The sequence below is a fragment of the Polypterus senegalus genome, chromosome 10 (assembly GCF_016835505.1).
Source record: "Polypterus senegalus isolate Bchr_013 chromosome 10, ASM1683550v1, whole genome shotgun sequence".
Taxonomy (NCBI): domain Eukaryota; kingdom Metazoa; phylum Chordata; class Cladistia; order Polypteriformes; family Polypteridae; genus Polypterus; species Polypterus senegalus.
The window spans coordinates 116,492,559-116,747,505 of record NC_053163.1 but is presented as its reverse complement, the minus strand read 5'-3'; the positions used below and the strand labels follow the sequence as shown (position 1 = coordinate 116,747,505).

The 254,947-nt window shown below is 38.6% G+C and overlaps 5 protein-coding genes across 9 annotated transcripts; 3 read left to right on the top strand and 2 right to left on the bottom strand.

The window, feature by feature from the left end:
• Positions 1 to 3,301: 3,301 nt before the first annotated feature.
• On the bottom strand, positions 3,302 to 13,726 carry LOC120537451 (cytochrome c oxidase subunit 7B, mitochondrial). Its single transcript, XM_039766397.1, has 3 exons — positions 13,597 to 13,726; positions 11,868 to 11,992; positions 3,302 to 3,515 (listed from the first exon to the last, which is right to left on the bottom strand). Exons 1-3 carry the CDS (start codon positions 13,631 to 13,633, stop codon positions 3,438 to 3,440), a joined length of 240 nt encoding a protein of 79 aa, XP_039622331.1. The 5' UTR covers positions 13,634 to 13,726; the 3' UTR covers positions 3,302 to 3,437.
• A 451-nt stretch (positions 13,727 to 14,177) lies between these two features.
• LOC120537450 (A-kinase anchor protein 17B-like) lies at positions 14,178 to 60,691 on the top strand. Of its 2 annotated transcripts, none has more exons than XM_039766394.1 (5): positions 14,178 to 14,434; positions 36,514 to 37,256; positions 44,490 to 44,626; positions 47,425 to 47,653; positions 58,245 to 60,691. In XM_039766394.1, exons 1-5 carry the CDS (start codon positions 14,422 to 14,424, stop codon positions 59,790 to 59,792), a joined length of 2,670 nt encoding a protein of 889 aa, XP_039622328.1. In that variant the 5' UTR covers positions 14,178 to 14,421; the 3' UTR covers positions 59,793 to 60,691. The 2 variants fall into 2 exon arrangements, with proteins under 2 accessions (XP_039622328.1, XP_039622329.1); XM_039766395.1 differs by lacking the exon at positions 14,178 to 14,434 and adding an exon at positions 24,589 to 24,642.
• Positions 60,692 to 67,324: 6,633 nt separating this feature from the next.
• pgrmc1 (progesterone receptor membrane component 1) lies at positions 67,325 to 79,323 on the bottom strand. Its single transcript, XM_039766393.1, has 3 exons — positions 78,958 to 79,323; positions 73,749 to 73,904; positions 67,325 to 68,960 (listed from the first exon to the last, which is right to left on the bottom strand). Exons 1-3 carry the CDS (start codon positions 79,247 to 79,249, stop codon positions 68,857 to 68,859), a joined length of 552 nt encoding a protein of 183 aa, XP_039622327.1. The 5' UTR covers positions 79,250 to 79,323; the 3' UTR covers positions 67,325 to 68,856.
• Positions 79,324 to 86,551: 7,228 nt separating this feature from the next.
• Positions 86,552 to 122,902, top strand: LOC120537448 (magnesium transporter protein 1-like). The gene is made up of 10 exons (XM_039766392.1): positions 86,552 to 86,690; positions 88,287 to 88,456; positions 89,790 to 89,907; positions 91,101 to 91,241; positions 99,347 to 99,487; positions 100,804 to 100,893; positions 101,770 to 101,833; positions 118,263 to 118,337; positions 122,115 to 122,205; positions 122,750 to 122,902. Exons 1-10 carry the CDS (start codon positions 86,607 to 86,609, stop codon positions 122,763 to 122,765), a joined length of 990 nt encoding a protein of 329 aa, XP_039622326.1. The 5' UTR covers positions 86,552 to 86,606; the 3' UTR covers positions 122,766 to 122,902.
• A 9,205-nt stretch (positions 122,903 to 132,107) lies between these two features.
• nhsl2 (NHS-like 2) lies at positions 132,108 to 246,521 on the top strand. 4 transcript variants are annotated; one of them, XM_039766388.1, is made up of 8 exons: positions 132,108 to 132,219; positions 188,141 to 188,293; positions 207,459 to 207,595; positions 217,533 to 217,728; positions 226,647 to 226,778; positions 233,442 to 235,622; positions 238,662 to 238,794; positions 244,695 to 246,521. In XM_039766388.1, the coding sequence occupies exons 1-8, from the start codon at positions 132,177 to 132,179 to the stop codon at positions 244,999 to 245,001; spliced, it is 3,282 nt and encodes a 1,093-aa protein (XP_039622322.1). In that variant the 5' UTR covers positions 132,108 to 132,176; the 3' UTR covers positions 245,002 to 246,521. The 4 variants fall into 4 exon arrangements, with proteins under 4 accessions (XP_039622322.1, XP_039622323.1, XP_039622324.1 ...); XM_039766389.1 differs by lacking the exon at positions 226,647 to 226,778; XM_039766390.1 differs by lacking the exons at positions 132,108 to 132,219; positions 188,141 to 188,293 and adding an exon at positions 201,160 to 201,208.
• Positions 246,522 to 254,947: the final 8,426 nt, after the last annotated feature.

The window sequence follows — 254,947 nt, the reverse complement described above, 5'->3', positions numbered from 1 at the left end:
AGCTCTTACTTGGCCTACAGGTCCTTTTGAGATTACTGAGCTCACCAGTGCAGTCTTTCATTGTAATGGTATTCCAGACAGTTGATTTAAGTAATCTGAAGGTTTTACCAATGTCTCTAACGGTTTTATTTTTGTTTTACAGCCTCATAATGGCTTCTTTGACTTTCATTGGCAGGGCTCTTGTCCTCATGTTTAACAATGTCATTATGAAGCAATGAAACACACCCGAGACACCAGTTGTCAGACATATTATGGTGCCCTGAAATGAGGGGATCATGTGGAAAATTTCCACAGGTATACAAACACCTTTCAATGAAAGTCTGCAATGTGCACTTCAATCACATCCAAGTTGTTTACATTTTTGTAATTTTAAACTGTGGGGCAGAGACGTAAATCAAGGAAAAATGTCTTCCAAATACTGTGGAGGCCAGTGTAGATATAAACTCCTTAAGTCAGTTCAATTAGCTGGTGAATACACACTGGCTGCCCTGATGCAGCTCTCTGATTCTCAGAGTATTTGTGAGGGTTCCCTACCATGAGATTTCCAATGTTGTTACCTGAATTCAGTGGTGCCATGATAGTGGCATCAGCTCCTCACAAGTTGATGGACACTCTCTTCTCTGAATTGGGCAGAACATCTAAATGGATGCATGAATGGATACCTGTACTATATACAGTATACATTTAGTCAGTACTGTAGTTAAGTTACACTTTGCATTACTATTTCAAGTTGTTGCTCCGTCAAGCTTGGTTCCTGCTTTGCACATGGAGCAAACCAGAATAAGCTTTGTGTCCTCAGTTTTCTGTCATAGAAACAACATGAATTAAAACATATCAATGGAAGTACAGTAAGCAGAAAAAGCAGAGAACCACCAAATTAAATTTTCTGAGCCACAAAGCCAAAGTTGTATTGCTTAGATCAGGATCCTCAAGCTGTTAACCAGAATAATGATGTGCAAAAGAACTGCAACACTCCAGCATCTCCATATAGACTATGGCTTTTCTGCAGATTAATTAGGAATCCCAGGCAATTTATTTAGGCTTGATACAAAAGTGTGGCATGTCACTATTATTGGAGCATCCAGCACCTTCTTACTGGTCTGCTTAAATTGTTGATCTACATTTGACTAATTAAATGCTCTTATTACTAGGGCCTTGGCAAAGAGAATATACAACAAGCAAACAGATATACAGTATATCTTCTTTATATAATATGTATTAATCAGTATTCTATAGGGAGCACAGTGGATAGGATTTCTGCTCAACTATTCTGGATAACAAAGCCCAGCCTGGGTACCATCTGCATGGAGAATGTGCATTCCAACACCAAACATGTGCATGTTAATGGGAGTTTCTAAGTTGGCCACGTGTGAGTGTGTCCTGCACCCAGTGGTGGATTGATTCAAATACTAGTGCTGCTAGACCTTGTAACTGGGATGGACTGAATTTACCAGTGTGAGAATGTGTCTGACATCATTACAATAATGTGTTTGGCTTTAGGAATGGAGTAGTATTTGTACAGCTGTCACCAAGAGACTTGTCCCATAGGATACAAAATTCAGATATCCAGTGGGCATCTCCATTAAACTCCACACATCCAGCAGTAATGCACCTAGGGATGGGTATCCCCTGTGGATTCACCCTGCTTTTCCAGTATGAAATGTAAAGGTATTAAGCTACAGATTGTAACCTGCTGACCCTACGCTTACTCTTCTTCAATCTGGTACACAGTATTTGGTCAATCTTCCAAGCAGAGCTCAACTGAAGCCTTCTGGAGCCGAGTGGTATGTAAACCACTTTATAGCGACACTCTCAACTTAAACTCAAGCCAAAAAATGAGTGCTCCTAACTTTACTCAGGGTCACAAAAATAAACCTTGACATTAAAATTAAATAAAACTAACATACAGGCCTGTGATTAACAGCAGCAGCTCACTTATTTAAACCAAAACAATCTTACTTGTGGAGGTAGTTTGTCTGTTATAGAAGTTTTAATTTTTCCCTTGGGGACAAATGAAGTCTAAGTAGAAAACATTCAGAATAAAGACCTGATTTACTGGAAAGCTGCTGTCCACAAACCTTTACATAAATGCTAAGCCAGACTAATGAAATTTCAGTGCTTTTAACAAGCCAAAATAATAATAATAAAAAGTGATATCCTCTTCTTGCACTTTATCAGGATTATTGGAAAGCACTCAAAATGCCACCATCTGTTCAAGGCAAACATACGCATTATTGTTATTTTACTTCCAGGACAGGCAAGTGCATCCCATAATAACCAACTGCCAACTCTACTGTGCTCAGCACCAGGTACAGCTACAATAATACCTCGCTTTGGTACCTCACGTCACCACAGAAACCACTACACCATTTGGAAAGAAGTCTTATGAGGATGCATGCTAACTGAACCCAGCAGGGCAGTTCACAATACCAACATTGGGGCAATTTTCAAATTGTTTGCAGCATTTCTATTTTGTACTTTTGCTGGCACTATGATTTATCTTCAACATTTGCCAATATTGTTGTGGTAAACCACATACTACTTTAACTTAACCAAACATGGAAGCTAGCAGGCTAAACTACTTATCTTCTTTAACACGTGATTATTTTTTTCCTGCCACTCAGGGGAAAAAAAAAAAGTTTTCTGGGGATGTTAAAATAACATCCTGTAATTACAGTAATTTTGCTTGCGACCACATCTTTAGCAGAGAAAGTGAAGAGAGGATTACTGGATTTTGAGATCTGCTGATGTTCAAATATTTCCCAACAGGCTTTTCATACTTCCATGTTTATGTGAACAATAGTTTTAAGCCATGAATTCTCTGAAGTGAGAACAAAATAAAAGCCACTCCTTCAAACAGGTAAAACCTGACCAGTATTCAAATAATTCAGAGAGTGAGGTAACTTTCTGAATACCAGACAGAGTATGGCAGTGCTTACAGTACACCTTCACTCCACAACCAGTAATTTCTTTAAAAGGCAATGCTAATAAACCTAAAGAGATTAACTAACAAAGATCAAGCTCATAAGCAATACCATACCATTTAAAAGCACAGAAGTTACTTCACATAGCAACAGAGTTTGGACATATTCTAATTTCTAACATTGGCCCGGGTGTGAAAAACATTAACTTTACAGTTTGAGACATATATCGTAGATACAGATGTGTTTAATATTTCCTGTTGGTGAATATAATCACTGGTTACAATTATTACGAGTTAGAAATATAACCAACAAATAATTGTTTTACAGTTACAGTAATCCTGTTTTGATAAGTCTACTATAAGAAAAAAAAAAATAGAGCAAGTGAAATGGTTTCTTTATTAATTTATTAGATAACTTTCACAATAGACCTGCTATAACATTTGTTTGTAAGCAGCAACACTTCAGATAAGCAGTTCAGAACTTCAAAAGCAATCCTGCAAAGAACAGTTTTCTTTATTCTTCATTCCATGGTTTGGGGCTTATCCTCCCTACTGGCGAAAAATTCCAGACCAAACCAGTCTGCGTTGCTACCTGTAAACGAAAATAAAGATAAACAATAAAGCCATTCAACTAACATTTACATTTTATAGACTGCATTTCCTTAAACACAAAACATTTGCCAATACTACATCTTGATTTCTATTTTATGTTTCTATTATGTATAGGACTTCCAGTCTAAACAATTCATGAGTTTATGTTGTTTATGTGCAAAGTGCTATCATCAAAACAAAAAAAAAAAAAACAACACTTTATTCGAAGCTACAACTAAAAGTAATATGTGCATTAAGTGGTGCTAGGCCAAAAAACATGTCAGGGCCAACACAATTTAATCCAGTCAAGATAGTGGCAATAATTTTGCAATGGGAACAATAATTATAAAACAGATTTCATTCTAGGATTTGATGTAATTACACCAGATAGGAAATGGATTGTAATTACAAACCCACAAATCAAGCACTGCTCTTTACACAGAATGAGCTTTTGGTCTGGACACATTAACTTGGTACAAAAGTAAAAGATAATCCAAAAACTGCTCTTAAACTCAACAGTCCACACACAATCAAACACGCACTTTTTCAGATTCTTCCAAGTATATCCAAGAAGCAAAATATGTAGGGGTCTAGGACTCCCTGAGAGTTTGAAAGGTTTTGGAGGGTCCCAGGAAAAACCATTTAAAAGTGTCAGTGTTATATAAGGAGTTTATATAATGAGACATGGCCAAGAAGCAGATCTGCAGGCACTTCACAGGGGGAGATGCAGTGTGTGGGAGAAGGCTAGACAGGGCTAGATTGTTGAGCTACAGCAGCCTACCTGCAAGGCAAGGTTAGCGCATCTTTTAGATCAGGAGGGATCAAAAAAAAAAAAAAAGAGGGTAGAGACTTTAGTTGGAAACAAACAAATAGGAACCCCATTCAGACCTTCGTGCTTTCCAGTAACAGCGAATCATGCTAGTGTAAAAGACTGCGGATACAATAATGCAAAACTGTGTTCTGGTTGGTAACGGTGTAAGCCAGCCGTGTTTCATTTCTAGCTTGTAATGGTTTTTAGCAGTTTCCTATGACCTTTAAAAAGTGGGAAAGTGAAATCATTGGTGGTGTTAGGATATTAAGAGTGCCGTGTTGACATTTTTTTATTCTTTCAATAAACAAGCCTCTTACTGAGATGGACCTTGGGCAGTGCTACCAAGAAAACTTAATTTCCAGCAGTCAAGGTAATCACCTTGTCCTTTTACGTGTACACGATAAAGCAAGTTTCAATGCTATTTGGCAGATACCAACTAGTCACAAAATGTGGCACTTACATGTGATGCAAGACTTATTTGTAGACTGTATCACCAAGTACAGTAAATTCAGAAACTATTTAGATTTTTTTCACATTATGCTGCTGCCTGATTCTAAAATAATTTAAATTATTTTTTCTCCCCTTTAGATCATGTAGCACCCAATATCTCAGAATGATAACATGAAATTTGTAATTCTTGCAAATTTATTAAAAATAAAAAACTGAAATCTCACATTGACAAAGTGATTTAGGACCTTTGCTATGAAAGTTCCATTATGGCTCAGGGACACGCCACCCTGTAATAATTTGAGAAGGGCCAAGATAAGAGGTGACCAAGGACTCACTTTCTAAAATCCGGTTTTTGCTTTGTCGTTTTAGGGTTTTGAGAATTGCTGGATGTGGGGGGAAATTTAATTTAAATGATTTTTGCACAAAGCTGCAGCATAGTATAATGTGAAAAAAGTGAATGGGCTATGAATAGTTTCTGAAATCACTGTATTATGTGATTCATCCACGTAAGATATGCATGTCCTAACTGACAACATTCTCCATACCTAATCGATTATACAAATACTCATATATTCTGTAGTGCAAGAATAAAATCTCACTGTTCAGCAAAAAGGACCAGGGCAACAAGAAATAACAGTTTCAGGTTAAAAACAAACAATCTAAAAAGACATAAGAATAAAAAAATATTTTTTATCCTTGGCGTTAGCCTTAACTAGTCAAATTACATTTGCCTTCCACTTCTAGCAGAGCCAGAAATAACTTTTCTGTGAATCGACAAAGTTTAACACCACCATTTTAATGGACTAAACCAACATTTAGTAAATAACAGTAACTTTTAAATGAATATACGTGAAATCCATTTGCAAAATCTTGGAAGGTTGACAAAGAAAAATGGTCAGCTGTATATAATACATCAATCTTTTAAATATAACAATGAGTTTTTCCACATGTTTCACATTAACAATATGATCCATCCATCCATTATCTAACCCGCTATATACTAACTACAGGGTCACGGGCGTCTGCAGGAGCCAATCCTATCCAACACAAGGCTTAAGGCAGGAAACAAACCCTGGGCAGGGCGCCAGCCCACCACAGGGCACACACACACACTAAGCACACACTGGGTACACACACTAGGGACAATTTAGAATCACCAATGCACCTAACCTGCATGTCTTTGGACTGTGGGGGGAAACCAGAGCACCCGGAGGAAACCCACACTGACACCGAGATAACATGCAATGTCCTGATATTCGACAAAATGCTAATAGCTGTGAATGCAAGACCTGACAATTGCAGCAGAAATTTTTTTTTTAAGAAGTTCACATTGTAATTTTAAAACGTTGACAATGTTTCATACCAAGAAAAGATACTTGCGGATTACAAATTATTAGCTGCTCTACCCATGTACCGCAAATGCATCTACTTTATTGTGCACTTGTTTTAACTTGGGACACAGAGTTGTAGTATTCGGTAATGCTACTTTGATGATTCAAGGGAGAAAAATTGCTATAATTCACAATGCTGCATTGGCATGAAACCTTAAAAATAGATCTGCTGTATAAAGTGGATCTGAATAAAATGTCTACCAACAGGCTCACTCAAAAACTGCATCCTCAGTTATTCTCTTTGTGGCTTGTCTATAGCTCATTTTGACCTTTCTTATCATGCATACAAACGACATGACGCAAAAAGTTCAATATACAATGTGCATGTAGAAGGATAATGCCACAGTTGCCACTGGCTTTAAAAAATGCAAGGCACTGCTTTGATATAATTGTATGGTGTAATTAGTTTATTTCATATTTATTTTTTTAATATGGTTATTGATTTTAATTAGAAACAGATAACACTACATACAGTCAAGACAAATTTAACAAATCAATTCAAAATTTGACCCCACCCAAGACAGAGAGAGGAGCCAGCAACCGAAGCTACTCTATAAAAGGAAGAAAAGGAGGATATGCTTTTCCTAGAAATGGAAGCTTATTCTAAAATGTTATTGTTTAGATCCTGCCATATTAAAAAAAAAATAGATTTGTACAGATCCTCTAAGTGAGGATTTTACTTTTTCCAATTTCAAGTAGTATAGAACATTAGTTACCCACTGACTTGAGTGGAGGGGTAGGATTCTTCCAGTTGAGCAAAATAAGTCTACATGCTAGTAGTGAAGTAAAGGCAATTACAGTTTGTTTGTCCTTCTCCACTTTAAGGCCATCTGGGAGTACACCAAACACAGCTGTTAGTGGATTAAGAGTGACCGTGATGCCAAGGCTGTCTGATAGGCACGCAAAGACTTTTGTCCAAAATGTTTAGAATTTAGTGCATGCTCAGAACACATGGCCCAGTGAGACTGGAGCTAGACTGCAACGATCACAGGTTGAATCTTGCCCTGGAAACATCTGTCAATTGTAAACAAGATAAATGCGCTCGATAGAAGATTTGAAATTGGATGACTAAATGCTTTGCACATATAGAGCTCAAGTATATTCTGTGCATGGCTGCCTTCTACTCCTTCTCTGAAATACTGAGTGACAGATCCTTTTCCCCAATGTACTCTTGGGTTTTTGAAAGGAAGAGAATTTAAAATATTTTTTATAAATTGTAAAGATGCTATCTGAATCTTCAAGACTGATCAATAATTCTTCTGGAATAGAACAAGGTGGAGGGTGAGGAAAATTGGGCAGACTCTGTTTAGCAACATTTCTAGCTTGAATGTAGTGGAGGAACTGTGTTGATGAGAATTTGTATTTGAAGTATATTCATTGGATGCAAAGACATCAACTATGTGCAAGTCTCTACGTGTTTTAATACTGGACATTTTCTAGACATTGAATAGTGCATATGTTTGAGAGGGTGGAAAAAGGTTGCTGTTATGTAGAGGTGCAACAGATAAAATCTTTTCTGTCTTAAAGTGTTTCCTTCCTACATTGGTTCCATATTCTGAGAGAATGAAGGGTAATTGGATTTTTAGTGTAATGACAGCAGTTTGTATTAACTGGGGCACAGAGCAGCGAGTATAAAAAAGTCCCTCAAGATTTTATTTCTAAAGCAGAACAAGCCTATGGATATTCATAAATTTGTGTCATTCCATTAGTTTGATGTCCAGGTCTTTATAGATATAATATTTGCAGCCCCATTAATAAAACTGAAAGTTGGGTAGTGCCATGCCCCCTTCTGCTTTAGGTTGTTGTATCGTCTCCCTTTGGATGGGTAGATGTATCAGATTCCAAATAGATGAAGACAAGATTGAGTCCAATTTCTTAAATAAAAAATTATTAGTTAATGTATATGGTAATGCTTTGTAATAGGAAGAGCAGCTTGGGAAGGATGGCCATTTTAACAATGTTGATTCTCCCTGTTAACACAGGGTGGAGGGTAGACCATATATATTAGTCACGTCTTGTTTAATTTTTTCGAAGCAGACAGCAAAATTTTGTTAAAAAGAGCTTTATATTTACTTGTAATATTTACCACTAGATATTTAAACTGATCTGCTAAAATAAGGAAGGTGTCCAATCCGACATAACATGCTAGAGAATTCACTGGAAAAAGCATGCTTTTTTCAAATTGATTTCAAGTCCAGATAGCTTTTGAATATCTGCTAAAGATTTTAGGAGTGCTGGCACAGAATTTTGTGGGTCCGATATATACAGTACCATATGATCTGCATATAGTGATATTTTCTGCTCAAGTCCTCTGAAAAATCCCCTTTATCTCTGATGCGTTTCGAAAGTCAAAATTATGTTAACATTTGAATGGCAGAAACAAGTTATTCACAAAACATGCTTCATACGTGCAAGATGATTTACAGGAATCTGTCAACCTGTTTGCCATCACATTCAACACATGTACCATATGTGGCACATAAATTGTCCAAAAAAATTGTATATAGGTATATACATACTGTAGCAGTACCATTAGCACCAACATAATTTTGAATCACCCTGTAAATAGCCAACAGTTCAATGGCAACTGCAAAAATCAAAAGTAATAAGAAGCATCTTTGTCAAGTACCACTTTCTAGTTTTAAGTTATCTGAAATGCTGTTAATACGAACAGAGGCTTCTGGACTAGTATAAACTAGTTTGATCCTTATACATATGTTTGTGCCAAACCCAAATTTGTGCAATGTGGTGAATAGGTAATCCCATTCAACCATATCAAATGCTTTTTCTAAATCTAAACATCATTAGACCTCTGGGGCATTAGACATAATGGGTGTATATATTAGATTAAACAAATGTCGAAGGGTTAGAAGTGTCTGCCTTTAATAAATCCGGTTTGGTCTTACAATATTACCAAAGGAAGCACTTTCTAAATTCTTCTCGCTAGAACTCTAGAGAGTATCTTAACATCGTTATTCAGAAGAGAGATTGGTCTATATGATGCACATTGTAGTAGGTCCCTGTTCTTGTTAGGAAAGAAGGCAATTAATGCTTGGCAAAAACATAGAGGTAGAATTTTCTTGTCTGTTGCTTCTATAAACATGGCTAATAATAGTGGAGTGAACTTATTTGATGTTAATTTTTTTTTTACTTCCAATGGGTAGCTGGCCGATTTCCCATTTTGAAGTGAGTTTACAGCATCTAGTAATGCTGAAAGTGTCAGCAGTATATCCAGCTCTGCAGCACTAAGAGTATCTTGCTGTGGGATCTCTAATGAATCAAGTAACTCAATAGATTTTGTCTTAACTTCTTTAAGTGGAGTAGAATGTAAGGACTAATAGTACTCCCTAAATGTGTCAGTTACATTTTTATTGTCAATAATTTTATGTTTGTCTGTATTGTTAATTGCGGTTATTGCATTACGGACTTCCTGCTTGTGGATTTGCTGGCCTAAGATCTTATTGACCTTTTCCCTATGTTCATAATAATGATGTCGAGATTTAAAAATAAGCTGTTCTGTTTCTTTAGTAGTCAAGAGGTTAAATTGAGGTTGCAAAACCAGTCTTTTTCTATATAGAGTGCCTTATTTTGAGACATAGCATATTTTAGATATATTCTGGTAATTTTGCAGATTAAGTCAAGACGCCTTAGTGGTTTCCAGTTTATTTTTGTCAGAAAGATATGAAATAACCTGTCTTGTTAAAATTCCTTCAGAGTTTCCCACAGTATACCTGCCAATACCTCAGAGGATGTGTTTGTCTAATCAATTTGCTTAGATATGAATTCTGTACATTTCTCATCAGATAATGACAGGGGGTTAAGATGCCAGTTACGAGATAAGCATGCAGGACGCAGTAATTTAAGCTCAGTGATCACAGGGGCATGGTCAGAGATAATAATAGTGTCGTACTTACAAGATTTGATAGTGGGCAAAAAAAATTATGAGGAAATAAGCGATTCTTGAGTAACAATGATGTATGGGTGAGAAGGAGGAGTATGCTCTTAGGTTAGGGTTTAAGAACCTCTATGGGTCAGATAAGTTATGATCTGTTACAAACTGTGTAATTATCTTTGTAGTATTAGATATTATCACAGTTGTGTCCGAGGATTAAAGTCTCCGGCCATTATAATTTTGTGAGTGTTTACATTAGGGATAGATGCAAATACATTTTGACAGAAAGCTCTTTTATCTGTATTAGGTGTATACATATTAATCAAAATCATTATAGTATTAGATAAATTTCCCATCATCATGACATACTGCCCTTCAGAATCAGATACTGCATCTGACACTAAAAATGGGATAGTACTGTGTATTAAGATTCCCACACCCCTGGCTTTCTTTGCATAGCTACACTGAAAAATTTGGCCAGACCACTTTCATTCCAACCGAAACTGGTCCAAGCTTAATACGCGACTCTCCCTGTAAAAATACTATCTTGGCATTTAGACTTGTTAAGTGAGAGACCACTTTCTTTCTCTTTAATTCATGATTGAGTCCCTTGACATTCCAGCTCAAAAAGTGCCATATCTGGTCATTGAAATATTTCTTCTGAACTTTTCTTCACATTTTGGAGTCATAGGTTAGGGTAGTACAAAGAATAATCGATATAAATTTCATATCATTGCCAAGTGATACAGCTATGAAGCATATTGTTATGTTGTCACTAACGGTTATTGGGGTATTAGGGGTAAAATAAAAATAGCATTGCTCTTTTTCCCTCCACCCTCTTCCATTATGCAAGTGAGTGGCGTTAGGAGACCCCTTTAAAGGGGAAAATCAGATCAAGTCTCAAAAGAATTCCAATTTGTGTGGCCACAGTGAACAATCATTTTAAGAAGAGAGAGCCACCTAAAATAGCTATGTAAAGAGTGAGAAACCATGGGCACTGTGAATCGCAAGCACTCCGGCTGTGTTCTTCCCTTTCAAACCTTGTGTGTGATGCACTGATCAGGCTGCCCTCCCTCAGCTATAACGCGCATTGGTACTGAACTATAGGTAAACTTAGGTATCTCATATGTCTGCTGCTGCAAATAGGACTGAATTACAGCTTTTTTTGAAAGGATGCAGCCTTAGGAGGGCGGTGGGTTGGAATGATGGCTGTAGTTTGCCATTTTGAGGAGATTTCCTCAAATGTTTTCAGCAAGTGGATGATGTACACTGCCAATCGACAACAGACAATATCATCAACCCCTGGCTCACCCCTACAGCTGACCACTTCTAATGATGCAATCTCAAAATACAAGATAGACATCAAAAAGGTTCAGGAGGAATACAGCTACTTGAGAGACTACACAAACACAAAGGCACAAGAACTGCATAATGGACATATCAGAATGGAAAAACTATACAACTTTTGAAACAGCATGTTCAGTATTACAAATTTCACTGGATATTTCATAGAAACTGTTAAGTTTATAGCATGCAAAATATCTTTACTGTCCTTGTACCTGTCAGTTGACATATGAAATTAGAATAGGCCTAAAATGGTCTACCTCAACTCCCTAAATCAGATTGTCAAAAAAATACTTTTTTACCACTGGAATTCTAAATACTGCTTTCAGCAATTGGAAAAATGTTTAAAATACAACATAAAGACATATTGTATGCAACCTTTAGAACTCTTTAATAACTGCCAATATCTCACTACAATGTAAAAATGTATTATTAATGGCATCAGAAATCCAAAAAAAAACTTACATATCCCCATACAGATGCACAAAACAGGAATCCTGTTGCCAGAAGAAGGTTGCCATACTTATCATGGAAATTAGGGCCTGTTTTGTGATGGCATTGGCGAACTGCAGTATAGCGAACACCACGTGCTAAAAAACAAAACACACAACAGTGACTAAAGGCAGCCAAAAACACATAATCAACCCTCAAGAAGCTACATGAACATCTATGAAACATAATGCAAAACACAGTACACATTTTCAAATCACGCTACAGTGTTCACACTGTAGTAAAACTACCTGACTAAACTAAAAGTCAGTCATTTTCTAAACTGTTTAGTCCAGGACAGGGTCACAGGGTTCTGCTAGAACTTATTTTCCCAGATAGCATAGGGTGCAAAGAAGGGAACATAGCAGGTCGAACACACACACATATATATATAAATCCACCCCAGCCACCCACTAGGGCCAATTTAGAATGTCACTTAACACACTCTTGCAAAATTCATGTGATTATAAAGGTACATTTGACATTTTACAAATAGAATACCCTTTAATGAGTACAACAAGTATGTCAAGTAAATATAATGGGGCTAGATTTTTGCCACAAAATGCCTTTGTCTCCAACCCCCCACAAAAATATAAACAAATTTACCCCAAACTCAGGCATGTTCTCTACAGCTCTCTATAGGCTCAACAGATGCCAATTTCTATTGAGGTGGGTTATCTTTTTTTCCAGCTTCATCCATATACTGTACATGTACTTCATACTTTAGTATGACGAAGGCATTGCAACACTAAAGGATCATTTTCACTGTATGGACAGAATGAACGACAATATGGAATAACTCCTCACGTCTTAACCTGTAATAGTCTGTATAGTTTGTTACTCGTTATGATGTAGCTGACATGCATTTAAGTGAACAATTCTAAGTCGGTTTACTCAGCAACATCCAGACAGTGCTTACAGCTAAGAAATAAGGTAACGGTGGTGCAATGAGACTGCCCAATGCAGCCAAATAAAACTGAAAACGTGACAATATCTAATTATCTATAAAAAATCAAAACCTGTAAGTGGTTTTCGTGTACCAATACATCAATTAAAACACAAACCTTCAAAATGTAAGGCATCCTACCGAAGCATTAAGCCATCATCGTATGTGTTTGTGACTGCCAAGGTTAGAGATGGTGACCACCGTGGCTGTACATGTAGCCTTTACCTGTGAGCGGACACTAACACCGCTCTGTGACGCATTCAGGTTCAAGCCTCCCCTCTGCCCTTCATCCAAGCTGAGCTCCTGTATGTTCTGGACCTTCTTCCATTTTAGAATTAACAATGATAGCAGCCAAGGTCTCTATGCGTAAAATGACCCATGTGTATGCATTTTAATCCCACCCACTCACCGGGGACAAACCCAACATTTGTTTGGTGATCCACTTTCTTACAGAACTGCTATGTCGGATTGCTCACACACTGGCGACGTGAAAGATCCGGTCACCGCTCACGATGAATTACTTTGGTGTTCACCCAACAACTGCAATAGTGAAGAATACGGAAGAACCACCGCACAAAAAAGACACTTATGTATAAATTCAAAAACGTGTAATAAGACATTTTATGCATTGAATGTGCCGAGATGTGAATACACATGATCGATGTCCTCTACATGTCGGACTCTGGTATATGAATTATTAATTACCGAACATTAACAGAAATACACCCCTTAGAAACACATTGCCAGATGCACTCTTACCGCTAAGATTCACAGCTGCTTTCGCCAAATTATACATCTTTGCTCTTCCTGCTCTCCCACCGAACTGAATACCCTTGAAGAATTGAACTATTGGGGGAAATCAAAATGGCCACCTTATTCCGGAAGGAATACTTCGAAACATTTCCGATGTATAAAATTATTAAAAACTTTTCGGTAATTTTTGAAGGTGATTGTGTGTATACTACTAAATATAATAATTATCAGTGAATATTTATGTAATTTTTTTAGTATTTAAAGATATATTAAAGATAGCGGTAAATTACCTCGTAAAGCATTGTGGGAAATGTAGTTTATTTCAGCTTTAAACACTTCAACCTTTCTCTTTGAGTTTGCAACTTATTTCTTTAATTGCACTTTCTTAAGTATTAAGAGTTTCTAGCGTACAGTATGGTACTCGGACTGCTCGGACTTTGCTTGACCTGTGTTGCTAAGTTAAAAATGATATCTTGTTTGCTTATTTTGACTTATATACTTATTAAAACATCACCATCATTATAACACATACACGAGGAACGACTGTCCGGCTAGATTAAAAGCGAACGTAAAACTGAAAACAGTTTGTACTTTTTTTTTTTGGACGTTTTGAGCACAATCTCACAGACGAAGTCAAAAGGTGACACCTGTCACCGTGGTATCGAGCCCGGTACATTGGCAGGAAGGGAAGGCGGAGTCGCTGCGTCTGCGCTGACATCTCGCCAGCAACCCGGTAGTATGCACCGCCGACCAGCGATGTAAAGCAAGCTGTGTGGCTGCTGAAGATTCGGCTGAAATCAAAAGGCAAAAGAAGTCAGAACATTCGTGAATATGCTGCGAAGAGGTAAGCCAGTTTATCTGTTGGAATAATCGTCACATTAAAACGAACCTTCCTGATCGTTCATGCAGTTCGGAGAAGCCTGGCGAGCATTGGAGATGCAGTCCCTTGCCTTATGCGGTGGAACTTTATTAGCTGTTTTGCAGAATGTGTACTCTAGTCCAGTTGTATACGAGTTTTGGATATAAACAGATGAAAATATAATGGGCTGAGAAAACCAGACCCTATTGACTAAAATTGTGTTTCTTGCAAAGCGGAAAAAAGATTCACCGTCCAGATGGAATTAGGCATGTCTTAGAATGGTTAGCACAGTTTAACAATCGTTGTGATGCAGTCAGGGACCATCCCGCTTTTGGACATGCAAACTCAGTCCTGAAGGATCTCGCTGATGGCTCATTTTCGTTTCTGTTGACTCCTTACTCAGAGGTCAGTTGGAGTACTGCATTGGTCTGATTGTCTCCACACTACTGGTCTCTTCGAAACCTAAGGTGGACAAACTCGCAGCGGTTGTAGGTTTTGGTTCCAACGTTTCTGACGAGTAGAAACTGAATTCTTGCTGTATGTTCACCACATACTTAGTTATATATTAGTGTGATTTTTGTTTTGGCCTTTCAACAGGTTTAAATTGTAGAATTAGTCATATGTTCCATCACAGTTGCAGAGTAGCTACTGTAGCGGCTGATTGCCAGAAAAAACTACAGTGAGGAGCCGTTAAGAGGAAAGAGACTTGAAGTTAGAAACCAAGAAATAAGTTGTGGATAGAGAGAACTGGTGGAAACAGATGCCAACATCACTTATTCTCCATTATCATAGCTGGTCTTCATTTCTAGTCCGTCGATCAGAAGTGGCCTATGGTGTTACCTTTCTGTTTAAGTATGGGGTCACTCGTGTGTTTTGTAGGCAGATACAGAGCAACCTTGGTGAGCTTCTCCTTGTTTCTCCTTACACCTGACTTTGGATATGCAAGCACAAGAAGGAACTTTCTACTTTGTATTGTATAATGTGCAAATGAAAACACTCTAGTGTCATAAAAAACTTTACAAAAAATGAAATGAACGTGGCTAAGCAGGCTAAGAATAGAAATGATGCCTTTAATTTAGACATTTAGTCAAAAGCAAGCATTGTGTTAAATCATAAACCATAGTTTCTGGGGACTTCTTCAAGTTATTGTGGTAGAAATGCTAGATAAAGTAACAATATTAACAGAATGGCATCATATTCAGACTTATTAATCATTTCTTTGTAATTAATTCAAAATCCGTACATCTGCTTGTGTTTCCCCCAGGAGTGAACTTAGGAATGTGTGATATACCACAGTGCTGAGGTTAAACTCTATTCTAATTCTCATCATTAATGTATTTAGAAAGACAAGGAAGTGATACATTCATAATTGAGTTCATCAGGCATTTTACAGGGCTTTTATCAGGTGCATTTTCACAAAGAAATATACAACACTGAAAAGCAAGGACCTGTCTTAATTAATTCTAGTTCACAAAATGAACCTGACTGTGTGCTTATATTTTTAGTGGCTGCACTGTTAAATTTCCTGCACTGTGTCTTTTGAAAATTCATGTGTTTTGTCTTTATTTGTACTGTTTCTATATTATAATTAGAAAAGCAAATTGATTAGCTTAATCTCTGTTTTAGATACTGTGCAATCTTTTTTCTCATTCATGAACTTTTTGGAGAATTATCTTACTATATATCACAGCAAAACACCTGCAGTGATACAGAAATAGGTGGTCCTCTCAACTGCTCAATTTATTTCACTTTAAATTGTGTTTTCAGTATACAGTTTATGTGCATAAATCAGTCATTAGGAAAGTCTTTTCCAAATTAGGAATTTAGTGTAATATTTTCAATCATGAAAGTGATCATGATAAACTCTAAGTGGTCACAAAGTGAAATATTAAAATCACTATTAATAAACATATTTTCGTTATAAACCACTTCTTGTTAATTGTACATCACATTTCTGTATCAAATACTGTATATATTCGAAAGTTTTTAATAAGACAAAAATATAAAAATAGCAAATATAAGAGTATTCGTAGTTTAAAAGACAATCATATCATTTGCTCCCCCGGCTAGCACACTATCTAAAACATTTATATATGACACATTGATATAGAAGGAATAACAAAGCACACTTTTGGAGCCGCTATTATAATATTTCCAGATGACAGACTGCACTCTTTTTCATTTCATGATATATTTCTGTTGGTTCATTCAGTTTGTTTGCTATTATGATGATATATTGGCACATGGTAGGAACTAGCGCGTAGTTCAGTGGGTGTGCTTACTGAGTTTTTTGTAATTGAATGATCCATAATGTAAGAAAAATACAGTGAGGTCATCCCAGAATAACTGCGCAAGTAAAATTCACGGCTGATACTAAGAGTGGCAGAGACCTCGCTGAATCGTGGCTATCAGATGAAAAAAAATGCCATTAACAGACACTTGGACCTGAGTTAATCAATATTAATCATATTAATCAACACCCCAATTTGCTATATATTGCTGTTGATTCCTGTTACATCTAATCATTTTCCTCTGATGATGACATCTGGTAGGTGGTTGAAAGCTTAGGAATAAAAAACTATTTTAAGATAAGTGATTCATTTTGGTCTTTTGTGGATTTCTAGCTACTAATATGCAAACTGTACTACAGACCTTTGCTTCCACATAGTATATACGTGTGTATATGTAAATGTGTGTATATATGTATATACAGTATATATGTGTGTGTGTGTATATATATAATATGTATGTATGTATGTATGTATACATGTACAATTATCTATTATAATAAAAAAAATCCTGTGACGAGACGTGACTTTTTCAGAGAGATACTTTCAAGTCCCACAAGACAAGACTTTGTGCTAAGAGATTTAACCACACACGGGGATGGAAATAAAAGACAAAGAGTAGATGACAAAGTAAGAATGTCATAAAGAATTCAAAAACATTGGTGTGATACACATGCAGAGCAGGTTAGAGATAATGAAAGTACAAAAATGCAAAAGTTTCAAAAAAAATGATAGTAAAGATCTCATTACTGCAAACAGAAGGAAATTATTTCTCGGTGAAATAACAGAACAGCGAAAGGAGATTGAATATATTGTTTGGATTTAAAGTTTAAGTCAGAGACTTGTAGATCGTCTCATTCATGTTGCCATCAGGGAAAAGCGGTTTTCTTTTTTCCCAATGAAGAGGCTTATCCACGAGAATTAAAAGATTTGGTGTTTGGTGAAGGTGAAATCCACATACACGCATACACGAGTGGCAGAGACGAGAAGTGGCTGGTGCGTAGTGCAGCCGGGGGGTTGGAGAGCGAAGTGAGCAGGGAGCGAAGCCCCCTAGTGTATATATATATATATATATATATACAGTGGTGTGAAAAACTATTTGCCCCCTTCCTGATTTCTTATTCTTTTGCATGTTTGTCACACAAAATGTTTCTGATCATCAAACACATTTAACCATTAGTCAAATATAACACAAGTAAACACAAAATGCAGTTTTTAAATGATGGTTTTATTATTTAGGGAGAAAAAATCCAAACCTACATGGCCCTGTGTGTAAAAAGTAATTGCCCCCTGAACCTAATAACTGGTTGGGCCACCCTTAGCAGCAATAACTGCAATCAAGCGTTTGCGATAACTTGCAATGAGTCTCTTACAGCGCTCTGGAGGAATTTTGGCCCACTCATCTTTGCAGAATTGTCGTAATTCAGCTTTATTTGAGGGTTTTCTAGCATGAACCACCTTTTTAAGGTCATGCCATAGCATCTCAATTGGATTCAGGTCAGGACTTTGACTAGGCCACTCCAAAGTCTTCATTTTGTTTTTCTTCAGCCATTCAGAGGTGGATTTGCTGGTGTGTTTTGGGTCATTGTCCTGTTGCAGCACCCAAGATCGCTTGAGTTGACGAACAGATGGCCGGACATTCTCCTTCAGGATTTTTGGTAGACAGTAGAATTCATGGTTCCATCTATCACAGCAAGCCTTCCAGGTCCTGAAGCAGAAAAACAACCCCAGACCATCACACTACCACCACCATATTTTACTGTTGGTATGATGTTCTTTTTCTGAAATGCTGTGTTCCTCTTACGCCAGATGTAACGGACATTTGCCTTCCAAAAGTTCAACTTTTGTCTCATCAGTCCACAAGGTATTTTCCCAAAAGTCTTGGCAATCATTGAGATGTTTCTTAGCAAAATTGAGACGAGCCCTAATGTTCTTTTGCTTAACAGTGGTTTGCGTCTTGGAAATCTGCCATGCAGGCTTTTGCCCAGTCTCTTTCTTATGGTGGAGTCGTGAACACTGACCTTAATTGAGGCAAGTGAGGCCTGCAGTTCTTTAGACGTTGTCCTGGGGTCTTTTGTGACCTCTCGGATGAGTCGTCTCTGCGCTCTTGGGGTAATTTTGGTCGGCCGGCCACTCCTGGGAAGGTTCACCACTGTTCCATGTTTTTGCCATTTGTGGATAATGGCTCTCACTGTGGTTCGCTGGAGTCCCAAAGCTTTAGAAATGGCTTTATAACCTTTACCAGACTGATAGATCTCAATTACTTCTGTTCTCATTTGTTCCTGAATTTCTATGGATCTTGGCATGATGTCTAGCTTTTGAGGTGCTTTTGGTCTACTTCTCTGTGTCAGGCAGCTCCTATTTAAGTGATTTCTTGATTGAAACAGGTGTAGCAGTAATCAGGCCTGGGGCTGGCTACGGAAATTGAACTCAGGTGTGATACACCACAGTTAGGTTATTTTTTAACAAGGGGGCAATTACTTTTTCACACAGGGCCTGTAGGTTTGGATTTTTTCTCCCTAAATAATAAAAACCATCATTTAAAAACTGCATTTTGTGTTTACTTGTGTTATATTTGACTAATGGTTAAATGTGTTTGATGATCAGAAACATTTTGTGTGACAAACATGCAAAAGAATAAGAAATCAGGAAGGGGGCAAATAGTTTTTCACACCACTGTATAATACATTCTGTAACATTGAACATATTCCAGTGAGTATTTTTTGTAATCGCTGGCCTTGGCACAAAATCATTACAGTAAGAGGGGGTACACGTCGACTTCACCAGCTGTGTCTGGTGGTAATTGGTGTTGCGAGACGCTCCGTGTGCCAGTGCTGCAACAACCTAAGTCTGCATAATTATTAAATTCATTAATTAACTCTGGAATACAACTTACATTTGGAAAGAGTATTTTTTTTTAGTCCCAGAAAGCTGTAATTGTTAAATATGTTCAAGGGTGGAGGTGCTTTGTTTTTAAAAGTGAAACCTGCTCTGCTATCTGCTAGAAGAACACTTTTTAAAATAGCCTTCTCTAAAATCCCACACAGGGAGTACAGACAAACGGTTTGGGTTGATACCTCCCTGAAAATATTTTATACAGAAAAAACACTGCTGAGCAATGCTTTACATGAAATGTAAATTATTATTTACAGTTTCATGGTCTGTACTTTGGATTCAGGCCCCTGCACTGTCTTCATGGAGTTTGCCCACTCTGTCTGAATGGGTTTTACTATCACAACTCCAGGATTAATTCCTGTCTTGCTCCTGATATTGCTGTAATGGTTTCCTCTACCTGTGACCATAAATTGGACAAAACGTACAGGAAATCAATGAACAGAAGTAAAAGTGTAATATTGTGTGTTGTGATTATTCATACATTTTGTTATTTTTGCAAAGTCACCTAATTCATACTTAGGGTTGCTGGGAGATGTAAGATTTCTCAGTTGGAACCAATTTTGTACAAGATACCAGTTCGTTGCAGGATACATTTGAATTGTGCCACCCCAGGATAGTGTTTAGAGTTGTAGATCAAAGTCACAAATCCATGTTTGAGATTTAGGAGATGAAGCTGAATACCTGCTGAAAAATGTGTAGGAAAGCTGCAAACTGACCACCGGCATTGGCCAAACGTCAGACTCAAAAGCAGTCACCATTGCTTTGCCCTGCCACCATTAAGAAACATTCATAGTCAAATGTATCTTTTGCCTCTGTTGAATACGGTAAAGTGCAGGATAGCAATGGAGAGTCTGCTTTATCTTAACATGTTAGGAAATACACTTGTGTGACATTATAAAAAAATACAAATATAAAAAAATCTAATTAGATTATTTGGATCTGTTTACTCTGTGTTACTGTACTCCTTGTAAACAAATTTCTATGACACTAAGTCAAAAACATTGAACTAAACAGAATTTGCATTTTTGAATGTAAATTGTGTTTGTGACAATAATGAGCCTATAAACATATAAACACCAGCTTAATTTGCATGAGGTGCAGAGCTTTATGGGACAGCTCATAACCGTACACATTTTAGCCAAGTATTTACTAATAGTGTAATTGTTACAATAAAAGTATCTTCTTCTGTGTTTTCTCTTATGTTTCCATCTGATGGGCAGCTTAGGAGGAGAGGAATGGGGAGACTCCCCAATTGTGAGCAAATGGCAGAATCCTGGGTTTGCCTCTTGGAACTGCTCCACTGATAGAAATCTTATGCTCTGCTTTATAATGAAATTCAGTTCTAAGGTCTAAGATTCAACAATGCTGTTGAGTTTTAGAGTTGCTTCAAGTGCTTTGTATTTTAAGCATTTTTTTATGGTATGTTAGGTTCAGTTTTGCTTGCATCATTTATACACAAAGACTGCTGGTTTAAATAGAGCACTGTAATAGTTTTCCACATGAATACACTTATGTTTGATTGATATCAGAATGTTTTATACACACATTTATTTTCCATAATATAATGCTACAAATCATTGCAAAAATTGCAATCTGTTAACAATGTAAGATTTTGTATTGTAACATTTCAGGTTTTACAGACTGGCTGACATTATATCAGGTTTTGCTTTGCTGGCGTTTGTCAAATTTATGTATGTGACAGGAAAATATGAATTGAAGCTGCTTGCGTACTTTATGATGGTTTTGCTGCTTTTGACATCCAGTGTAGATATGTTTTGTGCATACATGGTTTGAGTGTAAATCACACCATACACAAGTTTATATAGTGCTTAAAAGTACAAAAGTGCATCTTAATATAGAGTATTTTGAAAAGATCAGTAGGGTACTTTAAAAGAACTTTACAAATTGTTGGCGTAAGTATCAATAAGTGACAAGGTGTGAAAATAAAGTCATATGCGTTACGTATTGTACATTAAGACCACACTTGGGAGAAACATTAAGCCACTGCACTGGTAAGGCATATCTAATGAGCGAGGTGGTGGAAGAAATACAGACGAGCAGACCAAAGGACACTGAGCTTCAATGCCAACATGGCTGAGGGAGCCCTCTTCATAATCTCGGTTTGAAGAGTTGCTTCAATTTGGCTCTGAATGGCAAGAGAACTAACTCTAAAGGGTAGTTTCCATAAAGATCCATCCATTATCCAACCCGCTATATCCTAACTACAGGGTCACAGGGCTCTGCTGGAGCCAATCCCAGCCAACACAGGGCACAAGGCAGGAAACAAACCCAGGCAGGGTGCCAACCCACCGCAGGGCGCACACAAACACACCCACACAACAAGCACACACAAACGGGCCAATCTGGAATCGCCAATCCACCTAACCTGCATGTCTTTGGACTGTGGGAGGAAAGCCACGCAGACACGGGGAGAACATTTCCACAAAGATGACTTACAGTAATATTTTTAGTAGCCTCCTAATAGTTATAAATCTGGCTGTAGAAGATTCCATTTTCTGCACAGTGTAAACGCATCCTAAAACTGTCGTCATAGTTAGAAGAGCAATACGTTTAGTGGATCCTGAAAGTTCATGTGCTACACGTCTGTCGCAAATTGACTATTAGCTTTAATTATATATGCCTTTTTTTCTCATGAGCACTATAAAATGATTTTCAGAGCTTTGAAAACCATCAGAAAACAATATAAATGTTAATATTTCTAAGCGTTGTAATACAGTGTATTAAGGTAAAGTAATACATATCAGAGAAAATTATTAGAAAAAGATAACTTTTTGATGTTAAAATTAACAAAATGTTGCCAGTTTTGGAAGACAAAGACAACATCATCAGCTGGATGGACAAACTGAGACTGCAGCTCTCCCATTTCTCAGAACTAGAAAGCCAACTCCAGGGGGTCCTTGGGTAGGCGCTGACGGGGTGGTCTGAGGTGTGCGTTCATAAAGCCGACACTGAGCTGGTATTGTGCATTCAGTCCATCATATCTGAACACTACACTTTTGTTTGTTAATCAGTCAGAAATCCTTACAGTCTTTGTTTTTTTGCATACAAATCTAATTTGCAAGCATTCCATTTGTTAAATTTAGTTATTTTCTTATTCAAGTCTACAGTGTGTACAGTTTGTTGTTCATTCAGCCTACTAACTGGCTTCGTATTTGTTAGGATAAAAATAGTAAAGTAGGAGCGGGAAAGGGGATGTCCCTGAAGAAATGTGCCACTTGCCCCCAGGTTTGCTAAATGTATTCCCATAGCACTGAACAGAAGAAGAGTTTAATTTAGTGAATTCCCAGTGGCTAATAACCTAGTTCAGAAAAATAAAAACAGCTCATGTAGCAAAAACAAATCTAAAAATACGTACATGTGCCTTTAACACCTTCACTATTGTGTTTTGTTAACACTAATGTTAAACCATATTTTGAAATGGAATTTCATCAACGTATCATCTTATTTTTCAAATGTTATTATTGGTAGTAAGAAACAATGTGCTCTTATTATTTCTTAATCACTGTGCAAGTATTTTACCCATGATATTTATGTTCATAGTCTGATTCTTTCACCATAATGTTAGAATAATTGTGATGGGGACTTTATACTCTGAAAACAATAGTTTGCCTTACCCATCACTGGGTTGTTCTGTCACTGGGCATGGAAACTCTGACGTGCTGCTAAAGGCGCTTCTGGGTATCCAGTGTTTGGTGCATTAAGCTTAGCCTTAGCTGTGAACTCTCTGTGCTCAAGTCACATATGATATCTATGTTATTAGTACACATACATGTTATTAAATAGTAAAATTAATGATGGTTAAACCAAATTTATATTAATGACGTGCCAAGTACAATCAAAAATGATTTCCTTATTGTTCCTTTTGATATAGAAATGTAGTAAATGGCAGACATAGCTAACCAAAGTAATTGCAAGAGACAGATGCCATAAACAACAGTAAATATATCAAATTAAGCACATCATATATAAAAATGCAACAAGTGCCCATCAGAAAACTAAATAATGGATGTACAGAATAGTCAGTCAGTAGTATGTGTTGCAGGTGCCTACATGAACGTTCTTAGTTTAAAATTACTACTTAGATGTGTCTAAGCCCCACTCTATATATTTGCATTTCTTGAAAAGGGGATATGAGACAATACACCCCTTTTGAATCAAAACCCTCCATGGAGTTTTCCCTTCATTTAATCAGCAAGTTGTTATCCAGAGTGCAACACATACAGAAGAAGGCACCATCAACAGGTGTTGCACTCCAAATATACGTTTTAAACAGCAGTTGCATTGCAGAAATAACAGTGCAGAAGTGAAATGAGCCTGCTGCAAGATGAGCAGTTAAAAGTCGCAAGTTTGTATTCTGTCCAGTAGAAGTGACTTGCCGCTAGAGAGTGGATGGCATGAAACAGTCCCTGATATATAATCTCTGCTCTGGTGTCCTAGTTTAATTCCTTTGTCTATATGTGACCTTGCCAGTTTACAGCAGGGACTCTTATTTGCTCTCACGTGCTTAGTAACTTTAAATTGGTTTGGTATAAGCATAGTGTATCAGATGACAATCTGTCCAAAGATGGCTTCTGCATTGCCTTGGCTTCAAACCGCCCTCAAGAAACAGATGAATGAATGCTGACATAATGACCTAATAAGGTTAGTGTATCTCAATTGTTCAGTGGTGAAGTTGGAATAATTTTAATGTACAAGGTTATAGGAAGCCTTGCCCTGTGCCAGTGTGTGTGTGTACAGTATATTTTTATTTTTGAAGTACAACATAAACCGAATTGTTGATTGCTCCATATTTTTCCTTTGTGGGCATATCAGGCTTACAGTACATTTGTGATATTTTCAATGGGCTGAAGCTTTGTAAATGTCACTCATTGCAGATTCCGGTTTTCCCTACTTATTCTTTTACCTTCAGGTGAGACTGAAGATATGTAGAGTTTTGCTGCCTCCCTTCCTCACTCTCACCTACTGATGTTTCCTGCTCCATATCTTCTGGTAAGAAGCCAGTTGCTGCACATTGTGCCAGTTTTGTAGAGAGACACTTACAAGCTTGTACATATTTTTTCTTTTTGGATACATGATCTTCCCTCTGCTTCTGCTTCGCCTTAGAATCAGGTCATGTCAGGTCAAGGAGCATGCACTGGTACAGCACATTGCCGCACCCACCACATGAGGAAACAGCTCGGGATCCCAGTTGGCAACGCCCCAGGCAGACACACTGTCCAGTCCCACCCATTGTGTGCTACAGGAAGGTGTTACGTGGACATCCCCTTTGCCTAGTCCATCTGCTTGGGTCCTCAGTAATGAGGATCCTTTGTGCCAGACTACCCATGGGAATTGCACCACATGACCTTAATGCCATAACTGACACTTCCTCACAATGCAGTTAAAGTCAAACCAGCACTACCCAAGGATTCTCTGAAGAGACACAGTACCAATGGAGTCCAGTCTTCATCTCAGATCACTGGATAGCGTCCATGTCTTGTAAACATATAGCAAAACAGTAAACACCAGGGGCCTCATGTATAAACGGTGCGTACGCACAGAAATGTTGCGTAAGAACTTTTCCACGTTCAAATCGCGATGTATAAAACTTAAACTTGGCGTAAAGCCACGCACTTTCCCGTGGTACCTCATGCCTTGTCGTAAGCAAGTTCTCCGCTCGGTTTTGCAAACTGGCGGCACCCAGCGTCAAAGCAGTGCTACTGTTCTTGTGTGGTTACTCTTTATTTTCCTGACGCAGCTTTATAAATACACTGAAACTAACCGCATATTGTTTATTAGTGTAACGCATCTGATTGTAATTAACTCGTAACAATATAATGGTCCAGGGAACAGCCATAGTATTCCAAATGCCATTACTGCTTTAGCGTTGTTACTCTCACTGCACCTTCTTCCTTTTCTTCTTTCAGCTACTCCCTTTAAGGGTTGCCACAGCGGATCATCTTTTTCCATATTGCTCTCACTGCACCACTCGGAGTATTTATATCACTGTATCTGAGTGTGAATCACAGCAGCAGCTGATCGGAAAGAGAATTATCGGTATACAGCTTCAAGGACACGCTGTCTCAGCCACTGCAAAACGTTTTAAAGCCTTTCCTGTACGGACCTCACAGTTCAGAAACAGTTTAATCCCAAGAACTTTAAATGCAGCCAATCAAGTGCTCCTTGTAGAACGGTTTGTACTTATAAGTACAATCACCCCACTGTAAACTTGCACTACAGTTATAATATTGCACAACCTGAGCCACTTTATAAAGCACGTATTTACATGTGATGATGATATCATTTTTAAGGTGAAATGCAGCAAAATGTGTTTATTATATTGTACAGATAAAACTTTAACTTAATTTAAATAATCTATATTGTTAATAATTAAACATGTGAGGACACGGTGCCACAGCGCTAGCAGGTTCACGTATTGTTCCTGCCTCATGCTGTATATTTGCTGAAACTGGAAGGATAGATGGATAGAATAATTAAACACGTACTATAAAGATATTTCAGTGTTCCTTAAAAGTTTTGAAGAATCGTCGTTGTAAGCTTACAGATGGCTTAACGTCTATTACAGAGCTGATTGTGTGGCGATTGGGTATTTGGGGAAAGAAAAGTAAGGACAGGAATTGCAGGTTAGTATATTTGAAAGAGACAGTACTGCTGCAATAAAGTATTTCAACGAAGGTCGCGCATGGTGCAGCAACATCTTGTATGAGACATGAACAATCACTGCGCTATCGTGTTCTTAATAACATGCTTTCATTCCAATCATCATGAAAATGATATCACGTATACATCTCGGTATTTGAATTATTCAGAGAGCTGTAATATCATGAATGTAATGGATTCTGTGTCCTGTCAAAGGAAGAGAAAGCCCGTTTAAGAAGCACATAGTGATTAACTCACATAGAGCACATGGAAGATCAAATACAAAACAAAGCATTTAACGTGCTAATTTAGTTACATTGGGATTTGAGAAATTAGTAAATTAAATGAATTTAAGATGAAGTTTATGATGTTCTATTTTAATGACAAAATAAACTGTGATTAAAGTGGATATTTCAAGATTGAAGTTAACATTTCGTGCTTTTTTCCTACTCTGTGCCTTTTTTTCACACTGTACCCTAATAAGCTTCCATATGACACTCGGATGTTGGGCCACGTCTCGCCTTTTCACCGACTTTGATATCTGACAACTTCTTTTTTATGTCGGGCACTGTGCAAAATTGTGAACTTGAGCTTGTTTATCCCGACACGTTATGTCACTCGATCAACTTCCTTTTCTCGTTTATTCCACTGTATAAACCAACAAATAGTACATTTTTCTTTGCCTCCAATTGGTATTTGCTGAAATTCTTCTATTTTCCCTCTTGCTTTTCCCCTTGCCTTTTCACAGAAAACAGAGCTTAAGGTCTATTTATATTGATTTGCATATTCAAAGAGGCGTAATTCTGGGAGGAGACGGGGCAGGACAGAAGGCGCGTGCACGTGCGTTAGTTTTCACACTGACCGGGATTTATGTAGCGGAAGAACGCAGAACTTGGAGTACGTACAGATTCCTACATCTGGAATTTTCTGTGTGTCAGCACATTTCGGCTTTTGTGCTTACGTCATGTTATAGTGCGAATTCTATGCACGGCGTTATGCATGAGGCCCCAGGACTCTATGACTTGGACCTTCATCCTTTTGCAAAGATATCGAGAGCACCACACACCCCTTTCCAGGGACCTCATGACCCCCCATGCTCTTCCAATCCATCTATTGACTTCATATAAAAAGTCACCAGGGACCTGAACGTCACTGCAGAGGTAAGTAAACCTCTCGGCAAAGTCAACACTTTCTCCACAAATAGGCACACTGCTGATGGTTGTGCCCAAGAGGTCATTAAAGGCCTGGATCTTGGTTTTTATCCAGGACACTCGCAAGCCCAAACACTCAGACTCCTCACTCAGTCTCTTCAGAGCCTCCATTGACTCCAGGAAGATCACAGAATTGTCAGCAAAGTCAAGATCAGTGAATCTGTCTTCACCAACAGATGCCCCACAGCATCTTTGTCCAACACCCAGTCCATGCAATCTTTAAGAAAGTCTCTTTGATGTCAAAAAACACAAATCAGCAACATTTTTATTTCATATATGCACATTGTTCATGTTGTATGTCCTGCAGGCACTACAGGATTAGTTTTTTAATGTTATTGATAATCTTGTTCCCTTCATTCCCCTCGTACTTCCCCTTTGTGTTTTTAAACTGCCATTGTCTCTTTGTTCCATCACATTATCTCCAACTTACTCTCCTCAGTTTTCTCTTTGGCAATTTCTTCTCTTTATTCTCCTTCTACTAGAGCTCTCAGCTCTTCCTCTCACCTCTGTTAAACAGTGGCCTTTCTGTTTGGTCAAATGTTGGTGCAAAGCTAACACTGGGCTCATAGTGGAAACCTGCTGTTGCTACCATAACTTTTAGAAGTCCGTCTTTTATAATTTAGTTCTTATTTTTATATCTGTGTTGCCGGTCAGTGGGTCATCCAGTTGCAATGTCTGCTAGTGGACGTCTGCTACATACTGTAAATGTAAGAGGCTGTATGGTTGAGGAGTGGGAACCGGTGTGAGGTTTTTGTTTTACTGTCTTTATATGCATATTTATATATGGTTTCGGCTAAGAATTAGTTTGTAGGTGGTTTTGCAAGTTGTTGTCATTAGCACCCAAAGGTTGTTGAAAATCCTTTCCCTTCATTTTTTGCCCACGATGGTTTGCTACTGCTCTTTCTCGGTTACATGTACCATCTCTTAATTTTCTGATGATTGCACTTCATAGCTGCCATAATGCAATTAATGATATTACTTCTCATTAATAGTAGTTGATTTTTTAGTGAAAGACAGGCTGCACTTGCCAAAAAAGTAAACCGAAGTTATGAGAAGGAAGATCAAGTCAGAGCTAGCACAACCCAAATTACTCGTAGCACACCTCTCCTGTTTGGAAACATTGTGGTTTCCTTATTAATTATGATAATTATGGGTAAGACATCAAACACATACCATATAGTTTTGTGAGATTCGTATGCCTGATAAAGAGCAGACAGGAAAATAAATTGCAAAACTTTCCAGTGTAATTTGGGTTTATTTCCAGGTAGTTTTGTTGCATTATTGATGAGCCTTTTGCAAGATTTAGTTAATAAATAGTTGTAAAGGCCAGCATATTGGGTTGCCAAAGAACGATCTTATGAAGTGTAAAGCTGATATTAATAAAGCTTTGATTTCTGCTGCATTGCTAACATAATACCAATGTGTGTGCTGGTCACATTTAATTAGGTGGTGGTCTAACAAGTGGCATTTCCACATCACAGACCTGAAACCCTGATTTGATTTCCTACCAGAGATTACTTCTCTGTTAAGTCTGAATGTTCTGTCTGCATTTAACTATCGTAAAACATTTTGTTAGGTAGATCTTTCTGGATAATTTACACCTGCACCTATTCAGGACTGTCCCTTGATCACCGTTTGTGGCTTATAGTTGAGCTTCTGCTGAAACCAACACGTAAAGTGAATAGATGGCTTGAGGGTTGGTTGCATGTTCATTCTCCAATAATGTTTCCTTGGTGGATGTTTTATGCACTGCAGACCAGAATTCCCTTTCTCTAAGGTGCAATTACAGCTTCTGGAGTGTGCCGATGTGCTTCCAGTCAAGTTGGGAAATGTTGTCCACCCTTTCTGTGGGATATGCTTGGTTCAACTCAAAAGGTAGCTGCTCAGACAGACATTCTTATGAGATGTTCAGACCATATCTGCTAGTCTGTTTTAGTCTGAAAGAGCAGCTCCTCAGATCTGAGGGTCTCCTCCTCCTCTATTGATACACCTTTAGTTTTCTCATGGAGTCCAGCAGATAAGCCACTATTCTTCCACTTGTATCTATGGTCTTGTGTTTTTATTTTTTGTCACATAGTACAATACAATACAATGGCCCTAAAACATCTGCCATGTATAGTATATCATATCTCAAAGAATATACAGTATACAGGGGTGGGCAAAAATACAGTTTACAGTTGTTTGTGTGGTAAAAGACATACAAGTTATGATTATTACAGTAGCTTTATTAACTTTTATTAACTCAAAAGTATGTCATAATGGCCCAGTGCACTTAGGTACAATCTCATAAGTGCTCAACCTGCCGGCCTCGTGTACTCACAACTGTAAACCTACTTTTGCCCACCCTGTATTTTAGAAAAAATTAGAAAACAGACACAGTAACAATGTGAATAAAGTGTGTAACATAATCATCTGCACACACCAATAATATTTAATAGGTAGTATATTATATATGGTACTAATGGGAAAAAGTCCTTATTATGTAACATGTGCTACGACATAACAGTGTGGTTTACCTTCTTGTTACAATACAAGTGGGAGGAACTTCAAATTTTGGTTCCATGTAGAATAAGGGGAGGTGTATTCATTATAAAAATATCTGTACAGACGTTCTTTTTGCATGTGTATTTATATTTAATATTCAGAAATGATTATGCAAATGAGAAACAGCATTCAGAATATTCAGCCTTTTTTATGTAATATACATCACACCTCCTCATATTTTCAACACATTTATGCGTTTCTACCATCATTGATCGTATTAACACTTCAAAGGGTGACACTGTCTTTGCCAGTTTGCTGGCTCTCAGCTGCTCTGCCGTGTTGCTGTTGCCACGTGGACGAGAATGGCTGTTACTGCCCTGACTGGAGCGGCTTTGTTACCAACATGCAGGCAAACTTTAGCTAAAAAGTGTGTCACGTAAAATGATGGAGACCAAAGACATTTACTGAAATCTTCTTGTCATTTGCGTATGTAACCGTGAAATGATTATTTGTATTCTCCTTATTATAAAAACAAATGTATTAAACATAATGGGTATGTAGATTTGGAATATATTAACATATAAAGGGGATACAGTAGAAAGTCAACACAGCAACAAGTGCTGCAACAAATCTGATATCAACAGACAGAAGATATGAATTTAGACGTGGGTTCAGTATAGAGCTGAAGTCTTTGAAGCATTCGGATGTTTAGATCAGATTTTATTCTTGATAACACCATTACAAAATCCAGTATCTGACTGTAGAAGGAGTTGCACTCAAGATTGTATTGTGGAAAGAACTGATCTAAAGACTAGGAAACAGACTAACAGAATCATGATGCAGGGGTCTCACTTTTCCTGGCATTCATCGTCAGTCTTTAGTGCCAGTGTAATGTCATCATCTAATGTTCTGTTAGTTTATTACAGAAGTTGGAGGTGGTTTGGGAATATAACGGGAGCTAACATTTGCCTATGTACCACAGGGCAGCAGTCATTCAGGTTTGCTACTTTGGTTTTCTCAGGTAGCGGCTATATGATGGTTTACTTACTTTGATTTTAAGAATCAGGGAGAAGGCCACTCTTCAACTGGACCATTGTTGAAAAAGGCCAGCAGCACTGACATGCACTTATCACTTGCAATATGCCCTGACCCTACCACATTACTGCAGTAATTAAGTTGCATCCTTACCTCTACTCCCTCAGGTAACTAAGATAATTTGGGACGTCTTTATGGGTGCTTTACGGTTTCTGCAGATTTACGACCAGATGCCTACGTTCATTGATGCAGAGCTATGTGGTATTCTGGAGGGTGAAGAAGATAGCCGAGGTCATTAATAGAACAAGAATTTGCTCCTTAGGTTGTCAACTAAAATGACCCAGTCAGTAACCTCCATAGATGTACCTGTGGGGCCTAACTTGAAAAGTGTGTGCACGAGTGTGTTCTGTGATGGACTACTGACCTGTCCAGGGTTGATTATTGCCATGAGCCTGATGCTGCTGTGTTAGGTTCTGACCCCCTCATAATCTTGTCTTTTGGAAAAAGTGGGTTTAGAAAATATGTGATTAGATAAAGGGACAAAAAGGAGGCACAAAACATCTGAGAATTTATAAGTGAAACCATTCATGGGACTGTTATTGAAACAACTGAATTCTTCACATAGATATGAAAATGCACTGCCTTACAATGCAGTCTATTTGTTCTTTATTTTAAATGTTTTCACAAGTTTAAATGTTATATAGGTTGTTCCATGGTTTATCTTTGAACTCAGCTGGCTTGAAGCCATGCTTATTTTTAACGAGGATTTGAAACTAAAAGTAGTCAACTGTTTCCAGTGGCTTATGTTACTAATTTACATATTTTAGTTTTAGTATTGTTCAGGTGGCAGTGCCGGCATTTGGTGTAAAAAGTGCTAAGATGCAGAATGTTCCGCACAGATGTTTGTGGTCAGATTGAGGTCAGTATTTCTAAACTACTTGCAAAGCTTATTGTTAACATGTCTGACTAAACTTCAGTTATAAGGTGACAGCCATTGGTGTTGTGTTATCACTAACAAACAAATACGTAATATCATGTTGTATTATCGTCAAGTCTGAGAAGCTTACCAGGAACATTTATTGGGTTCATCTGCTCCCGTCTTTGAAGATTAACACACACGCATAAATACACACACAGACACATAACGATCCTATCCAGATAAAGTCTCGGCTGGTGCCAGTTGCCTGTCACCCTGCAATATTCCACATAGAACTCTCACACACATGCACATAGCGCTCCTTGCCAGACAAGGTCTCAAGGGAGGCCAGTTGCCAGTCACTCCACAATATTCTGCATGGGATTCTCTACATAGGCACTCACTACCAAACAGGCAGGTGTCCGTGTGACACACATGAAAGACACTTACCAACCAATCAATGTCTTTTGTTTAAAGCACTTGTTGTAATTATTGAGGAACAACCACAATAGTCTTGATAAACCCTGTGAGCAAGAAAGCAGCAGTCTTCCCACACGTGGTGTCCTCTTATTATTTCAGCCACTCTAGATAAAATACATAGTATAGAAAATTTAAAAGCAGCGTGGTATTTATTAATACAGGAAAGTCTGGATATAAACAGTCTTAGAAAAGCTTATCCGGGATTAAATCACTTAAAGATCTGTACATAGACAACGTGTTTGCATTCTATGAACAATTACACTCCAAATTTAAATTACCAGCAACACATTTATTTCACTATCTTCAAATTCAAAACTTTGTTAAGCAGAACCTCCCCGATTTTCCTCACCTCCCACTAACCTCTATACCGGAAAAAATATTGCTCAGTCTCAAGGTCTCAGACAGCATTTCTGTAATATATAAAACCATCTTACAGTCCCTCCCTTTCAAAGATCCAAGAGGACAGTGGGAAAAGGATCTCTCACTCACCATATCAGAAAAGGAGTGGAAAGTAGCAATGCAGAGACTTCACTGGAGCTCCATATGCACAAAGCATACAATTATTCAACTCAAAATTATATATCGAGCACATCTGTCTCGTTTAAAATTGTCCAAAATGTTTCCAAGGGCGAGATCCAACCTGCAAACGCTGCAATCAAGCTCCAGCCTCACTGGGTCACATGTTTTTGGCCTGCACCAAATTAACATCATTCTGAACCAAAATGTTTAAATGCTATCAGACCGCCTTGGTGTCACAATCCTTCCTAATCCACTAACAGCTGTGTTTACTCTGTTTATCTTTATTCATTTATTAATTTATCTATTCACTTATCCTTACTAGCATAAAGTTTTACACTGCTGGCCTAGCTCTCTTTCTCAGGGGTGTGGGTTGATTTGTTTAGAACCTTTTTCTTTTTGTAAAACTCGAGTTATGTGTATGGAGTGTTATTTGATTTTAATAAATTCAATAAAATTAAAAAAAAAAGAAAAGCTTATTGAAAATCAGAAATGTCAAGGGGTGGCTGTTGTTCTGGGTGGCTTTTAATTTAGTGATCTTTGTTATTCTTAGGTTACATTTCCTGCCGTCTAAATCAGATGGTCTCACATCTTTTGATCTTTGCTGTCACTTCGTATGTTGTTGCCCCCCTGACTTTATTTTTCGTTGGTTCCTTGGATGAGCTAAATTTATGTTAAAATGCACCTGTGGGGTTTTGGGACAAGAGACATTACACCCATTTGATTGGCTATCTTGTCCTGATGATGAATGACTCTGATCATAGTCTTTAGTCTTTTAAGATCACCTTACTTCTCCCTTTCTCAATCTGTAAACTAATTCTGCAATTCCTAGTCCTATGGAGTCCATCCGTTCCCAGGTCATAAACTACTAACTGACTGGAACAGAGCCCTGCTTTGGGTTGGCACCCTGCCTGGGGTTTATTTCCTGCCTTGCGCCCTGTGTTGGCTGGGATTGGCTCCAGCAGACCCCCGTGACCCTGTAGTTGGGATATGGCGGGTTGGATAATGGATGGATGGATGAATGGAACATATGCGTAAATTAGTGGTGCAAGAACACAGGAGGAATTTATAAGAAAGGATGCTTGCGAAGCCTGTAATTAAAGTCCTGTAAATTCTGTTCATCCTGGTTTGTTTGAGCAGAATAATTAAAATTGAATATAGTTAAAATTCCACTCTAGGACACATGCCAAGATCTCGTGAGTTTTCTATTTATTTGTTTAGGATTTACTTTGATGTCAACAGGAGGGCACAGTGCATGATGCTACCATCTATGATCGGTTCGGCCAGAGTTAGGTAGCAGTGATAGTAATAATGGTATATTGTCAAATGTACAGAGTACACGGTAACTGTCACTTGCAGGTCCAGCCAATCATGATCATTCAAGATTTTTTTTCTGACCACAATTCTTCCTCAAAGATGATGGTTCACAACTATCTTTCTTTTTTTAAAGTAAGTATAAGTATGTTACTTTTAAAAGTTATTGATTTTGTCTTGGAATGACACCCCAACCAAGGTGGATTTCTGCCTTGTATCTGAAGCTTCCATGGATGGCTCTGGTTTCTCATGGAATGGGTGTTAGGAAAATGGATGGATGGACATTATGTGGCCTTCATGTTTAAGATCTCTAGCCATAGCCTTTAAGGTTACCATTCATTGGGTTCAAGTTTTAAAGGTAATAATCACCATTTAATGTGAGTTGTTACACCATATTGGTACCTGGTTATACCTGTGTATCTGTGACAGGCCTTCCTAGGGGTTGATAGTCATTCTGTTTTTACCCATTTTCTGAGAGTAACAGTTTGCGTTTCAGAGGTGGTGGGGATTCTTTTCAATCTGCATGTAGGAATCTCCAGGAAGGATCACATAAACACATCAAAAAAGTGTGTGCAGACGCTTATTTATAGTGAGGCATGCAGAAAAGAACGGGACTGTGCGATTCGAAATACGTTCTTTGACTCTACAAGTAGATGATTTTTTGGGTCTCACTCTGTGACAGTGAACTTAAACAAAAATGAGATGTTATCTTATTGGTGAGTTTAAGAACCCAAAAATAAAAGCAAATTATAGGAACACATGACTGAAATTTACTTAGCCATTGCTACAGATATGGTTACTTCTCTTACTGGTCAGTAGGCTTCATGGTGAGGTTAAACAGAAGGTCTGTCCTGGCCACATCAACAACAACAGCAACATTTATTTATATAGCACAGTAGTGCAGCTCAAAGTGCTTTGCAATACAACAAAAATATAATTATATGAAATGAAAAAACAAAAAAATTAAGCAATAATATTAAAGAATAACAAAGGAGAAAGGTAAGGTCTGATGGCCAGGAGAACAGCAAAAAACAAAAGAAAAAAATTCCAGTTAGGCTGAAAAAAAAAAAAAACAAAATCTGCAGGGGTCCCATGGCCAAAGACCCCATTCTACCTAACATAAATGTTCCTAAATCAGTCCTCTTAATTTTCGTGCTTCACATGAAAGGATTTGATGAAGTTGGTCGCCACCACAGAAGAACCGAAAAAGAGAACTGTAGAGATTAGTAGATTGCGGAATTCTGAAGAATATGATAATTCTGTACTCATACAGTCCATTAGGAACACAACTGAAGTGCAGCTGCAAAAAGGCAAATTAAAATAATGGGTTTTTAGCAGTTTTTAAAAATTTTCTACCATTAGCCTGGTAAATTTTAATTGGTAAAGTGTTCTAGTTTATAGGTGCATAACAGCAAAAGGCCGCCTCACCACTTCTTTTAAGGTTGGCGTTTTGGAATTCAAAGCAGACCACCATTAGAAGATCTAAGGTTACGACTTGGAGTTTTGGAGGGACAGGCATTCCGAAGTATAGGACGGAGCCAAATTATTTAAGGCTTTATAAACCATTAGTAGTATTTTAAAGCCAATTCTGAGTGACATGGGTCACCAGTGTAACGACGCTAAAACTGGCGAGATGTGCTCAGATTTTCTTTTTCTAGTTAAGATTCTTGCTGCTGCATTCTGCACTAATTGCAGCTGATCGAAGTCTTTCTTAGGTAGTCCTGTTAGGAGTGCATTACAGGAATCATCCATCCATCCATTATCCAACGCGCTATATCCTAACACACGGTCATGGGGTTATAGTAATCAACTCGACTAAAAGCAAAAGCTTGAACTAATTTTTCAGCGTCTTGTAAGAGTTATAAGAGCATCAGGTGCAAGGCAGCAACCAAACCTCGGAGGCGTGCCAGTCCATCATAGGCACAGTCATAAGGTGAACAATTTAGAGTCGCGATTTAACCATTTCATTGACAGCAAAATTGAAACACCCTGAGAAAGAACCCATGCAATATTGGAGGATATGCGTGACAACTGCCCTGTGTGCTCTGCTTGTCTCATCGTGTATTCTCTGTCAACATTCACAGATGGTTGATTTTATGAAGGGGTTGAAGTGCACACAATAAGTTCATTAAATGTACCTTAAAGTCATGTGTCCTAAATGCAGAGTACATACTTTAGATCGTTGAATTGTATCACATTTAAGCATATCAACAGTTTGTATATTTACTTTAATCACTTTCTATATTTCTTATTTTAAACCAACAGATGGTGATAAAATGCTTGCTACAATTGTTCACAACACGTCAGAAGCACTGGATCTCTGTCCAGTCCATAGTCTTTACCTGACGCCCATTGCCAAACTGGCAATTACAGTGATGCTTCCAGAGCTAAAGGAGCCCGGCAAGGTGTGCTCAAACTGGGAGGTGATGGCCAAACTCAAGTGGGTCGTGCAGCCGTATCAGTTCAGTGCTCTCCGAGTGGCCAAGAGCAGCGTACAGTTTATTCACTTTGAAGGAGAACTCGAAACCAAGAGCCTGGTTTACATCTTACAGAGCAGACTTCACGGCAAGACCATTGATGTGCCAGGCTTCTCTGAGCCATTGAAAGTCCAGGCCAAAGAATCCTTTGTGGACTTCCCTTCCCAGCCAGAATGGGAGGCCTTCTTTAAAGCTCCTGAAAGCATAATAGACACAGTTCATGTGGAAGGACTTCCATGTAAGTGGTTTGCTTGCAAAGTGTCCAACAGTGAGAAGCCTTCTGAAGAAATTGTCCAAGAAGTGTTTGAAAAGTTTGGAACCATTCGAAAGATGGATATTCCTATGCTGGATATGTACCGGGAGGAGATGTACAGTCGCAACTCCCTTAGCAGCTTTGGAGGGTTGCACACATTTGACGTCTACATTCAGTATGAAATGGAAGAGGATCTTTTCCGGGCAATGAAGTCACTGCGAGGAATGAAACTTATGTTAAAAGAGGATGATGGGAAGGCTTTGGCATGCAGCCTAAAGGTGAGCTCCATTCCACTGATAGCTAAAATGGGTATGTATAACTCTTATAAATATAATTAAAGAAGTGTACAATGTGTGTCCATCTCATGACAAAGATAGATAAAGAGGCAGTAGGCGCATTCATCAAGTCAGATTTTGAGATATTAGTCTGTAGGCTTAACAGTTAGACTGAACACAAGGCCTATCTTAGCTGCATCAGGCACGAGGCAAGAATCGGACCTCAAAGAAGTGCCAGCCCATCAAAGGCACACTCATACGGGGGGCAAGTTTAGGGTCACCAGTTAACCATTTGCTTGGAAGCAAAAGTGGAATGCCCAAAGAAAGAGCCCACGGAAACATGGGAAGAACAAGCAGATCCCATACAGAAAGAGATGGGACCCAGGCCAAGGATTTTGAAACTGTAAGGCAGCAATGCTAAACAGTGTGCCACCCTGTAGCAAATATTCAACTAAATATAAACTGGTGCCTTTCCTCATACTGTGCCCAAGTTAAATAGTCCACTAGCCATTACTAGGCTGCCTTGTGATCCGGACTTAGCACCTGGTCTTGGGCTTCCATTGTTTTTCTGTATCTTTAGATAGATAGATAGATAGATAGATAGATAGATAGATAGATAGTGGTCTTCTTGAGTATACAAGAGTGTAATTAACATTGATTAATAGGACTTTTGGGTTTTTTGGTTGGTTGGAAGTACACCTTTATAACATCAGCCCAAGAGAGTGTTAAACAAAGGGAAAATCACAATTACCAAAAAAAAAAGAAAGGGGTACCTGGTTGTTCCCAATCTGAAATGTGTCTATGACGTGGCATGTCTAAGCCCCTTGCCACCATCACACACGGCTCTGTTGATTCCTGATTCAGTTGACCTTAGATTGGTATGACCATGGCAAGCTGAAATTGTTGGTTGGTCCGTCTTTTGATTCACTTAGACCAGGTGTCCCCAACTCCGGTTCTGGAAGGCCCCAGTGGCTGCAGGTTTTCAATCTAACCGTTTTCTTAATTAGTGACCTGTTTTTACTCCTAATTAACTTCTTTTGAATTACTTTTATGTTACTTACTCTTAGACTTAGACCCCATAATCGTTTGTCTTTCTTTAATTAGCAGCCAAACAATAATGAGATACAAAATGAGCCAAAACAACTAGTGTCCATCATACAATATCTGAACACAAAGAAAGATGAAGGTCTCAGGAATGTTGGTCTACTCAGGTCCACAAAACATTTTAACAGAGCTCTTAGAAAAGAGAAAATCAACAATTTCAGAAATGTCTGCTATTACACCATGAGAGCAGCAACAAGCCGTGGAATTTAAAGAACGAGTTTAATTAATGACAAGAATCAGAGCCTAATTAAGCAACTGGTTGGAGTGAAATTGACTGGAGTTTGAGGCCCTGACTTTGTTGCTCTTCTGTTGGCTCACTCGTCTCACATTTTATTTCTGTTTAAGGAAAGAAATGAAGCAATTCAGAGGAAAGATGAAGAAATTCAGGGAAACAAATCTAAAAAAAAACAAGTCAATTAAAATGAATGCAAAAGAAGTTAATTAGCAGCAAAAATAGTGCACTAATTAAGAAAAGGGTTAGAATGAAAATCTACAGTCACTGGGGCGCTCCAGCACCGGAGTTGGGGACCCGTGACTTAGACATTATTGCAGTTTGACCCTTCACTTAGTATGGCTAATCACGTCAACTGTGCTTGTTGTTTGAGGCTGGAATGATATAAGACTCCAGCATTTATAACCTCCAACCAGACGGTGGATTCCTTGTGAAGATAATCAAATGAGGTTCCTCTGCCATCACAGTGGTCTGTTCACCTTCTAATCTGCGATCAGTGTACTTCTGGAGCCTTTCAGTCGATCTACTTGCACAAATTCTGAAACTTTCGTAGCCAAGTGGGCCCCACATGCCTACACAAGTGCTTTTCATTTTCTCTTTTTATCACAATTTATCTTTTCAAAGTAAGATAGTTTAGGTTTCAGGCCCCCATGACCCTCAACTGATTAAGCAGGTTTGAGAATGTTCTGTTATGTTCAAGTATGACACTAATGATGTAATGCTGTTTCAGGGATGTTTACCCAGCTGACAATCTGTGCAGGGTGTTTTATGTCCAGCATGCATTCCATTATCTGGACGCTCATTCAAAGGCTGTCCTGCAGCAACCAAATTTAGGTCCGACTCAACAGCAGAAACCTCTGATTTTCTGCCAAACTTAATCCCCTGTTGGATTAAAATGGGTCAATGTTGTATTTCCATAGTGTGTTTAAACCATTTTAAATCCACATGATTGCAAAAGACTGAATTATAAAATATTTCCGATAAATGTAATAGGTGTTGGTGAGAACCTTGTAAGTTGCACGTACACCCTTAGCTTGGAATTTCTAACAAGAATGCATCAGGAATGCAAAGGTGCCAATTAACCAAGTCAGAAATGTGGATATTGGCAGCACCAATAAATTATATACAGTGGCATGCAAAAATTTGGGCACCCTTGCTTAAAATGTCTATTACTGTGACTAGTTAAGTGAGTGGAAGATGAACTGATCACCAAAAGATTTAAAGTTAAAATGACACATTTCTTTTTGGCATTTTATGCAAGATTAGTGTATTGTTTTTGTTTTGTGCAGCTGTACAGTGAAAAAAGAAAAGGAGCACCGTGCAAATGTTTGGGCTCCCCAAGATATTTGAGGTCTCAGATAACTTTTGCCAAAGTCTCACACCTTCATTAGATCAATACGGCTGTGGCTTTTTCACAGTCATTGTTAGGAAAGCCCAGGTGATGCAAATTACAAAGCTGTATGAATTCTCTGACTCCTCTAACCTTGTCCACCAATCAGTAGCCATGGGCTCCTCTAAGCAGCTGCCTAGCACTCTGAAAAATAAAACAATTGGTGCTCACAAATCAGGAGAAGGTTACAAGAAGATAGCAAAGCGATCCTGGTAGCTGCTTCCTCGATTCATAATGTTATTAACATGAACAGTGCTGGAGGTCAAGGTGTGAGGTCTGGAAGACAAAGAAAACTTTCTGAAGAACTGCTCATTGGATTGCTAGAAAGGCAAATAAAAATCCCTATTTGACTGCAAAAGACCTTCAGGAAGATTTAGCAGAGTCTGGAGTGGTGGTGCTGCAGTGTGTAGTGACGCCTGAACAAATATGGCCTTCACGGTAGAGTCCGCAGAAGAAATCCCTTCCTGCCTCCCAGCCACAACATTCAGCACCTGAAGTTTGCAAATGAACATCTAAACAAACCTGTAGACGGATGCTTTTTGGCCGCAATGTGTAAAGGTTATGTTTGGAGAGAAAAGTGTGCCGAATTCCAGGAAAAGAACACCTCTGCAACTATTAAGCATGCGTGTGGATTGATCATGCTTTGGTTTTGTGTTGTAGCCAGTGGCTCAGGAAACATGTCATTGGCAGAGGGAAGAATGAATTCAAATAAATGGCAGCAAACATCATACCATCTGTAAAAAAGTTGAAGTTAAAAAGAGGATGGGTCCTACGACAAGATAATGATCAGAAACACACTTCACAATCTACAATGGAATACTTCAAGAGGCGCAAGTTGATAGTTTTCCCATGGCCCTCATAGTCCCCCAACCTAAAGATCATTGAAAAAATCTATGGTGTGACAATAAGCGCTTCCCCTGTGCTGACCCGACACAGACTGACAACGTAGGCATGTGAAAACTAAACAAAAAGATTTATTTTTCTTCACCCGTGGGGCACGTCTTCCCCGTGTACCACAGGCACTTCACAGTCCCCAAAACACACAAAAGCAAAGCTCTAACAAAAATAGCCAATCTTCCTTCACCACCACTCCTCCCGGAAAGCGCTGTCCTCCTCCTTTTGACTTTGGGCTCGCGGAGTAGTGTCTGCCGGCTTCTTTTATAGCCCACCCGGAAGTTCTTCAGGTGATAATTGACCTAATTAAGGCCGCACTTACAGCCCACATGGGCTCAGGGAGCCGTGCAGCGCCCCCCTGGCGGTGACCACGGCGCCCAACAGGGATGAACTTTGGTTTTCCACAATACTGGCCCTGATGCAACCCAGTGGGGGCTGCCACCAAGTGTTCCGGGGGACGTAGTGTGCATCCCATGGCTGCTCCCCCGGATCCAGTGTCAAAGGGGTGTCCCGGCCGTATTCCACAATCGATAGATCTGAGAAGAGCAGTACAGACAAGACGGCCCAAGAATCTTGCAGAATTAAAAGCCTTTTGCAAGGACAAATGGGTGAACATACCCCAAGTAAGAACTGAAAGACTCTTAGCTGGCTATAAAAACCGTTTACAAGCTGTGATACTTGCCAAAGGCAAGTACTGACCATGTTGGGTGCCCAAACTATGGCTTTAGGCCCTTTACATGTTTGTAGTATTTTGTTTCTGTGAATGATGGAAATAAAAATGTAACCTTGCTTAAAATATTAAATGTTCCATATTTAACTTTATGACTTTTGGTAATCGGCTTATCTGCTGCTCATTTAACTACTCACAGTAACAGACATTTTAAGCAGGGGTGCCCAGACTTTTGGATGCCACTTTAGGTATTCAAAGAGGAATTTTAAAATAAATTCGATTTGCACCAATTGGAATTAAATGACCACTCCTTGAGCAAAAGCGTTCTGTAGGCCCAGCAGCTACCGAGACTGTTGTTAGGGTCCAAAGTAGAGCATCACAATAATTGAGAAAAAACAAAAGTTTAAAGCAACTTTGATTGATAAGTAAAAGACAAAATGTGCAACCTTTATGTGCTTTAATAAAGTATTTGACCTTTTTGTGATTTTCTGCAGATAATTTATTCTGGACTTTTCATGGCTTACATGCAGATGAGACTCTGAGAGAAAACCAAAATAATCAGATTTTAATATTTTACTTTTCTTACGTCCAAGGCAAACAAATACACTTGTGTTAAAAGTGTGAATACGTTTGTTTTTCCCCTGTAAATGAGCCCAGTTTGACTGTTACATTCAGGCTTTGCTCAGTTTATTAGCCTGATGTTTCAAGGGTTGCAAATCAATTTCAAAAGTTATGGGTCTCCAGTGGATCCATCCATCCATTATCCAACCCACTATATCCTAACTACAGAGTCACGGGGGTCTGCTGGAGCCAATCCCAGCCAACATTGGGCACAAGGCAGGAAACGAATCCCGGGTAGGGCGCCAGCCCACCACAGGGCACACACACTCACACCAAGCACACACCTAGGGACAATTTAGAATCGCCAGTGCACCCAACCGCATGTCTTTGGACTGTGGGAGGATAATTGCTAAAATCCTACTATTCAAAAGGAGAGAATTTGAACAATAAGCAATCTTCAGATGGGCCATTTGAGCAAAGTCCATGTTTTTTCTTGAAGTCACATGGCAGAGCAACAAAGTGGAAAGCATGAGCGACTTCTGACAGCACGAGTGCTCTCCTCAAGTTAGTTACATGCAAGACTTCTGGGCAGAGGACTTAAAAGTACAACCGTTTAGCTGACACGGACACTGTTATGTCTGGAGAATGGCTAGCACTGGATTCCACAATAAGAACCTTGACAACTGAGCAGGTTGCCATAGTTCAAGGAACAATTCTTTATATCTGAGGAATCTTCAGGAAGAATAAACTATGAAAACCAAGATAACGTAGAAAGACGATGATCCAAAAACACAAGCAACTTTATGTTAGAATGGCTTGTGATGGACGACACGTCTGGGCCGACATCCCAGCTGAGATAAACCCCCATACATTTACCTGGCAGGGAGGCCAGTGTAGTGGATGGTAACTACCTCCCAAGAGTACATGCCCCCCTGCCCCAAAAGTGTGGATGGCAGCATTCCTGGGCTAGTATGCCCATTCATGTACCTGCAGGGCATGTTGGGAGTTGCAGTCCTGTGGAGCAGCCTTGCTGGATTGCTGGGGCTCTGCTGGGGAAGTCTGTCCCTACTTTCAGAGGCTTCCTCCTTGACACTGGAAGTATCTGGTATAAAAAGGGGCCATCTCTGTCCACTCGGGTCCGAGTCGGGAGGAGGTGGATGAGACTGCATGGGAGATGAAGAAAGACAAATTTCTTGCTTTTTGCGTGGTCTAGAAAGAAGTATACTACAACCCTGTGGAGATGTTGTCTGAAATAAATGGCTTGTAGTTGAACCCAGGACTGTGTTGTGAAGTTGTGTCTGGGGTGCTGCAACGCCCCCTACAGACCACCTGCAAAAATAGTCATTTGAGTTTTTTTAATGACTTCATCAAAGTCTTGACTTAAACCCCATTGAGAAGTTGCATCAATACTTGAAACAAACAGTTAAAGCTTAAGGGCCCACACATGACTGGGTGGTTGAAGTATTTTCAAGGTGGAGTTGGCCAAAAGTCCTTAAAAGCACTATGAGAGACTTATCAGTAACTACACAAAATGTCAAGTTGCATTTTTGCTGCTAAAGGTGATACAACTGGTTATTTAGTACTGCAGGACAATGACTTTTTAAACCTGCGTTAATAGTCATATTATACTTGTCATAGTGAAGATCTCACATCCCTCATTGTACAAATTATGCAATAAACCACAATGTCTGGAAGAGGCAGGTGATTTTTTTTTTGTATATTGTACTCGAGGTGCGAATGTCATTGAGGTGATATCCATCATTAATAACCCAGAGGTCAACTTTAAATGTTGCATAACCTGGGCCGCTTAGCTCAGAATAGTTTGCCAGTTGTAAATCTAAACAGAATTTTAAATTGTTGTAGGTTCAGTTTAAGACATCCTAGTTTCTTCACCCTGGAGTCTTTAAAAATAGAAAAATGGAGTCCTGGTTTGCAATCTGACTGAACAAAACACAAATCAGTGTGGCATTTGCTTAGAATTGAGGCTTTTACAATGTCTGCCATCACTGCCCAAGCATTGCACTACCTTTAATAGTCGGCATGGCTTTCTTACTCCCTGCCTGTTTGTCACTCCTGCTGTTGACCTCCTTGTCTTTCCCTCTTTGAATCCAGATGTACACTTCTCCCTTGTTTGGGCACTCACTCTAAATTGCCTCACTGTGCCTGTGTGTGTTTAGGTGTGTGAGAGGTGAGTACTCATCATGTAGGGATGATTCCCTCCTTGTGTAGCCACTGGGATAAAACCAAGCCCTCATGTGCCTGACGAGGAAATTGCTATAAAAATGAATGAAAATTGTAAAATAGATTATTGAATGGGTGTGCCAAACATGGGATTCTGTGGTAGGGTTTTGAAGTGACAGTATTTCCTAAATCTTTTTGGCACAGGTAACATTTGACACAACAAACCACTTGAGCGACGCTGCTGTTGAGAGACGACAGCAGGAGAAGCAACAGCTCAAAAACCTGGAGGACCAGAGGCAGCAGGAGAAGCTCAGAGAAAAAGAGGAGGAAGAGGCCGAAAGGTACTGAAAGGTTCAGCTCGGTCCTGCTATTATGCTCTTTAAAACTCTGGCATCATGTCTTTCACTTATTTTCCAATCCATTTTATAATATACAGTGCCTTCATAAACTATTCAGACCCCTTCTCTGTTTTCACATTTTGTTATGTTTTGGCCTTATGTTAAAACTGTTTAGATGATTTTTTTTTCCCCTCATCAAATAACACTTGATACACCAGAATGACAAAGCAAAAATACGATTTTGGACGTTTTAGCAAACGTGTTAAACCTGAAAATTCACACTGACTCAAATATTCCAACCCTTGGCTATGACACTTAAAATTTAGCTCATGTGCGTCTCTTTCTATTGATCATCAATGAGATGTTTCTACATCTTGTTTGGAGTCCACTTGTGGTCAATTCAATTGATTAGACATAATTAGGAATGGCACACTTGCCCCACAGTTGTGTGACAGCAAAAACCACCCATCTGGGGTAGGCTACAAAAAAACATATGTGACACTAAAGGTTCCCAAGAGCACAGTGACCTCCAGAATCCTTAAATGGAATAAGATTGGAACGGCCACAACTCTTTGTAGAACTGGCTGCCCGGCCAAACTAAGTAAGGGCCTTGGTAAGAGAGGTGACCAAGATCCCTGTGGTAACTCCAGAGAACCTGTGTGGAGATGAGAGAAAATTGCAAAAGGTCAACCGCCACTAATCTGCTTTAGGGCAGAATGGCCAGAAGGCACAGGAAAGCCCACTTGGAGTTTACAAAAAGACACCTAAAGGTCTCTTAAGACTATGAGTAACAAAATTCTCTGGTCTAATGAAACCAAGATTGAACTGTCTGGCCTCAAGTCTAATCGTCATGTCCTGAGAACCGCTCGTCACCTGCATAAGACCATTTCAGCAATGAGGCATGGTAGTGGCAGTATCATGCTGTTGTGTTGTTTTTCAGCACCAGGGACTGGGAGATTAGACAGGGTTGAGGGAAAACTGAACGGAGTAAAGTACAGAGATGTCCTTCATGAAAACCTGCTCCAGAGCACTCTGAGCCGAACATTATAACAGAAAAAAGTCATTGGAAGAAAATCCACTTTTGCAGTACCCAGAAAGACTCCCAGCTGACATCACTGCCAAAGGTGCTTCAACTAAGTTCTTAGTAAAGAGTCTGAATACTTGTGTCATTTGTTTGTAATTTTTAATAAACTAGGGGGCTTTGCCCCCTGCTCGCTTCACACGCCAACCCCCCAGTCTGTGCTATGCACCAGCCACTTTGCATTTCTGCTGCTCACGTATGTGGATTTCACTTCCACCAAACAACAAATCTTTTAATTCTCGTGGATATGCATCTTCATTGGAAAGAAACATTACTTTTCCCCGATGGCAACACAAATTAGACCATCTACAAGTCTCCGACTTAAAGTTTAAATCCAAACAATATATTTGTTCTCTTTTCGCTGTTCCATTATTTCACCAAGTAATAATTTCCATTTGTTTGCGCTAATGCTATTTTTACTAGCATTTTTTGAGACTTTTGAATTTTAGCACTTTTATAATCTCTAACCTGCTCTGCATGTGTATCGCGCCAACGTTTTTGAACCTCTTTACAATGTTCTATTCTTTGTCTTTTATTTCGGACCCTGCTTGGAGCTGAGAGTGCGTTAACTGTGTCTGACAATAGCATTCACACGAATGAGAACTGAGTGGACCGTGGGTGTGGTTGTAAATGTTTGACAGGAAGGCGGGACTTGTTAAAATCTCTTTGTAAAAAGTCACATCTCGCGGGACCTGAAATTATCTCTCACAGGAGTTGAAATTATCTCCGAGAAAGTCTCATTCCAGAATTACCTTTTATAATGGAGAGATTTGCAACAATTTCTAAAAACCTGGTTTTACTCTCTCATTTTGGAGTATTGAGTTGATGAGGGAAAAAAAATAACTTAATTGATTTTTTTTTTTTACCACAAATCTGCAAGCTAGCAAATTTGAACAAAATGAAGGAGCCTAAGTATTTGCTGAAGGCACTGCAGTTATTACATGAAATGGGTGTTGCATGTTGTTGATTGATTCTCAGTAGGCAGAGAGAGAGCAGAATTGAATCCTTGAATACATTTGTAATTGCTATGGCCAGCCCTTCACATGGTTTCTGCTTAGGATGGCAAAACATGCAAACACCAAATAAAACACCAGCCACCCTGCAGCAGAAATGGGGTCCAAATGCTGGAAGGGAGTAGGTGGAACTTGGAGCATTATTGTGTCACACATTTGAATTGATTTGTTTTTATGTAACAATTCAGTTAGTGTGTGTGTGTGTTAGTGAATCATATGACAGATCAACTCTCCTTTCAGGGTCATTTTTTTGCCTTGTTTGCAAGGCTGCTGGCATAGTGTCTGCCTTTTTTCACGCTATACTGGAATACATCGAGTCAGGAAATGGACAAGTGGATTTTCTGCAAGTATGACTTCATTTACTGGTGGCGTGAATGCTGCACCTAAGCCCAGTCTGTGTGGATTTCTTTTCCAGGTACTCCTGTTTTTGGCCCGCATTCCAAATATGTCTGTGATAGGTTCACTGGCAATTCTACATTGGCCCCAAGTGAGTGTGTTTGTGTCTAGGAGTGGGTGATGTAATGAACAGGCACCCCACTCAATGGTGATTCTTCCCTTGTGCCCAATGCTGAAGGTATAGACTCGGGACACCAACATCCCTGAATTGGATTAAGTGGGTCTGAGAAATGTTATGTTATAACGTGGAACAGTGCTGGACATTTATGCCTATTGTTCATTCAGTATTGTTTTTGCTCTTCCAATATTAGTAAAAGAAAGGCAGCTCAGCACCTTCTTAGAAGGCAAAGAAAACAGAAGAAAAGAGAGCAGAGGCTAAAACAACAACAGGAGAACCATCATGTTGAAAATGTGAAATGTGAAGATACGGAAGAACCTGACGTGACACAGGACAGTAGGTGGGAAGAGCGGAAGTTTGTACTGGCTCTGAGACGACTACAGTCCATAAAGCTACTTGCTGTGCTGTTTGAAAACATTCAGGTAAGCCAACTGATTTGATCGCCTCGCTTTCTGTTCTTTTAGACTTTTTGAGTAAACTGAGATATAAAAGAATCACACAGAGCAGGTTTAAAAAACAGACACATTGGAGATCTAACATAACATCAGGAAACGAACACTAACAGCCCAGCCTCTTGTTTAGCTATGATCAATAAATGGCGATGCCCCTAAACAAAAATGGCATGGGGATAAACAATAAAATATAACTAGTAACATTTTAACAACATTAAAAAAGCAAGTTACATATGCACTACCGAAAATATACAAAAAGAAAAACATATTTTGTTCAGGAAAACTTCATAAAGGAGTCACAACAGTTCAGGCCTTTATGTAAACCAGCACTAGGGTGTAGGTGGCCTTAGTGGAAATGTTAGAAGGTGCAGGACTCGGGAACCAGTCTCTGCACCTCAATGGGTTAGGGTTAGGGTTAGGGTTAGGGTTAAATCAACACATTGTCTCTTTGTAGTTGGCCAAACATCTAACCAAACCTTTGATTTCATACTATTTCTCAGAGCAGAATAGTCAGGTCAAGTCAGGTTGGGGAGCGTGCACTATTATAGCACATTGTCGCACCCACTACATGACAAAACACCCCAGGCAGACACACAGTCCAGTCCCACCCTCCAGAAATGACCATTTATCTGCAGCCAGGTGTTATGTGGGTGTCCCCTTGGCATGGTCCAGCCACTCAGATGCTCAACAATGAGAATCCTGTGAGGCAGATCACTCTCAGGGAATCATGCCGCATGGCCGTAGTGTCATAACTGACGCTCCCTCACAATGCAGGTAATGTGCCTCATTTGGGACTCCATGAGCAACCGCTCATTCAACACAAAGTCAAACCAGCGGTACCCAAGAATTCTCTGAAGAGACACAGTACCGAAGGACTCCAGTCTTCATCACAGGTCACTGGATAGCGTCCATGTCTTGCAACCATATAACAAAACAGGAAGTACCAGGACTCAAAAGACTTGGACCTTCATCCTTTTGCATAGATATTAGGAGTGCCACACACTCCATTCCAGTGACCTCATGACCGCCCAAGCTCTCCCAATCCATCTACTGATTTCATTGGAAGAGTCAACAGAGACATGAATGTTGCTGCCGAGGTAGGAAAACCTCTCGACGAGGTTGACACTCTCTCTACAGTCAGACACACCGCTAATGGTTGTAACCAAAAGGTCATTAAAGCAAAATGGTGACTGGCATTACATCAGTATAATAGGTCAATTTTTGGGCAGCTGATTTGGCACGTGATTATTTTTTTAAAGGGATATTCCATCCAAAATATTTATTTTTTATGTTACTTACCCCATGTGGTTTAAAATGGTGGCCGAGGGGAAAAAATGACCCCTTGATTTTGTGGAGAAAGAACATGACCAATAGTGACCGGCAGTGGACAAACTACATTAAAAATGTTCATGAAGAAAATCTCACTTACTTATGTCATAAAATCCAGGACTCTTACCAATGAATGAGGGGGAGAGGCAGGTCTTCATTTCAAAAGCCTTGACCCCATGTGAAGGGGCTTCCTGTTTGAGGGTTACTCTTTCTTTTTCATGATATTTAACAGTATCTTAGCAAAAAATACATGCGTTTTGCACATTATGAGCATACGACTGGATGAACTGACATGTATTGTGTGATACGAGTAACGTGAGATTTTTTCATGAACATTATTGTTATTGTTTGCTGTTCTCCAGCATTGGTCATTATTGGGTCCTGTACGATCAGAAAGTTTGTTCTTTCATCATGAGATTGAAAATTTTTCTTGTCCATCAGTGCAAACTACATGAAGTAAGAAACTCTGAACACCAGGGGCATTGTAGACCCCCAAACCCCAGGCACAATTGCAATGACTCGGTTCTTGGTTCAAATCAATGTTCTTTTATTGAAAAAGGTGCCTTCTTGTAGGCTTTCCTGAGAGCACAACCACAATCCTAATACCACCCTTCCTTCTCTCTTTCTCCACTCCACTTAGACAAGTGTGGTCTTCCTCCTCATCTCCCTCCTCCTGACTCCGGCTTCCCGGGGAAGGCAGGACGACTACCTTTATGTCAGACCCAGCAGTACTTCTGGTGCCAGAACATTGCACCCAGGAAGTGGCTCCAGGTCAAGTGGAACCATCATAAAATTCCTTTAAAACAAAGACATGTTTGACTGAAGTCAATCACTCTACTTTAAAACCTGCGATGAAAGCCAAGTTGCCCCATCAATTAGGGCAGACCTGAGGACTTCAAGGGTCTGGAAAATGTCTGCATAATGAAATAGTCCAATACGTCTTGTGATGTGTTCTTATAGAGAGCAACTTTGGACTGTTATGCACGCTAGAGAAGGTTACACCCGGTACTAGACATGTACATGTTTAAAATCAAAATGGTATTACTCATTTAAAAACATTTGTTTCAAAATAACTGCATTAATATAATCCCCAGCAATTTTTAATTTCTTTATTTTCTAAGAATTTTTGGTGTTTATCAAGGCTGCAAGCAATTCTTGAACCCACTGTTTATTTCCATTCCATTGTTTTAACCTGCTTATTAAAAGATAACTTAAGAACGTTTATGAGCAATGCTGCACATCCCTTCTGTCTGGCATATTAAGACCAGGAATATACAACCCCAATTCCAAAAAGGTAGGGACGTTGTATAAAATGTAAATAAAAACAGAATGCAGTTTGATGGCAGCAACATGTCTACACGTCTCAATCAAGGTGGGACAGAGCCATGTTTACCACTGTGTAGCATCCCCTCTTCTTTTAACAACAATCTATACATGTCTGGGATCTGAGGAGACCAGTTGCTGGATTTTTGGGAGAGGTGTGTTGTCCTGTTCGTGTCTGATATAGGATCCTTGCTGCTCAACAATCCTGGGTGTTCTTTGTCTTATTTTTCATTTCATGATGCGCCAAATGTTTTCAACTGGTAAAAGGTCTGGACTGCAGGCAGGCCAGTTCAGCACCTGGACCCTTCTAGTATGTAGCCATGCTGTTGTAATAGATACATTATGCGGTTTAGCACTTTCTTGCTGAAATATGCATTTGCTACTCTAAAATCTGTAGCTATAATGCACCCTCATACAATCAGAGATGCAGGCTTTTGAACAGAGCACTAATGACAAGCCAGATGGTCCCTCTCCAGTCCACAGGACGTGTTTTCCAAAAAGAATTTCAAATTCCAATTTTTCTGACCACAGAACTGTTTCCACTTTGCCTCTGTCTGCTTTAAATGAGCTTTGGCCCAGAGAAGTCGGCAGCGTTTCTGGATCACGTTCAATAATCGCTTCTTCTTTGCATGACAGAGCTTTAACCTGCATTTGTGGAAGACACAGCGAACTGTGTTCACAGACAGTGATTTCTGGAAGTGTTCCTGAGCACATGCAAGGATTTCCATGACAGAATCACACTTGTTTTTAATGCACTGCTGCCCGAGGGCCCAAAGATTAGGGGCATCTAATATTGATTTTCGGGCTTGGCTCTTGTGCACAGAGATTTCTCCAAATTCTCTCAATCTTCTGATGACATTATGTACTGTTGATTAATAGATATTCAAAGTCTTTGCAATTTTACAATGAGGAACATTATTCTGAAATTGTTCCACAATCTGTAGATGCAGTTTTTTGCAGATTGGTGAACCTCTACAACCTTACTTGTCAGAGACTCTGCCTCTCTAAGAAGCCCTTTTTATACCCAATCATGTAACTGACCTGTTGCCAATTAACCAAATTAGTTGCAAAATGTTCCTCTAGCTGTTTCTTTTAATACCACATACTTTTCTAGCCTTTTGTTGCCCATGTCTCAACTTTTTTGAGATGTGTTGCTGCCATCAATTTTAAAATGAGCTAGAATTATTCATGAAATAGTAAAATGTGTCACTTTCAAAATCTGATGTTTTTTCTGTGTTCTATTATGAATAGAATATGGGTTTATGAGATTTGCAAATCATTGCATTGTTTTCATATACATTTTACACAGCATCCTAACTTTCTTGGAAACGGGGTTGTACTTAATGCAAGAACATCGCTGCTACGCAACCAGAGTACTGACTATATTTGTGTATGTACTTTAAGTAAATCTGGAGGATTCCACCAGGTGGCAGTGCGAGAAAACAGCATCTGGTTTCAATGTGTTATGAGTTGACGGAAGAAAGATGTTAAAAATAAGAATTCTTTAAGGTGAAAAAAAAAAAGACGCTAACAGACCTTTAAAGAAATATATTTGCGGAGTATATGATGCTTGTATTGCCTGAAGAAAAGCACCATGAAGACATCTGCATGTCAGCATTTAAGTTTGATGATTTGCTTCACCACATCAAAGCATTAATCAAACATCAAAGCACACACATTGATACTGTAGGAGCTGAAAGACATCACGTGTTGATAGTAACGTCACACACCAAAACTTGAACACACACGCCACCCATATCTTGCTGGTACTCCAACTTCTGCACACGTTGCGTTGATTTCTGACAACGTGCTCATAGGACACATCAGAAGATCGTTGGGAACGTGTGGCAGCCAAGATGCATTTCCATACATATTCTAAGCCTGAAGTTTAAACTGCGATATTTTGTTGCATCATTTTGTTTAAACATTCATAGTTTTACTTTAGAATGACTTTGTAGCACCATATTGTTTTATTTAATAACAATGCTACTCTTTATTGCTGAAAACTTTATGAAGTCGTTTTCATAAAAAAAAATATATGTATATACAGTAATATTAATAAATATGTACAAAAACTCAAGCTTGGCAATGTAATAAAATGTACCTTTGAAATTATTAGCCAGCAGAGAATAGACAAACAGTGAATATCTAATAGGCTCAAAAACAGTGGCCTTAATGATATTGTTGTGGCCATTATGTGCAGAAAAGATGGGAACTAAGAGGGAAAGCTTAGCTGACGTCACCAGAAGTGCTCCACTTGCAGTGTTCAGAGCCAGCCAAGACTGGGAGTTCACATTGTAAGGGACGTCGTGGGCACAGAGCTGGCCACAGGCAGTTACCACAGCGCAGATCTTCAAAGTGTGTGAGTCCACAACAGTTCACTTGGCGACAAGGATGGGATTTGCAATGTGGACGGGTGGAGTGTAGTGGCTGCCCAGAGAATGTGGGGGGCTGACACAGAGAGAGATTAACTGACATTACCATGAGGTGCTCCACTTGCAGAGTTCAGAAGCAGCCTCTGCACTTTTGACCAAAAGAGCACACGCCGCACAGAGATCGCTTCTGAGGCAGACGTTGCAGGTTCACGGCTGGCCATCGGCAGTTACCACTCATTGAACTGACACGCTTTGTGGTGCGAGTCCACAGTAATTCGGGTCGTCTTGATGGACTTAAGTTATATGTTCCAACTGTACATAATTCAGATGTTAAATACAGTAAGTAAGAAAAGCTGGCTGAATACAACACCTGCAAAAATTATGGAAATCAGTACTCTTGGAGAACTGGAGTTCATTCAGCTGTTTTACTTTGTTGCAAAAAAAAAAAAAAACAAAAACAAATTCTATTTAATAGAATTTACATTGTGGCATTGTAAAACATACCTCAAAAAATGTAATGAAATTGGAATTAATATCACTTTATTTGTTCAGACCAAGTAGAGGAAAAAATTATGGAATCATTCAACGAAGAGAAAAAATGATGGAATCACCTGGTAATTTGCATTTCTACAACACATCCCTGCACATGCCTAAATAGGCCAGTCAGTCGTCAGTTCAGAGCGAGGGCATGCAGACCCAAACGAGATGTTGCACAGGGCTAATTGACAGAAACCATGGCCCAAACAAGGGAGCTGTCAGTTGAAATAATGGATAGGATTATAAAACTCCTTCATGAAGGAAATTTAGCACGGAGTGCGGCACAACATGTTGGTCGTTCCCAGACAGATGTGTCTAAAATATGGAGCAAGTACAAACAAAATTGGAAAGCTTGAAAAGGGAAACGTACAGATAGACCAAGGAAGACGTCAAGGCATCAGGACAGAAAACTCAAAGCAATATGCCTGGAAAAAAAAATGCACAACAAAAGAAATGAAAAACAAGTGGGCAGAATGCGGAGTTAATGTTGGTGAACGAACTGTAAGAAATCGTCTGAAGGAAATGGGATTTACATGCCAAAGAGCCATCATTAACACCTAAACAGAAGAAAACAAGGTTACAGAGGGCTAAAGAGAAGTAGTTATAGACTGTGGCTGATTGGATGAAAGTAATAATCAGTGATGAATCACGAATCCACGCTGGCTGAGGAGATGATGGTGGAACTTTTGTTTGGTGCCGTTCCAATGAAACATAAAGATGACTACCTGAAGAAAACAAGCACATTTCTGCATTCATTGCTGATATGGGGTTGCACGTCAGGTAAAGGACCAGGAGAGATGGCAATCATTGCCTCTCCAGTAAATGCATAAGTATACACTGACGTATTAGACACTTATCTCATTCCTTCGATGGTGGTGATGAAGTCATTTTTCAGGATGATAATGCATCTTGGCACAGAGCAAAGAGCGTTAAAATGTTTCTTTAGGAAAGGCATATCAACTCAATGATATGGCCAGCAAAAAGTCTGGCTCTCAATCTGACTGAAAATTTATGGTGGAATTTGAAAAAATGGTCCATGACACTGCAGTGGGCTGGCGCCCTGCCCGGGGTTTACTCCTGCCTTGCGCCCTGTGTTGGCTGGGATTGGCTCCAGCAGACCCCTGTGACCCTGTGTTAGGATATAGTGGGTTGGATAATGGATGGATGGTCCATGACAAGGCTCCATACTGCAAAGCTGATCTGTCAACTGCTGTACAAGAAAGGTGGAACCCGACTGATGAAGAGTATTGTTTTCCATTATTGAGGTCCATGCCTCATAGAATTCAAGCTGCCATAAGAGCCAGAGGGGATACAGCAAAGCACTCATTGTGATTTTTGGGTTAGTGATTCCATAATTTCTTCCACTACCTCTACTTGGTTCAAACAAAAAATGTGCCATTAATTATTTCATCTAATTTTTTTTTTAAGTATGTTTTACAATTCCAGAATGCTCAGCTGTTAAATAAAATCTGTTTGTGTCATATCTGTGATTCCTTTTTAGCAACAAAATAAAACAGCTGAATGAATATCCTTCAAGAGCACCAATGCCATCATTTTTGCCTGGGGTTGTAGTTGATGCTCATTGTTATGCCCCCTGCTTGCCACAAGCCTTCCAATGGCTGCCATGCAGGGCATAGTTATGTCCAAGCCTAAAGCATGGTGAGTGAGTGAGACACAGACAAGATGTTAAAATATAAGACAGTTCTTTATAAAAACACATGACATGTGGCGTCTCCAAAAATCATCAGTCGAACAAATAAAGTGAAAGCAGTGCAAAGTCCATTAAACAGCCCATATTTATGCAATTAAAAATATTAAAAAAAACAAGCCATTGGCACTCTGGGCCAATTTCCCTTTCTCTCCTTGTTCAGGAAAAGGCTCTCCAAAGACACTCAGCGAGTCCACTCGTGCACACCGACCCTTTGCCCCTTCACCATCTTTCAGGTCTCTTCAGGGTAGGGATAAATCAAAAAATCCAGCTCACCGCATGTATCCCCTCCACTCCTGAAACAATCTAGAGAAGTGCATCTGCCCTAGCGCTCAAACTGGCTATTCAAGTGATTCCCGATGCACTCTCCAACACTACAGCCTCTTTGAATGTGTGTCTTCTCTCTCCAGCTTACTGCCTGCTGCTCTTCCCTACTTACATAAATAATGGCATCATTGTCAGCAGTGTGGTATAACTACACAATCTGTATTATAAATGTGAGCACACGTTTGACACCTTTTCTATAGGCAGGGAAACACACCATTATCTGTTGGTTCACTTTGGGAGCTTTGGACAATATGTTGCTGTAGGTTTGGTGGTTGTCTGTAGGCCAGGAGGGGAGGTTCTTGGAATATGTCTCTCAGTGACAAGAACACCGCATAAAGGGATCATTTTCCTGCAGATCATCTAATGTGGTCTTAATTATTTGTATGAAATGTCCCAACACTGCCGTCTATGTGGAAACACTCCGCCAAAAGAATGAATTTACACAGGTTCCACATTAAGCATGGCAATAGGGATGTTTCTGTAGGAGCTCATTTCAGTAGCCATGGACACTGTGAGAAGGACTCTAAAGTGACAGTGCTTCTGGGTAACTTCAGAACAAAGCAAGAGAGAAAGGAGCGGGCAGTCAGACTAATGCTAAAATCTAGCACATGACAACATGGTTTAAATAGAGACAAATGTTTTATGACCAGATATGAGGATTGTTTGCATCTCTTGGACTGACTCACACAACCCGACTAGAGATCCACATTGTATGGAAAACTTGTCAGAAACTTCAAAAGACTTTGGTGGACAGTTATCTTATCAAAAGCTCTTGACCATACATTGTTCTCCTGTCTTGCTAAATCAATCTAAGCCTGAAGACGTCTATTAATCTATTAATTTTTTACATTTAAGATGTCTCACTTAAAGGTCTCCCAATGCTGTATCTGTCCTAGTGTGTGTATAAACACAGGGAATTCCAGTCTCTGTATTACATCTGCCTGAAGAAGGGGCCTGAGTTGCCTCGAAAGCTGGCATGTTGTAATCTTTTTAGTTAGCCAATAAAAGGTGTCATTTTGCTTAACTTCTCATTGCATCCATAATGGCTAATATGGTACAACACCCTAGTACTATTAGCAAAACTTCAAAAACAAGAGGTTTTTATTTGGGTAAGTAAAATGTTGAGCAGATGCAACATCATACTATATTAAAAGGGTGACTGACATGACCTCACTTGACTGTATATTGGCTGGCTAAGATAACTTGTTTCACAACTAAGTTAACGGATTCCTTTGTCAAAGTGAAGTTAAAGAAATCTACATCCGCCATGGGCGTAGTCAGTAGGGGTCTGGATGGGGGACAGCGTGCTTCACAAATACACTAGAGTTTTATGAGCAATCAAAACAGCATCTGATCGTAGTGCTACATACAATATCATTTCTTTAGTTTCAATACAGTTTTTTATTTTGAGTTACCATTCATGCTGCAGTTTACAGGAAGCACAAAAAACAGGAGGAAGACTTTATCTCCACAATAAGTGAGCGCAAAAATACATTTGCTCAGAAATCAGTGCTAGGACCACTGCACTTTGTAATTTATATTTATCAATATAAAATTAGCGTACAAGTTACATTTTCAGCCAAAGCCTTATAGAATTCACAGTTAGACAGATGTGTGGTAGGTGACGTTTAATGTAGAATGCTAGCCCCTTTTTTGTGACAGCCAATAATATGCTGCCTGATGGAAGCATTCATAATAATCTCCATTCTGTTGTGGTGCGTAAAACATGAGACACCAAACAGGCAAGCTTCTCGTTTGCTTGCGAGGTCCAAAATGCCTCATCACTCGTCATCGCATATACAGATGATTATTCATTGGCTGTCAGCTCTCTGATCGATAAAGACAAATCAATCGGGTTGGAGCCAGTCACAGACTAGTTTTGGTGAGTCACTGGATCTGTCAGACTATGTGGCAGAACTTCAGGGCAGTGGGCCACAACTGCCTCCAACTCACTACGATGTTGTAAATGAAGGTTACAACTGACAGCTGCTTGTGATGTGATGGGGTTGGGTGGGGGAGCTTTACGAATTATAGACTTCGCACTGTCGACATCCAGAGAGTGTGTGAAAGCAACATGGAAAGCTAATAGGCTGCTGGTTTCCATAGCACGTGGTGTCAAGTAGAATTGAGTGAGGTTGTAAATAAGCTGTGTAGCTTTCCCTGTGAGACCTCATTTGAAATACACGGGGAAAAAAAAAAAAAAAAAAAAACAATATAAGGAAAACGATATAGGCGTGTGTTGTGTAAGCGACAGGCCTGAGTGTTACCTAGGCAACGTTGCAGGCCTCATAATGGCGTCTGGTAAGAAACGTTTTTCAGCAGCCCAGGAGTTGCCCGCTCTTGACAGCGATACGAGCAGTGATGTCAAAGTGAATCTGTCATCAGGCAGTGAAACTGAAACAGACAGTGACATCGAAAGTGACACTCGTGTCAGTCGTACGTGTGCAGTGTGCTGTTCAAAACCCGATCAGTCTGGAAAGAAAATCTGCAAGGAATCACACTACCCAACTATGACGTTGGAGTGTGTATTTCAACGTGCTTTTAAGATATGCCACACAAACGACACATTTTGACAATATACTGTATATAGTATTAGCATTATTTTTATTATTATTGTTGTTCATTATTATTTGTATCATTATTATACTTTCTACACTTCTGACTTTGTATTTTTAGTGTTGTGCACATTTTACAGTAGAAAGAAATAATAAATATGTAATTTTTCGAGCCAAAATAATCGACTCTTTTTACATGTCATTTCAAGAAAAAATGTAACGCTAAGGAGGCTCCGGGTACCGTTCACTAAACCGTATTTCATCCAGCAGACCATAGGCTCATGGAGCGGGTGTCCATGTCCTCGATAAGCTGTACTTTGGGAAATCTTAATATGTTGTGATGAATACACAATTAAGTATTCACATCATTGTGACTTTAAGTAACTGTTAATGTTGTTTAATTTCAGAAATCTATAATCAAGCCTCCCAAGTCAGGAGAAATGGCAAAAGAAAAGGAGGAAGAAAATGAAGAAGCAGCCCAACAGATTCCAGAAGAGCCCAGAAAACCGTCTCCCAGTGATAATGACGACAGGACTAATGCTGATGGAGATTTGTCAAGTATACCATACCAGTCGTCGGTTGCTCTTAAGAGTGCCACTTGCAATTATGAGAGCGATAGCCTAAAGGTAACAATCAAGCAAAACCACGAAGACCGAGACATAGCCCAGTCATTCAAACGTTACATGGGCATGCGCGTTCAAATGAGCTATGTCCCTCCACAAAGCAATTTGAACAGATCAGGTAAACGAGAGAAGATTTACGAATCTGAAGAGTTCCTGAACTATTTGTTAAATTATTACTCTTGTCCCAGCTATGCTCGCCTTTGCCACAGCCTTCCAGCACCTAAGGAGCAGACTGAAGGTTGGCACAGAATGGTATGTAGCAATGGAAAGAATTTCCAGATTAGTTTACGGCACACAGATGGGAATATTAGCACCAAAGCTGGTATCTACCAAAATGGAGGTCACATAGCCTTCAGGAAGGAAGACCAGCGCATGTGGAAATTTACTTTGAAAAGGGTGGAAACCAACTCTTTTGATTTGGACAATGATGGGATAATCATGGGAAATAACAGAGATGTTTCTGAACAGTGCAACAAATCAAGGACTTTCAAAGACATGGAGGAGATTCAGCAGTCAGATTTAGCATATTGCAAGAGAAGAGCTTGCACACCGGAGGCTTTAATGTCAGTACACTTGGAGAAAATAAAAACCAGCTCAACTGACGAGGTCAAGGCAAACGTTGGTGTCAGAAACGACTGGGAAAATATACATATTTCAGGTAAGATAAGGAAAAAAAAAGAATCACAAAGACATTCAAAACAAAGTAAGGAGCAGAATGACAAGAGTGATACAAAGGAGCAGAACGACAGAGTCAGAGACAATTGGCAGGAAGAAGATGGTGACATCTTCCCGGCAGGTGAGGGCTTCTCGGTAAATCCACCTCTACAGGCAAAACGAGAGAAGGTTTTGAAAAAGAAAAAGAAAATTCGTTCCTTCAATGAAGCGGGGATGGACCAGCTGGGTCCAAAAATCAAGAAAACAAAAAGCAAAAAAATGGAACATCCATGCAAAGAAAAGGACGTGGAAAAGAAAGAAAGAAAGAAACGCAAGAACTCACGGCATGACAAAAATGAGCCCAAGCACAAGAAGAGAAGGGCGGACAAGTCGAGGTCTACAACAAAAGGCAAAAGGGCGCTGGATCAACGCACAGAACTTTACCACAATCCCAAGTATCTGTGGGATGAATCGGCAAATGGTCAGAACTACTTTCAGAGTTTTGGGTCTTTTAATTATAATCATGACGAAATGAGACAGTGGCTGCCAACAAACTGTAAGGAGCCTGGTGACGAGAACAGAGTGTGCACAAAAAGCAGGCTTACGCTGAAACGTGCCACCCACCAGCCCGGGAAAGCACCTCTGGGCAGGAGAACCTCGAATAAAATTTCAAAGTGAGGAGCAACTCAATCTAAAGGAAGAACATTCTGGAAAGGAAAGATTAATATCACCACAAAAAGTGAAACCTTGAGGTTTCATTCATTTTTTGAGCTCATTAATCAGTCTGTGAAAATTAAATAAAAATGAGCGTTGAAGCTTACTTGGTTTTGTGATGTTGGTCTTCAGGTGTCACTCCTGTGTTCCTGCTGTTGGGTTTGGCTTCACACTCCAAAATGAAGTGGGGATCCAAAAATGAAAGGTAAACTGCAACCATAATGTCTTTCCGGTACATTCAATCAGTGCACGAGTTCTGAACTGTTCTTGTTCCTTCTGCCAAGTTAAAACTGAATAGATATAAAGATTATGGAGAGCATCTCATCGTCAGTCACTTTTCAACCCTTTTCCAGCACTAACGGGCCCGGTTGGTATTTTGGTCCGGTCCTTTGAACGGATTGTGCCACATTTACAGAAAAAGAAAGGTGTCCATAATGCGGAATGGGGTGGCCTGTGACACTGGAGGGGTAGGATGAACGATGGCTGGCTGGCATTCAGGTGCTTTTTTTTTTTACCTGTGATGTTCTGCTACACTGCATTGGTGTTGGTGACAAATTTGAAGAAATGTCATGACATCGGAAATCGTTAGTTGGTCACAACGCCACATATGTTTTCACTCACGTCCTATCCACTCGTCCTCGTGAGGGGAGTCACTGTGTTGGTCCGTCCAGGTCAGCCCATCCCGCAGCATTGGGGTCCGACTCCCCCAGGAATCTCTAGTCCAGGTGAGGACTGGAATCTCCGCAGTGTCTCCTGGGTCTGCCTTTTACATGTTGTTAACTTGAAGTGCCTTTTTATAAGAGAGAAAAGAATTTTGTACAGTTTTCTTTAAAACATTGAAATAAGTATTTATAAATATGACTCATGGACATCAAAACACAAAAATAATCTCCAAAGTTGTCGCAAATTCCTTCTAAATGCAAACTGTTATGCAGGCTACTTTGTGTGTTAAAGATTTGATATCTGTAACACTTTAGCAGAGTCGCTGACGCTGAAGTGCCTGAAAGATCGCACTTTGTGACTAACACTTACTGTCATTTTGGCCTGGAATATTGAAGAGTACTTGTATTTACAGAACATTCTTGGATAATAAAAGACTTTTCTGCTATATTAATTGTACAATACTTTTATTATAAATTGGCCTGGATGAGTGAATGTGGATGTGTGTGTGAGCGTGCCCTGTGACAGACTTGCACTCCTAAAATGGGATTAAACAGGTTCAGGAAATCGGTGGCTGGAAGAGTCGACTCTGCACAAGGCATCGAGTCTTGCTACCCAAATTCTGTTTAATGCCTGAATTTGTGTTCAGTTTTATCCTTCAGCACTTAAGCATAAGCCTTTAATTTAAATGACGTTTTAAACGGTCATTCATCTCCCACCACTTCTCTCTGCATTCAGTAATACGTATGATAGCACTGACATACAGACTGACATTCCTCTACAGGAGTCAGGTTACTTTTTAGAGTAATGAGTAACATAATGGAATACTTATTTTATTGAAGTAAAAATATACTCTGCAAAAAAAGAAACGTCCTCTGACTTTCAACTGTTTTTACTTTCAGTAAACTTAATGTGTAAATATTTGTATGAACACTAAAAGAGTCAACACCATAAGACATAAACTAAAAATGTTACACAATGTGTCCCTGAATGAAGGGAGGCTCAAAATCAAAAGTACCAGTCAGTATCTGGTGTGGCCACTAGCTGCTTGAAGTACTGCAGTGCATCTCCTCCTCATGGACTGGACCAGATTTGTCAGTTCTTGCTGTGAGATGTTACCCCACTCTTCCACCAAGGCACCTGCAAGTTCCTGGACATTTCTGGGGTGAATGGCCCTAGCCCTCACACTGCGATCGAACAGGTCCCAGACGTGCTCAATTCCTTTGACGATAAACACAAATCCGTCCATCACCCCTGGTGAGACAAAACCGTGACTCATCAGTGAAGAGCACTTTTTGCCACTCCTGTCTGGTCCAGCGAAGGTGGGTTTGTGCCCATAGGCGGCGTTGTTGCTGGTGATGTCTGGTAAGGACCTGCCTTACAACAGGCCTACAAGCCCTCAGTCCAGCCTCTCTCAGCCTATTGCGGACAGTCTGAGCACTGATGGAGGGATTGTGTGTTCCTGGTGTGGCTCGGGCAGTTGTTGTGACCATCCTGTACCTGTCACGCAGGTGTGATATTCAGATGTACCGATCCTGTGCAGGTGTTGTTACACGTGGTCTTCCACTGCGAGGATGATCAGCTGTCCTTCCTGTCTCCCTGTAGCGCTGTCTTAGGCGTCTCACAGTGCGGACATGGCAATTTATTGCCCTAGCCACATCAGCAGTCCTCATGCCTCCCTGCAGCATGCCTAATGCACGTTCACGCAGATGAGCAGGGACCCTGGGCATCTTTCTTTGGGTGTTTTTCACAGTCGGTAGACAAGTCTCTTTAGTGTCCTGCGTTTTTAGAACTGTGACCTTAAATGCCTACTTTCTGTAAGCTGTTAAGGTCTTAACGATCATTCCACAGGTGCATGTTAATTAATTGATTATGGTTAATTGAACATGCATGGAAAACATTGTTTAAACCCTTTACAATGAAGATCTGTAAAGTTATTTGGATTTTTAAAACATTATTGCTGAAATACACAGTCCTGAAAAAGAGACGTTTCTTTTTTTACTGAGTATATATGCATTACTTAAAAAAATAACCCTTATGCATTACTACCAAAGGGTATTCCCCACACTCCACAAAAAAACAAAGCAGACGACATGACATTGCCAAAGTATTGTGTTTCTTTGGTAACTGAGACACAACAATGACCGCTGCTCCAATGTCACCCTGCTCATAGGACGCATATCTGGGGAGGATGAAAGCCACTATTTAAATCAAGTGGACTGTTTGGTAAACTGGTGCAATAAAAACTCTCACTCAGAATGGAAAAAAGACCAAAGAAATGATATTTGATTTTAAGAGACAGAAATCTGTGTGTTTACCCATTTTAGTTCTGGGAGAGGAGGTAGAAATAGTGACTGAATATAAATACTTGGGAACTAATCTAGATAACAATATCAACTGGAATACAAAAAAATGATTCTCTAAATGCAACCAGCGTTTATTTGTCCTCCATAAACTCAAACTATTTAAAGTAGACAAGGACCTCATGTTGTCCTTTTATCACAGTCTGTGATCATTTTCAGTTTCATTGCCTGGTTTAATAATCTGACCAACCAAAACTCAAGAGCTCCAGCAGATTACAAGTTATTGGGGCTGATGGAGATGATGTGACTAGAGTGTGTGTGTCAGAGGGCAGGCAATGTTAAAGAAACTGGAAATCAGCTCAACTGATGACAGTCATCCATTACACGTAGAACTAAACTTCAGTAAATCAGGAAGGATAGTCGCTTTGAAAACCCACACAAATCGCTCCAAACTCCTTTCTTACTAGTGCCATATGACTTTTCAGTAAGAAATATTGGAGATAATGATTAAGGTTTTGATATTCATCCTATAACCCTTTTTTTTTTTGGTGTAAATATGTATTATCTAACTGCCTTACCTTAACCTTTCTTGTTTCTTATTTGTCCGTTTTATCTCATTCTGTCTGTTATTATATGCAACTGAGAAGGCAAATTTCATGTTTTCTTGTGTAAACATGACGAAATAAAGAAACCTTAAACATGTACACCTGCTGTCTGAAGAGGTCAAGCGAAAAGAATCGCACAAAAGTTACGTTTTGTTTGAAACGTGCAGTTAATCGTGCATGTGCTGAGCAGTAAGTTTAGGATCACAGTGATCATCGCAGCACCACTGGGTGGTGTGACGCCAAAAGCAAACGTCATGGACGCTACACCGGCCTTTTACTGGGCTCCAGGCGCACAGCCAAGAAGAAAAGTATGGCAGGCCATTTTAACATTTAATCTGTTTTACATGATATCAGCAGTTACAATGCTGATATCGTTGCTTTTAAATTTGATGTCAAGCTTTTGAAATTTGATGTCAAGTTGCTGAAATTTGATATCGAGTTTTTAAAGTTTGATATCACGCTTTTGAAACTTAATTTCAAAAAAAGAGACCTTAAATGCTTCCATAGTATGACAGGTCACTTTAACATTTAATGCATTTGTCCTTTTATGAAATTCGATATCAAATTTCAAAAGCGTGATAACAAATTTCAGAAGCTCGATATCAAATTTGAAAAGCGTGATATCAAATTTTAAAAACTCTTTATCAAATTTCAGCAACTTGATATCAAATTTCAAAAGGTCGATATCAAATTTTAAAAGTGTATCAAATTTGAAATGCACAATATTAAATGTTATAAATGTGATATCAAAATGAGAAAATATGGTTTACATATGGCATATATCTTTGCATTTCAGCTGTCATATAAAATTTCAAACACATGATATCAAGTTTCAAAGGCACAATACAACAAAAGCTTGATATCGAATTTTAAAATGCTGATATCAAACTTAAAACTAAAGCACATATCAAATTAAACGGATTAAATGTTAAAACGGCTTGCCATAGTAAAGAGTGTGCAGCGTGCAATCCAGTAAGAGGAACCCGTACATACAGGGTGGTCCAGATCTAATTCTGCAGATCCAGATCGTCAGGATGACTTTGATTTATGTGGGGACGATTCCAGTTCGGCGCAAAGGCGATTCTTCATGTCGTCAGTTCGCACATTACTCGATGGTCTGGGATTTTTCGGGTGATTTTCTATGTAATAAACTTAAAAAGTTCGAGCGTAATGAAAATTGTATAATTAGATCTGGACCACCCTATAAAATGTCACTTTACATGTAGATTTCATTCAGCTTTGCTATGGACATGGCGCAGCGGCCAGTGTTCATACTGTGAATCTTTGGGGGCTCACTTTGGGAATGGATCTTATTTACTTCGCTGCACATGAAGGACTAAATATATTTATAAAACACAAGAACTTGATCAGATTTGACTGGGTTTCCTGAAGGTACATTTTCATTCTCTTTTTGTGGGGACTTAATGTACCTCAGACACTTTTTTAACAATGCTATATAAACATACTAGAGACCTTCTGTTCGCTCATCCACTCCTTCCTCACACCTTCTCAAATTTACAAGTCCACAGTTCTCCTCTGGCATCGTCTTGTCTCTCAAGTACTCAACTACAGCAGCAAACCAGTGCTCCTGAGCGCTCGCTTCAAGCCACCTCCTTCAGTACCTGCAAGGAGAGCTCCAGCTCGCCCCCCGGCCCCCTAACCGCTAGCTGTAGAACAGACCCAGCTATGCTGAAAGACATGCCATCCTATCATCTTCATCATATCATTACTCATCAGTTACTCCACACTGACAATAATTTCGCCCTGAGGTCTCTCTCCTTCTCCAACTCCACATCGATCAGTGCTCTTTCTTCCCAGTATCTCCCCCTCTATGTTACTCAGGGGCCCTTTCACCCACCCCATGCCCTAGTTTGCTTTTGACTCATGAAGCCGTTAACACGTTACAGTTCTCCACTCTACTTCAGGCACACATTCTGTTTAAAATTACCAAGACTTAGGACACCCATCTTTTCCCCTCATGGTGTAGTGGAGGGGGACATGATGCCTCGGGATCACTTGAGACTTGTACTCCTAGTGACAAACTGGTCTAATAGAAAGCCAGGCAAAAAATAAAAAGAAAAAAAAAATAAGGAGAAACTTGCCTGGAAAAGGGGGCCACGATTGGCTGTGTTGTGCACCTTGTGATCATATGGGACCTTGGCTTGAAGAAGCCAGATTGAGCCACTTCTCAGCTCCAGGTGACTATCTACAGGAGGTTGTGGATTCTTCTCTTTGTGACTTCATGGCTAATGTTGTGCTACTTCAGATTTCCTCCCACATGCAAAACACACGCTAATGAAGTTGACTGGCGACTCTAAACTGGCCCATTGAGAGTACAAGGAGAGGTGTATGCATGGGTGTGCCATCAGATGAACTTGTGCTTTGTATCTGATGTTGCCTGGAGGGACAGGATTGATGGATGGTGGTTTTGAAAGAAGGAAGGCACACATGTGGAAAGATTGTGTGTGGAGGATTACGTAAGATTTCTTGTAATGCAGTCTTCATTCACATGAAACAGGACCAAGGGATGCTACCATAGCCAGAGCAGACCCCAAACTGCCAGTCACCCTGACGTTTACCTCTTTTAAAATGGGCCATTTTCATAGAGTCCAAAGTGTATGCTTATCGGCCCAGAATGCAAGCGTAATGTGTGACTAAATGATGCAGCACTTCCACGTACATAACAGGCACTCAGACCGACTTCAGCAATTTGCATTTAAACAAAGTTTGTGCAGAACGGCATGTTAAACAGCAAAACAGACTTGACCAGGTAATTTGTCAAATTCTTGTCTGTGCTTCCCTTGATACAATGGAATAAATGTCTCCACTGTGTTTTACTTTACTATTATTAAACTCAGATTAAAATCACTTAAGAGACAGACAGTGGTGCATTGGTCACACTTGTACCTCACGTCTCCAGAGTCCCGAGTTCAAATGTCAGCCTGAACCCCTCTGTGTGGCGTTTGTGTGAATTCGACTTGCCCTTGATATTCCAGTTTCATCTCAGAGACGAGCGTTTTAGTTAATTCTGCTTTACCCTGCGCCGTTAGTGTTCCATTTTAGGTCACGTCACATTACACGACTTTTAATTGTTGGCTTTGTCTGACTTACTGACTGCATTTGTCAATCTCGTTGTTGGACGATGTCAACTTACACAACTGGCCATGTCACATTTAGTGACTGAGCGCTGATCTTCCAGCACAGTCTTGCTCGGCCCTTTTTTTGTGACAGCCAATAACATGCTGCCCAATGGAGCCGGCGATGTACAAACAGGCACAGCAAGTTCAGCAGCAGTTTTTTTTTCTTTTCATTTGTAGTACGTAAAACATGAGACAGACGAGCCCAAAGCCTCCCGTTCCTTATTTCTCATTGCTGCAGTCTACACACTTCACGACTAAAGACAAAAATCACACCCGTCTGATTTTATCAGAGTGAGCCGCTGGGTATGTCACATTACATGACGTTAGGCTTCACGGGAGCGCACTGCAGACTACCTCCAGTTATGAAGATGAAGGCTACAAATGAAAAACTGCTGGAAAAGTCGTCAAATGTGACATGGCCTTTAGACGTCGTCCTCCCCTGTGCTCAGTGCTGCTGGGATTGTGTGCGGCCACCCAGGACTCTTCACTGGAATGACTGGGGCTGGTTGATGGATGGAAGCGAATTATGCATCACTTTTGAAGAGTTTCTATTTTTACAAAAACAGAAATTGGTAGATTAAAGAAACAATGTACAAATATTTTTTCAAAAAACACAAGCAAATAGATAGATAGATAGATAAATGTATTTATTCATTTATTATATTTCTGTCTTAAGAAAATTCAGTAAATAAAAACAGATTATCATTTTTTTACTGATTACAAAAGAGAAATAAAAACCATACGCAGTTGCCATGTTTCTTTATAAGCAGCAAAATCGCAAAAATCTGGCAAAAAACAAACCAACCTCTGTCTCATTAATGGAATGAACACACAGGAGAAATGAATGTACCTTCAATCACAGGCTTCCGTGTTTCATTGGGCTGCCCACTTCACTGCTCACAAGGAGGGCTATCTCAGTTGAACGACAAGGAGAAAAATCCCCCAAAATATTTCTGATGGTTAATTTAATGCAAAAAAGTCACATTAAAAAGCTGGGAACACGTCTCTTAAAACACACGAGAAATGACGACTGCTTGTTGGTGAAAAGGAAGTTAAACTTGGTAGGTTTGGGTGCAGACCAGCCAGGAGCTCAGAAACCCAGCCAATGCTCCCACATAGCGTGCATGTCTAACCAGAGGTTGTCCACGCTGCCCAAGGGCATTTAATGCCAATCAGAATGCCCAGGTTTTAGTTTCCAAGCAACAAAGTGCCCTGGTGGATGGCGAGAGTTCAAATGAGCCTCCCAGATAATGAAACAGAATGGCACCGAGTTCATATAAACAACACTTCATTTGTCTGAATTTCTCTTTTCTTGCCCTTCACATTTTATAATTGCCAAGGTGCCAGAATGGTGATATTGTATACATGAGAAATTTTATGAAGATGCGTATCTTCACACAGCGCTCATTTTAAGGTAACTAACTGGTTTTTAATATCAAGGTGTATCCCTCAGTTCTCAACCTTACATATCCTAAAACCTGAGTATGTGGGGTTGCAGGTTACTTCAATTCTGTAAACTCCCCTCCATTGATGGAAGTTTTTAAACATAAAATCTGGTCACCTTCTACATAATCAATAAAGGACAACCTTCCTAATAGACAATCTTTAGAGACAAATATAAAGTAGATATAAATCTGTATGCACATACATGTAAAATGATAACATTTTGTCATCCATTAAAATAAGCTTAGCAGTTTGGAAAGGACTCCGTGTTGTCCAGAATACTGTAATAATCGAGACGCTATCCTCACTAGTCAACTGGACAGGAATGTTCAGTGAAAGATCAAGACCCCTTGCATTAAAGACCCACCATTAATTCAGTCCTGCTATACTCTTCTACATTGATATTTGTAACACAAATATTCCTGCAAATATCATATTTTCACATTTTGTTAAAGGTTCCCTTATTTGATAGCCTTTTATATTCAATTTTCAAATTATAGTAACATTGATTTACACAGTAAAAATGAAGAATTTAAATGATAAAATGGGGAGTTATAGTGGAGTAAAATCTGTCAGTCATCTGCAGCCGACATTAGAAATTTATGAATTCTATATTTGGTACCTCTAAAGCATAAACAAAGATGATTAGGGATTTATAGACATCAAGGAAATTTAATACATGTCCGAGTATAAAGATAAAAAAACACTAGTTAGTTTAAACTACTGTTAATCAACCTTCAAAACTCCCTACATAACAGGCAAGAGGCCCCCAGTAATTTGTTACTTTAAAGTAAACTAGAAAATTAACTGACAGCTATCAGCAAACTTTAAGGGATGGAGGAATTACTTTCATTTTTTTTCTTTTGTATTTTAGTTTTTAATCTTTCTTTTTGTCCATTGAGTCTTTTTCATCTTCATCATCGGCATACTCCGATGGCTCCTCTCCTGGCTTCAGAAGTTTTCCCACATAGTGGTATTTGTCTGAAAAATAAAAATAAATGGGAATTAAAGTCATCGGACAGCCATGTACCTGGGGATGTGTGACCCGGGGGTTGCGTTTGGTCAGGTTGATGATTTAGTCCTTCACAAGTAAATCTGTCCACAAGGAAGATGGTGTACACCATGGTGGTAGTTTTAGGCCCACTTTTCATGTATCTATTGCTTTAGTAGTGTCGATGTTGGTTACAGTCAAATAAATGCTTTAGTAAGCACATAAAAGAGTAACCTGTCAGAAAGGTTTAAATGTCACTTTCCCCTGATTACAGTCTGCTTGCAAGCAACTTGACTCACACTTGGGGAACACAATTTGATCGCCACTAGAGGGCAGCAACTGAAGACTTGTATTACATATCGTAAAGGTTTAACTGGAAGATGGCTGAAATCTTCAGCTTTGAGAGTTCTACAACTCCCATCTCCCAGTCAGGATCCTTTCATTTAAGGTCCTTAAATTTTATATATTCACATTTTTATAAAAGTTACCAGGGAGATGTGATGGTCAGTATTATGCATGCACGTGTGAATGTCTGAATGTGTATACATACAGTACATTAAACTTCTTCATTTTCTCCTTTTTCTTTGCTTCCTTTGTTATCACCTCTAGTTTTTTGTTCTCCTTATCTGAAACTCTGCAAGGCAAGCATTGGGTGGGTCCAGATTTTGAAGGAAATATTTTTGGACGTGCATAATGTTGACTCCTAAGATTAAACATTAAGTCTAACATTCCAAGAAAATGTTGAGGTAATGAACCATGACGGGGAGGATTTTAAGATGTATTTCACAAATACATCAGCATGACTGAGAATCTAAACAACTATTGAAACAATGGATGTATGGTAATTCTTCAATTCAAGGTCCAATCCAATGCTAGTAAGATCACATGAAAAATTTTTAAACGATGCCAAGAGTGTATTCAATATTGATTATAGGCCTGAAAAGGTCCAATACTATGTCAATTTGCTTTGGTGTTTGTGACAGTCAATCAGGTAAAGAGGTCAACTCTGCCAATTCTTTTTAAAGGACTATACTTCACACAAAAACATATGCTGTATATATTAACTTACCCCAATGTAGTTTGTATTGGTGGGTGAGAAAAATGTCTTACCTCATATTTTTATGCAAAATGGAGAGAAAAAAGTTTATGATATAATAAAATACAATAGTGAGCAATGATGTACAACTACAAACAATGTGAAAAAAGTCCATGGGTAAAAAAAAAAAAAAATCTCACATTACTCGTGTTGCATAATCCACATGTGAGCTACTAATGACAGGACAGGGCTCTTGACCAATGAATGAAGGTAAGAGGTGTGTTTTCAGTTTAAAAAGTGACTCTCATGAGGTTTCAGTTTCCTGTTTAAGATGTATACTAATTATTCAGGAAGTACATACTTAACATTATTTTAGTTAAAAAGCGTGCTTTTTGAACATTTTGAGCATATAACTGGATAGCTGACATGGATTAGATAGATAGATAGATAGATAGATTATGCAACACACGTAACGTAAGCTTTTTCTTTTTTACCCATGGACGTTTTTCACATTGTTTGCTCTGGTACAACATCAGCCACAATTGGTTCCTATTACTGTATATCTAACATTTTTGTCTCCATTCTACCTGTAACCATGAGATGAAAATTTTCTTGGCCTCCACTACAAACTACATGGGTTAAGTAACCTAGAAAAAATATATCATTTTTGGTTGGAGTTTGTCTTTAGGAAATGTTCCAGCACACACTGCACAGGGTTTTAAAAGCCGTTCCAGAAACAGTGGCATCTTTTCAAATCCATGACTATTCTACACAGGAGTTGCTGCATAAACAAGACCAAAAGCAGCCTATTAGAGTTCACAGAGATTAGATTCAAAAATAAAACTGGCTTGCTTTTGCTGGTGTTTCTCTTAATACATCAGGCTCAGGCGTTCTCAATCACCCCTTGCAAACCTTCTCATTTATTCTTAAGGGTTAGCATGTAACATGGCACCTCGGAGACATGGAAACACTCCAATTTAGTAAGCAATTTTGTTATAACTATTATAATAAACAATAAGTAAGGGCATGGTTCAAAATAACCAAAAAAAGAACATTAACATGAAGACAGTTCTCACACAGGAGATAGAATTTCAACAGCATACATATAGTGAAAGCCATAATATCTGGCAGATCTGGGATAACAAATATTTGTAGTAAAATCTAACAAATATTAGGAAATTAATCTGCCTTATGTTATTTATGATTGTTAATTTTGTAAAAATGTGCTGCAGGGACATAGATGAGCACAAGTACTAAAAATAGTGCAGGCTGACAGGCAAGAGGTCGCCAAAAGAATTCAGTCTAATAAGCACTGACCCTGGACAAAAGTGGGACTCCAAGCATAGTATTTGCTTGCACATCTTCCTATTAACTGTTTTGTTCAATTACAGATAGCTTAAAATTACCATAAGCTTATATAGAGATAGGCAGGCAGTTCATAAGCATAGTAAAGGTAAGCTCAAGACGGTGCACAAATAAGTAAAATTAATAAGCAACAACTACATATCAAAATTGAAAAGGTCAGCAAGGTTTTAAGATACACACACAAAGTGAAAAACAAGGGAGATTTGAAAACAAACGACTAGATAAAGCAATGAAACAAATGCACCGCTCGTTTAAACGCTTAAGCAGATTTCAAAGGGAACTTGGATTATATGGGAGCACAACTGCAGCTGTTGCTAAGCAGTTACTGACACCATTAGCAAGGGAAAGAGCTTAGAGGAGGAGAAAAATACAGAAAAGAGACAGGCATGCCAACATCACAATCACTGCATTAAGTGTGTCACCTTGGAAAATGGTTGTTAAGAAACACCAGACAGTATTTTGAAATTGTAAACTTTTAGGAAAAATATTTACAGCGCATCACTTTTTCCACATTTTGTTATGTTACAGCCTTATTCCAAAATGGATTAAATTCATTTTTTTCCTCAGAATTCTACACACAACACCCCATAATGACAACATGAAAAAGTTTACTTGAGGTTTTGCAAATTTATTAAAAATAAAAAAACTGAGAAATCACATGTACATAAGTATTCACAGCCTTTGCCATGAAGCTCAAAATTAAGCTCATGTGCATCCTGATTCCCCTGATCATCCTTGAGATGTTTCTGCAGCTTAATTGCAGTCCACCTGTGGTAAATTCAGTTGATTGGGCATGATTTGTAAAAGCACACACCTGTCTATAGAAGGTCCCACAGTTGACAGTTCATGTCAGAGCACAAACCAAGCATGAAGTCAAAGGAATTGCCTGTAGACCTCCGAGACAGGATTGTCTCGAGGCACAAATCTGGGGAAAGTTACAGAAAAAATTCTGCTGCTTTGAAGGTCCCAATGAGCACAGTGGCCTCCATCATCCATAAGTGGAAGAAGTTCTAAACCACCAGGACTCTTCCTAGAGCTGGCCGGCCATCTAAATTGAGAGATCGGGGGAGAAGGGCCTTAGTCAGGGAGGTGACCAAGAACCCGATGGTCACTCTGTCAGAGCTCCAGAGGTCCTCTGTGGAGAGAGGAGAACCTTCCAGAAGGACAACCATCTCTGCAGCAATCCACCAATCAGGCCTCTATGGTAGAGTGGCCAGACGGAAGCCACTCCTTAGTAAAAGGCACATGGCAGCCCACCTGGAGTTTGCCAAAAGGCACCTGAAGGACTCTCAGACCATGAAAAACAAAATTCTCTGGTCTGATGAGCACTCATCACCAGGCCAATACCATCCCTACAGTGAAGCATGGTGGTGGCAGCATCATGCTGTGGGGATGTTTTTCAGTGGCAGGAACTGGGAGACTAGTCAGGATAAAGGGAAAGATGACTGCATCAATGTACAGAGACATCCTGGATGAAAACCTGCTCCAGAGCGCTCTTGACCTCAGACTGGGGCGACGGTTCATCTTTCAGCAGGACAACGACCCTAAGCACACAGCCAAGATATCAAAGGAGTGGCTTCAGGACAACTCTGTGAATGTCCTTGAGTGGCCCAGCCAGAGCCCAGACTTGAATCCGATTGAACATCTCTGGAGAGATCTTAAAATGGCTGTGCACAGACGCTTCCCATCCAACCTGATGGAGCTTGAGAGGTGCTGCAAAGAGGAATGGGCGAAAATGGCCAAGGATAGGTGTGCCAAGCTTGTGGCATCATATTCAAAAAGATTTGAGGCTATAATTGCTGCCAAAGGGGCATCGACAAAGTATTAAGCAAAAGCTGTAAATACTTATGTACATTTGATTTCTTAGTTTTTTTATTTTTAATAAATCTGCAAAAACCACAAGTAAACTTTTTTCATGTTGTCATTATGGGGTGTTGTGTGTAGAATTCTGAGGAAAAAAATGAATTTAATCCATTTCAGAATAAGGCTGTAACATAACAAAATGTGGAAAAAGTGATGCGCTGTGAATACTTTCCGGATGCACTGTATCTGCATATTATTAATGTGTATTTGTCCCCACATATTATCAGGATTTAAGCAGGCTACGTGAGCAGGTTAAAATCATGTATGTGATCCTTTATCACGTTTAGTCTAAATATTTTCAATATTTTTTTTTTTTTTTTTTAATCATGTGCCATCAAGAAGTAAATGTAGTCAGCATGCACTATTCAAATAAATAAAAAATAATATAAAAAAAAGGTTTAAACAAAGAAAAAAGGTATAGTAACAAATACTTTCTTTCCAAATATACAGCTTCTTCTTGTTGATTTCAAAAGGTAAAATTAAACACTGTAAATGCTGAGAAAGACAGACATACGAGTGAACTGCATCTCAAAGTCGCTGAGCGTTTCCTTCTGCATGGCATTCAAATCCGACAGATCGTCACACTCGTCCTTCAGTGCAGACTCATCCAGGCAAAAGGTTGCTAACCCTCTGGAGGCATCCCTTCCAGCAAACACCCCATAGGGGCCCTCTGTAAACAAAATAAAAACATGGTAAGAATATACTATCAGAGCAGTCTTTTTAGTTTTTTTCTCACAAAAGTCTCACTTAACAATATAACCAAAACTTTGATTAAATAGAGCATAATTGACTTAAAATTGAAAAACTGCACATTCACTTTTGTTTTCATAATGGTCTCCCAATTTGTCTATTTGAGCTCCAAGGATTTTCTGCTGCTTTTCACATGAAAACTCTTAAGGCTTTTGGGAGATCGAAGCTGTGCAACATGGGGTGTGGGCAATCAATGAATCACAAGGGTGCACTGTTCATACAGAACAAAAACAATAAATACGAAGACTACCAGAACACTTCACTGGATAATGAATTATGTTTATTGTAGTGACAAAAGCACCTTTCCATTAATGCACCTTCAAAGGAGCAAAATAAAATGTAACCTGACATATTTAGAAATGAGCAAATATTTTTTTCATAAAAAAAACATTTTTTTCCTCCCATAAATTCAAGTAAACAGCAAATTAATCCAACACTGTGTATAAAACAGAAGGCTAACTTTAAATCTTATATTGTAAATATACACTTATATATTTGGAAATACACAAAGTACCACCCTAGGGGATAAGCCACTGGATTTACAGTTCAATCCCCATTCACTAAAGAAATTAAAGGTTGTTGTTTTTTTTTTCTCTGAACAAGTTTTAATCAGACTAAAGGTCACATCTATAACTCTATTAAAACATACCCTAGTGCATAAAGAACCAGAACTCACTCAGTGCACTTAGAAGAAGGACTTCAACTCTTACCTGCAGCTATGAGAGATGTTTTAGAAAACTAAATTACTGCACAGATTCTAGGTGTTAATGGAAGGACTATGCATGGTCTGGCAGGACCTTACAGGTAGGGGGTATGCCAGCAGGCCGTTTGTCTTAATTGAACAGAAAAAAATTGAGGGTAGAAGGTAAAATCACTCTTGTCTGGGAGTGAGAGGCTGAATAAGATACTGTTCTGGTAATTTATTTTTTATTTAAGCAAATGGCTTAAATGTATTTTTCTTTTAAATACCACAATTTTCTTTTGTTTTAAACAATAAAAATCACTTCACTACTAAAAGTATCCTACAGAATATGCAGACCTATACGGTACTTTTTACCATTTAAATAAACACTACCACTTCACTACTAACAGTGTGCTACAGTATATTTACCATTTAAATAATCAATATTTTTAATATACATAAACAGTGCAAATTTATATTTAAATAAACTCTGCACTGTAGATAGTAGCCAATAGGTTTTCAGTCTCTCCTTTGCCATTTGATTGAAACCAAAGTGAGTTTAAACTTGTGGTAAATACATTTTTGAAAAGATATCCATCTTCACTATTAATCCTTTTTTTCTTAATCAAGGCCACTAATTGTGCAGTGTACTTTTTTAAGGCAGATATTCCAAAACAAAAAAAAAGCTGTTCAGAATGACTTAGGGCAGAATCTGCACATTATTTAGAAAAACATTGTTGAGGAAAGATTGTTGAGAAGTAAATGACTTTATTAGCTCGGATTGGTCCAGCCAGGTATCACCTACCTATGCGTTGCTTAGTGTTGTTGCGTTCGTTACATGTGCATTAATCATACCCCTGCATAGTTTTAAAATGAGTATTTTAATTGTTACTGATTGATTTAATAATGTTGTGATTGCTCTGTTTATTAAAAATTAGCCATCAAAAACAGATAATTCACACTAAGTCATACGTTACACTGTGTATTAATGTGGTGAGCCATTAGTCTACCAAGACAGGCCAACTTGCACGAAACCTTCATGAAGATGATATGCCCTACTTAGACTGTTTAAATGACTATTTTCCTCTAGAAGATAGAACATACTTAAAATATAAAATAGTTCTAATACTTAAGAAATTTCTACCATTGTTACCATATACTAAAATGTCTGTCCATTGGTTGAAGTGTGTGAATCCCAAATCTGCATGTTTCTTGCTCACATGGGATAAATGTTAATGTTCTGCACTGGTCCTCCTGCATTGCTGTTGCTCTCAATGTGACCACTTACACCTCCAGAAAGATAATAATCATCATCATCATTCCACATAATTTGTTCTTCCTTTTAACCACCCAACTGCGCCGTAATTACTAGAACAAACCAACAAACAAATACACATTTTTTTTTCCTTTTATTTGCAAGTCAAAAACACCCCAGCCTGTCATGTGCATTTTTTCTTAATAATTATTTGGTAATTTTCAAATATTCCCACATAGCGATAACTTACTCAGTGAAATACTAAATGTTTGCTTTTTCTTCAAAACAACAAAAAAAAATGTTTTGGCAGAAGACATTGGCTTTATTATGGAAATCAAATTTCCAAATCATGATAAAATTACAAATTTTAGCATTATGTCAGTAAATCACTTACATATTAAACTAATTTTAAAAGTTTCTGGGTTATTGATCATCCAGTCAATATCACATAATCACTTTGCAAATGTACTAACTTGAAAGGGAACACACTATAGCAATATGGGCACACAGCCTCATTCTTGATATACAAGCCACTTTGTTTCTATTATATTAACATTTATCTCTCTACCCATCTGTTATCCAAAGAGTGGCTGTAATTAATACTTGGCACCTACCTCAAAACTCTGAACATGCTGCAATAATACTTTGGTAAAGACTAATATTCCACTGAGTAAAATTCAAATATAACTAAAATGAATTTTAAAAAATAATCTACATTCCAAAAGATACATGTTAGGCAAGTCTGAGATTCTAAACTGGCCAGGTATGAGTGATAGTCAGTGTATGTTTGAGCTCAAAGAATTTACATCCCATCCACAGTCCATTCCTTATGTGCATCCAATGTTGCCAGGTCAATTTCCAACCCTGTGGTGTTTAACTGATAAACTAAACCTGACTTTAGTTTGGTTTAGAAGGGCCGTGTTGTCACATGCACAGATACAGAGCAATTCTTCTTTGTATGTGATAATCAACAAGCCACACATCCCTACACTCTCTGATGCCCTCTCTTCTCAAGTACAATTTAGAACAAGGATACTTGTAACGCTAAACCAATCATTAGTACTCAAAATACAATGTGGCAGCTTTCAATCACCAAACATTTATTGTGCATTGCATAACTGAACATTTGAGAATTTAATCATGAACTTCTAGGTTTAAAGCAAAAACATCTTTAGTCTCAGCTGTCAAAAAATGCTGTGAGTGATATAGCACAGAATCATGACTATTACTATAATCTCATGTTATAATAAGATACTCTTTCTGACCTAGTTTTGCAATCAGTTTTAAGCCACAGTCAGCAAAGGGGAATTTCACTTTTAATCATTGCTCTCAGTACTCAACCTTTACTATTGTTTGTTTTTTTGGCAAAAAGGCTTTTGCTTTACATAATTAAAGTTAAACCTATTCGTTTTGGGGCTGGCGATCATTCAGATGTGCGGCTCAACTATTTAAGCTTAGATAATAAAGTAATAATTTGCTATCCAGTCATTCGTTTTCTGTACCGTATTGCCTGGGTCAGGATGCCATATGGACTGTTGCGGGCACGCTGCTAACATTTAAACATTTTACCTTAAGAATGTAATTTAAGAAAAGATTCCACAGTGCAACATTTACGCCGACACTACTTTTTCCAGTTTGTATGCAGCTTTTAAAGATCTGGTGCAGATACAAAAAAAAAAAGCACAAAAGAATTTGGTTTTCCGTGACAAGGTGACAAAAAACTAGCTAGGACTACCAAATGCGGTTAAAGAAAAAAATCAGTATGTCTCTAAAACAGCCCAAGACGCTGAATTTGATACTACTGTTATTCACGTGCGTGCGATTCGTGTAAGCGAGGCCTTTGCGTGACAAAGCAGTACTCGCGGCTGCCGTGCGTGCCCTTGGTTGCCAGCTGGAACTGGGTAAAAGGTTGCCGATAAAATGCTTTAGCTGGGGCTCTTGGAAGTGTCAGAAAGGTTACTGAAGACCACACTCACTTCTCATCATTTAAAGTGGACACATAAATGCATGATTTTTCTTTGACAAATACTCTCTGAAAGCAAAATATTTTAGGAAGGGGTGGTTTAAGATCAAAGCGATACAAAAGGAGACGATATAGCGCCATTCACTAGGAGAATCACACAAAATGATTTTTCTAAGACATTCCAAGCAGAATTATAAATACACGCTGAATAGCAATACTATACACACTCGGGGTACTTTGTCATTATTTCGTGATGCTAAATCAGACATTAAGTGACAAGCATTTATAGGTAAGTGATTTTTAGGGTGCTATGTAAGCCCGACACAACGCATCTGGATTTAAAGCCTTGATTTTCAGCCATAAAACAGGCAATTGGTAACATTAAGAGGTACGCAGACTATTAAGCATGCGCTGTTGTCATTTGAACTACATTGTTGAGTAATCGAGTGGTATTTATCAGTGTTTCTATTTGCGTGGCTTCCGGTTCACGTCCAAAGAAACCATTTCTCCTCGTGTTCTTCAAAACCTCCTTCCACTTGCACAGATTTCAGTTTTTCTCACGAGCAGCCATCCTTCACAGATCTGCCGTGCGCCCCATTGGGTTCTAAAGTGGGAGTAGACGACGATTTAACTTTTACCTAATCGGTTTCGAAAACTAAGTGAACTTTGTCCAGGGTTTCTCTGTGCAACCAGTAAATTCGTCAATTTGTGAGGCATGATACACGCGTGAGCAAGCAAAAAAAATGTCAGAAATATAAAATACATATATTTAAAATGTCACTGCACGTGTTTGTACCCCTAAATCCCATTTTATGTCTATGTCTTTTCTACAACTTGAGAACTGTGGAATCCAGGAGACAAATGAAACCGTATCTAACTAAAATACTGCAAATATTTTTAAACTCGCGTGTTGAGATACTAATGTGCACAATTTATCACTGAAACATTCTTTTAAACGGTCCGACTTTCCCTCTTAAAAGTTTTATCCCTAACGAAATTACATTCGTCCCACATAGAAATGCGCAGTCTAAATAACACAAGATTAGTATAAACTACAAATGAATGAGCTGCACCTGGTCCATAAAACTTCTTTCCCCGAGTCACGTCGAACACTTTGCCCTTAATAGCCATGAGAATCCGCGGATTCCTCTTCCCGTCAAATTCACGGAGCTCTGCTAGCGTGAAGTCCCTCTTCTTCAGTTTTGGCAACTCTTCCTCTTCTTTCGGTAACTCTGGTGGTTTATCGCCGCGGATTATTTTATAAAGCAAATAGATACACAGACATAGAAGGCTCAAATTCAGGGGTGATGTATAAATCTCTTGTAAAAAACCCACTGACGCCTGAACACCGTCTTCTTCCGTCATCTTGCAGTGTCTCTGAATAACAAAATTGTAATGTCGGTTAGACTGACATCAACATCACGCGAACTGTTAGGTAAACTACGCCCCTTGTGTCGAACAGAACTAACTGCAGATGAGGTCTTGCAAGACCAACAAGTCCGCAATGTGGACAAAAGAGAATCTGTCAATCATCCTTTATCCGACCAATCGAAGATAGTACAGTACTTCTTAAACTTCACATGCCTACGACGCGCAGATACTCATCGTTTTACAAGTCTAAAATTTCAACCTCGATTTTACATAGATGCTGGTGAAAAGCCACCACACCTTCGAATTAAACAATTATATCAAAGCAAAAAGATATACGGTATGACTGTGAAAGACTAACCGTGGCAAAATTAAATGTAATCCAACTTGTAACATGCACTGAAACACTATGCACATTCATGCCGTGCATTTAAATTAGCACGCATTTTTAGATTCTTACAAAAGAACAAGTATTCCATAAAACATTTTTTTAATAAAAACGAAAAAAACAAATCATGCCAAAAATAATGTGCTTTATAATTTGGAATTAGTTTAATTTCGGTACGATTTTTTCGATTGCTTTCCAACAGAACATGCAAAAGACGCTCCAAAATTAAACTCACGACACGACTATGCGTTACACTTTAGTGCATCTTACATGTTGGATTGCATTTATTGTTGGTACGGATCAATGACGTTCACAGGCCTTTTGGTGTGCAGTGCCTTTAAGTGGGAAATAGGACACTTTCCAGAACAGGGTTTGTTATATTTTAATCCTGGAAATTTAGTTCCCACTTTTATTTCTATGTTTTTAGTTTAATTGGAAATTTGAGTGGAACTTGGAGGCTATTATAATATTTCAAAAACGTATAAAAAACTGTACTGAATGTCCATGGTTGCTGATGATGTTGGATTATCAAAAAAGAAACATTTCAACAAGACATTTGAGCAAAAACAATTCCATGAACTTCAGCAAAAGTTCGCAATACACCACATCAAATTAAAGACTTCTGTCCTCCAAAAAAATAAGACTATTTTGGGACAGACATTGAGGAAAGGCCAGAACTGATCATGTGGTATCATACTGTATATGACTATTATTTTTGTGCATTAGACTTTCAGTATATTAGATTAGATAAACTCTATTAATCCCATAGTGAAATTCAGATTATTACAGTATGAGCTACACCCTAAAGTACAATGTAAAATTGCTTTATATATGCTGTATGCATTACAATTTTTCAGTAATTAGAACAATACTTTTTTTTTCCTTTCTAGATGTTGTCAGTTTTGGGGTTTGATAGTAAAAACTATCATTTAGGTTCTAGCTCCTGCATACTTGCACTGGAAGAAATGGGTAGAAAAAGAATGCATATAAAGAAAAGAGAGACAAATATAAAAATAATGACATATTCACTCATTCAAAAGGAACCCTTGATATACAAAGCAAATAAAACTGTCAAGAAATGCATCTCTCAAAAATGGCCTCATCCCTAATTCATTGTGTAAGTGTACCGATACAGCCTTGTAAATTTAAATTCAATGTCATTCATCAGTCTTTTGAACATTAACACGGTATATGAAAATTACATTATATGAAATGCCTTTGCTCCATCTTGCTGTTACTACACTTAGTGTTAATTCATTAAGACTGTTACACCTACCTTTTAAAGATGCTTTCCTGCTTCTCAGTAAGAGTTCTTGTGTTAAACTTATTTAAAAAAAAAAAAATCAGCCCAACCCTTACCGTATTCTGTCTCTTCACTAGAGCATATGCCAGGAGCAACACGCAAGACTGAATTAGACTGGATGCCAATCCATGAGAGACCACTACCACTCTCACACATACACACATTTCTAGATCACCTGAAAACAGCAGACTGTGTGCTTTTGAATGGTGGAAACAAACTGGAGTCAAAATGAAAACAGCCAAAATAGCAAGAGAATATGCAATCAAGGATATGCATTTGCTATAAAGTAATAAAATCACTACTCATTTCAAAATATTTGCTTCAACTGTGCAACATAACTTATGTTTGTACATTAGCTCTTACTTAAAAACAGCTTTCAGGTGTAATAGCACTGAAGTGTGAGAGTCTGCCAACACTGTGGACATGGAGAAATTGTCTCAATGTGATTATTGTGCAGTACCTCTGTGCAATAGCAATTTTAGCCATTTGAGACTGTCAAGTCCTATAACCAATTAAATTTCCTGAGCTTTTGCTTGCATGCCTCAAGGACACAGTTGTTTAAATGACGACCTGCTTTTTTGGCATGCCTTTCTAAAATTGGATGTTGGATCTCTCCCATGTAAAACTGAAATGGCTCTTGTTGCCTTGCTACATCTAATGAATCAGGTAAAACAAGGGGCTGGTTTATTTGTTCTGGCATTGTCAGTTATCATCTCTAGCCTGATCACTATCTGTTCCGGTTTCCATCTTAGCATTACACGTGCAGCAGAGTGCCTTACATCATAGACTGTACACAATTAAAACTCTCCGCCAGCTCTTTCATACCATTGATGTGTGCTGAATAAAGCAGGAATCTGATGTTATTTTTCATAATCCACCCCCTGCAATCCCCCTGGATTAAGTGGGTTTGAGAATGTTATGTTATGGGTGGCATGCTGGCGCAGTAGTAATGTTGCTGCCTTGCAACAAGAAGACCAAGGTTTGTGTCCTGGGTGCTTCCTGTATGGACTTTCCATATTCTCCCACGACTGCATGGGCTTCCTCCAAATGCTCCGATTTTCTCCTACAGTCCAAAGAAATTCAAGCCAAGTGTTGCTAAATTGATCTTGTCTGTGTGTGTTCACCCTGCAATGTGCTGTTACCCTCTCCAGATACTGTTTGAGCCTTGTGGCCTATACTTGTTGGAAAAGACTCCAGATTCCCACAACCATACCCTGGATAAGCTGGTTAAAAAAATGGATGGACAGAACATTATATTACCAGATACAGTGCATCCGGAAAGTATTCACAGCGCATCACTTTTTCCACATTTTGTTATGTTACAGTCTTATTCCAAAATGGATTACATTCATTGTTTTCCTTAGAATTCTACACACAACACCCCATAATGACAACATGAAAAAAGTTTACTTGAGGTTTTTGCAAATTTATTAAAAATAAAAAAACTGAGAAATCACATGTACATAAGTATTCACAGCCTTGGCTTAATACTTTGTCGATGCCCCTTTGGCAGCAATTACAGCCTCAAGTCTTTTTGAATATGATGCCACAAGCTTGGCACACCTATCCTTGGCCAGTTTCGCCCATTCCTCTTTGCAGTACCTCTCAAGCTCCATCAGGTTGGATGGGAAGCGTCGGTGCACAGCCATTTTAAGATCTGCCCAGAGATGTTCAATCAGATTCAAGTCTGGGCTCTGGCTGGACCACTCAAGGACATTCACAGAGTTGTCCTGAAGCCACTCCTTTGATATCTTGACTGTGTGCTTAAGATCGTTGTCCTGTTGAAAGATGAACTGTCGCCCCAATCTGAGGTCCAGAGCGCTCTGGAGCAGGTTTTCATCCAGGATGTCTCTGTACATTGCTGCAGTCATCTTTCCCTTTATGCTGACTAGTCTCCCAGTTCCTGCTGCTGAAAAACATCCCCACAACATGATGCTGCCACCACCATGCTTCGCTGTAGGGATGGTATTGGCCTGGTGATGAGCGGTGCCTGGTTTCCTTCAAACGTGACGCCTGGCATTCACACCAAAGAGTTCAATCTTTGTCTCATCAGACCGGAGAATTTTGTTTCTCATGGTCTGAGAGTCCTTCAGTTGATTTTTGGCAAACTCCAGGTGGGCTGCCATGTGGCCTTTTACTAAGGAGTGGCTTCCATCTGGCCACCCTACCATACAGGCCTGATTGGTGGATTGCTGCAGAGATGGTTGTCCTTCTGGAAGGTTCTCCTCTCTCCACAGAGGATCTCTGACAGAGTGACCATCGGGTTCTTGGTCACCTCTCTGACTAAGGCCCTTTTCCCCCGACCACTCAGTTAGGATGGCTGGCCAGCTCTAGGAAGAGTCCTGGTGGTTTTGAACTTCTTCCACTTATGGATGATGGAGGCCACTGTGCTCATTGGGACCTTCAAAGCAGCAGAAATTTTTCTGTAACCTTCCCCAGATTTGTGCCTCGAGACAATTCCTTTGACTTCATGCTTGGTTTGTGCTCTGACATGAACTGTCAACTGTGGGACCTTCTATAGACAGGTGTGTGCTTTTCCAAATCATGCCCAATCAACTGAATTTACCACAGGTGGACTCCAATTAAGCTGCAGAAACATCTCAAGGATTATCAGGGGAAACAGGATACACCTGAGCTCAATTTTGAGCTTCATGGCAAAGGCTGTGAATACTTATGTACATGTACTTTCTCAGTTTTTTTATTTTTAATAAATTTGCTAAAACCTCAAGTTAACTTTTTTTCACATTGTCATTATGGGGTGTTGTGTGTAGAATTCTGAGGAAAAAATGAATTTAATCCATTTTGGAATAAGGCTGTAACATAACAAAATGTGGAAAAAGTGGTGCACTGTGAATACTTTCCGGATGCACTGTATATTGTCAAGACAATGTCTTCTCTATTATATTGTCTCAGTATGCTTAGAAATGCCTATGGCCATGATGTTAGCCAAAAAAAAAAAAAATAGTTTGGCCCTTATACCATTTATTGTGCTGGCAGAGGTTAAATAGCCTAGTTGACAGGCTTATAGCCAATAAATGATTTTGAGTGGAATAACCACATGAAGGGAGAATCAAAACTCTTGTATCAACTTAAAGACAGACACAGTGAGTTCCTTCTACCCCAGTGCGTTTGTCTAAAAGCTGACAGATCAAAAACAGAGCCTCAGGGACAACTACCCAATTTCTTTGTCATTTAGCAGATACTGAATTATGCATACTTGTCCAAACTGGGCCTCCTCATGCTACATACCCTAACATCTTATGGTTAAGCACAAACATCGCCTTTCTAAAATACTTACCCAAAATTAATGTTTTACTTGTTATTTTTCCACAGTCACCAACATTTTCCTTATCTTGATCTCCTCTACAAAGCACAAAGATCCCCTTTGTTCTTGTCTGAACAGAACATCAAGTTTTCGCCTAAATCTGGTTTTACTACAGCACATTCAAGTTTTTCCCAGTTCGTTGTCTCCAGCTAATGTATTTCATTGTTTCTTCCACAAAATACTAAAGTTCTTCTTTTTTCTGCTTCTCTACAAACACTCTAAAGTCCAAACTAATCTTCTGTGGAACAACCAGTTTAAATCAGTTCTCCGGCTGATGGCAAATACACCTCCTAAAATTTTGCCCAAAAAATGTGGCACAACATGAACAAGAAAATATAGGAAAACAGAGGATAACCAATTTAAATTAGTGCAATTAAGGCACAGTATAAAAATACATACATACTTCAATTTTGCTTTTATTTCTTTACCTTTTTGTGGAACAGATTGCAAGTGTTGAAAAAATAGGCCCTTTATTAGGTGTGGAGCTGACCATCTCCCAGATTACTTTAGACTTTAGTTTAGGGCTGTTGGTTTGGGATTTGACACTCCTGACCTTGCTGTTAACATGCCTTAGCTTTGATATAACTGTATTGGTTCAACATAGTGTGTTACATTTACAGGTTTATTGGACAGGATTCATTGCTTCTGCCATGAAACAAATCAATACTAACCCAACCACACTTAAAGAAAAAATGTTTTTTGTGGTCTGGAGAATCATGACATGCTGCTTTTTTACTGTGAGTGTTATGACCTGCTGGCTTTCCTCCTCATTTTCTTTGATGTCCTGATTCAAAACTATTGCTCGTAATTCTTTATAGACTAGCTTCTTCTATAAGATATTTCCTATCCTCTCCTGTCCATTTAGTGCCAAAACACATGGTAAATTGACTTATCCATATGAGTAGAAGGATTGTTCCATATTACTGTCTACCATCATAATTCTTCATTAATAACAATGATTGTTTTTTATTATTTTTTAAATATACTGTGCCAGTCATTTCAAACCTGGTTAATACTAAAGTAAAACATATGCTTTCAAATTTAGTACATATAAAAAAAAACAAAATTCTTCATGATTGAATCTCCTAAAGAGCATGCTAATTTTATCAGCGATAGCCTTCTTATGTCATTATTTGAGCATCTTGTAATAATTGATTCACCAACAAATCGAGAGGTGTCTGAGCCCAATCAGTTGTTGTGCCGAATTCACCCCTGAGAAAGGCCGTGTTTTAGCTATAGTAATGCAATTTCAAAAGTATAATCCACAGGTCAGAGGGTAACAGTAGATGAAATCTTAAGTGATTCCGACCTTTCAGTCTGAAAATGGGCGGCGGTTTATTTAGGCAGGAGTGAAAGGTTAGAATTTACAGCTATAGTCAAATACTTGTAATACTGTGTAAAACTAAAGCAATAACACACTAATAAAAACAAATGTGACCTTACGATCGCTATAGGCACTCCTGATATAGTGACAGAATAAATCATAAGCAGTTACTTATTTACCTTAAGAAAGGTAAAATAGTACATTTTGGTTGGGTGACCCACGAACTTGAGTGGGGGCGGGGTGAATTTGGCACAACACCAGCACGCCATAAAAAGCAGGGCTTTTATCGTCCATTTTCTTGCTTTGTCTGCCGGACAGAACACGTCTGGCAAAACCAATCATGTAAAGATATATCTCAAAGCAACTATACGTTACACTTGTCACCTAGATTTCTCTTATCATTGGACCAAATTGATATGTAACCCTTTGGAGATTTTAAAAATATTGTGCTACATTTTTAATTAAGTTGCCTCCTGTTTCTTGAACATCTGCTTTCTTGATAGAAAAAAAACTCACATTAGTTTGTTTACCTTTAGACCAGAAACCAATGAAACTCCTTAATTAATTCAAACCTTTTAACTACCTCAAATTCATCTTCCAGAAAAAGGATTATATATAATAACCAGCAAATATTCAACACTTTATCAAAAACTGTGATAACATTTAACCTATCATTTTTAATGTATCCCTTCTTACGTTTTATCTTAAATTTACACTTCAGAGCGCATTGCATACAGTCTTGTCAGCCGCCGTATTTGTTAAAAACATTGAAAGAAAAAAAAAATCAGACTTCCTGCTTTTATTGACGAATGAGAACGCAACAGCTTGTCTTTGTTTGGTAGGCTGTCAGGTTTACCGCAAGGAGCCAATCACACAAAGGAATACTTCTACAAGCTTTTGACTGTAATCCAAAAATGTCTTCTATTGGCTGCTGCAACTCACGTGGCTCCAAGTTTCCTTGTCCTACAAAACGTTAGTTGCCAATCGTTGTGTATTTTTGGGAGCAGTGAAATCATGCGTCTTCATAAAGTCTGTATAGTATTCTTACTTTTTATGATTCTTTATGGCATACCTTCAGATGGACAGAAGAAAAAAGAGGTAGCAGTGCCGGTTTAATGTCTCTTTACAGAAGAATGTAAATGCTAGCGGTTGATAACTGATTTTGTGAAGTAGGAGGTGCAGTGAGGATTAATCGGGTAGTAGTGACCATTCAAAACAATCAATGAAGTCTTTAAAAAAGGAGGGACCAAACATCCTAATTTTGTTTTCTGTCCCATTACTTTTCAGTCACTTTTTATTCAAGTACTTTATAAATACAGCTGTAGAATGAATATATAAAATAGATAATCTTTAGCGCGTACCATTTAACTTAACTACAGTTATAGGCACAAGGTTTGCAGAATTACTTGCCGAGTAATTTTCCGAGTGCTTAATTTCTACATTGTATTTGATAATTTGTTGCTTCCTAAATTCTACTTTTGAGAACACTCGATTATACGTAAATTTTTGTATTGATTAATTGGTGTATATTAAAGTGACAGGTGATCTTATATTTCGTCCTTCATGGTTGAAATATCTGTAGTACCGAATTTTAACTGAACTTTGTTCAATTTACAGATGCAGAGGTGCAAATAACGCCCTGTCAAAGTGTGGAGCTCATAGCTCTGTGCAATTTTTTTTACATTCCCAGTTATTTTTGGCTGTGATGCTGTATGTCCATCAAGCATATCCATGTGAATATTTTTAATAACTGTTACTTTGCATGATGTTTTAATAACATTTTCATCTGTTGGTCTACATTGATTCCATTCTATCATATTAAAATATTAAGTGGTGCATTAGCCCTGTGGGTGGAAATAAGAGATATTGATGACATCTCTCAAATTACATTATGTAAATATTTGGTGAATCTATTCATTCTAAGTATGCTATGCATCAAAACTAAATAAAATTTATACTCTTTGATAAAAATCGATTGTTTATTTGTACTACTAGTGAAAATTGAAGACTCCGAAAGGAAAATAAAGCTGGAAAAACCTTTACTTTCCTTGAAGAACGGAATTCAGACTGTTGTATCTGTGGTATCTAAAAGAAGCGAGACTGCACTGTTAGCCACTGTGCTAGTAATTTACATTATTAAAATATCTTAAAGTGCAAATATGCACAAATGTTACTAGCTGTTATACCCTTCTACCTCATTATGTGCTGTAGTAGGAGTGTCAGTCCATTGCATGATATATTCATTCTCGCACACAGTCAGTTTAAAATGGCCTTTTACATGCATGTCTTTGGGATATTGGTAGACAATACTGGTTAAGATATTAGACTTAAAACCAGAACGTTCAGTTGCCATCATTGGCTTGTGGATTGAGCAAATCTCTTAACCTGCCAATGCCCTAAATGTAAAAAGCCAGAAACATAACGCTACCCGTGAAACATCTGGACACACCCAGAAATGCTTGTGTGTTTTGATAGAAATGTATATCTTTTTTTTTTTTTTTTTATCAAGATATAATTAAAGTGATTTTATAATCAGTGTTGCTGATGGCTATTACTGATTGAAATGGCTGATTTATATTTTATTGTTTACCTGTGAATGTCTGAGGCATCATAAAATAATACAATTATCGTAGATATTAAAATAATTTTTTGGCAAGTGCCACCACTCCTTAAGGCTTTTCTTTTTCTGTGCAGATGCTTTTGTCTGAAAAAGTTGGACAACTGATGGACTGGGCCAGTAAAAGAGCTGTAATTCGTATGAATGGAGATAAATTTCGACGTTTAGTGAAAGCTCCACCAAGGAATTACTCTGTCGTTGTGATGTTTACAGCACTGCAGCCTCAAAGACAATGTGTTGTTTGCAAGTATGTAATTGTTTAAAAATTGATTATTGTCAGGCACCATTTTAATGATTGTACTTTGTTGTTAAATAAGAGCTGCATGTGCATTTTATGTCTGTAATTACCTTTATGATGAAATGTACGATATGCTGTCTATAAATTCTTATTATACAATGTATTGTGATGGTGCTACTTTTAAGTCTTTCTGTGTAGCTAGATGAAATGCAAAATAATACACAATGTGCAATGTGTTTTAATAATAGTTACGTTGCATGCTATTTTAATATGATTTTCATCTGTTGACACATTGATAGATAGATAGATACTTTATTAATCCCAAGGGGAAATTCATATAATCTCTCACATTAAAATATTAAGTGATGCGTTAGCCCTGTGTGTGGAAATAAGAAATATTGATGATCTTGCTCAAATTACATTACATAAATATTGGGTGAATCTATGAATTCAAAGTATGCTTCACAAACATAGTTTTTATTTGTGTATGTATAGTTTAGCTGAGTTGTTGATTTTGCAAGGTGTGTTTGGTACAGTCAACTTCTGAGTAGCATTTACTGTACTGGGGTTTGATACCCAAGTTGGCTATAGCATGTATCTTTCCCCCGCTCTGATACAAATGCAACATAGATGTATCGGAAAATTTTTAAATTAGTGAGTGGATTAGTGCATCATGTGATGGACAAGGGTCTAATTCAGGCAGAGTGTGCAATTCTTTCTTTGATTGCTCAAGGCCTTGCAGTGGGGTAAATGGGTATCAGTTGGTAAATGGATACATTGAGGGCCCTCATCTATGGTGGATTTAGAAAGTATTCAGACCCCTTCACTTTCTGCACACCTTATTATGTAGTAGATTTCATTTTAACTGGATAAACCTGTCATTTTTGCCTATCAGTCCACACTTAATAACCCATAATGACAGAGTGAAAACATGTTTTCAGAAATGTTTGCAAATTTATTAAAAAAGAAAAAGTGAAAATCAGTGTGTCTAAGTATTTTCTAATATTTCAATGAAGCATGCAATGAAAAAAGATTGTCATATTGATATGCACACACATTAAATTTATTCACAGTACTACTGTCAGTAATATTTCTGCTGATTAAACTAGAGAAGAATGGACAGTGTAGCACTGGCTGATGTATTTGGATTTTTCAGCTTTTTAACAATAACAAGGGTGTATAATTATTGATTTTTTCTGCAAATGTTTTAGGCATGTGAGATAAACAAATAATGTAGACAAAATGATGTACAAAATCATTTATATTTATTTACACTTTTGAGCATTTTCACTGTTGAGCCGTGTGTATGGTATGTATATTAACACTTTACACTTTTTTATAGGCAGGCAGATGAAGAATACCAGATTTTGGCAAATTCATGGCGTTATTCCAGTGCTTTCACTAATAAGATATTTTTTGCTGCAGTGGATTTTGATGAAGGTTCAGATGTTTTCCATATGGTAAACTCACACATTATGTATTTTATTTCAATGTGTTTTGTTTTAGAGTGTTGATGTAGAGCTGAAACATTGAATGTTGAATTAGTATCCTTTGTGAAATATAGTTCTGGGTTGGAGTGGACTGGGGCTTATCTTGTTGACACTGTACACTTGGGAGGAACCATCTCTTAGCAGGACTCCATTTCATAGCAGGACCCACTCATATACAGATCCATATTCGCACAGGGACAGTTTATAGTTACCAGTTAGCCTAACGTGCACAACATTTTGTGTGTGGGAGGAAAATGGAGGGAAAAAACGCAGAGATAAAGGCATATATACATACTAAGGAGCTTTGCCCCGCTCGCTTCACTAAGCCCACCAACAACCCCCGGGGCTTGCCACGCACTAGCCACTTTGTGTCTCTGCCGCTCGCGTTGTGAAGAGTCGGGCTGAATGCACCCCAAGGAGATGCGGTCGCTCCTCCAAAACCCCCTCTTAAATGGTGATACAATGGGAAACGAATACAGGTTATTTTTTTTAGTTTTTTTTTTTTAACCTCCTCTATGCTCAGTCAGCTGGCTTACTGCTGCTGGCGTGTTGCATGATCTGTTTGTCAAGTAGTGCTTTGAACATTTAAAACATTTAAAAGGACGTTAAAGTGTCTCAGAGAAAATTATGTCTCGACCCAAGATTTTTTTTTATTTAATAGAAATATGTGTGTATATATATATATATATATATATATATTTTTTTTTTTTTCCTTCTGTTCTTGTGTAGAATGTTTTGTTCACCCAACATGAAAAATAAAACTATACTATATATAATTTGTCCGTTCAACCATCAATCAATCTCCTGAATGTGTTTATTCAAAATCAGAATATTTGTGAGTGACCCAAATCTGCTTTTGCAGCATTGAGCACTAGACAGGAACTAACCCTGGACAGAGCTGCAGTATGCCTGTAATTCTGTAATGCAATAGCTGTGTATTTTTCATTAGATTTTTACTTACTGTTTTTGCATGTGTTTTTTTTTTTTCTTTTCTCAGCATAAAAAAAAAATACACCATGATACATTTCATTGATAAGGAACCATATAATCTAATCTGCTGAATTTTAGACACAAAAATACTGTATGTTTTTTAATTTAAATGTCAATATTGAACTTGTACATTTAAACTTAAAATTGATTTTTATTTTGTTTTTTCACTATAGATGAATATGAATTCTGCTCCAACATTTATGCATTTCCCATCCAAAGGGAAGCCAAAAAGAGCTGACACCTATGACCTTCCAGTCCGAGGTTTTGCTGCAGAGCAATTGGCAAGGTGGATTGCAGACAGAACTGATGTTGTCGTAAGTCTCAAAATTTTCATAGATTTAAATGATGACATTTTCACGGACTTGAATCTTTATAACATTAATAAAATAACCCACAATGAAGTGAAATGATACATCAATCCATCATTCTTCCTAAGCTACTTATCTATGGTAGGGCAGAGAAGAGTCTCGAGGTGAATGGGAGAAAATAAGTTTCAATAGGGGATATTACATATACTATATAAGGTTTATCTATTAATATATCTCACAGTCAACTAATTACCTGCTTCTCTTCATTTGAGTCTGTAGCAATGGGTATTGAAGTAGTTAATGTGCTATATACTTTATGGAAAGAATATATAGTTGCATTAGGAGATAAAAAAATTGAGTTCCAAAGGGATTGATTCTTCTGCTATTATTTCCATATTACAAAACTAATACAGCATGTACAAGGAATGATCAGAATGTTTATTGCTTATTCAATTGCTTAGTCAGCATAGTATTGATTGAATAAACTGTTGCTCTGAGTAGTATAATCAGTCTTCTCTACATCCTCAACATAAGTCTTTGTAGATGATCTTTCTGCCACAGGTTTGGGCCATGAATTTCTTTGATGTTGGTGAACCGCTGTATTTTCAGTCTTAGGATTGTTTGTTTTTTGGACTATGGTGGAGAGAGATGCATTCAGGTTTCATCCCCCATTATAAAATTCTTCTTAAATGTATTCCAGTCCAAATTATTTAGTTTAAGATTCTCTTTAGAAGATATTGATGATCTATTCCAAGATTCAATGCTCTGGGTATCCAATGAGTTGACACTTTGCTCATTTTTAACCGTTCATGAAGACTGACTGACTGACCCATAACTAATCCCTTTGATGAGTGCCATCTGACACACCCTAACTCATTGATACTTTATTATGATTAATTTCACAACAGCACCCTTTTCTCCTACTGTTGTCCTCATCATGAGTGTCGAGAATTAGCCAAAGCTTGTTCATATTTAAGCGATATCTTGCCATGACAGAATTCTGCTGATCATCTCTTAACTATGGCATTTGAAGGAGAGTAGTCCTGATATCCGTTGACTGGTTGAGATTGAATCTTCAAACATGGATTGTTTTCTATCATTAGAAGTTCAGTGTGTCATGTTGGCATCATTCTGAATCAAGAACAGTACACTATAATCCACAAATGGCAGAAGCTTGAAATTCACATATTTTAGTAAGCTGATCATTTGCCACTGTAGAATGCCCCATTAGGTTTAGACTTAAAGATTTCTGATCATCCCTTGTCAAAATGCCAATGGTTTGGCATTTTTGAAATTCAAATTAAGGAAATTAAGGGCAGTCAGCATTGCATATTGAGTAATACTTAAACAGATGGTATGGAGCTACTTACAAATTAACTAAAGAATTGTGTGCTGACATTTTATAATATCAGACTGTATTTTTCAAAAAAGTATAGGTGTGCTAGAATTTGTTTTCAAAGGTCCGATAGGCTAGCTCTAAGGTTATAATAAACTAAGACTTAATGTTGAGTAGTAAAGGATGTTTCTATACAATACTGACACTGTAATATTGGCATTCTAAATTGTACTGTAGTATATTAATGTTTTACAGCTTAGTCTTAGCAGAAGATGTTGTATGATTATCAGCAGCTACAGTGAGACATTCTAATGCAATAATACTTAAAAAGAGCTGGAGTTATGAGTTAATTGCTTTTTACTAATGAAATTTTGGAATCAGGAGCTCTTTAGGTTCCTTTTTTAAGCCTGTGTGGGTAATCTGCTTTTTTTTAATGGGATTGCCGAGGAAGAGAGAGCATAATACCAATGAAATCTGATGAGAAGCTTGAGCATGGTTGTTAATTAATTTATTCTACAAATAAGATATGCATTAAAGCTCATAGCATATAATCCCCCAAGCAAACAGTTATTATTTGAATCAGAAGTGGAGTAATTTGAATGTCTCAAAGAAAAATACCAATAAAGACTACAAACTTGTGTACGACTTGTGCTATTTAAGAAAACCTAAGACATTAATCTGTACAATATATAAAGTATAAAGCCAATACTTATAACTGCTGGTCAAAAGTTTTAAAACACCTCAGTTTGTTTTTTATAGAAATGCATGCCGCTTAATCTCTTAATGTTTCATGAAATCAAAGCATAGAACAAATACTGTAAACAATGGCAAATAAAAAAAATTAATCAATGAATCAGTAAGTGTACAAAATTGTATTCATATTTTTGATTCATCAAAGTAGACACCTTTTGCTGATACAACAGTGAAACTGTGGTAACTCTTTTGATTCAGAATGCCAGTCACTATGTGCAAGTCACCAACTCTGCCTCCAGCAAAAGAACCCCAGACCATCCCACTTCCTCCTTCATGTTTGATAGTTGGTGTCACACATTGTACACCCTTGAGTTGATAAAAGAATGGTTCTTCAAACACCCTGCGTGATGAACTGGGGATTTCAAATTTTGATTCATTAGTCCACAAGACTTTCTCCCAGTCTGCAGTAGTCCACAGTTGGTATTTCAAGGCCCTATTTTGTCCTTTAAAGAATATCTTTTTTACTACCACTCACTATGTCAACCCTGCAGCACAAAGTCTCCTCTTCACAGTAGAAATTGAGACTTGCTTTTTTCAACCACTGTTAAGCTGCGCTTGAAGCTGTTTTGCCAAGAGGTGCCTATCATATAAGCTAGTGACCCTCATAAACGTGTCTTCTGATTGGCTTGTAACTTTGGGTCTATCAGATCTTTTCCTATCAGAGTTTTTTCCAGTTTCGAATTGCATTTGGATTTTTATTTTTTAACACTTTCTCTAAATGAAGGGCTTATAACACTAAGGGTAATAATGCTCTCTCTCATTTCATTTATTAATTGCCATTTTCTTGTCATTATTGCAAGAATTTACAACTTTCCACAGTGTAATATTGTTCAAGTAGTACTTCAGAGGGTGTAGTAACGCAGTCTAAAGACAGACAGAGGGTTTTTAAGTAATCAAAACAAGTTAGGACACCTGTGCAAATTGTTTGCTTCAACTTGCCAGGCTTAATATACTTTAATTGGTTGTAAATTAATAATTGTTCCCTGAAATAGGCCTATTTGTAATATTCTGAAATTTAATTTTTTTCCAGTTTTTGCTTACTTAAACTTTAAATTTAATTCTCTGTCAGTTTACTGCTTACCTTTTTTGCTATTTTAGTTCATTCGTTGCATTTCAACTGATTTAAATCTTAAGAAAAACTGAGGTGTTCTAAAACTTTTGACCGATACTGTATATATCATGTGAAACCAATTCATATTTTGGTATTTTGACACTTCTTGTTTTCCATTTTCATTAGTAGAAGATAAATGGCATTTTTGAATGAACAGATTTTGTGTTTGACATTTATTGCAATTGTGTCATAAATGGTTTAAAAATGCTGCATTTGATGTGTAGGGCTTTATATGTTTCCTTTTATAAAAGTGGTGCACATTATTTTTTTGCAAATACTAATGAACTACAGAGAATTTATAAGGTAATAATTAGTTTTCATAATCCCAACAGAAATACATTAATATAGACAATTCACAATTAACAAATGGAAAGCCACAAACAGCCTTGATTGGCAAACATTTAGCCTGAAAGAGCCTTTGTAGTTTATAAAAAAAAAAAAAGTTATAAATGTGAAGTGTTATAGTTCAAGAGAAAATATAATTTAAAAAATTTAAGAATATTTAAAACTGGCCTTCTTCACTTATATCTTTAAGGCAGTCTTTTCTATTAGGACCTCATTTTAAGCTTTTCCTGTTTGTCTTAGTTCTTGCTTGAACATGGTTAAATGGTTTACTGTTTCACAGCAAAGCCTTTCACACTTAAAAAACAGCCTTTTCTTCTGCAAATATTGTGTTTTGGAGGGATTTTAAGCCTGCACAGTTTCTATTACTATACCTTATTTAAGATTGTATTGTGCACTTGTGAACTGCTTCTTTCATCTTATATGTGAATATTTAACTTCTGAAAATGCTATCATGCCAGCACTCTTACCCATCTGTACAGTACAATTTAGACCTAAAGAAAATCATACAAGGTAGATGCAGACCATGGATTTAAAATAAACACTTGTAATATTTAGTTTTTGTCTTTAACTTCTGCATTCAGCCCTGTTTTGTTTATATTTTTTGTTTAACTTTATTTTTCCTAATGAAGCAAATAATTCCTGGAAGTGCATCGACTGAACTCCTATTAAAAATGTGTTGACAACGGTCAATGACTGTTCTTTTTAAAATCAGTTGGCTATTAGTGAAGGATGTGAGGGAATTCTTGCAGCCATGCTTCTTTTGAAACTTGCTTAGTGTCTTAATTGCTTAATCTATTAAGTCAATCCTTTTTTGTAAAATATACTTTGAAATTAAACTTTTATCTCCTTTCATATGTTTGTTGAAGAAAAGAACATGTATTCAGGGTCAGAGTATTCCTGTCAAAATACCTTCAATAATTTCATGGATTATCAAGTTGTATGTACCTGTTTAAACTAACTTGTGGCCAGATTTATATCTGACACCACAAATGGTATGACACATTATGCCTAATTATCTTGTTGATTGTGTGCAAATTTTGAAAGAGTTGAACATTAAGGTTGACATATGTTACTATGGCTCATTCTTTTGAGGCTAACAGCAATTAGTAGATTCAAGACAGATTATTTTAATATTTTAATACACACCATACTATTCTGAAACCTGCTTAATGCAATTCAGAGTAACAGTGGGCCAGAACCTAACTTCAGCAGTTTTGGGCTCAGAGCAGTTACTCCAGTGTCCACTTAAACACAGCCACACTTTCAGTACATTCAGGCAGAGCAAATTTAGAGTCCCCAATCGACCTAACATTCACATTTTTGGGATGTGGAAGGAACACTGGAAAAAACCCAAGCAGAAATGAGGAGAAAGTTCTAGCTTCATACAGATGACAATTGAGTATGAGATTCAAACCGTGGACTTAGAATTGTGGGGTAGTAGTGCTAACCACTGCACCACCATGGCCTCACTAGATTTTGTACAAAAACATTAAAAGATAAGCAACATTTAATCACACTGAATGATGTGTGTGTACTGCTGTTTACATATTTTACAAAATACATTAGGCTCTCATATTCACTTCCAAGTTTACATTGCAGAACTAACAAGATTCCCAGCCTCCATACCACATATGCTTCAGAACAGGTGATCCACCTGAATGTAAGCGTGTTTGGGCCTGACCAGTATGTGGATGGTAGACCATCTAGGAAAGCTCTGGTTGCTACTGAAAAATGCGTTGGCGAGGCCAGCAGAGGGCATTTAACTTGTGATCTGAATGTGGATCTCAATGCCCTAGTGTAGTGATAGTGACACTGTGCTGTGAAAATGGCACCGTCCTGCGGATGAGATGTACAGCCATATGAAAAAGTTTAGGAACCCCTCTTAATTCTTTGGATTTTTGTTTATCATTGGCTGAGCTTTCAAAGTAGCAACTCCCTTTTAATATATGACATGCCTTATGGAAACAGTAGTATTTCAGCAGTGACATTAAGTTTATTGGATTAACAGAAAATATGTAATATGCATCATAACAAAATCAGACAGGTGCATAAATTTGGGCACCCCAATAGAGATATTACATCAATACTCAGTTGAGCCTTCTTTTGCAAATATAACCGCCTCTAGACACCTCCTATAGCCTTTGATGAGTGTCTAGATTCTGGATGGAGGTATTTTTGACCATTCTTACATACAAAATCTCTCCAGTTCAGTTAAATTTAATGGCTGACGAGCATGGACAGCCTGCTTCAAATCATCCCATAGATTTTCAAAGATATTCATGTCAGGGGACTGTGACGGCCATTCCAGAACATTGTACTTCTCCCTCTGTATAAATGTCTTTGTAGATTTTGAACTGTGTTTTGAGTCATTGTCTTGTTGGAATATCCAACCCTTGCGTAACTTCAACTTTGTGACTGATGCTTGAACATTTATCCTGAAGAATTTGTTGATATTGGGTTGAATTTATCTGACCCTCGACTTTAACAAGGGCCCCAGTCCCTGAACTAGCTACACAGCCCCACAGCATGATGGAACCTCCACCAAATTTGACAGTAGGTAGCAGGTATTTTTCTTGTATGCGGTGTTGTTCTTCCGCAATGCAAAGTGCTTTTTGTTATGACCAAATAACTCAATTTTTGTCTCATCAGTTCAAAGCACTTTGTTCCAAAATTAATCTGGCTTGTTTAAATGAGCATTTGCATACAACAAGCAACTCTGTTTGTGGCGTGAGTGCAGAAAGGGCTTATTTCTCATCACCCTTCCATACAGATGTTCTTTGTGCAAATTGCGCTGAATTGTAGAATGATATACAGGTACACCATCTGCAGCAAGATGTTCTTGCAGGTCTTTGGAGGTGATCTGTGTGTTGTCTTTAACTATTTTCTCAATCCTGCGCATATGCCGTTCCTGTATTTTTCTTGGCCTGCCAGACCTGCTGGGTTTAACAGCAACTGTGCCTGTGGCCTTCCATTTCCTGATTACATTCCTTACAGTTGAAACTGACAGTTTAAACCTCTGAGATAGCTTTTTGTAGCCTTCCCCTAAACCATGATACTGAACAATCTTTGTTTTCAGATCTTTTGAGAGTTGCTTTGAGGATCCCATGCTGTCACTCTTCAGAGGAGAGTCAAAGGCAAGCACAACTTGCAACTGACCACCTTAAATACTTTTTCTCATGATTGGACACACCTGTCTATAAAGTTCAAGGCTTAACAAGCTAATCCAACCAATTTGGTGTTGCAAGTAATGAGTATTGAGCAGTTACATGCATTGAAATGAGCAAAAGTACAAGGGGACCCAAATTTTTGCACAGCCAGTTTTTCACATTTGATTTAATTTCATACAGCTAAATACTGCTTCACTAAAAATCTTTGTTCAGAAAACACCCCAGTACTCAGATGTTCCTAGGAAATGAAAGACATGCCACTGTTATCTTTTTTTGTTGAAAGTAGGGTAAAATATTATACAGGCTGAGAAAGGTTCCCCAAACTTTTTCATATGATTGTAAAACTAAGGTCCTGACTGTCTGGGGACAGAGTAGGGTGCATCCTGATGTGCAGGCTTATTTACCCACCATAGCATGTTATTCTGGCTCTGTAATCATCCCCAGTCTCTATTTGGGTATCTCTCTCACCACTTCACTACCTAACCACTAATGCGTGGTAAGTGTACTGGCACAAAAATGGCTGCCGTCGCATCATCCAGGATGCTACACTTTAGTATTGGTTGAAGTAGCTCCTCACTCACTGAAGAGCTGAGCAGTGAGCTATATAAATGTAAAAAGTTGTTACTGGTTTGACTGTCACAAAGTGTGATGTTCATTGTACACTCTGCAAATTACCATGATATGTAACTTTATATGAATTGTTCTTGCATTATAGTAAAATGAACTCCACAATCAGGATTTTTTCAGTTCTTTGATGGTCTGGGGGGCTTAATGATTTATGGCTGCTTGGTTGTGTTCCATGACTGACACTAAATTTACATTTATTATGATTCCTGCACACAGACCTTCAACTTTATTTTGTGTCCATTTCCAAACAAAAAAAAAGTAAAAGTGAACACTAGATAATATGCAGTAGCATGTTTGTGATGTGCATATTAGGTTTGCAAAAAAGACTGAAAGAAGTGAACCAGAGACCATACTAAACAGCACAAAATGGTGGATTTAACTGACAATTGAAAGCAAACAAAAACTAAGAACTTGTTAATAGCCTACTAATATTAGCAAGTTTAAAGAATACAGCCAAAATCAAGTGATGGCAAGATGGGGTTGGTGATGTTGCAGGACAAGTGATGTGTTTACACTCTGGTATCTTGATTTTTATTTCTTTTTTTTTTTTGTAGGAATGAATTGATTTTTGATTTTAATGTGCTATATTAAATTTTTTAATATATAAGCATAAACATAATTGTATAACAGATGTTAGTCAAAAATTGTTACTATACATGTTTGTGTACCCATCCATATGATTTTAGAGATAAGGTTAGAGGTTATTATGGTTTAAAAAGAAACCGGTAGGACTGATATTACATTACAGCTTCTTTATTTATTTCTGTTTCAGATTCGTGTAATTAGGCCACCAAACTATGCTGGCCCTCTCATGTTGGGCTTTCTTCTCGCTGTTATTGGAGGGCTGGTCTATTTGAGAAGGAATAACCTTGATTTTCTGTATAATCGAAATGCTTGGGCATTTGCTGCTTTGGTAAGATTTTTGTTTTATGAATTCTATTATTCATTGTAGTCTAACTTTAGAATATGTGTATCTTAATGGTACCTACTAATAACTACATGTTTTTCTGCTTTTGATGTGCATGACTGCTAGCAGAGTGTAACTGCATTATTCTTTTAAGACAATGCATAAATGTTTTGAATCCTTGCTTTAATTTGTTGCAGTATTTGTAGAAATATCTTGGTACATATAATTCTTATACACACCAGCTTATTTTAACTCCATGCCCCTATACTCCTATGGCACACAGAAGAAGAAATTTAAACTCGTGGAGAAAAAAACATAATGGATTATTCATATGCAAATACCAAAAATTAAAAAAAAAAAAAAAGTGAGAAATACAAATAATGAAAGAAAATACTCTTTGTACAGTATGATTTTTTTCATCTCTCTGTTAGATTTAACTGAATATTCATCTATCCCTCTATCACTTTTAGAGCATATGTCACATATATTACCTGGCCTGAATTTCAAATCCAACTCTCTGGTGGCGTAGAAGAGCCCAAAAAATAAAATGACCGTTCTCCCTTAGAATTTGAGAGCTGGTTGCTCTTTGGTTGTATTCATTTCTTCCCATTTCATTTGTACCTCAAGCCAACAGTGCCCTTATTTCCAAACCACAAACTTTTAGTGCCTTTACAGACTCTTAGAAATGTCACCCAACCCATTTAAGTCAGTTCTGTGTCAGAGGGCTAGGCATAGGCTTGACCAACTGCATCAGGAACAATGTAGGAACCAACAATAGATGGGATGCCAGTTACCAAAATCATTTTAAAATATAATGCAGTGAAATAGTTATGGAGTGATCAGTTTTCACATTTAGAAGTGAACCTTGTATTGGATGTTGTTCGTACTCTGTACCCCCATTACTGTGAATTAGATTAATTGATTTATAGAATGATACACTTCTGTTTCAGATAGGGTCTATGTGATTAATGGACCAGGACATCTTAAGTTCCACTTTCTCAAAACCTGAGCCAATTGCAGGCAAAAGACCTGGAACTGTCGGTTTAATAGTCATTTCATATTTTTTGGAAGTTTTGTGAATTTGAGTATTTTTTTTAATAAGCATCACTTTTTTATTACAAAATTATTTGTATGTAAATAAATCAGGGTGGAGAAGTAATCTTACTGAACTAATATCTGAGAAGAAATAGATGTTACACTTTCAAGTTGCAACAAACTCTGCATATAGTCTTAATGAAAATATGTAAATTACCTTGCTTGTGACTTAACTACTGCATGACTCAGGTCTGTACAATGACTAGCATATTTCTTTTCTCGCACAGTGTTTTGTACTTATTATGACTTCTGGACAGATGTGGAACCACATCCGTGGACCTCCATATGCACACAAGAACCCAAATACAGGACAAGTGGTAAGTTAATGAATATTAATTCTCTGACTACTTATCCTGTAGGGGTTATGGCGTATTGGTCCATCACAGCTCCATGGACAAGGATTCAAATCTGAAATGTTAATTCTCTGTATGGAGTTTGTATGTTCTGTGTTTGTCTAGGCAGTTTTCTCTGGCTTTACCAATCCCAAAGATTTGCTTCTGTATTGGTGAGTAGTAGTGATGAGCAAACTCCACAGTGTTTGCTTCACCTTGAGTTTAGAGATACTGTATCACGGAACTGTTTGCGAATGATGCTAAACACGGCGAAATGCATTGAAGCCAATGGCCAAGGACTAACTGAACTAGATTTGACTGGATTGTAATACCCAGGGGCGGTCCCATCCAATGTTGGCCGTTACAGCTAAAGGGGATATTGTGCTGGCCTTGCAAAGCATTATAGGGCAATGGGGGGGAAAAAAGTTCTCCTTAATCGGTCTAATTATCAGTAAGTAATTCGACGAAGGTGAATGCAGCAAATTCACTGTAAATAGCACTTAGGAAAATTCACTGATCAACACTAGTGTATAAGGATATGGGTGAGCGTGATTTGTGGTTGACTGCTTCCTATCCAGGGTAATTTTTAAATGTTTTACCTTTTACCCAAATCTGCCACAAAACTGGCCCCATGTGACACTTAAATTGGGGCAGTAAGAAAATGTATGTATGGGTGGGGAATATCCACTAGCTCAAACTCAATATGTACCATTTCATTTTCTATTTGAATGTTATTCAGAATGTAGGTTATTAGATGTAGCTTAGGTCCCTTTAATAAGACAGTATCATGCTTTTTTATTGAAGTAAAAGTAGCATTTTCATATTAGTTTGAAACTTGTATGACTTTTTTCTTTTTTTCAGAGTTACATCCATGGAAGCAGTCAAGCACAGTTTGTTGCAGAAACGCACATTGTTTTGTTGTTCAGTATCCTTTGGTAAAAGGGAAAAGCACAAAACGGATACAGAGTAGCGTATGTTGTGTCTTATTATATTCTTTGCTGCCTAGATCCTTAAAAGCCAAAAAAAAGAAAGTTCACTTAGGAATAACAAAAAATAAATTAATTGAACTGCTTGGATTTTAAAATGCACTTAGTAAGAGGAAAGTTTTCAGATATTGCAACCCGCCTCATAACATGCAGCAATGTTCCACTGAAAAGTACTTTTTGCTCCTGCAGTTAGTGTTCAGAATTATTAGCATTTTATCATTTCAGTGTCATATAGTTCATACTATTTTGAGCTAGCTAGCTTCTCACACGAGATGGAAATATAAGTAAAACTATAACGGTTTTATTGAATCGTGTGTTGAGTTGCAATTTGGAAAAGTCTGTGATGGATTTAATAAGCCACTATCCTAAGTTAGAGCTACTACAGTAACACAAATAATTTTAGACTGATGATGATAATAATAACAATAAAAATAAGACATTCTATCTCTGGAAAGAACAGTTTTAATCTCTATTTTCAACTTGTTGTGTTCTGATGACACAGTAGGTCCACTGCAATATTATTTAAATAAATATATATTAAAATAGGTTGTCAAGCTGCACCTGCAATATCCAAAGCTGCTGTAGTGATTTAAAATTTTCACATTACAGTACGGAAAGTGTTTTTTGCAACTGATATTAAACCTTTGTGTGTCTGTCTCTCTCTCTCTTTATGGAAACTGGGATGAAGGGCTGTGTGGTACTTCTCATCGCAAGTGAAGCTCATCATTAAGTGTACTGGATTTATCTTACAGGAGATCTGGTTTCAAAACTAATTTAAACAAGAGCATACTTTTTCCAAAATGATTTTACATGTCATGCTGACTTTTTATTGATTGCCTTAGAACAGTTCAAGAATTTATAGTTTACAGTCACAAAGTATAAACATATATTCAGATTTATTAAAATAAAATTTTGTAGTATATTATGAAAAGTACCAAGCCAGATATTACTAGGTGGTCATCTCTACAGTTCTCCTAAAAGGGGAAAATTTAATATTAAAAGTAATACCCTTGCAAAGCTCTTATTTATCTTTCAGAATATCCATATATATACAGTGGCATGTAAAAGTTTGGGTAGCTTATTCCCTTGCTTAAAATGTCTGTTACTAAGGATAGTTGAGTGAGCAGAAGATGATCTGATCACCAAAAGGCATAAAGTTAAAGATGAAACATTTCTTTTGAGCATTTTATGCAAGGTTAGTGTTCTCTTTTTGTTTTGTTCAGCTGCACAGTGAAAATAGGAAAGGAGCACCATGCAAATGTTTGGGGACTCAAACATATTTGAGGTCTCAGGATACTTTTGCCAAAGTCTCGGACATTAATTAGCTCGATATGGCTATAGCTTGTTCACCATCATCATTATGAAACCCCAAGTGATGCAAATTACAAAGCTGTGTATAAATTTTCTGACTCCTCTAACCTTGTCCACCAATCGGTAGCCATGGGCTCCTTTAAGTTGCTGCCTAGCACTCCGAAAAATAAAATAATTGGTGCTCACAAAGCAATAGAAGGTTACAAGAAGATAGCAAAGCATTTTTAGGTAGCTGTTTCTTCAGTTCGTAATGTTATTAGGAAATGGCAATTAACATTAACAGTGGTGGAGGTCAGGTTGAAGTCTGGAAGACCAAGAAAATGTTCTGAAAGAACTGCTCATTGTATTGCTATAAAGGCAAATAAAAGACCTTCAGGAAGATTTAGCAGACTCTGGAGTGGTGGTGCTCCAGTGTGTAGTAACACCTGAACAAATATGGCCTTCACGATAGAGTCAGCTGAAGAAAACATTTCCTGCATCTTAGCCACAAAATTCAGCGTCTGAACTTTACAAATGAACATGTAAACAAGACTGATGCATTTTGGAAACGAGCCCTGTGGACTGATGAAGTCAAAATAGAACTTTTTGGCCACAATGTGTAAAGGTATTTTTGGAGAAAAAAATTGTGCCGAATTCCAGGAAAAGAACACCTCTCCAGCTATTAAGCGTAGGGGTGGATCGATCATCCTTTGTGCTTGTGTTGCAGCCAGTTGTACAGGGAACATGTCATTGGTATAGGGAAAAATTGATTCAATTAAATACCAGCATATTCTGGCAGTAAACATCCCACCATCTCTAAAAATGTTACATTTAAAAAGAGGATGGGTCCTACAACAAGATAATGATCAGAAACACATGCAGTGCATCAGGAGGTGCAAGCTGATGGTTTTGCCATGGCCCTCATAGTTCACTGACCTAAAGATCATTGAAAAAATGTGGATAGGTTTTAAAAGAGCAATACATGCAAGGTGGCCCAAGAATCTTGCAGAATTAGAAGCCTTTTGCAAGAATGAATGGGCTAAAATAACCCAAGTATGAACTGAAAGACTCTTAGCTGGCTATGAAAAACATTTACAAGCTTTGATACTTGCCAAAGGCGTTGTTCTTCTTCTGCTTTCGGCTGCTCCTGTTGGGGGTTGCCACAGCGGATCATCCAACATTGTTGTCCGCATATTGATTTGGCAAAATTTTACACCGGATGCCCTTCCTGACGTAACCCTCCCCATTTATCCGGGTTTGAGACTGGCATGAAGAAACCCACTGGTTTGTGCATCAAATGTAATCTTGCCTAAAATATTAAAGAATTGTGTCATTTTTATGCCTTTTGGTTGGTGATCAGCTTATCTTCTGCTCATTTAAATATTCACATTAACAGACATTTTAAGTAGGGGTGTCCAAATATTTGTATGTGTGTGTATGTATGCATATATACTGTGTATATATGTATGTATGTGTATATATATATATATATATATATATATATATATATATATATATATATATACTAATAAAAGGCAAAGCCCTCACTCACTCACTCACTCACTCACTGACTCATCACTAATTCTCCAACTTCCCGTAGGTAGAAGGCTGAAATTTGGCAGGCTCATTCCTTACAGCTTACTTACAAAAGTTGGGCAGGTTTCATTTCGAAATTCTACCTAATGGTCATAACTGGAAGGTATTTTTCTCCATTAACTGTAATGGAGTTGAGCTGGAATGACGTGGGGGATTGGAGTTTCGTGTGACATCATCACGCCTCCCACGTAATCACGTGAACTGATTGTCAACGCAGTGCGTAGAAAACCAGGAAGACCTCCAAAAGCGCTTAAGAAAACATGCATTATATAATTGAGAAGGCAGCGAAAAACAATAAGAAGCGCGAAAGTGACATATACTACCATATTCATGAGTGTTGCTGCCTCGAAAGAAAGAAAGGTGTAAACCTAAACTTTAAATTAAGTTCATAGACAGGCTACGCTGGCGTTTCACATGCCCACAGGTAATGCGGGATACAAGTTTAATGAGAGGACGAGGATATAAACGAGTTTTGATCACTTTGTAACTAAGTTAAAATTGTAGGTGAAGGGGTGTGCTTATGCAAATTCGAGACTGTGTTTGTGGGGATTGACAGTTAAGGCGGGTGGGGAGTCACGCCATCATCTCCCTCCCATTCATCTAATTTCGGTCTGAGCTGAGCTCAGCTAATGCCGTCTTCAAGCAACTTCGCAGACTGCCACCAAATACTCACAGAAAAATCCACAAGTTAATACACACGCTATCTCTAGAGTTTCTCCACACTGAATCCTCCAGGCACTACTTACAAAAGGTCACATTGACAATCGTGTTACGCTATTTTTAAAATCTTTCCTTTTCTTAGCACAAGCACAGCTGAGAAGCTTCATGCATGTGCTCCATAACGCTAAAAATAATGCATTTAATCACACTTTGCATTACAAGCAAAGGGGAGCTTTTGTCAATGCATGATTTCCTGGTACACCGATTACATTGATCAGCGATCCCGATTCATTTTACCCTCGCACCACCTTAGTTTGAGAAGAAGTCTGAAAAATATGAGGTTAACACAGAAAAACATCACCAATTCAAGCTTTATGAATAATCGATTCGCCATCAATAATTGTTTTGGTAAAGCCATCCTCCTTCCATTTTATAATTTTTCCGCCAATAGCCATGATTAAATGAACGGTAAATAAAGTAAGAGCAAAGCGAGGGTGACTTATTTAGGCAGGCATATATATGACAGCAACACTCATGACAATGTCAATCATGTTACGCTATTATTAAAATGTTTCCTTTTCTTTTCATTACTTCTTTAACACACTACTTCTCCGCTGGCGCTGGGATTTTGCTATATATATAATATATGAATGACCTCCAAAGAGCGCTGAGACTTTTGATATCATGAACGTGTCTGCAAAACTGTGGTCTCCTGCCCAGCAAAAGTCGAGCAGCCAGCGCTACGCATAGCTGTGCCGCCTTTGAGACGCTGACTGCGCTTCTGCCTTAAGTCAAAGTGAGCACTTTTAATTTTTTCATCCTCCCCGCGCTATAGCCCAGACAAGTGCAAACACGGACCCCTTTTCTACACCACGGAAAAATAATATTAAGGCGATTCACACTTTCTTTTGCACGATATGATTATGAGGTCCTCACCTCGGATTATGAAGACACGCACACGAGTGGAGGACTGACAGTGCCATCACAGCTGATTAATGGCAGGGACGCCTCACCAGTCTACACAAGACCCACCGCTACTGTCCCCAAAAGGCGATCATAACGCCAGCGAACACATCTCTATACTATATAAAAGAAAAAGGCAACTTTCCTTTCTTTACACCTTTTATCCCAAACCAAAGCCTTTCTCTTAACACTGCAGAGGACACAAAACTAATTTTCTTTAAATGCCGGTAAGGCACATTACCAGAGGCACAAATTTGAACGCTCACATAGAAAATGTAATTTCTATACCACAGCCGTCGTGTAGCCTTTCAAAAGGGATCTACTACCGAGAGATGATCCATATATATTTTAGCTGCTGTTAGTTACTTACCTGTTGTGTTACACAGTCTTTAAAAATGTAGTTTACCCAACCACTCCAGTAGTGCTCAATGTACCTGTACTTCTTAAAACGTTAATGTTTTACTGTTTAATAACTTATAGACTATATTTTATTATTTTTCCCTTGCACTCAGTGACCAAAGCTATACACACACATATAGACACATACAAACATACACACAAGTATATATATGTGTATATATATATATATATATATATATATGTATATATGTATATATGTATATATATATATATATATATATACACACACACACACACACATATCTACATTTTATATATATATATATATATATATATATATATATATATATATATGTGTGTATGTATATATATATATATATATATACTGTGTGTATGTATATATATATATATATACACTGTGTGTATTGTGAACGCTGGCCCCGGCACAGACAGACGGACATCATATTGTCACCACACACCATTTATTTACAGTATTATTTACAAAGTTTGTGCTCACGCACCCCAGTGCCTTCTCGCACCGATCTCCCCAAGTCCAGGCCCACAGTCTTTGTGCCTTCCTGGCCGCCTCCGCCCTCTCTCTCAGTTCCGCCTGCTTCCTCCCGACTTCCACCTCTGACTGGAGGGAGGCGCTCTAAATAAGGCTCCCGGATGAGCCCCAGGTGTTTCCGCATCTGTTCCTTAGCCACGCCCCAGCGTGGCGGAAGTGCTGGCTGCCTTCCTGGCAGCTCTCCGGGCGCCACATAAAGTCTTCCCCCCGGCACTTCCTGGTGTGGCGGAAGTTGCCGGGCTCCCGTGATAATTAGGCACAGGGGCGCCGCCTGGCGGTGGCCACGGGTCCCTACAGGGCTGGGCTTCCATGCCCTGTACCCGAGGCCCCTGCGTAACCAGGACGGACGCCTCACTCTGTCTGGAGGAGGCACTCGCCTCCTCTTGTCCTCCAAGCGTCCGCCGGGCTCCAGCCCCAGCCGCGGACGCGGGGATAAACCGCATCGGGCGCCGCCTGGCGGTGACCACGGGCCCCTACAGGGAAGGGCTTCCATGCCCTCAACCCGTGGCCCCCAACAGAACCAGGACGGACGCCTCATGTGTGGAGGAGGCACAAGCCCTCCTCTCGCCCTCCAGTAGCGCCCCGCCGGGCTCCAGCTCCGCCGGCGACTGCATGGGATCAACCGCATCGGCGCCGCCTGGCGGCAACCACGGGCCCCTACAGGGTAGGGCTTCCATGCCCTCACCCGTGGCTCCCAATAGAACCAGGACGGACGCCTCGCGGTCTGGAGGAGGCACAAGCCCTCCTCATGTCCTCCTGGCGCCCGCGGGCTCCAGCCCGCCGGGGCCACAGTGCCCCACCGCTAGCGAGGACACGTGGGTCCAACGGCACAACCCGAAGGGCAGCACGCCCCGGCGAGGGTCCTACTATGCCCCCAGGGTCCAACACGCACCCTGGGACATCCGCCTTCGGCACCCCGCCCGGCGCAAACGCCCCTGTGGTCTGCGCCGCTCGCCTCGCTGTTCCCCGCAGTTGGGACACTATTGGCCTCTCGGCGTGGAGCCCGCTGAGCGCCCGCTCCAGGAGGGCAGGTCCCTGACGACGCCGCCCTCAGCGCCGCCGGGCTTCGGGCCTGTGGAAAAGGAAAAGAGGGCCAGAAGCACTGCCAGGACACTCACCCCGAGTGCCCTGCCGGTCTCCGCACTCGCAGTGCTCCTGCCCCCCTCCGACAGCCCCTGACTTGCCTGCTGAAGTCCTCCGCCGCAGGTTCCATGCCCGCCCGCCTGTTGTCCGCGGCACCGCTCGCAGGCGGCTCGCCCAGCCGCCCAGGGATCTCCTCTGCCCGCACAGAGGACGGCCTTCTCCGACGCGCACTCCAGCGCCGCGCTTCTTCCTATCGGAGGAACCGCATTCACCCTTCGTTCCTCCTTCTTTTCTGGACGCTGACGGTCTGGGTCTGAGCACAGCAAAGCTCAAATCCAGCCCCGCTGCGTCCAGGCAGAGCGACAGGAGACAGCTGCAGGCTTGAGCGCAGGGCGCTAGGACCCAGGGCACTCAGCAGCCCCGATCCTACCAGCCCCTGCATATTCAAGCTCCTCGCGCTAGCCGCCTGCACCGCGCCTGCTGTCGGGAGGTTGCTTACTTGAGCTGATCGTCCGTGAACGGTCACAGCCATGTTCGCAAACCTCCCGCTTGCTTTACGGGACGGTAATACTCACCACCCCGCCGTGTTCTGCCGCCTCCGGTTCCAGCGCCGATCCTCCGATCCTCACGCTCCGGCGCTCTCCCGACGCACCGCCTTTCCCGCCAGCTGCTCACACTGAGCGGCGAGAACACGAGCAGCTCCTCTAAGGACGGCTTGGCGGGCGAGGGACTCCTCCGACACACGCCGAGCCGCTGGTGGAGAGAGAGAGACAGACGCCGGTGAGCTTACCTGTCGATCGGCTCCACGCGACGCCTGCCTCCTCTGGGCCACTCCCTCTGGCCCAATCGGGTCTCGCTTTGGCACGATTGGCGTTCCTAGGTCCCGCCTCCATCCAATCCTCGGCGGGCACACTAGACACACCAGCCAACCCCGCGCCTGTCAGCGGCGGGACATCCGCCCGCGCCATTTTGGCTCTTTCCTCCCTAGTGCGGCGACATGCTGGCTCTTCAGGTTGCAGCGTCTCCCTTCAGCAGCTCTCCGCTGCTGCGGCGCTTAACGAGGCACCGCTGTTCGACAGGCCCCTGCCACCGACAAGGATCCGGGCGGCCCCTGCCTGTTAAAGAAAAACAGACGCTGGCCCTTCCCCGCGAGCAGGAAACTTACCTCCGGGTCCTGTCTGTCCGGGAAACGCCCCGCATGGCCTCGATAGGCGCCTGCCGCCCCGGCGCCTTCTGCCACGACGTGCTTGCGGGAGCCCGCTGCACTCCAGCAATGCCCATGGTCCTTCCTCCGCACCTGGGAAGCTCGGCCATAATGCGGTCCGCGGCGGTCTCCGGGTTAAACGCTCCCGCGGGGCTGTGCACGGGCCGCTCCTGCGGCCAGTGTGTGGGGTCCGCTGCTGCGCGGGCCGCTTCACAGACATTTTGATACAGGTCCCCGCCTTGCACCAGGCGGAGCATCCTGCCGCTACGCCACTGTGAACGCTGGCCCCGTCACAGACAGACGGACATCATATTGTCACCACACACCATTTATTTACGGTGTTATTTACAAAGTTTGTGCTCACGCACCCCAGTGCCTTCTGCACCGATCTCCCCAAGTCCAGGCCCACAGTCTTTGTGCCTTCCTGGCGCCTCCGCCTCTCTCTCCAGTTCCGCTCTGCTTCCTCCCGACTTCCACCTCTGACTGGAGGGAGGCGGCCCCTTAAATAAGGCTCCCGGATGAGCCCCAGGTGTTTCCGGCATCTGTTCCTTAGCCACGCCCCAGCGTGGCGGAAGTGCTGGCTGCCTTCCTGGCAGCTCTCCGGGCGCCACATAAAGTCTTCCCCGCACTTCCTGGTGTGGCGGAAGTGCCGGGCTCCCGGGATAATTAGGCACAGGGCGCCGCCTGGCGGTGGCCACGGTCCCTACAGGGCTGGGCTTCCATGCCCTGTACCCGAGGCCCCTGCGTAACCAGGACGGACGCCCCACTCTGTCTGGAGGAGGCACTCGCCTCCTCTTGTCCTCCAAGGCGCCCCGCCGGGCTCCAGCCCCAGCCGCGACCGTGCGGGATAAACCGCATCGAGCGCCGCCTGGCGGTGACCACGGGCCCCTACAGGGAAGGGCTTCCATGCCCTCAACCCGCGGCCCCCAACAGAACCAGGACGGACGCCTCTGCGGTGTGGAGGAGGCACAAGGCGCCCCGGGGCCCAGCTCCGCGGCGACTGCATGGGATCAACCGCATCGGGCGCCGCCTGGCGGCAACCACGGGCCCCTACAGGGTAGGGCTTCCATGCCCTCGACCGTGGCTCCCAATAGAACCAGGACGGACGCCTGCGGTCTGGAGGAGGCACAAGCCCTCCTCATGTCCTCCTCATGCCCCAAGGGCTCCAGCCCCGGCCGGGGGCCACAGTATGTATATATACTGTGTGTATGTATATATATATATATGTATATATATATATATATATATATATATATATATATATATATATATATATATATATACTGTGTGTATGTATATATATATATATATATATATATATATATATATATATATATATATATATATATATATATATATATATATATATATATATATATATGTATATATATATATATATACATACATACACACATATATATAATTTGTGTGTGTGTATGTATGTATGTGTGTGTATATATGATGTAGATAGGTATGTATATATATATGTGTATATGTAGATATGTAGATATAGATATGTAGATATGAAGATATGTATGTGTATATATATGTGTGTATATATATATATATATATATATATGTATATGTGTGTGTGTGTGTGTGTGTGTGTGTATATATATATATAACAGCAGCAATCCAAGCTTTGAGAAAACAGTAAAAAGGAGGCGTGTCAGATGTCGTGGTACATTTTCTGATGCAGCTACCGAAAACAACTTTGTGACGCTGCCGCCAAATACACAAAACAATTACTTTGACAATCATGTTGCATTATTTTTAAAATGTTTCCTTTTCTTTTTCATAACTTCTTAAACACATGACATCGCTGCGAGCTGGTATTTTGCTATATATATATATATATATATATATATATATCACAGCACACTCATAACAGTGACAAAACAATTACATTGACAATCATGTTACGTTATTTTCAAAATGTTTCCTTTTCTTTCTCTTTCCTTCTTTAACACACTACTTCTCCGCTGCCAAGCGCGAGTGTATGTATATATATATATATATATATAATATAGATATATATAGATATATATAGAGATATATATATAGATATATATAGATAGATAGATATATATATAGATATATATATAGAGAGAGAGAGATAGATAGATATGAGAACAACACTCATATCAATGACAAAACAATTACATTAACAATCATGTTACGTTATTTTTAAAATTTTCCTTTTCTTTTTCGTACCTTCTTTAACACACTACTTCTCCGCTGCGAAGCGCGGGTATTCTGCTAGTACACTAATAAAAGGCAAAGCCCTCACTGACTGACTGACTGACTCATCACTAATTCTCCAGCTTCCCGTGTAGGTAAAAGGCTGAAATTTGGCAGGCTCATTCCTTACAGCTTACTTACAAAAGTTAAGCAGGTTTCATTTCGAAATTCTACACGTAACAGTCGTAATGGTCAACAACGTCCGCCATGTTGAACTTTCTTATTCATGGCCCCATCTTCATGAAATTTGGTAGGCGGCTTCCCTGCGCTAACCGAAACCAATGTACATACTTATTTTGGTGGTATGACGCCACTGTCAGCTGCCATATTGAACTTTCCAACATCACTAATTCTCCAACTTCCCGTGTAGGTAGAAGGCTAAAATTTGGTACTATTTCGGTGGTATGATGCCACTGTCGGCCGCCATATTGAACTTTTCAACGGTCTTTGTTACTTATGGGCCCATCTTCAAGAAATTTGGTATGCGGGTTCCCAACGCTAACTGAATCCTACTTACGTACATATATACGTCCATAGCTTGCAGCTCGGTCACCGTGTGTGGCGGCATTGGGTCCCCCATCCCAACGCCTCCCACGTTATTGGCTGCCTGCCTATATAAGGCCGTCCGTCGCTCCAGTCTCTACATTCCCTTCCTTGCTTCGCCACAGGATTCACGTCTCCCTGCTGATAACTACAGCCTTTTTATTTAATCCACAGCTTCTCCGCTGTTTTATTGTTCATTTATTATGATTATAGTTATTGTTTAGGTATTTTAGACATACTTTACATTGTTCAGGTACCCAGTTCCTTTATCATTCCAACCGTACCCCCATTAACATGTCTATCGAGGTGATCACCATCGATCAAAGAACTCTCACTTACCGAGTGGTTTCCATACCCAGAGATGGCACTTGCCTGTTCCATTCTCTTTGTTACATATTGCACGGCCATATCAGGCCCACTCTTGATATCCGGAGGAACATTGTGTCTTATGTATTGAATGACTGGGACAGGTTAAAGGTGTGGACTGAAGACGGCACAGGAGATAATTATTCTACACAGGAGCACTATAAGAGTGAAATGCTTAAGCCCTTCACCTATGCATCTGCATGTGAGTTGATGGCTGCCGCTGAATTGTTTGGTTGTCGCTTTCAAGTGTACCAAAATGGCCAAATATTTTACACCTTTGGACAACTGTCAGTGCCTCTTAAACATCTTAGATTGACAGGTGACTATTTCAGTAGTGGACACTTTGATGTTTATGAATGTTTAAACTCTCAAAAGTTGGATGTGAAGTTATCGATGAAACCGGTTGTATACTTACAATGCTTGACATATGCCGAATGTCTCTTCAACACAAGTCCTACAAATAATGTCGTAATTGAAACAAACCATGAAACTCAAACCGATTATGACAGCAGCAATCCAAGCTGATTACAAGATTACTGTTCACATGGCCAACTGTACGTTGCATACAAGAGTAAGCTCAGCGCACAGCTTGGTCATATTACAACCGGAGTGTTGAACTCACAATGTGGTATACAAAGAGATCCTTAACAAATAATTATTGGTATATTTTCCCTCAGTTTAAAAAGGTTTAATTTGCAAGGAATGAGCCTGCTAAATTTCAGCCTTCTACCTACACTGGAAGTTGGAGAATTAGTGACGCTGGAAAGTTCAATATGGCGGCTGACAGTGGCGTCATACCACCAAAATAAGTATGTACATTGGTTTCGGTTAGCACAGGGAAGCCGCCTATATATTTGTAAAATATCCATCCATCTATTATCCAACCTGCTATATCACATGTATACACACTCACTTTCCGGCCACTTTATTAGGTACATTTTGCTAGTACTGGTTTAGAACCACTTTTGCCTTCAGAACTGCCATAATTCTTTGTGGCATAGATTCAGCAAGGTGCTAGAATCTTTCCTTAGGAATTCTGGTCCTTATTGACATGATATTTGTCAGCTGCACATCCATGCTGTGAATATCCCATTTCACCACATCCCAAAGGTACTCTATTGGATTGAGATCTGGGGTCTCATGTATAAACGGTGCGTATGCACAAAAATGTTGCGTAAGAATGTTTCCACTCTCAAATCACGATGTATAAAACCTAAACTTGGCATAAAGCCACGCGCATTTCCACGGTACCTCATACCCTGGCGTACACAAGTTCTCCGCTCGGTTTTGCAGACTGGCGGCACCCTGCGTCAAAGCAGTGCTAATGTTACTGTTTGGTTACCCTTTCTTTTTCAGATCCACATCCCTGATGCAGCTTTATAAATACACTGAAATTAACCGTATATTGTTTATTAGTTTAATGCATCTGATTGTAATTAACCAGTAACAGTATAACGGTCCACGGAATGGTCAAACTATTCTAAATACAATAGCTGCTTTAGCGTTGATACTCTCACTGCACCTTCTTCTTCTTTCAGCTGCTCCCGTTAGGGATTGCCACAGCAGATCATCTTTTTCCACATTACTCTCACTGCACCACTCAGACTATTTATATCACTGTATCTGAGTGAGGAATCAAAGATCTACAGAAGCAGAGAAAGAGAATTATCGGTATACAGCATCAAGCACACGCTGCCTCAGCCATGCTGTCTATTTAACTGCTCTCACACGGCAAACGTTTCAAAGCTTTTCCTGTATGGACCTCGTTGTTCAGAAAGAGTTTCATTCCAAGAAATATAAATGCACTCAATCAGTCCATCAAGTGCTCCTTGTAGAACTGTCTGTACTTATAAGTACAATTACCTCACTGTAAACTTGCACTACAGTTATAATATTGCACAACCTGAGCCACTTTATAAAGTGCGTATTTACATATGATGCAGATGAAAGATGAAATGCAGCAAAATATGTTTATTATATTATACAGATAAAACTTTTTAACTTCATTTAAATAATCTATATTGTTAATAAATAAACATCCCAGGACACGGTGCCGCAGTGCTAGCTAGGAGCTTGCGCGCCGTTCATGGATTGTTTCTGCCTCACGCTGTCCTTGCTTGTGCTGGCACGACACTGGAAGGACAGATGGATAAAATAATTAAACACGTACTACGAAGATATTTCAGTATTCCTTGAAAGTTTTGAAGAATCGGCGTTCTAAGCTTACAGATGGCTTAATGTCTATTACAGAGCTGATTGTGCGGCGATTGGGTACTTGGAGAAAGAAAAGTAAGGACAGAAATTAGGGGTTAGTACTTTTGAAAGAGACAGTACTGCTACAATAAAGTATTTCATCGAAGGTCGCACATGGCACAGCAATCATCTTGTATGAGTCATGAACAATCACTGCGCCACCATGTTCCCATGATTAATAACATGATTTAACTCCTATCATCATGAAAATGATATCACATATACATCTCAGTATTTTAATTATTCAGAGAGCTGTAATATCACGAATGTACTGGATTCTGTGTCCTGTCGAAGGAAGAGAAAGCCCGGAAGCACGTAGTGATTCACACACACAGAGCACATAGAAGATCAAATACAAAACAAAGTATTTAACGTGCTACTTTAGTTTTGATGGGATTTGAGAGACTAGTAAATTAAACGATTTTAAGATGAAGTTTATGATGTTCTACTTTAATGACAAAATACATGATTAAAATGGAAATCTAGAGATTAAAGTTGACATGTCGTGCTTTTTTCCCCACTGTGTGCCTATTTTTTTTGTCTGGTACCCTAATAAGCTTTCATATAACACTCAGACGTTGGGCTACGGCCTTTTCACAGTGACTTCGATATCTGACAGAGTCTTTTTTTATTTCGGGCACTGTGCGACTTGTGAACTTGAGCTTTCGAGGTTCTCTGTCACTCAATCGACTTCCTTTTGTTGTTTATACCACTGTTTAAACCAACAAATAGAACATTTTCCTTGCCTCCACTTTGTATTCGCTTAAATTCTTTTATTTTCCCCCGTCCTTTTCCCATCGTCTTTTTACAGACGGCTGAGCTTAAGGGCTATTTATATTGATTTGCATATTCAAAGAGGCGTAATTCTGGAAGGAGTTGGGGCGGGACAGCAGGCGCGTGCACGTCCGTTGCTTTTCACGCCGACCAGGATTTACTGGTATGTAACGGAAGAACGTGGAAGTTTGCGTGCGTACACATTTATGCATCTGGATTTTTCTGTGCGTACGCACATTCCCGCTTTTGTGCTTATGCCATGTTGTAGTGTGAGTTCTATGCACAGCGTTATACATGAGGCCCCTGTGACTGTGGAGACCATTTGAGTACAATGAACTCATTGTCATGTTCAAGAAACCAGTTTGAGATGATTTGAGCTTTGTGACAGGGTGCATTATCCTGCTTAAAGAAGCCATCAGAAGGTGGGTACACTGTTTTCATAAAGGGATGGACATGGTATACTCGGGTAAGCTATGGCATTTAAACAATGCTCAGTTGGTACTAAAGTGTGCCAAAAAATATCCACCACACTATTAAACCACCAATAGCCTGAACTACTGATACAAGGTAGGAAGGATCCATGCTTTCTTGTTGTTGATGCCAAATTCTGAACCTATTATCCGAATGTTGCAGCAGAAATTGAGACTCGTTGAAAATCCAAGTAGATCAGCAGTTTCTGAAATACTCACACCAGCCCGTCTTGAACCAACAACCATGCCATCACGTTCAAAGTCTCTTAAATCACCTTTTTCCCCATTCTGATGCTCGGTTTGAATTTAAGCTGCTTATCGTGACAATATCTAAATGCATAGAGATTTTGCTATGTGATTGGCTGATTAGATATTTATGTTAATAGGCAGTTCAAAAAGGAGTACCTAATAAAGTGGCTGGTGACTATGTGTATGTAAAACCCATGGGTCAGTGGTAACTTTGTACATCTTGAATGCAACCTGTTAAACAAGGATTATGAATTACTTGGTTAAATTACAGAACCAATGTAGGAAGCAATTTAAGGGACAGATACTTTTCTGTGGAGCTTTAGCTTACAATAATCTAGTACTCCAGCCTTCTTTAACTTCCACAATATCTGATTCAGAGAGGTTATCAGGCTTCCAAAGCTTTAGAGACCCCTACCTTCACATTGAATGTGCACCTTTTGAGCTGTTGTTCAAATACAGGCTTCCAGCAACATGCTACATTTTAAATTCATGCATTCATTCTCTCTGCTTAATCTCTTGTAAAGCATGGTGTAATTCAGTTTAAAATTGTATATTCTACAAATGAATCAAGAAAAAGATTATCAGAAATTTATCAGGAACAGGATCCTAACTGAATGATGTCATCAGGCACTACAGCCTTGCTAAATCTTGTTTTGGAATTGCTCGGCAATAAGGCAATTTTGAGAAAAAATATTCTGTTCCTAAACCTTTAATGGAATACTGTAATTTGGAATTGTATCAGATGATTATAAAATGCCAAATCTATATTGATTTATTCTACTACATTGCTTGCCCTTTGACTGTTCTTGCCTAAATGGAAGAACCCTATCCCACCAACCATTACTCGATAGGTAAGCAAAATCTTATATTGTATAAAACAAATTAAAAAATCTAATTTTTCTTTATAAAAAATGGGTATAAAGTTATTTCCAAATTTTGGAAGAGTTCATTAATACTGATCTTAAAAATAAGCCTGTCAGGCCTGTTTTAATACTTTGAGAAACTATCCCATAATGAGCTTTTTACTCCTCTGTCTTTCTGAATCGGATAGGATTGTGGTGTTAAGTGAAGATGATATAATGGATTTTAGTTCGGAGTTGTCTTTTGTTTATTTTAATGTAATCTTTAAGCTAAGTAAAACTCAGTACTGTGAGTAGTAAATTAAGGTAATTGATTTTTGTGTTTACTTGTGTGATAGTTATTTTTCATATCATGATGTAATGGTAATTTATAATTAAAGTAAATTAGCTTGTATTACTGTTTTCTTAAAATTTAAATGTATACATTTTGAAAAAATAACATGCTACACATTTGTTGTAATAATTGTAATAATTGTATATTAAAATAAGCATTATTTTATGGTGCGATAACTTATAGTAAGTATCAACATTAGTGATAATCCCTGAAACTGTTATTCATGCAATTAAAATGTTTATGATGGAGAACTTCCACATTTTTTAGCAGGAAGTCTAAACTGAAAATAGCACTTTTGTTTTATTGACTATTGTGAGTATACAACTGTATTTTTAGCAATTTAAATTTTTTTTCTAAGCATCTGCAAATGTTTATCTTCTGACAGCTATGGCCACTTTAACTAAAGTAATAGCTTTTTTATTAACTTTGCTTAATAGTAACACATTTTATATGCAAAATTGGCCTCCCAAAATTTGATGAATTTGTCCCTTTTAGCATGTGTTGTGTTATACTAACTGGTTTAGTATTTAAAATGCCTTAAACAGTCACTCCAGATGCTGCTGTTACCTTGGGAATGGTACTTTTACATGAAGCAGCAACATCAGATATGGAAATTGGGAAACGGAAGAGTAAGTAGCAACTTGTGTTTCGTGTTTAAAATGTTAATTATAAAGTATCCTGTTACATTAATTAAGTTTAATATCCTTGACTTTTTTTCCCCTAGCTAAACAAGTATATGTTATTACTTTTATTTAAGTGTTAACTATTTACAAAGGATATTAGGGAGGCAAAAAGACAGTGAGAGAGGAATCTAGCAGATAAGGTGAACGTCTGACCAAAGAGATTCTTTCAGTATTTTAGTAGTAATATAACAGTCAAGGAGGAGATGAAGTACATCAGGAGTAGTAAAGGGGAATTAAAAAATACTGATTGTGAAATACAGTAGTTGATGCTCTAAACTTGCATTTTTCTGTGGTCTTCACATTTGATGAAGTAGGTAACCTCCCAGTGGTAAAAGGAACTAACTAAGGAGGCACCAAGTGATTGTTAAATAGGTAGAAATTAAACAAATCTTCAGGACCTGATAATATTTACCCTTGTGTTCTTAAGGTGGTTAGCGAGTACATGTATAAAACCTTGACGTATATTTTTAGGAAGTCACTGCATACTGGTGAAATTCTAAAGGGACTGAAAAATGGTAAATATTATCCCGTTATATTAAAAGGTCTACCGGGCAGATCTAAACAACTATAGGCCAGTAAGCTTAATGTGCATCACAGAAAAATGAATGGAAGGAATTATTAAGGACTAGACATTAAGCCCGTTACAATAACGGGCGCTAGAACAGTATTGCATAAACATTATTAGGAACAACCTATATTAAATGGCAAGGGACCTTGACCTCATTCTGTTTGTTGTCTTAATTATTTTGTTAAAAATATTTTTGCAAGAAGCCTAAAGTAAAATAATATTAAAAATAGAAAAGTATATGACAATACAGTAAGTATAAATAATATTGCCTTAGTGTAAAACTTTATAACAATCTGTAATACACAATATCTGAAGAAGATATTTAGGAAAATGTTTTTATTTTTTTACCTCAGGAAATTTTTCAATAAAATTTCATTATAGACAACATTTTTTGTAAACACTCTTGTTCAGGACCATCTACAACGTTGACAACAACATCTGTAAAACTTCTAACTCTTGATAATGCCACATATAACTGACCATGGCTGAATACTGGCTCTGGCAAGTAAATGGCAACTTTTTCTAAGGTTTGCCCTTGAGCTTTATTAATTGTTATGGCAAAGGCTAATGTAACTGGAAATTGTTGCCTTCTTAAGGTAAAGGGTAAATTAGTAGAGGATAGAGCCAAATCAATACGGGGAATATTCTGATGCTCATTTTCTTTTTAACAATCGATTTATTTGCTTGTTTTTTCTTTGTCTTTCAGCCTTTCTTTTGTTGATGTTTACTTGCTGAGCTGACCGTTCTTTCAGGAGATGTTGCTTATATACGATTTGAGTGTCTGTGTCTTTTCTCCTACTTGACGTGTCCTTTTTTTTTGGGTGGCATGTTGTTAGTTGATAGTTAGTTAGTAAACATGCACGGGGCAGTATGCGTTGCGTCTCCCCAGCAATGGATTTTATGTCGCGCGACTACCCAATCAGCACACTCCCCAGCAATGCTGTCCTTTATTTGCTTATCATGCGCGGCTACGCCATTCACTGTGTGCTCAGCTTCCAGTGTGTGTGCGTCCACGATGCCGGTCGTGTGTGTCGCACCGAGCCTCATGCATGGGGCTAAAAGACACACACACACGGACACCTGGACGCACACAGGGGTTTTATTAAAGAGGATAAGATTGAGCAACACATGGCAAGAACAGGAGTTTTACTGGATAGTCCATATGGTTTCAGAAGAAGGTCATGTTTTACTAACTCTCTGGAATTATATGAGGAAGCAACAAAAGAGTATAATTATAGCGCAGCATATGATATTATTTATCTTGACTTGCAGAAAACATTTGAGAAAGTGCCACATGAGAAGTTGGGCATCAAACTAAAAGAAGTGGGAGTTCAGGGTGATGTTTGTAAATGAGTGCAGACACAGGAAGCAGAGGGTAATGGTGTGAGGAACACTGGCTGGCATTAAGAGTGGCGTTCCACAGGGGTCAGTGCTAGGGCCGCTGTTATTTTTAAAATATATAAATGATTTAGATAGAAATATACGTAACAAGTTAGTTAAGTTTGCAGTTGATATCAAGATAAGTGGATTGGCAGATAATTTGGAATCCGTTAAATCTTATTACAGAAGGACTTTGATTTGTGGCAGATGAAATTTCCATCCATCCATTCATCATCCAACCCGCTATATCCTAACTACAGGCTAACGGGGGTCAGCTGGAGCCAATCCCAGCCAACACAGGGCGCAAGCAGGAAACAAACCCCAGGCAGGGCGCCAGCCCACCGCAGGGCACACACAAACACCCACAAACCAACCACACATTAGGGACAATTTAGAATCGTCAATGCACCTAACCTGCATGTCTTTGGACTGTGGGAGGAAACCCACGCAGACACGGGGAGAACATGCAAACTCCACGCAGGGAGGACCCGGGAAGCAAACCCGAGTCTCCTAACTGCGAGGCAGCAGCGCTACCACCATGCCACCCCCAGATGAAATTTAGTGTCAGTAAATATAAATATTACTCTTAGGAAGTAAAGTGTTAGGTTTGAATACACAATGAGAGGTCTGAAAAGCAAAAATCCACCTTATGAGAAGGATGTAGGAGCTGCAGTGGAATCTATACTTTCAACTTCCAGACAGTTTTCAGAAGCAATTAAGATGGCTAACATAATATTCGGTTATATAGCACCCTGATGTGGAGGGTAAAAGTCCAGGGTGGTTCTCCTCAACCTTTATAGTACACTGGTGAGCCCTCATGTGGAGTACTGTGTACAGTTTTGGTCTCCAGGCTACAAAAATGACATAAAAAAACTAGAAAAAGTCAAGAGAAGAGTGATTAAGCCAATTCCAGTGAAGAAAAATTAAATGAGATAAGACATTTAACTTTAAGCAAAGTAAGATTAATTGGAGATATGATTGAAGAATTTAAAATTATGAAGAGAATTAATCCAGTGGATCAGGATTGTTAATTTAAAATTAGTTCACCAAGAACACGGGGACACAGTTGAAAACTTGGAAGCTTGTTATGGGTAAATTTCATGCAAACATTAGGAAGCTTTATTTACTCAGAGAACCACTGACACTTGGAATAAGCTATGAAGTAGAGTGATAGACCATAGGGACTTTCAAAACTAGACTTGGTGTTACTTTAGAAGAATTAAGTTTATTGGACTGGCGAGCTTTGCTGGACTGAATGGCCTGTTCTCGTCTACATTGTTCTATTGTTAAACAAAACAAAAATATAAAAAAGTGGTATAAGGAACTGTTCTTTCATGATGAACCTGAGATTAAGAAGCACAATTGCTTTTAAATTTTTAGATATTGAACCAGAGTTAACGTATAACATCCTTATTAAATTGCTTCTTAATATAATTATAGTTAATCAATATTTGCACTCCCTTAAACTGCTGACCAAAGTTATTTAACAAATAGACTCAGTTGACTCAGCAGGTAAAATATGTGGTGCTTTTACTGATTTTAAACACAACAGGGCTAAATTTGATCTGAGGAGTTGTAAGGGCTAAGAGAAAGTTCTTGCCTAAGTGTCCCTGATTATGTCTGTGAAAAATATGTTTAGAATTTTCATTGCCATTTTTAAGAGCTCATATATTTATGTTCTTTTTTTAATCACACTGTTTTGTATGTATCAGTGAGTATTATGTCATGTTATTTTACATATGTGCTGTACTAATTCTTATTTTTTTTATCTGCAGTAATGTGTGTTGCTGGAATAGGACTAGTTGTTTTTTTCTATAGCTGGTTATTGTCTATCTTTAAAGCCAAGTATCATGGATACCCGTATAGGTAAGAGTTCAAATACAAATTTATTTTTATTCATCTTTAAGTTATTTTAAACATTTCCCACTATTGCAAGATGGCCAAAATTGGGTTAATATACTATAGACTTAATTGATATACAGGAAGTGCAGTGACTTCCACTTAGCTTTACATTCCATTTTTCAATGTGATTTCATCCATCCATCCATTATCCAACCCGCTATATCCTAACTACAGGGTCACGGGGGGTCTGCTGGAGCCAATCGCAGCCAACTGACTCTGTGCTGCTAATGATAATTGTAATCCTCGTATGTCAGTCATTGTACAAAGTGGCTTGTTGTTTCATATGGCCTTGGATCCTTGGGAATGTTTTTGTCTTTCTTTTTTGCCAAGTGTTTCACTTTGTTTTGGTCAATGCTCTGTTACTATTGCAATTTATTATATTTTCTTTCTAAGAATTTTATTGTGTATTCTGATGTCCAGTTTTAATTAGATACCAGAAAAAGTGTTTCTTCTATTTTTATGTTGAAGTGTATTATTTTATCTTGTGTGTGTGTTTTGTTTTTTCTAGTTTACTTATAGGTTAAACGGAGCCCTCGTTTACATAGGTGTACTGGTTTATATACCCTGAACGATGAAGATGTGCATCATCTCTTCCAGATAAAGAGGACTTTGTTTTCCTATTGCTACCTCCTAAGTTGTGTGATAGAATTGACCAATCAAACCAAAGACTTGGTAGTGCCTTAATGTGATTGTCATGCTTAAACATTTTCTAGGTTTAAAAACTTCCAAAATATTAATATTTTTCATAACAGCATAAGTTGTAACTTATTTCAAGTATTTTTCCATAATATGAAAAAGAAAATACAAGAATCACATTACAGGTCTTTTTAGGAATTATTTTTCAAGAGTAAAAGTATTCTGTATTTTTTCCTTCTAACAACAAAATCTGTCCTCAGCATAAAGTTCTTGCTGCCTATGCTCTTTTTAACACTGTAAGTGTGCATCTGAAGTTCACATAGTGGGACAATGTACTAGTCAGTTTGACTCATTAGTTATTATGTGGTCCTAGTAATTTAGTAAAATATTGAAACACTTGTGATGTACTATAAAAAAGAAAAGAAGGTAAAAATAAATGATTTGTGAACAGAGGCAAGTCAATGTCTACAGGAGGTTTTGTGATATTTTTGGCAAAAGGTGCCTTAACTTAGTCTACCATTTAATTTAAAGGGCTTATTTCTTGGTTAATTATATTTGTAACAAATTTAGATTTTATGAGAAAACAAAAAATGTTTTTGTGATTGTTAATTTTTTTTTAATAAATATATTGTTTTGAAGTTTTTTTGGGTTAACATGTGACTTATTTTATTATACTAAGTTCAGTACTCTACAGTATATTTTAGCTATCACTCTGTCTTTTACATAATAATATACTGCCAGTTTTTATGTACAATTGTGAAAAGGAGTCAGTGTTTCAGTGCATTGCTTATTTGCAGCATTGTAGTAGTGATTAATCAATATAAGAAAAGCACAGAACACATTTGTTTAGTAATCAAAATGTGTATATTGTTCTGCTACTGCTCATTTAAAATGTTCACTCAGTCTATCTTGTGTGTAGCTTTTTCACTAATCTCTGTGAAAAATATTCAGGTGAAAATATAATCAGTAATTCTGTCTTAGAAAGACAGGGATAATTTTTGTATTCTCACAGGAACTTATGTCATCACAAGTTGTTTGTCTTTCATGGGAAATGGCTTGTGTCTGTAGGGGCATAGCTTGGCAATAAACTCCCGAGTTTGTGGAAGGATGGACCAGACACATGGTTCAGTTCTACACCCAATCCTGTGTGCCTCTTTTTAATAAGCAGGGTGTCCTGGCTAGGGCAGATTATGTGGAAAGACTTCTACTCACAGAGCAGCACAACGCCTTTATAGTGCCTCACTGTGACTGTGACTGCTCATTTTATCTTTGGCCAAATCAGATTTTTTTTTTTACTTGTTAGTAATTCTGGTGTGTATTTGATAAGGGTTGTTGTTGTTTGTTATTTATCTTTTTACTGAGCTTCTATAAAAAAGCAAAGTTTCTTCCTTGGGAATAACACAGTGCATCTATCTAACCGATCAATTGATCATATATCTATATTATTAGAATAACAGTCTAATTTTTATATTCTAATATATACTCCTTGGTATTTTTGTTGGTTTCAACCTATTGCATGCATGTCATTTACATGTAGTCCGATTCTGAAATATGTGCAAACCATTGGAGGGTGCCCTTCTCAAACCATATCATCACAAGGCGTTTGCATATTGCATCAGTACTCCAGATTGCTGCAATAAGAACGTCTTCCACAGTAAAGTGTACTTTATCTAGGCAATTTCCAAAAAAGCCTAAATTTCCAATTTTTTGTTTTTTTGTTTGTCTGTAGATATGGTAAGCATGGTAAGACTTAATTGATTCTTTTTTTCTGAATAAGGGCAATTTATAAAGATGGTTTATTGCAATTATGTAAATTACCTAAGAATAATACAGAGTGCCTGTCACATTTTAGGCTCTCACTACATTGTGTACTGTTTAGTAGTGGTGAATGATATATTACACACAAGGTCAGGTCATGTCACTTTGGGAAGCAAGCACTGGTACAATGTGTTGCCGCACCCACCACACGACAAAACAGCTTGGGTTCCTGGTTGGCAACCCCCCAGGCAGACACGAGTTCCAGTCCTACCCTCCGGAAATGGCCCTTTATCTCGCGCAGCCAGGTGTTACATAGGCGTCCCCTTGACCTGGTCCAGCCACTTGGGTCCTCAACAGTGAGGATTCTGCAAGCTGGACCCTTGGAGAATTGCACCACATGGCTGTAGTGCTGTAACAGACACTCCCTCACAATGCAGGTAATGTGCCTGATTCGGAACTCCATTAGCAACCACTCAATTGACACAAAGCCAAAACCAGTGGTACCCAAGGATTCTACGAAGAGAAACTAAGGAGTCCAGTCTTCGTCTTAGGTCACTGGATAGCTTCCATATCTCACAACCCAACCATATAACAAGACAGGAAGCACCAGAACTGTAAAGGCTTGGACCTTTGTCCTTTTGTGGAGATATTGGGAGCATCACACCAACCCCCAACCCCCTCTTTATAGCAACCTCATAACCCCATGCTCTCCCAATACGTCTACTGACTTCATAGGAAGAGTCTGACCAGAGACATGAATGTCACTGCTGAGGTAAGTAAACCTCTCAACGAAGTCGGCACTCTCTCCGCAGACATACACACTGCCAATGGCTGTGCCTAAGAGGTCATTAAAGGCCTAGGTCTTGGTTTTTATCCAGGATACATGCAAGCCTAGACACTCAAACTCCTCACTCAGTCTCTCAAGAGCCCTGATCAGAGCCTCCATTCACTCCGCAAGGATCATGGCATCAGCAAAGTCAAGATCAGTGAATCTTTCTTCACCAACAGATGCCCCACAGTTGCTGGACCCTGCCCAACACCCAGTCCATGCAAGCATTGAATAGAGTAGGAGTATGAACACATCTTTAACGAACCACAGGACAACTGGGAAAAACACAAGTTGTTTCTCCACTCTACACAGCACCCACAGTACCAGTGTACAGGCCAGCCATAATATTCAGCAAACTTGAGGGGATCCCACAAAGTCTCGGGATGTCCCACAGGGCAGCTCGATCAACTCAGTCAAACACTACAAAAATTGACAAAGGCTGCAAAGAAACTCTGCTGATATTTGCGTTTGGTAGACTTCTTGGGCGTAAAACCAGAATGCTCCGGTTGCTGGTAGTTGTGCAAGAGATCACAGATCCTACTGAGGACGACCATAGCAAGGACCTTTCTTGGCACTGGCACTTTTGCGTTGATTTGAGATTTATAAAGGACCTTGGTGTGGGGCCTGGCATATGTATGGTTTTATGAATCTGATTTTTTGTGTGTATCTTTGCCTTTTAAGCATAAGCAAAATTGTAGTATGAAGCACAAGCATGGTTTTAAACATTAGACCCCGATCTCTTTTAGTTTGTTGCTGTATTGGGAAGTCCAGGTTCCAGTCATGGATAAGCCATTTACTTCACTTTAAAGAGAAGTACAATAATCTGCTTGCACAAGGCCTTGGATTAGCTGGGCATTAATGCAGAGGAAAGAAGTCTTTTCTTATTGTATTATTATTTATTTTGACGTACTATAGTTAAGCTGTTAGTGTAATTTCTTACAAATTTGTCATTAATTTCATGCCATGCGTGTTATGGATGTGTTGAAACAAACTTGCCCATTGATCTACTTAGCATTGTAGTTTACAACATTAGGTACCAAAATTGAAATGTCTGTCTATTCAGATTTGTTACTTGTCTTACGCTCTGTGTGCAGTAAAATGTTACTGTAGTAAAGTTGATCGGTGATGTGTTCTGTGGTCTTCACAGATGGGCAAAATATAGGATGAGATGGAGTGACGATTTGTGCCTCTGTAGAGATGATCTCCCTCCAGCTGGCAGTGTTTTGTTTCCTGGGATCATTTCACTGATCGTGTGTTTGGCGATGAGCATCTGCTTTTCTTGAACTGAGCGTCAGTTATGTTAAAGTCACCTATAAATAGTTCTGCTTCAGCCCATCCTATGATATTCATAGTAGGCCAAATTGTAATGTTTACTGGTGGGCAAGTACCCAACTTTGTGGTTTCTCTCGTTCTCTTGTTTAAGCACATCATGTCCCACTCCCATGTCATTGAGCCTGCAATGTATCCTCCTGTGACTTTGATGGAAACTTTTTTTCCTCAGAGGATGGCACTACTCTAAGCTGTTTTGGATGTTTATGTGCGTTACAAAGCTTACAGTTCCATGCAAATTTTTGTATACCCCTGGCTAAATGTCATTTTTTAATCTAATGTGAACTTGAACAGCAAACAAACAAATGTTATTTTATGCAAATCTTAACGTACATGTGTGGTTTATTCATTTACCTAAAAACGGTAAAAAAAAAAATCTGCCATTTAGAAGAGTTTGGTCACCCTAATAAGTGAGTACTTGGTAAGAACTCCTTTGGCAAAAATCACAGTTTGCAAACTTATTTTATAGCTAGCTATGAATCATAGAATTTTTGTCTTGGAAATTTTTCTCCATGCTTCCTTGCAGATTGCTTCCAGCTGTGAGCGCTTCTTGGGCTGTCTTGTGTGCAAAACTCATGTAAGGTCTACCCACAGATTTTTCCATGATGAGGATTGTGAGAGCCACTACAAAATCTTCACCTTGTATTAGATTTCAGATTGTTTTGGATCATTTTCTTGTTGTATAAGCCATTTTTTTTAGTTTCAGTTTCCCATCTAACATTCCCACCCAAAGATTTGTTGATATTTAGTGGAATCCATCTTCCTTATACTCACACAATGTTTAATGTGCCATTAGATGCCACACAATTGAAAAGCATGATGAATCAAGTCCTGTACTTAACAGCTAGCAAGGTGATCCTTTCTTCAGATGGTGCTAGTTTTTATGTCTAAACCAGCAGTTTGTGAATGGGGCCATCTTTCCATAGCACTAAATACATCTACCTTATGCAAATGTTGTTTTTGAGATAAGATTACAGGTAAAGGTTCTTCTTGATGACTCTTTCATGTAGGCCATGTCTGTGTATGTAATCCTGCATAACAGAGCAGTGCACCACCACTCCTTTCTTAGCTAAACTTGCCTGTAGGTCCATCTCCATCATATGGACCGCTCTCTGTCGATTTTCTTCGTCTCCTTAACTGCCGTTTCTCAAAGCCATTTTGGACAACTGAAGTTGCTAGCTGGAAGTGCTCTGTTATTCTTCTATAGCCATTCCCTGCTTTTGTAGGCCTCAATTAATTTTATGTTCAGATCTGCAGTATGTTGCTTAGACGAGCCCATGCTTGCTGAGTGTTGTAGTGTTTGAAGAGTCAAAGAATTTCTTGGGCTGTGGAAGTGCTATCAGCTGACACTTCCTAATGACAATTCTGGAGCAGGCTAACACCTAGCAAGCTGAGCCAGAAGAGATTAAAAACAGATGAGTTCTGAGACCTTACCACTAATAGGGTGCCCAGACTTTTGCAAATGCCACCTTTAATTCTTTGTTTTTATATTTTTTCCCCATTTCATTAAATAACTTGTATCTGTACATTAACATTGTCATGAAAATGCCATTATTTTAGTGTGCTTGCTGACCAAGTTGTATTTACTATTTTTATTTCAAATGTTATCAAAATATGCAGTGTGACAAGAGGTCTCCAGACCTTTGTATCAAACTGTACACCAACTGACCAAATTATCAGGAAGACCTCTCCATCTGCTTATCCATACAATTACCTAATCAGCCAGTCAGTTGGCTGGGATGGTGCTGGTCCCCTTTAGACTCTCTCTTCACATATGGGAGCCTCTAGAACCCAACAGCATTGATAGTTATGTCCAAGCTGAGCTGACTAATGCGGACCAACCTCACAAGGATAGTCCTTCCGAGAATGCTCTTTTTGTCTTTTAACCTCTATTCTTTCTCATTGTTTCTCTTGATCCTCTCCCTTTGTGCCGGCCCGTATTACAGTATACGGCTCCGTGGGCGCAACACTTTTATCACATGCCGCAGGAAGCCGATGAAGCAATTGAGAACGAATGCACCCACACGTGCCAGTGTGACTCGCCTCAATTACCTCATTAACTCCCCGCGGTCATGCAATGGCGCCCACGGAGACAGACATGGCTGTCTGGATTTAAAACATGGACCCGCTATACCACCTTGGCAGCAGTGCAATGCATAAAAGCATGCACATATAGGTTAGGAGTGTCAGTTAATGTTCACATCAAACACTAGAATGGGGACAGAAAATGTGACCTCAGTGATTTTGACTATGGTATGATTGCTGGGCCTAGATGGGCTGGTTTGAATATCTGTGTAGCTGCTGATCTCCTGAGATTTTTTCATATACCAGTCTCTGGAGTTTACTTGAAATGGTGTGGAAAATAAGAACCAGCCAAGTTGATAGAATGGTATCTCAGAAAACATGTGCAACCTCACAGTATATGGGGTACAACAAAAGAAGACCACGTCGCGTTCCACTCTCGTTCGTCAAGAACAGAAAGTTGAGGCTACAGTGGGCACTGGCTCACTAAAACTGGACAGACTGGTAAAGTATAACCAGGTGTGATAAATCTCAAATTCTACTGTGAAACACAGATGGTAGGATCAGAATTTGGCTGCCACAGCATGAATCTATGCAGCCAACCTGCCTCATGTCAACAGTCCATACTGTTGCTGATGGTGTAATGGTATTTGGAATGTTTTCTTGGCACACTTTGGGTCTGTTAATACCGATCAATCATCACCTGAATGCCACAGCCTGTCTGATTATTGTTGCTGACCATGTTGTGCATGCCTTCATGGCTACAATTTACCCATTTTCTAATAGCTATTTCTAGCATGGTAATGCACCATGTCAAAGCAAAAGTCATTTCAAAGTGGTTTCATGAACATGACTATAAGTTCACTGTTCTTCAGTGCCCTTCCCAGCTGCTGCCTCTGAATCCAACAGAACACCTCTGGGATGTGGTAGAACGGGAGATTTGGAGCAGAGAAATCTGCAGAAATTGCATGATGCAATTAAATCAATATGGACTAAAATCCCAAAGGAATGTTTCCAGTACATTGTGGAATCCATGCCATGAAGAACTGAAGTTGTTTTAAGAGCAAAAGGAGGCCCTATCCAGTATTAATATTGTTTAGCAGCCCTAAGAGTTTATTCAGTGAGTGTGTATATCCATAAAACTGCATTCTATTAATTAAGAACTTGAACAACATATTCTGTGTATTCCTAAAAATCGCACCTTTGGTGAGCCAGTGTGAATTGGAGAATAAAAACATTTTAATCTTTTCAGCTGCATTCTGGCCATAAATGAATAATTGAGTGAGCTCTTATTTAAATTTGTTTTTGTAATTATGCTGGTCCTGTGCTTATCCTTTCTTGTCCATTCCTGTGTTATAGGTCATACAAATGCAAGTGAAGATGCCAAATTAATGTCTGTACTCAACACCTTGACATTTTTTAGGCATAACATGAAGACAGGTTCATCTCATGCACTGCTGTCTTTGTGCCCAGCTCCTGGGGGTGCTTCATGTCCAACAATGAGGTAGATGTTGCCCCTGCCACACTCCTGGATCCCAATAACTGAAATCTGAGTGTGGAAAATTAGTGAGAGATTGTGAATAGCTGCCACTAATTTTAATGTGTACCTCATCCACCCATCCATTCACTGCTGGATGCCCTTTCAGAGGAATAGTGTTGTAAGGGTTTAGTGCCAATCGTGACAACTCTGCGGCCAATTCTACACAGGATACCTGCCTGCTGGGGTAGTGTTCTTATTGGAAAAATTGGAAATGACGTGAACTGGGAAGCCCAAAAGTACATACATCCCATAAATACTTCCAAAATAGAAACAAAAAGAGACTCACAGAATCTTTATAAAATGAAGCATTTATCTTTAACAAAAATGCTCAGTAGCACAAGACGCTCTGTAGAGCAGAAAAGAAATTTTGTAAGAAAGCAAGCCAAACACACCGTCAATACAGAATCCAAAATGACGTCAAAAGCAGAGCACAGGTTCAAAAATCCAGTAATCACCAAAGGAACAAAGCACCAGGAACTATGGGAGGCTGACCAGATTTATAGAGAGCAGGGCAATTCCTGACAGTGACTGGCAGATGGCACCCCCCATAAAACATATGGAACATAACCAATGCATTGATACACAGACAAAATGAAAAACAAAAATGCAAATAAACACATGCAAATATGAATGTTGACAAATGAATCAAAAATGAACAAAAGGGACATAAAACAAAAATTTGAACCACAGCCAGAGGATGGACCTTGGCTGAAACGTGACAGGTGCCAAGAGTCAAATGGCATCGATTTAAGGTTATATACAAGACCTAAGCGTATTGGAAATGTTTATTTGTGGAAGTATGAAATGCTTTATTTTGATTTAAAAGAAAACAAATTACAAGCCCTTTGAAATTAGCTACATTTCTGTTTTAAATATTCATAAAAACGGTGTCTGATCTTCAACTACAGCAAGTCACAGCAACAGACAAACACAATCTGAGTTAATAACCCACAAACAATTGGACTTCTGGTCAACTACTTAAACATTTACAGTCAAGTTTGGAAAAGTTTGGGAACTCTTGAATTAATTAACTGGCATGGCTTCCATCTGAGTGGGGGTGTGAACTTATAGCGCCTCTCTTATAGCAACATAACCCCTGTTACGCTCAGCCCCACTACTGCTATCCCACTACTGACACCAGTATAACAAATTAACCCTTCCAGTCACAAAATTCAAAATGTTGGACATTATCTGCTGAGCTGAAGAAATGCTACCTGGGAAGTTACTGCCGACTCCCCTTTCACTCTGGAGTAATATTGTTTGCTCTTTCAACAAGTCCCCCCATATTGTAACAGTTAAAGACCCTTGCACAGCACTGCAGAATACTTTTTTTCCATTTGATATGTTCAGTTACAGATATATTTCAGTGAGGTGTTGGAACAATTTGTGCAAGGGCTATAAAGTTAATTTAAATGTATTAAGTATTAATTATGAATATGCTTTTAAGTGATTGCCTGGTGTGTATATATGCTTTAGTTGAGCATGACAGAAATGCAGGAAAAGCATTAGGGATGGGAAGGAAAAAGGGAGAGAGCCCCTGACAATGGGGAGAGGGGAGCTTTGCTTAACATTCAGTTCCTGCTCATTTCCTTTCTTTCTCCCAGGACCAGACTAAAGGAAGTTTAGTAGTTTAGTTGAAGCAACCCCCTCTCTTCCAAAACACATGAGCACTCTGGCACAGCTCATAGCGCTCTGGCTGGGTTAAAACAGAAGGGTGCCTTCCCTCCCACCGCCTGTCACAGGCTCTGCCGTTCCCGTTGCTTTACCACTCTTCCAACATTCGTGCACTGTGTTAGCTTGGAGTCTGCGCACTACTATGAGATGGAAAGAATGGAATATTTAACTCCATCCAGAAGTGAGAAGGGTAAGTGTGCATGAAGCTGAATCGGGGGGCTCCTGTGGGCAAACTGAGCAGCTCTTGAAATAGCGCAGGAAAGCTGGAAAGTGGATGTTAAGCTCAGTGGTTTAGTGGCTGGCAAGGATTTCAATAAAAATGCTGTCAGTTTGCAGCTGAGGGTAATGTAGGCAGTGATGTTTGAATGTTGGAGATGCTGATTCCTGTTACCATTCACCTTGGGTTCCATACCTCTCAACGACGCATTTATCTTGTTAAAGTGTTGAGGCACGACGTCTCTAATATTTGAATTATTTTGCAGACTTCACGTCTGCTTGCCTTCAGTACTTGTGAGAGCGTACGCGTTCATCTTTAATATCTGAGGTTTTTTAAGATCAGGCGGCACTTGGCAGTAGCTTTGCTTTTGCATCTGTTCATCCTTTTTATTTTCAAAAGACTTGTAAAACAGAGGAAAAAAGAAGTCCAACATCCTGAAATAATTCAGTCTGTTTAAATGTGGCGTGGGCACTCGCCCACCCCAGCAAAATAAATTATGTGTACACTTTAGGAAGCAAATCAGGTTTCATTTTGAGATTAATGTCTCTTTCATGCATTTCTGTGCTTCTTGAGAATCGGGACACATAGACGCATCGTATGGTAAATATTTTAAAATGATCCTAGTGTGACAGTTTGCCAGTTTGGTTATTGCCCTCATTGATGCTAGGAAAGGTCTAGTAATTAGACAATCATTAATTAATACGAAAAAAATCAAAGCATTTATGGATGACGCTATGGGCACACGGGTCAGGGTTGCTGCCTCACTGATTCACCACCCATCGCAGTGTGGCATGTTCTCTCTTTGTGGTACATATTTTTTTTCCTCCCTGTGGGTTATTGGACTTACAATGGACTAACACCCTACCCAGCATTAGTGCCCATTTTTCTGCCAGTGCTGCCAAGGCAGGTACTGGCTTCCCTTATGACCCAGAACGGTATAAAATGTGTTTAATCTGTTATTAAACAGTTTAAGTTGTTTTTCAAAATTGACTGCAGTAAGGCTTAACACCTGAGGGTTTGGCCTGCCAAACACAAGAATAAGAGTTTGATGTCCTATATGTATGATGCCGATTGGCACTGCTTACGAGGTTTGGTTTATCAGTCACTTTGGGTGAAAGCTAAATTATTAAATGATTGTGGATTGTGTAAGCGTTCGGTCCTTCCTTGTGTCTAGAGCTCCCAGGATTGGCCCTGGCTTCTCAAGTGTGTTAGGAAATGAAAGGATGAAAGAAAACTGAAAACACTGCATATGGGGTGGCATTAGGCCAGGCAGAGATGGACAAGCAATTAAATGAGCAAAGCGACAGCATTTAAAAAGCAGGAAAAAATGCTTTTGTTTTGATTTTTTTTTTTTTTTTACTTTTCTTCAGCAGGCCTAGCATAATTATTTAAAAAAATGAGTATAAGTAATAAAAAGTAAGAATAATGTGACTTGTTAAACTGGCTTTGCTGTCCTCACTATCGCACAGTTGCAGCGTGGAGTTGTAGGTGTGATGGTGTTAGTTACAGCATGTGGCACACGGTGTCCTTGGCAAGAGATGGTGTGTTGTTCTAAGCTACCAAGATTCTTTGAGCTGCTATGCTGCAGGAAAGTGGGGATTCTATATGATGGGCACTGCTCTCCACCTATACTACATGTGCTGTGTGTTTGTCATTTTAGACTGACTGCACTTTGTCCATGGGAGATGTTTTTAATATCATTATGAGGTTGGACAGTTCTACTAAAGTCATTAATACAGTTTGACATTCCCCAAGATTGAAGAACATCAACAACACCAACATGTATTTATATAGCATATTAAATTTATACAGTTAAAAGTGTAGCTTTTAAAATAGTGAAAAGAAAATTGAACAAATTAATAAAAGGTAAAACAACAATCTATAATGTAAGTGAATGTAAGTTAAAGGACATCTGAATAAAGTCTGTCTTTAAGTGCCTGATGGTTAAGATGGTAAATGTCAGTGTCCAATGTGATAGCATGTGCTGTGGTAAGATTGTCAGGGAGGAGAGGAAGATAAAAGATGGCATGGATACTGGAGAAAATTAACCCTTGAAGGTTTCTGAGACCAAATGAATGGCTGGCCCCTACAAGTATTCTAAAGTACTTAAATGTGAAACATGTATTTATTAATATCTGCATATGATGCACAGTCCTAGAAGTAATGACTGCACAGGGCAGCAACAGTTTTAAGTTGGATGGAAATTGGAGATGTAATGTAATACAAACCGGATTCCAAAAAAGTTGGGACACTATACAAATCGTGAATAAAAACTGAATGCAATGATGTGGAGGTGCCAACTTCTAATATTTTATTCAGAATAGAACATAAATCACGGAACAAAAGTTTAAACTGAGAAAATGTATCATTTTAAGGGAAAAATATGTTGATTCAGAATTTCAAATCCCAAAAAAGTTGGGACAAGGCCATTTTCACCACTGTGTGGCATCTGCCCTTCTTCTTACAACACTCAACAGACGTCTGGGGACCGAGGAGACCAGTTTCTCAAGTTTAGAAATAGGAATGCTCTCCCATTCTTGTCTAATACAGGCCTCTAACTGTTCAATCGTCTTGGGCCTTCTTTGTCACACCTTTCTCTTTATGATACGCCAAATGTTCTCTATAGGTGAAAGATCTGGACTGCAGACTGGCCATTTCAGTACCCGGATCCTTCTCCTACGCAGCCATGATGTTGTGATTGATGCAGAATGTGGTCTGGCATTATCTTGTTGAAAAATGCAGGGTCTTCCCTGAAAGAGATGACGTCTGGATGGAAGCATATGTTGTTCTAGAACCTGAATATATTTTTCTGCATTGATGGTGCCTTTCCAGACATGCAAGCTGCCCATGCCACACGCACTCATGCAACCCCATACCATCAGAGATGCAGGCTTCTGAACTGAGCGTTGATAACAACTTGGGTTGTCCTTGTCCTCTTTGGTCCGGATGACATGGTGTCCCAGATTTCCAAAAGAACTTCGAATCGTGACTCGTCTGACCACAGAACAGTCTTCCATTTTGCCACACTCCATTTTAAATGATCCCTGGTCCAGTGGCAACGCCTGAGCTTGTGGATCTTGCTTAGAAATGGCTTCTTCTTTGCACTGTAGAGTTTCAGCTGGCAACGGCGGATGGCACGGTGGATTGTGTTCACTGACAATGGTTTCTGGAAGTATTCCTGAGCCCATTCTGTGATTTCCTTTACAGTAGCATTCCTGTTTGTGGTGCAGTGTCGTTTAAGGGCCGGGAGATCACGGGCATCCAGTATGGTTTTACGGCCTTGACCCTTACGCAGAGAGATTGTTCCAGATTCTCTGAATCTTCGAGTGATGTTATGCACAGTTGATGATGATAGATGCAAAGTCTTTGCAATTTCTCGCTAGGTAACACCTTTCTGATATTGCTCCACTATCTTTCTGCGCAACATTGTGGGAATTGGTGATCCTCTACCCATCTTGGCTTCTGAGAGACACTGCCACTCTGAGAAGCTCTTTTTATACCCAATCATGTTGCCAATTGACCTAATTAGTGTTTATTGGTCTTCCAGCTCTTTGTTATGCTCAAATTTACTTTTTCCAGCCTCTTATTGCTACTTGTCCCAACTTTTTTGGGATTTGTTGACACCGTGAAATTTTGAATCAACATATTTTTCCTTTAAAATGATACATTTACTTGGATTAAACATTTGATCTGTCATCTACGTTCTATTACAAATAAAATATTGACATTTGCCATCTCCACATCATTGCATTGTTTAGTGTCCCAACTTTTTTGGAATCCGGTTTGTAATAGTGAGTCAAGAGCAAAGCCGGAATTTCTTATTAACAATGGCAAGGACATGACACAAAATCGTACATCGAGACTTGTAGCGTGAAAGTCAAATACCAGAATATTACATGTAGCCAAAGGCGAAAAGCAAAACGTAAATTAAAGTCAAATAACAGAACAATGGTGCTACAGCATCAAGTACTGAATTAGTCACAAACTCGGACAGTACAGGAGTGTATGATGTTGACCTTCATACCATCGCAGTAAATACGTCACAGCCTGCACCACCAAAAACAAGCAATTGTTGTGAAAAAAATGGCGGCAGATGGATTTCAAAATTAACATCTTCAAAAACGGACTAGACCAATCCATCCCTTGACCTCTAAAACCCCTAAAATGATACCTCCAAAGCTTTTAGAGGCCCTGTAAAAGACTTCAAAAATATAATAAACAAGTAAAAATAAACACTGTCGAAATTGTAACACTAGGAGATTCAATGCCATTAGTGTCATCACAGTCTTTCTGCCTTTCCAGGAACCAAACCATCAGAGACCAAATGAAGGAATGTCTCTGAGGAGGTGGCGATGAGCTGCTTGCCTAGATCTGGAGGTGCGCAGATACACCTCATGTAGTTAAAACTTGAAGCAGCAGTCGCATCAACAGAAAATGACCCTTTTTAAATTTCTTTTTAAGAGAAAATCTGTTTTTTTGCAGAAGAAAGTGAGACAGGTCATAATGCTGCAGAGATTGACTTATGAACATGAAATGAAGCTTCAGGGCCGCACAGATGTTAAAGCCTCTTATCGGCTTTCTTCGGGATTCTTTATTAGGACATGAAAATGCCCCCGTGTTCCTCATTGACACACTCTGTACCTTAGTTTTCCTGAATCTTATCACACAGCTGTGTGGGATGAACTTGGCTCGTTCTTCACTCTCCTTGAAACAATCCTCCTTCTATCTGATTCCCTTGGATTATTCCATCTGTAAAATTCCTCAAGTATCATTTTAAAGGCCCCTCTAAATAAGCTTAGAAGGTTATACTCGAAAATCACAGTAAGGCTGCACCCTCCCCATGACCAGCCAATATTAAGGTGGGTGATCTGTTATTACTCTTGCTGTGGAGTCCTGGTACCAGCTGGTTTGTCAACATACAGGTCAGACTTTTATGTGAGTGGACAGAACAGCTGAGGACAAGATCTGGGGTGGCATCATTGCAATGGGGAAGATCAAGTAGGGTCACACTGTTCCAGATTAGAAAAGTGATGAAGAGGTGGGGCAATGAAGTTCACAAAATGAGCACTAATGTGTGTGATAGGAAAACAGGCCTGCTGCAGCATGGAGGGAGTGGAAGGGGGGAGATTTTTGAAATGGCACTGTCCTCCTAATATTGCAGACATAAATGTATTCTGGATTACACGGTCCTTAAACAGTGACATCCATGACACAGCAGCATGGACTGTGCAGCATGTGCCCTTCACTGTGAAAAATAAGTCACTTGAAAATGCTAGATGGCTATATTGAGAATTTGGTTAGTATTAGTTAAGCTGCTATCACATTAGGGGACTTCTAGTTGCAGGGTACGTCAGATTTGCCAACCTCAGTTACTGATCTTGTTGCCAGACCATTTCAATTTAAATGACTGAAAATGTCTGTGTATGTCATATTTGGCAACTGAGTGCCAACGTTCCAGCACAGTCGTGCTCACCCCTTTTCCTGACAGCCAATAGCATGCTGCCTGATGAAGTCCATGCTGTATGACGGGTAAACAGGTGCAGCAACTTTCAGCTGCAATCTCTGCCCTTTGTTTGCTTTTTTCCATTCTCTCATGATACATAAAATATGAGACATCAGATGGATGAGCTTCTCTTCTGTTTGTGAGCTCCAAAGCACCTGCTCTCCTTATTGCTCATCGCTGCATTACATTCTGAGTGAGCATTCATTGGTTGTCATCTGTAAAGCACACACAGCCCGACCCTACCATTAAAGACTACTCTGCGACTATTTTATCATAGTCGCAGAGTAGTTGAGTGGCTCACTGACTATGTCACTTTTTACACAGCTGGCTTCACTGGAACAAGCCACAGACTGACTCCAGCTAGCTAAGATTATGTAAATAAAGGCCATGACTTCAAAAATGCTGGAAAAGTCACGTGATATAGCCTTTAGTTGTTCACACTCTCGCAGCTTCAGCTGAAACCTAGGGTTTGTGCATCCAGAACATTGGACGAAGACCCAAAGCAGCACAGATGTTCATATTCTTTGTTTATTTCTTTAATGTCCTGTAATTTGGAGTTCATAAAATACAATGACCAGTACTATGGGGTCTCAAAGAAGGAGAGGTCACTGAGTGACAGTTGAGTGCCTCTGTAAAGAAATGTGTGGACCCTTCCATTTTTTGACAACCGCAAAAAAGCCAAGGTGCAGTTCTAGGCGTCTGTTGCATTAATGGGCATCAAGGACATCAGGGGTGGAGGTTAGGCAATGTGACCTGACAATTAGACAGTCTAAAGCAACTCTTGTTTGGCCCGTAAGTTCAACTGCTTAGTCTTCGAGTTTCGGCTGTTCTTCACCCAAATTCATATTTTTCTTTATGTTGGTCATAATTTATAGCTCCCTTGCCTGGGTTTTGCTTTGTGTTTTTTTTTTCTTTGTGAACGTTTGCCCTTTTGTGTTCTTTGTCTGTGGGGACAGGTCCGCCAATTAGGTTGATGCCCTCAGGTGCTTTGGTCTTTAGAACTGCAGTGACCTGTGGATAATTTGTAAAAACACCTACTGTTGCAGCCACTTCAGTATTCCTCAGCTCCCTTTTCTTTCTTTTTCTTATGAGTTTTTGAGATCTTTTGACCTTTTAGGTTTTGTATTTAATTTCTTATGAAGATTGGCATTGATTGGATTATTGCAGTTTTAGATTTTGGATTTTTTTGGGTGGGGTGTCAATTTTGTTCTCTGTTTTGTTCTTGTAAGTTCTTTGGTTATTCCTTTTCTATCATTTCAGTCTTGAGTTTTTTCTAGTTTTGGTATTCTTTTTCTTGTTTTTATTCTTTCTTTATTTCTTATTATATTTGGATTTTGAACTCTTGAGGCAAAATCACAACATTTAAAGGGTTTACATGGCTGCCTTTCACCAGTGATGAATGCGTCTAGTTTTAGACAGCTAGCCAGCTGGACGGTTCTTCTGAGACTGTGAAGATGAAAGTCAAACAGTTGGAGCTTCGGGGAAGCAGGCCAGTGGCTCTCTCCATACAGAGGGTGCAGTCACAGCAGGTCCAAAGAGTACACTACGAGATCTTCCTGTGGCAAACATGAAAATGATGTAGAAAAAAAGGGTTTTACACAATGCTGATTGATCTTGTCATTAGTGCAATTTAATCTTTATGGCTGTGGCACATTCTTGCCATGACAGATTTTGGCTTGGATGGGATTTTCAGACGCCCACAACAAAATAAAGACTGATGGCAGCACCTGCTGTCTAACTAAATTAATTCAATCTGGAGAAGTGAAAAGTGGAACTCTGGAAAATGACATTTTGTAAACTAGGGGGCTTCACTCGCCCACCCCCGTGTTTGGTTTACCGGATATACAATTTAAAGAAATTGTTATTTTCATGGGAATTGTTACATATGTATTATTTTCACTTTTACTTGTCACATGTCGTTGTTTTAAGAGCTGGGAGCACATGATGCGTGTCTGCCAAAAGCAATCCAACAACTACTAGGTTAGATGTCCGTGGACTTGTTTTAAATGATGGCTCACTGTTTTGTCTCGCATGACGTTGTAAAAACAATACTCGTCCTTTATTTCCGGCCCCAGGCATGGTTAAATTTCTTTCTCGCAGGACGTATAACACTGTTTGCGTTGTGAAGGGAGCTGCCCGTCGATCATTTTAAAGCCTGTACAGCCGTTGTCCTTTTTGCCACTTTGCGTCTCTGCTGCTCATGTTGTGAAGAGGGGAGGTTAGGGTGGCTGAAGGCACGCAAGGAGAAGTGGTTGAATCATCTGCTGCGAGCTGCGTGTTTTGCTTGTCGCTTGTCATTGTTATAAGAGCTGGTAGCAAGTTAAATTGTCTCTCGCGGGTAATCGGATATACAATTTTAAAAGCTTTTCTTTTTTCTTTGGAATTGTTTCAATTTTATTATTTGCACTTTTACTTTAAAGCTTCATTAAAAACAATATTTGCAATTACCTTTTCTTCAAGACCGCACTGAATTTTGATCCTTTTTCTCTAATAAATAATCAGACCTTTTCTAATGTTTGTCCCTGTGAATTGTTAATTGTCATAACAAAAGCTATTTTCACGGGAAACTGTAAACATTTTAATACGAATGGCATATCAAAATCTCCTTTGGTGTCTAATGTTATTGCGGAATATATACATTACCTTTCTTGTTGCCTGTTAAAATTTGCATTACTTCTCCATGATCATAAATATACACCTGATCGATTTTTTTTTTTTATATAAATTAAACTTGTCGTTGCTTTAACTGTTGCGGGACAATTAGATTCTCATAGCGTATGGTCCATTATTGTGTAAATCTACGTTTTGTGCATTGAATGATGCAAAGGCGAAAAGACTTTGTTTTCTGCTCTTTGCCTTTTATTTCTGACCTCACTTTGTCCTGCTATTTTTTCAATTACACCTGGTCCTGATGATTAATTTCCTTTTGTTTACACTAATGCAATCTTTACTATCTTTTTTTTTTATACTGTAGCGACTTACGTAATAAAGTGTCACAAAAGTTTTACTTGAACAATCGACGACTTTGTAACCCCAAACACAACTTTCTAGCACCCTCTCCAACCCCTCATCCCCCGGAGGTATAAAAAATCCAAAATGCAACCCAAGGAATTGTAGAAAAATCTCATGCAAATGCTCATTCTCAAAAATTCAGTAACACAAGCTTATTCTTTTGCAAATGCTTTTTCCAAACATTTAGGCAATTGACTATGCTGTTATCCATCCATCCATTTTCCAACCCACTGTATCCAAACACAGGGTCACGGGGGTCTGCTGGAGCCAATCTCAGCCAACACAGGGCACAAGGCAGGAACCAATCCTGGGTAGGGTGCCAACCCACCGCAGGACACACACACACACACACACACACACACACACACACTAGGGACAATGTCGAATCGCCAATCCACCTAACGTGCATGTCTTTAGACTGTGGGAGGAAACCGGAGCGCCTGGAGGAAACCCACGCAGAAATTGGGAAGAACATGCAAACTCCGGGCAGTGAGGACCCGGGAAGCGAACCCAGGTCTCCTAACTGTGAGGCAGCAGCACTACCACTGCGCCACCATGCTGCCCACTATGCTGTTATGTTGGTTTAAATACCATCGATCTGAATGATGTCATACAAACCTGATTTCCTGTAACCACCTCCAGCAATCTGTATTGCATCCAGATGACTAGAAATCAACAAGATGAGAATCTCAAAACAAAGAAGCCATTGCAGAAAGATAAATGATAATCAAATATTGCCCCAAAATAACTCAAAAACATCCATTTTAGGAGGAACGAGGGAACTGTCAAACTCACAAAAAACAGTAAAAGTAGAATCTTTACAAATGGAAAAATACAAAAATGATCTGTGGCAGAAAATAAGCTCTAAAGAGCACAAAGGCACAGAAGGCAATGCTTTCAAAATAAGCAGTCCCAAAACAAGCAAGTCCAAAAACACAAAGCCAAAGAGAATGGTCAAAAAATAAAGCAAAGTGTCAAAATATACACATAAGCACAATAAATGACTATCACTTACCAAAACTTCCTAGCGCATTCAATGAACCGCACGGGACTGCTTGTTTGCTCAACCTTTAGTGTGCTGAGAGTGGCTCCTTGACAGTGGTGGGCAGGTGGCCCCACCTCTTGGGGAACGACAAAGAAAACACATTGTGTATAGACATAGATACTCAAACATCCATCCATCCATTATCCAACCTGGTATATCCTAACTACTTTAGGATATTATTGTGGTGGCTTGATCTAGCTTATCAGTACTGGCTTTCACCCAAGGAGTTGGTCAGTCAGTCAGTCATCTTCCAACCCACTATATCCTAACACAGGATCACGGGGGTCTGCTGGAGTGAATCCCAGCCAACACAGGGCGCAAGGCAGGAAACAAATCCCGGGCAGGGCACCAGCCCACCACAGATACTCAAACATTAAGAAACTAAATGATCAACAATGCTAAAATAAAAACTGAATGCAACAGATACAAAAGAAATATCTGAACCTCACTGAGGGGAGAACCCTAGCTAAAACATAGTACTTATACATAAGGTACGAGCTAAATGAAAGTAAAATAAGAAACCCCATAACACAAAGATTACATATAATTCAAACCATCCATTTGAAACACTTACTGAACGAGAACAGAAATTATAAACAAACTCCAGTCAAATTCTGGATTAATGTCACCTCACTTAAGTGTTTCTCTTCTTACTTTTCTCAGCCCTCTGTTTTAAAAGTTAGGAGCTAGTTAACATCAAGCAGACACTCAGGCTGAACATGTAGGGTCAAATGAGCAAAGCAAGCCCTAGGAGACCTGACTATAGCTCATTTTTCTGATTAGTTTCATGGCCTTTTGTGAATTTTAACACCACATGCTGTTCACTTAGTCCAGTCTCCACCATTAGCTCCTTGTGGGGCACTAAGTGAGTCATTTAACTTTCCAGAGCTGTGAGGTAGTGTTATTGGTATTCTGTCTTGGTTCACTTTAACATTGGACTTAATAAACACTAGTAGTTTGTTAATATAGCAATACATTTTGATATACGTGAGACTAATTTGGCACCATTGAACAAACTTCAGTAGAAAGTAGTCTAGACCAAAATGCAAAAAAAAGTAAATTGAATTTTTTGGAGCTTAAACAGCCACTTCAACTTCCACGGAGTGTGTTCACTTCTCTTTCCTTCTCTTTGTCTAAGTTAATTTTTTGATAACGTCATTAAGGAGCTCTTTAGTTATCTACAGTTCGGTTCTTCATGATGAGGTTGTGCTTAGTTTGAGAGCCATACCCTTTGAAATAACTTTATTGTTTTAAGCTGTGTAGCAGCCATCCTCTCCAGTGATCATTAACGATGTAACAGTCATTCTCTACAAAGGCTGTTTAAAAACTAATCCTTTAATCATTAAGATTCCCAGGGGATCATGGATACCCCCACAGTGTTACAATTGCCACCGATTTAGTTGATAACTTAATATGAAAATGTAGGCAAAGTGGAGCAACCCAGACTTTGCAAACTGTGATCCTCAAAAAATATATGAACAGTCAGCATTTGCTCTTCTGTAATTGCCTTCATTACTCATGTAAAGTGAATGACATGTTTTAAATAAATTGGAGAACATAGAATTGTTTCAAGACACGCACATTAATCAAAACCATTTTTTGCCCCAGGCACAAATTAACTCTTTCAAAAAGCGTGATTTTTTCCCCTATCAAAAATCCTTTTTAGACAAGAAAAATAGTTTCTAATAACTGTAATTGTCGCTAGAGTCAGCAATCAAGACGCATTCGGGACTCGCTCTGTGGAATCACCATTTCTTAATAAACGTATACAATTAGCGCTGCCAAAATCAATACAAAATAATGATTCATTCATGAACATTGGCATTATCATTTGAGAATCTGTCTGGAGATGCAAATCGTTCACTTAATTTCTTGGCTGGAAAGAACGGATGTTGGCAGTGCTATTTTTCAAGTTTACTTATACAAATGTGTAGAGAAAACAATGGCCAGATTGATACTGGTGATAGGTTCTTCATGACACTCTGGTCGGCCAAATATCTACTGGTAAATGAATGTGAAAAGTACCTGCTTGGTATAGTAAAAGACTAAAAGTTCAATGGCTAACAAGAGTACAGTGGCAAGAAAAAGTATGTCCCTTTTTGAAATGACCTGGTTTTCTGCATTAATCTATACTAATAAAAGGCAAAGCCCTCACTCACTCACTCACTCACTCACTCACTCACTCATCACTAATTCTCCAACTTCCCATGTAGGTAGAAGGCTGAAATTTGGCAGGCTCATTTCTTACAGCTTACTTACAAAAGTTGGGCAGGTTTCATTTTGAAATTCTACGCCTAATGGTCATAACTGGAAGGTATTTTTCTCCATTAACTGTAATGGAGTTGAGCTGGAATGACGTGGGGGGGCGGAGTTTCGTGTGACATCATCACGCCTCCCACGTAATCACGTGAACTGACTGTCAACGCAGTGCGTAGAAAACCAGGAAGACCTCCAAAAGCGCTTAAGAAAACATGCATTATATAATTGAGAAGGCAGCGAAAAACAATAAGAAGCGAGCGAGTGACATATACTACCATATTCATGAGTGCTGCTACCTCGGAAAGAAAGCAAGGTGTAAACCTAAACTTTAAATTAAGTTCATAGACAGGCTACGCTGGCGTTTCACATGCCCACAGGTAATGCGGGATACAAGTTTAATGAGAGGACGCAGGATATAAACGAGAGTTTTGATCACTTTGTAACTAAGTTAAAATTGTAGGTGAAGGGGTGTGCTTATGCAAATTCCGAGAGACTGTGTTTGTGGGGGATTGACAGTTAAGGCGGGTGGGGGAGTCACGTCATCATCTCCCCTCCCACCTCATTTTGCTCTGAGCTGAGCTCGCGGCTAACGCCATCTTCCGAAGCAACTTCGTCAGACTGCCACCAAATACTCACAGAAAAATCCACAAGTTAATACACACGCTGTCTCTAGAGTTTCTCCACACTGAATCCTCCAGGCACTACTTACAAAAGGTTACATTGACAATCGTGTTACGTTATTTTTAAAATCTTTCCTTTTCTTAGCACAAGCACAGCTGAGAAGCTTCATGCATGTGCTCCATAACGCTTAAAAATAATTCATTTAATCACTCTTTGCATTACAAGCAAAGGGGAGCTTTTGTCAATGCATGATTTCCTGGTACAACGATTACATTGATCAGCGCATCCCGATTCATTTTACCCTCGCACCACCTTAGTTTGAGAAGAAGTATGAAAAATATGAGGTTAACACAGAAAAACAGATCACCAATTCAAGCTTTATGAATAATCGATTCGCCATCAATAATTGTTTTGGTAAAGCCATCCTCCTTCCATTTTATAATTTTTCCGCCATTAGCCATGATTAAATGAGCGGTAAATAAAGTAAGAGCAAAGCGAGGGTGACTTATTTAGGCAGGCATATATATGACAGCAACACTCATGACAATGTCAATCATGTTACGTTATTATTAAAATGTTTCCTTTTCTTTTCATTACTTCTTTAACACACTACTTCTCCGCTGCGGGCGGGATTTTGCTATATATATATATATATATATATATGAATGACCTCCAAAGAGGCTGAGACTTTTGATATCATGAACGTGTCTGCAAAAACTGTGGTCTCCTGCCCTGCAAAAGTCGAGCAGCCAGCGCGCGTGCATAGCTGTGCCGCTTTGAGACGCTGACTGCGCTTCTGCCTTAAGTCAAAGTGAGCACTTTTAATTTTTTTCATCCTCCCCCTGCGCTATAGCCCAGACAAGTGCAAACACGGGACCCCTTTTCTACACCACTGCAAAATAATATTAAGGTGATTCACACTTTCTTTTGCACGTATCACGATTATGAGGTCCTCACCTCGGATTATGAAGACACGCACACGAGTGGAGGACTGACAGTGCCATCACAGCCGATTAATGGGGGACGTCTCACCAGTCTACACAAGACCCACCGCGACTGTCCCCAAAAGGCGATCATAACGTCAGCGAACACATCTCTCTATACTATATAAAAGAAAAAGGCAACTTTCCTTTCTTTACACCTTTTTTCCTTTTATCCCAAACCAAAGCCTTTCTCTCTTAACACTGCAGAGGACACAAAACTAATTTTCTTTAAATGCCGGTAAGGCACATTACCAGAGGCACAAATTTGAACGTGTAATTTCTATACCACAGCCGTCGTGTAGCGCCTTTCAAAAGGGATCTACTACCGAGAGATGATCCATATACATTTTAGCTGCTGTTAGTTACTTACCTGTTGTGTTACACAGTCTTTAAAATGTAGTTTACCCAAACCACTCCAGTAGTGCTCAATGTACCTGTACTTCTTAAAACGTTAATGTTTTACTGTTTAATAACTTATAGACTATATTTTATTATTTTTCCCTTGCACTCAGTGACCAAAGCTATACACACACATATAGACACATACATATATATACACATATATATATGTGTGTATATATTGTATGTATGTGTATATATATATATATACACACACACCTATCTACATTATATATATATATATATATATATATATATATATATATATATACACACACACACATACATACATACATACATACATACACACATATATATAATTTGTGTGTGTGTATGTATGTATGTGTGTGTATATATGATGTAGATAGGTATGTATATATATATATATGTATATGTAGATATGTATATAGATATGTAGATATGAAGATATGTATGTGTATATATGTATATATATATGTATGTGTGTGTGTGTGTGTGTGTGTGTGTGTATGACAGCAGCAATCCAAGCTGTGAGAAAACAGTAAAAAGGAGGCGTGTCAGACGTCGTGGTACATTTTCTGATGCAGCTACCGAAAACAACTTGTGACACTGCCGCCAAATACACAAAACAATTACTTTGACAATCATGTTACATTATTTTTAAAATGTTTCCTTTTTCTTTTTCATAACTTCTTTAACACATGACATCGCTGCGAGCTTAGTATTTTGCTATATATATATATCACAGCGACACTCATAACAGTGACAAAACAATTACATTGACAATCATGTTACGTTATTTTCAAAATGTTTCCTTTTCTTTCTCTTTCCTTCTTTAACACACTACTTCTCGCTGCCAAGCTGGTATATATATATATATATATATAGATAGATAGAGATATATATACATAGATAGATATGAGAACAACATATATATATATAGATAGATAGAGATATATATATATATATATATATATATATATATATATATATATATATATATATATATAGATAGATATGAGAACAACACTCATTCTGCAGCATCTCTATTGGGTTCTGACTGGGCCACTCCAAAAAGTGCATTTTTTTTCCTTTGAAGCCATTTTGTAATAGATTTACTTCAATGTTTAGGATCATTGTTCTGCTTCATTATTCAACTTCTACTGAGCTTCAGCTGGAGGAAAGCAATTCTAACTTGTAAGAAACCTTGATAAACTTAGGAATTAGTATTCCCCTAGAAGGCAGCAAAGCAATCCCACATCATGATGCTCCCTCCAGCATATTTCACCGATGGGATGATGTTTTCATGCTGGTATGTGGCGGCCTTTTTGCATCTGTGACTGCACAGCACATTTATTTTTGTCTTTTGTACTCTGCTGATTTTTTGTTTTTCTTTCAAGTCCGTTTTGCCCCTTACTTTTCTCAGCCCTCTATTTTATTTGGTAGGAACTATTTACTATCAAGCAGATACTCATGTTAAACATGTTATCTCAAGTGAGCAAAGTAAGCCCCAGCAGACTTGACTATACGCTCATTGTCTGTAGCTCCTTTGTTCTGCTTAGTGTTTTGGCCTTTTTTTGAATTTTAATCCCACATGCTGTTTACTTAGTCCAGTCTCTACCATTGGTTCCCTTCAGGGCACTGAGTGAGTCATTTAACCTACCAGAGCTGTGAAGCAGTTCTCTTGTATTTGTAGAACATCGTGGTTCACTTTAAAAATGCTTTAGTCAAATTGCAAATTTAAAAATGCTAGTAATACTTTTTCATATAAGAGAGACTAATGTTTTCACGTTGGTTTGCAATACCCTTTTCACGGCATACATACTGCTGTGTATTGTTCCTGAACAACTCAATCTTAGTTTCGTCAGTCTACAAAACATTTTCACAATGGTATTGTGGAGTGTTAAGGTGGTTTTTGGCAAACTTGATCCATGTAAGACTTATAAGTCTTATAAATGTTTTTTTCCTTGGTGCTCTGCCATGAACACAATGTCTGTTCAATATTTTGTGTGTGGTAGACTCACTGAATATTCTGTGTGGTACCTTTTGAATCAATTTGCCTGGGGCCTACTTCTACAGAAGGCGCTTTTCCACTGCATAGTACGGCACAGCACTGTTCAGTACAGCTCACCTTGGTTCGGCTCAGTTCGGCTCGGTTTGCGTTTCGACTGCAGTTTAGTACCGCTTTAGAGTGGGCAGGATTATTCACGTGTCGTTATAGTTGCGCCGACCTCCTGAAAAACTTTTTCATTCCGCGTCGCCCCATCCAGCTCTCATTGGATCCCCTCCTCGGCTACCAACGAGAGGAACGTCTGTACTTCCTCAATAGACCACGAAACAGCCATTTTTGGTTAAAACAAAATGGTGCGTCCAAACCTTTGCTGACTGTGCTAAAAATCTAGCGGGTCTGTTGTGTCTCGTGTCGCAAGTTCAGTGACGCAGTAATGCCGATTTTCTCTGGCCAATCAGTGACCAGCAGAGTTTACACGTCACGTTTTGGTAACGGTTCGGCGCGCTTGGAACCTCGGCTGAGGTGGTACTAAAAAAAGGACCAGGTACCAGGTACTGTTCCCAGTGGAAAACCCCCCAAAAGTGAGCCGAGCTGAAACTCTAATTTACACATCTTTGGGATTAGGAAGAAAACCTGTGTCAATACAGCATAATATGTAAATTACACCCATATAGTGAGTGAGATTCACACTCAGGTCACCTGAAGCACTTCCAGGTATGGATAAAAGTGGCCGCCTCCCTTCATTGTGAGTGGGCTGAGCTTGCTGGAGGAGGCAAGGAGAAGGCCTGAAGAGGAAGAAAGGCATTGTATGGCCTGGACTTTGGGGACTTGTGTGGTTTGTGTGGCACTTATGAACTTTGTAAATAATAGTGTAAATAAACGTGTATTGGGTGAAATGAACTTGTCTGCCTGTCTGTGTCTGGGCCAACCTCCACAAAAGGTAATCAATCCTTTTGTTTTTCATTGTGAATGACCTGTACCCAGGATTTATTTACAAGAGCTGACCAACCACAGCCGAGTAATTTGGATTGACTAATTGTGTCTTGTTCCTCCTTGATTTTGGATTATATCTGATATTTTTAAGGATTTATTAAATATATAATGTTTGTACATTTATAGATATATGTATGCTTGTCCGCACATATGTATGTATGTGTTTTAAATTGTCATTAGATTGGTCAGTAATTTGAGTATGCTGCACATTTCTGCCATCTATTGTAGTGTTTCTGTAATAATTCTTACTGTACTGACAATGCATTCATTTGAAAGGGAATTGTAATAGTGTCTAGATTGTGTACAACTGTTAGGCTATGCCCCCCACTAAACTGGCATTTCACCCAACCCATACTCTTCGTCTTGCATCTGGTGAGCCCACAAGACAGCTCCCAATCTGAGCCCATCCAGGTTCTGTGGGTTGCCCAACCACCAGCCAGTGACCAGCAGAAATAACCCCCAGGTCTGGCTCCAAAAGTGGGTCCTGGTAACCTTACTGAGCAGAGTATACTTTTTTATCTTGTACCTTGAGGAGGGTCATTATGAATATTCTTTGACCTTTCATTCCAATCCTGTTCACCAAGGGAGACCCTACCAGGAGCACAAAGCTCCAGATGACCTAACTCTGAGCATCACTAATGTACACAAGCCCCATCACTATGTCAAGGTGAGTCCCAGGGTAAAGTCATTGCTCCTCCAGATCAAGAAGAGCCAGTTGAGGTGGTTTGTGGATGCCGTAAGGATGCTCTCCAGGTTGCTCCCCCAAGAGCTGCTCCAGACATCTCCCACTCAGTGGAGACTCTGTGGCAGACCCAGGATACACTGGAGGGATTATATCTCTTGGCTAGCTTTGGAATGCCTGGGAATTTCCCAGACTGAGCTGATATCTGTATCTAGAGACAGGGAACTCTGGACTGATCTGCTTTGGCTACAGCCACCACAAACCTCACAAGGAAAAGTGACTGAGAAGATGAGGTAAGAGATTTATATGAACCTGAACCCATAATAAATGTATAGAATTAATGTCATAAATAACAAAAAATAAAAAATGAATTCATAGATAGTTAGACAGTGATATCTGACAGATCACCAGATGCTTTATGGTTGTGTGCAAAAGTAAATGAACCCATTTCAGTCAGTGGCTAGTTGCCTTTTCTTTAGCCGCAGATGCTTCACATATTCACCTCCAATCACCAGTTCTCACTCTCTAAAATTTTGCTGGAGGGATTTGTTCCCTACTTCACGTTAAAAAAGCTCCATGAAGTTTAATGGTTTGCGTGAATAGCCCTCTTCAAGTCCTGTCACAGTATTTCAGTAGAATTCAGGTCAATGCTTTGGCTTGGGTATTCCAGATTGCAGAGTATTTTCTCCCACAGCCATTTCTTAGTGAATTTACTCAAATGTGTAAGAATTGTTGACTTGCTGAAACCTCTAGTTTGTGCCAGCATGAGTATTCAAACTGATGGACTGAACTTCTTCTCAACAATTTCTTCATACTTCTAGGAACTCATGATTCTGTCAATGATGTCAATTTGACCAGGGCCAGAGTAAGAAAAACCACACCAAATAAGGTTACTCCCGCCGCCATGCTTGACACAGTAGTGGTGAAAGGATTTCAAAAAAATGATGGGGCCTAATATTATTCTTACTATTATTTAATATATACATTAATTTTAAAGTCCAGTTATACCAAAATAAATTGGAATATTTGTTTTTTTTCCTGCAAGCCTAGTTTGAATGATTTTTGTTAAAACAAATTTAAGTCCACTTACAAATGGTGAAAATAAGTGGACTCCCCACCTTTTAATGATACATATGAGATTCCAGCCTAGCACAAGGTACAAATGTCCAAATAATATCTGTTATCATTTTGAACAGTAACCTTATATAACCGTTTTTGGAGTTCATTGTAATTTATGTATTTAAAAAGAACTGCCCTGTGAGTTTTATTTGACTCATATTATGCACATGTCCTCAATGAGGTTATCACCAAACTTGTTAAAATTGCATCATTGGATATCCAGTATTCCAGCCATCTTTTGTACCAATGAGCCACAAAGCTACACACCTTAAGCACATGTCACATTAGCTGACTTTTACAGTGATTTTCACTCATAGCCTTCATTTACGTAATCTTACCGAGCCTGAGGCACGCTACTATGAAGTTGAACACCTAATGTAACATACCCAACGACTGAGACCAACTAGCCTGAGACTTGCTACAATAAGATCAAACAGAATTGATTTTCTAATTACCTGTAGGGGTGCGCTGTGTGTACAGGAGACCTAAAAAGCAATTAGTGCTCATCCAGAAGTTCAATACATAGAATTTAGTAATAAAGAAAAATGAACATGCATTCTTTGGACCTCACAAATAAAACAGAGGGTTGCCATGGTTGTTAACCCATACACAGCACCAGTACCGGCTTCTTTAGGCAGCAGAGGAGCTTTGGACCTTATTAACAGAAGGCAGGCTCATCTGTTGGAGTTTCTTTCAAAACACTCAAATTTGTGGATAATTATATATTTTTAATTAGCATGAGACATATTAAGTGGTTTATAAAAAAAACAAAAATCTCAAATTATGCATTGGGTTTTCAGACATATTTGACTGTAAAAGATTTGACCCTAGATTGCACATAGGCACACTAAAGCATTTAAGAAGTGTTCACAAAGAGACTGTAATTCATAATTCTGGTTTACCAAATATAGTCTTGCATACTTATTAAGGAACGGTTGAATGTACTGTATTACTGCCTTCCACAAAGTACATCATTTCCAACTCCTTTACAATGTGAACAAGATATGACATAAACAAAATTCCGCTGCCAAGACATCCATTTTCTTTCATTAGGAATCTACTTGAAAATGTGCATGGAGGTCTGCAAACATTTAGTGATGTGTGTTACCTGCAATTTGCTGAGGTCTTCACTAACACCTCCAGAATGAGTCGATTTCAGCGTCTGGCTATGTGAGACTTGCCCTCCTACATCTATCTATGCCCATTTTTTTCATTTTTTTGCATGCTCGTCTGTTGTGTTCCTTCCTCCCCTGCTGGCATTTCCCTTCTGATATGCATCTCTTTTATGAGCCTTACTCTCCATTGATTTCTCCTTGGGTGTAAGATGAAGCCATGCTTCTCAGTTTGGAACTGTTACTCTGTCCTTTTTACAGTGATAAAGCCGGCATGTCTATGGGCAAGATAAGACATAATTATGTCAGCAGGAGACCATTCGCATTGCTCAAGCTGTTGTGTACTCCTACACTCCTCAGAATAACTTCAAGGCCTCATTTGCAGATAGACTGCTAGAGGAGATGACAAATGGTTGCAGGAATTCTCTTTATAGCCTGATATTTAGCAGACTAAAATGAAAGTGTTTGGCTTTATAATTAAATGATATCTACTAAATACCATGACATGGTGGCACGATTGTTGGTGCTATTGCTTAGAGCTCTGGCCTCTGTCTGTAGAGGTTGCATTTTCTCCTTGTGTTGTTGTGGGTTGTATTCTAATTTTCTTTACACAGTCCAAAGACTTGTGTGTTGGGCTAATTGGTGATAAAATCAGTGAGTGTCCTGCTGATGTTCTACAAACCTTCTCCTATCCAACAATTAATGCAAGGGATTTCAATATTTACCATGTCATCAGAAAATATGTTGAGAAGATACAACAACAACAACAACAACATTTATTTATATAGCACATTTTCATACAAAAGAATGTAGCTCAAAGTGCTTTACATAATGAAGAATAGAAAAATAAAAGACACAGTAAGAAAACAAAATAAATCAACATTAATTAACATCGAATACGAGTAAGGTCCAATGGCCAGGGGGGACAGAAAAAACAAAAAAAAACTCCAGACGACCGGAGAAAAAAATAAATAAAATCTGCAGGGATATTATTAATACAAAATAAAATCTCCAAAAAAAAAAAAAATCTCTCTATACTGTATCCTTTCCTTTGTATAGATTAAAACAGTTTTACCTGGTTGGAAAACAAACCCACAAATAAACAGACAAAACACATTCTGTGGGGGTCCTCGGGTTACAACATACCTGAGTGGTAAATGGAGAAGAACTTCTGCACCTGGCCTACAACATCAAGGATAAGAGAACCTTTAGATATTGTGTCTGGAATAGGGGATTCAACCCTTACTTGACCTTTGTGTCAACAAATAAAGAGGTCATCCACTCTCAGTATCTAGATGGATGCTTAAGAATTTCCTCAGAAGTCAACATCATGCAATATTGCTTGAGCCTGGTATCCAGAAATTAATCATAACATCCTTACTCCAGAACCAAATGGAATTGACAGAAGGCTGACTGGACTAGTTTTAAAGTGCACCTAGACAAACCCCTCTGATGGATATCACCTACATCCAGTAACTGCAACAAAGGTTTCTCGGTGTAGTAAATGAAGTTGCCAAAAAACATACTCCAAGACTGTAGAGAAGCTGCGATCAGATTTTTTAGTGCCCACATTGATCAACGATTTCATGTTAGTAGAACTGACTGATTGTAAAAACGATTCTGATTTGTTTTATCATTTAAATTTTTTTACACTAATCTGAGCATAATCAGCCATGTAGAAACCTTATGTTCTATATTATACTGGTATTTTTATAATTAAACTGCAGGCCACAGGTGTTGCCTGTTCATTTTTATTTACAGAATTAAATTCTGTAGGCCTTGTTTGGTGACCATAAAACATACTAAAATAAGTGAAATCCCCTTGAAACATACCTTTTTAAACTATATAAATGTGCACAAATATATTATCTGTAATACACATGCCATAAAAGAAAATAAAAATTCTTGTTGTAATTATAAGCCATAGTTCTAATAAAATGTTCACATTTATCAAGAAGATGTAAGGCTAACAAGTTTACATGTAAAATTAACTCATTTGACTCTTAAGATAAAAAGCTTATTGTTTACTAATTATGACAGCAAATTCTTTATCTTTTCTTTCTCTAATTAAAAATGTGAGGTGTTGTATGAAACCCAGGCTCACCCACTGTCCACACTCAAACAACGAGTATCCATTTTGATTGCAGAACAAAATGAAAAGGTCTGAAGTCATTCTCTTTTAATTTCTGCCAAAGACACATAACTTTGCCGTTCCTCTCCATGCACAGTATGCAGGTTTGTTTTTCTCAGATTATTACTCCACTTTCTTTAACACTAAAGATAATATGTCTGCCTTCACTCACTAAAACAGTCTGAAGTTGGCAACTGTATAATAAGTAATGCTGTTTCTAGGCGTCCGAAAGTCGGATTCCAAATTTCATTCTAATAATTATTTTGAGGTTAATATAGCAAAGGAAAACTGCTCAGCTTCCGGAAAATTCTCGTCTGTTTTCATCTGGGCCTATTTCAGGAATGGACCTAATGCTGCAGTATCAATAGCACCCACCTTAATCCGGCCCTACACGTGATTCTTTAACCACCATAATACCTTGTGTAACAGAGCACTACAACTAAACTACCGTAAAGCTTGGAAAAACAGGTTCTGAAAAAAATACATTTTTGATATCATAATTTCCCAATCACTGATCCAGGTATTTGAGGTGAAAGTCATCCTATCAAGCAGAGCATCACTATGAGAGAGTATACAGGGTGGTCCAGATCTAATTATGCAGATCCAGATCGTCTGGATGACTTTGATTTATGCAGGGACAATTCCAGTTCAGCACAAAGACGATTCTTCATGTTGTCATTTCGCACACTTCTCGATGGTCCAGGGTTTTTTGGGTGATTTTCTATGTAATAAACTTAATAAGTTTTAGCATAATGAAAACTGCATAATTAGATCTGGAGCACCCTATAGTAAAGAATACAGACCAGGGAGACAGTGTAACCCCATATCAAATATTTCTTAATAGCGGTGAACTACTTCATATTCTTAATGCTTCACCAAAACAAACATTGATGGAAACCACTGAAAGCATCTACTTTAAAGTTTCAATCAGGAAAACTTGCAGTATGCTCAAAAATCTCAATTCAAGTAATTCTGCCTTTCAACATAAGACAGATATTAGTGCAAATCAAGTAATGACTCAAATAGTAAATCTTTTAAGTGCACCAAAGGACTGTTAAAACTAATATCTCACTTCTTGGTTACTACTGTATAACCTTTTCAGAATGTATCACTTTAAACATGTTACACAGTTAGCTTTAGCCATGTTTTATTTAATTTTACTTTAATATTAATGTCACTTTAGCATCTGTCACTTTTAATATTATGTACCACCTGTCCCTTTGGTAATATAGTATTATTTGCACAATTACCATTGCACTGGCATTATTGTATGTGCCAGCTTGTGATTACATTATATGTATGGTATTTTTTATTTGTATAATGTGTACTTAAATGTTTGTATTTAACTTGGTATAATTCTTGGCTACTGGTACTTAAATTTCTCTTAGGATCAAAAAAGTATCTATCTATCTATCTATCTATCTATCTATCTATCTATCTATCTATCTATCTATCTATCTATCTATCTATCTATCTATCTATCTATCTATCTATCTATCATACAGGGATAGGTCAGCAGCAGTTAAAAACCCTCAAGAGTTACTACTGAAAATATTTCGATTGCTCAAAAGATTTCAATGCCAAAGAAATTTTCCAGGCATTTCAGAATTTAAAAAATGTAAAGACTCCAGCCTTCTATGGCATTCAGAGTGAATTTTGTGTTCACCGTGGGATATATGCTAAGCAATAGATGGCAGAACATTTTTCAGGTATTGTCAAATCTGGTATGTTTACCTGTACTGGCCTCACTGAATCTTCTATTCCTTTATCGAGAAATGGATAATAGAACCACAGGGTGATATTGAGAATGTTTAATCACATGAAGTGGTGTGAAACTGTAAATTCAAATGCATACAAAATGCAAATAAATACTTGTATGAGTATCAGAAACATTGTGTAAGTACAGCAATATTAACTTGTTTCTGTAAGTAAGATCTCAATACCCAAATTCTCATGTTACAGATATAACATTACTTTTAACATTTCACTGATCAAAAGTTACCTAAATAAAAGATATCTACTATAAAATAAAATACTAAGGTCTGTATGTCCAGTCCCATGAAACAAGTTCAGCTTTGGTGTGACGAACAAGGAAGAGTGAGTGTGAGATGCATGAGGAGGATTAAAGATGGCCGCTGAGAGGGTCACCTTCAAACTCAAAGTATAAAACTGGATAGGACAAGAGAAAGGTGGCTCAAAAATAATGAGAGTCTGAGAAGCAAGTGCTACAGGAACATGTTGAGAGAGGGAGCGCCGGTGAAGAGACGTCAGACACACATCAATACAGAGGAAAGGCACTGAAAGTACATGTAGGGTAAGGGATAGCAGATATTTTTTAACTATTCTATTACCTGTCTTAGACAGGTACCATGGCTAATATAACTATAAAACAAGATAACTTACAAGGAATGTCCTCACAAGGGCTAACTAAGAAGGATGGCAAAGGATTGTTTGGAGAGATAAACAAATCATGCCTGCTACTGCTGCACTCACTTTCTGTCACATTCATTTCATTATTATGATTTTGATATTAGAACCACAAGAAGTCACCAAACAGCTAGTATATAAATGGCAACCTGCCTGAAGAAGGGGTTTGAGTTGCCTCGGAAGCTTGCATGTTGTAATCTTTTTAGTTAGCCAATATAAAGTGTCATTTTGCTTGACTTGTCATTACCTAAATAAAACAAAATAACAACAACAACATTTATTTATATAGCACATTGAAGAATAGAAAAATAGAAGACACAATAAAAAATAAAAATAAGTCAACATTAATTAACATAGAATAAGTAAGGTCCGATGGCCAGGGTGGAGAAAAAAAAAAAACTCCAGAGGCTGGAGAAAAAAAACAAAATCTGTAGGGATTCCAGACCAAGAGACCATCCAGTCCCCTCTTTAATTCACCTTAAGATAAAAACAGTTAAGAACTTAACATATGTTGGAATGACTTTTGACTGATTCATGGAACCAATCCTTCAAGTTGAGGGTTTCATTGAACAACTGCATGATCCTGTTGAAAGTGTTCTTGTGAAACACAATATCAGCAACTGGTAAAAAAGTGCCATACTAATAGTTCTCTGAGTGATGCACTGAAACCAAGAAACCCTTCATTTCATACCCCTAAATTTATCACTGACATTGCAGATCATAAGGAGATAAATCGCGATAAGTCAACACTGTGATTATTACAACAGCATGCAAGCATGTACTCCATGATTTGCAGGCTACTTTTTATGTCCCTCCAAGTGTCTATGTGTGTATAACTATATGGTGGGACATGTTTCATAGGTGTCTAAGGACTATCAGCAGGAGAAGTTGGCCACAAAAACAGGGCGGGAGGGTGAAGATAGAGCATTTTAAAGAAGCACTTATAGAAGGCCATGCTATGACTGTGCTGGCAAAATCAATCAACCTGAGTGTGTAACCGCTGGTGAGCCTTGGGAAGGATTGGCTCATTGAGCTGAGGAAAGTGTGACTCCAGGTGAGTGTTGTGAAGCAGAGAAAGAGTTGTGTGTGTGTGCAGTTGTAGTACAACTGAGTGTTCTTGCAAAGCAGTCAAAAAAGGAGTCAATACGTTTGACCACAAAGGCATGAGAAAAACCTCTGGCAGTTCCAGACTCAGTGTGGCATTATGCATATGTATTGCTAGTATAAGGGAGCTCCAGTAGTGTTTCCTCACAAACTTCTGCTGCATAATTTTTTGGATGAAAGTCCTCCGTGTTAGTGTGACAGAGAGAGGATGTGCAGCTTTGTTCATAATGACTCTCAGTTTTACTTTGATTCTCTCCTTTGCTACTACCTCCAGGGGCTCCATAGTATGTCCCATAACTGAACCTGCCCTTTTAATTAGCTTATTGATTCAGTGATCCTCTCCTGAAGCAATGTTACTTGACCACATTGTAGAAAATCACACTGGTCATCACAGAGACGTAGAAGATGTGAAGAATGTCACTTTCCAAATTAAAAGAGCACATTATCCTAAAGAAAAAGAGCCTGCTCTGCCCTTTCTTATGTAGTCCCTCTGTGTTACAGGACCAGTCCAACCTGCTATTGATGTGGATCCCCAAGTACTTAGATAAGTGCACAGCCTATCTGCATAGACTCCCTGAATAGTGACAAGACACAGTGGCTGTTTGGTGCAGTGAAAGTCAATAGCCAGTTCCTTGGTTTTGCTGATGTTAAGTTGCAGAAAATTCTGTTTGCACCACCTAACAAAGTTTCCTATTCTTTGTCTCATCCCCATCATCAATACACCCCATAAGTGTAGAATCATCTGAGAATTTCTACAAGTGACATGACCTCATGTTATATTTATAGTATAAGGTGTTCAGAGTGAAGAGAAAAGGAGACAGGACTGTTCATTGTGGTGCTCCAGTGTTGCTCATATCCGTATCAGAAACATAGTCCTCGAGTCTCACAAATGGTGGTCTGCCTATCAGAGAGTCCGTTATCCAGGACACCATTGGCTCATCCACCTGCCTGTCTCTGAGTTTGCCCCTTAACAGGGATGGCTGGATGGTACTGAAGGCAGTGGAGAAGTCAAAAAGCATAATCTTCACAGTGTTGCCATCTATCTCCAAGTGCAATAAGCCTTGTGGAGCAGATAGACAATTGCATCCTACACTCCAATTTTTGTCATATAGGTAAACTGCAGTGGGTCCAGGTGGTCTACCACAGCAGGTCTCATACAGTCCAGGACCAGTCTCTCAAAGGTATTCAAAAAGAGAGATGTTAGTGCCACTGGTTTGAAGTCATTAATTATCATCCTTCTTTAGAAGTGGGACAATGCAGAATGTTTTCCACATCAGTGACACCTTCTGGAACTCTTAGGCGCAGACTGAACAGGTAACAAAGGATACCACAAAGTTGGTCAACATGGGCCTTAAGATGTAAAGGACTGATTCCATCTGGTCCCACGGCTTTTCCTATGTGTAGCTGTCAGATTGGGATATGCAATATTGTTTATAATGGCACTCATTTTTCTTTTAATTCTCTCCTCCACTGCTACCACTAGGGTGTTCAGAATGCATCACATAACTCAGCATGCCCTTTTAATTAGCTTGGTAATTTGGTGGGCCTCTCTTGAAGTGAGGTTACCAGCCCAGCACATCACAGTGTAGAAAATCACACTGGCCATTACAAAGTTGTTGAAGATGTGACAGATGTTACTACCCACATTAAAGAAATGTAATCTGCTAAGAAAAAAGAGAGGTATCTGGGTGTCATGACTTTTGTTCTGGGTAGACAGCTTCAGAAGAATAAAGGAAGCACACAGATGCATGATCACTTCATCTTTATTCACAACACACCCAAGCTATACTCATACAGTCACAGAGTATAATCTGATAAGTAACCACTCGGGCACAGCATGACTCAAATGCAGCCTCTGTTCTGTTGTTTTCATGTCTTTTAATGCACTTGACCATTTTCTTTGTCACATGTAACTAATACGGAATTGACATGTGCTAATAAAAAAGCTGTTTAGGAAGAGTGTGCATTCAAGGGCGGCTACATGGATAGGGTTCTTTTTTAAATGACATCATTTTTACTTTTTTCCTTTGAAAAAGCAGCTTTGTGCTTCAGGGAAATTACCCTGGAAATGTAAACTAAAGGACGGAAGAAAGGGGGTCAGTCGACTAAGGTCATAACTTTTGCAGTCTGGTGACAAGGAGTCGCTAAGTAAACCTTTCAATGCAGACATAAGGGAGGGTTGCAAATCCTAATAAACTAAACAGACAGGTTATATCTTTACAACACACTGTTTATGCAAAGATGCATCTTTTCATCAAGTTAGGTCTTTCTCTCACATAAAGATGGTTGATATAATCTCATGTATAAACGATAGAAGACACTTTTGGAATGCTTTAGCAATTTTCTAAAACAGAATTATTCACGCTATAATGGCTGCACTGAGCCTAACTACCCTGGGCAGAGTCATTTGTGTTTATGGTATCTGCTAGATCAGGATATTTTGCTTCATTTCCTGTTGCTGTTTCCTCAGTGAGGTCACCACCCAGTATCTGAACTGTGTCACCAGGGGGCATTGCAATGTTGGTTTAAAGGAGGAAGGCTTCAAAAGTTCAAAACTCCATCATGTAGGAAAAACCAAGCAAAGGTGGGTGAGTTAGGCATTCCAGACAATGGAACGGTAGTGCAATGGCTGCAATAAAAAATTATTTTAGCTGTTTCAGCTGCTGTTTTTGGAATATTAACACTATGCAGGTAAGCCACTTCATGTCGCAGGTATGAGGTAAATATAATGATTTATGATGGCCACATTTTGGGTGTCTATTCTATTACCTTCTCAGAACTACAGTGGGTCAGAGGCTATTCTAGCAGCAATGGATACAAGATAGTAACCAACCCTGGACAAACTGTTAAGAACCACTTAAAAAGACACAGTCTAGTACATGGTTTGAGCCTGCATATGTATTGCAGGGTCACTCTGAGTCATCTCAGATGGCACTATACAGGAGCAGACCACAAAAAGGATACTACTGTATTTCATTGCAATATACTGGACACACACACACTCATGTGGTGGTAAAACAGTTATCAAAAACAGGGTGCAAGTCAAATGCAAAAACCAAGCACAATAAGGGTGAACTACCCAAAATGGCAATCTGAAGGTCAGTTATATATAAAACACTAGTTTCAAAGTTTGAAAGAAGGGATTGGGGTGGAGCCCACGTTACCCACATTCTTACAATACAATATGCCGACTGACCTAAGATTTATTCAGCTTGCCACCATTTGCTTCTTGGAAAACCTCCAATCTAGTTCCTGGAATAGCTATATTGTGTACATGGTGCATCATGGGCAAGTTTGTCATAGCAACACAAGAAATTTGACAAAACAAGAGAAGACAATTCAGTGCATCAGGCTCATTCATATAACTAATAGCTAAGCTGTCCCAATATCTCATCCAGGCACTTCTTAAAGAATGTCAAGGTTTCTGCTTCAATCATATGGCTTGGTAGTTTTTTTTCAGATTCCCACAACTGTTTGAATAAAGAAGTGCCTCCTGGCTTCAACCTTAAGTGCACTTCTTCCCCCTAATTTCCACTAATGTCCTCAAGTACATGATTAACCTTTAAGTTGAAATAATTCTACTACTTTATCCGTGCTTTTGAAAATTTTGATGACCTGACTTCGGTCCCCACGCAGTCTCCTCTGCTTGAGACTAAACAGGTTTAATTCACTGAGTCTGTTGGAGTACAACATGTCTTTAAGTCCTGGGATGCATCTGGTTGCTCTCCTCTGCACATCTTTAAATGCTGCAAATTCTTTCTTATAGTGTGATGACCAGAACTGCACACAGTACTCCAGATGTTGGTCTCACTCTTGCATTATATAGACTGAGCATAACTACCCTTGATTCAACAATTGTAATGATATGACCTAGCATTTTAATTGCCTTTTTAATAGCTTCTGCACATTGCTTAGATGGTGATAATGTTGTGTTAACATAAACTGTTAAGTCCTTTTCAGAGGTTGCTGCCTATAGCACAGTGTCTTCCATCTTGTATTTATAATTGATGTTCGTTTTGCCCATGTGTAGCACTTTGCACTTTTTTACATTAAACTGCATCTTCCAAGTGTCCATCCAGTTCTGAAGCTTGTCTTCTCAAATTGTTTTTACGGTCTCCTTTGTGTCTGCCATTGCTCCTACTTCAGTATAATCTGTCAATTTTACTAGTTTATTAACTATGCCAAAATATATCTCTATAATATAAATCAGAAAAGGTAATGGTCCCAGGACAGAAACAGAACGTTTATTCCCAATAGCAACGTTTCACACAGACACGTAGGGAGCACCAGGGACTTGAATCCTGGTCTCCTTGTTGCAAGGCAGCAGCCCTGCTACCGTACCACCAATGGTCATTCATTACTTACAGTAAGGTATCCAGCTAAAGGATGACATTATTGAAATATGACACTCTAAAGCAAACAATATTTTGTTTTTGAGATTTCTAAGACTCAATTGTTTGCCATACTACCATGAATTTACCATGACTACCCCACTTTTTCACAGCATCACCATGTCATCAACCACTTTTGTTGAATTTGAATTGAATGTTTACAACATGACCACAAAGGAATTCTGAGCACAAGGAGTCAAAATATGCTAGTGAACAGAGGGCTACTCTAACAAGGGAAAAAGAAGGTTTTGGTCATAATGGGTAAGGGTCACAAAGAGCACATCAAACTCAACTATAAAAGCCTGGGCCAGACCTCAAACCCAAAAAGACAAGTAGACAGAAATGGAACAAAGTCAGAATGTGAAATGTGAAAAAACATGGGAAACAAGCAATCAGACCAGACTGCTAAAGGATCTTCTCTCAGTTTTGAGACTAGCTAAGGGAAGGTACAAACATATGAAAGCCCTCCCAGAAACACAACCACCAGAATACATTTAATTGAGAAATGAAGTGATTATAAAAACCATAAGAATTAATTTAACTAAATAAAGAAAGAACCAGGAAACAACAATAATAATTCAATTAGTAAAATAAACAACTGCAAGAGCAAAAAATATTCAAGAAAAAGACGTTAGAATATGTTTACACTAAACAACATTTGGGGACTTGATTAAATATTCTGAAAGTTGAAGCATTTTCAATTTTTTATCTACTTCATTAATTACAATGATATTGCATTTTTATTCATGAAATATTTTGTAACAATAAATTATGTTAAAAATTACAGTGATAATAGAATTTAATTACATGTATTAGTAGAGTATATAAAAAACATGCTTTAAATAGCATTCTACAGTATCATGTAGTTAAAAACTGAGCTTCTGGTGTCTGAAATAGCTTTTATAGACACCACTGATGTTATCCTTATACTGTATTGAATGACGTCCAATTGCTAGTTGTTCAGTATGGAGGGTATGTGACTAATTGTGTTCATATTTCTTAAACATAAAAGCAAAAAATACCCGACGGAGAGCAAAAGTCAATGCTGCAGCCCTCCTTGTTGACATTTAAATAACTTGCATTAGGGATTGGTTCTGTTGTCCAAAACAGGTATCAGACATGTAAAAGAGGGAAGACTGTAGGCTGAAATAATGAAAGAGTAATCTGACAAGAAACTGAGGTTGCACTGAATATGTCTCCATATTAAGAAATAAAAATTTTCTATTTTTTTAAGAAGTTTTTTTAAAAAAGAAAAAAGTTGTGTACAGCATGCTTTATTCTAAATATCTCAGTGATAATTCAACTTCACCAAGACATTTCCTTGATAAATAAATGTACCGAATTTGAAGTGAACTGGCAGCTGAGTTGTTTAATGTGGACAGACACACAGACATGACAACAACAATATGTGCTTTCATACTTTATGAGAATGCACCTAAAAATGAAAGACAAAACTAAAAATAAAAAGAAAAAACAGAACTGGAGGTTAACAAGTAAAATTGAAGGGGACAAAAAAGGAAAGGGTAAAATAGAAATACAAATATGCTGACAGAAAAAATCATTAACAAAGTTCAAATTGATATGCTATAAGGAAAATCTTAACATTTTGCCCCATCCACAGTTGGTTCCCAGCTTGTGTCACGCCTATGCTGCAAAGGTAGGTTTCAGCTCTATGGAAGTCCTGTAGTAGAATAGTATTTAATGGATAAAAAGAGATTTTTTACACTGATAGATATTTTTTATTTTGACAAAAGTAGTATATACTAAAAGCTTGTAACAAGCAATTTAGTTAACTGATACTCCACTGCTCTAAATGAGAACAAAAACGTAGGAAAATGGATACTGATTTTGAAATCCATAACCCAGAAATAATAAATCTTGTAAGTACCAACTCCCTGGCTGCAGTGGGCTGGCACCCTGCCCGGAGTTTGTTCCTGCCTAGCGCCCTGTGTTGGCTGGGATTGGCTCCAGCAGACCCCCGTGATCCTGTGTTAGGATATAATGAGTTGGAAGATGACTGACTGACTGACCAACACCTTGGGTGAAAGCCAATACTGATAAGCTAGATCAAGCCACCACAATAAAACCAATAAACAATGCAAAATATCAAAACCTAGAACAAAACAATACCTAATTTGGAACTCTGAGAATCCAGCTCAATAAGAAACTAAGCTGAAAACATGGAGAAAAGTACACATATTTAATGCCTCATCAAAGAACTGAGGCAAGGTCTTTATATAACAAAATCTCAAGTATGTACTTGATGATGATTGGATACCCGACCCCTTCTGGCTCTGTTCAAGAGGAAAAAGGGAAAACAATTAACAGGTAGATGGAAACAACACTGTTGTCAAAGCACAGACAGAAGCAGAAAAGCATGATGTTTCATCAGAATGCCCACCTTTTATACTATGGCAGCCAAACACAGTTTAGCAAAAATGAAACACCATAATGAACAGACAAACAAAATTGGCGGTAGCCATAGGAAACAATAATGTCATTGAGATAACATTAAAAAAAAAAAACAAATTAAAGTCCCTCCCTTTCAAAGATCCAAGAGGACAATGGGAAAAGGATCTCTCACTCAACATATCAGAAATTAAGTGGAAGGTAGCAATGAAGAGAATTCATTTGTGCTCCATATGCTCAAAGCATACAATTATTCAACTCTAAATTATATATCGAGCACATCTGTCTTGCTTAAGATTATCCAAAATGTTTCCAGGGCAAGAGCATGTGAACACTGCAATCAAGCTCCAGCCTCACCGAGTCACATGTTTTGGGCCTGCACCAAATTAACATCATTCTGGACAAAATGTTTTAAGTGCCTTTCAGACAGCCTTGGTGTCACAATCCCTCCTAATCTACTAAAAACTGTTATTGCCTTCACTACACTATTGGCATGCAGACTTATTCTGCTAAACTGGAAGAATACTAACTCTCATCTTTTAAGTCAGTGGGTAACTGATGTTTTATATTATTTGAAATTGGAAAAAATCTAATTCTCATTTAGAGGATCTATGCGGAACTTTTTCAAAACCTGGCAGGATCTAATTAATAATATTCTAGAATAACCTCTTAAAGCACTGAGGAAGTAAATTCTCTCCCAATTTGTTTTTCTTCTTCGTGTATCTGTATCCGCCTAATAAACTCATCAATTATTCATTTTTACTATTTTTAAGTTTTAGTCCGTTGGCCATGTTCTCTTTCTCAGGGGTGGGGGTTGATTTGTTTTCAATCCTATTTTTTTTTTTGTAAAAATGTATCTATTTGTTTGGAATGATTACAATAAAATTAATAAAATTAAAAAAAAAATGAATTAGAAAATAATAATATGGAGGAAACAACAAAACAGGTTTCCAACAGATGCAGCATGGAATTAATCCCTGTACTGTATACAGATATTCATAGAGCATTAAGCCTATAAGGAGCTTGAGTGTGAAATTTGAACTCTATGAGGAGAACCCACGCAAATGCTACTCAGTAAACTGGATATGTAGCAAGGGAAGAGCAGCCGATGGATGTAATTTTAGAGAATATATTGCTGCTGTATTTTGTCCATTATACTGCAATTAGATAAGATATTACTTGAAAAACAGTAGAAAGCAGTACAGATATTTAGAGAGGGTTTGCTAAAGAGGGAAAACTAGTGTAGCTCTGTCATGGGACATCGGCAGCCACCATCAATGAAATGCAACTAGATCAAGTCACATGGTCTAGAATGGCAGTCTGTAAGATGGATTCAGGGAATCTGTGAGAATGGAGGTAAGGTTGAAATTATTTTCTTTTCAATGGATTAAAATAGGGAGTTGAATAAGACTTTCGAGGTTAAGGAGTTGGTTTACCCTGGAATTCTTGGGAAATTAACTGGGGGTTGGATGGGGGTTGAGTTTCACCCTGGCCCCCATTCATTGTGACTGCCAGCTCAGTTGTGGTACAATAATCCCACCTCAATCTAATGTCATTCACATCCATTAAGCACAGCAAAGCAATAACATGCATTTAAACAGCAAATAGCAGAGCTGTTACATACAGTTAGGTGAGTGATCTGTCACTTACCACAGCGATTTCAAAATATCACATTAAAATATAAAATGTGTAAAAATATCAAATGAAGTCAGTGTGGATAAAAGAACTCCCAAAGGCTCAATTCTCTCTTTTTGGAATGTAATGCACATAGAATTGCTCTAATATTGGACTGTGACTAATTGAGTGGAGCATTGGCTTACAGTATGTGCCTTTTGTCTTCTCTACTTCTGTGTGCTCAAATTTCCTTGTATATGTTGAAGCATGTGATGTGATTTATATTGAAATGATTATGCAAATGCAGTGAACTTGTATCCATTCCAGTACTGGCTTCAAAAACCTACCCTTGACTCTGAAGATGGTATATTGGACAGAAGAATGACTAAATCAAAAGACAGGCTATGAAGTTGACCAGCCAGTCCAAAATGTGCTGATATGAATGTTCTCTGCGATGAACTGGAGTATCATCAGGGTTAGTCTTTGTTCTCTACCTGGAACTAATAGGACATGCTCAGCTCCCTGCAGCTTAGAACCTCGAACAAAAACTGAGTATGTTTTTCCAAATGTATACTGTTGGACTAATTAGTTGTCATCATCATCATTATCAGATGTCTTTTGTCAGAAGGTAGACATGTTTCTTTGCTTCTTTCTCTGCTCCAACAATGTCTTTATCCGTAGATTTCCATATTACAACATTTTGTAATATCCTTTTGTACTTGTTATCATTTCCTTCTGATAATTTTAGTATCACATTACCTTGCGACCCTTTTATGTGCCTTTCAGCACACTATAGCCACATCAAAAACTGGTTTCTGCTTTACTGCTTAGACTTCCTCCTGTTTACTGTAATCAGGAAAATGGATTATTTGGGTTCCATAAGGATAATCCTAATATGTTGTAAGGACAATTGGTGACTCCAGTTTGGGTTGACACAAGTGTGATTTGGTGACCTGTTCAGAGCTGGTTCCTACTTTCTGCCCTATGTTGTACTCTGTAATCCTGCCGTTGAATTCAGTAAATTGATTGAAGAATTATTTTATACTGTCAGCTATTTTTAATTTTGACAAATGAGAGTAGTATCTACAACAGCTTGTAACAAACAATTTAGTTAAACTGCAGAAACAATTATTATGTAGGTGGCTTGGCAGATGTCCTAGAGGCAGGCAATCAATGCCGAAGAAGGAGGACACAGACTTTCAGTGCAAATTAATTTATGGCCCTTATATAGTAACCTGCTTATATATAGAAAGTGGTGTTCCATCCATGGCAAGCTTGGTCCTGGCACCTCACAATCTTATCCAGAACAATTGAATCTGGGAAAAGGAATAAGTAACTCAACATCAGGAAAACACTGTGATTGAAATTTGAGGTTTATGAGTCCTCTCCTCTAAATATCTGGACTGTGGTTCAATTCCCTGCTTATTTGGTCTTGGAATCATTTTCGTTTAAGGCCTACATGCTTGCTGTCAAAGTGAAAGGGGGCTGAATTGGGCCTGTGTAGATGAATGTACTGTAATGAATTGGGGTCTCATTGGCAGTCATGGCCTGCTTAGTGTTCTTTACAGTTAGCTTGACCATAACACTCTCTTATTCTAAACTGGACAAACAGAGTATGAAAATGGACATTGAAGCTCATAAAGTGCAAGATTTTGAAAGCCAAAGTGGACACCAGTAGGATGAGGTAAGGTCCATTATGCCCACTACTAAAGTATGGTCACTTCTTCCACAGTTTGGACACCTATTTGCTTCCACCTTCACATAACTAATTAAACAAAAAGATAAATCTAAGATTAATAATCACAGAATAACAACAGTAATTTTTTAAATGCCCATTAAGTTACGCACCCACACTTACAAACGTGCAATTAGGAATAGTCAAAGCTAAACTGCATGTCTTTGGGCCTATGGGAGGAAAACCCACCAGGACATGGGAAGAACATTCTGACATTTTGACATAGACGAAACATATCAGCCCTATTGCCACGTGTGCATCATTTATTTTATTGATAAATCAATATATTTCAAAGAATTATAAATAAAGTGTCGTTCAATTAAGGTGCCAAATCATTATGTTTGCACCTTACTATATCTAATGTGATAGGGTTTCTGGCTCTCATGGAAAGATGTAACATGAAGCAGTTTAAAGGACAAGAGACAGGCCTGGCAGAAGCCATTTAGTGTTGCAGAAATTAATACTGGTCAACTGGACAGCTAGTCTACAAACCACAGTGAGCATGCCAATGGTCTGGGTTAAGGTAGTGTCAGAGGAGATGGCAGGAAGCTGACATTGTCCTCCTTGGTTAACACTGGCAGCAGATGATGTGTACTTTTGCAGGTGGAATTCTACTGTAATTCACATGAAGGGCAGTCCAACAGTCCCTAAGGATAGTCAAAGACTTCTGGGCTCAAGAATGCAGTGGTTCAGTACAGTGGCGTTTGTAAGGATATTTTTGAGGATTTCCATGGTTGGATCTGAAATGCCATTTCTTGCCTGTGCCAAATCTCTGCAGGAAGGAAGGTGAAATATACTATACATAGGAATCCTTGTCTATCAAAGCCAGGCATATAAAACATACATCAAGAAACAAGCCAAGTGCATTTGGCTTATAAGTGTGTAGCAACACTTGCTCTGTTTGAAATTTCTAAACAAATCCAATGCCTCATGAGGTGGAGCTCAGAGCAGGAGTGGGGCTTTCTTTTAACATTTTATTGAATTTATTAAAATCAAATAACATTCCATATAAGTAAGTCAAGTTTTACAAAACTAGATTCAAATCAAACCAACCCTCACCTATAAGAAAGACAGCTAGGCCAAAAGCGTAAAACTTTAATAGTAGGAAAAATAATACATAAATAGAATTAAAAAAAATGTAAATGCTTATTCAAAAATGTTATTGATTAGATCCTGCCAGGTTTTGAAAAACTTATGTACAGATCCTCTAAGTAAGAATTAGATTTTTTCCAATTTCAGATAAAATATGATATCAGTTACCCACTGACTTAAAAGAGGTGAGTTAGGATTCTTCCATTTAGGCAAGATAAGTCTGTGTGCCAATAGTGAAGTAAAGGCAATCACAGTTTGTTTGTCCTTCTCCACTTTAAGCCCATCTGGAAGAACACCAAACACAGCTGTTAGTGGATTAGGAGGGATTGTGACACCAAGGCTTTTGGTAAAGATTTTGGTCCAGAATGACATTAATTTGGTGCAGGCCCAAAACATGTGGCCCAATGAGGCTGGAACTTGATTACAACGTTTGCAGGTTGGATCTTGCCCTGGGAAACATTTTGGACAATTTTAAATGAGACAGATGTGCTTAATATATAATTTTAAGTTGAATAATTGTATGCTTTGCGCATATGGAGCTCAAGTAAATTTTGTGCATGACTGCCTTCCACTCCTTTTCTGAAATATTGAGTAAGGAATTCTTTTCTCAAAGGAGTAGTGCTTTAAACAGTAAAGAGTAATGATGCACTTCCCGAGTCTGTGGTTATGATGGATAAAACTTTCTATGGCTAAACAGTTTTCTAAAAAGTCCCAGATTAAACATACTGTATAAATGTACATTGTGTGTGAGGAAGTCATATTACATATGTAAACAATAAATATAACCTATTGCAAGGGAAAACCTTTCTGTAAAACCAGATTTGGCATTCAAAGACATCATTAGACTAGTGGTAAAAGTGAACAACTATATTTAGTATCTGTGGCTCACAGTTAATAATACAGTCACAGTTAGTTTGAAGTTGAGAGAAATGGCAATTGCATCTGCAGAAAAAGTTTATTTGACCTAAATCGTGTTCTGCCACACTTAATTAAAAGGAGGTAAAAAAAACTGCTGTTAAGCAAGTTGTTAAAGAAGAGCCACAGGAAATTTAATTTTCAGTCCAAAGCACACCTAAAACAGTAAACAAGACCAAAAACACTGCAGTAGAGCCACAGACAAAATTACCCAGCATCCAACTTCTCATATGCAGATCTAAACAAATAAGTAAGTTAACGTTACTGTGTAATTAGAAATACCAAACATGCCACACCTGAATATGGTCGCAGTGTTGTTTTACACATAGTACAAGCTGACCACAAAGCTTCTCTAAACACTGTTTACTGTTACCAGGCCATGCAGTTAGTGACAGCAAGATATAAAAATGAATCAAACTTCAGTTAACTTTTGCTACTGTCCTCTTAAAAACATAACAGCAATTTTACCTTTTTAATTCTCTAGTGTCAATTCTTTTGATTTTTTTCTTTAGCTCTGTCTATCCTTCAATAGTTATTTTAAGTATTTTTAATACATGTGTAGAAATAAGACACTGCAATCCCAAATGTTTAAAGTGAACATACTGGGGGAAATCAGGGATAGGATTTTAGGATAAAACACTGTGGACAGAACCTTTCGAGTGGCGGATTTCAACGCTTTCCATTCCAATTTAGTGAACTGTCCATAGATAAGCATTCTTATCCTGAGAAGCACATGTGGCTGTGAATGAGCGGTTGCTCACGGAGTCCCAAATGAGACACATTAACTGCTTTGTGAGGGAGTGTCAGTTACAGCACTACGGCCACGTGGCGCGATTCCCAAAGGGTGATTCAGCTCACAGGATCCTCATTGTTGAAGACTCAAGCGGCTGGACCAGGCCAAGGGGATGCCTACGTAGTACTTGATAGATGGTCACTTCCATGGGTGGGGCTGTACTGTGTGTGTGCATGGGAAGCTGCCAACCGCATCCCAAGCTGTTTTGTCATGTGGTAGGTGCGACAACATGCTATACCAATGCATGCTTGCTAACCTGACCTGTACCAATGATCTATATTTCAGTTATTATCCAAAGCTCATGACCACAGGTGAGGGTAGGGACGTAAATTGATTGGTAGATTGAGAGCTTTGCCTTCTGGTTCAGCTCCTTCTTCACCACTATAGACTGGTATAACGACTGCAAAACTGCACTCACTGCCATGATTTGCTGTCGATCTCACCATCCCTTTTCTTCCTCACTCATGAGCAAGACCCTGAGATACTTAAACCCCTTCACTTGTGGCAATAACTCAACTCCCACTTGGAAATGACAATCCATCTTTTTCCTGTTGAGGGCCATATCTTCAGATTTGGAGCTGCTCATTCTCATTGTAGTCAGTCGCAAACTGTCCTAATGTGTGCTGGAATTCACATACCGCTGAGGCCAACAGGACCATGTTACCAGCAAAAAGCAAAGGTGCAATTATAAGACCATCGAACTGGACACCAGTGCTACATTTTAATATCTTGTTATTGAAAATTGCAAACAGGATAGAAGACAAAACATTGCCCTGGCAGAGTCCCACACCTATTGGGAAAAGTGCAGATGTTTTTATCGAGTATATGAAAATAACTCTCATTGTGATTATATAGGGACTGAATTGCCTTTATTAAGGTCCCTGGAATCCTGTAATCTCCCAGCACCCCCTACAAAATACCTCAGGGAACATGGTCATGCACTTTCTCTAAGTCCATAAAACAAATGTAAATGGATTGGGTATACTCCCACTCCCCTCTAGGATCCTCATGAGAGAAAGAGAAGGTCCACTGTTCCATGGCATAGACAAAACCCACATTGGTCCTTTTGGATCTGAGGTTCTACGACTGGGCAAAGTCTCCTTTCCAGTAGTATAAGCTTACCCAGAGAGGCTGAGGAGTGTGATCTTCAGACACTTGGAACACACTGTCCAGTCCCCTTTTTTAAAAAAGGGGACCACCAATCCAGTCATTCCAAGGTCACTGCTCCCGATGACCACACTACACTGAAAAGGCAAGTCATCCATGACAGCTCAACAAATTTCCCCACCCTTAGAAGGACAACCAAACTATAATTGCCTTTACTTCACTACTAGCACATAGACTTATCTTACTCAACTGGAAGAATCACAGCCCACCTCTTTTAAGTCAGTGGATAACTGATGTTATATACTATTTGATATTGGAACAAATCAAACTCTTACTTAGCGGATGTGTTCAAAACTTTTTTAAAACCTGGCAGGATTTAATCAATAACATTTTAGAATAAGCTTTTATATTGGGGAAAAGAATTCTCCACTTTCTTTTATACTCTTAAAAGTTTTACTGTGGCTGTTGACCTTTTTCTCTTTCTCTTGGGTGGGGGTTGAATTGAATTTAGTTTTGTTAAGTTTAACTTGTTTGTATGGAATGTTACTTGCTTTTAATAAATTCAAAAAAAAAAGAAAAAAAATATTCACTCTTGCTGAGAACAGCCTGGATGAAGCCCTGCCTTTCTCTTCTGGGTTGCCCAAACCTCTTTGAGTTCAATCGATTTTCCATGGTCTTTGTGAGCTCCTCCCACACCCGGATTTTGATTCCCTTTTTGGGCTGCTGATACCACTCTGCTGCTTCAGGGATCCACCATGCTAACCATGCATGGAATGCTTCCTTCTTTCCAGGAGGCGGATAAAGCTCTTCTGGAGATGGAATGTGAAATTCTTTTAGACAGGGACCTCCTGCAGAGGTTCCCAGTTCATCCCCACTACTCGCTTGTGCTTTCTAGGTCTGTCCAGGAACAACCCCCACTATCTAACCTGGCCCAATCTGACACAGTGAGGATACTTTAACTTAATTTGTGATGCTTTAGTTTTAATATTTCTGGCAGCACATCCAGAAGAATGGATGATTTGTCGCGGCTTAAGTCACTCGTAGAAATTCCCAAGTCACTGTATAGCCTCTCATATCCAAAAAATAGCCTACTACATTTAATATTACCCGCTCCCAATGACCCTAAACTGAATAAGAGAGTTAAACAAAATCTTTATTTTAAATAATGAATTTTCATAATGAATACCATCTTTAGGCTTTTTAAAAGCACATGTATTTTTTATTATACAATTTTCAGATATATTTTTATAGCCAGCACACAGGCAGGTGAAGTCACTTTCTTAAGCAAACACATTGGTCATCGGTGGACACTAAACTGGAAAATAAAATGCAATTTAGAGCCCATTTCCTTAGTCACTAGGCTACACTACCTGTAACTGGAATGAAAATTGAACGGTTTGATAGTTCTGATACTCCCTTATGTTTTGAGTTAATACATTTTTCTTTTTAATATTTTTGTTCTGTTTGGGCCACTGCAGGGCTTGATATTAACACTAAATCTATCTATCGGGTTTAAAATGGGCTGTCACCCTGTCCACGGATGCTTCTTTGCACCATGATGTGTTCAGGATAGGCTCCAATACCCCTGACCCTAAAGCAGATTAAGCAGATTTAAGGAATTGATGTTATTTTATAAAATTATTATTTTTATTATATATTATTGTTATTTATGTGGTGGTCTGGCTCCCTGCCCAGGATTTGTTTCCTGCCTTATGCCCTATGATGGCTGGGATTAACTCCGGCAGTCCCCCGTGACCCTATAGTTAGGATATAGCGGGTTGGATAATGGATGGATGGATGGATTATTGTTATTTAATAGTTATTTTAAAAACAGAATTTGTTAGTAAAGAGATATTGAAATTATTGCTAAAAGTGTATTCTTACTCATTTTTAATAATGAATATTAATTTGTACCCTGCAACTCTTAACTAGATTAAATGGGTTAAATGATGTATGTCTGGGTATTAAACTTTTAATTTTTGTGCTGATCTGTAGAATGCTTTGATAAAGCTAATTATAAAAAGTGCAAAATAAAAATAAACAAATAAACATCTTGGCTGATCCTTACTTCACTTTCACTTCATTCTTCACTGGGTGGGTACATTTCATTATGAATATAAGAATGACCCCTTTGAAAAAGGTACAATAGCAAAAGTGCCACAGGGTGATGTTAACACTGCTGAACATAAAAGACAAAGTTTGTGTTTTGTGGATTGTTTGAGTTTTCACATAATAAGGACATAAAAACCAAACAGTCATAAACAGCAGCTCTCCAGCACCTAAAACCCTGTACACTCGGCATTGGGAAACCCAGTCCTTCCTGTTCAGCCCTTTGCCCACTTCCTCTTTTACTTTGTTTTTTTTTTTATCTTGTTACTATACATGTAAATAAATTAGTGAACAAAACTTGAGGGAATCACATTGCATCAGTGATGAGAAGGCAGCAGAGACTGTGAGTACTGATTTTGGAGTTCATTCTGCAGTAATAAATACAGAATTTACAGGGTTTCCAGTAATGAGGGAATTAAACATTTATTTTTGAAATATTTAAAATATTAAAACTGCTTAGCTGGCTTGTTCCTTGTAACTCTGTAATGGAAAAAGTGGGCACAGAAAATCTATGGTTGGGTGGATAACTGGACATGAAAGAGTGGCAAGTTTACAATTTTATTTTCTATACTGCTGGTAGAGTTCAAGTTCAAATTTCAAGGTAATGAAAATGTTTAAAATTAAATTTTTTTAACTTTTTTTTTTACATCTGCTTAAGTTTATTCAAATAGTTGATAGAGTAAATCAAATAGTAGTCATTAAAATGTGAATCTATGATTTTTTGTGACTGTAATCAAAAACTTGCAAATATTTACTGCACAATGACCACTTGCTTTACTTAATATTGAAAATGGATGGAAGCTCCTAAATACTCCAGTTAGTCTGTTTTGTGGTTAGAATCTTACACAACAGTGGACCTCAACCTTTTCTGAGGCACATCCTCAACCAAACTATACTGTTTCCTGTAATAAAATATTACAATTTATTTTTTGATTTATAGAAACCAGTGAGATTCTTAGCAAACACATCTGGACCTTGCATGATAAAAATATCAAACTTTGGGAGGCGTAGTGGCGCAACAGTTGCCTGTGTAGTTGACAGCTATGAGTGCATTTGCTACAGGAGCCTTTTCTTTATTCATCTGGAGTTTTTACAATCTCTTTATGTTTAACAGTTTTCTCTGGGTGTCCCAGTTTCTTTAAACATTCAAGAAATAAGCATGTTAACTTCAAGGGTGACTCTAAATTGTCCCATCATGATTGAGTGTGTTTGTGTTTGATGCTGTGAAGATTGATGAATGAATGGATAGATGGATTCCTGCAGGTGCCTCTGGCAAATATCTACAACTGATAATGGTACATCTCCCTGCCTAAAGAAAAGATGTGTGCTCACACACAAATATATATATATATATATATATATATATATATATATATATATATATATATATATATATATATATATATATATATATATATATATATATATATATATATAAATGTCTATGCATGGAAGTGTGTGTGTCTCTCTGGCCTGGAAGTGAGATGCTACAGCATGAAGCTCAAAGAAAACGACCCTTTCGCCAAAGTGAAATCCCCCGCTAATACACAAGTGACGCGAGCTCATTGGCAAAAGGAAACCTCCGAAGAGAGAGAAACTCGCTTAGCTCTTAGGAGACAACAGAGGCAAGCACTTTGGCAAAATGAAACAAAAGAGAACCTTGCTTAGCCGCTAAAGCACAACCGATGCTATTGATTGATTGAAGTACCAGAACTCATGATTTCTAGGAGCCCAGGCTTTTCACAGCACTGGCTTACACAGCTAGCATATATATATATATATATATATATATATATATATATATATATATATATATATATATATATATATATATATATACATATATATATATATATATATATATATATATATATATATATATATATATATATATATACTATACAAAAGGACAAAATAGATAAGAAGGATGCAATATAAAATAGACAGATTAACCAGAGTGCCCTCCAGCATTCATCAAAAACCAGACATTCTCTCATGTCATGGTTTTTGTCCAGTTAAGTGTGTTCTTTGTTTTCATGGTTTACAAAGCCAGGAAACCCAGACTAACATAAATAAGTTCTTGCAAACATTAACATAATTTTTCATTGCTCCCCAAGTGAGCACTAGATACTGAGTTGAGGCTTCAAGCCAAAGTATTGCTATATCCTGTCTGCAGCTCTGATCCTACTGTCATGGCTCAGACACCTTGCCTTCTCTGTAACAGTTACATTACTGAAACTCTGCTGTAAGCCTTGTATGCTGTCACAAAGGTCTATTATTTTATGATGTCAGGTAGTCTCTTTGCTTGAATGAATGGAAAACAGTTTCATTACCTACTCTATCTGTTTACATGTACATCATATGTCAGCGTGTGTTTTTACTTCTCATATTCTAAATGAAATGTCCTGTATGTTAGATGATAAATTATATTGGAGAGTGGGGTGTGCATGCATAGGCTCTGTAATCCAGTGGTGTTCCTTCTAGTGTGGGCTCTGCCATGTTACAGAGATAAGCTCTAGCTACCCAAAACAATTTAAGAAAATAAAGGTTCTTTCCCTATGTTTCCGAAACAGACTCTGGTCCATCCATGACATTGAATTGAATTTACTGTGTATGAGAATGTTGTGTTTATATAATGGATGTATCGGTTGCTGCTACACTGAATTTCAGGAGAGCCAACAAACAGTATGCAGGAAAACTCTTCAATGGTCTAGAGGCTCAGGTTGGAGCCACGATATGTTGGGATATTTTCTAGAGTTTTAGGATTTTGCAACGACAGTTGTTCTGAAGAAGTCTGATATTCTCTTCTGTTGCAGTATCTCAGGACAAGGATTAACAGACATGTGAACATCAGCAAAATCGGTCCATATAACATAACATTGAGCCACTGTATTTAAACCTTTCATTTTCTGCATTTGTCTTATGTTCTAGAAATGCCTTACAATAGGTCAGGCTTAGCAGCACTGAAGGCTCATTCTCTGATGCACTCTAATTAGCACCAGAGCTTCCCTTTTGACGATCTGCTCAGTAACTTGTTATTGAAACTGCAGAATCTGTCAAGTGAAGACCCCACCCTTCTGGCTTGCCCAGTTTCTTTTTGAGTCTCTTCTCCTCCTACCCACTGCTCCATGTAGTTTAGTCTCTTCCTTTGTTACTTGATGGGCTCAGTGGTCCGTGTCACAAGATCTTGTTTGTCAATCTTGTCAGTTATAATTTTTTTTATTGTCTCACAGAGGAACGTTTATTAAATAAGTATGTAAATCAATCCCATCATTGTTTTCAAAGGTCCCGCCAGGTCAGTTCAACTACTCAATGTCTTTCACTGCCACACAACAACAACAATTTACTTCTTGTATAGCCCAAAATCACACAAGGAAATGCCTCAATGGGCTTTAACATGCCCTGTTTTTTGACAGCCCCCCAGTCTTGACTCCCTAAGAAGACAAGAAAAAACTCCCCAAAACTTTGTAGGGACAAAAAAACGGAAGAAATCTTGGGGAATACAATTCAGAGAAAAAGCAACACCCTTCCAGGAGGGTTAGGCATGCAATGGGTGTCATGAATATAAGGTTAAATAAAATACACAAAACAGAGCACAAGTAATACTTCTGACAGAGATAAATAGCCAATCTATCATTGTCACCTCAGAAATACAATACAATATACACTAGAGTCTTCCTTTGTATTTCTTGCAAACTTTGTAACCAAAGGTCACTTAGTCACTGGATCTCCTGGTTATTGTTTGTTTTATTAAAATACTTCCCAAGTCTTCAACCCAGTAACCCTGAGGAAATATATGAGTGCCCATACTGTAACATCTGCTGGGCTCAAGAGGATAGAGGAAAGTAGCATGGATAACTGAAAGTGTACCCTCCCCTGCTCGTTCACTCATACATCCTGGTGCTCTTTGTTGGATAACAAGTTCCTGAGTCAACTCAGTCAGTCTGGTTATATATTTCTCCTAATTCAGTGTGAGCCTTGTGCCCAGGCATGTAAAAAGATTTCTAGTCATAAAGACCCTGTTGTACTGTGCTATCCCCTTCCATCTGCCTTTACCCCTCAAATGCCCTCTTTAACCAGTCATCTCTTTATATGATATATTATCCTTAATAAAAACCTACTACAGCCAGGAAAAATATGCTACGTCAAATGCTTTCTTAAAAGAGCATCTGACGCTTGGCTTCTGACAGTCATGCAGTAGTTATGGAGACGGTTCACTCTGTGGTTACTGAGATCAGCAGGCAAATCCACAAAAAAAAGCTGATCCACTAAAATGCTGCCGATATCAGGCAACGTGCTGCAAGCTCTTTTAGTAATGGCTGCTAATAAAATGACAAAGCGAAAACCTCTTAGATTGTGCAATATAAATAAGGTGGCAAATTTAAAAACTGTCTCCTGGCCAGCTAAACACACCTTCTTTTCTTTACGGAATTTGGTCCTGTTAGACCCGAGCCTTGATTCCCTATGTACTACTGTAAGAAAAATGTTTATTTACAAATAATGAGAATGTTATGTTATGTAACATGACAACAATGATGACGAAAGGACAATGTCTGAACATAGATTTCTGACGTGTAACAAATACACACTTATAAAAGACCATGACAACACTGATGAAAAAAAGATAATAATACGTGATTAGCAAAAAGATTTCTACTCCTGCATCTCTTAAGTTATTCCCTTTATTACAAGACCTTTGTAAAGTGCTCTGTGATGGTAGTCAATGTGAAAGAATTACTCTTCCATTCCTGTGTCCACTTAATTCAGTTCATGGTTTGAATGAGCCAGAGCCTATCATAGCAGCACTGGGAGAAAGGCAAAAGCTCACTCTAAATGGAACAACTGTGGAAGAGATTAGATAAATTTGCAAGACAGTGTTCCATAAAGTGCAAAGTACAAGAATATTTAAACATTTACAGGTGCCGGTCATAAAATTAGGATATCATAACAAAGTTGATTTATTTCAGTAATTCCATTCAAAAAGTGAAACTTATATTAGATTCATTCATTACACACAGACTGATGATGTATTTCAAATGTTTATTTCTTTTAATTTTGATGATTATAACTGACAACTAATGAAAGTCCCAAATTCAGTATCTCAGAAAATTTGAATATTGTGAAAAGGTTCAATATTGAAGACACCTGGTGCCACACTCTAATCAGCTAATTAACTCAAAACGCCTGCAAAAGCCTTTAAATGGTCTCTCAGTCTAGTTCTGTAGGCAACACAATCATGGGGAAGACTGCTGACTTGACAGTTGTCCAAAAGACGACCATTGACACCTTGCACAAGGAGGGCAAGACACAAAAGGTCATTGCTAAAGAGGCTGGCTGTTCACAGAGCTCTGTGTCCAAGCACATTAATAGAGAGGCGAAGGGAAGGACAAGATGTGGTAGAAAAAAGTGTACAAGCAATAGGGATAACCGCACAGTGGAGAGGATTGTGAAACAAAACTCATTCAAAACTGTGGGGGAGATTCACAAAGAGTGGACTGCAGCTGGAGTCAGTGCTTCAAGAACCACCACACACAGATGTATGCAAGACATGGGTTTTAGCTGTCGCATTCCTTGTGTCAAACCACTCTTGAACAAGAGACAGCGTCAGAAGCGTCTTGCCTGGGCTAAAGACAAAACTGCTGCTGAGTGGTCCAAAGTTATGTTCTCTGATGAAAGTAAATTTTGCATTTCCTTTGGAAATCAAGGTCCCAGAGTCTGGAGGAAGAGAGGAGAGGCACAGAATCCACGTTGCTTGAGGTCCAGTGTAAAGTTTCCACAGTCAGTGATGGTTTGGGGTGCCATGTCATCTGCTGGTGTTGGTCCATTGTGTTTTCTGAGGTCCAAGGTCAATGCAGCCGTCTACCAAGAAGTTTTAGAGCACTTCATGCTTTCTGCTGCTGACGAACTTTATGGAGATGCAGATTTCATTTTCCAACAGGACCTGGCACCTGCACACAGTGCCAAAGCTACCAGTACCTGGTTTAAGGACCATGGTATCCCCGTTCTTGATTGGCCAGCATAGACATTATATTAAGAGAATAAATCATTCTGTGAACTCTAGGGAGCACTCTTAGGCCATCCTTGAATCCCAATCAGCACAGGAAAGGTAAAAACATTTTTTTATTGTAAAACAAGGTAATAACACAAGGGGAAAAATGAATAAGGTAAACTACAACATAATAATTAAAATTGCCCGACTGATCTTCCCATACAGGTGGTAAGTACTAAGTGCATTGTGGAGCTGCTGGTCCACTTTCTCAAATATATGAGGTATCACAACATTCTAGCCTCCCTCAAAGACCATACTCCTTCTCTTCTATATTGGTCCTCCATTGCTTCCACAAACTGACTCCTTGCCTCTCACCCTATTGAGAGGGGATGAATGGGTTTATATACAAACACTGTGATTAAGCACCTGAGTCATATGCCTAGAGCTTCCATGGCATGTACTCTGTAGCACAAACATAGACAGGCATCCCACTTTGTCAGTCAGTCATTTTCCAACCCGCTATATCCTAACACAGGGTCACGGGGGTCTGCTGGAGCCAATCCCAGCCAGCACAGGGTGCAAGACAGGAACAAACACTGGGCAGGGTGCCAGCCCACCACAGGGCACACACACACACACACCAAGCACACGCTAGGGACAATTTAGGATCGCCAATGCATCTAACCTGCATGTCTTTGGACTGTGGGAGAAAACCGAAGCACCCGGAAGAAACCCACGCAGACATGGGGAGAACATTCAAACTGCACGCAGGGAGGACCTGGGAACGAACCAAGTCTCCTACTTTGTACCCTGTCTTTTTCTGAATATCCCATTAGATAGAGTCACCTGCTGCACTGTATTGCACCAAGGAATTGCTGTCCACTGGGCAGCCACCTTCTGCTGCCTTTCCAGGGCATAACAACATCATATTTGTGTCTACATTAGAACATTAGAACACTCTAGACGAGAACAGGCCATTCAGACCAACAAAGCTCGCCAGTCCTATCCACTTATTTCTTCCAAGAAAACATCAAGTCAAGCTTTGAAAGTCCCTAACGTCTTACTGTTTACCACACTACCTGGTAGCTTATTCCAAGTGTCTATCATTCTTTGTGTAAAGAAAACTTCCTAATGTTTGTGTGAAATTTACCCTTAACAAGTTTCCAACCGTGTTCTTGATGGACTCATTTTAAAATAACAGTCTCGATCCAATGTACTAATTCCCTTCATAATTTTAAACAACTTCAGTCATTTCACCTCTTAATCTTCTTTTGCTTAAACTGTAAAGGCTCAGCTCTTTTAATCTTTCCTCATAATTCAACCCCTGTAGCCCTGGAATCCGCCTAGTCACTCTTCTCTGGACCTTTTCTAGTGCTGCTATGTCCTTTTTGTAGCCTGGAGACCAAAACTGAAAACAGTACTCAAGATGAGGCCTCACCAGTGCATTATAAAGGTTGAGCAGAACCTCCTTGGACTTGTACTCCACACATCAAGGTGCTATATATCCTAACATTCTGTTAGCCTTCTTAATGGCTTCTGAACACTTTCGGGAAGTCAATAGCTTAGAGTCCACTATGACTCCTAAATCCTTCTCATAAGGTGTACTCTCGATTTTCTGACCGCCCATTGTGTATTCAAACCCTACATTTTTACTTCCTATGTGTAATACTTTACATTTACTGACATTAAATTTCATCTGCCACAAATCTGCCCAAGCCTGTATGCTATCCAAGTCCTTCTGTAATGATATAACGGTTTCCAAATTATCTGCTAATCCACCTATCTTGGTATCATCTGCAAACTTAACCAACTTGTTACTTATATTCCTATCTAAATCATTTATATATTAAAAATAGCAGCGGACCTAGCACTGACCCCTGTGGAACACCACTGTTAACATCGGCCAGTTCTGATGAGGTTCCTCACACCATCACCCTCTGCTTCCTGTTAACACCACTGCTTTAATAGCAACATAATATAGCCTTGTTTAGAGATTGTTTTCCAGAACCTGTGAAGTCCTAGGAGTGTTCAATAGTGTCCCCTGTCAGTCTCTGCACCTCTTTATCTTATATTGTATACTGTATATTTAGGATGCATAGTTGTTTCTGATAACAATTCCTTTACTCCCATCCCAGTCATTCCTTTGCAACCTCAGTTATTATCCATGACTTTGCCTTTACTATGTAAAAAATATCAGCATAAGCAATAACACATGTACTAAACAATGGACACTCCCAATACACTGCAAGTAGATGTCAAATGAAAGTTAACCATTCGTGTAATATGTGCTTTAACAGCACAAAGTGTGGTTTTGGGTGGGTCGCCAATAAAGGAAACATCTTTTGCTTCTCTAAGAACATCTGTTCAAGTGCAATCAGAGGACAAACAGTGTTTGACCATTTCATTTCCAGATAAGCAATTCTAGCTGTGAGCAGCCTACATTTGATGAAATGCACACAGGAACCCTGGTATTTTCTCTAAAAAATGTACTATTGCTATAATTTAAAGAAATTACAGCTTTAATACATGTTTATGTTTACATAATAAAGTTTCTTTTTGACCAAGTCAGTGGTAGGGTATATTGAGTGACAAGTTCCCCTTTACTGAGGGAGTACATTACTCAGCTCATTTACTTGTGATATTTAAGATGCTTTTACCCACAGGCAAAAGTATCCACACGTTACTTCACTTACTATAAGTTCTCAGCATATTAGAAGATGTAAATCCTCCCCCTAGCACCACTCCCTAGACTCCCAGAGATTCCCACTCTGAAGACAGCATTCTAGGCTGTTGTTGTAGAAGGAGATGTCCCGAGTATCTGTGTTAGATTACTAAAAAGACTAATGAGTTGGGTTAATTTTAACCAACTTTCTTTGATTGACTCAATGACCAGGGCAATTCTGTCATTGACAATGACTACCTATGGTAGTTTAAAACCATTAACAAGTAACTTGCCAGTTACAAACTGTAGGTTGGCAGTCAGCTTTATTTTGGGCAAAAGTGTTTGGGTGAGCAAGCCTCATTTTAAAAGGGGCTGTTGGGAGTCCAGTAGCTATCTAGAAAAAAAAAAAACAGCCAACAGCAGAGGGGCTGTTGTTTAATGTCTTATAATATCTACAACTATAAAATAAAAGACATATTGGGAGGACTGTCTTACACCCCTATGCCACTTTTACCTCTAGAAGTGGCTCTCAGTCCTGGTCCTGGTAGCTAATTTTCAGTCCATGAAATCTTTTGTTCATAGGTACTGTAATTTCCTGTTTACTTTAAATATTTTCACCTCAGGACTATGCAGTGGTTTCATGCAGTAGTCATTTGATGAGAGGTGCAAAGAAAATTAGAAAAGGAGTATGGCAGGAGAACTTTGTTCAGGCATTGCAAGTCCTTCACGTTCCATTCATGCTGTTTGATAATTTCTTTAAATTTTTTGAAGGGTTAGAATATCTATGTATAACCTCCTACTTGTTATTAAGTCTTGTCTTGTTTGTTTTATTGTATTAGATTTTGTTTTGCTCAATGTCTGCTAATTTAGGACCTACACAGTGCCCTTTGATTTTGCCTTTGGGACTGAGAGAATACCTCTTGCTGTCCATCTGCTTCTCTCAGCTTCTCTCTTGTTTGCTTGTCCTGGTCCCAGTCCTGCTGCAAGTGGTGAGCAGGATTACAAACCTTAGGCCAGTGCTAAATGACTGAGTGTGCTCCAAACTCTGATTCGTGTGAGGTCCTGAAAGGTCTTATGTCATTTACAAATACTGAACGATTTACTTGAGGACAAACTCTTCCCCTTTTTATCCTTGGATGATCTTGCTTCAATTACAGTTTCAGTTTAAGAAACATTAAGCTTGCACAAAAAGTTTTGATTTTCTGCAATACTTAAAGCAAGTGGGACGATGTAACTAGAAAACAGATGTGCAGTACTGGAAGTGTTACTGAATTTTAACACAGGATACAGTGAGGCTGGGCTTATCCCTTGTCATTTGGGCACAGAAAACACAATTACACCCAAGATCAAAGTCAGTTAATGAGGACTTCTTCAAAAAGCTCTTTGCCCTTTTCACTAAGCCATCCACAAGTAGACTCTTAAGTTGATTAGGAACAACAGTCACTGTTTGAATTCCATCACTCATTGAAACAATATTTAATAAATTCCTATTGATCACATTGGGTCAGATTTAATATTCCCAATGTTTGACCTGGGCTCATGTGCATTTCATACTCCCTATCTTAGAAATATTTGTATTTAATTGACAATTACAATTTGACTTTTTCACATAGATCAGTAGTAAAGACCATATATAATGATAGATAGATAGATAGATAGATAGATAGATAGATAGATAGATAGATAGATAGATAGATAGATAGATAGATAGATAGATAGATAGATAGATAGTAGTTTATTGATCCCTGTGTGGAAATGAAAAGTGTTATTACCACATGTAAGAGCAGACTCATGTGAACACAGGCAAATGTGAAGACTTCACAAAGTGACTCAGATAAGAATCACGTTGGGTCTCTAAAGCTGATATGTTTGCTTTTAACATCTAAGTAAAGGAAAAGGAAATGTTGTGTAACTTGCCCAAATGTTTGTTTTGCAAAGCTGGGCAGATGTGTACTGCAATAACTGATTCACTTGCCCAGTTCATTATTGCCTAACTCTGCATGAATTTGAAAAGGACATGTGCAAAATGGGGAACTGCAATAAAAGGGTAATGAACTAAAAGTTTGCCATGCCCATTATGAATGTGATTCAAAGATTACAGCAAACCATAAAAGTGAAAAGACAGATGTGGGAAATGAGAAAGTGGTTGGTGAAGATGAAATTGAAAAGTGAAGGGCCTCTAATGAGGTAAGGCTTGGCATGCTACACAAAAGATGCATCATTAAATAAATCTGTATATGACATTAATTTTTAGGCATCAAATTTAACATCTCAGCCTGGTCACTGTCTGTGAAGTTTGTATGTAATTATTGTTCTCTTTCTGGGTTTTCTCTTGGTATTTTAGTTTCCACCAGCTTCTCTAAGACATTTGTGTGTATTACATTGGTGACTCTGTGCTCTAAGACAGATTGATTTCCTGTCCAGGAGTTATAACTGTCTTGTACCTGATTCGATTGGTGTTGTCTCTTGGGCCCTTAAAAACCTCAACAAGTGTGTAATTATCTACTATATAATAAGAATACACAACTACGTGTGTGTGCGTGTGTGTGTGTGTGTATGTATGTATGTATTTTTGGTCCTTCCAAACAGTCTGATTGGACAGATCAGCTTTTTGTGGTTCAGTGGTAGGAATAATGACAAAATATGTTAGTTACTTTGAAGTTCAATTCCCAAATTTTTTTTTACAGAAAAGGTTTTTAAATGGAGCATTTCAATAACAAAAAAGTAAATAACATACCAAGTAATGTTGGTTCACTAAATACTAACAAGGCACAACTAGAATTCACTTTCAAAGACTGAAAGTATTTGGATGAACATAAATGATGTTTTCACAGCAGGTATTGGGGACTTATTTACCACTAGTTTTAGTCAAAAGGTTGACAGAAGGCATGTAAGGAACATTGAAAGGAAAGTGTCTCAGAAACAGGCTTTATGGAAACGTGATTGAGACAGAAAGCTCTAGGCAAAACAGGCTGAGACGCACAAGGCTACTAAGCAGAGGCGATGAAGAATGCCGAGGGTACACATTGGGCAAAAGATATAAAATATAAAACCTCTTTAAATATATTTTGTTACTAATCATCTAAATATAACTGTGATTATAACAAGTGTTGCTTAAACAGAGATATCTAAAGATGTGGACAGATGACAGATTCCTTGTTTAGAGCAGTTTAGCTTTAAAAATCATTAGTTATGCAGAGAGCTCTTGTTGAAATGTCACAGATTCAGTAAACTGAGTTGTTCACTTAGGTCCTCTTCTTCACCTGTCTTCTTCAATTCTCTCTTGCAAGTATAGTTCCTGTTTCTGAGAAACTTCTAGGGCATTAGAGGTGTCTACTGAAAATCCAGGAGTGCCCCCTTTGTAGGATACAAGTGTGGTATGACTGGTCCTCAAACTGCATAACCTTAGTGGGAAATGGACAGACATATCTAATAGCTAGGTCCCACTCAAATGTTTCCCCCTTAACAAAGTCTTTCTGCACACTTCTAAGGCTGCAGGTTCTTGGATGGGTGCAATTTGCTTTTAGCACACAAAAAGCATTTTTTAAAGTATTGCAGCCTTACCTGATTTGCCAAGCATCATGTAAGTCACCAAATTAAATACAGATTGCTTCATTAACCATTGGAGGGCATTTGAAATTAGACACAGAATGCTTGTCTACTTTGCAATGACAATGAAAAAAATCCTAAAATGCACTGACTGGAAAAAGTATCAAAGCTCTCCCAGGTCTACTAGTGTCTCCGAACTGATGCAGTATATGTTAGTGGGACCTACAATCAACTTCAATGCCATCCACGGCTAAACCCTAACCACTTGGGCAGACTGCAGCTCCCTGAACCCCGTTACTGGGTAGAGTGGCTTTAGAAAAAAAGCAAATATATTCTCAGTCACCCTCTGCTTATGACATTTTTTTAAATTTTCTCTTTGTTAAAATTATTTCTTATTTGGGTATAATGTAGCTATTGGTCCTTAGTTTGGAGTTCATCCTTTGGCTGCTGTTTAGCTCCAGTGAAAGTCAAAAGTTTGAAAAATTGAGCAAAGTGAATATTCCAAGTTTCCAAGTCGGAGGTGGCAGATATAAATAGGTGGCACAGGTTATTGCAGTGCATCACGCAAATACCACAGTGAAAAGTCTGCAGAGGATATTAGGAGCACAAAGACTTCTTCTCTTGCTAAGCAGAAGTCAGTTCCTTTTACAAGTACCATTCATTCTTTGACATCTGTTGGAGTGGAATTTATTTTATTTACTTGACATGTGAGAGTTATGGTGTCACAACAGTTAGTACTAATGCTTCACAGATATGGGGACCTGGTTTACATTCTCAGCCAAGTCACTACTCAGACTTTACACACTCACTTTGTGCTTGTAAGATATTGTTTGTGCTGGTTTTCTCCTACATCCATGATTTCATCTACCCATCCTTCCATGCATTTGCAAACTCATTTACTTTAATCCAGCACTACAGACTGCAACAGCCTGTTCTGCCAGGTTCAGGTACAAGGTAAGATCAACTCCTGGACAGGGCAGCATTCCATGACATGGCATATGTACACACACTCCCATGCACATTGCATCAATTTAAAGTCAATTGGAGAACATGCAAACTCCAGGCTTACAGCCACAAGGCAGATATCATCATAGAATAGGATATAGCCTGTTAAGTTAAGTTCAATAAATTAACAATGAATACATTGTCCTTATTTTGGCTTCTCTTTAAATTGATTAAAAAATGGATGAATGAATACTTGATATATCATGCTTCTCATATTAAGTTTATTTTAATACTTTTTGATTTTCTTTATCTGTTATAAAACATATGTGAAGTGTACTGTAAAGTTCACTACAGATAACATGCATTTTCTTAACCAGTTTATCCAAAACATAGTCTCTAGGAGCTGAAGCCTATCCTGGCAGTACAGGATCTCTCTCTAAATGAAACATGAGATCACTAGACAATCCTCATATAGTTCCTTTCATGTTGGGCAATATGAACTGCACATAATAGATGAAAGAATAAAGAAAGTCAACAAGAATTGGAAATCAAAGAAGCAGGCAGATACACAATGTGGACTACTGTCTCATTTAAATAAGCTCAGCTGAAGTGAGCTGGTTACAAAGGGTACATTCACAGTTTAAAACCTGAATATTTTGACTGCTAGCATTTGCATTTAGTGCTGCTCATGGCAGTCAAGATCCGAGATTGTGTCCCAGGAAGGGAAGGCAGTATTTAGGAGTAAGCGGCCGCCAGTCTAACAGTTTAACTTTGCTACACTAATGTCTTCAAATGGTGGTAAGTTTGAACGGGTTAGCACTACTAACTCAATTAACTTATTGGTTCTCCACATCTACAAATGTGAACACAGTTGCACTGTTGCAGAAGATAAGCTACAAAATACATTTAAGTATAAAACCAAAGAGGCCACAATAAGCACACCATAGGGTGTTCAAGAATACAGAAAATAAATTAATTAGAAAGTACTTTGCAAAACAACAGCAACAGCATGATGTTCAAGGGATGCCTGAAAAAGCATTTGCCAAGTATTCTTCCCCAGGACTAGTGGCAGCGCTTAGAACATCTGGAGTGCAGCTGTGCACTGAGAAATGCCTCTGCACTCCCTGCTACCTATCTGTCTCCTTCACACAGCACATCTTTGCTTCGTAAGTCCTATACATATTGAAATTCTATCTCTCTACAGCTGCCACTAACTTGGACTTGGAAAGCAATAGAACGGCCCACTTTAAATCGTCATGGCAACAGCATGTAAATGTGTTCAGCTCCTCGAGTAGGCCAGCGTGTGTGGAAGAGCTGCATCAGGAGGCCCAACTCAATCTCCAGAGCTTGCTGCAAGGTAGGAAGATGGCTTTTATTACATTGCTCTTTGGTTTGGTTTGCCTTTTTAATCGGATTTGTTTTGTTCTCTAGTATACATTTTACTGCTGGGGAACTAAGATAACCCCCACCCAATCCACCCTTCCCGAACCCCTCTGTCCGTTTATTATGTTTTGAAAAAGCCTGATAAATAAATCCAGAAAAGGTACTTACCCTGCAAGCATGGTATGGGGGATTAACTGCCCTCCGCTTAACCACCCGCCAGGTAGGAAGTGCAAGTTCAAGGGGCCAGTGGGTAGTTTAAAGGAGTAAGTGTAACAATCATTGCCTTTTCTCATATTGTAAAGAGTCGAAAATCTCTGTTTTTAATCAATGAAAAGGTAGCATGATGTCTTCCTTAAAAGGTGGGTGGGAAAGATTATCTGAATCTAAAAAATGGTCGGCCCCAGACAAATTGCCTTACAGTCTCTGTTCATTGCTTGCATTTAAGACGTTTACTGTAAAACTTATATTCAAGACAAGTACAGTATGTCCTATTGGTTTCTTTCCTCTCTTTTTGACTTCCAAGGTTACAGAATGACCTTGCAACCCATTTTATCTGTTTAGATTTCACTCCACAACAGCCATGCTATCTCTGAAATGGTAAAAGCAGATGGTTGTTTATTTCTGTGTAGCAAATGCTGCACTGAAAAACTACTATCTAAAATCATGATCAGGAGTGGCGGAACAGCACCACAAAGCCTACGACGAAGAAAGGGACAGAAAAGAGTATACTGAATGATGTGACCTCACATAGAGTAACCTGTTGGCATGTGGTAAAAAAGCGGTATGCCAGTGATGTCAGATGTGGGTGTGGCTAACTCCAGAGTGCTTCCCATTCATGTTATTTCAGCAAGAGCTTCATTTGGAGCTGATGGGTGGGACAGCAGCCAGACTAGAATGGCAGTCAGTAACAGTGCTCATGCACACACACAGTACACAGAGTCCGGAGGTGGCACAGCAATCTATTCACTGCAGTACACCATGTAAGGAGACTTACAGATTGATTATGAAACCCTGTCAGCCATTTATAAGCAGGAATAACTGGAAAGCAAACTTTTATCATTAATATTTATTCAAAATAGCAGGAAAAGAAAATATTATAAAAATGTAGCATTTAGTGGTGCAGTTATATTACCACTCACTCTTAAGATGAACATTCATTTAATAGGTAACTGAATGTTCCTTTAGCTTAGCTGGGTAAGATACCCAGTATTCTGCTCTATTGCTGAGAGGAACTGACTGAGTCATGAGGAGGCACAGATTTTTAAATGACTGATCATGAACCTTTTGCAGTATACCCCTCAGATCATTATTTATTATATACAGCACAAACACAAGCAGCACTTAGGAACAAGGTGTTTAATCGTGAATGTCTGTAGATTAACACTCAACTGTCACTGGTGCATCTTACTCACGTTCTTCTGCAACATGGCATTGAAGTACTAATTGGGCAACAGTGTGGGCAACAAGTGTGTAGTTTGCTACTCATGGATCACATTGCATTTACCTGTATTTACTAAGTTCAGGCTTTTATCAAAAGAAGCTTGCATATTAAAAGTGCATTACAGCAAATATGGAGGAAGCCATAAAAGTTTTAAACCAGTATGAGCAGTTTAAGGTTATTGATTACGTGCAAATCTAAACGGTAAATTAAAGAAAACACAAAAAAAGAATTCAGAGTTAAAATAATAAATGTCCATTACAATCTTGTGGGGGTCGAGTTTTGTTGCCTTTGAGCCAAACGGTGGTGGTAATCCTGGAGTAGATGCCTGTCCTTTAAAGGGCACGCACATGCACACCCCCACACTAATTCATACCAGGCAAATATAAAATGACGAAAGAGCTTAACTTATGCATCTTTGATATTTTGAAGGAAAGTAAAAAAGCCAAGTGGACACAAGAAAACCGTGCAAGTTCCACAGACAGCAAACAAGCTAGGTGTTTAATCTAGAAACCTGAAGCCATGACGTAGCACTACTAAATACTGGACCACCATGCAACAATGTACGTAAAATAGATAAATTCACAAATTCAACTGTGACAAATTATGCATTAAAATTATAGAGTGAAAACTGCTACAGGGGGTTAAAGTACAGAAGCACAAGAGCCTGCATTTGAAATGCTTAACTAAACTCCAAAAGTGGGGCTTTAGCCCCTTTAAACTTCAAATCTTGAAGGGGAGATTGTTCTACACTGTAGGACAAAAATAGCAAGTGAAAGTGGATTTTTGTCCTTTCCTTCAATAAATAAAAAGATAACCAGCAGAGTTCCAACATACAGCCATATCAGGCATATTGGTTGTGGTAGTACTTTCACAGCAGGCAAATACACTACAAGACTTTGATAAGGTACAGTAATTTACAAATTTTGAAGATAATGAGCAGCCCAGGGTGAGCACTATCTACTTCAAAAGCTATAGTGAAATCATGGCACAAAAAAGGAAATTCACAACTTTCTGTTTTAAACAGTAACAGAATTCATTATGTCGGCAGAATGGATACAGCAACAAGATCAATGTTCATTTCAGGCTGCACATTGTTGCATTTCTTCAGTAAAAAAATTAATGGAATATAGCCTGCAGGCCATTGCAGAGTGGCAGAGTAGAAGCTGAGTAGAAAGCCTTTCATGGCATTATTAGGACACATTTGTGGTATCACTGTTAGACAGCGACTGCTCGTTTTCATGTCGTTTACCAGAGGCTGGCTAGGCTTCCACCATCCATCCAACTATCCTGCTACAGCTAGTGATCAACAGTTGTGCACAATGTGTGATTCGCAAGCTAGGCCTTCTGCTTAGCAGATTTTGCTGGTTCACAGTTTCTGTATGCCACAAACTGATGTCCTATAAGAAGGATTCAGAACTAGACAAGGCCCTGCCTTCAGATTAGATAATGTATTATTTAAAGCATTGAAGTAAAAGGTAACAAGGTATGAAATAATAGAGCAGACAGTGAGAATGAACTATTCCTGTTCCTAATCATACAGTACAATACTTAAACAATAAAACATCATGGTGGGGAAACAGTGTAAAAATAATAAAATATTGCTAATGTAAGTTCCAGTTCCAATAAATGTAATTACTACTTACGTAAAAATGTTAGGTTTGAACACACAATGGGAGGTCAGAAAATCGAGAGTACACCTTATGATTTAGGAGTCATAGCGGACTCTAAGCTATCGAATTCCCGACAGTATTCAGAAGCCATTAAGAAGGCTAACAGAATGTTAGGTTATATAGCACCCTGATGTGTGGAGTACAAGTCACAGGAGGTTCTGCTCAGCTTTTATAATGCACTGGTGAGGCCTCATCTTGAGTACTGTGTGCAGTTTTGTTCTCCAGGCTACAAAAAGGACATAGCAGCGCCAGAAAAGGTCCAGAGAAGAGCGACTAGGCTGACTCCAGGGCTACAGGGGTTGAATTATGAGGAAAGATTAAAACAGCTGAGCCTATACAGTTTAAGCAAAGGAAGATTAAGAGGTGACATGATTGAAGTGTTTAAAATTATGAAGGGAATTAGTCCAGTGGATCGAGACTGTTGTTTTAAAATAAGTTCATCAAATTTCGCATAAACATTAAGAAGTTTTTCTTTACACAAAGAACAATAGACACTTGGAATAATCTACCAAGTAGTATGGTAGACAGTAAAACTTCTGGGACTTTCAAAACATGACTTAATGTTTTTTTGAAAGAAATAAGTGGATAGGTCTGTTGAGCTTTGTTGGACTGAATGGCCTGTTCTCGTCTAGAGTGTTCTAATGTTCTAGTACATGTAACAAGTAGCCAAATCTGTGTTCATATTAAAAAAGTTACAAAGTAATATGACTTTCACAATTACTGAAAACCCCACCTGATGATATGTTGCAATATTTTTTAAAGGAAATCATGGCAAAATAGGAAAACCAGGAGGACTCTTCTTACCTTAGCCTACCATCTGTGATTTCTTGTAAGAGCCTCAAATGTATGCTCTGTGCATTTGTACCTACCCACTAATGCCCTGCAGGTTGTGAGAGTGTGTTGCAGTCTTCCGAAAAACATGTAGAAAAGTGCCCCAGCACCACCCTATGGTGTCACAGCATCCTGAAAAAAAAACAAAAAAAACCTATAATTTCTATTTTTGTCTTTGTTTTCTTTTTTATTTTCAATAAAATATGTGGATCAGACATATGTAGGGGTGGTGTAACAAATCAAGTCACAACATGATTAAAATGGAAAGCACCTAGATGCCTGCTGTGATCCTAAGTAAACAATGCAGATGTCCTTAGTATTACTTGCAATATTCTGGCCTTCACCTCAGTCTTCAGCTAAAGAAAATTATAGTCTCCCTTACCTCTTAAACCTAAGCTGCTCTTCTTTCATGCCAGTGAGCTCTTTTATGCTTCCTCCCAGCCTCATTATCATAGGTTTCTGACAGACAGATGACCCATTGATCTTCTCCACTGCAGGTTTAAGAAGCACAGGATTAAAAAAACAAAGTTTTCCAAATCATAACAGTAAATCACCACATCTTACAAAAAGTTTTCCTGAAAGCAGTCAGCATGCATTTAAACTATTTGAGAAAAATAAATAAACCCATATTCACATGTATTTTAACAGAATAATTTGTAATAAAATGTCATGTTACTCTCTGCTTAAGGCAAACATGTGCAATAATCTCTGATTATCCATCCACATGGGTAACTTGAATATGTGGAGACTCCTCAAAAAACTAAAAAACAAAATTACAGCAGTGTGGACCTGTGTAAACTGAATAAATTATGAATTAATTATGAATATAGTTTTGTAGGTTCAAATCCCACAATTAACACTGTGTGACCCCAAACAAGTCACTTTACCAGTCTATGCTCCAACTCCAAAAAAAAAAAAAAAATGTAACTAATTGTATCTCAAATATTGTAAATCGCTTTGGATAAAAGCATCAGCCAAATAAATAAATGTAAATGTTACTTTAATATTTGATTTCTTAAAGAATTTGTTAATGGGGTAGAATCCAATTGCCAATTCACAAACTCTTTTCTGTTGTGTATTGTAAAAGACATTTCCTCAGATGTTTTAGTTTCAGTTCATGCTCTGGTGACAAGTACTCAACAGTATTTTTTTTTAATATTTAGTACACTGTACTAATCCCTGAGGGGAAATTCTCTTTCACATGACATTTGGAAGACAGTAAGGTATCCCTTTGTGCACCCATTTGTACAATTTATAGCCACCCTGTCCTTCACAGTTATTTTGAATGGTTGTGCTGCTCTGTGTGTCATCTAAAGCTTAAAGGGTCAGAAAATACATAGAGTTCATTAACCCATCCCAACATTATCAGACATGTTTATTCCAGTTTAGGTTTGTAATGAGGCACTCGGCCTAGTGTATGTATTTTAAATTAATCAGATGGATCTAATTTTATACCAGAAACTGAATTAAAAGCCAAGTCCTATCAAACTGCCACTGGGCTTTAGATCTGTTCAGATTTGGAAGTTAATAGGATGTATGTCTAGTAATGTTTCTTGAAAAATGGAAGGTGCAAACTAGGATTCCACTGTGGATAAAAGAGAGTGAACACAGATCCCTAGTGTCACATTTGTAAATAACCTTTAGTCGTAACTGTACAATGACCATTTTAATTTCCAAGTCCTTTTCCAAAGTTGAGGTCCAGTTGCCAGGCTCTCTAAAACAAAATATTATTGATTTGTGGCACTAATAAATTAATGGGACAGCATGTTTCTGGGCTGTGGAAAGAAACACTTTTGAACACCGGGGGAAACAGAGACTTTACACAGAAGTAGAGCACATGGGCTCAGAAAATGAATGGATTAAGATAGATTAGAATGAATTTCCCAATTACTTTTTTTTTACTGAACATAAAAATCCATGTCTTTTTTGGGTGCCATTTTTGTGTTATGGGTGGCACGGTGGTTAGCACTGCTCCCTCACAAATGTAGTGTTCAGAGTCCAAATCATACACCTGGTAATTTCTGTGTGGAGTTTGCCTGTTCTTCCTTTGTCTTTGTGAATTTTCAACCACATACTCTGGCTTTGCACATCGAAAAATATATGCTAATTAAGTTAACTGGTGACTTTAAACTGGCTTGTATAGATGTGTGCCTGGGTGGGCCTTAGAATGAATTAGTGTCCTGTCCATTGCTGTTTCCTGCCTTGCAACAAATGCTGCCAGGACAGGCTACAACCTTTGCACAACCTGGCACAGTCTGATGATCCTTGAGCAGGTTTTCTTTAGCTTTATGGCTATTACTGAAAGTCCCATCAACTAGTGAAGATTTCATACTTAGTGATTTAAAGCTCAACAAGAAGCCCAAAACTTTATCATTTTTAACAAAATTCATTGTAGATAGATAGGTAAATATATAGATAGATACTTTATTAATCCCAAGGGGAAATTCACACACTCCAGCAGCAGCATACTGATAAAGAACATTAAATTAAAGAGTGATAACAATGAAAGTATAACAAACAGACAATAATTTTGTATAATATTAACGTTTACCCCCCAGGGTGGAATTGAAGAGTCACATAGTGTGAGGGAGGAACGATCTCCTCAGTCTGTCAGTGGAGCAGGACAGCAACAGCAGTCTGTCACTGAAGCTGCTCCTCTGTCTGGAGATGATCCCGTTCAGTGGATGTAGTGGATTTTCCATTATTGACAGGAGCCTGCTCAGTGCCTGTCGCTCTGCCACGGATGTCAAACTGTCCAGCTCCGTGTCTACAATAGTGCCTGCCTTCCTCACCAGTTTGTCCAGGCATGAGGCATCCCTCTTCTTTATGCTGCCTCCCCAGCACGCCACCATGTAGAAGAGGGTGCTCGCCACAACTGTCTGATAGAACATATGCAGCATCTTATTGCAGATGTTGAAGGACGCCAGCCTTCTAAGGAAGTATAGTCAGCTTTGTCCTTTCTTACACAGAGCATCAGTATTGGCAGTCTAGTCCAATTTACTCGTAACTCTATCCACAGTACTGGCGACCAGTTGGTCCATACACTGTAATGCTGTATATCCTGCTTACATCAGTAATACACTTGGACTTTTGCTTTAAAAATAAATAACCATATTTGATTATTCTAATGCTATAATTTGAATTATGTACCAACTGTAGGAACACAATGTATATTGTGAAACCATCATGCAATATTTTGGTTCCCTGTTTTGTGTTACCATAGTGATACACTCAGTAAAATTAGCCTTATTATCTGAACTAAGGGTGCATACATTATGACCTCTGCTTCAGATATTTTGCTTGATTCTATAAACAACATACACAGAAATTAGCCTAAACAATGCTATTAAATGTGCAAATACAAAATGTATTAAATGTTTTATGGTAAAACTGTATTATACTTTTACCAGATTTACTGTACATTATGAAGCAGCCCAAATCAAATCAAATTTTATTTGTCACATACAATTATAGATACAGTACAATGTGTAGTGAAATGCTTAGATGCTTAAAATAAAAAGCTGTGATCGACTTTCAGTATACTGCTAATCGATGTGGAAAGGTTTTTTGCTTTTCAAATAATTAAATTATACTTATATTAAAGATGTTCTCTGAAAACAAGACAGGTAGGAGGTTTTGAAGCCTCATCAGGGAATATATCCAAGGTCAGGAATTCCTTGTGACACTCTTGGAGACATCCTCCGGAAAACCCCAGGGAATTCCTATAGTCCTGAACCCCAATTTATACTAAAAGGGAGGGAAAAACCCTCAAACCCTGTCTGCTATAATACATACTGAACAGCCATGGACAAAATAATGAGGCTCTTTGCTGCCAATTACAAGGCAGGATTTCACAATATGCAACACTTTACATTTTCACAGGACGGTATAACTATATATCTGTTACAACTTTTGCAGGTTCTTACAGTGGTTCCATATTTAAAAAATCATAAAATGTGTGCTAAACTATGGTTAGACAGCAAGGAGGGCAGGAAACAAAACTCTAGTTTATACATATTCTGAGAAACGAACATCTGGAGACCCAGAGTTTTTGTATAAAGTCAAAGTCTAAATGATATTCGCCAACTGGCTGTCCAGCCATCTCCAGACATTCTTTACCATATCACAGCACAGCAGTAAATCACTCCACTAATCCATTATCCACACAGTTAGATCATTTTCTGAGTCTGTTTTTGTAGTTCACATTTTCTTGGAGCCTATTCAGTCTGCAAAGGCCCCATTACAGAAACTCTGTCCATTGCATGGTACTGTATACTCATACATACTAGACCATTTTAGAGTCACCAGTCCACTGACAGCACTTGACAGTGGGCAAAACTAGAATTTTTAAGTCTTGCTCACTACTCACACAGAGAGAGAGAGAAAGATACTTTATTAATCCCCAAGGGGAAATTCACATACTCCAGCAGCACCATACTAATAAAAACAATATTAATTAAAGAGTGATAAAAATGCAATACAAGTTAAAAAACGCAAGGTGGAGTGTGCAAGGCAGGTATAACAGTCAATAACATTGTATAATGTTAATGTTTACCCCCCGGGTGGAACTGAAGAGTCGCATAGTGTGGGGGAGGAATGATCTCCTCAGTCTGTCAGTGAAGCAGGAGCTGCTCTTCTGTCTGGAAATGATACTGTTCAGTTGATGCAGTGGATTCTCCATGATTGACAGGAGCCTGCTCGGCGCCCATCGCTCTGCCACAGATGTCAAACTGTCCAGCTCTGTACCTATAATAGAGCCTGCCTTCCTCATCAGTTTGTCCAGGCGTGAGGCATCCTTCTTCTTTATGCTGCCTCCCCAGCACACCACCACGTAGAAGAGGGCGCTTGCCACAACCGTCTGATAGAACATCTACAGCATCTTATTGCAGATGTTGAAGAAGGCCAGCCTTCTAAGGAAGTATATTCGGGTATGTCCTCTCTTGCACGGGGCATCAGTATTGGCAGTCCAGTCCAATTTATCATCCAGCTGAACTCCCAGGTATTTAGAGGTCTGCACTCTCTGTACACAGTCACCTCTGATGATCACGGGGTCCATGAGGGGCCTGAACCTCTTAAAATCCACCACCAGCTCTTTGGTTTTGCTGGTGTTCAGTTGTAGGTGGTTTGAGTCACAACATTTAACAAAGTCCTTAATTGGGTTCCTATACTGCTCCTCCTGCCCACTCCTGATACTGCCCACGACAGCAGTGTCGTCAGGAAACTTTTGCACATGGCAGGTATTGGAAGTCTAATGTATATAGGCTGTACAGGACCAGAGAAAGTACAGTCCCCTGCGGTGCTCCTGTGCTGCTGACCACATTGTCAGACCTGCAGTTCCCGAGATGCAAATACTAAGGTCTGTCTGTAAGATAGTTCACGATCCATGCCACCAAGTATGAATCTACTCCCATCTCTGTCAGCTTGTCCCTAAGGAGCAGGGGTTGGATGGTGTTGAAGATGCTAGAGAAGTCCAGAAACATAATTCTTACTGCACCACTGCCTCTGTCCAAGTGGGACAGGGATCGGTGTAGCATGTAGATGATGGCATCCTCCGCTCCCACCTTCTCATGGTATGTGAACTGCAGAGGGTTGAGGGCGTGGTGGACCTGTGGCCTCAGGTGGTGAAGCAGTAGCCACTCCATGGTCTTCATCACATGTGACGTCTGGGCGACAGGTTGGGGTCCAAAGTCTGGAAAGCAGCAAAACCATCTTCTATGACACAAACTTGCCTGAATGAAATGTTACATTATTATAGTATAAATAAATAATACAGTATGAACAACTGCCAAAATAAGTTTAGATATGAAATTTGCCTACAAAGGCAAAATCTTAAGCCAGTCTTCAGAGATCCTAAAAAGCAGTTTAATTATTAAAAAATGTATTGCTAATTGTACACAACTATTAATTTGGGTAGCCCTAAATCTTCATTACAACACCATCATTCTTCCTTAGTGCCCAGATGACTGAGAATGATATTCTCAGCTAACACCTTGTGTTTTATCCTCATTAACACAGATTGCAAATTAAATGATTTATAATGAAAAGATGTTTTTCATCTTTTAACAACTTCCATGGCCTATTTTCAAATCATTGTCAAACAGTGTTAATTGAATATAGTTTAAGACTGAAGTTGCTGTTACTATGCATCATGTATGGTGAACACTGTAGTAACACTACTTTTTGGACACGCTTACAACTCTCAGCACCACAAAAATGAGGCACCAATTTCTTTGAGGTTGGCTTCTCATCACAGCTCACAACTGAAATTCATTATTTGCAAAAAAAATGCCAAAGATCTTATACTGACAAAAGCTTTAACACAAAGACAACACACGTTATTGTACCTCACTTTCACATTGATCGTCATCAATAAAATGTTAATAATAAGAATATTATAATATTTAACGCAAAATACCAGCACACTAGACCAGCCAGCATTCCAAGCAGAGAAAATTCCGCAAACAGTGGGCACAAAAGATAGCCAAACACTTACTTATCCTATACGGAAGTTAAACACAACATTCAATCTGACTGGATTTATTTAGACTATGGGGAAAATTTCCACATAAAACAAACAGGTCTGCACCAAAGCTAACTTTGTGATGTGGTGACAATAGTTGTCATGTTACTCAATACTATAATAAAAGTAATATATAAATTGTAGTCAGGGTACCATAACGGTACAATGGTTGATGCCATTACCTCAAAACTTCAGCAACTTGTAGGCAATGCTGGTTTGCTTTTTGCATTATTACATTCTTCCTTTTTTTGGTGAACTTTCTCCAGACCCACAAGTTTCTTTTATATGTCCAACACACATCAACACATGTTAGCCACAACAAACAAAAACATATCAAAAAACATAACTTCATTTTATTTAATAGAAAACAAAAATCAACTTCCTGAAGTATAGAGATCCCAAGCAAACACATAATAATCCTTATTAAACTGCCTCCATTGAAGTCTAGTGTCCTAATAATTACATTTAACAACAAGTACAATAGACACCAGGGCAAATAACACTGAATGCCGAAAGGTTATGGCCACTTCAGTGTCAGACTCAGTAGCGTGGTCACTAACAAATAATGATTTAAATAATCAGAACATCTATAAAAGTGGAAGGAAAAAATGATGATGAAAATTTTAAAATCCAATATACAAAAAAACTAAATTATCCTCAGGTAACAAACATAAATTCCTGCTAGAGAATACAATTTGGTAAACCCACTGCAAGGACATTTCTGGTGTCAATCCTTTCATTACTGTGTCTGCTTTGTTCTTTGTGAAATGTCATCATTAGGATACAATTAAGGCAGAAAACTCCACAGAAGAAGGTGAGTTCAAGGTAAAATGTTAAGAACTTAAAACTGTGGCAAAAATACAATATAGTATTTCTAAACTTCTAATGAATGTAAATTTCATACTTTTTTCCTAAATGCAAAATAAGAGAAGCAAAATAAAACAGATAATTACACAATGAGAGTTAAAATGAACAAAAGCCTGCAGTCACAGAGGTCCCAGGACTGGAATTTTAAACTCACACTTTAGACTGTCATTAGGCTCCGTACCGCATGCATAGATGATTTCTCCTTAGGCCTCCTCAGTTAGATTTTTCTCTAAACAGTGAGCAAGCTGGATTTAAACAACCAGCATCACAACTGTAACAGTACAGCATTCATGGATTGTACCTAAGCAACTATTTCAACACATTTCTGTCAAAACAATGAAGCCAATTATTTTACAAATTATCTAGAATTTAAAGTTGAATGTTGACCTCCTTATGGTGACTTTCCTGTTTCCATATTTCCATAGGCAGTCTGTATGATTTTAACTGTATTTCTCACTATGAACTGTAGATTCAGAGCATTTACGTATGTATGTCTCTCTATGAAAAGCCCATGCTGATGTGACGGCAGTCTGGCCTTGGAGGTCCTTCTCAGTTTGTCAACTGCTTTTGAGTTCACTCATTCCTTTATCATACTTGTCATTACTTTATTGATCCACTTTGTGGACATGATATTTCTGTTACAGTATTGCAGGTAGCCAGAGTCTATTTCTTTAGCATCAGGTATAAGGCAGGGACCAACCCCCCAGGACACACATCCTCACATCTGGCCAGTTTCAAGATTTCAATTTATCTAATGTGCATGTGTTTCATATAAGATAGAAAACCTAGAGAAAATGTGCAGGCTCCACACAGACACAGCTGGGTCCTTTGAGATGTGAAGCAACAACAGTAAACATAGTGACCCAATGAAGCTCCATGTAATTTCACACTTCCTCTTTTGAAAGGTATAATTTCTCATTAACTGGTGACCCATTTATAAACAGATTCTAATTTGTTAACACCACTCCTACCGGGGTAAGCATTTTGAATAGGCCCTCACCTGGTATGGGCATGAGATGGATGGCTGGGTGAGAATCTGATACAGGTTTTTTGAATTGATATGTCTGAGCTCCTGTAAGTAAACCCAAATTAAAAATCTTAACACTAAAAGCTTGAGAGCTCTGAACTCTGTCAACCAATCTCATCAATATGCATGTTATTTTTTTTTTGTCATCAGGTGACAGAGCAAACATAATGCCCTTAGACCTACCTGATCAGCCAGGCCACTAAGTCTGACAGACTGGATACACCATGTCCTCATTCTTCTTTATGCTTACACAGCTCTCATTGACTTTGTTCACCTTTTCCTTTGCAATTTCAGGCATATGCTTAACGCCTACATCCCCTCAGCTCCAATTTGAACAGCTCAGCTGCAAGACACCCACGGTTTCTGCATGAAAGGCAGCCCTTAACTCCTTTTGCACACATCATCTTCTAAAAGAGGCCTCCACCCTACCGCACAGCCTTAAATTTCAGCAGTTCTTCTAAACTGAGCTTTGATTACAGGAACTTTGATGATGCCAATGGTCAACTGTCTGTTACTGATTTGGCTTGTGCTAGGTAATAATGTGCATTTGTTGTCATTTTATGGTTTCCTTGGAAAATCCCAAATTCCAAGTCATTTGCTTTTCTGGTGTGCTTTGATTAACACTCACTGTCCGCTTTATTAGGTACACCTTACTAGTACCAGGTTGGATCCCCTTTTGCCTTCAGAACTGCCATAATTCTTTGTGGAAAGAATTCAACAAGGTGCAGTAAACATTCCTCAGGAATTTTGGTCCACATTGACATGAAAGCATCACACAGTTGCTGCAGATTTGTCAGAGGTGCCTATTGGATTGAGATCTGGTGACTGTGGAGACCATTTCAGTACAGTGAACTCATTGTCATGTTCAAGAAACCAGTTTGAGAAGATTTGAGTTTTGTGACATGAAGCGTTATCTGCTTCAAGTAGTCATTGGAAGATGAATACACTGCGATCATAAAGGGAAGGGCACAGTCAGCAACAATACTCAGGTAGGCGGTGGCATTTAAACAATGCTCACTTGATACTAAGGCGCTCCAAGTGTTTCAAGAAAATATCCCTCACACCACTAGCCTGAACCATTGATACAAGGCAGGATGGATCCATGCTCTCATGTTGTTGATGTCAAATTCTGACCCTACCACCCGAATGTCGCAACAGAAATTGAGACTCATCAGACCAGGCAATGTTTTTCCAATCTTCTATTTCTAATTTGGGTGAGCCTTTGTGAATTGTATCCTCAGCTGTCTGCTCTTAGCTGACAGGAGTGGCACCCGGTGTGGTTTCCTGCTCCTGTAGCCCATCTGCTTCAAGGTTCAACATGTTGTGCGTTCAGAGATGCTCTTCTGCATACTTCATTTGTAACGAGTGGTTATTTGAGTTACTGTTGCCCTTCTCTTTGCTCAAACCAGTCTGGCTATTCTTCTTTGACCTCTGGCATCAACAAGATATTTTCACTCTAGAGAATTGCCACTGACTGGATATTTTCCTTTTTCCTGACTACTCTCTGTAAATTCTAGAGACAGTTGTGTGTGAAAACCCCAGCAGATTTGCATTTTCTGAAATACACAGACCAGCCCATCTGGCACCAACAAACATGCCAAATTCAAAGTCACTTAAATCATCTTTCTTCCACATTCTGATGCTCGGTTTGAACTTTAGCAGGTTGTCTTGACAATGTCTACATGCCTAAATGCATTTAGTTGCTTTCATGTCATTGGCTAATTAGATGTTTGCATTAACAAGCAGTTGAACAGGTGTACCTAATAAAGTTGCTGGTGAGTATATATTTCCCAGTCTCTATCTCACTGTCAGCTGCCTGTTTTTATGATGTCTTTTTGGCACTGTTCTTTATCTTGCACTGATTATTAGACAAGGGTTACAGATTTGTAGTGTAGGATTAGGTAACTTTTATCTTTTTATCTTTGTAACCCATTAATCCTAAATAGGGCTGCTCAACACTGTCGTGTGTCCCAAATAGTAAATGAAACCTTGGATGTTATGTCTGTATTGGCTTGCATGACTTGCTTACTGCTTCAAGATTATGGCATCATCTCATTCCCTCCTTCTATCAATGTCTGAGTTTTCCACTGATCTCCAATTTTAAAACAATCTGTGTTTTAGCTTCAAGCTATATCAATTTCTTTTCAGTGTCCTGCTGATTTAAAAGTGATGGAATTGTAAAACATACTTGTTCACATGATGAAACTGCTACTGTTGTGTAATTCGGTTATAAATTGTAACACTTTGACCTCATAAGATGCTTGGTATTGCTGGAAGTTAACTAATTTTGGTAAAGGCTAAGAGGCTGGCTTTGTCTGCAAAGTGGCCAGTCCATAAAACTTGTAGTACAGAACATCCCCCACTATTTTTAGTGGTCCAATAGGATGTAAAAAAAGACACATTGCTGAATTCTCAACATTACATACAACTCCCTGGATGGTGCACTAGTTCTTGGTGCACAATTTAGCACACTGAGGTCAAAGATACCCAACAACCTGACCCTATTAGGCTTTAGGCCTCATGTGAAAATTAAGAACATTGAAATTCCAGTGTAGTGATGTGCCACTTGACTTAAGTATTCATTTGTTCAAATTCAGTTTTGCTTGCTGCTTTTCAGATATACAATAGATTTATGATTACATGGAAATACTGTATAAAGGGCATATTAAAAGAATCAAAAAATGTCAACACAATCATGCACTACAACGTAATATTTAGTATACAACAACAATACAACATAAAATACAGTACAAAAACAATGAATGAAAACTATGTAGGCTATATTCCCGGTTTAAATTCCAATTGATCCTCCTGTTTAGCCTCAATGTTATTAGTGCAGGTCACTGAAGCCCAGAAGTGCCAGCTATTTGCACTGCTAATCTAAATCTGGGAATCAGAAGCAGCCTGATAACACTACCAATAATAAAAAGCATTGGGAATCTGAAAACGTTTATCAGATCTACTGTTGTTAAGCTGGACAATTGATTATACTCATGGCCAGCTCACTGTAGAAAGTGAAGTGGATCTGGATCCAGAGAGAACCTCACATCAGATCATAAATCATCTCCCTGTTCATCTATTGTCAATTAAATTTTGGTGATTGATCTTATTCTTGGATTGAACCACAGACCACCTAGGTTCACACTTGCAGACACCACACCCATATGCAATCATACTGGGACAACTTATATACATTTAGTTAGTTACTCAACCTAATAGAACATTTTTGGATAGTGGTACTGGATAAAACAGGTTTGATGATGGGTACATGAGAAGACCAAATACCTGTTAGGTGTAGCATATATATTAGCTGTCCCTCTTTTTTGTTTTCCATGTGCCTATATACACAGCCATGGCTAAGCTTGCAGTGGACTGTAATTTAATTGCAGGTGCTGCCAACACATAATCCTTTCAGAGATTTTCAACAAACACAAATCATACATATGATGGCTGAGAAATGCTATTGAACAGGAAGTCAAATGAAAAGAAATCAGCTTTAAAACTTCTGTCTGTTATGCTTAAGATGGAAATGGCAAGCCTGATGGCAGGATTTAACAAGACTGGAGATGAAAGAGCTGACAAGGTCATAAGCATGCAGGGGTTGTTACCAAAATATCAACATAAACAAAAATCATCACAGTCCAAATTGAATTCTAGAAGTCAAAAGTCAAAAAACAGATGCAAGAATCCTGAACACCCAATACTGTAATCCTTTATTTTCACAATTTTACCACCCTGACTTGTTTGCTTTATACTTTTCCCAAATGTGGATACTAGTGATAGCACATTGCCTATTTAAATATTCATAGGACTATGATGTAAGTGGACTGGTGCTTGGTAAATTGGCAGATGATCTAGAATTCACTGAATCACTACAGAGGGACTTGGGCAGCATACAGGTTTGGGCAGATTTGTGGCAGATGAAATTTAAGGTAAATAAATGTAAAGTATTAAATGTAGGAAGTAAAAATGGTAGGTTTGAATACCCACTGGGAAGTCTGAAAAATGAAAGTCCACGTTATGAGATGGATTTAGGAGTTGAAGACTCAACACTATCAACTGCCAGGCAGTGTTCAGAAGCCATTAAAAAGGCTAACAGAATATTAAGTTATATAGTGCCATACTGTGTAGAAGGTTAAGCTCAAGCTTTATAATGTATAGGAGAGGTCTCACCTGGAATACAGCATACAGTTTTGGTCTCCAGGTTACAAAAAGGACATAGTAACACTGCAAAAAGTCCAGAGAAGAGTGACTAGGCTGATTTCAGGGCGAAAGGAAAGATTAAAAGAGCTGTGCCTTTTCAGTTTAAGCAAAAGAAGATTAAGAGGTGACATGACTGAAGTGTTCAAAATCATGAAGGTTATTAGTCCAGTAGTTAAATACTGTTACTTTAAAATGACTTAATCAAGAATACCAATCCACCAATGTTCTAACGTGCTGCTATGGGAATCATGTACTAAAGCCTCCCAACTACAGACACCGTTACACATACAAACCCGGCAAACGATTCATATTTTTTTGTTTTGGATTATTATCAAATAGGTATCTAAAGATATGTTAACTTTGTTCTGTTTTTAGCCAAGTGGTGGACTGGCATAATGGTTGGCATGTCTGGCTCATACAGTAGTTTCAAAGAACCAAATTCAAATCCCACACTGTCATCGTACAGTTTGGCTTGTTTTTACCCACTATTCTGCCATCATACAAAATACAAAGGCAGGCAGGTTGAGTTGATTTGTAAATGGCTTTATGAATGTTTTGGACATGTAATGGACTAAAACACTTTCCAGGTTTGGTTATTGCCTTGTATCTAGTGGAACTACACTCTTTAAAAAATAAAGGTGCTACAGCAGTTCAGAGCAATGCCATAAGGGAACCATTTTTGGTCCCCAAAAGAAACATCCACATGAATGTTTCAGTAAGAATCTTTATTTATTTAGATCCATAAAAGGCTTCATAAACAGTCATAAAAAGATAATAACAAACTTGTCAAATCCAAATGGGTTCTTGATTTTAAAAGTATTCTTGATGCATACCATAATCCTGCTACGTAGTTTGTTATACATTAAAGATTCTTGATTTTTCCACATATGAAGAACCTTTAAAAAGCCCAAAAAACCCAGTTTATATGCAAAGAATTCTCTCCAAAATAAAACCGTTCTTTGCCAAGTAAAAATTCAACAAAGAACAACACAACCAAGGTAAAGTGCCATTAAAAATAAAAAAAACATTATTTTTAAGCGACATTCTGTGACTATTTGTTACATGTTTTCTTTTAGTATTCTGTTTTTAACTGTAGCCACCACCCAAGGAGACTTACATAAAAGTGTGTATACATAAGTTTGAGTTATTACCAGGAGAGTAAAAACGTTAATTCAACTTGCGAAAGAAAAATGAATTTTAAAGTAGAACACAAAAAAGATTAATGATACCGTTTACCTTAACACTAGACAGAAATTTAGAAATATCAAAAAAGCATAGTTAGCTGTTGTAGTCAGTAAAGTGTGATGATATGAACAGAGGGCTAGAAATTGCATGGTGGAAAGATGCGTTCATGTTTAAGAAAAAACTGAATATCTGTAGTTGTGAAAAGGGCAAGGTGTTGATTCCTTCAGGATGCCATCATTGGCTGGTGAAAACCCTACTCCTTGTAGGTCCCCATTATGTCTTTACCCACAAAAACTTTCACATCTTGCATGTAACCCTTAGCTCTTTAGCACTACAGTCCTCCCTGTTAAGACCATAATATATCATATTTAATGAAATGTTCAGTTGTTGCGATTCCATAAAGTTTCCTTTTTCTTTCTTTTTTTCATGCATCCTTCAAAAAATGTCCTTTGTTCAAATGGAATGCAATATCAAGTGATGCATTAATCATTGCTCTCATTATTAGGGAGCAGTAGGCGAGAGATTCGAAAGGGTGGGTGACCTATTTAGAAATGGAATTCTTACTGGTCAAAGTTTATTAAGGAAAAGGCTGGAATGGCATCCTGTCTATCAGTGAGACGGTGAGGAAGAAGGCATTGGATTGAATGCTTGTGAGGCTGTCTTTGTAGTGGAATCTATATAGCAGACAGTGTAGCCAAGGACCACCACAGAAAAGGCCATTTAGTACTGAGCAAATATTTTTAAAGAAAAATGTTGAAAAAAAAATTAGAGTGAAGAAAGCTGTGTGGCAGAAGGGGTACAGAGTTATATTAGCATTACGTAATGGGAGCAAATTTAAAAAAAAGCATAGTTTTTTCCAAAATAGGAATGATAAGTGGAATTTTCCTGTGCCTTTTTTGCCTCAGCTGTAGGTCTGACTGGTATCACTTATTGTAAGAGTCACTAGTATCAAAGGAAAGGAAAAACAAATCCACGAGTTACACAAAACATGGAAACTGCGATTGTTTCACCTTTTGCTTCCTACTTTTTAAGTTTAATTGTGGAGTTTTTAATCTAAGGAGATGAAAACACAGATTTTCTGAAGTGACCTGCCAACTTTTTAGGACTTTTGTTTACTCAAGTTGTTACATTGTTTCCCACCTCCCAGCATTGCTGGGCAACGAGCCATTAGGAATTTGGCATCCAAATTTTCCCAGAGCACAAGTTCATTTTTTTGTTCAGCTGTCAAAAGAAAAAGGGTGAGGGGATGTAAAGTTAATCGATCTCTTTTTGATTGCTGTGGATAGCACGTTATTCTTCGAAGGCTAGCAAAGCAGAAATACAACAATATGGACTCTCTCAGGGATGCAGTCCTGGCAAAGCCATAATTGTGTGACTTCTTTTGTGTTTTTGTAGATGAATATGAAGGGTCATATTCTGACAGCAGAGTAACGGGACAGACTTTCCGTTGCTGCAGCTCGGATCACTTGGGGCCCCCTCTGGAGCAGACTCTTCAGCAGATCGTCAACAAGAAGACGGGTTTTATTTTCCTGGTGAGTGAAAGTAATGTTTTACCATAGACTTCTACTGTTAATAAAGATGATAAAGCCTTAAGGGCAGCATATAGAATGTGTAACTTAAAATTTGTAACAGTGATTTCCAAAAAGGTTAAAGCTCCCAGTTGCTTCCAGAAAACTAATATTCAGCATTTAAAAAATTTAAAGCATTGTCTCTGGTCATTGTAACTTTTATCTTGTTTGCCTTAGACCAAGCAGAATTTTATAAATTATTACCTTAACATTGCAAAACATTTAAAACGAAGATCTACATTGTTCCCTCAAAAATAATTATACTATATATGCATAGCTCAGCTCACTTAACTAAACAAAGGCATCTTATCTTTACAAGTAGTATTTACTTATTGTCAATATGTGAGCACCTAATTCAGTGCATCAAGCCATGTCTGTTATACTTGCCATTAGTTACACTGTTATGATATAATAAATACATTCCAAAAGTACTATGATAATAGAATGCTCCCAAATATGACACATAACCTGTTATTACTGTATTATTACTTAAGCCTCACCAATTATTTGCTGTAGGAACAAAATTTATACATAACACTAAATTATGATAGTACTTAATTAGTGGAGTTGCTTTATTACTTATGTCACAAAGACAATATAGTTCTTTTTTCACACTAGCGTTTAGTTAGTGAACTACTTTATCAGGTCCAGCTATCCAATACTGTGTAAGATCCCCTTTGCTTCAGAATAGCATGAATTATTCCAGCCTTAGGTTCAACACAGCACAGGACAAATTACTTGGGACTTTTGGCCCATGGTGACCTGCATCATACAATTCCTTTGCAAGACATTCATGCATCACATTTCCCATTCCTCCTCCCAATGCTCATTTGGATTTAGATTTGGGGACTCTGCAGGACAGTGTGCTTTGTAACATTTTAGTGTATTGTACTGGTATTACTTATTTGAAACACAGTAGATAGTGGCCATAAAGAGATGGCATGGTCAACTACCATGCTTAGGCATGATTGGGCATTCAAATAATGCTCAGTTGCTATTAAGATGCCGAATATATGCTAAAGAAAACATTCTTACACCATCTCATTACCTCCACCAGCCTGTACTGTTGGCACAAGGTAGAAGAGATCCATGGATTCATGCTATTAACAAATTCTGACACTACCACCTGCATATTGCAGCAGAAATCAAGATCGACCAGACCAACAAATATTTTCTAGTCTTCAGTTTTCTGGTTCTAGTGATTGTGTGGCCACTATAGCTTTAAGTCCCTGTTATAAGCTGACAAAAATAGGACTTAGTGTCCTCTTCCCCAGGGTAACCCATCTATTTCACTGCCCAACATGTTGTACATTTAGCAATGTACTTTTTGCACACCACTTTTCTAAAGAACTGTTATCTGAAAATTTGTAGACTTTCTTTATATTTTGCAGACTTTCATCATATTTCATCATTTCTTTATAAAACCTATGGAATGTCATGCATAAACATTGTTTTCGGGGGAAAGGGGTGGTAGCTATTTCTGAGATAGTGGAACCACCATGCCTAGCATCAACAATCATACCCCAATCATTTCTTTATTAATGTGTCTTGAGCATTCTAATGGTTGGCTGAACAACACAACCTTTTGATAATTTCTGCATACTATCATTTATATTGATAGGAACTAGCAACTAAGTTTATTAGAGTCTGTCAAACCAGACCTCTTCTTGAAAGTAAAGATCATCCCTTATTTTAAGGGATTCAGGAAAAATTAACAAGCCAGTTGTTTTACACTAACTGCTAAAGCAACATAACCAGTGGGGAATGGAGACAGAAAGACTCAGACATACACTGCAACTAGAGCTATTCACAGTGGGACCAGCACACATTCAGACATACAGCAATATATCAAGCCATTCCAAAACACACTCCATGAATACCGAATAGTACAGAAGTAACAGGTTTATGAAGATTAATATCGGAAAGGTCTGAGGTTTACAAGCTTTTTAATTTATAAATCTTTCAAAAAACCTCAAAAACTGTATTTTCCACAACTGGGATCATCAAATAGTGGCTCAAGTTTTTTCTAATCTCAAGCCATACTCCAACATATTTTTCAGCTATATAAAAATTATGATAACATTATGTACAATCTACAGGTGTCTATAAAATAAGGCACATGCAGGAGATCAATCTGATATCATCAGGTTTGTTTTGTTCCTTTAGTGAATGAGCTTTAAAGTTAACTTCTCACATCATGAAGGATGGATTAATGACTGAAGGCACAGGATTTGTCATTTTTAAACAATGGATTATAAAATGGTTCCCTTAAGAATTTCAAAGACAAGAGCTTTTTTTTGTCAGTGCTCAGAAGAATTCACATGTGTTTTTGTAAATGAGAATGGAGTGGTCATTTTTATTTTTACAAATAAGAGATTTCACATATTTTCCCTTCACATTCTAATTTTTGATAATAGGGGTAGATTTTAAACTGCTTGAAACTGATTTTTTTTTTTAACATCAGGAACTGATATTAGCCTTATAGTCACTTTGAAAGGGACTAGTGCTGAATTCGTGTTAACAGTGGACACAAGGCAAGGATGAGAATTCACAATGATTTCAAATACTCACTCCATGTTTGCCGCTTTGATTACAAAGTAAGTGTTTAGAAGCAGGGTGACATGTTATGCTCTCTCCTTTCAGTAAGGGTATCAATGACTCAAAAGCAGCACTTAGATCAAAAGGGGCCAGTGCGCAGGCACTCATACCTTCCTCACACAAGCCTGCTGTTGTTCTCTGAATTTTGCTCCACCAAAATAGAGATAAACAAAGAGTATCACTACGCCAGTGTTGTCTGTAGATTACTCAAAGGCCAAGGATATACAATCAGCTGGAGTGACACCATTTATCACACAACTTTTGAAATTCTCTGCCAAGGTACATGCAGATGACAGAGGTCCTCACACAGATGTAATAACATTATATATTGATTTATCACTATTACGCTTGAATAAAATGTCTATAATGTACTCTCCTAATAACACTATATCATTGAAGGCTTTATTGTGTTTGGCCAGTTCCTTTTATTAGAGCAACTGTTTTATTGCAGACCAGACAATAAAGCTGAGCATTTCACAATGATGCAAATATAAAGACACACTTTCCAGTCCATTTATCAATGAAATAATTACTCTTAGTATCAATTTTCTGCTTAAGATAGTTTGGTGGACATTTTTGCTTGTTTTTTTATTTTGACAGCTAGCTTTAAACATGATTTTCAAATGTTACTTTCCGGCTAATCAGTAAAAGTTACATGATTGGCTGCACACTTTTAATTAAATTGTATTTATTTCCAGATAGGCAGATATCAGACACACATAGCTGTAAGGAAATGCCCTACAGCTCTATATTTCTCTGCTCAAACGCTGGTATGGTCACTGACTATGTGGAGTTTATACCTTCTCTTTGTCTCCAAGGACTTTTCCCCTGGTTACTCAGATTACACCCTCATCACTCCATTCTCAAAAACAGTATAGGTTGGATTTCTTAGTTTCCCTAAAATAGATCAAGTTAGTGTTTGTGTTTGGAAGTGTGTACTTAAAGAGTGTTCCAAAAAAGAAATGGATTATCTGATGGTTAAAATTAAATGAAAATAGATTTTTCCTTAAGTTAGTTAAGAAGCAAGGAGTTGAGGAACTGAGACAGGACAAATGCAAACATATTCAAGTTACTCATATTTAATTTAGGCAAAATTTTGTTTTAATTCAATGCAACGCTGAAAAACTATTTATTTTGTAACGGGTGTGGCTTATAAATGTCTGAGGATTTGGTATTATATTATAGGGTTAATATCACACAAAACTTAACCTTAAACATTTCAACTACTTGAAGGCTGGACTTATTTATCTTATTAACTATCAAATTAAGATGTGAAGCATAAACTTAATTGCAGGGCTTGAACCATTTGAAGAAGTAGCTACTATTTCTTGACAGATTGACCATTTGTGTTTAACTCATTTCAATACGTATGTAAAGACAAAATGAGTAGGATGTATGATGGGACAATGGCACATTAGGGAACAAAAAGCATTGTAAATGTTTATAGTCGGCAAAAGTGGTTTGATTGATGAGGTAGTAATCATTTCCTCTTTCTTTATTAAGTGAAACCGAGGGTTTATTTTTCTCCTGTTTCTAACAATGGCAGAGACAACATGCCAGAAATTCCTTGAAAGTAAAATTACATATTGGAATGAAGTCACCATGCATCAATACTGATTGATTTTTTCCAACTAACAATGGTATTTAAAGTGTTCTGTTGTGGCATTATCACAATTTTAAACCAACAAATACCGCATGCACTTCAATCTTGTGGTAAAGGGTTACATTGTGCTATAAATTTAAATTTATAGATGTCTGTGAAGGGAATGTAAATTATGTTGCCTGTCACCACACTAATAGAAGTGTTTTAAAGAATGACTCTACAAACACATGCTGATTCATGACCACCAATGCAGACGTACACTCAAGCAGAGAGACAGAGCATACTAATACAGCATAACACCTCCTAGATCCATCCCCCAACTTTAGCAATTTCTTAGGAAAGATTCTCACCTGATTCAGCTTTTCACATTTTTAACAACAGCTCCACCTGGAGGAGTGAAAGAGACATAAGTGAAATTACAACTAGAAACCTTTGTGGTTTTTGCCATAGCTGAGGAGCATAAAGCCACTCTGTTGCTGCTGATATACACTTGTGATTTTCAGTGTGTTTCTATCTTTATCATTTCATTTTGAGAAGCTCTTTTTCACTCTAGTCACACAAATACTGCAAAACTACGATTAAGTTTATCAAATGGTGTTGTTGCCAATTCAACACAGATGGAGTAGAATTCTTCCCACTTGTAGGAAATGTCACATTTTCAAACTATGATATCATAAAATGTGCTTAACTCAACGTATCCCATCATCTTAAAGATATCAATATACAGCCATATACATGGTCTTTCTTTACACAACAGATAGCCTGGAGCTTTTTATTACATGACTTCAACCAGTATTGACATTGTGCTGGTTCTTACTGATACCTCCTTGGTATAAAGCAGCTGAAGTGTATGTTTCATTTTGGTGACCTGCTAGTGGAGTGGGCTTCAAATTGAATAAGCCCATTCTGAATAAGAGATACCCTTATATGCAGAAGCCTGATTAGTCATTTAAGACTGGAGATTTCCCCTTTGGCTTTACTTGCGAAGACAATTGCTTTCTCCATTTTGCATAGGATTAGCACCTACATTTGAGTCCTGGGAGCCCAAAAGGGACAATCTATGTAGAAAGAACTGCAAGAATAGAGAGGACCTGGTTACAATAGATACTATCTCACTTAAGAATACATGGTTGTTATAAGTTTTTCTTGGTACTTTTTACTAAAAATGTTGAAAAGATTCACTAGCAAAAGAATTCATACTTTTGGTTGGTTAACAATTTAAAGTTCCAAATTTAATGTCCTCTTGACTATGAATCATTATTTTTCACTTTTTAATGTATTTATTTTTGTTTATTACGTTTCCATATGTATGCCTTACAATTAAATAATTATACCAAGCAAAGAAGGACACAATGTTATAAAGGTCATATTACAATATAAAAAACAGTCCAATCAAAAACACAACCAATGCAAGATTTTAATGAGAAGGTTGAAAAACTACTCTTTATTTAACCTACACCACCACACAACTGACTGGTCCCTGTTACTTTGAAGGCTTCAGTTTTTGGTTTGCATATTCAACCTCTGCATTTAGGAAAATGAACAAATAATATACTGTTTTCTGTGAGATTAATTCTCATTTGTCATATATTTGAATGAATATATTCTTTCTAAATTCCTTTACCTTGTAAACTGTATATTGTATACTAATATACATAATGCAAGTTTTTGTTTTAAAGACTGGAAATTTGTATGAAACAGAAATGAAGAAAACTATCCATTCAGAAACCAAAAACAGAGTGGTGGTGTAGCTATACCTATTTTTCAGTTTTATTATTGTGCTGTTAAATTCCTTAATTTGAGACTTGAAATAATGCTAAACCCACATCTACATGCCTAAATACAGAAAAACACCTTGCATCACATCTGCTCTGATTTCCAGTGTCTAATGAATTTTTTTTATAAACATAATAATAATTCACTAGTATAACAATGACTGAGAATTTAGTATCCAATTAGATGTTGATTATTTGGGAAGACACAATAGTGCAAATATATCTTAAGCCTCCTTTTTTGAATGTCATTATGGCCATGAGTATTAATCTAATCAGTCACAAACATATACAACAATCTCAAAGCTAAAAAATAAATGTAAGATACTAAGTCTGAATATAAGATAACAAATGTCACTTGCCTGTAGTCAGCATGAGTAAGATTTCAAGTAATTAAAATAAACATACTGTATGCCTCTGAGGTACCAAATGTGCTCAGGTCGTGTGTTTAAACTACCATTTCAGCTCAAAGTGAACACAAATGAATACAGCAAAGAAGAACTGAAAATAAGATAACGAATCAATGCATGAAATCTTCAGTAACAACATGTTCAGTAGGCGTCATATTTCTGTGTTATATGCTGATGTCAAGTAAAATTTAAATTACTAAGTACTAGTGCTGTTGTCATATGCTTTGTAGTATATTCTTATCAATCAAGCTCAGATATGACTTGCCGTTTAACAATCTAAGAAAAAAATAAAAGTGCAGTACAGTACAATGTTGAAATATACAGTACAGTATGCAACTATCTGACAGTACAATATTTTGTTCATAATACTGATGTAAACATGATTAACTTTACTTTCTTGAACTGAATGCCAATTTTTGTGATGAGTTTACTAATAATTTTCAAGAATTCATTAATACCCAGAAATTCAATAAAACAATGGTTGGTTCTTCCTTACAGTATGTATCCAGTTCTTTTATATATGTGCTACTGCACACCAGCAGCAGGAAATAGCAGCAAGTTTCAAAGGACAGAATGTTATCTCTTTTATGAATTTACCTTTAGAATTTGAAAAAACACATAATTCTTTCATTATCAATTTACCAATAATTTAAACCAAATCCATGTGAATTTGCAGTCACTAACAATCTATTCAAAAAAGTTAAACACACTCTTAATAAACATACAGTGATAACAATAGCAGACATAGACTACCTAACCATCCATTTATTTACTTACTGTATTTCTTGAAGCTGTTTATCCACTGCAGAGTCAATGGAGCCAGCTGTAAACAGGACCCCTGCCCATTACTGTGTGCACTCGTGACCCCAGCCACATATTCTCATAGCAGTTACAGTATAGTACAGTTGGCTGTTAACCTACTTACATGTTTTAGACTGCAGGAAGGAGCCACCATACAAAAGCACAAAGAAAAAAACCTACATGAACTTGAGAAAGTCATGCAAAGAAAAAAAATGTACTTAAAGCGCAACAAAAATTGAGTGCATTAATTTTAAGGCCAAGAATAAAAATTCAACACTATACTATATCTAAAACAAAATGCAAAACAACATTACTGCTCCAGAACTTCACCAGATTGTTGCTTTCTATTAGTTTTCTCAATGCCGAGAAGATAGCATGCAGCTTGATAAAATTGGGGGTGGCCCTAGTGCATAATAAGAGAGTTCATTAAAATTACCAAGAACTATTGATTAAATGGCCCACAAAGTGAGATTACATGCTTGGAAACATTGTGTTTTGCATTTAACTATGCTCTAGGTCAAACCTATGACAGCCCCACACAATAACAGTTACATGGCATTTACAATTAAACCACAGTCACCTGAGGCTCTTTAGTGATATCAGTAACCTTTTTCAAGAGACTCCTTTCATGCATTAGTACTTAGTTATCAAGTCACTCTGTTCAGCTTTGCTTAATTTTCATATTTTTATGTTTTACTTTGGGGGGGATTCTCAACAATCCTTAGCTCCTAGCTTGCTGATCACATCTCTGCTTGTTTATCTGCATTAAACCAATGCCACTGTTTTCCTACTCTGAGAATTTTATATTTGATAAATTCATACCACTGCTAACAACTTTGGAAGAGGACAGTCTTCATGGATGTGCAGAAAATCCTGATCTCTGAGTAGTAACAATATGCAATATCATGCAATATAAGCTCTTACTGATCATCAAAATGGACACTTATTTAATTCCACTGGAAATGCTCAAGCTGAAGAGCAGTTACATGCTGCATAATGTAAGATAGAGCAGGGCTGAAGTGAACATTAGATAACCCAATGTACCTTTAAATGAACCGGTGTAGCTAGTTAGCATAAAATTATGTTATGGCTCCATTTGTGTTGAAAACACAAAATGCCTTTTCCTGATGTCATTGGCATGTAAAAGGGTATTCTCATGATGTTAATCAATATGTCTTTATTGCTGAGCTCCTCAATATTTCCTGAAATGGCAGTTTTTGATCACAGGCAAATGAAAACTGTTTATGTTGTCCAGTATGCTCAATCCAACAATTTATGACACCTAAATGCCTTCCATGTTGCTTCAAACACACACTTCCATTAGCTATAGCATGCACAGGGATGGTTTACACCATTATCCTCTGTGTTAAACCTTTCAGTGACTGCCCCCAACTTTTTCTCTTCTTTTCTCATCAATCATGTGTGGTCAAGATGCAATTACACCACAATATGTGGAAATGTTTCCAGATTTCTGCTGTTGGCAGATGAATAGATTTACAGAATCAGCAGGTAGTATAGAATTAACTGCCAAGTTTGAGGTTTATAGCTAATATGCTTAAGCCTCTTGCTCTTACAATATACCTGTTCCTGCAGCTTAGGTTAACTAGTGACTTTAAATTGTCCTCTTATGTTTGGATTATGGACTGGTATCCTACTCAAAAAAGCCTAACACTGGATTATGCAGGTTCAGTTAATCTGTGACTCTGTGTGGTTGTGTGTGAAAGATTGTATCCTGCGATAAGAATAGTGTTGCTTCCAGGATTGCTTCTCACCTTGTATGTAGTACTGCTGGGATAGGCACTGGCTCTGTGGAAGCCTGAATTGTAGAAACAGATGAATTGAATAATAGGTGGATGGATGATTTATTGTAACTTTGCAACATGGAATAAAAAAAGAATTCTGTCCATAAAGTGATGAAGGTGAGCGCTCATTTATTTGATCATTTTTGAATGTGATGCTCTTAAACTGTCATAGCAACAATACAAATTAATCAAATGGAAAGATAAAGACACATAATCACAGTATCCAGTTATCTACAGTATGCTCACTAAATAATGCAACAGGTATATGCTTCTTTAATTTGGGTTGAGTTAACATTTAATCAATGTTAGCACAATGCAGGGTAAAGAGGAGTTGGGCATGTCTGCCAACTCACTACATGAATATAATTTAGCAACTGAATTAACCTACAAGTAAAGGGTGGCTTAGTGGAAAAGAATGGACACACAAGTAATAGCAATAATGGAACCTGTCTCCATTCATTTTGTAAACCCTTGTTATGCAGTACATGGCCACACTGACCTAGGGGCTATCCCAGCAGTACTGAGTATAGGGCAGAAAAAAAATCACATGTACCACCAATCAGTGACAGGGATGCAGACATGCATTCACTCATATTGAGCTAATTTTGTCCAGTTAACCAAGAAGTGGGAAGAAACTGGAATCCCTAAAACTAAACAACATAAGTATGGGGAGAATATACAGACTGCACCTTGACAGCAACCCAGCAAGGAATCAAAATGGGTTCAATCTGGCCATTAGCACAGAACTGTTTGATGCAACAGCTGCAGCCTGCTAAGACATAGTTTATATTTTTTGATAAAAAATAATTGGGCTGCATTTACTGTGTTTTAAAGATTTGTATTTTCAGTAGCAGTGAAAGAAAACTCATGACTAATTCAAAACCCTAACAAAATGTACTCATTTCAAATTGACAGCCAGCTACAAAACAAGTCTGTGAAGATGGGACAACCACTGTAGGCATCTTGCCACAAGACACTGGACACGTATTTCCAAAAATTCTTGAGAAGCAGCACACCTGGAATCAGACTTTAATACTACCAACTGTGGAAAAGGCTACTTGGCACCTGGCACGACCCAATCAAGCCCACATAATTCCCATCAATGTCTCTGGTATGACATTGTTTTATTTCTTTCTCTCCGTGGTTTAAAAACATTATTGCCACTTCTTATAATGCAGAGCCTTATTTCTGAATGTTGCACCATACTTTGTGGCAATTTCTGTTTAAATACATCTTTTAAGAGCTTTGCCATTACACTTAAAAAGGCTTTGAATTCACTGTTCCAACATCATCCTGTTACTTTTTCTTATTTGGTTTGAGTATGTAGACATAGCAATCTAGTGTGAAATTAAGAGCTCTTATTCTTTCACCATATAATGTAACACTACACAATTATGCTTCTTTATGTCTGCTGCTTCTAATTGAATACTGTACTGTGCTTTATTATCTGACCTCTTCATTGTTCTGCTAATGATCTACACATTGGAAAGTGTGGCTAACCTTGTTTGTAGTGCAGGATGGCCTACTAATGTAAGAAAGAAGAGGATGATTAAATAACTATATTGTATGAGAGTAACAACTAGATGGCAGAATTCACATCAGCGTTACGAGTTTCATTATCCTAAAGGGTTAAGGTTTTTTATAACACAAAAAAATTCAGCATGACAAGGGGCTGGAGCCCATTCAGGAAGCTTTAGACATAAGGCAGAAATCAGCCCTGGACAGAGTACCAGTCAATTAGGAGCAAGCTGAGATGCCAGTGTGTATTTGCACATAAGCAGACACATGAAATATGTTTAGAAGATATGTGTATAACCACAGGGATGATAAATACACACATGCTAATTTAGTATACATAGTATTGGTCATATATCGAGCAACCGCACGATACTCTTCTGTAGCACATCTTCTACCAGGTACAGGTTACTACAGAAACACATATATGTCATTGATGAAACTACACTGTGGACTCTGCTCACAAAGAAACTATGCCTATCAGGACAGACCCAAATAATGCTTGTTTAAAAAGATTTCTTTTTATATACAATGCATGAATTGGGCCCCTCATCTACCCAATGTTCCACTCAGTGACCAGATCAGTTTTTATTTTTGTCACTTGGTGCTTCTTCATTGACCCAGTATGCAACAACATGAAGGTCACATCATTGTTTATTTTTCCTGTATATATATAATGACTATTTATTTAATTTCAAAGCATGTGATCGTCATACACCCAAGACATGGAAGGGAAAATCAAAGAGGGTTCTATTTACATTTTTTTAGTTACACAAAACAATACGTCCTCCTCCCAGGCATCTTAACTACAAAACCAGGTATATAATACATACAATATCACACACAGAAACTTGTTGTGATTCATTGGAATCTTGCTGTAATTGACTTTATGGCTTTACAGAGGCATGCAAAAGTTTGTCACTGAGAATAGTTAAATAAGCAAAACTGATCACCAAAAGGTATAAAGTTAAAGATGACACATGTATTTTCAGTATTTATGCAAGGTTAGTGTATTGTATTTGTTTTGTTCAATTGTACAGTGAAAAAAGCAAAAAAGCAGCACCTAAATGTATGGGCACCCCAAGATATTTGAAGTCTCTGGTAACTTCTACCAAGGTCTCAGACCTTCACTAACTAATTAGGGCTATGGCTTGTTCACAGTCATTGTTCTTAGAAAAATCCCAGGTCATGCAAATTGCAAAGATGTATAAATTATCTGACTTCTCAAACCTCGTTCCAACAATCGGCAGCTATGGGTTCCTCTAAGCAGCCGCCAAAGCATTTTCAAGTAGCTGTTTCCTCAGTTTGTAATATTATTAATAAACTAGCCGACGCCCGCCGTAGCATACGGCGGTGTAAGAATAGGAACGGAAAATGGTGAGAAAGGAATTAAGAAATCAAGAAGAAATAAATACTTCTTGAAAGACGTAGTGTGCATGTAGAATTTCAGGCCAAGTAGGATTACGTGTGAAAGTGATAAATAAATCAGGCTTTCCGAATTTACATACTATAGCCATGGCATCCTGATATTTTTGTTGCATGATCTTGTTGGCGTAATCTGAGATAGTTGAGACGCGCACCCTCTGTTTTAACATACGTATCTACGACGTACTGTTGGAATAGTTTGCCGCTGGAGTGCAAAATACTAAATGTATTCCTCATTGCTAATCTGTACGCGTAAAATTGACATTGAGTAAGCCTTATTTGCTTGGCGGTTCTTTTATCGGGAACATGTTGTAAATCTTTGTGCCAGCCAATGTCTCCGTAAGGGAATAAAAGTGGGTAAACCATAGGATCGCCATTCATATTGAGCGTGGAAATCTGTTTACGGGAGTTGCGTATGGGATAAGTGCAAATGTCCCTTTCAGCAGGCGTTTCGCCATCTTCTCCGACGAAAATCGCTGCAATGTCGGGGCATTGTATCGTCGTAAATCCTGCCAAGGATTTTCCTTGAAAACCATTCGTACAGATGCTGTTGGATTTGAATGTGCGATTTCATGCATGTGTTTGTATGATTTAGCGAAGGGGTTGATGGTTCTGAGCATGGAATCTAGCTGGAGAAGTACATTTTCGCTGCATGCAGAGTTTGCTTTATTTTGTAAGCGTACTGCAGTAGCTTGCACTGTGTCAAAAACATACAACTGTTCCTATCCTGAAGAGGTAGGAGTGTTAGCGTATAGTGGAGAGATTTGGTGATAAATTTGCCCGTGTATTTTAAAACAGTATGGTCCGTGGTCAGGAGGTTGAGTTATGTGTTTACCCATGAAAGCAAACGCTAGAGAAGAGTTGTATTCCCGAATGTGTTCACGATCATTTTTAGCTTCTGATGTTTGCTGTGTAAGAAGCTGTTGTAAAGACACACGTGGCTCCTGCAAGGCCGGTAAAGCTACTTTACCGTTGTGGCAGCACCTCGAGTATTTGTTGGATGTATTATGCCCTGCAGGCCAGTATAGTGCATGACATGGAAGACGTCGAATAGGAATCGAGAAATGGCGTATTGCCCGCGTGTAGGCGGGACAGGTTTTGAAGTGGAAGCAGGTAAAACCGAAAGAGAAATATATATAAGAGATAGCAGTTAACAAGAACAGTGGTAGAGGTCAAGTTGTGGTCTGGAAGACCAAGAAAACTTTCTGAAGTCTCACATAGTGTGCAATGTGAGGTGGAGTTCTGTTTCCTTTAGGCACTGGAAGTGAACTGCCAGAGCTTTGAACTTTTAAGTGGAGTGGAGAAGTCATCTGACTAGAAGTACCCATATTCTTGAAGTGCCTTTATTGAGTCAGGAAATTTTCTGGACAATTACTTAGACTCTGTTAGGCAGGCTGCTCAGGGATACCTCAGGTCTTCTCCAGTATAGAGAGAACAGCATATTCAGAGGCATCTGGATTTCTTTGTCCTTTCTCTTAGGGGTTCCTTGATTCTCCTTGCACTTGCCTCTAGAGAATGTGGGACAATCTTTATCATGTGCATTTGTTTTTGTTGCCTTGTAGGAACTTACATATTTAATCATCATTATTTTATGCTATCCAGAATGCCAGTGTCTTCCAGATTCTTTGATAATAAATGAATATATAGCACTCAGGTAAAGACTGAACCTTCTATAGTGCAGTGGGCATAGAAAAGAATCGCCCCCACCCTTCAAAATATTCACATTGCGTTGCTTCAGATGAAGTAAAAAACAAAAATATTTTTCCAGAAGTATTTACTGAAAGCAACTTATAACAGCCAAGTGAAAGATGTAATAGCAACAGTTAAAAAAAAAAAAAAAACAGAATCACTGAGATGGTTAAAGGTTTATCCCCATGTCAGTACTTTGTGGAATCACCTTTTGCTTTGATTACAGCCGTGAGTCTGTTGGGATACTTCTCTACCATCTCTGAACATCTAGACTCTAAAATATTTGCCCACTCTTCTTTACAGAATTGTTCAAGATCAAACTGGATGATGACTGTTGGTGGACTGCAATCTTCAACCCATTCATTTGATTTTCAGTTTGGTTTAATTCGGGGCCTTGACTAGGCCATGCAAGGACATTCACATTTTTCTCCAGCCACTGTGTGTTCAACTTTGCTGTGTGTTATAGGTCATTGTCATGTTGTAAGGTGAACCTACTTCCCTTTGACAACTTTCTGGCAGAGGGCAGCAGGGTTTCCTCAAGAATTCCACATTATTTTGCCCCATCCATTTTTCTTTCTGCCTTGACAAGCGTTCCAGTCCCTGCTGCAGAGAAACACCCTCACAACAGGATGCTACCACCTCCATGCTTTACAGTAGGTATTGAGTTCTTTGGATGGTAAGCTGTATTGGCTTTTTACCAGATATATTGTTTGGCATTGAAGTCAAATAGTTTGATTTTTTTTCTCATCTGCCCATAATGCCTTTTACCATTTGGCTTCAGAATCTTCAACATGCATTTTGACAAAGCTCAATCAAGATTTCATGTGGCATTTCTTGAGGTGGTGCTTTTTCCTTGCAACCTTCCCATATAAGCCACATTACTGGAGCATTTATGATATTGTTGTCACATGCACATAATGATCACTCTTTGCCAAAAATTCCTGTAACTGCTTCAAAGTTAACATAGTCCTCTTTGTAGCATCTCTGACCAGTATCCTCCTTGCTCTTCCATTCAGTTTGGAGGGACTGGAAGACAGTTAGCTTGGTGCGCCATGGAAAAGGTGATTAGTTACACCTAATTGTATTTTTAGGAGGGGGTGATCCTTTAACCATCTCTGCGATTCCATTCCTTAATTTTGTTTTTCTAAACTGTTGCTATTATATCTTTAACTTGTTTGTTATAATTTACACTGAGTAAATACAGCTGGAAAAATATTTTTGTGTGTGTTTGAATTTCAGGCTGCAAAGCAACAACATGTGAATATTTTGAAAGGGGGGGGGGGTTCTTTTCTATACCTATTGTACATAGTACCTACTTAAAGACTGAAGTTTCAGCATTGTGTTGAATCTTGTCATTGTCCCACACTGCATTGATATGCAATCTAATGTACATATGTGTGATTTAATTTTGTATAAAAAAGCAAGTATCACATGGAAAAAAAAATTAAAAAAACAAGAAAATTACACAAATGCTTCCAATGATCTTGTTATTTACATGGCATGCAGGAATTGGAACCAATCTTTGACTGCAGCATCACAACAGCCTCATGAAAGGCATTCCTAAAGACTTTGATTTCTACATATGAAGCAGGCAGCAAGTAAATGGTAAAATTTTTATGAGTGACTATGGGAATCTTATACTTAAAAGTTAGTGTAAACAAAACAGGAGTTAAACTCATTGTTGTAGCCAATATATAGCAGAAAGGTCCAAATTCTGGATGAATATGAGTTTTTATAGGATGCTCTTTTTGACAGTATAAAATTTCAGGTTGTTTCCAACATGTTATAGATTACTATAACGTGTAGGTGCAGATATAAGGGTTACAGATTGAAAGTAAAAGCACTCTATCAATGTTCACTTCATAATGTAGAAAATCCTAATCTTCAGATGGAACTATAATAGTAAGATTAAACTGACCCTAACATATGCATCCAGTGAGAAAAATCCAGAGGGCAGAATTTACAAGCTTACATCTGCTTCCTCCTAATATTAAAACAGAGAGAATTTGTGTGCCTTTAGCTTGTGAAAGAAGCCAGTAAGCACTGCAAATTTTAGGTCTACCCAGAGTAGGAGAAACAAAGACTTTCCATGTGGTGCATCACTGTGAAGCATCTGAACAGAAGCCAGGATAGACCTGTTACATTGATGATGTCACTAAGTATTTTTGAATATACTTTATATAATAGTGTATTGTTAGTTGATGTATCTTGTGATCATATATCTTGTGTATCTTAAGAGTCACAGTCAGGGCAGCTGATGGAATGGTTCTTAAGGATGTCACTGCAGTTGTGACCCGCTGGGTTGGCTACTTTGAGCAGCTGTTTAAAGCTGATCCTCAGGCTAGGAGGCAGAACCTGCGTGTACCCAGTTGATTCTGGGGATCGCCAGGGGTGTGTTCTTGCTTCTACTCTGTTAAATGCTTGCATGGAATGGGTGTTGGGCAGGGTCATGGAGTCCAGTGGCTGTGGGGCATCTGTTAGTGAAGACAGATTCACTGATCTTGACTTTGCAGAGTCAATGGAGGTTCTGTTCAGGGCTCTTGACAGACTGATTGAGGAGTCTGAGTGTCTGGGCTTGCAAGTGTCCTTGATAAAAACCAAGACCCAGGCCTTTAATGACCTCTTGGGCACAGCCATCAGCAGTGTGTCTGTCTTCAGAGAGTGTCCACCTTGTTGAGCGGTTTACTTACCTTGGCAGTGACATTCATGTCTCTGGTGACTCTTCTTATGAAGTCAGTAGATGGATTAGGAAAGCATGGGGGATTATGAGGTCGCTGAAAAGGGGTGTGTGGCACTCCCGATATCTTTGCATAAGGACAAAAGTCCAAGTCTTTAGAGTCCTGGTGCTTCCTGTTTTGTTATATGGTTGCAAGACATGGACACTATCCAGTAACCTGAGATGAAGACTGGACTCCTTCGGTACTGTGTCTCTTCAGAGAGTCCTTGGGTACAGCTGACTTGACTTTTGTATCGAATGAGTGGTGGCTCATGGAGTCCCAAATGATGAGAGCACATTACGTGCATTGTGAGGGTGCATCAGTTACGACACTACAGCCATCTAGTGCAATTCCCCAAGGGTGATCCAGCTTGCAGAATTCTCATTGTTAAGGACCCAAGTGACTGGACCAGACCAAAGGGATGCCCACATAACACATGGCTGCAGAAGTTAGAGGATTATTTCTGAAGGGTGGGACTGGACTACGTGTCTGCCTGGCAGGTTGCCAACCAGGATCCCGAGCTGTTTCGATATGTGGTGGGTGCAGCAATGTGCTGTACCAGTGCATGCTCCCCAACCTGACCTGACCTGAATCTTGTGAGTGTAGCACTGGATCTGTGAGACCTGATATAAAATTGTTTTATTTTGTATGTGCCATTACACATTGCTTTAATTTTTGCATAGTAACAACTGTTGCACTTAACACTTTTGTCTTACTGAATTTCCTTTGTCTTTAACAGCAATGCTTTGAGTATTTAGTGTCTGTTGCGCTGTTCCTATTTGCTCGTGTAATTTTATGTTTATATGACTTTCTGTATTGCTTGATTGATTTGTACTTACTAATCTGTGTACTTTGAGCCTCACCTGAATGGGCACTTCGTAAAGAAAAAATATATATAAACTGCTCAAAAAAATTAAAGAAGCACTTTTTAATCAGAGTATGGCATCAAATCAATGAAACTTCTGGGCTATAGATCTGGTCAGTTAAGTAGCAGAGAGGGTTGTTAATCGGTTTCAGCTGCTTTGGTGCTAATGAAATTAACAACAGCTGCACTAGAGGGGCAACAATGAGACAACCCCCAAAAAAGGAATGGTTTAACAGGTGGAGGCCACTGATATTTTTCCCTCCTCATCTTTTCTGACTGTTTTTTCACCAGTTTTGCATTTGACTATGGTCAGTGTCAGAAAGTATGCAGGCAGTTCCTGGAGGATGAAGGAATTGATACCATTGACTAGCCCCCACACACGCCTGACCTAAATCCAATAGAACACCTTTGGGATATTATGTTACAGCCCATTCGACGCCACCAGGTTGCAACTCAAGCTGTCTAGGAGCTCAGTGATGCCCTGGTACAGATCTGGGAGGAAATCTCCCAGGACACCATCTGTCATCTCATTAGGAGCATGCCCCGACGTTGTCAGGCATGCATACAAGCATGCGGGGGCCATACAAACTACTGAGTACGATTTTGAGTTGCTGCAATGAAATTTTGCCAAAATAGACTAGCCTGCCACATCATTTGTTCACTTTGATTTTCGGGTGTCTTTGAATTCAGCTCTCTGTACGTTAATAATTTTAATTTCCATCAAACGATGTGGCATTCTTTCATTCCTAACACATTACCCACTCCATATCAGTCAACATGATTTTTGTTTTCGCATTGAGATCTGATGTGTTTTCAAAGAGTTCCTTTAATTGTTTTGAGCAGTATAAATATATACATTTATAAAAAATAATTATATATATATATATATATATATATATATATATATATATATATATATATATATATATATATATATATATATATATATATATATATATATATATATATATATATATATATATATATATAAAATCAGATCACAATCCTTGCAAAAGGGATGGTCTAATACATTGAGTATTTAGTTTAAAAATTATTTGATACACTTATTTCATGGGGAGGAACAAAAACACATTATTGATTAACTGTTGCCTGACATCTCTAGATGACTGGATTCAAATTCTTGTTTGGGTGCCATATGTCATTTGCATTTTCTCACTATGTCTGTGTGGTTTCTTCATCCAATATTCGAAAGTTCAACAGAATGTGTTAGTTGGATTAGTGAGTCTACCTAGGCATAGAATGAAGTAAGGTGGGTATGTGTGTATGTATCCTGTAATGTACTGGTGCTCATCTATTGTCAGTTGTTAATTTACATGTGATGCTCCCATGATAGGCTCTGACTTGCTGTGACCCCGAATTAGCTGGATTTTCTGGGTGGGGTTTCAAATCCTACCATATGACTGTAAGTTTCTATATTCCCCTGTTTATAGTTAGACTTTTTCCTGGATACCCTGTTTTTTTTACATCATTTTACGTCAAGTGGCAGCTCCAAATTGGACCTAGTATACATGAGGGCATGCAAGGTTGGTTCCCACTTTGCACTAAAGTTATACCAATATATTGCCCATTTCTGAGGATGGATGGATTTCTGAATTATTATGCTGTGCACCTGAATCCCACAAATATTGTGAAATGCTTTATGTCTAAAATAAATGTTTTCTTACTGTTCTGTTAATGTACCTCAGCAAAATAGATAGAGGCTTATTTTGAAAAAAAAAAATGCAGGCCTAAATTTCATTGTACATTTCAGTCACTACATAACTTTCAGACTGGCAAATATGTCTATTTTGACTTTAGGACAGGCGTTTGATAAACATTCCATCGTGCACCAGTCCCTTTTTAATACCGAGACTGCTGTGAATCCAAAGTCAACACTGCGAAGGAGAAGAACCATTATTGGACTACCTGAGACACCCATCCAAGATCGAGGTGACACAGTAGGAAAACGTCTAAATCTTCTATTCTTAAATATATGCATGGCAACAATCAGATCTTAATAATTTTCAAAGCTTCTTTTGTTTAAGTCAATTCTCAGCTTAATTTAAAAAACTCGCATATGTGATTTATGTGTTAAACCTCAACATGTAGAAAGAATTCATATGTTCTGTAGAACAGAGAAAAACAAACTTTCTATTAAATATTTACTTACTGAACATGTTTCAAAATGTAAATTACTATTTATTTTTGTTTTTGGTAATATAACTATTATGATTTATTTCAAAGGTGTAATACAACTTTTTAACTTTACACTCAAACCTGATATGGTCCATCCATTTTTTGACTACTTTATGCATTATAGGGATACAGGGAGCTTAACAGAAACCAGTTCACCTCACTCTTTCCTATTTCAGTGTGCAAGGTTCCAATCCCACCCCAATTACTTTCTTTATGGACCCTGTTATTGTGTGCAAGTTTATTTTCTCTCTATCTCCATAAATACAGAATTTCCAGACCAGTTCTTTGAATGCTTTCCATCCTGATGATTACCAGGTACTGTGGAAAAAGAACCATGGTGCAAAAGCCATCACAGAATCTCAGGGAATTTGCCTTTGAATTTATGCATTATGCTTTAAGTGGTGACCCAACATACATGTGGAGGAGTTATTGCAGTGTGTTATTGACACATGTGTCCCTCCCTCAGGTGGCAGCTACTCTGGGGTACTGACATCAGCTGATAAGTTGGTAAAGCTGGGGTCCGAAATGGAAAAAGACTGGGCTGACATCAGGGTTAGTAGGTCCAGTAGGCCCTGAGAGGTCCACTATCCCAAACCATGAGGGAAACCCTCAGCTGAACCCCCCCAACAATGTCACATTGGTGCAAGCCATCATGTTCCTCTTAGTGGTATCAGTACAGGTGCAAGTTGTAAATGATGAGGCAGTTGTACATATTGCTGGCACTTTAATCTTAATGCAAAATAGCTTGTCGGAAAGCTGAAAGTGCTGGAAAGGAGTACTGTAAGTATACAGATGGAAGAGAAAATGAGTCAAACGTCAAGGTTCCAATGAGACTCTGTCTGCACCTGATGCTCTGGACAACTGAGGTGTTTGTCCTGGTAGAAAGCCACCTGTTGGTGTCTTTGTTACTGGGTACAGACTTACTGATATAAGTAGGGCTTACCATCCACCTGTCACTACAGGAATATGAGTTACTTTGGGTCAATGTCCACTGCTTCAGTAGGAAGACTAATAGTGATGATTGATGGGTGATTGAGCCTTCCACCTCTCAATGGACTACTCCCGTGGTGCTTGTGTAAAAGTCCAATGGGTCCTTCTAATTCTGTCGATTATAAGTAGATGAACAAGAAGACACATCATGATGCCTACCCCATTGCATGATGCCACTTGTCCATGACACCCTAGAATCTCTGTATGTATCTGCAGTGTTCACCTCCTAGCATCTCAAGTTGAGGTATTGGTAGGTGAGGATGGAGAGAGACAGTATTGAGATGACCACTGTTATCATACCAAAATAAATTTCCAGTTCTGAGTAATGTCTTTTGGATTTAAAAATGCTGCCACATAATTAAAATCCTTGTTGAACAGAACCTTCTGGGATACATTGGGGAGATGTGTTTTACCTACATTCACAATATCTGCTCTCTCAATCTATCCAACAACATCTCAAGAAATTGGGCAACATCTTATAGTGACTTTAAAAGGCTCACTTTTCATTAAATATTGGGAAATGTAGATTTCTTCAGAACCAATGTCAGCCATGGACATAATGGGGCCATTTTCAATCAGCAAGGACAGGAAGACCCTCCTGTTGGTGTTTGTGGGCTATTTTTTCAGGTGGATTGGGCTATTCTTTTTGATAAATGGCCATGACCAAGAAGATCTGCTCCACCCTAAGGATGAAATATTTACTTGATGTGTGCTGCCAAGCAGCACTGTCACCAAGAGGAGTATGCAGTGGATGAAGACTTCCAGAAGCAGCAGGGGGTGTTCCACCAGAAGACCACCGTGTACCAACCTCAATTTAGTACCATTGAGTAGATGAACTGGACCTTGAAAACCATGATTACATCTTTCATCAAAGACTATCATCAGCTGTGGACAAAGTGGCTGCCTGAATTCTGGTTTGCACTGAATATAGCTATGCATGAGATTAACAGGTGAGACCACACCATTGTAAGCTCTAGACAAACAACTTACAGGTCCTGTAAAATGGTTAACTGCTCATGACCTACCTAAACTAGATGCATCAGTACTTCAGTAACTACAAACCTTTTGGACAATAGCACAAAGGTGAAAGAGAGGAAGATGGTGGCCCAGTCCAGACAATCACTGTTGGACAACCAGAGAAGTAAGCCTGTTCTGTTCTCGGTTGTTCTGATCTGGTTCCTAAATGGTTCGGCCCAGACATCATTTTAAAATATGAAGCTCAGAAACCGTACACAATAGAATGATCACCTCAGGAACCAAAAAGGTAAACACAATTAACATTGCTAACCTCAAGCCTTGGTTAGGACATACATAATATCCTTGTGGATGGGAAATGTAGAAGCACTACATAAAAGGACTCCAGATCCGCGCTGTGCCTGCGATCACTGCATCCCCAGGCTGCCTTTGCTTGGCTTGTAGGGCCTGCTGAGATGACAAGGAAGGGGCTGGATTTAAAAAGGGGTCAAAAAGAGCCAAGACAAAAATTATGTGTCCATCCGTTCCTTCACGTTCAGCTGCTAAAGTTCATTTGTTTCACCGATTTTTGGATTGCAACTGCAACATGTCATGTGGATTACAATCATTTTCAGGAATTTTTGCACTTCATGCAAAGTCTTCGTTGCTCATGAGTCTTTGGTGTGTTTGGGGTATTGCTGCTGGGGCAGGCTCCATTTTATCACAGGATTTCATTGGACAGAGACAGCAAAAGATAGGACAATATACACAATGTTTCTGTACTACTGGGTTGATTAGGGTGGGTTACTGCTTAATATTTATTTTATTGCACTTATCATTTCTTTAACTTATTCATACTGCAACATATTTATCCTTAATTGTTACAGCACCTTGCAGCTGCTGTGGCATAGCTGGAAGATAAATATTCACCCAAGTCTTAATCTCTTGTAGAGAGCAGAAAGCTTTGTTCCAAGATTCTTCTGTTTTTCCTGAATCAGCTACACCTATTTTGCTTTCTGTCTTTACAACAGCTCCAGATCCCAATTCAAAGCAGCATTCTTACAGTTTGATGCTGCCAGCAAGAGAACTGGGTGGTTTTGCCTATATAAGGTTACCTTTGATACCATTACACCACACATTCTTCTGCTTGGTTGATGCCATATGACTTCAATAGCCTAGAGATGATGTGAACATTTTTGCAACATAAGTTTTTATTCTGCCACTTTCACAAGTAGCCCATATTTGCTGAGCACCAACGCACCACCTGTAGAAGACTGTATTCATATGTAGTTTTTAAAATGACTTGCACAGTACTCACATTCACTCCAAGAGAAGCACCAGTAATGAAAACTGCATCTCATTTATCTTCTTTTCCACTATAACACCTTATTCTTTTACTCATGCCATTTAACATTTTTTTTCTGATTTACAGACTATTCTTTGTCTCTGAGCTCATCCTTTATTTTCCAGTGTTTGCTATCTAACCTATGCAGTATTTTTGTTCACAGTACAATCCTGATCCAGAGCCACAATCCACACTGGACACTTTTCTTTAAACCATGAGACATATCACCAGTAAAGTTCTGTCAGGTCCCTTTTGCTATTTTATATCAGTCAGAACATCACTTACATGTCCAATAATCTATTTACTACATTAATTGTAACAAGGTTTCCTGTAATTTGTTAACAAAACATAAAAGCAGCCCAGAAGTAGTTTGAAAGACACTGCCTTAGTCTTCAGGATAGACATCCTCTAGATACTCATTGTGGTATATGGACTGTTGTTAGCTTAACAGCTGGTTCCCACTTTATGCATAATGCTTCAGGGATAAGTACTAACCTAACAGAACCCTACACTGCATAAGCAGTTTAGAAAATGGAAGGATAATTGTAGCCTGATGTGTCTGTGTTTGCTCCGCCACAATGTTTCGGAGGCATCCATGAAATAATGCTAAACGTATTTTTACCTTGGTTATCACTTTACTCCCAAGCACTAGAAAAATAACATTTTAAACAACATCATTTATTATCTCAGACTGGCAGGATTTTCACAGTTGCTTTTCACCTTCTCTGGTTTTCTCTCACCCCACCTATCCTCATTTTCCACTTCAAGACTTACTTACTGAAGGATCAAAAACGCAAATATTGTTCCTTTTTACTTTTCAAAATATTTTAGTATGTTGTGGCTTTATCCCCACCTTATGAATGGATAGCATATTGTCTTCTTATTTATTCATACATTTTCTGAACCCACTGGGTTGTATGCCTTTCTTACAACAGATAGAATATCAGTGATCCGATATACTCATGATGACTCACATTAAGCCAGTAAAGTTCCCAATTATCCTTAAAAACATATGTACGATTTAGAAGAGAACCCAAGAAGACAAAGAAAGAACAATCAAAATCCAGAGGGATGGTGACAAGACTTGGATTTGTCCTAAGTCTCATAGAGCTATGAGGTCACCGCCCCCACTGTGATGTTCTTTATCATCTTATTTAAATTTTAATGTACAGTACTTTTTTGAAGCCCTTTTCTGATGCACCAAACTGAAATGAGCACACATACAGAGTACTGTTCTGGTAAAGTTAAAGTTAACAGCTTCAGATTTTTTATTTTTCATTTTCTCCAAGTTTTCATTTCAATACTGTCAAATTTTATTTTGTTTATAGAGCTCACTTGGCAACTCAAGGCAAAACTAATCATAAAATGAATCAGCCAACATCCTGTCATATACAACTGTATCAAATAGTGTTCTACCAATCAAACAGTCAATTACTGATAGACAGAATGTCTTGTTTGAAAGTGGAATTTTGTAGATAATGTATATAGCACCTTTCATAATGGAAGCCACCAGTGAACACACTCATTAATCATAGTCAAACAATGGCATACAATCTGGCCTTTGTAAATGTCAGCTGAACTGAGTGGGGTTATTCCATGTCAAATCAACTGATTTTCCAGACGTCCCTTGCACTTCAGTTCCAAGAAATTCAGAAAAAAATACCAGGTGTACCCATGTTATTAAAGAGACACCCTGTAAAATAATTTTGTTGTAAGATTAATACTTTCCAAGATGCAGTAATTTTTGTGAGGGAAGAGGGGTGCCAAATCTGACACAGCTTTATTTTTTCATCAGTTTCATAAGACCATATCTCAAGAACTAAGCCGCCTACCAGGCTCAAAGATTGCATACTGATACCTTTATAAGTATAGTAGTAACAAACTCAAAATATTTTGTCTGAATGACCCTGCCTGGTCAAATACTTTCCAAGGTACAGTCAGGTAACTGCATCTAGGAAAGTATTGAGCTTACATTTAAAACTACAGGGTGTCTCCCGACTAACACAAGTTCACCTGGTAATTTTTCCAGAATTTTTGAATCTGAAGTACATGGGCCACTGGTTGATTTGACATGGAAAAACACAATGGTTTGTGAGTATACTCATATGTGTGTTAACTGTACCAAATAATAGAAAAACAGACAGTATTCTCAAGACAAATTTTACAAAATCACTACATCTGCAGGTACAAAAATAAATTCTCCATAAGGGTATCAGAACTTTCATTTTCAGTGCATGTCTCACATTTGACACAATAATAAAATAACATAACATTTTCAAATCTGCCTTATTTAAAATTAGGTTCAAAGGGGGCCAGACCTATACTAGGCCAGTTAACCTAACCTGCATTAATTCAGGTATATGGGAGAAAAAAATGTGAGTACCCTGAGAAAAACTAACACAGACATGGTGAGGACATACAAACTCTATGCAGACAATGACCAGGAGTAGGAGTCAACCCAGAACAATTGTTTCATGAAGCAGTAGATCTAACCACTTGAGCCATTATGCCACCCTGTAACATAATAGCATTATGAAAAAGAGAAAAAACACGTAGGGACAGCACAACACCATGACATCAGTCATTTTGATGCAATTCTGTCAGTCATACCTTAATCCTTCTATAGGTTAAACACACCCATCACCTGTTTCTCAGTGAGGTGTACCAAGTGAGAGGACTGGCTTGTACAACCATTGGCCTAGCTATATTGTTAGATCTAGCCCCAGCAAGATTTGAGATATCCTTGAAATGTTTTGCTATTTACTGCTTCAGTCCTTTTTTCTCTCCTTGTTTGTGTGCCTGCATTTGAAATGCACAACTTAACAGCACTTGGCAACTCACAAGGCAACAAAAATATGATTTTATTATCTGTCTAAACAACAAGACTTCATAATTAAATATGGCCTTAAATCTTAATATGGTGTTGGGAGCCAGAATCTGTTCTTGAGTCATTCACTTCACTAGAAACATTACATAATCTTGGTTTAAATTATTTATTTTCGAAAGCACTGAAGTCAACTCCTATTGTGCTACTGAAACTACAGTCTATGTTTTATGCACAAGAACTGGTAACACTGCCATTTTTTTTTTTACTCCTAACCCTGATACTTTATTTCTTTTACTTTCAGGACATGCAATGGATCAGCATTCAGACAGTGGTGACTTAAACCTTGGCAACTACTCTTTTGAAGATTCAATCAGCCGACATTGCTCCTCTACACTGGGAGTTGCCCCATACTCAATGCCGCTTAGAAAAGCACACAGTGAACTGGACCAACCTGTGTCTGCTTATTCTGACAGAATGGATCATTCTGCCCTGGTGTGTGGTAGTCCTTCCTGGAATGGACAAAAAGAATCCACATTTTCTCCTTTGTGCAATAACTCTTTTACCTACATGATGCCTGTAAGCCCCATTGTGAGACAGTCTTCCCATCCGAGCACATTTTCAAAACACTCTTCACAAGGAAGTTTTAGTTCATCTTCACAGGTGAATTCTTTCATGTGCCAGTCCAATGAGCTAGCTGAAAATATGGGCAATAGAGATTGTGCAGACATGGCAACTGTGAATCTTGAGCAGAAAAATCAAGCCTTGTACAGAGATATATTGAAGTTTCAGGAAAATTCTTTTTCAGCCCTGACAGATTCAGGGTCAGTCTGTTCAGCAGACAATTTGTACTTTGACCACAGGAGGGAGAGTGAAAGTTATGCTATGAATTATCCCAGCACAAGTTCAGAAGAGAGTACGAGTGCAGACAACGTTTCCATAACCGCTGATTTCAGTGAGCCACGAAGACAAAGATCAAAGAGTTTCTCTCTTAGGAAGCCAAAGAAGAAACCTGCTCCTCCTGCCCGCAGTGTGTCCTTGAAGAAAGATAATAGTGGCCAGCAAGTTGAGACCACTGCCCAAACCAAAGACCCAAGGCCAAGGAGTCTCTTCATACCCAGGGATAAGAACATCCAACAAAACTTGTTCCAGCCAAGTCTTTCCTCCAAAAATGTTAAAAGCACATCACAATATGCTTTAGCAAATGATACTCAAACAACAGGACAAGATGGCGAGATACACTTTTCTAGTCATTGGTACACAAATGATTGGAAGTCAGATGATCCATATAAATCATTATCTAGTTCCAGCACTGCTACTGGCACGACAGCAATTGAGTGTGTAAAAGTGAGTGATAGCACTGAATCTCTTAGTTCACCCTCAACCTCTCGAGCAACATCTCCTTTTCAGCTCCCTGCTGAAGCCAGAATCAATTCTCCATCCAAGCCTCCAGTTCTGATGTCCCCTTCCAGTGGCTACTCTAGTCAGTCGGAAACACCAACATCAACTGTCCCCACATCACTGATCATTGGTCACTCCACACAGGTCTGCAGGTTGAGGCCTAAAGTTCCACAAAGGAAGTCATCCCTCCCTGCCACATCTCCAAGGGAAAAGGGTCCCCGTTCCAGGCTGTCAATTGAATTACCTATCATTCCTTCTTCTCATACAGACTTCACTGGGACAGCAATGTCCTTTAGAAGCAAACCAAGCGCCAGCAGAAGACACTCTGATTCTTCAACATCACTTCAAAAGATAAGCCCGAGCCAACCAGTCTTTCCTATGGTTACTCAGTTGGATCTAAAGTCCATTAGACTTCGATCAGTCTGTAAATCTGACCTAGACGATAATGTGGATGGGGTTTTTGAGATGATTGAAGAGGAGCAAAGTAAAGATGTGTATGCTACACCACAAAGAAAAGTGAAGCCCCCGGTAGCCTTAAAACCACAGCTGGCAAGAAGGCCCATAAATTTCATGGTGAAATCCCTTTCATCATCTCCAGTGAGTTCAGACTCTCCACCAGTTTCTCCAAAAGAAAGGGCAGAACAATATTGCCCTGTTCAACAGCAGAGCAAGCCAAGTACACTCAGAAATATAGATCATCTAATAGATGGAAACATTTCTGATATTCCCAAAACAGCAAATTCTGCTGTATCTCCTTACAGTCCATGTGAAGATGACACTTCTACAGCATATCCCACCAGGATAGTCATCCAGAGCCTATCAGAGATGGAAAAGAGGAAAACCAAAATACCACCTCCAGTGCCCAAAAAGCCACAACTGTCAATGCAGTCAACTAATTCAGTCTCTGTTAATGAAACATCTGAGAATCCTGATGTTACTTTAGTTAGTGGTCACACCAGCAGCACCAGTGTATCTCTATCTGAAGATTCTTCCAGACAGGCAGAAAACCACATTAAACTGATTGCACTTAAAACCACAGAATTTGAGCAAGACCCAGAAGCTTCTCCTATTGGCACTCCCACAGGTCAGTATGATACAGGGTGATCAGCACCCGAATCATAGATTTAAAGCTAATCTCCCAGCATTCATATTACATTACTCCAAGTTTATTGTCATGTATACATAGTGCATAATTTTCATAGTACAATAAACTTCTCGATAGCATATTTCTTGAGTAATAATAATAATAATAAAATACCAACAAAGACACATGCACAAAATACATACAATGAAAAATATACATACAACTATATACAATATATATTTGCTAATATTTATCAACATAATATACTGTACATATACACAGCTATCTTATTATATTTGTTATGATTGGTTGTTCAGTAACCCTAGGCTATGATAATAGAAACTGTATCTAAACCCACTGGCGCAACTGCAAATGGTCCTGCACCATTTGCCAGAAGGAATGAGTGAGAAAATAGACTGTGAAGAATGGCTGAGGTCTTTATTATACGGTTTGTCTTTGTGTGGCATGGAGTGTTAGTAAACTTGCTAACTTCTTGTTATCTGAACCTTTGCTTAGTGACTAATGTAATACAGCAGGAATAATACTATAAAATGTTCCAGAAATCTGGAATCATGGTTAAAATAAGATACAGTAGCTCTGTGTTACGTCTTCACAAGCTGGATACAGTCTGATAAATTTGTGGCAACTTCTGTCTGATTCAAAATACACATTAGAATAATTAGTCAAAGATATCCTGGGGCTGCAAAATAAAAACACACAAATCAGTTATTTTTCACTATGATTCCAGTATTATGAGACACCCTTTAATGTTAGTGAGTAGAATCCTTCCTAAGAAGTGCTCTCTTTTACTCTTTGAATATTTCTTTAATAACAATCTCTCCAAGGAATCTACTGTATCTCATCAGACTTCATAAAGAGATTGTGGTGGAGCCAATGTGTGGCTTAGTATTCCAGGTCTGCCAATGACAGAGTTTATGATAACAGACAAGACAAAATGTTGTTGAAGATTCAATTTTGTTATTTCAGTTTCAGCCAAAGATCCTGAAAAATGTTCAGTTCAGTTTTGGTTATCCAAAATAATAGCTAAATTTAAGGTGTCATTTTCATTTTTGAATGGAAGCGCATTTGTTCTGTTATATTTGTACCTTTTGTGAAAGTGTTTCTTTGACATTTGGAATTCAGGCTTCACACATTATACACTTCATGTCTACATTTTGTCAATTATTACTAAAACATGAAAAATGTTTCTGTTTTAACAATGTGTTTACATAGATTGTTGTAGACACGGAACACACATGAAATGCAAGTGTTTCAAATAATGATATAGTATTTATAAAAGGTGTCATTTTGCTTGACTTCTCACTCTATACAACTCTAAGCAACTGACACGCAGGTAAACAGACTTGAGCTGAGAAAACTGTGCAGGGTAGGGGATGTGATATCTGGCTGCTTGCTGTTTGCTGCTTATCAACACATTTAAAGGACAAAAGATGCTGACAGAGAGGTGCGAAGCGTTTTAAGGTGGGACGGAGCTATGAGTGTTTTTGTAGGCTCTGGTAATTCTAGTGTTAAATCAATTTCTCTCACTATCTAGTTGCATGTAGCAATTTTCTTCTGCAGTGACAATGTCCATAAAGGGTTGAATTACTAGAGAAAATATGATATACTTCTTTTAATGAATGGTATTTTCTTATAGCTTGCTTAATCTTTATCATAGATTGTAATTCCACCTATTATTTTCAGAGAAATGAAACAGTCATAACATTAGAAATAAAAATGTTTCCATTATTGTAAGAAGGAAAACAGAAATAAGCTAGGATTGTATTTCCACTTTGTATATTCCATATAACAATGAACTTACATGTAAAAAAATATCCACCTATCTGCCACACTGGGAATACTTAGAGTCACAATTTAACCTAAACTGCCTGTCTTTGAGATGTGGAATGAAAATTGGAGCAATGGGAAAGCTAAATCCACAGGGAAATGAACAGAATGCACAAGATCCATACTGACAAGGCTTGCTCCAGAGCTCTAATCCTGAACTCTGGACCCTGCCAAAAACTGTGTTAATACATTTTAATCATTAATGAAACTCACTCTTATTAAGTAAATAAAACACATAATTGCACATTACTTTATTGTTTTTACCACTTGCCAACTGAATGGACAACTAAGATTGTTTCAGCAGGGTCTACCACAAGACAAAATGATCTCCTTGATAACCAACTTGATGCTGGGCGCTGGGCAGGAGTTACATACATATTGTAGATAATATGGCAGTTTGATATGAGACTAGAGACTGTACCTAAAGTCTAAGCAGTCATGTATTACCTTACAACAAAAACATGTAGGAGTTCTTCATAACCTAACAACAACCAGGCAACACAGATAAGGTAGGGTAGAGAATGCAGTTCAGTACTGGAGCCATAAAAGGTGAAAATAAAACAGCAGCACCCACCAGACAACTCACATTGTTGCCTGCAGTCATACATATCCTCTGAACTACAACAGAAGAACCAGCCTGGCCATTACACTGCTCTATGCACAAAGGTTTAAGATTAAATTATGACACCACATTAAATTGTTAATCTGAAATAGATTGATGTAATAACCAAGGTTTGTTTCTTACTTGTGTGTCTGATACCACAAACATAAGCTCTTTTGGTTGCATAACTATGTTTTATTTGTTTCAGTATACTTAAACATTATTATAAAAAAGAACAACCTAACAATGTTCTAAATGGATGGAATTTAATCCAAATGTTTCTAATAAAGACTTGTTCATACATGATTCAGTGTAAGCAAGCATATGTACAGTAACAAGGAAACCGATTAAATGATTGAACATTTACTGTCACCTCTTCCAGTTATTTTCAACAGGTACTGTATATAGTATATCTTGAATTTTATGAGTAGGAATTTTAAAAGACCATTTAAAAAACAAAGCTAAATTTTGATTTCTGAGGCCTTACTACAAGGGCAAATTAGTTTATGGTTTGTACTGCTAGACGATCAGATCTTTAAATTCTATAAATAACACCAAATTAACTTTATTTTTGTATTTAACTTCACCAGATATTTTGCCAAGCAAAAGCTTAGAGGAAGTTAGTGATAAAGTCATTCGGCATACATCAGAAGAAGATGATGAAGTCTTTGTGCAGTCATCAACATCTCATACCACAGAGGATCTCTTCACTATTATACACAGGTACAGACTTGACATATTAAATATGACAGTTGAAAAACTTCCTTAAGTATTATTATGACTTTTTATGTAGCCTTTTATATAATTATTAGCATTTGAAATACAAGTATTAAACATTAATAGAAGGAATATTACAGATTATCATTGCTCCCTGCAATCAAAGGGATGCTCAGTGTAATTGTTAGGTACCATTATTAACATGATAACTGGATACAGTACTTACTTTCTGCAGTGAATGAACTAGTGGATCACAATAAGTGTACCACTCCATGCTTATTCTGCATTTTTACTGTAGTTGCCAAGCACCCTAAAGTAAACCTGCTACATAGTGATATGTCAGAATAACTATAAGTAATAATGGAGAGAAAACAAAAACATAGAAATTACTCCAAATGAATAGAAAAAAATATAATATATTCTTTTCATCCACCTACCTGCTTTTTGCAATGTGACCATCTTGCTTATGTTAACATTTTGTACTAAACTAGTTAGATACATTCATCTATCACAACATTTGTGAAAATACTTCAGTCTACTGCATTGTTTTATGTTCTCCCATTTAACCTCCTGTAAACCCAGTTTTCCCAGTAAATCTGGACTGCTCTATGAAGCCACAGGCAGTCACAGAGCATATGCAAAATGTAGTTACTATTTTCTAAATACAGTAAAGATGACAAAAATATTTCAACAGCAAAAGTTGTAAAACATGAGAAATATGTAATCTACTCACAGGGGCCCACCCACCATTGCCCAGTTATGTTTATCAGCGCCCTTCCATTGGTTCTGGTTCATTTTCCCATTTCCTGGCAGTATTGATGCTTTTTGGTGATACATATTTAAAATAATACTTATTTTATGAGAATTGAAGTAACCGTGTGTACAACAGCACAAATGAGGTTACTTTTTAACATATGATTTAAATATACTGTATATCTGCCAGAAAAATTAGTTAAAAGCAGCTTACAATTTTAGGATACGTTATAATTGTTTACAGATTTTTTTGCAGCTGGAGTACAAACTGGTGATGTGCTTTGCATAAAATAACAGAACATTCTCAATCCAATCCAATCTCTTAATTCAATTCATAAGTAGTACACTATTTTGCACTGAAACTAAGATATGGAATAGGTGAGAGATAAGTAAGAAATGAAAACAGAGATATTTGTGCAGAATGTGAATACTAGTAGGGATAATTAGGATCAAGTAAGACCAACATGATTGGTGTTTCAAGTGGCTGTGCATTGTGGCATAGCATCATATATGTGCTGTCATGGGGCACAGCCACAAAGTATTGTGTAATTGCTCCTTCAGGGAGATATGGCCTGTGGAGAAACTGGAACAGCATTCCAGAATGTGCCACACAAGCTCTGTTAAAGAGAGACAATAAAAATAAGGGAGACATTCCTGACAATGGCAGCATTGTAGGAATTAATTCTGTTTTCACTAGTCAACCTACCATGAAATGTACGACAATATACCCTCAATGTGTGGTTGTATAGTCAAACTGTTTCTAACAAGAAGAGACCCCCCTCTTTGGTATACCAGTTCAAAGATAAAGTGGAGAAATGAGGCTTAAGATGATCTTAAGCCAATCTATGCATAGATGTAGTTAGCAACTAACTTTCTATAGAATGAAGAATGAGAGATGTTGAAATTGATGCCATCAAAGGAAACAGTTCCAAGTAGATGTTTATGAATTAACCAGTGTTATATGCATAGTAACTACCTACCTATTTTTAGAGATAGTAAACATCTGTAAACTATGTCATTGCCTGCCAAATGAGTTGCCAGTTCATCTTTGGTGCTGTTCACGTGAGCCTCCCAGATCTTTCCCAATAGTCATGGGAGCCTCCTTGTAACTATTGTTACTGCTTTGTTCCACTGTTGCATTTGTATAAACAAAATGAACTACAACACATCAAACTGACTACCAACATTAAGGAAGACCAATGATTCCACCCCTAGCAAATTCATACACTCCTATGACTTATAAACCAATTGATCTGCCACTACAACAAAACAAAATTGCCTTGGTAAATGTCCCAAGGTGCCTAATCCAACACTATTGAGTCCTGGATGTCCAGTGGTGGTTATGAACATAATTGTCATGCAAGCCAAATCACTTTCATAAGTAGCTGTGATGATCTCCAATTTGGACAATGCAAAATGGTCCACTACTTCTTAGTTTAACTAATTTCTGTCACAGTTTCTCTTCCCAATACACTACAGATGCAGTTAGTAATGTACTTATTTTTGCTTTATATTCTAATGAGTTTATTTTAAATGGAACAGATATATGTCTATAAATATACCAGCTGTGTTATGTGGCTTTGCCAGCAAAATTCCCTAAAACAAAGGGCCTCAATTATAGTGTCATATGTTAACTGCATATACTAAGTAACTAAGTACTTTTCTGTAAACAGTATTTGTAGAAGCAGCTAATACAGTGGACCCTTGACTTATGAACTCAATTCGTTCGCGAGGGCTGGTTGTAACTCAAGTTGGTTGTAAGTCAAGACTATTTTTCCCATAGGAAATACCCATAATGCATTCTGAACCTCCCACAGCAACACTTACTTAACCTTTTCATAGTAAAAAAGGGTTGTATAATGTGCATAATTTACCAAAAATAACAATCTTTCTAGTGTACTAACCAAAAAGTTATAAAAAGTGCCTAGCCTACCAGAAACAACAATTTCATACCGTACTCACCATTTAAGTTAACATCTTTGGCTTGCAGGAAGGAAGGAGGAGGAGAATGAAATGGAAGGTGGTTATTGTTTGGAAGGAGCTTCATTATACAGTGCATCCAGAAAGTATTCACAGTGCACCACTTTTTCCACATTTTGTTATGTTACAGCCTTATTCCAAAATGGATTAAATTCATTTTTTTCCCTCAGAATTCTACACACAACACCCCATAATGGCAACGTAAAAAAAGTTTACTTGAGGTTTTTGCAAATTTAATAAAAATAAAAAAACTGAAAAATCACATGTACATAAGTATTCACAGCCTTTGCTCAATACTTTGTCGATGCACCTTTGGCAGAAATTACAGCTTCAAGTCTTTTTGAATATGATGCCACAAGCTTGGCACACCTATCCTTGGCCAGTTTCGCCCATTCCTCTTTGCAGCACCTCTCAAGCTCCATCAGGTTGGATGGGAAGCGTCGGTGCACAGCCATTTTAAGATCTCTCCAGAGATGTTCAATAAGATTCAAGTCTGGCCTCTGGCTGGGCCACTCAAGGACATTCACAGAGTTGTCCTGAAGCCACTTCTTTGATATCTTGGCTGTGTGCTTAGGGTCGTTGTCCTGCTGAAACATGAACCGTTGCCCTAGTCTGAGGTCAAGAGCGTTCTGGAGCAGGTTTTCATCTAGGATGTCTCTGTAAATTGCTGCAGTCATCTTTCCCTTTATCCTGACTAGTCTCCCAGTTCCTGTTGCTGAAAAACATCCTCACAGCATGATGCTGCCACCACCATGCTTCACCGTAGGGATGGTATTGGCCTGGTGATGAGCGGTGCCTGGTTTCCTCCAAACGTGACGCCTGGCATTCACACCAAAGAGTTCAATCTTTGTCTCATCAGACCAGAGAATTTTGTTTCTCATGGGCTGAGAGTCCTTCAGGTGCCTTTTGGAAAACTCCAGGCAGGCTGCTATGTGCCTTTTACTAAGGAGTGGCTTCCATCTGGCCACTCTACCATACAGGCCTGATTGGTGGATTGCTGGAGAGATGGTTGTCCTTCTGGAAGGTTCTCCTCTTTCCACAGAGGACCTCTGGAGCTCTGACAGAGTGACCATCGGGTTCTTGGTCACCTCTCTGACTAAGGCCCTTCTCCCCCGATTACTCAGTTTAGATGGCCGGCTCTAGGAAGAGTCCTGGTGGTTTCGAACTTCTTCCACTTACAGATGATGGAGGCCACTGTGCTCATTGGGACCTTTAAAGCAGCAGAAATTTTTCTGTAACCTTCCCAAGATTTGTGCCTCGAGACAATCCTGTCTCGGAGGTCTACAGACAATTCCTTTGACTTCATGCTTGGTTTGTGCTCTGACATGAACTGTCAACTGTGGGACCTTATATAGACAGGTGTGTGTTTTTCCAAATCATGTCCAATCAACTGAATTTACCACAGGTGGTTTCCAATTAACCTGCAGAAACATCTCAAGGATGATCAGGGGAAACATGATGCACCTGAGCTCAATTTTGAGCTTCATGGCAAAGGCTGTGAATACTTATGTACATGTGATTTCTCAGTTTCTTTATTTTTAATAAATTTGCAAAAACCTCAAGTAAACTTTTCACATTGTCATTATGGGGTGTTGTGTGTAGAATTCTGAGGAAAAAAATGAATTTAATCCATTTTGGAATAAGGCTGTAACATAAAATGTGGAAAAAGTGAAGCGCTGTGAATACTTTCTAGATGCACTGTACAAATCTTTTATTGTAAAATTGTCGAGATGGTGGATTTCGACATGCTGTACATATTAGCGACATTGGTCACACGAACGCCACTCTCATATTTCTGCACAATTTTCTTCTTCATTTCGCTTGTGAAAATGAATTCTTGCTTTTCCTAGAGAATAACCTTAGGAAACTATTGTTTTGAAATGAAACAGTTAATTAGTATAAATAATGGAAGTTTTGGATATAAATATAATTTCTCCTGTAGAACATCCTGTAAAAATGGCAGCTTCAATCAGATTTCAATGTACTGTAACACTTTAATCTGTAATCTTGTACTATTACAAAGTTATGGAGGATTTTGATGAAATGCAATATATAGATTGAAACAGGCCTAATGTATGGAAACGGCAGTTTACTTCAGACAAAGAGGAGAACTAAAAATTATAACCAGTAAGAACTAAATAAACCCCAAATGAAGTAACAAAATTGAAAATGATGAAAAGTCAAATAAAAAGGCACAGCAAACTGCAAATGTAACCTTGATATGTGCACTATGTATCTAACGCACAATGGTTGTAAGAAGACTGAACCAAACCCAGCTTCATATGTGGGTTTTTACTTTGTTCACTCAAGAATTTGTTTTCAGCATACTAACAGTCATATGTTCACATTAGGTTTAGTGGTATGCAGTACTATAGTATTATAATTAAATATTTATGATTTTCATTTGTTTACATTGTTCACTCATGCATTTGTTTTCATGTTTTTCTCAGTTGTATGTTTAAGCTTCTATTTTTTCTCACAGACACAGCAGCTGGCAGGCTTTGACTCAAGCTTTATACTGCTTGCTAACCATGTTTTACTTGAGCATTACCAGACTTTACTTCGGCTCATTCTCCACACCACATATTACGCCATGACTTTTTCCTTCCTCACTCATCTATCAAGCCTGTTGATCAGTACCACTCTTCGTGTGCTCATCCTAACACTGGTGCTGGTAGACTACATTTGCATAAACCAAAAAAAGCCTCAAATATCTAAGTGGCACTGTGTTTCTCCCGGCTTCTTCTCATTGCTGAGATAAGAAAAGGACATGTCGCCTTACTATGGCTTACTCAGTCCAGTATTAATATAGACAAATAAAAAAACACATGTCAGCTAATCTTCTTTTCTATAATGTCACCATATTTCAATAAAATTAGTCAAAGCATTTCTTAAGATTTTGGGATATTTAGTTTTTCTATTGCAGGGGTTGGTTTTAACCTTAAATATTGATACATTGAAAGTTCCTTTATTAGTGGATGCCTACTAACCTAGGTACACAAGCCTGCCAAATTTTAGCTTTTAACTAAACAGGAAATTTTGTTTTTGTTGACGACTGAGTAAGTGGGTCAGTTAGTCGATGTTGCATTTTATACATAAAGATTCCATTCATTATGTTTCTGGAAAAATAACAAGCTTTTGCAGACTAATTTATTTGCAATATATTTTAACAGGTCAAAACGGAAAGTTCTAGGAAGGAAAGAGACAGATGACACATTCCAGAGGCCAAGCACAGCTCAATCCATCAAAACCAGCCAATCAATGTCCACTTCTGAGCAGAAGCAAACCTCACCTGGGAGGAAAGGAAGCTCATCAAGATCTAGTTCCAGGAATGAGAACTTCATGGCTTTACTTCAGAGGAAAAACAGCAAGAGTGGTCACGGCACAAGAGTTTCTGCCAGAGAGCTCCTCAAAAGCACCAACCCACTAGCACGCAGAGTCACAGAGTTCTCACTGCCAGAGCCAGAGTCAAACAAATAATCAAAAACCACATTGGTGGCCATACAACTGGCTTACCCACCATCTAGGATAGTAAAAGCTTTTTAAAACAGTTGTACTGTTTGTTTAAATTTTAAGCACAAGTATTGAATTATATAAAACAGCAGTATGCAACAGCACTAGTTATTGATTAAGGCTATTTACTGTATTATACAGATGGTGTAAGCAACAGGGTCTAAACAATTGTGTGTGTAAGTATTAGAACTGATGCAATATTTCCATATTAACAGAATCAACAATTCAATCACAAAGCTTCTCCTAGATTGTCTTACTTTTATTGACAACTATGATGAGTTATGAAAATGGAACATATTAAGTGAAATGGCCTGCATCAAGTGGTGTCTGTGGCATAACTGGCAAATGCACAGGAATATATGTAATAGAAACCCAGTGCTGGAAGACCTAAAAGTAAGTCTAACATACTGTAAAGGCATACTATACAATGGCTTTGTATTTAATGAACAGAAAAATAACTATTTCTGAATAGACATTACTCATGTTTAGGTTTCCCCCTTACATTCATTAGCAGTTATGATGGTCACTTTTAAAATGTGTTCTTCAAAAGAGGCATTGCAGTCACAAACCTCATGTATTTAATAAGACAAGTTAATTACATCTTCAAGACCTAAACAACAATCTAACAAATATCACTACTACATGAAAGCACTATATGTAATGAACACATAGGTACCAATCATTTATTTGACACAGCAATTAGCATTAGATTCAGGGCCCATAGTCCATTTACAGTGTAAAAAGAATGATAACTCACTTTTGAAATAAAAACTTAAAAGGAAGTTCTACAATTACAAACTTTATGCTTGTGTTTGTAGTAATAATCTAGGAATGAAAGACCTGAAAACTGTAATAACAAAGTGGGGTACCACATGAAAATGTTACCTTTAAAGAAGACGCAGGAGATTACCACTCATTGGACATCAGAACTAAATTTGAGTTTGGTTGTCCATTCATAAACAATTTAACTGTCTGGTGTAAAATCAGAAAACTGGACTAAAGAACAACAGTCACAAAATATTTTTGACAGAACTGCCAACCAACTCCTGATCTTAGTGACCCTGAACAGCAGAAAGGGCAGGATTAGAAACAGAGGAAGATTAGTTGAGAAATAAATACATCATGCCTTCTTATGGGTTTTCTTTTTACAAAACATTCATCCTTTTTGGATATTTGGGTCTTCTAATGCAGGATTTATCATTTGCACACACTGTTTCCTTATATTTGCAGATTATGTTGTGGGCAGTTCACTTTAAAAAATAAGTGATGCTATTACTTCAGTCAATGTATTTAATTTAGTATATCATAAAATAATTTTAAGACTTAAAAATTTTAGTGAATGCTTTGTGTAAATTGTTGAACCTCACTACATACATGCATGCACTGTGGCTGTGGCCGTTTTTTACAGCTGTATACGCTGTATGTACTGTATATGTGTGTGGTTTATATACATACATATATACACATATGTACTGTATATATAAAGAGAGAGGGTCAGAGTATATATAAATACAAAGAATACATATTTTTATATATATATGTATATATATATATATACACACGTTTAATATATCTCCCTTTAAAGTACTTTTCTCAGTGCCCTACTTAAATAGAATGAAAATTATTTTTAACTCACCCTTCCAATATAAAGATTCTTATACTGTGACCATAATGACTCTATAAACCTATAATGCTGATTTATTAATAGATAGATGACAGCACCTGCCCTGCATTCCAAAATGGCGGGGAGACGGTTGTCAGTCGAACAGCGGGTGCGATGTGTTCGCCTTTTCATAATTGCATAATTAGATCTGAACCACCCTGTACATTTCTATGTATAGCAATGCCAATCTTTATATTTGAAAATGCATTAGGGTGTTTATTCTATTCCAGGCGAGTACTGTACAATCCGATGAAGCAAATTGCCAGCCAATTGACTTGATGTGGCTACAGATCAATAAGAGCTTCACACTGCCTTTTATATAAAACTTAATAACGTCGACCAAGGAAGAGGTCAGGAACGTGTTGCACATATTTCTGCTGGACATTATGAGAAGATGGCAAAAGAGTGACTATACTGTATCTATTACAGTTTAAATGACTTACTTATAAATTAAGACGTTCTGGATGGACGAGGCAAAAGTTTTGTTTCTGCTGTTGCAAGAGCTGTACTCAAAATGGAGAAGCGTCCAAACACGTCGTGCAAGCTACTGGTGGAAATCAGTTTACACAGAGGGAACTTTGATAAAAAAATGATTCAATCAAAAATAAGGCGAGTCTGGACTGAGAGACGCTCGCGGACTATGAGGCTCAAACCTGCCGGATGTAAAGAGGAGGAGCCAAGTGCGTCAAACGGACAATGGCGTTTAGTGCGCCGGCAGTTTATATTCCCGCCTCTTTCGGGCGATGCCCATTTCCCAGTGCGGGCATTGCTCGGCACCTCGGATGCTTGAGTACGGACAAGACTCAGCATTTATATCAATCTGTTACGAGATTATGTAATTCCGACCAGTGTTTTCTCATGAACTTCTCAACCCTTTCAGGTATTTTGTGATCAAGTTAGTAAGTGGAGCTTGTTTTGAACAGTCAGTATATGGAACAAAACGTTGATGTTTGCCTTGTATTATGGAGTAGTGCCTCTGTTGTTTCAATGCCTTGGTATTGCTCTTCCTTATCTTTATGCTTAGAGCAATTTTTAATCTCTCATTCTTTTTCTCCTTCTACCTGTGTAAGCGGCATCAGGGAGCCACAAAAAGTCGTTAATACAAAACTTACAAATTGCACACCATGTCTCCCACTGTTCAAGTCAGGTCATATAATGTACAAGAGAATCATGTGTAACAAATTATATTCTTTTATTTGGGAGGTATTTTATACAGAATATTTCTTCTCAGGAAGTCAAGTAAATAAAATCAAAGTGCGTACAAACATGCCAATTTGAGGTCTGAGACAGTAATGACAGAAACTGACTTGCGTCAGCCTTCATGAAATTGTTGGAAATTGCCTCATTGGTAGGGGAACATAAAAACGTTACATATTAACAAATTCCAACCGTTGTTATATTCGACGTGTACAAATGGTTTATCAAACGGTTGTATGTGTAAAAAGATTAATATCTTTATCGTTAACATGAACTATTACACAGTAAGAAAGATAAAGTGTCAAATGTGTATAGGTACAGTTCGTTTTTAGTAAATGTCTTATGATGGCTACAGAATAAATACATTTTATTTGAAAAGGAACAATCAACATTTTAGGCCTCTGCAGACTTGACTTTATCGGCATCTTTTGTCAGTTCCAGGTAACAGAGATGCTGCTCATTATTATTTGGTTTAAATCGTTAAGTAATTTATTCATAAATACTGCCAAACAGTAAAATGAAAAGTCCATTTGTATTTTAAGGTGCATGAAGTGTAACCATAATAAAAAAGAACAAGACCTTATGATGTCATAAAAAGTATATATTATATAGCAGGCAATGTTAATACTGTCCAGAGAAAAATAAAAGTGAATCTCTTAAGACTTCTGGAGTTATAAGATGAGAAATTTAATCAGAAATTGCTAGATTAGTGATTGCATTGAAAAGGATATTTCTTTGAAAGGTGCTAAATATAAAACCATCAGAAGTTAAGAGTGAAACCGGGGTTGCACATATGCTCAAAAAAGCAGTTTATAGCCTCCAAAAGTATAGTGTAACTCACCATCCTCCTTGACTCTGTCCACCAAGGTTTTTGGTGAATGATCCCTCTTTGTGCTCTTAATTCATTCAAATGCAGTAGAAAAATGTTTGTATGGCTGTTTTCAAACACCAGGTAAAAATTCTTTTGGTTGTTTTCTAGTGCTGACTTCTGATTTAAGAATTAGAACTATATACATTTTGCCACAGTTCAATTGTGTGCTTGAAAAGTGGTACTTATCTTACATGACTGTTAAAAGCTGTTCAGAATTGAATGTGCACATTACTAGTACATCACAAATGGTAAAGAGAAAGGCCAGACTTCAGTTTTGGTATCCGTAATTACAGTGTCCTACCCTATAATATTATCCCAGTGGTAAAGGTACTTCAGACTATTGTCCCACTTTTAAATTTTGTATATTGCAAAAAAAAAAAAAAAAACAGTTACACTCTAGCTTCAGAACAGATACATACTTTTAAAGGACATCACTTTAATTTTTCTTAATTACAGTGTACTTAAACAATAATGGCTCCACAACTATCTGCATGAGATGGGCTTAAGTATGCATTTCTCAGTGCTACGTCATTGCTGACTGTAAATGTTCCTATCACATCACTCTGTTATTCTATAAATACATCATAACACATAACACTGATTTGTAGTGCTGCTGTATACACATAAATATATAATGATTAATTACCATTGTACCCTGTAATTGGAGACACCCAAACTAAAGTTTGGCCAACACAAAAACTGAAAAGCTGTGGCCATCCTTAAATTAGGCTTTGAATGTGAACAAAACAAAGAACTGCCTTACTGATAATGTAGTAAAGCACAACGTGCATATAATGGTTATTATTACACCACTTAGTAATAATAACATGCATATTATGTATGTCTATTTTTACATTGTTTTAAAAAAGAAAAAACACAAGGCACTAAATATTGTTTTTTTTATTTTTCTTTATATTTAAAGAGCTTCTATTAATGGTATATAAATGTTCTAAATACTGAATATTTTAAAATATATGTTGTTTGTTGGCACAGTAAAAAGGAAAGTAACCAATGAAATTTGATGGTGACCTTTACAAATATAAGAGAAAATAATCTTGTGTAATATAGAGAAAATTGCAATATAGGAAAATTATATATATCACTGAAAAATGTATTTGTACTCATATTATGTAAATTATTATCATTACACAGTTGAACAAATATTTTAGTAAATGAAAATTATTATTTATCTGAGTATTGGATGTCGCCAATACAACTGAATTAAATACAGAATGTTACATTTAAAATATAAAACTGTCTTTTATTTTCCAAAGAGGATCTTTAAAGTGGTGGCATTATTTAATCCTTTTTTAATTTATGTATTTTTTCCAATAAACCTTCCACATTGTGCAAATGATAAGACAAATTCTCCTGCTCACCTGCATGCCAGTGGATGAATGACTGACTGGGTGAGTCCCAGTTTGCTACAGTGGCATATTTGTCTTTTGTAATACCTTCTGGGTTTAAACAGCAATGTGGTAGAAAAGTGCAATGTAAAAGTCCTTTTTTTATTTCCCAAATTTCAGAAGAAAAAGTGAGATGGCACAGGGTATAGGTCATCCACTACTTTCTCTTATTTTGTTTATACATTTTAGTTCTGAGCGATGTCCATTTGTGCATGCTGCCTGTTTATGAAATAAAATTGGAGAATGTTTTGTGTTAGTCAGCTTTTGCCACAATGTCTGTAACAGGGCTACAAAATTTGAATAAAATATTTTCTATGAGCTTAATTTTCAGATCCTTTATGAATTTACAAAATATAAAATGCATATAATTACAAAAAAATTCTAAATACATGCCTATTGCGTTTTTGCTCATAAATTTGACTTTTTTTGCGTTTGGATTGAGCAAGTTAGAAAATACATGGAAAAATGCATTTTTAAAGTGTGAAGGCACCTTCAGAAAATCTTAAATGTAAAGAGTATATTCTATAAGGAGAGGCTAATTTATCCAAGTATTTTCTTATTGACTCCATTTGTGTATCTTCCCTATTATTTATCTATACTAATAAAAGGCAAAGCCCTCACTCACTCACTCACTCATCACTAATTCTCCAACTTCCCGTGTAGGTGGAAGGCTGAAATTTGGCAGGCTCATTCCTTACAGCTTACTTACAAAAGTTGGGCAGGTTTCATTTCGAAATTCTACACGTAATGGTCATAACTGGAAGCTATTTTTCTACATATACTGTAATGGAGTTGAGCTCGATGGCCGTGGGGGGCGGAGTTTCGTGTGACATCATCACGCCTCCATGTAATCACATGAACTGACTGTCAACGCAGTACTTAGAAAACAAGGAAGAGCTCCAAAAAGCACTGAAGAAAATATGCATTATACAATTGAGAAGGCAGCAAAACAATAAGAAGCGAGCGACTGACACATACAACCATATTCATGAGTGCAGCTACTTCGGAAACAAAGCACGGTGTAAACCTAAAGTTTAAATTAAGTTCATAGACAGGCTACGCTGGCGTTGTCATGCCCACGGCTAATGCGGGATACAAGTTTAATGAGAGGACGCAGGATATAAACGAGAGTTTTGATCACTTTGTAACTAAGTTAAAATTGCTGGTGAAGGGCTGTGCTTATGCAAATTCTGACCTCCAAAGGGCGCAGAGACTTTTGATCACGTGAACGTGTCTGCAAAAAGTGGCGTCTCCAGCCTGCAAAACTCGAGCAGCCGGCGCGCGCGCATAGCTGTGCCGGCCTTTGAGACACTTACTGCGCTTCCGCCTTAAGTCAAAGTGAGCACTTTTAATTTTTTTCCTCCTCCCCCTGAGCTATAGCCCAGACAAGTGCAAACACTTTTCTACACCGTGGCAAACTAATATTAAGGCGCTTCTCAGTTTCTTTTGCATGTATATGATTATGAGATCGTCAGCTCGGATTATGAAGACACGCACAGGAGTGGAGGACCAACAGTGCCATCACAGCCGATTAATGGCAGGGACGCCTCACCTGTCTACACAAGACCCACCGCAACTGTCCCCAAAATACGCTCATATTGTCAGCGAAGACATCTCTCTACACTATATAAAAGAAAAAGGCAACTTTCCTTTCTTTACACCTTTTTTCCTTTTATCCCAAACCAAAGCCTTTCTCTGTTAACACTGCAGAGGACACAAAACTCATTTTCTTTAATTGCTGGTAATGCCGGTAAGGCACATTACCAGAGGCACAAATTTGGACGTTCACATAGAAAATGTAATTTCTATACCACAGCCGTTGTGTAGCGCCTTTGAAAAGGGATCTACTACCGAGAGATCATTCATATATATTTTAGCTGCTGTTAGTACTACTTACCTGTTGTGTTACACCGTCTTTAAAATGTAGTTTACCCGAAACCATTCCAGTAATGCTCAATGTAGGTTTACTTCTTAAAACGTTAATGTTTTACTGTTTAATAACTTATAGACTACATTTTATTATTTTTCCCTTGCACTCAGTGACCAAAGCTATACACACACATATAGACACATACATATATATATACACATATATATACCTGCGTGTATGTATGTATGTATGTATGTATGTATGTATGTATGTATGTATGTATGTATATGTATGTATATATACTCAGCAAAAAAAGAAACGTCCCTTTTTCAGGACTGTGTATTTCAGCAATAATGTTTTAAAAATCCAAATAACTTTACAGATCTTCATTGTAAAGGGTTTAAACAATGTTTTCCATGCATGTTCAATTAACCATAATCAATTAATTAACATACACCTGTGGAATGGTCGTTAACAGCTTACAGAAAGTAGGCATTTAAGGTCACAGTTCTAAAAACGCAGGACACTAAAGAGACTTGTCTACCGACTGTGAAAAACACCCAAAGAAAGATGCCCAGGGTCCCTGCTCAACTGCGTGAACGTGCATTAGGCATGCTGCAGGGAGGCATGAGGACTGCTGATGTGGCTAGGGCAATAAATTGCCATGTCCGCACTGTGAGACGCCTAAGACAGCGCTACAGGGAGACAGGAAGGACAGCTGATCATCCTCGCAGTGGAAGACCACGTGTAACAACACCTGCACAGGATCAGTACATCCGAATATCACACCTGCGTGACAGGTACAGGATGGCCACAACAACTGCCCGAGTCACACCAGGAACACACAATCCCTCCATCAGTGCTCAGACTGTCCGCAATAGGCTGAGAGAGGCTGGACTGAGGGCTTGTAGGCCTGTTGTAAGGCAGGTCCTTACCAGACATCACCAGCAACAACACTGCCTATGGGCACAAACCCACCTTCGCTGGACCAGACAGGAGTGGCAAAAAGTGCTCTTCACTGATGAGTCACAGTTTTGTCTCACCAGGGGTGATGGACGGATTCGTGTTTATCGTCGAAGGAATGAGGGTTACACCGAGGCCTGTACCCTAGAGCGGGATCGATTTGGATCGATGGCTAGGGCCATTCCCCCCAGAAATGTCCAGAAACTTGCAGGTGCCTTGGTGGAAGAGTGGGGTAACATCTCACAGCAAGAACTGACAAATCTGGTCCAGTCCATGAGGAGGAGATGCACTGCAGTACTTCAAGCAGCTGGTGGCCACACCAGATACTGACTGGTACTTTTGATTTTGAGCCTCCCTTCATTCAGGGACACATTGTGAAACATTTTTAGTTTATGTCTTATGGTGTTGACTCTTTTAGTGTTCATACAAATATTTACACATTAAGTTTACTGAAAGTAAAAACAGTTGAAAGTCAGAGGACGTTTCTTTTTTTGCTGAGTATATATGTTGTCAGGGATGCCAGGGGCAACGACCCGGCCGGGACGCCGTGAGGGACCAGAAGAGGGTCAAAGCCCACCCTGGATCACGTGAGGGCCACCTTCCTGGTTGCTCTGGGGGCCACGGGTACAGGGCATGGAAGCTCCATGAAGATTTAGGACGGCACCCGGAGAGCTGCCGGGAGGACAGCCGGCACTTCCGCCACGCTGGGGCGTGGCCAAGGGAGGAATGCCGGGAACACCTGGTGCTCATCCTGGGATTGCATAACAGATTCCTGCATCTGGATTTTTCTGTGCGTAAGCACATTTCGGCTTTTGTGCTTACGCCATGTTATAGTGCGAGTTCTATGCACGGCGTTATACATGAGGCCCCTGGTGCTCATCCGGGGATTGCATAAAAGGGGCCGTCTCCATTCATTCAGCGCTGGAGTCGGGTGAAAGCAGGACGAGGCAAGAGAGGAGAGTGGAGGCGGCCCGAGAAGAAGGCATTGAGTGGCCAGGACTGTGTGTATTGGGGTTTGTTTGTGAACTTTTGGACTTTGATTTGTAAATATTGTAAATAAATACGTGCGGTGGTGATTCAACAACATGTCCGCCTGTCTGTATCCGGGTTGGCTCCACATCTGGCATAGTCAGCAGGATGCTCCGCCTGTTTCAAGGCGGGGACCTGATAACAAATCTGTTGTGGACAGCCCGGCGCAGCAGGGGATCCCACCCACATACCGCGGGTGCTGCGTGCACACAGCCCCGCGGGGTAAAGGAACCCCACGGACCGCCAGGGGTCCGCGAGAAGGCCATTTTTCCCTGATGCAGGCAGGCGACGTGCATACCAGGAGTGCAGCAGTCTCCAACGAGCACCCGTTGCCGGAAACGCCCGGGACGGCATGGCGTCAAGAGAGGCCACACTTAGGATGGTTCCTTGGTTAGACGACTCCGGGGAGGTGAGTTCCTTGCCTATTGGCGGCCGGCCTGCGGGGGCTGGGCATGTTTTTTCTTTTATAGGCAGGGACTTCCCGGATCTGCGTCAGTGGCGGATGCATGCCGGTCTGCGGGGCTCTGACAGCACGGCGGCAGCCGCGGGGCTGCGGAGGAGGAGACGCTGCAGCTTGAGAGGCGCTGGCAACAACAAGGCTGCCGGCAAGCACGTCGCCGCCGCAGAAGGGGAGGCAAGATGGCCGCGGACCAGAAGTCCCTACCCTGACAGGCACGCGATTGGACCGTGTGTCTTGTGTGCCCGCCGATGACTGCAGCGAGGCGGGACCAAGGAATGTCCATCACGGGCAGGGGGGAGACCCTATTGGGCCGGAGGAGAAGGCCCACAGGAAGTGGCGGCGTCGGAGGCTGACAGACAGGTAGGCTCCGCGTCGGTTAACTTCCTGTCTTTGCCGGCTGCTCTGGTGGAGCTGGAGGCGTGCCTTCAGCCCGCGGAGCAGCGTCTGTTCCAGG

Coding starts and splice junctions, on each gene's coding strand:
- LOC120537451 (XM_039766397.1), bottom strand. CDS start 13,633: ATGTATAATTTGGCGAAAGCAGCTGTGAATCTTAGCG. Junction 11,993..13,596: donor AGCAGCTGTGAATCTTAGCG/GTAAGAGTGCAT, acceptor TTTGTTTTTTAG/CACGTGGTGTTCGCTATACT. Junction 3,516..11,867: donor GTGCATCTGTATGGGGATAT/GTAAGTTTTTTT, acceptor TTTCGTTTACAG/GTAGCAACGCAGACTGGTTT.
- LOC120537450 (XM_039766394.1), top strand. Junction 37,257..44,489: donor CTTTGGCATGCAGCCTAAAG/GTGAGCTCCATT, acceptor TTTTTGGCACAG/GTAACATTTGACACAACAAA. Junction 47,654..58,244: donor TGCTGTTTGAAAACATTCAG/GTAAGCCAACTG, acceptor GTTTAATTTCAG/AAATCTATAATCAAGCCTCC.
- pgrmc1 (XM_039766393.1), bottom strand. CDS start 79,249: ATGACGGAAGAAGACGGTGTTCAGGCGTCAGTGGGTTTTTTACAAGAG. Junction 73,905..78,957: donor AAAGAAGTTTTATGGACCAG/GTGCAGCTCATT, acceptor TTTTGTTTACAG/AGGGCCCCTATGGGGTGTTT. Junction 68,961..73,748: donor CTTTGAGATGCAGTTCACTC/GTATGTCTGTCT, acceptor TTTATTTTTCAG/ACAAATACCACTATGTGGGA.
- LOC120537448 (XM_039766392.1), top strand. CDS start 86,607: ATGCGTCTTCATAAAGTCTGTATAGTATTCTTACTTTTTATGATTCTT. Junction 99,488..100,803: donor CTTGGGCATTTGCTGCTTTG/GTAAGATTTTTG, acceptor TTTCTCGCACAG/TGTTTTGTACTTATTATGAC. Junction 118,338..122,114: donor GGAAATTGGGAAACGGAAGA/GTAAGTAGCAAC, acceptor TTTTATCTGCAG/TAATGTGTGTTGCTGGAATA.
- nhsl2 (XM_039766388.1), top strand. CDS start 132,177: ATGGAAAGAATGGAATATTTAACTCCATCCAGAAGTGAGAAGG. Junction 188,294..207,458: donor TCTCCAGAGCTTGCTGCAAG/GTAGGAAGATGG, acceptor GTGTTTTTGTAG/ATGAATATGAAGGGTCATAT. Junction 226,779..233,441: donor GACACCCATCCAAGATCGAG/GTGACACAGTAG, acceptor TTTTACTTTCAG/GACATGCAATGGATCAGCAT.